The 219,947-nt window shown below is 39.2% G+C and overlaps 2 protein-coding genes across 2 annotated transcripts; one reads left to right on the top strand and one right to left on the bottom strand.

Moving 5' to 3' along the window:
- Window positions 1-27,970: 27,970 nt before the first annotated feature.
- On the bottom strand, window positions 27,971-66,732 carry LOC145985908 (uncharacterized). Its single transcript, XM_083120045.1, has 2 exons — window positions 66,626-66,732; window positions 27,971-28,395 (listed from the first exon to the last, which is right to left on the bottom strand). The coding sequence occupies exon 2, from the start codon at window positions 28,384-28,386 to the stop codon at window positions 28,015-28,017; it is 372 nt and encodes a 123-aa protein (XP_082976171.1). The 5' UTR covers window positions 28,387-28,395; window positions 66,626-66,732; the 3' UTR covers window positions 27,971-28,014.
- On the top strand, window positions 63,976-187,220 carry LOC145985907 (uncharacterized). Its single transcript, XM_083120044.1, has 5 exons — window positions 63,976-64,151; window positions 120,160-120,208; window positions 161,755-161,827; window positions 168,181-168,327; window positions 185,639-187,220. The coding sequence occupies exons 3-5, from the start codon at window positions 161,767-161,769 to the stop codon at window positions 185,833-185,835; spliced, it is 405 nt and encodes a 134-aa protein (XP_082976170.1). The 5' UTR covers window positions 63,976-64,151; window positions 120,160-120,208; window positions 161,755-161,766; the 3' UTR covers window positions 185,836-187,220.
- Window positions 187,221-219,947: the final 32,727 nt, after the last annotated feature.

Here is a 219,947-nt window from a genome sequence, read left to right on the forward strand (position 1 = left end):
GCAGGTTTATGCAATTCTTGGACGATGGCTTGCCTAGACATTTTTTAGAGATTACGTTTGAAGAGAAGCACGAGCGTGATGGGATTCAAAGAGGGTGGCACTTCGCTCGTGTTTTGAATGATCAGCTTATCGCCGGCGCTCACGTCAAAAACGGTGAGATCTTCGTCTTCGTGTATTTCATATATGTTGCGCGTTTCGTTCCAACGTGCCAGAGGAATGTTTCCTGCTTTCTGGACACCACGATTCGATATCAAGGTCATGGTAGGAACGCTAGCTTTTCTGCCGTGAGACCAGTACGAAAATTCATTTATCTGAATTGTGCCATCGAGGAGAAACTTGTAGTACGGATGATAAGGATGCAACATGTACAGTTTGTTACCTTCAACGAACGTGGAGATTCTCTGTTGATTGGGTACGCTGTTGATTTCGATGGTTTGCAGAGAATGCAGTTTAGCGAATTTAGTATCGACGCTAACGAGGTTGCTGTGAAGCTGTCCCAGTGTATTTTGTACGGGCAACAAATATTCGACGATGGTATCCGTTACTGTAGAAAATGACGGTTTGATTTTCACTTCCACGTTCAACTGCTTGAAGTTTTCGTTGAGTTCTTGTAATTTGGCACCGAAAGAGGCCAGCATCGATTCCTGCGTGGATTCCAGCACTCCAACTTGATCTCTGATGTTGACGACGATACTCTGAAGGTTCTCGACTTGATTCAATTTCGAACTTTTCTCGGTGAGATCGTTCACGATGCTTCGCATCTCGGTAAACTGCGTGTGAAGGTCGACGACGCTCTGCGAAGTGGGCAGCGTTGACACCAGCGAAGCAAGTTCGTCTCGAATCTGTTCCACGTTCGCCGTTTCCGTTTCCAGTCGTTTCAGCATACGTGATATGTTCCTTTTCAAAGCGTGTAATTCTTTGGAGGTGGGGAGATTGGCCACCCTACTCTCGAGATCGCTCAATGAACTTTTGATGTCGCTCGAATCGGATAGTGCCGTCACCGCCGTTTTCAATTTTTCCAAATCTTCGCTCGAAGGTACGCTCGTCCGTAACGATTCCAAGTCACCCTGTATGTTGTCCAGCACGTGATGAAAATGAGCAAGGTTTGTTTCGACCTTCAAATTTTCTAAATATTCGATTTTCTGCTGAACCGTGCTTAACGTGTCTTGTATGCTCGTCAACGCGTTCGCTTCAGCGTGAATATTTTTAATTTCTTCGTTGATCAACTCCAGAGACGCCTGAAGCGTAGCGATGGTGGTTTGAATGTGTTCGAAATCTTGATAAGCCTCCAATTGAATTTTTATGTTCGCGACGCTTTTGCCGATGACCTGCAGTTCGTCTGACGATGGTAGGTTCGTCATGGTATCTTCCAAAGTCTGTAACTTGGATTTAATTTCTTCCAACGTGCTGGCGAATTCTTCTTGTAATTTGGAAACAACAACATGCAAGCGTTCTACATCAATATCCTTCACGATGGTTTGAAGTTCAGAGAAATTCTTTTCGATTGCGGAAGTTCGTTCTTCGATTTCGAGTTTCAATTTTTCCAAATCTTCATTTTTCGATTGAAATTGTTGTAATTTGGCCAAATCATTTTGTAGCTTATCCACGCTCAACTGTATATTTTGAACGTTGTCGTAAGAAGGTACGTCGACATAATTTTTTATGAGCGTTTTCAGTTCGGAATCAATTTTCAGAATGGGGTCGAGACATTGCGTTTGGAGCGTAGCGATCTCCGACTCTAAACTTTTGTTTAAGGTCTCCTGCAAAGCGATCAAATCGCTCCTCAACTTTTTAATTCGGACGTCTAACATAAGAATCTCTTCTGCGTGGTCTACACGTTTGGTGTGGCCGAAAATATCGTTAGGCATTTTGGTTAACGGTTATTTATAATAGGATAGACGATTCGTAATTCTACGAAGAGAGGAATGAGTTTGTCGTAATCTCCTAGGAGTTCAACGTATAAACAATCTCCTGCAGAAACATCGTACGTAATGTTAGAAAGCATCTTGTCGTGCTTGATTCGAAAAATGTTCTTGCCGGTAGATATTTTGATTTCGCCTACGTTTTCCGGATTCACGGTGATTTGAAGTTTTCCATCGATCGGAATTTTGTAAAAATGTAAATTGTTGTTGAAGACGTAAAACATCTTGCCCACATCGTCATCCAATTTCGTCCAAATGCTGTTAAGGTGAACAATCAGTAGACCGTTGAGTTTAGTTAACATGGAAGGTAGAAATTCATGATCTGTCGTCGTGCGGTGTACAGTCTCCATTGTTTGCTTTCGGAAACCAAAGAGATTCATGCCGGTTATTTAAGAAAAAAATTGAGATCGTATCTAATATAAATAACACCACAAAAAATGTGAGCAATTAGTAACTTCATCTATGGTGGATTATTTATGGTTTTGGGGTCTAATATAAATAACACCACAAATAGTAACTTCATCCATGGTAGATTATTTATGCTTGGGGGTCTAATATAAATAATACCACAAATAGTAACTTCATCTATGGTAGATCATTTATGGTTTTTTTGGGGTCTAATATAAATAACACCACAAAAAATGTGTGCAATTTAGTAACTTCATTTTTTTTCTTAGCAAAAGAATGGAGAAAAAGGAAGCGAAACGTGCATGTGACGACTGTGGAAAATATATATCCATCTCTCACTTGGGTAGACACCGGAAGAATATGCATGGGGAAGGATCAAGTAAGAGAGAGCTCGATGTTGACGATCAAGCGCCACGAAAAAAGCAGAAGAGTGCCGGCGAAAATATTAGAAATATTTTAACCGAGGAGACTTTCCAATCTGAAGAAACATCAGATCTAAACAACTTTTTTCGCTCGGTCAAAAGCAAGATAATTTCGTCTATCACCGAAGCTTTGTTGCAATGCTCGTTGAAAATCCACCTCATCGTTTCCGTCATGTATGAAAACGTAAAAAAAGAGCGAGAAACCTTCCATCATTACACTGGTGTAAAGAGCCTCCACGCCGCCGACGTCGATGAGGTCGTTGCCATTTGCCACCAGATGTTTGACGCTTTGTTGAACAAGCACGAGACTTTCGAACAACGTGGATCGGGTTGGACACTTTGCGGTTCGCCTCACACTTTAACTTTGAAGGTGGCACGATACAACCCGATGGGAGGATCCAGCTACATCGATTTGCCTCGGGAAATAGCCAGTAAGAAAGCAATCATCAACATTCAAAATGAGGATAACAGATGCTTTTTGTGGTGCATCATTGCCAATCATCACCCAGCCAATGATCACAAACATCGTTTATACCACTACAACAAGCCAGAATATCTCTCAGAATTTGAAAAACCTATGGCTGGCATTAATTACCCTGTAAATCTGAGAGATATTAGTAAATTTGAGGCACAGTACAAGACAGATAAAAACAAAAGTATAGCAGTACACATCTTCGGATTAGACAAAAACAACACCATCTACGTTCTCAGACATAGCAACATTAAAAGTAATCGTGTCATCAGATTACTTCTGATCGAAGATGATGATAATTATCATTATTGTCTAATTCAGGATCTTTCAAAATTAATAAGAAGTCAAATTACCAGTGATCACCATAAAATTCAAGTATGCGACAGATGCCTGACTATATTCTACGGTCGAGGAAAAAAGAATGCTGATGAAGAACTCCAAGATCATCATGAAATGTGTAGTAAACATCCGGCTACGGCTATCAAAATGCCTTCTGATGACATGAAATTTTCCAACTACAAGGCATTACTCCGGCATCCCATGGTAATATACGCCGACTTTGAAAGTTTCCAACTTCCACTCGCCATCTGCGAACCGAATCCCAGCGTATCGAGCACTACCGAAATTCTTCATCACGAAGCCTGCGCTTTTGGATTGATGGTCAACAACACAGGCAATGTTATTTTATATCGTGGCAATGATGTTCCACAAAAATTCGTTCAAACCTTGAAACAGATGGCCATACAATTCGCTCCTCTACTAAGAGAAGACAAACCAATGCAGCCTCTTACCCAGGAAGAGATGGAAGCGTACGACCTTGCCTCTCAGTGTGATGTGTGCGAATGTAACTTCACCCTCGAAAATGTCAAAGTTCGCCACCACAATCATCACACGGGAAAATATGTGGCCCCCCTGTGTAACGACTGTAATATACAAATCAAAAAACCGAATTTTATTCCTGTATTCATTCACAATTTGGAGGGCTACGACGCCAAAATTTTCATAAAGGAGATGGGATGCGACGCTCAACCCATTAGCGTCATAGCTCGCACCAACGAGAAATTCATTTCATTCAGCAAGATGGTGGACGTTGGAAATAGCAATCACATAGAAATTCGCTTCTTGGACTCCTACAACTTTCTGTCTTCGAGTTTGGCGACGCTTGCATCTCAACTCACCGACGATGATTTGGTCGCCACCAGGAAATGTTTTGGCGACCAACATTTAGCACTGTTGAGACGCAAGGGTGTTTACCCCTACGAATACATGACGGATGCTTCCAAATTCTCAGAAACATCGTTACCACCGAGAGAAGCATTCTACAGTCGTCTTAGCGACACCTGTTGCACCGAAGAGGACTACCATCATGCTCAGCTCGTCTGGTCTACATTCTCTTGTCAAACCATGGCCGACTATCACGATCTGTATCTGAAACTGGATGTTACGCTATTGAGCGACCGTTTTCATCTCCATCGCTCGAGAGGAATAGCAGCATATGGTTTGGACCCCGCTTTCAGCTTCACCACACCGGGTTATTCTTGGCAGGCAATGTTAAAATCCACGAAGGTGAAGATAGAACTCATCAAGGACGTCAATCAACTTTTGTTTGTCGAAGAGGCAAAACGTGGTGGAATCGTCCAGTGCCCCCTTCGATACGTCAAAGCCAACAATCCATATGTTGCCGATTTCGATGCAGGGAAACCGACAAACTTCTTGGCATACTGGGACATGAACAACCTGTATGGTTATGCCATGTCCGAGCCTCTGCCTATCGGAGAATACAAATGGATGAACAAGCAGGAACTTCAAGATTGTTTGAAATGGAGCGAAGATCATGAAAATGGATGTTTCCTGAAAGTAGATTTGGAATATCCTGCATCGCTTCATCGAGAACACCACGGATTTGCGATGGCACCTGTGATGGAAACAGCTCCGGAGAAGAAGTTGATGCTCACCTTCAAGAGCAAAAAGAATTACGTGGTGCATTATCGTCTCCTACAATTCTACCTCCAGCATGGATTGGTTTTGAAGCGCATGCACTCGGGGTTGAAGTTTAAACAGACCAGGTGGCTAGCACCCTATATCGACGCCAACACTCAACGTCGAGCATCAGCTTCTTCTTCCGCAGACAAAGACTTATACAAATTGATGAACAACAGCATCTACGGCAAGAGCATGGAAGATGCCAGGAAAAGAAGAAATATCAACTTGGTCTCCAACCCGAAGAAAATAAACAAGCTCGTCGCTCAGCCCACGTACAAGAACTTCACGATACTGAGCGACACGTTGGTATTGATCAAACGTGCTCTCCGCCACATAACATTCAACAAACCAATCGCCGTAGGAGTCGCGATCCTCGAGTTGTCGAAGCTGGCCATGTACAAGTTTCACTACGACGTCATGAAACCACGCTATGGAGAGGCAATCGAGGTGGCGTATACCGACACGGACAGCTTCGTGTACAACATCCGCACCGATGATCTATACGAAGATCTCAAAAGCATGAGCCACCATTTCGATTTCTCCAATTATCCGAAAGATCACACTCTATTCGACGACAGCCAGAAAATGACGATCGGGAAGATGAAGGATGAAGTCAACGGCCGCATCATCACAGAGTTTGCTGGCCTTCGAGCGAAAATGTACGCCATCAAAATTCAGGATGAGACCGAAATAAAAAAGGCAAAGGGGGTGGGGCGTTCGAGCACAAACAAACTAACCGTAGAAGATTACAAGTCGTGCTTGTTCGACAAAGAAATCAAACGTATGACCGAACATCGGATCACGAGCACCATCGATCAGTTGCATACATCCGCGATAAACAAAGTGGCGCTTGATCCCCACGACACCAAATTGAGACTGCTAGACTGCAACATCCACACCCGAGAATGGGGATACTATGACGAGGAAGAAACCTGCTCGCACCATTAGACTTCTTCATCAAAAAAGTACGTATTATTTCTTGCACCATTTTTTTTAAAAAAAAACAATTATTCATACTTATTTTTGCATTCACACTTTTTTATATTTTTCTATCATTTTTTTTAAAAAAAAAAAACAATCATTCACACTAATTTTTGCATTCACACTTTTTTTTTTATATTTTTCTATCATATTATGTACACTATTTTGAGGATATCTTTTTATTTCTTTCAGATGCTGCACCCCCTACGGAAACTTTTTTAGTTTTTATACAATCCATTCTTAACCAAAAATTTTTCTTCTCTTCAATCATAAAACACACACATTACACACGGAGGTCCTCTGTAGGGGGTCATGGGGGTGTTTAAAAAAAAAAACACGTGAAACTCTACAAAGGCATGGCTTTGTTAGCCGTGGCCATTAGAACTGTGTTGGGCACCACGCACCCCTGGCGGGATATTTTCTTTTTTTGGGGGCCAGGGATTTCCTTAACAAAAAATAATTTTGATTATCACACACACACACACATTGTAGAAGATCACACCTGAGAGTTTTAAAAACAAAACACATCGCGGCAGATTATGCTGAGAGTACAAGGTCATGGTAGATTACACTGAGGGACCTTACACTAAGAAGAGACAGCAGCCTTATAGGAAAATATCGTAAGTAATTTCAAATGTAGCTCAAAAAACGAGTTAGCATAAGAGCAAAATTTGCAGAAGGTAAAAAAATAGCTTAAAAACTGATGCCAGACCTTTTCTTCTGTCTAATTTTCTCTCATTGTAGATTAGTTTAGTTCGTAAAACAAATTGCGCTGAGAGCAAAAACCTATTAGCAGGTTGTAGTAGATTACACTGAGGGGGGGCCTTACAGTAAAAGGAGGCAGCCTTATAGGAAAATGTCGTAAGTCATTTCAAATGTAGGTCAAAAAGCGAGGTTAGCAAAATTTGCAGAAGGTAAAAAAAATAGCTTAAAAACTGATGCCAGAGCTTTTCTTCTGTCTAATTTTCTCTCATTATAGGTTAGTTTAGTCCGTAAAACAGATTACGCTGAGAGCAAAAGCCTATTAGCAGGTTGTAGTAGATTACACTGAAAGGAGGGGGGGGGGGCCTTACAATAAAAAAAAGAGGGGGCAGCCTTATAGGAAAATGTCGTAAGTCATTTCAAACGTAGGTCAAAAAACGAGGTTAGCAAAATTTGCAGAAGGTAAAAAAATAGCTTAAAAACTGATGCCAGAGCTTTTTCTTCTGCCTAATTTTCTCTCATTGTAGGTTAGTTTAGTCCGTAAAACAAATTGCGCTGAGAGCAAAAACCTATTAGCAGGTCGTGGTAGATTACGCTGAGGGGGGTCTTACAGTAAGAGGGAAGCAGCCTTATAGGAAAATGTCGTAAGTCATTTCAAATGTAGGTCAAAAACGAGTTTAGCATAAAAAATAGCTTAAAAAGTGATGCCAGAGCTTTTTTCTGTCCATTTTTCTCTCATTGTAGGTTAGGTTATACCCAAAAAACAAAAACCTTGGTGATTTTTCGAGTGAGGAGTTGGCAACACTGCTCATGCCTTACGAGAGAAATCCATTAAGGCAAGAAAGTAGGTCAAAAGGCAGGCCCAGAACGAAGCATTCCACCTACTATTGTTGATTGATTTGGTGTTTTAAGTCCACTTTATGCGCAATAAGGCTAATCGGGACTGGGCCTACAGTTTAAAGTGGGATCCGAACCACTATGTGCCTCCACCGGGAATCGAACCCGGAACCCCTTGGTTCGGGTTCGATTCCTTTTGTGTGTGCAGGAGAAAGAAACAATGCTTTGAGAAAGAGTGGATTGAGGAACTTGAAGAATATAATAGTAATCAGCAAGTAAGGAAAATGTATATGAGGGTGAAGGATATAAGGAAAGGCTTCCAACCGAAGACAGCTTTCTGTAAAGACCAAGTAGGAAACCTAATAGGCGGGAAAAATGAGATCTTAGAGAGATGGGCAGAATACTTCAGTCAGCTAGTTAATGTGGAAGATGGGTTCCAAGATCTAGAATTGAGTGATGAAGAGGAGTACCCAAAGGAGGACCATTATGATGAAACCGGAACATCTCCAACATTAGAAGAAGTTAGAACAGCTATTAAGTCTCTTAAGAATAACAAAGCCCCAGGGATTGATAATATCGCTGCTTAAATGGTTAAGAACGGAGGAAATCAGCTAATAAAGTATATACACAAATTGTTATCTGATATATGGGAACATTAACAAATGCCCGATCAATGGAGTATGGCAATAATCTGCCCTATACATGAAAAGAACGATAAAACTTGCTGTGAGAACTATAGAGGTATAGCCCTACTCAGCGTAATATACAAAGTGCTTGCAAAGATCCTAGCAGGAAGATTGTCACCACTGACTGAGGGAATAATAGGGGATTATCAGTGTGGTTTTAGACCAAACAGATCCACTACGGATCAAATCTTTATGGTCAGGCAGATAATGGAGAAATGTTACGAATATAACATTAATATTCATCAGTTATTTATAGACTTTAAGCAGGCATATGACAGTATCATACGAGGAAAATTGTATGAAGCAATGAAGGAGCTATGGATCACAAGCAAGCTAATAAGATTAACCAGAATGGCGCTTAGGGGTACTAAATGCAAGGTGAAGATTGAAGGAGAGCTCACAAGGGAATTTGCAGTGAACCAAGGTTTGAGACAAGGAGATGTGCTATCTACGATATTGTTCAATATAGCTTTAGAAAAGATCATGAGAAGAGTGGGTCAAGGGTGTAACCCAGGAGGGACTCTCTTCAACAGAGTGAACCAAAATCTAGCGTATGCTGATGACATTGATATGATGGCACGAAGATTGCAAGAAGTGAAGGAAGGACTGGAAAGATTGGAGAACACAGCTAGTGAGATGGGACTCCAAATAAACCAACCCAGGACTAAATACATATTCTCAGCACGAAATATGGAATTCAGGGAAGGCCAACATATACAATTTAATGGAGGCACCTATGAAAAATGCAAAAGTTTTAAATATCTTGGAACATTAGTTATCATGGATAATAATATTAAGGAGGAAATAAAAGCAAGAATTGCAGCTGGTAATCGAAGCTATTTCTCACTGTTAAGAGTTTTCAAATCTCGCAGCCTGAGTAGAAATTTGAAAATCAAAGTATATCAGCTAGTCGTAAAGCCAGTGGTGACATATTGAGCAGAGACATGGACTTTGGTGCAAGCAGATGAAGAACTTTTGCGAAGATGGGAAAGAAGGATACTGAGGAAAATATACGGGCCAGTAAATGAGAATGGACAGTGGCGAATAAGGAGAAACGATGAAATTAGAGCACTCTACAAAAAAAAAAACAGATATAGTTTCCGATATAAGAAGCATGAGAGTGAGGTGGCTAGGACATGTGGAAAGAATGCCTGAAGACAGAGCGGTTAAAAATGTCTATAAAGGGACACCAGGAGGGAGAAGATTAAGAGGAAGGCCAAGGAAAAGATGGTTGGAGGACGTTGAGGAGGACCTTAGGAGGATGGGAGTAAGACGGTGGAGAAGTCGAGCAGAAGACACAAGAGAATGGGCTATCATTGTGAGAGAGGCCAAGGCCCTTTAGGAGCTGTAGGGGCCAAAGAGTAAGTAAGTAAGTATCATTGGAGGAAAGGAAACGAGTAAGTGCCTTTGCTTATTTGAAAAGTTTAAAACGTAACGTTATGTTTGTACGGGCTCTAATATTGTACAAATATTCAAAATATTCTTGTCTATTTTCTTAATAATAAATTGGGTAAGTAATATCCGTTTCAAAATAATTAATTAGATGTTTTACACATACGAATTCAATAGCGACACTAAATTGGAAGAGCAACATTTACTTCTGTTGACATTTTTAAACGTAATTGAAAAATAATTGTCTAGCATAATTCACTAACAGTAGTTTTCGGGGTGAAAATAAACTTTATTTAAGTTCTCTAGCAACGTCCGTTTCCATGGACAACAACAAGCAAGGCAAGCTCTAAAAAATGGTTTGTCATTATACCGCTAAACATTTAGTTAAAACAAGCGCGATGTAGATATTTACGGATTGAGTATACTTATATCTAATTGTATCTGGACTGAATCACCCTTGTTTGAGGCTCCTTTTCAAAACCAGGAGTTCATTCATCTGTGTGTGATCTGTGAGAAATAAAATGTAAAAAAGTAAAAGTAAAGTGTTCCCCTGTGCATAGCACCACGCCATGAAATGTAGCTAGACAATTAAGACTTGAAGGAAACAATGTGTGCTACAAAAGATGCCCGTGGAAACGGTTGCTAAGGACGTGAAAAAGGGAATTTTCACCCTTAGAAAAGGCCAAGTGAGCGATTTTTTTTAATTTTCTCGGTCTTTTGGGACAATTACATGGGGGTCGTAATCGAGTATTTTTTGCCTCCGGGACTTCCTTCATGAATAACATTTATGTCAGTGAGTGGGTGAGTGGTGGGATTTGGGCTTTATATATATTAGATTAATATTGTATTTATATGATTGATATTGTATTATATTTGTATGAGTTTGTAGAACCACGGCTATTGCGTTGACTATGAATATGAGATGACAGTTGTTTTAGTTTTCTTCTGATAACACATTCGCAAACGTGCACACTAATAGGAATTTGATATGAACTAGCCAATCAAAATTTTAAAAATGATATATAAATTTAATACATTTTGCTTGTCAAATAACAGCATTAGTAACATAATTCTGCATATAAATAATATTTAGACAAATGCAAATATTGAATTTCTCCAAAATGACATACTTGACTAAATATTCATTCTTGCATTGATAAATGTGTTACCAAATAAGGAATATGTGGAGATACGTAGAAGTTATTTCGTGGTGTGTATGTGTGTGTGTGTGTGTGTGTGTGTGTGTGTGTGTGTGTGTGTGTGTGTGTGTGTGTGTGTGTGTGTGTGTGTATAAAACTTGCTTTTTTTACCTCGTTGTCTGCTTTTGTCTAAGCCAACATCTTGGTTTATTCATTTACTGGTGTCACAGATATAATTGTCTAGTACAACATAAATATTTTCTTTACATCCTCTCTTTACAAGTGTCTTCCGCAACTGTCGCGGAAGACTTTATCGACATTGTTCCCGAATTATCAATACAAATATAAATACAAGATATACAATACAACACAAGCATACAATACAAGACACTACAAGATGGTCAATGGGACCATTGGTTCTGAGTAGCCAGATTATATTTAGGAGAGGACGTGGAAGGTGTACCCTCTGAATTTGAGGAGGAGTTTGCCCTATGGATATAACTAATGGGTTGGGATGCGTGCCCAGCTTAGCCCATAATGTTTCTCTTGCTTGCCTCAGAATATTTATGATCATAGGTTGTTCAAGATCTTCGTGCATTTGTAGAGTTCTCGTAGCATTAGGGTAGTGACCAATTACACGGAGAGCCCTATTTTGTACCTGATGGAGTTTCTTTAGATGACTCTGGGCAGCTTGCATCCAGGATGGGCCAGCATATAGCAGCATCGGTCTCACCATCATATTATATAGGTGGAGTCTAGTTTCTACTGTTAGGGCCAGTGATTTAAGCATAGGGGTGATGTAACCAACCCACTCTCTGCTTAGCTCGCGTGCAGATATTCGCAATGTGAGGTCCAAAGGTTAATCTCGTGTCGATGATTACTCCCAGTTAGGTAACTTTATCGACAGCAGGTATAGGTTGTCCAAAAAGACGGAGATTAGCCATACTTTTAGCACTATCAGCCCCTATTGTGATAGCCTTACTTTTCTCGGCATTTATATTAATTTTTGAATAGTCCATTTTTCAAGTACAGGAAGATACCTGTTCATTCTAATTTCACATACGCATGTTTCATTGATTTTGAAAAAGCATTCGACAAAGTTCATAGGGATATTTTGTGGGGAAAATTGTATGAGAAGGGAATGTCCGCGCGCATGATCAGAGCACTGCAAGCAATATATGCGAGGGTAGAATTCGGAGTAAGATGCGAAGGAAACCAAGTCTCGGCACTGCAGCCTTCGCTCAGGGGACTCAAACAAGGATGCATCCTTTCACCAGTACTATTTTCACTTTTCATAGATTGGGTAGCGCATGAACCTAAAATGGACCAGGATTCTATCCCATGTATAGGAGTGCAAAGTATACCAGTCCTTATGTATGCAGACGACATAGTCATCTTGTCCGAGACAATGGAGGGTCTTCAAAGGGGCATAGATAGCATATATGAGGGGTGCATCAAATATAAAATGAAGGTAAACATTAAAAAAACAAAAATTATTGCTTTCAAGAATGGCTACATATTTAGTAGACAAGAGACATGGACATACGGGGGAGAGTTAATCGAGCGGGTTAAAAACTTCACATACCTGGGGGCAACACTCTCCATGACAGGGAGTTGGACACACCACATAAGGGCAAGAAAAACTAAAACAAAATTTGCAATAGAACAAGTCATCAGGACAATAAATAAGGCACCTCAAATGCCTTTCCCGGTCATTCAAAACCTCTATTCATCAATAGTGTTGGGTACATTAAACTATGGAATAGAAATGTGGGGGTTAAGGGGGGACAACACAATAATTGGCATACAAACAGAATTTTATAAGAGAGTAATGGGCGTAAGCAGAGGCACGGCCAACTGTGGGATCCTTAAGGAATTGGGACTGAACAGAGACGCGGTACAAGCACGGATGAGGGTTGTTAAATATTGGATGCGATTATCACAAGAGGACCAAACTACGCTGAGGGGACAATGTTTGGAAATACAGACAAGAGAGGATAACGTTTACAGCTGGGGTCTGGAAGTGAAAAATCTCTTATATAATAGCGGAATGGGTTGGGTATGGGAAGAGGGAGGAAGGGGGGGCATCTCAACAGAAAATCAAATCAGGGACAGGTTACTCGACATAGACAGACAAGAAATAATAGCAGACTGCCAAACAAAGACCTCAATCAGGGAACAGCTAAGAGTAAGAGAATGGGGGAAAGCGAAATATATCCAGGTGGTGGGAAAAAATGGAAGAGGCGCGCTGGCATGGTTCAGATTAGGGGGATGGAAACAACTAAGAAAGAGAAACGAAGCAGGGGAAACGATATGTCCTTTGTGCGATGGGGAGGAGACGGACAAGCATATCCTACTGAACTGCCCTTCTACACGTGACCTAAGGGACAAATGGATGAAAAACTTAACAGATAGGGAGGTGATAGAAGTGGTAGACGACAGAATAGAGATAAAAGAAGCGGGGCAGCAAGTGGGGAAATACCTGGGGGAAGTAAGAGAACGGCGGGGGAAAGCTATTAGAGAAGGCAACGAAATGAGTGATCATGCTCCAGACGAGCCATCTTTATAGTGTAAGTGTGTGTAGTGTGTGTAAAGCAAAATGTATGCGTGTTTTGGTGAGAGTGCAGGAAAAGAGAAGTGAGGAGAAAGACTGGAAGAAGAACTTCCGAGGGAGGGGAAGAATGTGTATATAGGGAACAAAGTAAGTTACAGCTTAAACGAAAACTAAATGTAACAAAATAGTGTAGAAAAATAACAAAATATGTAGTGCGTACAGCCTATGGCTCGCACAAAAAGAAAATAAATCTAATCTAATCTAAAAAGTTGATAGTTTCTTGGCATGCACAAAGAATGCAGTGTCATCAGCGTACGTGGCCATGATGCCTTCAGAGATTTGCGGAATATCTGCAGTGTATAGAGCGTAAAACGTGGGAGAAAGTGATGAGCCTTTTGTACACCTGCAGCTATTGTCTGAGCCTGAGATTTTTGACCTTGAACACTGACTACAAAGGATCTGTTGTTAAGGTAGTCGAGGATTAATTTCGTGTAGCACTTTGGAAACAGTAGTTGATGTAATTTATGGAGTCCAGGGGTTTCCAACTGTCGGCCCGCGGGCCGCATGCGGCCCGCGATGCCTTTTTTGCGGCCCGCGAAGCCACTTTGCAAAATACATTAATTTTATGTATTTTTATTAAAATACGTTCTATTTTTACTGAAGGAACAGTTTCAGAGTATGGACTTCCATAAACAACTGGCGTTTATAGCAGATATCACAGGTCATCTGAAGAACTGAAACCAGCTGGTGTCAGATTTAATGGGAAACATAGATGGGTTTCGTAATAAACTGAAGATTTTCAACGTTACTTTGGAGAGGAATAACCTGGTCCATTTTCCAAGCTGTCGGCGGCTACCAGATGATGAAGAAACATTAGACATTTTTTAATTCAGTGCAAATATTAAAGAAATAATGGATGAGTTTGACACCAGATTAAATATTTTGAAGAACTTAAAGCAGCAGCAGCTATTTAGCAATCCTCTTGGCGTTAACATCGAAGAACAAGAAGCTTCTTTCCAACTTGAATTGTGTGATTTGCAAGGCGATGTGTTCCTTCAAACTAGCCAAGAAAGGGGGCCAGAGTTTTTCAAATACCTTTCAAACGAACGCTTTCCAAACCTTCGTAGTTTTGGACAAAGAATGACATGGATGTTCGGCAGCACATACACGTGTGAAAGGGTTTTTTCTTCAATGAAGTTCATCAAGAACCGCTACAGAAGTCGATTGGTAGATTCTTCACTGCTTCACCTTCTGAGACTTTCAAATACAGAAATTGAAGTGGACATTCCAACTTTAATAAAAGAAGCAGATCGGCCTCAATTTTCACATTGAACACTTACTATGAAGGATTCTTATTTGTATGGTGTTTTTCATTTCCTTCAATTCATCCATAAGTATTGGTTTTTTGTTAAATAAATTGTAATTATACAATTTTGATTTGTGATTCCATAGTATTTAATGCCTCATTTTAGAAATTTAGGTCATGCGAAAGTAAGTACAGGGTGGCTCAATAAGTCACTTAACACCCTCAGTACAAGGCCACTGTAGCGCGCAACATGGAAATGGTGATGACCAATCGTTATCAGGCCAAGGGGGAACCACATTGACGCCACCCACACGGTCGGCGGCCATCTTGATGTCCGCCATCTTGAATTCAACTTCAGAATTTTAAATGGGAAGGGGGTCGTGCGACATATCAAAATGGGCTAGAATTTCACGAGAAATGCAATGGTGAAGGTCGAGATCATCGAGATCGAGCATCGAGATCAAAGTGACGTCTATGGAGAGACGTTCGCATGCCATTGCACATTATTTTAATCGGATACATCCATGAAGAGCTGTGCATTATGAATGGTTGTCGCGAACAATTTACAGTGTGACGCTTCCATTGAATTAAAAGTCCTTCACAGTGACAAGGCTAATGTTTATGTTCATAAGGAAGTTCATAAACAGAATATTCGATGATTTTTATCTGATAACCCATTTTCGACAGATCAAAGCTGAATGGTTAGTGTTGGTAAGTTAATGGTGTGGCGTGCTGTGTGGAACACGATTGGTTAGTCAATTTTCCATCAACGGAACCTTAAATGCTTAGGGCTACTTGGATTTGTTAAATAAACAGTTTTTTTTCATCCTTGCTTATGGAAGAAGGTACTTTTTACAGAGTTTTTTCAATATGGAGGAACACCAGAACACTTATGGGAACGTTATGAACCAGTTTTTGTCCAAAGTTAGTTATCAGATGACGAGGGTCACATATTCTGTTTATGAACTTCCTTATGAACATAAACATTAGCCTTGTCACTGTGAAGGACGTTTAATTCAATGGAAGCGTCACACTGTAAATTGTTCGCGACAACCATTCATAATGCACAGCTCTTCATGGATGTATCCGATTAAAATAATGTGCAATGGCATGCGAACGTCTCTCCATAGACGTCACTTTGATCTCGATGCATTACCGAAGCGCTAAACAAATTTTAAGGCATTTTTCCAACACCTCGAAAAGGAGCAAATTGGTACAAGAATTCAGTCATAACTTTTTACTGGTTAAAGATACGTCGAAAAAACCTTCACCATTGCATTTCTCGTGAAATTCTAGCCCATTTTGATATGTCGCACGACCCCCTTCCCATTTACAATTCTGAAGTTGAATTCAAGATGGCGGACATCAAGATAGCCGCCGACCGTGTGGGTGGCGTCAATGTGGTTCCCCCTTGGCCAGATAACGATTGGTCATCGCCAATTTCAAATTCCATGCCGCAGTGGCCTTGTACTGAGGGTGTTAAGTGACTTATTGAGCCACCCTGTACTACATTCTCAGTTCAGTACTTACAATTTTTGTAATTTTTAATCACCCCCCCCCCCCCCAAATGCGGCCCGCCAATCAACTGCTGGATATAATTTTGGCCCTCGGACCTTTTGAAGTTGGAAACCACTGGAGTAGACCAATGTGCCAAACACAATCAAAGGCTATTTGTAAGTCTAGAAATATTCCCAGAACACCATGTTTGCGGTTGTTGTGCACTGCTGCGTGGTCAATGACTCTTAAAATCTGGTCTGTAGTGCTATGGTTTGCTCTAAATCCAAATTGATGATCAGGGAATAGATGGTGGTTGTCAATGATGGTGATGAGTCTTTTACAGATGATTCTTTCTAAGAGTTTGCTAATATACGACAGGAAACTAATCGGTCTGTAGTTGTTCATGTCTTTCGGATTTTTCCCCTGTTTGGGAATAGCGATCACTTTTGCGATTTACCAACTACGTGGAAAATATCCAGTTTTCAATATGGCCGTAAAGAGTTTGGCGAGAAAGTCGAAGCCTTTTCTGGTCATGTTCTTCAAAGTTTCAACGGGCAGTCCATCCGATCCTGGAAACATTATGAAGCACGATTTATGAAGGGCTCTCCCTTAATCAGTTCTGCAGAACGGCCCAAAGGTTGGTACATATTAATCGTCTATTAATATTATCGACCTGTAAATATCAAGTAGATACAGTCGCGATTAGCCTATACGTATAGGTTAAACTTTATCTTTGTATTCTTTTGCAATCCGAAAGGTCATTATCGAAATATTGTTATTTGCTCGTTTTTTTTGTTCGTTGGAGTTTCAAGATATCATCCCTTTTCTGTTAGTTATTTCTTTTGGGGGAGGGGGCAGTGACGTGCCCAAGGGGGGTTGGTGGGGGTCATAACCCCCCTTACGGTCCAGTATTTCTAAAAAAAAAAAGAACGTTAAAGGCAAGAAAATATGGCAAAATGAGCACTGATTACTTAAAAAAGTACCTATAAACCCCCCCTTTCCAAAATCCTGGGCACGCCACTGGGAGGGGGTAAGTTGTCTGTGTACCCTGCTATACCTGCCAATGCGACACAATGTATTAAAAATGTGCCCCCTTTAGGATTGACTTTGCCCCCCTATAAAGAATTCCTGGCTTAAGGCCTGCATGGAAGCATTTGGAGGTGGTACATATGAGCGTCTTCTTCCTCTGGGGCCTGGATCTGCTTGGGCAGCATACGACTGGGGCTGCGAGGATGTTGCAGATGTTGTAGGTCCATGTTGCTTGTAGGGTGAAGGCATAGTTGCTTGTATCGGCGTAATCGCTGGGCGTGGCGTAAAACTCGCTATCTACCGTTCTTGTTTTATAATTTCCTTACTTTGGATGAGAAAGGAAGTTTTTATAATAAAATCTCACCTAGTTGATTCCTTAACGCTTAGATACTTCATGTCTTCGAAATTTCCAGAAGAAATTTCGGTGTTTCTTGAAGATAAAGCATTCGCAATGTCTTTATGCAATTTGTCCTGTTTTTCAGGATTCACCGCCAAATGGTAAAGCGTGTTGGCAGTTGTTAAGGAAACCTGAAATAGGCAATGTTTGATAAGATTATAACTTCATATTTGTTGGAAATACAAAACAAAGCTGAAAGTCAAAATAAAAAGGAAAAATGCCGGTTTGAAACATTAAGAAGCGTAACGAATAAATACAGTTTCCGACAACTTCTCCAAACCAGCACATCTGCACATTTGCCAAGGGCATAGAATGTGTATTTAGTAGTGCCCCGCGGCTGCTTTGAATGTGTTCTGTGCATAAACCATACAACTCCTCAATCGTGTTCTGAGAAGAAAACATTTAATGTGGACTACTTTCCAAGATGTTAAAGACTTCTTGAAAATAAAAGTCCTTACGCTGTGCTGTTTTGATGTCAACATTTTCGAATTGTAAAAAAATATGCCTGGGGAAGTAGTTCTCCCTCATCATCCTCATCGTTCCGACCGTGATGATGCTGAATGTAAGGTCCTGCGTTCGAGGTGCAACTTACTAAGGCGTCTCGCGTCTTAAGTTACACGCCACCTCGAACTGCCTCGCCAAAGTGCCCACTATACTCGATGAATCCTGATTCCAGACTAAGAGCGTGTTTTATTGTTCGGGATGTTTTATACTTTACTTACCATCCCGTGTCTCTGACCTCTCATCGACAGGTTAAAGCCTCTATCCTCCACGGAAAGTCCCCAGACGATGTGAGGCCGGGATCACATACTCAGCGGTATGTAGCTTTGTCGTTGAATGATCGGGTCGTTGATCAGTGTGGAGAGGTGGATAAGTAGAGGCTCGGTATCACTCTTCAATATATATATTAAAGAAACTTTGAATAGGTACACAATTTAGTGTTGACGTGTTACATATGTATTTTTTCTTCTTTTACGTCGCTCCATGTTGCATATGTGAAACATACGTAGGCCCATATCGCGCATGGAAGTTATGCATTTTAATGTAAAAAAAAATATTATATACAGAATGCATTTATGAAACATTTTCTGTCTTTCCAAAATAGTTTCGTCCTTGTTTTCCATTATTAATGTGAAATTGAACCCGTTGAAACAATTATTCAAATCGTTTTTTCGAACATAAATGTTTTAGCAACGAACTCTACCCGTTATTTTGCTTAATTTACGAGGCGAGGATAATAACGTATTTGATATTACTTTTACTACTACTACTAAAATAATAATATTGCATTATTATTATTGTTAGTAGTAGTAGTAGTAGTAGTAGTAGTAGTATTGGTACGTTTATCCTGGTATTTGCCGCCCCCCCCCCGGACAAAAATTCGTGTTTGCGCCTCTGGTTAGTAGACAACCTGCTTTTTAGTAACCAACTCGTCGAGCCTAGTCAGAGATTTCACCTGTTCAAAGTAAATGGGAGTAAATAATAATAAATCAATAAAACACAGCACGTATGACGTAACAACTTCTCAGGTATCCACAATGACTGACAAGGTTTCGCTTGGCATTGCAGAATGTGGACAACACATTTTATGCTGGTGCAGTTGCATTAAGACTGGGTAAATATTGGTATGCAGCACTTTAAAGAAAAGTTAGCTGATTCAATCAGCGGCGTTATATCACCCATACGTGGGAGGATGAATGACCCTGGGTTGAATTGTTTCAAAGTTCTGTGACGATTCATACTACATTTCATATGCAACAAAATATATTTATTTATGTTTTTCGCAAAATATAAAGAAGGAGGAGAGAGTTTATATTTGTAATTTGAAATTGATTAAACTATTCTTTCCGTCATAAGCATAAATAAAGAAGGAACGACCTCGCGTGGTTGTGGTTATAGTAGTGCATTCACTTCAATGATCGTAGGTTTATTTCAAAGATAGAATTAGAATTTGCGTTGGTCTAAACGCACACATAATAAATAAATCCTAGGAAGAACATTTCATCCTGTACTGAGCCTAAGAAAAACAGCTTTTTCCGCCTTGCGAAAGAAAAATACATTAAATTTGGTATGTATTGTAGATGGCTAGGGTTGCGGGTGCAGAACGCTTGATTTCTGGTGTACTTCACATCCGGTTTCCTCCTACTCCGACTTGCAGAGGAGAATTCCACAGGAAACGGAGGTTGCAAAGTACAGCGGAACTGGCTACTATTTAAGCGAAGGGTTCCCTGTTATCAGGCTCTTATTCAGTTGTTATTAGTGGTGGATCATTGATAGTAGCAGCCAGTGCCGCCGCCAGGAAGCAGAGGTAATTGCTGGCGCATACCTCAGCCACCTACCCTTCTCCTCCTACTCTTATTTGTTCGTCCAGTAAACAGTAAACACCATCTGACCTTTTCTTATTTTTCCCGAAGTAGGTGCTCAATCAATATGGTAAAGTAAACGATTTAAGGTATTAAATATCAATAATTGATGGTCTATTTTATTAATATTGAACGTCAGACTCAACGTTTTCTGCAACTAACAGGAATCGCCTGTTTCCTCCCACTCTCCCTATATCCTTCTCTCTTTCGTGTACGAAGACAAACGTGTATGCCCTGCCTCACACACATACAAAAAATCTTCTGGTAGACCTATAGATGTATAAATATATAGTTGAATACATAAAAATACTATTTATTTTCTTCCCTTCCTCTCACCAAATAAAAATTGAAGAGGAAGCAAGATGAAAGTGAAGTGTCTACTGTCATCCCATTATCAAGATAATTCATCTATGTGATTTTCCTTCATGGATCGTGGGATAGGATGTATCCTTAATTCTTTCTTGTTTTTTCTGTACATACCGTTCTTGGTCAAAATGAATGAAATAAGAAAACTAATTAGCAAAGAAACTATACGTTTATCAACAGTGAGAAAATATTATTATTATAATTCTTAAAAAGAGTTTAACTTGCATTACTATTCACAAAGTATTATGTAATATGCAATATAATATGAAACTTTAAAAGTTTAATGTCTTCCTATTATTCTATTGCATTTCACACATACCTATTGTGTACATGCCAACCTTGAAATTACGTCTATCTCTATATGGAACCCACCAGCGCCTTGTGGAATTTGGATTTCCTAATATGAAATGTCGTTGTCCTGAAACTATTGGTGAACGCGGTACAATAAGGAAAATACAAATAGTGTAATCACAAACGGGGACGTAATATCACTTTTACATAATAGCTTAGAAACCTTAGTGACAAGCTACACAATACAGGCGACAACAGACGCGAGTCGCTTGGAAACAAACCTTCAGAAATAGATGCAACCTTTCATATAGGAGTGGCACAACAAGTTGTCTTCATCATTTCGTTCATTGTCTACTCATCTTCATCATCACAATTAACTCACAGGGACAAAAACAACGTTAAATAACAAAAAATCAATTAATTAATCTAATCTTTGTGTGAAGATAAACCTAAGTGGTACAAAAATATAGATTATACGTACAGTTGGATGGCCCAAGTATCGTGGAAGGTAAGAATGCCATCAGAGGCTTGTCAAGGAATAACACCATTAAGCATTGTTTCCATGATAACCAAAAACTCAATATGCTGACCAAGGCAGAATCTATTTTATTTTAAAACATAAACTAAACGTTACGTTTTAACCTTGTAGCAAGGTCTTCTTCAGACTCTGTACCAAGTACGAATGAGATAAGGTACAAAACAGGGATATATATATATATATATATATATATATATATATATGTGTACACACACAAAAATAACTCCCCTCCAGACACAAATTCATTATATCCATCATTTTGCTGTAGGTAATGTTAATAATTAATGAATTAATTAATGCTACATGTCAGAACTACTCATTTCACTTTGGGTTCACTTTAGGTGTATCTTGCGAATCTATCACGAATGACATATTTTTGTTATTTTCATGCGCCGGTGCTCGACACGGAAAAAGAAAGAAAAAGAGAGAATTTAGCCGACTCAGCGTTATTAGCTATCGCTACCTTCTTATGTCACTGTGCTACGCGAACTGTTTACCTTATATAGCTGCCAGCACTGAATACGGAAATGCAATTGAAAATAAACTAACCTCAGACAGGTTAATAGATACTCTCAGCAATTTTTTTTCCACCTCTGCAATTTTAACTAATGAATTATGCATTCTGCGTTTGAACTTTTAGATTCATGCATTTCCCCTTTTCACAAAGGAATTATCACAATTACCATCTCTAAGAATTAACAACCCCCCATCATTTTGTTTTTGAGTTATAACACTCCTCCTTTAGAGTTCACTCCTCGTTAGGGCAAGACAAGGGCGCATAAACCTTTGCGCAATTACAAGCATACATGCATTTTCTTTACCTACTACATTTTTACACGAATTACTAGATAGAAATGTCTAGTACGCCCGTATTCAATTTTATTTTCACTTACTCCAGCTCTTTCTCTCTTGTTTTTCAGACACGGACGTTTCCTATTACGTAAATGTTACATTGATCTCCGCAACTGCAATTCCTTTTCTGATTTTTGCCATCATTATTTCTCTAAACGTTGTTCAAATTCAAAGCAGTCTTCAAATCTCATTCCTCCCAGCGGCCGATAATAAGTGGTCCGATTGATTTGCAATCTATTTCATTATAAACCGACGAGACCCCCGTGTCATTCCTCGCCCCTCATGCCAAAGAGCCTCATCCTGAAGCTCCCCCTCCACCCCTTTAGATATTAATTTTACTAATAATGATTTATTGTATCCCCATAATCCATCATCTTTAGACAAAAGCTACTTTTCTATTGCTGAGATAAGTCACAATCATCTTCTCTGAATCACCCCCCCCCCCCACCAATATTTTTTTCTTTCCTCTTCTGTCTCTCCACACCCGTCGATATTTCGTCGCGACAACTGTGAAGCATCCTGACGATACAGACGGCTGTACTGTTTTCAACACTACGCATCGCTTTTGAACATTTGGAGGAACGTCATCGTGTTACTCTCGCCCTTGCTCATCATATACCTGGATGGAGTATCTCACTTTTGACGTTTCCAGATGTATCCAGCTCATCTCTATACTTTGGATACCCGCCGACAGCCCGACACCATAACCTTCGGATTATTCTCCCAGGACTTCCAGACAGAAATTATTCCTGAAACAGCCAGTGTTCCTGATACCTGTGCTGCATTATCGATTCGTACAGTTACGTACACAACTGTGCATCAATCCTTAACCACCCGTCAAGATGTCTTCGGTGGTCCCCGCCCTCTGGACTCTCCCTCATCACGACTTTTGGTCACGGCTGTAATGCCCTGATGTCCACCCACCAATCTACGGAGGTACGGTCATCAGCAGAACCATAGATGCCAGGACTCCGGCCGACTTCTGAGTGTATGGTTCCAGTAACATCCGCCGCCCTAGCGTCGCATCCTTCTCCTTCTGCCACCCTAGTGTTCAGCGCCCCCCGCTGGACCGCCGTTCTACCCCCCTCTCAGAGTGATATGACAGTTCGTCCCGATGTCTCCTATTATGACATAGTGCGTCAATACGACCAAAATTGAGACATAATGTGTCATCCTACACCATCTTACGTCGTCATCAGCTATTGTGCGATCCAGTGCATCGCCAGTGTTTCTCATGTGTCATGACTTCAACATACTTCCAGTGCATAAAAGTGATTTTACGTCATAGTTCGTCATGTTATGACGTCACTCTGCGCCAAAATACGCCATAAGACGTCCCCATGCATCTGTGTGTCCCCTCATGTGCATGGTCGATTAATTACATCGTTGCTTTTCTCGTCCTGTACGACCAATATCTGACGAAGTCGGTACCACACAAACTTACGTGTTTCACCAAATATCAGTGCAACGACTCTGTATATGTGTCACCGTTTCTGTATTTTAAATATTTTGTTTGACTCAGGCTAAATGAATGCCTCCATGCTTTGGTAAAACACCGTTCACTTTCATCTACGAAAGATATATTGTTTTTACATCCTTATTGTTGTGCTATCCTTATCGGTCAATCCGGACTTGTGCCGTGGCCAATAATGCCTTGATTGATACGCACTTTTGAACATTATCAATTTTTACTATGGGGATTGGTATATATATATTTTTTTGCTATTTGTGATATTGGTTTTGGGTTTTAGGAGATGGTGTTATTTTTTTATGTGAATTCTTTATATAATAAAGTTCCAACCGTTTTACTCTTCCCCACATGCAAACATCGGTGGATGGATGCTCTCCGTGAGGGAATGAAGAGTGATATGGAAAACCTCTACTTATCCACCTCTCCACATTGATCAACCACCCGATCATTCAACGACAAAGCTGCATACCGCTGAGTATGTGATCCCGGCCTCACATCGTCTGGGGACTTTCCGAGGAGGATATGTAGAGGCTTTAACCTGTCGATGAGGGGTTAAAGACACGGGATCGTAAGTTAAGTATAAAACATCCCGAACAGTAAAACACGCTCTCAGTCTGGAATCAGGATTCATCGAGTATAGTGGGCACTTTGGCGAGGCAGTTCGAGGCGGCGCGAGTCGCCTTAGTAAGTTGCACCTCGAACCCAGGACCTTACATTGAGCATCACCACGATCGGGTCACGGTAAGTGTGGAGAGAGCTTCGCTCTCGTATCCGTCTTCTTTCCTCTTCTTGACAGAGTAGGACAATTAAGTTATAAAATGAAAACCTCTTGCTTTACATAATTTGCTACAATCCCTTGTGACTCAAACGATCCCCAAGCTAATCATCGAGTCACGCTTCAATATATACAACATATATGATTTAAATACAATACACAATCAATCCATCCATCTCATAATAAAGCAACAGCAAAAATTACATAACTTGTCTCTCAAATGTGTACGTATTCTTTCATGAAAACAATTGCTCATGCATTTAAGACAAAATCACTTCTCTCTCTTCTAATTTACAATGCATTATAGAGAACAATAACATACTGTGAGCGAATCGAGCAAGGAAATTTATAGATTCAATTTTTTTTATAGACTTAAATCAATATTGATTTTATAGGGTACAAATAATTTCACGGGGCGCCATGACATTCTCTCTTTTACAATTTTTTTTCACTTAGACTCACTTACACTCCCGCCGCCCCCAGCTACGGCTGTTCACTTGATAAGATTATTTTCATAAAAATTTGAAATTTCGGACGGCAATTACCCCCTGCAGGTATCCTTGGCTATCAATGTTTGCCTCCCTTGTCCCCTTAGAATTCATTTCCATCCAAGGTTTGGGGCAATGCCCGCCTACCCCTGTGGTTGCGCCACTGACACTAACTTTAATACCTTGTATTACAATTTACTAGGTTTTGGAAGTGAAATAAGCATAATAATGCAGGCTAATAAATCGATGAGAATGGTGATTAGATAAAATAGCGGAAAGAACAATGACACTAAAATACGACAGTGACATGAACCCAGAAGCTGTAGCAGCGAGAAGCACAAGTTGGTGAAATGGTTGTAGTTAGTGTTGCCCACGAGACGAGACTTTGGCCTGTCTCGTCTCGTGGAAATGCTGTGAAATGCTGTCTCGTCTCGAAAATATTCGTTTGTCTCGGGACACATGATCAATCTCGTCTCGTCTCGATTTTTTAAAAGCCCGTACCGTCTCGTCCCGTGGGCAACACTAGTTGTAGTGCCTAGTTTGGCTTAGACAGGAGCGGAACCAGGGGGTGTGATATATAGTTTTTGCTTGTTATATGCAATCTTGTTTCAAGAATTTTCGCCTCTTATAGTAGTTCTGCGGATTACCGCTAGAGGGCCATAAAACCAAGATGGCGCAGCCCGTGGAGCCAGCGGAAGTTCGAGGTGTGGTGTGATTCACTTTTTTGTTTATGAAAGGGAAAATTGCAAAAGAAATCGACGATGAACTTGTGGCGGTGTACGGAGGGAATGCTCCATCATATGACACAGTGGTAAGGTGCGTAGAAGGTTTCAATGTGGTGCAACAAGTCTGCAAGATGAAGACCGCAGTGGGGTGGCCTTCTCTCTCGGATGAACCCGGAATTGTGAAGAAAGTTGAGCCCCTCGTGCTCGCAGACCGTCGTATTACCATTGCAGCCATCGAAAGGGAGGTGAACATTAGTCAGGGGTAATTTAATATTTAACATAATACACAATGAGCTGCACATGACGAAGGCTGCCGCACGCTGGGTCCTGCGCTGGTTGACGCCAGTCCAAATACAGACAGAGAGGAAGTTTCACCTCTGCACTGCCGATCAGGAGGACTTTCATTAAAAAGCTCGCACCCAGCGACTTCTTCCCTCTTTCCAGAACTGAAGAACCCTCTGCGTGGGAGACATTTCGATGACGATGATGACGTCATTTCTACGTTGACTGACATCCTGGACAGCCAGACATAGGACTTCTACAACAGCACCACCCGCAAGTTGGTATATCGATGGGAGGGAGAAGTGTGTCACTTTGGGTGGACTTTATGGAGAAAGACTGATTCATTCACAAATAATCGTATGCGTTACTGTACTCTTTCTTGGCATTAATTATTACTTTATGAACGTCCCTCCTATTTTCTTAGTTTTCTTCCGCACCGATTTATCAAACCTGTCTTCAACCGAAAACACATATTAAGCTTTAAGGTGTCACATGACTTATTAAAACCATTTCGTCTTGAGCATTGAATGTTACGTATTAAAATGAGACGCTATTGTTGTACGCAAGAAGCTAGCCATTGTTCCAACAGTTGTCCCAGGAATCTGTGAAGCAACGCCGCATATAACGGTAGAGAAGGGGAGAAAACGAGTGGGCAGAGGAAAGCCGTGCGCGCTGCTGCAAACGACTAGTAGCTGCAGCCGCGTTTTCCCCTCCATGCAACTCTCTTCCCTCTCACTCGTTCATTGGTCGATGTGCAGAGATTGGTTTTCAATTTCTTGCTCCAGAGATTTTCGGGACAGAGTGTAGTTTGTGAGACATTTATAGCTGACAGGAACACACAGACCAAGAGTCCCTGATTACTGCCCTAAAAGTGATCAGCCGCTCAGATAACGCAAACCTTGCCCAGTGAGTACCATCAGATTCTTTCTCACATTGAATTGTTGACTTGAATTGTTGTTGTTTCGAGTCCACTTTGTGTACCGGGTATCAAACCCGGAACCCCTTGCTTATAAGGCGACAACGTTACCAATACGCCATCCGGGAGGCCAGATTCTTGCAGTGTACCATAAGGGTGTTCGTGAGGGGTGTAGCAAGCGTCGTTAACTTTGAATTATTGGACTTCCCATGGCGTAGTGTTAATATAGTCGCCTTGTAATCGATAGCTGGTGTAGGTCACATAGTGGTTCGGATTTCACTTTAGACTGTGGGTTCAGTCCCGATTAGCTTATCTATGTACAAAAGTGGACTTAAAAGTTTAAAAGAAAAAACTCAAACCTTTGAATTGTCGGGGGGCAGGGAGGCATGATCACCGAAATCTTCCACACACACACACACACAGAGAGAGAGAGAGAGAGGGAGGGTATTATATACATAATTCTTGTACTCCGGATTATCGATGAAACCCATTATATTGCTGAGAGGTAACACCCCATCATCTCTTTAGATTCATCTTCCCAAGGACGTCCGGAGGGGGGGGGGGGTTTACTATGTCACCTCCTCGGAAAATAGCTATCTTACGTATAATTTAATTTCAGTCACAGTAATTTATAATGAAGGCGTTGCAGAAACATGATAACTTCAAACTGAAGAAGAGGTTGTTGTTTTTTTTTTTCAGGGAGAGGAACACTATTAGGAGGAAAATATACCTTGTCGCCCCTGGGAAAATTACCTTGCTTTCCCCTCCCAGGTGAAAATCCATGCAATCAGGGTTGTTAAAGGTTCAGGAATTTTAAGGAAAATCAATTCCAGTCCAGGAGAGAAAATCAGCAAGCGTAAATGGGTTCTGGACGGTAAAGATTTTTTTTTTCTGTAAAGTATTTCAATTATGATCAATTTAAATACGGTCCAAGTTCCGTATTGAAATGAAACAATACGCAACTTGGACCGAATCTAAATTGTGAGAAAAAAGGTTCCTGTTCCTGTACTGTTGCGGAACTCAATAGAATTTATGGGTTCGTGGACGGGGTGAACAAAATCCCTGAGACCGTCACTGTGCTCTAGAACTGAATTTGAAACTGTTTTCTTTTTAACATATTCAGGGAAAAGACAATAGTCGGCAATTTCCAGCCACGATTTTCTTTTATTGTGATTATTGTATTTGATCACTCAAGAGCAACATTTGATCTGCGAGAGAATTTATTTCCGGACTCCCCTCTGCAAGTTTTGACAGGTCCTGAGAAGCTCCTGACAGTTGCTGAGGAAGGCGTTGCATGAGCGACAGGACTTGCTGAAGAGGGCGAAGGTGGGGTCTCCGCCCCTGTCGTCCACGCTGGTCGTCCGCACCTTCAGGTCCACTTCCGACTCGTCCGAGCGCTTGCCGAACCTCATGGGGACTCTCGAGCGGCACCTGGTGCACTGGTGGCGAAGCTCATCGAACTGGCAAATTAGTTCGCAGCGCAGCTCATCGATGGCGCAGTCTTCCAGGGAAGACTGGTTGCAGCTTGTCCCTCTGGTGGTGAAAAAGTGAAACACGACGAAGAAGGGAAGCATTGAGAATAGTTTGAACATCGCAGCCACCTGTGGAGGAACAAGGTGTATTAATTGGTTAAATTTATTTTTAAAAAAGCAAGTTACAGTTGCGTCTACTGAACAGGTACTACACGTGTTGCCCCCCCCAAAAAAAGCCAGTAAGGTAAACAATTTTGATGATTGTCTGTATTTAAGGCGAACTGTGGGGTTTGACTCCACAACCCCCCAAAAAATTATACTTATTATTTTTATTTATTTTATTTGCGACTTTGTTCACATGTTCACACCACTTGCTAAGTTACAAAAAATCTTATTTGCTTTAAATAAACTCGTACAGTCGTTAAGTGCCTACACAAGAAAGAAATTGTAAATACGTCATTGTCAATGCTTTTCTAATAATCAACAAAGGTTTATCTCCAAGTAACCTTGCCTGAGAGAGGAAGTTCAAACTTGGTGTAGGGGTAGGTTTTCCAACCCTCCCGGAATTGCCAGGAGTCTCCCGGAATCGCCAGGAGTCTCCCGGAATCAAACTCGTTCTCCCGGACAAACTTTGTTATTTCTCGGAATGACGAGATTTTTATTACTATCTTTTTATGGTATTTGAAGAATTTTGTTATATTAGCCTATTACGGTTTTAGGTGAGTGTGTATGTGTGTTTTGATTTAGTTTTGTCTACTCACAAATTATGCTTGCTAGGTTGTTTTGATCAAGTTGATTTATATTTGTATTCACAGTAGCAAGACCACAAGCGTAACAGCTGATATTCAGGACATTAGTCTTCCAGAATATTTTAATGTAACCCTTTATAGCCTGAATTTTTGTTATGGCACAAAATGACAGTTTGAAATATTTATTTGTATGGGTAAGACTTCCTTTGGCTGGATTGACAATAAAAAAATTTCTGACATTGTAATAATAGCTACTAATTACAATTAATGGGACCTGCAAGTCCCGACAGGCCACTAACGTTTTGTGTATAAACAGAGAAATGATGTATATCATATGATGCTTATTTAGTAAATATATGTATACTCCCTTCAACACTTACATGCAAAATATCTACACCCTACCTGTTACACATTTTAGAATATACTCCTCAGAACACAAATATATAAATTAAAGACAAGTGAGCAAGATAGAGTAAATAAAAAGAGTCATCACTCTTGACCTCCCAACAGTGGCGTGCCCTGGATTTTGGCAAGGGGTGTTATTACTCCCCCCAACACCGCCTTGGGCACGCCACTACCTTATATTCATCGCTATTATGATCAAATGGTGTCTCTACATCAGAGATATTTTCTGCCAGTCACCCATCAATATCCTCATCAACATCGATATTTGTGCCATAGCTCTACAACACCAAAAAGAGCTGTCTAGAACATTGGGGTGTGCAAGGAAGGGGGTTGGTGGGGGTCATAGCCCCATTTGGCTTTACGAACTCTTGTTCGTAAAAAAAAAATAACGTCAAAATTAGGAAAAAATACAAAATGAGGGCTGACTTCTAAGAAAAAGGGTATAGTTATACCACCAGTTTTGAAAATTTGGGGCACGCCACTAGTTTAGAAGTACGGAGAATATATTAATATTTTTTTCGAGCAAAGTAGACACCAAAAACCTGTCGGAACTGCACAGTCCGAAAGGATGTTTTGCTCGTAAAACAACTTTCCAATCATATTTGGCCAAAATTATTTTATAACCATATTTATGTGAGCTAAGAATAAGTTATAAAAAAATTCTGGCGAGTTATTCTAATATCGAATTTTCATAAATCTAAGACCACTGCATTTTTATGAGGTCAATATGGCTGCATTAGTGACGCTTATGTCTAAGTAATTGCTTACTGCTCCCTTTCATATACTTCCAGCAGCTCCTGCCGTTTGTTGTGAGTGGTAAACACTACACATAACAGGGGGACAAATCCCGCCGAGACAGAAACGAAATGTGTCACGTAGCAAGCGTTTGTAGGATGTGGGACTTTAAAAGTCCCGTCAGCCCATAAAGGGCTAAAGGGTTTAAAGTCTGTAAAAAAAAATCTCCTGCAATTGTATTCCCTAAAGTTCGCAAGCCTATGTATTGGAGACCGGGCCTAGTAATCCACATTTTTTTTTTAATCCGACAGTAATCGCACACTTATTGCACTCTATGCTCTTTATGCACAGCCAAACTGATCTCGACTGATCTACGGCAGTGTGCAAATTACACTTTTTCGCTGCAGACGAAAGGAAAGAAGCGCACTCTTTTTGGTGCAGTGCCATCTTCCTTCTTCTGACGGAGCTTCTGTAATAAGTCTCTCCTTCGAATCGTAAAAAGGACCGGCCCGGGATCCAGTTCGATAAAACATGGCTTAATCAAAGCTAAATCTCAAGGAAATGGCATCTACATATTCTTCTGGATTGGTGTTGCAGGCAACTCCAGGATCTTCAATGGCGCGGACTTACCACAGGAGAGCGATCTGTATTTCACATTTTAAAAAGCCACGACTCTTATTATCATCAACATCATCATGTTGGAGTAAGTTGATTGATTGGAATAAATATTTTGGGTGAATACGCGACCGAACGTACCACCGACAACACGTACCAACGACAAAACGTACCTACCACCTGACCGACTACCTGCGAAGGGTCTTCTAATAAGTCTAAAAAATATTTGCAATGCCACAAAACGCACCACAAGAAAATTTTCATATCCAATTTTAGAAGATGTATTTTTATTTGTATAAAATTTGAAATCGAGGGGGACATTATTTCCTCTGTGCCCCCCTGACGGTTTACTTGGCCGTCAAAGTTTGCACCCCGTAGAATTGATTTCCTTCCAATGTTGGGGGGTGCAATGCCCCCCACCCCTCCTGCGGCTGCGCCACGGCTCTCACTCCCTGGCTATGGCCTTTCCACAGTGATTGCGAATTAATATTATTTTATAATATTTTACTAGTCCCTCACCTTAAGTTCATTTTGTACTATCTTTCGTCGCCCCTAACATTCATGCTTCATATCATTTGTTTCCCTCTCGACTCCTTTTCATTCATCACACCCTAGATTTCCTCGCCCTTATCTTCCATTATCTCCTGTTTCATCGCCCACTTACCGTTCGTTTCCTCCCATCTTTCATCGTCCTTCATAATTCGTTGCCATTATGTTTCGTCGCCCCCTATCTTTCGTCTCCTATCTTTCATCACCCTTCATCACTCGTCGCCTCCTTTCTTTCGCCGCCCCCTTATCATCGTCGCCTCCTATCTTTCGTCGTCCACTATCTTTCGCCGATGTTTACTGAGACTTTGTTGCTTCTATTATGGTGTACTTTCAACTGTGTCAGTTTGCGCTAGTACTTATGATACACCCTGTATACTATACTATGGCTGCCATGCCTATAATTTAAATATTAGTCAATCAAAGACCACCAAACCTGATTTGCCTAACATGATCAAATAAGCACACGGGATCATTATGTCTAAACATCGGAATTTACGTCCTGAAAATGATGAATGTACATATCTAATCCACTAATGCATCTAAGCTGTATTCATTATAAATATATTTTTATGAATTATGTGTTTAGCGAGGATAGCGAACGTAACTACACTAGATAGTTATTTTGATTTTAGTACGATATTTTCAAATTAATTATTTATTTTATTAATATTATTTTAATAATATCATTTTATTATTACTCAATATTATAAATTTAATAATATTGAGATAAATGTTTTTTTTTCTGGAGCAAAGTTCAGAATATTGTTCTGATCATCCGGTTATGTATATTGAACATGACACTCAATATGCAAATTTTACTATTCAATTTATATACAGACGTGTATAGAAATTGTCTGTATTATTATGAGCATTGGTGTGCAGTTAGATTATAAGAAAGACAATAACAGAATCAGAAGAAAATAATACACTTGAATATCTCTCTCTTTCTTATAGATACGTACGTACAATAAACATTAAAGATAACAGAAGGCAAAGTGTCAATTCCCTATTTCATTCTTTGGTATTCAACATCCTGTGTTGCTTTAATGATATTCAGCGGACGTTGTGTCCATACTTATTGTGGAAAACACATTGAATGAAAATAATGATGGACAATTCGTCTACTGTTTCTTTTGACGTTGGTGTACCAGCAGATAAAGGCATTTATTATTATTATTATTATTATTATTATTATTATTATCATCATCATCATCATTATTATTATTATATTGATTTGATTGATTGATTGATTGATTTGTATGATTTTACTACGATTTTCTGCAACTTTTGACTAATCGCTAAGATGAGGATGAGTGATGATACGATGAAATTGATGAAGGGACACTCACAACTTACATCTAGGTCCGGGCCGGGATTCGAACCCTACTACTTATTCTTGTGTATTATGTGAATGGCGAAAGCAGGAACTTTCCTTAAACCAAATAAACAAATGACATCTGGCGGGTTTCACTAAAGTTTCGTGATGTGGCATCCCCGATGACGTAACGGTATCTCTGTCTCCTTGTAGTCATGGTGTTCCGGGATCAATCCCCGATGGGGAAACATAGTGGTTAGTATCCCCCCTTAAACTGTAGGTCAAGTCCTGATTAGCATATCTGTGCATAAAATAGACTTTTAGAAAAATATGAAAAAATAATTGAATGTAATGTAAGTGGCTGAACTTACTTTATGATTGATTTGGTGTTTTTAGTCCACTTTATGCACAGTAAGGCTAATCGGGACTGGACCTATAGTTTAAAGTGGGATCCGAACCACTATGTTCCTCCACCGGGTATCGAACCCTTGTTTACACTGCGCCATCAGATAGGCCTCTTACTTTATGAATATGAACATTTACACGTGTTATAAACGCAAATGTTATATTGTTATGAGTGAGGGGATAAAATACGCAGCCTCATCTAGTTTAAATTGGAATCCATTGCGGTACCAGGTACATTATGGACCTAGAGGGATGCACGAATTCGTGGCGGCGAAATTGCTCTATCATATAATGCGGTTCTCTTACACGTTTCATTTTCTTATTTTATTTTGGTTTTAATTAATTATTGCTGTTATTATTATTAAATTAACCTACCAGTGATTTGAAGTAAGCGTGCAGGTGTTATGTTCCTGAAGTACATTAACATCACTTTCGTAGCATCTCTGGCTGTTGTGCACTTGCAGCTTGGGAGCGAGTCACAAAGTGAGCAATCAACAAGTGAGCCATTAAAGGTCCCCTAGGAGCATTTACCTGGAGGATGATCTCCGGACATGAACGGAGCACCAGGATAACCCAGCTTCACGAAGACCTAGAACCAGTGATGTGCCGTAGACTATAAGTTTACGTCTACATGCGTTGTCTACGCGTAATCTACACGAAGATTACATTGGCTTATAGTTTATAGAGTCTACTGTAGACAATGCAAACAACAGGGAAGAAAGAAATCCCAGTGCGTTTTGAAGGACAAAGTACTTTTTTCTTCAAACATGTCTGTAATCTGTCCCTACAACCAACTTAAGACCATCCGATGTAATCAAAGTTATCGAATTTTTACTAACGAGAGGAAAATGGACTATCGTAAGAAAATAAATGACAGTCATAGTTGAAACTGACATTATTTTTTACAATGACAAAAGGGAGGGCTAAAAATATTTTTTTGTCTTGTTACTGCATAGGAAATTGCATATGTCTTTAAAGCATTTTTTCCACGTATGAAATGGTGGAAATAGAAATAAAGACAAATCTTGTCATTCTACGGACGTTGCATTTTTTGGAGTGTGCCGCGACAAGTTAACTTTGCAGTTCAATTAATACCTAGTGAATTGGTTGAACGTACATAAATACTTAACACACTTATTTGTGGGCAGTGGAATACTTCACGCTCTCCATGTCCACCTCCTGATGCAGGTTGCTGCTTCTAGAAAGATGCGCGTGCCTTGCACAAAGAACGCTGGGCGCCACGTTGTCTACGTTTATCGACGTAGATTACATAGTTTACATAGTCTACATTGTCTACACGTAGAATGTAGACAATCGTTGTTTACTCGTAGACACACATCACTGCCTAGAACTCACCCTATTGCCACAAGTAATCAACTTCCAAAATCAAAGATTCTGGCCTGCGATTGCCAATCATGTGAACCCGGCAGTACGCAACATAGCCTTTTAACCAGTCAGAAGACACACATACGCCATGCCTAGACCATAAAAATCTATCTCACAATCCCAACAAAGAGTCTACAGTCCCCCAGTCCGAAACTACACCTCAACTCCGTCAGCAGAAGAGCGATTGGACGAAATGCATGATGACAAATTCCATCACTGTCAAGTTAAGAGCCCGTATCACCGCTGGTGACGATACCTAAAAAATAGGTTCTTGCGTCGACCTTCTGTGCTCGAACAGTCAAGTGTGTGGCATTTAAATTTTACTGAGTTAAAGATCGAATATGAAATTAGTTATGTCGCGCAGCCTTTTTTTAAATATATTATTTATTACGTAGTTTTCCTGATCTCAATTTCGTAAAATTCACTTGCTCGCCAATTGTATGTAATAACTTAAATCAACATTTTAAAGCGCAAGAAAGCTTCAACTGTTCTTCTACAGCAAAGAAATGAAACTGATCTTACATAATTTTCTTTAGAATGTCTGTAGTTTGTCGACGTACAAAGCAATGTATGTAAATTTTAACTTCGACTTTTCTAAGCTGGTCGCGCTAGCCGTTTCCCCCTCTGTACCGCTCGCGCTCAACCCCGCCACCCCCCCTCCAAGCTTCCTCCACCGTCCCTTTTTTCTTTCACAATCGGCCAGTCTTCCAAGAAAACCGCATGCTGAGAGCTAGGAAAAGAAAAAAGAATGCAGGGAAAGGTTTTGGGGGAGAATCAATGGTTTGGGCGATGCTTGTAAACAGTTCTTCACTACGCTATATCCTAATACTAAATCACGATGGGGTTGTAGTGCAATGACAACAGTGAAGGACGGGGGATTTCCCCAGTATATTGTCCAACAAATGGGAAGGGCTGGTTGCACAGACTCAAGTACACCTTTACAAAAGGTTTGCCTGCAAAGGAAAAATTGTGCCAAATTATAACTTTTTTTTGTGAGAACACGAAAGACCATTACCAAGGGATTTTTTTTAGGGGGAAGGTGACTTTACTCAAAGTTTTTAGGTAAATATTGTGTAAATTATATCTTGTGGTGGATTATCAACCAGCCACGCAAATGAATGATTTTTTAGCTGTCGATCATAAATAAGTTCAATGAACGTTCATTGTCAGTTTGAGATATTTCTGAGGGTCAATGGTAAAAAATACTTGATGATCTGTGTTACCCTGCCCCCGTGTCAGGGCAACAGTGTTTTTGAAGTAATTACGGTGCGCCGGGCAGCCTAGTGCCTTGTCACCGTGGAGGTTGAGAAATGTACACGTCGGGCGACCTAGCGCCTGTTAAGACGTTTCTTGGAGTAACGCGAGTCTACCTTGTGACAAGCGTACTCCAGATGTAATTCATGAAATGTAAAGCATCCAGGTACAAACAATAGAGATTCCAACATCAAAATTAGAGTTTTGGCCCGATAAATAATTAGAGAAATGAACGTTCGGATACGACATGTATATACTTTAAATTTTACGTTAATTAAACTATAGAAATTATCCAAAATTTCCGTTTTTAATTTCACACATGCTGGACAAGGTAATTTATCCCCGTGATCATAAAGGTTTCGCAAAGGTTATCCGTTGCCTCTTGTAGTTAATTATATAATTATGTTGACTTGTAGCAACCCACGTGCATTGTCGTACAAAGAAAGATACCCCTAGACAAATCAGAGCCGAGTACGAAGTGCACCGAACCTCGAGTGCGGAGGTAAAGAGTGGGGGGCAGGCTAGTAACATATTTATTTGGGGGCCTGTCCGGGATCTCTAATCTGAAATATCCTTCAGGTTTGATATCCTGTATCGGATAATTTTCTTCTTCATCCGAAGATCCAATGTAATTCTCCCTTTCTGAGAATCCCGCTTCGATCCTCGACAAGTAGTCAACCGCTGTGTTATTTCTACCGACAATGTATTTTACTGTAACTGGAAACCTGGTCACCCTGTTTATCATTCTGTTTATGTGGCTCGGAATCTGAGAAGATTTCAAGATATCCACGAGCGCAGAATGGTCAGTGTAAGCTATCACTTCCGGTGCTTGCAGAAAGTAATATTCAAATTTATCCAGACCCATGGTCAACGCAAATAACTCTTTCGCTGTGACAGAATAAGAACGCTGAGTTTCAGACAGCTTCTTACTCCCAAATGCAACAGTCTGCAATTTTCTGGTTTTATCGTCCTCCTGAGCGACGATATAGCCAAGCGCTATGTCAGAGCAGTCTACAAACAATTGAAACGGTTTCGAAACGTCAGGAATCTTGAGATCAGGACTATTTACAATTGCATCCTTCAACTTCTGTAAACTCTCTTCTTGTTCTTTTCCCCAAGAAAATTTCCTATTTCCTTGTAACAAGTCTGTGATCGGTTTGGATATCTTTGCTTGGTCCTTTATGAAATCTGACAGAAAATTTAAGAAACCTACTAGTCTCCTAACCTGCTTGATATTTCTCGGGCGCTGCAATTGCTCTGCCTGTTGCCTCTTACTTTCCGCACAAGATATCGTATTTTCTGAAATTGTAAACCCAAGAAAATCAATTTTCTTTCTGAAGAGACGCGACTTTCGATAACTAATCGTCAGTCCTTTGTCTTTCATTTTTCCCAGGACAGAATCCAACACTCTTAGTTGTTCTTCCTCGGTAGCGTTAGCAATAACTACGTCATCATAATAACATATTGCATCAGTTTGATAATGCTCTCCTAGCGTCTTCTGCATCAGTTCTGCAAGGTGAAAAGGTCCACTACGACAGCCATAAATTAACCTTTTGTATCTAAACGTTCCCATTTCTGTCAAGAAACCTGCATATTTTCTTGTATCTTCAGAAATCTGCATATTTGCAATGGTAAAAAATACTTGATGATCTGTTATGGAAATAGTGCTATTTTTAAACATTTTGAACGTCCGTTCAACTTAATTTCGAATTTGGCTCCTTTCATGATTTGTAAGTAGGGGGATAAAATATATTTACTTAATACTTTACTGCGTTATTTTATCACCAATTACATATATATATATATATATATATATATATATATATACAGGGTGTTAATTTTAACTTGACATATGAAAATAGCGGGAGTGATATGCATGTGAGGAAAATTTGGTCCAAACAAACCATGAACCTTGTCGGGGGGGAAAGTTAATGGCGTACAAATGAGCCCCCGCAGAGGGCCCCCCTGGGGGGCAGGGGGGGCACGTTGTGTTTTTCAAATAGGAACCCCCGAATTTTGTTTCATTTTGGGATTCGCGGAGTCAAAATAAATAATAATTATGCTTGACATGAGTGCAACAACATGCGAAATAAAAAATATATGGCCATGTGTATGTTTGGAAACACGTAAATGTCGTGCATGGAAAAACGGTAACAGGCCCCCACGAAAATACGAAGAATGGCGTGTGCAGAGGAAAATTTCATTGCTGTCGATGGTGTCATTGAAGAGTGGAAGAAGTACCAAAAGAAGAGTGCGGAGGGGATAGGGGGAGGGGGCAGCATGCAACGAACAAAGTGAAAATACATCTGCTGGATTAATGCAGATGCCAAGGATATGAGGGAAACAAAATAACGAACTGTGCCTGTGCCAGAAAAGTGAAGGGGTAGGGGATGTAAATCGTGTTTCCAGAACTCACGCGAAGAGTATGTTATCGCCATCGACGTTGTTGGATCAGCTGTGTTATCAGACGCCAGCCACACGTAAGGTACGAACTAGGCCATTTGACCTTGCGCTGAAGTCAGCTCTCTGTGCCCGTGTTTGCTTGGGGAAATAGGTGGTTATTGGGCGTGAGTGCTTCAGAAGGTTAGTTGACGTGCCCGTGTTCGAAGTGAGTGCAGGGTAAAAGTGCAGGTATACCTAGGACGATGGAGCGTGTATCTGTGGAAGACAGAATTGAAATGATATTCATGTATGGTGAATGTCGACGGAATGTGGACAATGCTGTCACCGAATATGCCAGACGCTATCCGAACAGAGTGCGTTCGCGGTCGACTTTCGCCAGGGTTGTCAAGCAATTTGCAACAGTAGGAAGCATGTGTCCGCAACAAAGACGGCGTCGAAGAACTGTCACTGGGGAAAATAATGAAATCGCTGTATTAGCTGCAGTGGTGTATGATCCCCATTCCAGCACGCGTAACATCCCAGAGTGGGATGTCCCATGTCAGTGTTTGGAACATACTCAAGAGGCACAAGTTTCACCCGTACCATGTGTCCCTGCACCAGGAACTTCATGGTGATGATTTCCGTGCACGGATGGTGTTTTGTGAATGGGCACGTGGACAAATACATCGAAATCCGCCATTCTTTCGGGACGTTCTGTTCTCCATCGAAGCAACATTCACAAACCATGGCCAGGTTAACCGGCACAACATGCACTACTGGAGTGCCGACAACCCACACTGGTTGCGTGAAGTTGAACATCAACGCCCGTGGTCAGTGAACGTATGGTGTGGCATCATGGGTGACAAACTCATTGGTCCGTTTTTCATTGATGGTACATTGAATGGGCGAAAGTATCGCAATTTCTTGCAGGACGAACTACCGATATTGCTGGAGGATCTAAGCCTTGCACAGCGATAGGCCATGTGGTATCAGCATGATGGTTGTCCGGCGCATTATGCTGCCATAGCTCGGGAAGTATTAACGCGCAAGTTCCATCATCGCTGGATCGGACGACGTGGTCCTGTCAATTGGCCGGCTACATCACCAGACCTTACACCTTACTGCGCCAGATTTCTTTTTGTGGGGTTTTCTTAAAGGAATGGTGTATCAAACTGTACCACAACGCGCAACGACATGATGCAACGAATACGAAATGCTTGCACACAAATTGATGCTGCCACTTTTGCATTGTGAACAGTCATTTCATGCAAGAATAAATAAATGCATCGACGTTCATGGTCACCATTTCGAGCATTTGCTTGGGTAAGGCATGTATGCCCACGTACCACCCCACCCCCACAGGTGAGAGGCAAGGGGACTCACATGAAACAAGCACCCCACACGTGAGAGGCAAGGGGACTCACGTGAAACAAGCACCCCACACGTGAGAGGCAAGGGGACTCACGTGAAACAAGCACCCCACACGTGAGAGGCAAGGAAACTCCCTTGAAACAAGCACCCCACAGGTTCGAGGGTAATAGTATTTGCATTCCATCCTTCCCATCTCCTACACTTTTCTGGCATCCCTGAATACGTTTGTGTGTTTCCCTCATCTCCATGCCATCTGCATTAATCCAGCAGATGTATTTCCACTTTCTTCGTTGCATGCTGTCACCTCCCCCTAAGCCCTCCGCACTCTTCTTTTGGTACTTCTTCCACTCTTCAATGACACCATCGACAGCAATGAAATTTTCCTCTGCACACGCCATTCTTCGTATTTCCGTGGGGGCCTGTTACCGTTTTTCCATGCACGACATTTACGTGTTTCCAAACATACACATGGCCATATATTTTTTATTTCGCATGTTGTTGCACCCATGTCAAGCATAATTATTATTTATTTTGACTCCGCGAATCCCAAAATGAAACAAAATTCGGGGGTTCCTATTTGAAAAACACAACGTGCCCCCCCCTGCCCCCCAGGGGGGCCCTCTGCGGGGGCTCATTTGTACGCCATTAACTTTCCCCCCCGACAAGGTTCATGGTTTGTTTGGACCAAATTTTCCTCACATGCATATCACTCCCGCTATTTTCATATGTCAAGTTAAAATTAACACCCTGTGTGTATATATATATATATATATATATATATATATATATATATATATATATATGTATATATATATATATATATATTACAGTCAGACCCAAAGAAGTCACAACATAAGATAGTTCTGTGTCATCATATACAAAAATACTTTTAGGCATAGGTCTTATGTAAAATAAAATACATTAATTATATGTTGTTTTTTCTTTTCCAAAGACATTATTTAGTGGAATAATATGACAGACTTACTATTGATAATGACCATACAAAACACACCATAAAAATTCCATTCACTTTCAACTTTCTGGGGCCGGCCACCGTGGGGGAGTGGTTAGAACATCGCGCTACGACGCCAGGGGTCCCGGGTTCGAATTCCGGCTTGGCCGCGGATGTTTGTGAGTGTCCATTCATCAATTTCATCATATCATCACTTATTCCCTTCTTCGCAAATTGGCTAAAAGTGGCACAAAAAGCGAAGTAAAATAAAGCAAATCAATCAACTTTCTGGATATACGACAAATAACACTATTTCTGTATAAGGAATTTTAGGCGTGCTCAGATCCTCCGATTATGGGGAGCAAGGGCCTTGATAAGAGTTCAGCTGACGAAATAAAGCCTTCATTCCATCTCACTGTTTTTATTACATTGATGGGAACAAAACAGGGTCGTGTGTGTCCCGACGCACCTAAAATCACTTTATTAGATGAATTTCAACTTCAGTGGCACCATTGTTCTCTGCTGGCGCTTTATTTTCCATCTCTGCCGTTCAAAGACTATTGTACGTATAAACGTGGTTTAGTACCGCAAATTCAAAAGAACTACACATAATTTATTCATGTGCAATATATGGGCAATTTATTCTGCAGACACATACAGATAATACAACTAAAGAATAAAATATATGGAGGTGTTAATAAGAAATTTGCTAGTGGGAGAGTCCAATTACATAGGAAGTAATACACTACCCTTTCCTTACGTAGTTACTTGGAACTTTCGTAGGTTTGAAAATAGTATTTACTTTTATTTCTGTAAAAGCATAATGTTGTTTAAGAACGGTTATTAGATTCCTCTGCACTAAATTTCTAAGTGAGGCTATTAAGGGGCAACTTCTCCCTTCCCGCCCCATTTACTCACCGTATGCAAAGAGTGTGAATACTTTTTTGCTGAAATGGGAAAATGAACCAAAGCAAGAAACTAATAAAATACGTCTGTTTTTATGAACAGCTGCAGAATTATCTACAAACTTGTTGAAATTCACAGTTTTGCTAGCTTGTACTCATTGGACGAAATACATAAGCCAGGGACGGAGCTACAAGGAGGTTAGGGGGGATGAAACCCCAACAACATATCTAAGCTCCCTGTAGCCCCCAGATTTTTATAGTACGGTAGACGCCTTTCGATCGAAAATTAAAGAAGTAGAAGCTATCTTACGTAATATTTTCCATTATAAAACTTCCCTTAGGGCAAGGCCATTGCAATGTTCAAGTACATTTCCTGCTTTTATAAGATCGCAAGATTATTACAACGTGTTGTACGTAAAATCGTGGTTGGAGGTGGCAGCTGCAGATCTGCATGGATCAACAACGGACATTGATTATTTAATACGTACTAAGTAATTGTTAAATCACAAGTCTCCAAACTTGCCAAAAAAATTTACAGATACTCTGCTGCCTATCTGGTAGGTGGATGTGTTCAGTGGCTGTGGGATTGCTGTTTGGTTGTTGGAGGGTCAAACGATGATAATACGATGCCTACGAAGCTAAATGATAACAATTATTATCCTATGTAAATCATGTCACTATTTTTGGAACGAGTGTTAAAAATTAATTTTTATAAGTTGGAGGATGTTACCAATTGTATTGTGAAGGTAACACTGAGAGAACAAACATATTTTCAGTGCAAATTCACCTACACTAGGAGACAAAAGCATTGACTATCAATATCATTGACATAAATCAATGGATACAGTTGCAGCTCTCGCACTGGGCAGATGTGATTAGTAGTGAAAATAACTACCAATAGTTTTATATATGTTTCACATCTGATTCTTCTCCATGGAATAGAAATTGGCCACTTGGCATAAATTATTTTCCAACGTCATAAATAATAATTTATTAACATGTAGACCTAGGCTTACAAGGAATAAAACTGCCAAAGCTTGCTGATTTTTGCACTAAATTGCAATGTTTAGTTGCACAAAGGCTAATCGGGACAAAACCTACAGCTTATAGTGGAATCCGAGCCACTTAATTAAATGTCCCTAACCGTGGATCGAACTCGTCACCCCTCGATTACAAAGCATCATTATTACCGCTAACCGAGGCGGGAAGGTTCACTTATAATCTTTCTAATTATTAACATTTAAGAGTTAGTTAGTTTCTTTAGTCTTTTAATTCCTTAATGTCGTATTTTTGCCTCTCGGATGTTTTCAATAACAAAGATAGATGTAACGATGAAAGGAAACATCGCTTACAATTATGTTCATTGCAAATACTCGAATGAGAAACTACAATCAGAAAAGCTGCGCCCCGTGGCGGAGTGATTCAGTTCTTTTTCACATGCATGCTCGGATCCGGAGAGATAGTTCGCAACTATGAATAAGAGAAGTGTACAGTTAACAGAATCAAGCATATCTGGAAACTAGTAAGCTGCGTGAAAACTGACATACGTGTATTTCAAGATAACTATGATAGATATGAACAAGAAACTGTATTAGCCTTATCTGCGGATGTTTGAAAAGTCCTGTAGTAAATTCACAAATTCGTCGTTCCGGTTCAATATGAGTAATATGCATTGACTGTAAATAGTTTTAATTGTATCAAAAATGCTAAAAGTACACATTTTACTAACTACACGACTTTCCCAATGATTCCAAATGGCTAATTTGGATTGATATTCATGTGCATTAGCACTGGCCTCTGTGATGAACTGGTTAGCACATCCGGGAGTTCGAATCCCGGCATGGATGCTCTTTGTGAGTGTCCGTTCATCAGTTTCATCATACAATTCATCCTCAGGCGGAGCACAAAGCATGACGCCTTAGGTTGTAAGATACGTTTTTATTACATTAAGAAAAGAAAGAACATCAAAATCATCTCACCTAGGATAATCCACCAACTGCAGAAAACACAAAAGAATGTCTTCCGCCTGTTCTGCCCATGTGTCGCAACAGGGTGAATAGCTATGCACTACTACAAAACATCGTCATTATTTCCCTAGTTTACAGCACCATACAGGAGAGATATCCTGCTACTCGATGTTATAAACTATTCCATATATGTTGGTCATAGGCGTGCGCACGGGCGGAGGAAGGGGGGATTGCCCCCTAATCACGGACGTTCGCAGATTTTTCCACAAAGGGACAAGAAAGGTATTTTTTTCATGGGGCATATTACCCCGATACTAGTGCTGTCCCCTCAAAAAACACCACTTGAATTTGAAATTATCGCATTCCTGCGTCCCCATTACATAATAATTAATGTAAATTACTATGACTGAAATCTAATTATACTTGTGAAATATATACTTTTAGGTTGACCTTAGTTTTCGAGGTGTGGTCATCCTTGCCCCCCTTCCAGACGTTCCATGCCCCTATATTATTATACTTTCACCTAGAAATTTAGTGGAGAGCAATATTGTCGCTGTTATTAAACAATATTATACTCTAAAAGGAAATGGCGCAACCACAATGGGACAGGGGGGGCATTGCCTTATGACTTTTTCCAACCTTGGACGGAAATCATTGAAGTAAAAGAAAGCAAGACTAGCATAATCTACTAGTAGCAGGACAAAAGGATACTCAAGACGGAATTAGTTTTCACGTCCATCTTGCATTATTTCTTCCAGACGGTCAGGATCACTTGCAGGGGGTTACAGAGGGACAATTGTCCCCTCGACTTTAAATTTTATACAAATAAAAATACATTTCGTAAAATTTTCTTTCTCGCTTCGCTCGGGGTACCTGCTTTTCTTGCAGTCTTGTCAACTTCCGAGCCGTAGCTAGGAAGTAGCGGGAGTTGGCCCTGGGCGCCGAACAATCTGATTGAGAAAAATTGTAAAAGAGAATGCCATGCCGTCCCAAGAAATTTTTTGCGCCCTATTAAATCAATTCTCTTTTCAACTTTCAAAAATTTGGATCGAAAAATTTTCTTGCTCGCTTCGCTCGCGGTTTCTTTTCTCCAATACATTGTAAATTACCAGAAAGAAAGTAAGAACGAATAAGTAATTCAGACAGTTGCTGCTATAATAGTTTGGTTTGGAGGAAAACGAGCGCTCACATTTCAGAGACAGTCTATATAATTTTTGCTGTTGGTTTGTTAAAGGGCGGATGAATAGATTACGTAATGTATTTAAATAATATGTTAATACCTAGGTATATATATATATATATAATATACACTCTCGCGCGCGCGAACACACACACACATATATATATATCACATCAATGCAAAAAACTAACACAGTGAGATAAAATGAGGTTTTTCTTTGCCGATCTGACTTAATTTTCAAGGTTTTTGCCCCCCCCCCCCTTATCAGAGGGTCTGCGCACGCCTATGATGTTGGTACCTTCTTCTAATAATAAAAACAAGTTAAAATAACAGTAATATTAAATTAATAATATTAAAATATTAATTAATATTGTTATCACATGAATGGGAAAAGATGGCATAAGAATAGGAATATAACAGCACGTATTCATTATCTAGCTCATGAATAGTTCAGATCGCTTCGATTTGTATAAAAACAACTGACCTGGCAAGGTGATTGTGAAACAGATAAGGAATTGAATATTGTTTGAATAACGAAAAATTATGTTAGATCCATTTGACGAAATGAAAAGCTCTTAATTTAATATTTAATCATATTACTTAAGTAGTGGTGTGCATAAATCTTATTTGATACAGTCATCCAAAGTTGTTTGACTCCAATGTCATCCTTCCCTTAGAATATGTTTGACGGAAATACACGTCTCTCGATTATACGACAGATGCTAAACAAAACAAGCATATTTACATTATTTAATTTTAGTACTTCGTAAGTCTCTCGTAGAAGATTCGGACTCCCTGGACACCCCGCCTCCCCTAAATAGTCCTTGGCTCTCAGTTGTATTGCGATGTTCGTCAATGTGTGTTTTTCTCGTCTATGGTTTTTCTTCTTTCAGACACTCGAAAAAAGTTTTGTCTTGTAACAGGAAACCTGTTATGGTCAGACTCTTGAGCGGGGGGAGAGTAGCGGACAGGGAACCTTGTGGTCTGCTGCTTTCGACAGAGCAACCCCTCCCTCCAGCAAAGGTCTCCCATGCAATGGATTTGCCTTCGAAGGGGGAAATGGAATCAATATTGGTGAGACTAGGAAGAATAAATGACATCTGTCCGCTGCTTTTTTCGAGCGACGCTGATACGGGCTCTTAAAATCCAAATCAGAAGTCAGGGGCTTGGCCCGATACTCCAAACATTGCAACGTCACGACGACTTCGGGGAGGCTGAATGATATCACGGAAAAACTGCAGCCAGGTTGGATTCATTGAGAAACTCATCTTTGGACATAATTTCATGAAAGACAGAAACGGGACGAGAAAATGGTTTGAGACAAGGGTATTTTTTCTAGTGCTGCATCTCTCTTTCTCTGTCTCTCTCCGTGTGTTGTGTGCGTGAGAGATAGTTTATTTTTCTGGATGTGTGTGTTTCTTGTGTTTAGTGTCTCCAAACTACATACAAGGGCGAAAAAGACGCGATTATGGTTCTAATTTTAATAGATTCTAAAAGCACGGTGTATAGATTAAAGAAGTGTTAACAGTAGAACCGAAACCGGAGAAAGAGGTTTGAAAGCAGGAATAGAAAACCTGGTTTTATTAAATTTCATTTTTCAAAAAAATATTTTCAGTACACATAGGCCTATTGAGCAATAAAGTTTTGGACGCCGTATTTTTTTTTTAGTGGGCAAGATCGCTGATATTGTTGTTCTTAGCAATGTCATTTGTACACGAAATGACATAAAATTCACGGCCGATATAAGTATCCACGATTATAGCTTGAAATAGCGCCTCTCACCCCTACCCCCAAATTACGTACGCCCCTATACACGTCCCTACTTAGCCTAAGCCTAAATTTGAATGTAAAATATAGGAATTTTAGGTTACGTTTTAAAGATTTCAAACTATGATAATTTTCTTCCGACTACACTACTCGTATGTCGCCTTCTAATCGTGTTTTGGCCTAACTTGTTGTTATTCCCACGCTTGGTGAACGTTGACCTTTCTCTAGGGTGGGCCCAGGCCACGAATAATCGGGACGGGTATACACAAATGCACACCCAGCACACTAACCGTCCACGAAAATTCTGTAAAGCGATAGAACGTATTTAATAAAACGTGAAAAGGTGAGGATTAATCTACGAAGTGGCAACAACATGTGGTAAGCACTACTACTCTGGCTTCCATTCGCTGTCCAGCAGATGACATTTACTCTCTTCCTATTGGCACAGACACTGTCAAGCTATTGCTAGTGTGGGAAAGCTAACAGGTTGGACCAAACGCGGTATAATTGAAAGGAAGCGAGCTTGTGTTTTTCAAGAACAGAAAAAAAGTACATTTATGCACCATTCTCCGCTTACTTCATAGTCATCCAAATCGTATCCGATCAGGATCCTAAAATATCCGGTTCACTAGTAATAGTACATCCGGGTGCCTGTTTCGGGTTCACCATATCAGATATTTTCGGATATGGATTCAAAAATTTTTTGGCGGTCACCAGTAAAGATTTGTCTTCCTTCTTGTATTATATTGTATTTTCTTCATTTACGTCGCTATTCTGGCATTTCTGACTAATTACGACGATAAGGACGAACGAAATTCATGAACACTCACAAAGATCCCATGTCCACTCCAAGACTCGAACCCGGGAACTTCGAAACTTACCGCACCCTATTGTATCGACAGGTAGAGGTGCTGAGAGAGCAGAGGATGCAATGGCACCTTTCTGTCGTTCACTTACGGGTCTTACTTATCACACCAAACTCAAACACCTTCTTGGTCAAGCGCCGTATTTAGTCTTCTAATGTCAGGCTAAATACTAAGAGATTTACAAGTCCAACCTAACCACGAAAGCATTCCGCGCTTACGTCAGAAGATGAAACACGGCGCCTGACCAAGTTGTTTGAGATTGGTGGGATGAGTCAAAACCCTTCACTTACCTGGACCAGACTGACGGAGCCGCAGAATACTCAACTTTTCTTGTCAAACTCCGTGAGCCACATGGATTGGGGCTCGTCGGGGAGAGCAGTTGTCTTATATACCGAGAGCGTTCGCGATCCAATTACAGTAATGCTTACTTGGTCGCCCCGGGCACAGCCGTCCATTACTTCGGATGCAATCCCGCAAGGCAAAAAATTAAGACGCTTCGCTTCTTAGAAGGAACTTTCACTCCCTTCCATGGCAATCGGATGCAAACAGCCCAACTCTCTCAGGGGCAACTTGTTAACAGGATTATTTTGAATGTGGGCACCTAGTAAACACTCCCGCGATGAGGAACCGTCCGTTTCCCATGGATATAAGACCCTGCATCGTCGTATCATTAGTGAGTATTAGGAAGAAGCTTCCTTCCCTCTGTTATTAGTTCAAATATATTGGCTTGGAATTTGCTATCACGTGGGAGTGCATTTATTATTATTCTTTTTTGTGTGTATAAAGAAGCTTAACATTTTTGACAAGGAAGACAGTTGACAATCAATATCTATCATCCGGAGCTTCCCCGATGGCAACGTAATAACGTCGTCGCCCTATAATCAAGAGATCTTGGGTTCGATACCCTCTGGAGGCACATATCTAGTGCTTTGCATACGACTTTAAACTGTAGGTCCAGTCCATTCTGATACAAAATAAGGATTTGACGGATTTTGTTTCCAAATTTAATTATTTGCGATAGGAATGTTTGCAGTGGGTTTCTATTATACTAAAATAGGAAAGGATCAGTAGCGAAGCGTAGTCTTACGAAGGAGGCAAGCAATGTTTCAGTACAACAAAACATGTAGTACAACGACATGCCGAGGGGAAAGATTCAAGGTTTATAGCCTCATTTACCCAGTCGCTGGATTTGTCAAAATATCGTAATAAAGTGACTGTACTAAAAATAAACCATATGATCCGCAAACGTCACATTTACTTTTAAAAAAAAATCCAGGTAACGTTATTCATATGATATTAAACGTTTTGCATATGCGAACTTTCCGCATACGACTAAAGGGAGACGGAATTTCTTACTTACTTATTAGTACCTTTATTTGTTCATTATTATTTAATATGGTCAAACGGTGACCAAACCGATTTAGATAAAAAAAAAAAATGGGAATCATTTGTTTATTTTACGCTGCATGATGTAATTTAGTATTTTTGGGCACCCTAAAAACCGCATTGGAGTAACTTAAACACTAAATAAAAAGTTAAACACAAACAATAAAAAATTCATTTCAAAGCAAAGAAACACATGCATAGACGATGTACTCACCACAATAAATTTCAAACTCTTGGTGTTGGTCGACCCCCTTCCACGATTTTCATTTTAACACTTATCTCTCTCGAGCTAAACGAAGCAATTTTCAATTGCTCAATAATACACCCGCACTTCACATCAACCGTTCCTAAATACGCGTTCATTCCGATAAATTCACAGCACAAAACACGAAGCAACAAACACTCACACTATCCCACGCGCTTTCCACAACTGCAAATGCAAGCATCCACACAAGATCAGTTTGAAAATCTCTGAAACAACAGAAAGTGATACCAACCTATTTCCTTAATTTTATCCGTCACAAAGGAAAGATATATCAGTTTGGAGATAAAAATTACGCGGAGGAATCAGAATCATTTCAGCAGAACGAGTATGTACATTAATATTTAAGTAATAAAGTGTCATTCAATGGCGTGCCCGGGGCGAAGGGGGGGGGGGGTGGATGGTAGACATAACCCCCTTTTGGCCCAGTATATCTAAGAAAAAACGTCAAAGGAAGGAAAAGATGACAAAATGGGGACCGTAAAAAGACCCTGGGAACACCACTTGCGTCATAATAATAGAACTTAAAACATATTCGGGCCTCCCCGATGGCGCAGTGGTAGTGTCGTCGCCTTGTAATCAAGGGGTTCCGGGTTCGATACCCGGTGGAGGCACAAGTGTTTCAGATCCCATTTTAAACTGTAGGTCCAGTCCCGATTAGCCTTACTGTGCATAAAGTGGACTTAAAACAACAAATCAATCAATCAATCATTAAAACATATTCTTGTGCTCATAATATGCAGAATGTATACGATTTACTTCTATGCCATGTACAAATATCAGTAGATAGTTCTTTCTCAGATAGCTTTATTTTCACCCCAAGTTTTACTCAAAAGCAGTCAATTTATTGATTGTAAAATTTGTGAAAGAGCTCACTTGAATTACTGCGTAAATAATTTGGCAGTTGCAAACACTGGTAGCGGTCAACACTTCTGGCGTAATTTGAGCTGGACCGACCAGGAAGCAGGGTGCAGGACCAAGGTCCGTCCAATCTTCCCTCCCTCCCTGAGAAAACTCTTCACGGGGGTGCAGAAATTCCACTGCCCCAACTCCCAATGTCAACTTTTTTTACGCGTTTTACATTTCGCGAAATCTAAAATAATTTGTAATATAATATGATATATATGGAATTTAGAACAGTGATAATAACTTCTTTTAGTTATTTTATGACTAACAATTATTATTATATTTGCGATCTTGTTTACGTGTTCATGAAGACAAATATTCGTTACTAGTTTTTGCTGGCAACGTACCCATAGATGAATCCTTCTGCTTTCAGTTGAACTCGGCTATTTTCGGGAATCACGCAAGCTCGGAAAGCACAGCTTTTTGTAGAAGCTTTGTGGACGGGTTCCACCAGAATTTCACGCTTCGCCATGTGACTCCTTCGGAGGCCTTATTTTCCCGCAGAACGGCTGCAAGCATTGAGGCTGGTGCTTGCTACAGAGCTGCTGGGGGAGTTTGCGGCCGCATTTTTTCGCGAAATCGAGTGCGATGGAAACTAAATACGGTTAGAACATTAAGTACATTAAATGATATTCGAATTATGCAAGCAGTGCTTGCATTGCTTGTACTATATCTTCGCCTCTGGAAAGGATAAATAAACTTAATTTATCTACATGTTCACAACTAGGTTTATTGCTTAAATAATGAGTGCTTTGTATCAGCTGCAATGATAATTATTGTTGTTGGTGTCAAATACCATTCCTATCCACATTGGAACAAAATTAAATACTTCAATGGGAGAATGGTCACGCCATTCCATAGCGCGTTCTGATTGGACGACGGGGATGTGGCGAGTTTTGATTCTGAAAATAGTGAAATGCATCATGGATATGGCGGATATTGAACCTATGCTCTCGTGGAGGAAACAAACGAAAATAAGTAAGTCTCTGCCCAAGTAGTGACTCGACAGGGCTCGACAAATGAAAGTGTGAGAGGGATAGGGATTGCACTGAGGGAGCAACACGACCAGAAGTTTGCAGCAGCGCACACTGCTTTGCTCCGCCCACTTGCTTTCTTCCTTCCTCTACCGTTAAACGCGGCGCTGCTCCACGGATTATTAGCACTGTTTCAACAAGGATGTTACGGGTTGTTGGGAAAATAATGAGGTTTTCCAACTCCTCGTGTGTAGACACAATTGAATCGGTCACAGGAACAACATTGGAACCAACAGATAGAAACATTAAATTGAAGAAAAAATGTTTAAGGCTTCTAGAATGTAGTATACTCTGTCCCGGTAACTCTGGAGCAAGGTCGTGCAGGAAGGGGATTGGGCGGTTCGAATCCGTACACGTTGCTGGAAAGAGTGGTAACTGCACTCGTTCTTCCCCTCTCATTCCCTCGGACGCGTTTATTAGTCAGCCCTCCGGATTCACTACTTGAGCAGAGACTTGCTTTCGTTTGCCCGTTCCAGAGATACCTGGGACAGAGTATAGTAATACGTTTAATGAACAGACTGAAGATTTTCTGCACCGTGGAACTTTCTGTTTGAGGAGAAAAGTATAATGCCTGAATCTCCTTCTGGATTCTCCAGTTGGACTTGGACTAGTTGTGTGATACTGACTCAGCTGCTAATTTTCGCCTCGCAGTTATAGTTCTGTTTCCACAAGGCATTGCGCAGAGCCAAGATGAAAAGTGGCCGCGGTGGCTCAGTCGGTAACGCGTCTGACTACCATGCTAAAGGTCCCGGGTTCGATCCCCGGCCGGTTCAAATCCGGGAACTTTTCTAACGTTGAAAGCGGCCCCGGCGCCCACCAGGGACGGCGCCAGGGGTGGGCACGGGTGGGCAAGCGCCCACCCAAAAATTCCTGTGCCCACCCGATTGCCCACCCAATCAAATTCAATAAGTACATATACTCGGGGATATATGAATGATTAAATATTTAAGTGTAACCTGGTGTTCATAACATGTATATTTTACTTGTGAATATTATCTATGCTGGAAATGTTCACATATTATCAACCCATAAAAAGCCACTTTTGTCATTGTTGAAACAAAAACTGTGATCAAATGAATACTTCCATGTTTAAAAGCAGCTAGTAGGCTTAGGAGGCTCAAAATTATGCAGGGTATGATGAAGATTAAATCAGAATTGAGGGCGAACTTGAGGACTGCAGCTCCGGGCCTCCACTATGTATATATATTCCGGCATGGCTATGGTTAAAATAATCTCCAAATAAACAAATCTAAACATCATCTTAGCGTTACTTCCTCCAGCAACACAATAAATTATTTCGACTTTTTAATTAATATTAGAATAATTTAATCAAGAAGACTTAGTTAGATGGTCAGGCCATGTGACACGAATGGCAGAGGAAATAATAGTTTACAGGATTCTTGTTGGGAAACCTGATGTTAAGGACCAGTAGGAAGGCTAAGACGAGGATCGAGGGATAACGTTGAGATCGACCTAAAATAAATCGGTAAGATTGGATTGATCCTGCCCAGGATAAAGACAGATGGAAGGTTTGTGTTGCTGCAGCCATAAACCTTCGGGTTTAAGTATGCCATAGAGCAGGCATGTCCAACGCGTCGATCGCGATTGACCGGTCTATCGCGGGGCGATTGTTGGTCGATCGCAGTTATCTATTGTAATTATACGAATATACGTTATTTGAATTCAACTTCTATAATGTATAATAGCTGAGTAGGTACAAATTTTTGCAGAGATGAACGATTAATAGTAGCTCACTGCCGGTTGTGACAATAAAAAGTAGGGTCACTGCTTGATTGAAGTTGGACATGCCTGCTATTAGTGTTGTCCACGGGACGAGACGGGACAGGCTTTTAAAAATTCGAGACGAGACGAGATTGACCATGTGTCTTGAGACAAACGAATATTTTCGAGACGAGACAGCATTTCCACGAGACTTCCACGAGACGAGACAGACCAAAGTCTCGTCTCGTGAGCAACACTACCTGCTATAGAGTATAATATAATTTTAATTAGCTCTGCATTGAAATTCCAGAAGTGTCCCTTTTTTCATTACAATTTTTATATACCTGTCATCTTCAAATATCAATATGGTATACGAAATATCAACTTTATATTCGTTCTACTAATAAGAAGGAATCACAACAATCACTACAATACCGAAGTGAATAATTTTATATGGAAAAAGCTACAGAATTATTCAATTGCTAATGAGTGGCTTATCCTATTTAGAAATCCTCGTTCCACACATAAACTTTGTCACATGAATCAGCCGAAAATGTTAACAGAATCTGTAGATGCAGCTGAAGTAAAGAAAAAAGTTATGTCACGAAGTATATAGAAGACGATTTTGTTAGTGTGTTTCTAAGCCCACTTTCATGCTCAGATAGGCTAATCGGGACTAAACCTACAGTTTAACGTGTAGTCCAAACCAGTGTACATTGTGCTTCCACCAGAGGAGGGGGAGTCAAACACATGACCTCTTCATTATAATGCGACAGCGTTATGCCATTGGGGGAAAAATATACAGAAAGAACTCGCACCAAACGTGGCATTTTATCACCACAGAAGATGCGTCTATTTTAAGAGGGTGATTGCCTGAGACAAATATTTGAGACTTTCGGAAAACAACTTCATTGTTCACGGAATTAGCTGCCTTGATCCACTAATGAAACGCTGTGCGATTGAAATTACCACCTCAACTTTCTAAGAGGTATAAACTAATGAAACCCCATTTTTGGAAGAGTAAGTTCTGGTTGATTTGTTTAATTGTAAGTCATTTTTCTGCTAATTTTAATAATGACGACGTTATAAGGTTCAATGTTGATTAGATGAAAGTAACGAAGGGGCGAAAACAAACACACACTGACACTCAAAATACAAACCCTCATAAATTATTACTTTGACAGTGGTTCCAGGCGCCAGGGACTCGTTCCCTGAAAGAATAAAGTTTCTGTATGTTTCAGTATGCTGCACATGATAGAGGTTGACATTCAAGTGTGTTCGAAATGGTCACGCCATACAACCCAATGAAAAATAGATGAAATATTACTGGTACGATGATCAACTTCGATGAATTCCTTGTGTCCTAAATCATTTTGTTACCTCAAAAAATATGTTCATGTAACCATACATGTATTGCTTCTCCCGCATTAGTAATATGACAGAAAAAAAAACGAATAGCAACTTACCTAATAATCTCTTAAATTCTGAACAGATTTCTCAATCTTACTTGTTTATTATTATGACGAGTGATATTTTGTCAAAATAGACTTTCATTAGCCTAGGAATACTTAATGGACAATGAACACATGATTTGTTTTCCGTGTGTGTTTTAAATCATTCCTAATAAGACGTTCATTTTAATCCAAACATTCAATGGCGGCGATAAGGAGGAGCGGGAAGTGGGGGATGCAGTTTCCCAGCCACATTTTGCCACTTTTTGCCCCCGCACTATGGCCTCTTTATGCTAAACCTTTTCTACCAAGAAAACGTATATTCAGGGGTGCCCACAGGGGGTATTATGACGCAGGCTGCGCCATCGAGATTTTTGGGGGATTTTTTCCCTTCAAATAATGTAAAATTGAACATTTATATATTTGTCCAAAATACAGGTTAAAATTTTACACCTTAAATTCACCATATTTAATCCATTAGATTAAGAAAAGAAAGCGTTTAAGGTCATTATTGAAGGTGCGAGGGGGGGGGATAAATATCCAACTCTTATATATTAGGCCTTAATTGACACGTGGGTTCTGTGGGGAATTTGAATTAAACGTTGGCGGGGACAGTATTCAACTCTAAGTCTTAGATTATGGCGGGTATTTTTAGTTAGAGGGGCATTGAGCATTAAGGTATCCAATTCTTGTGTATTCCTATTGTCTTACAATGTTGCAGAAATTCTGGTGTGGAGACTGAGAATTAACTTTTTGGAGGAGGCAATATCCAGTCTTCAATATCAACAGTATGTCTAAAATTGGCATGGACATTTTTGTGGTAGGATTGAGTATTAAATTGAAAGGGGGAGATAGGAAGCGGTTGATAAAGTGTTAAATCTTAGATTGTCAAGGGACTTCTGTAGTGAAGAGAGAGTTTGAACATTAAATTTTGGAGACTGTATTTAGCGATATGGTATCCACGCGTTTTCGACCCCGAACGTGCCAAAACAGAAGTTGGAAAAGACTAAATATCCCGGGATCCTAAGGAAGTATTGACACCCCGTTAAATTAATATTCTTGAAAGCCTGCAAAGAAATGGATGTAAAAATGTTCTTGCTTGCTTCGCTCGCAATAATGTGTTTGGCGCTTTACTGAGGTGGATGTGAATGTTTATGCTATAGCTGCATTACAAGACATGAGCGATATTCTCCATATTCATGAGTAACATCACTTCTCAAAATATAGTGCTTAGTGTTCGTATACTGCTTATTTTAAAGCAGGTGCATCATTTGGAACAAAAAAGCTAAAGAAAAAGTTACTTTCGGTGTAGGGATTACGATATAGTTTCAGGGCGCAAATGATATGATTTGGAAGGGGGGGGCGGATGACATGGACATGATTTTTGTGGGGATGCGCCATTGGCCTTGGGGGGGGATGGGCACCCCTGCGTATATTGTCCTTGCCCCTCAAATGTTGGCACCCAATCGCTGCTACTACAAACATTCAGATAGATTTGTCAGTTGTACAAACCTTGTAAGCTAAGAAAAGTGACCCCCAAGGAGTAAGAAAACTCTTTCAGTCAAAAATTCATACGATGAAAATACTATGCTCAGGAACATGCATTTAAATTACGAGAAACTTCATGATTGTCTACCACGGCACTTTCTATCATTGTCACCGAATACATAAAATCAAGTATGTGCCTTGTATTTGCAACACAAGCTTAAACCTAATTCACATTTATTTCACTGTATTAACATGTATGAAAGAATTTGATTAGAATGTATGGCTGGGGTATGGCTGCGCATGTGTAAACACTTCCTTGAAATAATTGTGTCCATCAGAGACAAAACGAAAGGAAATGGAACAAGATGCGAGAATAGATTAGAAAAGAATAAAGAGGAAAACAAGGAAAGGGAAAAGAAGTAAGAGGAAAATCGGGAGTGTAAGAGGGAGGGGGATACATACGTCTTATATTAATACTGCCCACCCTAATCTATCACTATGGATCTTCTGCCCACCCGGTCGAAAATTTCTGGCGCCGCCCCTGGCGCCCACCCAGAGTCGAATAACATGGGTACCTGGGGAAACCTGGGGGGTAAAGGCGGTCAGGGGCGTGGTGCTGATCACATCACCCCCACTCACGACCGGATCAAGAAAGTGGTGGGCGTTACCCCCCCACACCCCCTATACGCCTTCATGGCGTGGTGCTAAGCACAGGGGAACACTTTACTTTTTTTTTTACAAGATGAAAAGATGGACGAGCGATTTGAAGAACGTTGTAGGCGAATAGCTAATGCTGTCATTAAAAATTTAAATAATTAAAAGAAAAGACTAGGCTATGCTACGTTCCACGGATTATTCTCAATGGAACTACTTACGTTTATTCCTCAACGGCGAGCCTGAGACTTATCAGCCTACTATGAAGCCCTCAGGTTGTGGGAAATCAGATAAGGATATGCTTACGTAAACCTTACTAACTCTCGCACACAAAAATATATTTAGAAGTCAGTTAATGTTAATATATTACACTTGAACTCACAATTAAACTTCTTATTACAAACAAAAGTGTATTTAGATCATAATACGTCTTCACTACACAAATTAAAACATTCACATTTCCAAAATCACTTCCATTATTCCAGCAACATCCATAATATCTCTCACCTCACAACCACAATCAAATGTTTTTAGGTTAGTCCATAACCATAACAGACTACCCAATTGAACAAAACAAATTACGTCATAATAGACAATTAACATATTAAACATAAAAAACCCTTAAAATGATACAATAAGTGGGTGCGTATCAACTATGTAAAAATGATCACCTTAAGTGATTTAGCTGAGTTATTAATTAGAAAGACATTTGTTAGTGGCTGGAAGTTGAGAGAAAATAATATCTCGTTTATTGCAAGATTGCAAGGTAATGGCAAATCCATAACCAATTGGAGCAGTGTACGTCATTATTACAACCAATCATGGAAGTACAGCGCCACATTTCAACCAGGAGGCGGAAATTTCAACACTTTTTTTCGCCATCCTCTTCCCCATGGTCTGCATAGTGGATTCACCAAATTTCAGAGTTCTACGATGCCTCAAACAGGCTACGGAAGGCTCTGAGTTGGGTAACTTTAATTCTGGCCACCCGGTATGTAAGACAACAATGACACAATCCAAACGGGAAGGTCTTTTTGAGACGAACACTGACTGTAAGAACAGCTTTTTTTCATCCTGTCAGTAAACTTAGAATATGTATCAACAGAGTTCGTTTTAACGTACGTGTAAAGCGATCACAAATAACTTCACGGCTCAGTGCTCATCATTAATTTTGAATTGTAGGATGCGATCGAGTTCGATTACCAGGTAGAATATAGTACGATGATGGCTGCGATGATAAACAGAGGGGCCTGGCATCTTGACATGCGAGTCCCTCCGAAAGAATGAATGAACTTACTTGCTCGCAGATGGTCATCAATAGGGAAGAATAGCACATCTCATGCATTTATACATTGTTTGTCGTAGGCTTATAGAGTGTAAATGGCATCGTTAGAATTATGATTAAGTCACAGTCAATTGCTCAACTTTTGCCACTTTTATTATTAGTTTTGCGTGTGGTACTTAGAACCAAATATTTCCAAGGGTGCCCCAAGCCTTTTCACATTCAAGTAAGAGCTAAGTAAGATTCTCACAAAGTCCACACCAGACACGCCATTCTCAATTTTTAGATATGCTGTGACAATGTAGTTGATTTTTCTTGTAACTGTTGAACTGTTAAGAGGGTCCCAAAAACCTAGTAGGAAGTGGGACCCAGAGGGCAGCCACCAGCAGCCACCAGCTGGGGGATGTTTTATAAAAGTTTTCTCAACTCGGGGATAGCGCCCCTCCACTTCTATCACTAATGATTAGAGGCAGACATTTTTGGCAAATAAAAAAAGCAACATTTCGGTACAAAAGCTGAGTCGATTTCGGGTTCAAAAGCGGTAAATAAAATAAAATTTCGGTGTTATAGCGGTGAAAAATTGGATGAAAAGTGGTATATAAAAAGACATTTTGGTTTTAAAATTGTGAATATAATTCTAAAATTGATTTTAAAACTACACTTATTACACAAAATTAACATTTCACTTCTAATAGCACATTTATGTACCGTGCGTCCATTTCGATCTGCAGCCGAGAGATCGGGAGAAGCGTGGCGGGCGGCGCTGGCGGAGATGCCGACATTTGCGGCCTGTAATGCTCGCTTATTTTTACGGACATATCCAGACATTTATATAAATATTGCAAAACGAGCACTAACCTGGGTTATAATTCATCATCTGTAATTCATCCAAGTTCTGCAATTATATACACAAAAAAAATACGCTTTAGAAGTGACGATAAGAGTCACAGATAATAAAACATTTTAATCATAGTTTTGACCAGCAACGTCCTGCTTAAGTTTATATCCTTGAAAGAGTTTTGTGTCGATGGGGATCGTTTGGAGGTTTCGAATGTGCAACACTGTATCAAGATTACGCTGCCGACGAAACCATTAAAAGTCAATGGTTTTCGTGAGCTTCCTCGATGAACTCGATGAAATTGGGGCAGCGTTAGAAAGTTATCCAAACAAACCTCTACGCCGTGTTTCACAGGAGATGGGAGTGTCAAAATCATCAGCACATACAGCCACTAAGCTACTAAAATTAAAACCATACTCTTATAACACAGGTTAGTGCTCGTTTTGCAATATTTATATAAATGTCTGCATATGTCCATAAAAATAAGCGGGCATTTCAGGCCGCAAATGTCGGCATCTCCGCCAGCGCCGCCCGCCACGCTTCTCCCGATCTCTCGGCTGCAGATCGAAATGGACGCACGGTAGTTACCAGAGTAGTAAGTTTATTTCTGTGTAAAGGAGTCCATTTTTGCTTCTCCAATATTAACAACAGAATTAATCAATGTTCCGTGAATTGCATAACTCACAGGGTAATTCAGACCTCAGAAGGTGTCGCGTCGGTAAATAAACCCTAAATTTCGTGTTTAAGAGTTAATTTCGCATTTTGCATCATTTCGTGACAAAACATGGTAGCAAAATGCATCTCACACCTTTCAAAAACATGAAAAATTAACACTACAATGTGTTTTTGACATTTCGTTTTTTCGTCAAAAACCAAATATGCATGCCCCTACTAATGATCTATTAAAAACATGAAAATAAGAAAGGCATGTTCAGTTTTATCGTTAAAATTATGATTAATAATATCGAAGTGTACTATCATTATATTTAAACTTCATGTCCTTGTGGCAACTATATTTTGGGGGCCAAGTCCTTCCACTTGGCTTTCATCGAGTGGCCTTGTCATACAAAAGATGATGCACTAAATATTTGGTTGCATGAAGTCTGTCGCCCGACCCTGTGGCCGAGTGGTTAGCACATCGCGCTGCGACGCCAAGGGTCCCGGGTTCGAATCCCGGTCGGGCTTGGTTGTTTGTGAATGTCCATTCATCAATTTCATTATTTCATCACTCATCCCCATCTTCGCAAATTAGCCAAGAGGCACAAAACGCGAAGTAAAATAAACTAAATCAAATCAAATCAAAGCATGAAGTCTGTCACGTACACAAAATGCATTGTTGTTGTTTGAGGTAGAGGATCATAGATGGCAGCATGCAAAAAGAACGACACTTATATTTGATGATGTATAAAGCAGTTTAGAAAGTGGGCCAGAGATGGCAGCACTCAAGAAAACGTATATAATTGTAAAAGGAGAAAAAGGAAAGCGCTGATGTGGTGAAATAATGATTATAGATATTAATACTAATTATAATGGAAGAAATAAATGAACTTAGCACAATAACAGGATATAAATAAGGTGGAAAGGGTAATTAATATTCAGTAATAGCATAAGTGATCATTATATAAAAGTAAAGAAGTCGAATTGTAATTACGATTCTGGTTCTATTACGGTTCCCACGAACTGAGAGTTTTGTGCGGTTTTTGGGTTATTTTCCCAGGTGTAGCGCCATTTCACGGCAGGCACCCAAGCACTTTTGGTAGGCGCATCTATTGCAGCTCCAAGTTAAGGTTAGCTCTGGCCAGGCGGCGATCTTTAACTAACCCCTTTCTCTTTGTTTGTCTGGGAGATCGATTTTCTTAATATTTCCGTCAATTTGGATAAGATCGAAAAAGAAGCATTAGTAATTACAAGAAGAATAAGCCTTAGTAATTGCAAGAAGAAGAAGCCTTATTAATTACAAGAAGAAGATGCCTTATTAATTACAAGAAGAAGAAGCCTTAGCAATAAGAAGAAGCATTAGCAATAAGAAGAAGCCTTAGCGATTACAAGAAGAAGAAGCCTAAAGAAGAAGATTGGCTACAATTAATAAGAAATAAAAATAGAAGAAAAATATTGTATGAAAATATTTCCAAAGTTATCTAATATTTGTACATGATTATTCAAGAATGTATTACGGATTGTACCCTCCATAGTGGGTTAAATCTATTGTTTCTTTCCATATATTCGTAGTGTTAGTCACCCTGATCTGTACCCAGAGGTATCTCATTGTTTCTACCCTGTGCTAAGGTGGCAGATGCTCACGTAAGAGGACGTGGCAAATCCCCTTCTCTTCCAAGAAAGAATCCTGACCGCTCCACTGATGTAAAATGAAATATTTCCAGTATTCTCTCCCAGTTATTTATCAGAGATTCATATCCTGATTTGGTCTCCAGAAGCTACTACACCGATAACAAAAACTAGGAAGGCAGGGTATTTGCGGCAAAAATTAATTTATTGTACACCCAACGGCAAAACAAACAGTAGGCAAATTGTCCATCACAATTTTGATTCCCGATTAGCCTATGTGTGCATAAAATGAACTTTTAAAACAAAACTTAATAATAATAATAATAATAAGGATTTTTATTATCGGCTAATCACATTTGTCGCGAACAAATCATATCGGTTTGGATAAATTTCTAAATATTACTGAACTGAATATGAATGAATGCATATCATGTCTGTTACTTTTTTTTTTTTTATCTAGAAGCAAACAAAACTAAGCACAGACAAAAACTTTCCTTTGCCAAACTCACCAATTTATCTTCACATGGTCAAACTTTCGCTCTGATTGACTGTTCCACAGAATCTAGCAGAGAGAGCCAGTTGCAATTAGAACAAGTCCTCAAAACCAGTCAAGCAGCTAGCCCGGCGACCATGAATTCCACCCAGGTGGCCAGTCGAGCGCCAACTAGGGCATTCTTACTGGAAATCCAGTTCCGTGAGTTTGTTGCTGTTTCTGCGCCATTTTTTTTTTTTTTTTTTGTAGGATACAACATTATTCGTTTGACCGTTTCATATCTTACCTCAATTAAAAAAAAAAATGGGTTTGAAGGATTTTGAGTCTACTTACCTCATCTCATTGGTTCAAATCTCAATTTAAACTGAAGCTTTTTAAACGTGAGAATAATACCAACCATAAAAAAAAACAAGTTATATTAAGTTAACCTGATACAAACCCGCCTGAACGTTTCGCGCACGTGAATATAGCACCCGAAAGAGAATCAAAACCACACCAGATGGTAAGTTGCCTACAGTTACATGTTTCCAAACGTTACATGCACACATATGTAAATAAAATAAATTATACATGAATGATTGCTAATTTAAATATTGCTTACAGATAAATAATCCAATGAAAACAAACAATAGACATTTTTGTTTATAATATCAAATTTCAAGTATTGCTCACAATCGCATAGAAATATACCGCATTGCAGAAATATATATAACATTAAAAAACAGAATAAGTCAGTAAATACATCTGTTTAGATTCTATTAGTCCATGCCCCGACATATGTAAATTCAATCATTTAATTGCATTTATCTCACAGAGATAAACGTCAGTATGATGGAGAAGAAGAAGGAAAGAGAACCTCTGCTCTAATTCCGTTTATTGCATCCTGAAAATTCGGTATTTCCTTCCTGCCTCCTGCATGAGAATGGAGGAATTATGCACTTAATGAAGTTCCCCAGAGATGGCGTTCCTGGATGTTTGGTTTCTCGTTGCAAACGCCACGCTTTTTGTGTGGAGACGCATGCGGGATCAAAGGAAATTAAGTGATTCAAGAGCAGTCAAAGCCCGCTGTGCCAGGTATACAAAATGTGCTTTACTACTTTTCGTTCCTATTTTCGAAATTTTCTTGAACCCTTTTCCCCCGGAAAATATAAAGTACCTGAACTCAATATGGCCTAGTACCCAATATAGAGTATTTGCTGTTTCCAAGTATTTACATGGTTCATTCAACAGATGACACCAGTATGTCATTTAGACTGTCCGAATGACGTGATTGAACCTGCTGGTTGTACCTGTAGTGCACTAACTTGAGGACAGAGAAGCGAAATAGCTTAGTTTAGACTTTAATCTAAAGTACTGTTTATAACAAAGGAAAACAGAACACTGTGTAAGGTGGACTCTATACGGCCTACATAGGAATATATGCTGAAGGACATGAGCAAATGTGACATTTGTTACTCTTATGTTCATGTAGAGTTTGTGGAACTCACTAAGGATGAAAATGGACCTTTCATTTTCTCAGACTGTGATGTGTAATCCATGGTCATCTGGTAACAAATTGTGACATGTCACTCCCTTGTTTATTGGTTTTATAACAATGTTATATTTTTGTGCAAATCTCATTTGTCATTATGCAAATAAAATGTAAGTGTATCAATATACTTATCTACCTATAAAAACAACCTTGTGGTATTTTCTTTACAATTTCTGTTGCATATTTTGATGTGAAAGAACAAAATATATGATTAGGCCATATTGGGTACATATGTACCCAATATGGCTTATACGTAACTATTTAATAAAATATTCCTTACATCCATGTTATTATTTGGAATTGACTCTAATTTTCAATAAACGTCCAGAAATGTTCCCTCTTTTGAACCTTGCAATTAGTTTTACCTTTCTGACTTTGTACACCATTAGAAACAATCTCAAACCTTAAGGAGGCCATATTGGGTACCTTAAATGACGGTTCAATTTCTTCAGCCTTAGATTTGGACACTATGACCATTCTGTCACAGCTGTACAATGGATTGATTGATTAATTTATTGCTTTAAGTCCACTGTATGCACAGAAAGGCTAATCGAGACTGAACCTACAGTTTAAAGTGGAATCCGAGCAAGTGTGCCATGCGCCTCTACTGGGTATCGGGTATCGACCCCGAAATCCCTTGATTAAAATGAGGGGCTGTTGAGAGGTGGTTATATCACTCACCTTAAATACGTCCTTGCCCTTGTCTACCTGTTCAAATACCATCACGATTAGTAGGTAAAAATGTGTGACTTTCCGTTGTAGTAGATATCCAAAATGTTGATAGATATCCAAAATAACATGTTATGTGACTAGCGTAATCCGGTCACGGATATCTCCTAAAACGGCTAGGGGTTCGACGTGCTGACCACACGTCACCCCATTACTAGTTGAAGATCTCCACACCCTAGGTAGGATTGTGGGAGGGAGACTGGCAGCCGGGAGATAGGCCAAGGCCCTCACGGGCTGTAGAGCCCCGAGTTATTATTTATTATGTTATTATGTTAATATTATGTAGTGACGTTTAACTGAACCCGCACGCAAATTTATGCCATTTATGTAATTACACTTTTTTCAAATCGCGATAACACCAAAAACGTTAATTGATGCCCTAAATTGCTTACAATTACACGCTAAAAACATTTTCGTGCACATAATGTCGCGAAAAATTGTAAATAGTAATTTAGTTAGTTTGTAATTATTTCTCGTAAATTTAACCACACTTTGCATATAATCTATAATACACAATGCGAGTTCAATGTTTTTGTGTTTTTTTTTTATCAAAAATTGGACCCAAGCAATAAATACCGAAATCAAGTTTTAAAGACGCGCGGTCTTGAGTAGAAAATAGTATTTGAGCACTACAAGACATAATAGAAAAGGGTGCAAGTGAAAATAACAGCAAATTGTACACTAATAGTAAATAGAACACAATGTGCAGTCGGACGCATTTTGTTGCTAACGTATCGTGATACAGATCGAACGAGTTGTCTACCCGCAAGGCACGAGCATTTTTTGTGCGTGGGTGAGGAACGCGGCCTCTCCTAGTTCACCCTTTCGCCCACGGATGGCGGTAGTGTACAAGAAAAGCTCCCGCCAGCGAGCAGACGACATGTCGTTGTGTTGATCCCAAACAAAAACTGGAACCAGTGGTTGCTGACCATTTACAGGTGGTGTGTGTGTTTCCTTTTGATTCTGTAGGAGACTCTCAGGTGTGATTCGAATGCAGACGACCAGCTGATCTTCCAATGCGTGAGTACTTGCACCCTTTGCTTTCGCTTTCGTTCGTGGCGTCTGTCCCTCAGGCCATCTGTATCCCGTGTTAGCGTGTCTGGCGTGGGTGTAAGGCTTTGTGTAGCACGAAAGAATCGTTTACGAATGCAACAAGGCGTAAAAAAAAGTGTTGAGGGCATTTGGAGCTTGTGAGAAACTCGCTCTGAGCTCATTGTTTAATTCGCTAATTGTCACCGTCCTGGTGAAGGAAGCGTGTGAGAATTGTTTCAGATTACTAGAATGATTTAACCGCCTTTGCCTCATATTGTATAGTTGGGTATTGCGTTTTCATTATTGTGTGTCTCGTTTCTGACAGGTAGCCATGAGTACAATTGATAAGTAGATCAAAATAATGAAGGCGCATTTCATTGGAACGTGTATGTCCAATCCGGGGCTCGAACACAGAACCTGATAGATTTGTACGTTGCAACGTCCCCTAGTTCAATATGCGTGCAAACTGCAGGTCCCGAATCATTTTACAAATGTTTTCAACCTCCAGTGTGTTGTAAGAAGAGGTACAGTTCTGGCATACAAGGCTGTGATGTCTATGGCATGTATGCCACACTTATCCCAGTCCACGCAGAAACAAGAAATTTCAAGAAATAAAATTTTATGGAAGGAAGGTTCACCACATAAAGGTTTTTGTGTTCAGTATCTAACTTGTCAATTACTCTGTACATCTAGTACCTTTGTAGTTAGACCTTAGCCAAGTTGCTGTGACGTTGTCGCATATTTTCAATGCGTACGTGAGGTCAGGTTGAAATGGTGACGTACAAAAGTACAGTCGGCGGCATATACACATTGTCCACCCCATGCTCATTCACCCTCCTCAGTATTTCATTCAAGAATTGAAACAAATGTATGAATAAGCAGATAACAAACACCCTCTGCTCGACCATAAATTCGATTCCATTCCTTCAAAACAAAGAATGTGAATGAAAAATGTACTCTCCAACTTAAAACCCGACGACGAGGATGTAATCCTAGAAGTGTAGCGAGCTTGTGAATGTAATGAAATACAGTTTGCGTTAATCGAAAAAAGTTCATTTTAAATATGTTGTAGTGTGCTCTTCGGAATCGCTCACTCGTGTGTATTCTCTGTTGCTGTTCATGTGTTTATGTAAGATTGATAATGATTAAATAAGAAAACCCAGAAAAAGCATCCAATCATTCGAACACTTGCATCTGCAGCACGGTTCGATAGATAGATTTATTTCGACCATGTATCACTTGTTTGCATTTACATGCTGTGATATCAGACATGCCAATTTGTGTTTACAATATCATAAACATTGCAATATAATAATACAATGAAATACAATATATGGATACAATGAAATTAGTAAAATATAGTGGAGTATATTATATTGTCATGAAATACTGCAATGGAAATGTTACCAATTTGTGTTTGCAATGCCATGAATATTACAATTCAATATCATTATGTTAACACCGCACCGAGCAATGGATCCCGGACTGTATTTTCCATTCAACCCCAGAGGTTGATGATTATTTGGCGCAATTCTACTTCAAGTTGTGGTTTATTCAAGCTTAGAAAGGTTTTGCAGTGCAACCGTTGTGAACATGTCTGATAGAATATGTCAAGCTATAAACCAAACAGTACGCTAACTGAACTTCAGCCAACAAACGCACGTGCATTTTACTGGAATGTAAACCGATGAAATATTATCCAAACTGCGTGTCAAAACATTTTGGCTACGTCACCCCATGTTGCGTTGCGGTATTTTACAGACCTGCAAGGATGAAAGAAAGGAAACGGCAAACGTGCTTGTTTCAACAAAAAGTTGCCCGAAAGGAAGCTTCATGACCAGCGAGTCAGTCGGCTGATCAAAAAGGGTACGTTGAACAACTTGCACAGTCCTTTTTTTGTTTTGTTGCTTTTAATTTTTGTTCTTGCGCAACACAACGAATTGTATTAGAATGTTATAAAGAAAGCCGACCTCCGTGGCGGAGAGCGCTACGACGTCAGAGGCCCCGGGTTCGAATCCCGGTATGCTTTGAGTGTCCATCGGGGCCGTTGACCCACTGTACCCCCTCGAGAATTACGTCGATTTTTCTTTTAATCGACAGATTTCAAAGTTTTGCGTAATATAAAAGTGATTCCAGCGTTAGGAAAGCACAAATAACAGATATTTGATCGCAAAGTATGACCAGCGTAAGCACAAGAAACTCCTATCACTCATTTTTCCCGTAAAAAATTTCCAAACAGCAGTAAAACTAACACTCCTGGCGTAACAAAAAAAAGTGAAATCACTATCGGTACCAAATATGGCCCTCCTAACCTTACATCATTTCCAATAAGAACGAGAAAATATAATTTTTGAAAGTACTAAGAAAACAACGTGAAATCACTATTGTGACCAAACCTGGCCCTCCTAACCTAACAACTATTTCCAATGCGAACAAAATATATAATTTTAAAAACTACTAACCTTAAAACAATGCACTTTCTGCTACGTGGTTGCAGGGGCGAAATGTGTCAATTGGCGACGACGAATCACACATTTTCATTGATAGCACTTAACAGACTACAAACGCACGCCCACCTTCAAAACAAATTCCGTGATTCAAACCATGTCACATGACGGTCTAACTTATTGCACTACACATTAGCAACCTAGTGTTCTGACGTCACGGGGCCTACGTTGTTAGGTTAGGCTAGCTAGGTTTAGTACTCTTAGCCTGAATAATAATTTGTCATTGTATTTATGCTAATGCTACCTAACCTAACAGTCCTAATACCAGGATTGCCAACCTTCAATATCCGATATTTTCAACACGGCTCCAGTTACAAAACACAAACAACGTAACAACATGTTCCTCCATATCACATGCAGATGGCAACGATGAAAATGACGTCATAAATAATCCCATCAAAAAACTCTCATTACTCCACTATAATACATCTCCTAAAGCTAAAAACAACATAAATCGTTCGTATAGAACATAATCTTCATGAATGACACGAGAATCATGACCTTATCGCCGGGGTACAGAGGGTCGACGGTACCTGTCCATCAATTTCATATCACTCATCCTCATCTAAGCGATTAACCAAAAGTGGCGGAAAAGCGAAGTGAAAGAAACCAAACAAATAATAATAAATTATATAAATTAACTATGAAGCTATCGAAAACCGAACTCGAATGAAACGAAATGACTTACTTTTTTAAAACACTGATATTAATTTTATTAATTGTGTTTTTTACACTTAAAAAAAATTGAGGGCACACCTCTGGCATCGCCGTGTGTATAGTGCAACACACATATCTTTGCCGTTGCGCACATACCTTTCGTTTCGTCTCCTCCTCTCTTAGCATCACGTGTTCTACGCTGCACGCCAACCTTCGCGATTGTTGCCATATTGTCATTCCATTCGTGGACACACTCGCGCAAACATCATTGAAAACAATTGAATAGCGCTCCAGCTTGCAGTTCACACCGTTCGGCAGGGACGGTAATGTGGCAATATAGCATGACGGAGTGGTTGCTTCTTTTATGCAGTGCATGTTCATTGGCTAGCTAGTAACTAGTGTTGCCAACTGTAATAATGAAGCACTATTATTTTATACTAAGTATTTGACCGGTGTGACGTTGTGTGTGTGTTTGTTAATGAACGTTAAATTCCATAATGCATCCAGTTCTGTCAAAGTTGAAATCAAAAACCTTGCATAGCCAAGCTCGGGAAATTCACAAATTGTTCATATTTCATAATTTTGGAATTGTTCAAAATAAATAAATTATGTGGCTCCATGAGCATTCTCCTGCATATGGCGATAGCCAATAGCAGCGCGCTGCAGCGGTGCCATGTCGAAATCTCTCACGGAAAAGAGACAGCGTGGTTGAGCGAAACGCCTTGTCACGGAACTAGGCAACGCCGCACGTCTGTAATTCGCTGGTGCTGTTCGGCCGTTCAAGGCCATATGCAGGAGATTTGACGCGCGTACTTGTTATTGTTCTGGAAGCCGGCATCGTTTGTAAACGTACAACAAACGCAACCGACTGTCGCCGATCACAGAGAGGCAATAATACTGCTTGAGGAGGAGTGTTGTGGTCCAATTGTCGCGGTTTAACACGTTCGCATGTTATTAGTTCTCAAAGCAGTGGTAGTGTCGATCGTGTGTTGCAGTTCCGTACCAGTGTAGACGGGTTTTGGGAGTGAACAGTTAGAACGCCACCAGTGCATTAATGCAATGGAAAATAATAAAGTGTTTATTTTGTTTGAAATCACTCAAATAAGGAATCACTATGAAGAAGTCTTCTTTGCAGCATTTTTGGTAATTTTACGTATGTGTTAGTCCATATTTTGCGAATTTTTAGCAAAGCTACATGCAAAGCCACTTGTTAGTACATATAATCCTAGTCCTGGTATAATGCATGACGTTTAGAACTCAACGTTAGATAGACCTGAATTCTCTAATTTTCTTGTTGTACGTAACAGCTGTGCATTGCAGCGATTTTTCTATCTGCTCCATTAGCAAAACTGCTTCTTGAGTTGTGCCGCGCATCGCACGGCAGAAATATATGTGTTGGGCTTCTACGCCTTTGACTAGATTCTGTATAAAGTGATGGTTGACGAAACCTTCCTCGGTGGAAGTTTTTATTCTGTGCTGTTCATTAGGGGTTTGGTGCGCAACACACCCAGCTGCTAACAGTCACTAAAATTAGTTGCTAAGAGCTCTAACACTGGCTCTCCTAACCTAACAATTCCTAACCTACAATTCCGCCTAATTCTAATAATGCATATGTAATTAGGAGGGTCAAGTATAGCGCTCTAATCAGTTAGTTTTAGTTACTGTTATCAGCTGGATGTGCTCACCACAAGACCTGCTTAGTAACGTTATTTTCAAACAACGTTCTTCAAAGATTTCCGCAAGAGAGAAATGGTATCATTTTCTTGTAATTTATTCTTACACTGTTTCCGGTTAGGTGACAAACTTTTTTTTTATATAAAAAAAAAAAGCGTAAGTGTCCATGGACACACTACTTAATTTTATCTTCCGAAGATTTTGGAAAACGATGCGATATGTATTTTACCTTGCGACAATTTGACAAGTAACAAGGTGCCTTTTAAAGGGAAAAAAATTCGTCAACTTCCTAAGGATTTCCCAGTTACCAAAAAAAAGACAGTGTGTTCTAAAAGCAACCAAAGCTTCTTTCCTAGTGCTAGACATAGCTTTTAGCTGAACATTTTAAGTGATTCGTAAACCGTGAGTGAATTCATTCTAGGAAACAAAATAAAGTGTCATTAGAATTCTATGTTACAGTTTACACCCTACTTTGCATCCTGCACCATGGCACATTTCAAGAATTGCGTCATTGTTATTTTTGTATTATGCAGTTTCTCTATTTATGTTAACCTCAAGGTCGTGATTTGACATGGCACCGCACATAAACAATAAAGCTGTGCCCTTTATCAAAATGCGTCCAAGGAGTATTTTACGAGATTCGCAATATATTGCTATTTAATTTTAACTGCCTTCCGGCTGTGAATTAGTTTTCTTTCTAAAAGTCATTACGCTATTACAAAAAAGAAGGTCTCACTGTGGCTTGAAGCTTAAATTTGTTACAATTTAGTTTGAGGGGCTTTCCGGATTAATCCCTCCCAAATTATCCTCTGATGAAAAGACAATGAGAGTTCAAAAATAACCGTATATTTGTGTAAAACTAGTATTGAATGTGTGAAATTTTTTTATCATATTTCATTACAGTCAGGGTCGTTAAAGGTCCAAGAATTTTAAATAAACTCAGTTCCGGTCCAGAAGAGAAAAATCAGCAATCGTAAATTGGTTCTATTTAAATACGGTCAAAGTTCCGTATTGGAGTGAAACAATACGCAACTTGGACCGAATTTAAATTGTGCGAGAGAAAAGGTTCCAGTCCTGTTGCGGAACTATAGAACCCATTAGAATTTACGGGTTCCTTTAACAACCCTTAGTACTGTCTCTCTCGTTCCCCTCACTCGGCCCATTTCGATGATCAAGACTCAACGACCGAAGTTCTAGATTTCAATGGCATCATGATCTGTCTTAATCCTGAAGGTACGTTCTCCTAGAACTGTGGCTGCCGAATGTCTTAACACATCTCCAATTGTTTCAACAATCGCAAGGGTTTGCCAGCGAGAATGGGCGACTGGCCGTTGCGTTCGGCGAGAAAGACAGCGCACGCGGCAGCAGTTGCCTGCGTCAGACAATTCTAGGAAAACGTACCTTGAGGGTTTTTTCAAACTTCCATCTAGGTAATAGTCACTTGGACATTGAACGAATTTGGATTTATTTTTGCTCCGTTGTTCCAGACGAATGCTGGAGTGATACCTTTAATGAAAGTCTTGGGCGTTTCTCCTAGTCTTTTGTCCTTTTACTGTCATCGTTCTGCCTCCCTCCAGCCTCTTGCAAAATGTGCCAAGTGACGGAGAATTCAATCGTTCGATCAAAGAAGCTACAATAACTTGAGGTTTACAATGCCATGCACCGGGTAGCAAGCAAGATTGCTGGATTATTTTGTTGAATGGGAGTCATTTAGCCAGGTGTGCCTGCTTTCCTTGTATATTTCAAATATACATTATGTTGGTAGCAGCTAATGGCTGCAGGCTCATGGGACACAACCAGCTACGAGGTCAGAAAATTTGACAGAGTGGCTGAATGTATGTACGAAATGAAAAATTAGGATGGGCGGATGCACACTGTCCGCTTTTACCAGTTTCTTCTGCCTTTTTCTTCCAGTAAACACATGTATGTGTTGAATATCCCGAATAATAAAATATCATGACGAAAGTTCGTTCCCAATTCATTTGTTTCTGCGTGTTTTTTTCAAAAAGTGCTACCCGGAAGCACTTGGCTGCGTTTCAGCTCTAGACACGTGTTCTGAGGTGTTTTCATTTCGTTCTCGGTTTTGTCTGAAATCTCGAAATACATATTACACACGTGCGGGTATGTATACAGTGTCTCACCGTCTTGTTTTTACTCTTCTAGCACTTGGAAATCTTAATTTTAACCTGAATATATGCAACCACGGAGCACAGTATCATAATTACCATCATAATTACCACGTGCGTTCTCGGTGTCGCCTCCAAGGATCTGATCTCGTTCTCGTCTATATTTTTTAAATGGCTGTATCGATTTCGGTCTCGTTTCAATAGTGACCGGAGATTTTGTTTCCGAAAGCAACGCATACATAAGCATCTCCGTGCTTTATGAAATGGTCGTTGAAAGAAATGAAAGCAAAATCCATACCTAATATTAGACTAATTGTCTGGGGTCACCATGTACAAGTCAAAGATCAATCGTTTAAAGGTTAGACCCCTCCATCATACGAGCCATTCACGATCAACAATTTTCTGGCGTGTTTGACCAGACGACATGCAAGAACGTAACTTCATTCCAGACACTGATCTGCCCGATAACAGCACAGAAACTGGAATAAACACCCTCACGAAATGTTACGAAGGTTCCGTAACCCTAATTCTGGATCGCTGTTGCCGACCTCCGCAGCGGAGTGGTGAGCGTAACATTCTACGAAGCCAGAGGTCACAAGTTTGAACCCTGGTTAAGGCATGGATGTATCGTGTGTCTCAAATCAACAATTTCCTCAGTTCATTCTCATCGTTGCAATTAACCTATGAGGCCTCCCCGATGGCAGCGTCGTCGCCTCGTAATCAAGAGGTCCCGAGTTCGATACCCGGTGGGGGCACATAGTGGTTCAGATTCCACTTTAAACTGTAGGTCCAGTCCCAATTAGCCTTTGTGTGCATAAAGTGGACTTAAAACACCAACTCAATCAAAGCAATTAAGCTAAGAGGTAGAAAGGCGATGTAAAATAAAATTCGAAGAATCGAACCCAGGTCTCCCGCGTGGCAGTCAGACGCTCTTATCAACCGGACGACCGCGGTTCTAATAGATGATGATTACGTTGATGAAAGCAGACCTTTGTTATATCAGTCTTTTGTACACTTTTCGTTAATGTTGAATCATTTCCAAAAATGTGTTTCCAAAAGAGGACGAACTCTGGTGGCAAATAACCGTAGTCAATCACCTCACACCCTGAATGTTTTTAATAAAATTAATTCAATTCAACACGAAACTGGAATCCAGGTTTCATTATGGATATGGGATAACAGTGCAATGAACAGTCGTAAATAAAACTAAAAATAGAATTGGATAAATTGCCTAATGTGATGAGTAAGGCTCGGAAGTTGAAGACCTATAAATTGCCAAAAAAAAAACCTATGAAAAGACCTAAAAATATCAAAAAAGGACCTTTAAATGTGATCCAAATTAATTAATAACTTCAGTTTTAATTACATATTTAATGAACAAAAAAATACACTTGTACCGTACCTGCTTCAGTCGTCCAAAAATGTTTTTCTCTCGTTTCAGGGATGGTTCAAATATATTTATTTATTTCTTTTTTTAAATTTCTTTACTACAGAAAGGATGTTTAAGAGGTGTTGAACTGATGATGATTATAATTTAGAATGAGCAGTAAAAACGTAGTCGAAAGAAGGTGAAATTGCAAAAACAAAAGCCGTTAAGACCTAAAAATAGGCTAAAAAAGGACCAATATGCCAAAAAAACGAAGTGTAAGGCAAAAAGGACAAGTAAAACCCACCTTTTTCTGGCCTACAATGGCCCAAAATGAACATATATGTTGGGCCTTGTCTTCGAACACTAGGAAAAAAAAATGATATTTCCTCAACTTCCTCTGCTCCGGCTACGGGACGCCCGCAGGTTCGAGTCTCATGGGGGGAGCTTAGCAACTTTTTCCTGAGATTTCGGCTTGTGTATGGGACCAGTGGCCACCCACCATCGTGAGGAAATTGGGTAGCTACGAGCGAGTAGCGTAACCCGGTCATGGAAACTTACATCAACGACTGGGGATTAGTTAGTCATGCTGACCACACGTCACCCCATAATTGGTTTGATGATCTCCTCGGCAGGTGGGAGTGAGACCGGCAGTCGGTAGGTAGAACCTGGCCCTCACAGGTTATTTATAATAATATTTTTTATTAGATTTTAGTGCACTATCCAACAAAAACCGGGACGGAAAATGTCCATCCCCTCTTTCAACCGCGCAAGTCTTCGCCTGTGATAATTACTTTACCTGTTCCCCAAGGGAGCTTCTACTTACACCACTGATTCACCTCAGTAGTGGTCTATTATTTAGATTATTACATATTATTTAGAAACGGTTAGATGTTGCAAAGCACATACTTCTGCCTCAAGTTCGCCGTTGAAAGCTAAAGTTGCCAGGAAATTGTGTTAGAACTGCGTCCTGTTGGTATTATGGAGGCAGGCAGGTGTTGCACATCTGTGGCTTCGTGTTGCATCGAATGTCTCTCGTGGTAATGAAGATGGACACGGGACAGGCTTCAACACTTAACCGTGCCCACGAGTGGAAGAGGGCGTGTCGGTGTACAGAGAATGAATAGAAATGCGGAGTCGAGGTTTCGCAGCTTGTCATGTAGCATTCAAAGGAGTGATTGTCCTTCCGTTCGCATTTATTCCCGCCAAATGAGTTTATTGTCAACGTGCGGACAATATACAGTTTGGAACAATTACGGCCTCTCCATTGGCTTAGTGGTAACGTTGTCGCTTGTTCGATACCCGGCGTAGTTCCACTTTAAACTGTATGTGCAATCCAACTAGTCTGTGCATAAAGTGACGTGAAAGATAAATTCGGGTACCGCATTTTGCTTCAGGATTAAATTAAGTTGCATGGCAAGTACTAGTGTTTGCGAATAAATTATGATAACTTGAAATACATTGAAGAATAAGCAGACTCCAAGACCGAGCGCGTTAATTGGTCAACTTTCGATCTCTCCACCAAAGTTCCTGGGTTTGAACCCTGAGCGTGGGTGTTCTTTGTGTACCTTGATCTTTTTCATCGAATCATCACGCATTCTCATCGTCGCAATTAGCCAAAAGTGGCAGGACAGCGAAATTATATAAAAAAAATATGGACAGATAATAGTAATTTGTTTTTCATTATTTTAGTCCCTCTTCTTCCACTGTTGTTTAATCGCGAAGATCAAGATGATATTTGAAGTTAACATGAGTTGAGCACCGAACTTCATCATGTCTGGCCCAGCACAATGATTGGTCGATTTCACATCCACGCAACCAAAAGTTTCTGATTCGAGTTCCGTCCAGGCCAGGATGATCTTTTCGAATGTCCCTTCATCAATTTCACCTAATCATTATTCATCTGTCCTACGCCGTGGTTTACCAAAAGTTACAGATGAGCGATACCGATCTCCGTGGCACAGCGCCAGAGGTCCAGGGTTAGAATCTAGGCCTGGGAATGGGCCTTCTTTGTGAATGCCCCTCCATCAATTTTATCATGGATTAGCTAAAAGTAGAAGAAATGCGAAGTAGAATGCATCTAAAAATAAATACAGATGAGCGACGCATATATATATACATACATACATAGGCGCCGACTCCATTGGGCTTGGGGGGCTCGAGCCCCCCCCCCCCAATGTTATCGATGTGGGGGCAGAGCCCCCCAAATAATTTTGCTTAAGAGAATCTAATGTATTATTTTGCTTCTCTTGTAAAGTTTACTCTGAATTGTGCCACATGAACTTAACTTTAAATACACATTTGAAATGTTCTAGACCATCAACTTTGGGGGGGGGGGCTATGACCAGAGACAGCAAAACAAATGACTTATTACTATATACTAAGTATATAATTATGAGTATTGTTAACATTTTTACTAAAAGAGTTTCAAAAGACGATGTGCATGAACTAGGGGAGTGGATGGGACGTTCGGGCTACAAATGGCTCTCACGAACAAGAAGATCGTTGATATATTAGGGAGATCTGTTTTGCACCCCGTGGTAGCAGATAAAAGTCGGGAATATTTTGCTATTATGGTTGACGAAACTTGTGACATATCCATCCGTGAACGATTGACATTTTGCTTTCAAACTGTAAATTAAATTTTTAATATTTTTTAGGAATTCATGGGTTTTTACGAGATTCCGAACACTGAGGCCAAAACTTAAAAAAGGGAGGGAGTGAGTCATTCATTAATTTATTTCAGTGATCAGAGCCCCCCAATAATTTTTAACAATTTGGCGCCCTTATATATGCTATATATACTATACTATATATACTTGGCCATTATGGTTACATATCTTACGCTTAAGCAGTCCTCCTCCTCCTAGATGGCGCAGAGGTGTCGAACGCTGTCGCCTTATAACCCAAGGGTCCTGGGTACGATCCCTGGTGGACGCCCACATGGGTGTCCGCAGACTTTCCACTGTGGCAATCAAAGCATTTTCCTCCCAAAACACTGCTTCAGATGAAGTTGCCTTATTTTACAACGATTAGTACCAGTCTTACCTGCGAATTACCATCCATTTATATAAAGTAACACAAGTGCATTGCTCTGTGATTCGGATCCCACTTAAAACTGTAAGTCCAGTCTCGATTAGCCTTTGTCTGCGCACAATGGACCTTCATTCGAGGTAGTATTATGTCAGTGTAACGTTACGGCTGAGCAGATGAAGTCGTGCGATAAACGAAGTTTAGAAGAAAAAAAGAGAACCAACGTGCGTGAAGTCGAATATGTGGTCTTCTATAAATGATCAGGTTCTGTTGCAGTGCAATTGAGGCCAGGTCTCGGATGGGGCAAGAATTTTAAGAAGTCTGGCAAGAAAGTCGTTCTTTGGTTGCGTCTGACGGGAAAGTGCCCAGGGGGGTCAAGGCCAGCAAGTACGTGTAGTCCCCAGATATCGTTCACGCTGCACCAAAGCACCAGCCAGGGCGTTTCCCCCGAACGTGCCCCGCTCCTTGACATCCGAAGGGGACCATAATTTTTGTCCAGCAACCTGCTCTCCCCCCCCCCTCCCACCTTCCGCTCCTGCAGTGAGATGCTTATCGTTCATTCTTCCCTTCCTTCCAAACAAAATCTTATTTCTTTATTGCACTGTATATCACAGAGCATCCTCAGTGTGGGATGCTTATCATGCTTACGCCTAGGACACTGATTTTTGGGTACTGAAATATGGGGAAATGTTTTATTTATATTAGTTTGCGTCACTTCTCTTCCACTTTGGTCAATCGTAACGATAAGGCTGGATGGTCATTTAGAAGCCTTTGAGGAAGGAACAGTGGCGTTTCCAGGATTTTCTAAAGGGAGGGGTTTCGTATACCTTTTTTAGTAGTCACTCACCCCTCATTTTTGTTTTTGCCTTGTCATTGGTTGAATTTTTTTTCGTGGGCTCGGCTCCAAGTGATAACTTTCGCTTGTGACTTCCATCTGCAAAAGCTACATAAGAGAAATTTCAGACCGAAGCGACACATGCTGCTTGGAAATGAGTCTATCAGCAGCGTTTCCCACCGTAGCGATATGACAGACAGCACAAGCCTACGTTGGATTTGTGAGATCCTCAAGCGACACGCGTCACTTGGGAAACGAACCTTCAGAAGTGAATGCAACCTCTCGTACCGGAGTGGCAAGACAAACTGAAGATGTGTGTCGCTCGGGCCGGGCCGTTTTCTCAATAGGGTGCATCGTGAGTAAGTGAGTGAGTTTGTGTTGTCAGTCCCCTTCATGCACAGTAAGGCTATTCGGGACTGAGCCTACAATTTAATGTGAGATCTGAACCACTATGTGCCTCCACCGGGCATCGAACCCATGATCCCTTGATTACAAGGTGACAACGTTATCACTACGCTATTGGGGAGACCCTCAATAGTGTGCATCGCGTCGCCTCAGTCCGTTGGTAGCGCATGCTTTTCTGCAGACAGGATGGGACCGTGTCGGTTGTCACTTCGGTGTCAAACCGCCATGTCAAGTGTCACTTGCCGCGTGTTGCTTTGATCTGAAAGCACCATTCCACCTCTACCAGCAGACACGGGTGGCGAAATCCAGGTAGCAACCTCACGAGGTACTTCACTCACTGTAATCCTGAGCACGCGGATTACTTTTAATCGTAAATTTTTAAACTTTGAAAGAAATCAGTGAACGTGTTTGAAGACTGAGATTTTTAAAATAAAACATTAAGAGAAAAACTTGAAATTTGCCTAACAAATTTTTGGGAAACATCTGCGCAGTTGAAGCGCTGGAGACAGATTGCTACTTGAGGATGCGGTTTTTTCCAGTGACGCACTAATGGTTGGGTTAGGAAGGTGAACAGAAGTGACAAGGTCCGTTAATTTATTTGGGATTCGATCTCGTGAAAACTGAGAAGGTCTTAACTGCATCGAATTACGACAATTGCATAAAATATAATCAATTAGCCTGATAAAATTATGAGCGGAAGTGGAAAATCGAGAGAAATTTGGATTGTAGTATCTTACGTACGTCCAGTAGTTCATGCAGATTTTTCGAACTCGAGGATGTATTACTTTTTTTTAGGGAGCGTCCTATTTTTTGTACTTCCTATGAGCTTGTTTAAAGTCCACTTTTGTGCTCAGGCTGATCGGTACTGGACTTAGTGGTGATACGAACCACTGTGCTTCAATCGAACATCAAACCTGAGATCCCTTAATTACAAGGCAACAGCGCCAACGACGAGGTTCCATTGTTTTTCTTGTAAAATTTGGGGAAGGCGGTGTAATATTGACTTCCCGTTATGAGCTTAAGAAATGGCCACATTAAGAATTGATCGTTTCAAATTAATTTTCACGTTAATTACAAGACATGCATTGCATGCATGGATAAACCAATAAAGAGCACTCGAAAGTCCTCTAATCAATGGTAATGCATCCATTCGTATTCGAATGAAGACTTGCATAATTCATGCAACACGAAGACACTCTCTGTCGGCTCCTGCAACAGTATCGAACGCACCAAAACAGCATTTGGTTCCCTCCCGTAGACGCCGTCCACGCGTGGTACGCCTTGTCTCGAGCGTATGTATATGTTATAAACCTTGGATGTCACGTGACCGAGAATCAGGCCAGGAGGGCGCTGGGTGTGCCAGACTTAGTGGCGCTGTCCAGATTGCGATGCGGTCGTGCTGCTTGGGACAAAGAATCGATTGCATTTTTTATTTTTATCTCTCCACTTTTTTGCGGAGAACAGTACTCGGGTACGCATCTTTGTTTCGTCGGTTTCTCAAATTTTCTTTGGTGCCAGGCCCGCATTGTAAGGGTGTAGGGACAGCCACGCCCTCCTCCACCCATCTTCAAGGGGCCTCCACGGGCAAGAAAAATGAAGAAGAAATACGAGAAAAATCAAAACTAACCATCTGTCAATTTAGCGTTCAATAATTTTGAGATATTTCATATGTATTTTTGTTTACAGCCATCTGACCAGGGCCTCCCCAATGGCGCAGTGGTGGTAGCGTCCTCGCCTTGTAATGAAGGGATTCCGGGTTCGATATCAGGCGGAGGCACATAGTGGTTAAGATCCCACTTTAAACTGTAGGTCCAGTCCCAATTAACCTTTCTGTGCATAAAGTGGACTTAAAACACCAAATGAATCAATCAACCATCTGACCAAAATATTTCAGATAGTCAATGATTTTTTTCCTAATTTCAATTATCGTTGTAGCCATGTCAGTAATAGGCGGTGGAAAGGGGGGGGGGGGGTGAGATGTTCTTAGTTCCAAGTGCACCAACTCTTCTACGTACAATACCGGGTGTCTCATAAATAATTGAGGGGTTAGAAAAATTTATTGCAAGTAAAATATTGAACTTACGAACGAGGAATTCAGTTTTCTTTTTTCTTTTTTTTACACCTACAAATGTTCAATGTGTGCACCACGGGTGACATGGCACACTTCGACACAATAGTCTAGTTCTTGCCACACTCGCATCAACATACGCCTGTCGATAGTGTCTGTCGCTGCGATGATACGCTCCCTTAGGGCTGCGATATCATGCGGTATCGCGGGGAATGTGAATGGCCTCATGTGAAGAGTTCCCTTTAATTGCAGACATGGATTCAGTGTTCCTCAATATGATTGATTGAGTTGGTGTTTTAAGTCCACTTTATGCACAGTAAGGCTAATCGGGACTGTGCCTTCAGTTTAAAGTGGGATCCGAACCACTATGTGCCTTCATCGGGAATCGAACCCGGGACCTCTTGATTGCAAGGCGACGACGATACCGCTTCTAAATATGAAATCCAGATATATATATATATATATATATATATATATATATATATATATATATATATATTGTTTTGTAATTCCTTCTTCTCAGTCAATTACTTATACAATTTTGTTGCTCCTTTCCATATCGTAGGACGTCCCTCAGTTTCTGTTTGATATTCAATGTTCAGTTGCATTATGTCGTGTTGGTAACCTAGCGCTTTGTGTTCGGGTGACAATCTTGCCATCGACGGTCGCAGGTTCTAGTCCTGGCGTTAGCATGGGTATTTTTATGGGAGGGGGGTGTTCATTAGTTTTATCTTATAATTCATTCTCACCGTCACGATTAGCTTAAGAGGTGGAAAAGCGACGTTCTGTAAGAAAAATTAAACAAATACGACACAGTACCATTGTAGAAAGAATAATAAATATGACAGCACGAGAGAAAGACAGTTTTTGTAACCACCAAAACGATTAATAGAAATGTATGTGTTCACTCGAGGCCATTCAGTAGATTTTTGTTTCATAGGCAGTACAACTACACCAAAAAGAAAATAGAGAAACTCTCTGACTATTCTGGAATTTTCAACCGTAACCAAGGGAAATTGTTGTGGGTGATGCAATCAGCTGCTTACCGTTGCCAAAATGTGCATCATTTTCTGGGTTGTGTCATGCATGTTGGCATTGTCATCACCTTTAGTCAGTGTCGAGTGTTTGAATCATCATAACGGTGAAATCATCGAAAATAGAAATGTAAATTTTACGTTGTTAAATTTTTTGACAACGAAGCAAGGGAAGGGAATATGATAACGGGGGTACTCTGGAACCAAGACTACTAGAGTAGAAGGCTGGGGCCATACCTGATCACGTGGTCCTTGACGTCAGGCGTGACGTCATGCGCGGACAGATCACTCTACGCTCCGGTTTCGCATCCGAATCAAAGCAGTAATTATGAACAAAAAAGAGCCGTAATTATGCCCAGAAGCTAATTGGGAGTGAATACACAGACTTACTTAGGATCCGACATAACGTATGTCCTTACAGTTGGATTACACAGCCATTTACGCACACATTTTATCGGTAGTTTATAAGTCGTCACATTCCTCTGTGAAACATTAGTTTCATGTAAAATTGCGGTTAATACACCTAGTAATGCATTTTGTTAGGGCAGAAAGAAAAATATATATGTTGAATGCGTAAAATAATTTTGTTAAATAAAGAAAGGCAGAAAGCCAAAATTATGGATAAGTTGAATATGTAAAAGAAAACAATCTCGTCTATTGCTCTCTTTTAGGAGTGAGAGAGGAGCTGTTTTCACTTAACTTCTTCAAATTTGGTAACTTTGCTTCGACTATTGGTATTTATTTCTTAATTAAATTTCCTTATTCAGATTACAATTCTGAGTCTTATGAATCTTTGAACTACACAGGGAGGAATGTGAGGAAGTTCCGTGTGTATTATGTAACACACACTTTAAAAAACTTTTCACTGAACGAAAACTTGAGACATGTACTGAAGAAAGTCGAGGGTCACTTTATATACTTATACGTATATATAATCAGTGGAATGTCGAACAGGGGTGCCTACAGGCGGGTATGTGAAAGCTGGTTGAGTCCACTTAACTTTGGGGGGGGGGGATTGTGATGACAATTTGACTGAATAAATAATAGAACAATGGAGGACGGAAGTTGAACTACGTTGTCATTTAAGCATCACTCGTATATAAATAGCAAGTTGTGTATTTTGAAGTGTATGGTAGCCTGATGTTGTGTAATGAGACTACTGGTATTGCAATCCACTAACAAGTCTCGTTAGATGCGATGTGTTCAGTTATATATTGTCGCCCGCTGTTTTTATTTTTTTCATCGGAGATCACGACACGTCGCAACACCTCACTGAAGGCATTGTGAACTGCAACACCTCACAAGCCACCAGGGTGCGAAATCATTGAAAACTGGTGAGGGGGAGAAAGTTCGTAACCTACAACCCCCCTCCCCACAAACATATGTGTGAATTATACGATGTGCATATTTGTAATGTTATTAAAAGTAAAAATAAATTACTCAATTAAAATAATTATTGTGATTATTAATTAGAAATTAATTTGCTACTTTCATACATATTGATGTAGATTTGTTTATGATCTCTTGAGACAGAAAGCATTCAACACTCACAACTACACTAATTTGTGTGTGTTTTCAATATTATTCTTAGTAAAGTATATTTGAAATTTAAAGTAATTGCTTATCTTTTCATTGTTATAACAAAAACTATTTCCCCCGGGAAATTTTTGGTGTTTTTTTTTTTTTGTGGCCAAGATTGTTTGTGGGGGGAAATCCCCCTCGTCCCCTCCAGGATTTCGCACCCTGAACCCAACAATCGAGAAATACAAGAAAAATTTAGCGAAAAGAACAAAACAGATCAGCCTTTCCACGTTTCTTTCCGTAAGGGGTAAAGACTCAGCTGGGTTTTTGTCCGCCCATGACGTCACACCCGCAGCAGTCGCGAAAAGAGGCGTGTCTGACCCCAGCCTTTCCTTCTAGTAGTCTTGCTCTGGAACTCATCTTGGTACAATTGTGCAATGTTTTTTATGTTCATTGTGTAATTGGTGCCAAGATTCTTGAAAAGCATCGGCACGTTCGAAAATGCCATCCCGTTAGCACGATTCACAGAAGTTTCTTCTGGAGAAATTAGTCTTCTGGAAAACTTCTCCAGCGGTGACTGGAAACCGCAAAGGAACGTGCACTGGGACAAGCGTCAGGTGACAAAGCAGGGATCGATGTGGCCAGTGAAGCGGAACCGAGGATATTCCCAGCCGATAAGAAAGCAGACACTGAAACAGAACAGCAGAACTTCGACTGCTGCACTCGAGTTGCCTTACAAGACCCACCACTGAATTATTGAACGTGACCTTGAACAGTCACGGACACTTCTTCGTCGTAAATATCACTTTGACTTGCAATGGAGACGTTACAACTCAGAGGAGTCCTTGATTTCACTTACTAAAACAGAAATGTGCAATTATTGATTTATTGGTTTGGTGTTTTAAGTCCACTTTATGCACAGTAAGGCTAATTGGGGCTGGACCTACAGTTTAAAGTAGGATCCGAACCACTATGTGCCTCCACCGGGTATCGAACCCTGGACCCCCTCATTACAAGGCGACGACGCTAACACTACGCCATCGGGGACACCCCAGAAATGTATAATGAACTGGGGAATTATACATGGGCGTCGCCAGAAATTAATGTAGGGGGATTAGGCCATTTTTAAAACTTGAATAGTACAAATGATAATAACAATTATCATAATTATGATTATTATGCAATGATAGCTATTATCTAATAAGATTAAACGATGTCCTGTCCACTCCAAATTATTGTTATTATTCCTACTATTGCTAATTGTTAGAGGCACATATTTTTGGTAAATAAAAAAGCAAAATTTCGGTATAAAAACTGAGTCAATTTCGGGTTCAAAAGCGGTAAATGAAATAAAATATCGGTGTTATAGCGGTGAAAAATTGGATCAAAAGTGGTATATAAAAATACATTTTGGTTTTAAAATTGTGAATATAATCCTAAATTTGATTTAAAAACTACACTTATTCCACAGAATTTACATTTCACTTCTAATAGCACATTTATGTAGTTATCCGAGTATTAAGTTTATTTCTGCGTAAAGGAATCAATTTTTGTTTCTCCAATATTAACAGCAGAATTAATCAATTTTCCGGGAATTGCATAACTCTCAGGATAATTCAGACCTCAGAAGGTGCCGCGTCGGTGAATAAACCCTAAATTTCGTGTTTAAGAGTTAATTTCGCTTTTTGCAGTTCATTTCGCATTATTTCGTGACAAAACATGGTCACAAAATGCATCTCACACCTTAAAAAACATGAAAAATTAACACTACAATGTGTTTTTCAAATTTCGTTTTTTCGTCAAAAACGAAATATGCATGCCCCTACTAATTGTTATTATTGATAATGAATGTGGAGATACATTACACAGAGGTTCGTATCCTACTGTAAAGTATAATTTCGGTCCCAATTAGCCTATCTGAGCATAGAACTGAAATCAGACTTTAGCAAACAAACCTTGTTCCTGTTCTTGCAGTGGCGATCATTTCGGCACACGAATTTACTGCATAATTCTACCATTCTTGGGGACAAAATTGTAGCAGTTTTAGCCAGTTAAACATTGCATGTGAACGAGAGAGAGAGAGAGAAGGAGCGAGTTCGTAGAAAGGAAAGTAATGGTCAGCTGTTTAAACTTTCATGGAGATTAAAGCTGGTACCCGCATAGAATTTGCATGAAGGTGCATTGCTTGTAACGTTCGTTCTGTGTGCTAAGTTAAAACCTTCTGGAAAACCAAGCATGTACGAAGAATGTAGCGTGTAGGCCCCAAGTGCGTTCTTTTTTTCCCAACCAGGCCGGTAAATGTGAAAACGAATGTTTCCCAGTGGAATCCTTGCAAGCTTAAAAAAATACGAGTGCTCTGCTGTCTAGACCAGTGTTGGCAAGAAGTCAATTATGACGTAATTTTGGTTGATTGTGAGTTGTAGCAACAGACAAGTGTACAAATTAAACAGTACAAATAAAATCCAATATACTTAGGGGTTAGATTCAGTGAATTGAAGCTATTGTCAAGGTCAGCTACTTTTATTTCGTACTGGGGCCACTGATAGTTATAATTTGTGCAACGGCAAGTCGCGTTGAGAATGAAATAAGGCTGCAAAATGTTATCCTTTCTCAAGAAACATGTAGTAAATGAATCAAATTGAATTCAGATGGGAACAACAAATTATTGAAATGTGAGTGGTGAGTTTCGGTAAATGTTTGAATTGTTAATTTGTCATACTTGATTATCAACATAATTTGTTTCTGAAGTTACATCCAGAATGGAAGTTGCGTGTTAAAATCGTTCTTGCTGTGATTTCTGCTAATGCTTACTATATCACAATGAACCAAACGTGTGCCTATATTACTGGTAAAATACTTTGTATGTACACACAAGACAGTAAGGATATAAAGTGAAATGGTACTGTGGCTGTACACCTTAGTCATAAACAATTATCGACATTTCAACCTGGCTCATGAATACGTAGAGAATTGTAGAAGGCTTGTTTTTTGTTTTTTTTAAATATATTTTGTGTGTTGTTGTTTTACGCCGCCAAAGTGTCGTTAGTCGCAAAACGCGACTGTGAATTTTAGCTGGGCGTATAATTTAATCTGCCAGGTTGTCATTTTTGGTGAATATATAAATCTGATCCTTCTAAATCTGGTGGGGCCTTTTTTCTATTAAAAAGCTAACTAACTAACTCTCTAGCCTTCTTAAACCCGAAGGTTCATGGCTGCAGCAACACAGGCCTTCTTCCATCTGTCCCTATCCTGAACAAGATCTATATACTCTTTTCCATCCCTAGCGATTTCCTTTAGGTCCATCTCAACGTTTTCCGATCTTCGTCTTGGCCTTCCTACAGGTCTTACCATCAGGTTTCCCAACAAGAATCCTGTAAACTCTTCTTTCTTCTCCCATTCGTGCCACATGGCCTGCCCACCTAAGTCTTCTTGATTTAATTATTCTAGTAATATCTGGACGTGAATATAAATTATGTAGTTCTAAATTCTGTAATCTTCTCCACTCACCTGTCTCCTCATCCCTTTTAGGTTCAAATATTTTCCTAAGGATCTTATTTTCAAATACTCTCAATTTATGTTCCCCTTTTAATGTAAGGGACCAAGTTTCACACCCATATAATACTACAGGCAAAATTACTGTTTTGTATATTTTAACTTTTAGTTTCTTAGATATTAAACGAGAAGACAAAAGTTTATGAATAGAAAAGTAACATGCATTTCCTGAATTAAGCCTACTTTTTATTTCCTCTTTAATATAATTTTCATTTTTTAATATTACTCCTAAGTATTTGAATTTGGAAACTGGTTCAAATGAGTTATCAATAATTGGATTTTGATTATTACCTAACACTTGGTTTCGGCCTGTAAGCATATATTTAGTTTTCTCTTTGCTAACTTCCAAACCTATCTCTTTAGCGGTTTTGAAAAATATTTTAGCATTTTTCTTAATTGTCTACATCATCTGCATATGCTAACAACTGAGTCACTCCGTTTAATTTTAGTCCTTCTTTAGTTTCTTTTACCTTCCTAACAGCATATTCTAAGGCAAAATTAAAGAGCAATGGAGATAAGGCATCTCCTTGTTTTAACCCATCATGAATTGTAAATTTGTTAGACACATTAATACTCACACGAATTTTACTTTGTTTCACTGGTGCATACTTTTATCATATTAACAATCTTCTTAGGTATTCCAAACTCTACTAATATATTATATAATGTATCTCTTTTGACCGAATCATATGCTTTTTTGAAATCAATGAATAGCTGATGGACATTTTGATTATATTTCCACTTTTTCTTAAGTGTCTGTCTGATGTGAAAAATTTGATCTGTAGTTGATCTGTTACGTTTAAATCTACATTGATAATCACCTATAATTTCATTAGCGTATGGGGTTAGTCTTGTTAAGAGAATGTCAGATAATATATTATATGTTGTTGAGAGTAGAGAAATTTCACGGTAATTATTGCAGTTCATTTCACCTTTTTTAAGCACAGGAACAATTATGGGTTCTTTTCAGTGTTGAGGGATTTCTTCTTTATTCCATATTAAACAAATTAATTATGAATTTGACATATTACCGAATTTCCACCATATTTAATTAACTCAGCTGGTATTAAACCAATGCCAGGTGCTTTGTTATTCTTTAGCCTTTTAATAGCAACTTTAACTTCAGTCAAGTTAGGTTCTGCTGTGTGTACTTCATTTACTTCTGATTTATCTCCTACATGAACATTTAGAAGGTCATTAAAGTAGCTCTTCCATCTATTGAAAATATCACTTGGGTCAGCCAAAAAATCACCGTCTTTATCTTTTATCAAGTTTACTTTAGGTTGCCACCCCTTTCTAAATTCATTTACACCTAAGCGTGCGGTTAACTTCTCGCTTTATTCTATTATAATTGCTTAGATTTGTATCATCAGAGTTATTTAACCACCTAGTCTAGCCTGATTTCTTATTTCTATTAGATTATGACATTCATTATCAAACCATGGCTTACTTTTTCTTTGTTTATGGTGTCCTATACTTTCTTTAGCTGCTGATTCTATTGCGTTACGTATGTGCTCCCAATTCTTATTTACGTCTGTTTCATTTATATTTTCATCATCATTTAAATCCTGCAAAACATCAAATCTATTGGACAGTTTAATTTGGTAATCTTTCTTAATTCTTTCATCAGCAAATTTTCCTGTATTAAATTTTATAACTTTTAGATTTTGTTGCTTATGATTTATCACTCCTAGTCTTTCTCTTAATTTAGCAATTACTAAATAATGATCACTTGCACAGTCAGCACCTCTATGTGTACGAACGTCAATTATACTAGTATACCTTCTCTTATCAATGAGAATATGATCTATTTGATTATGAGTTTTACCATCTGGAGAAGACCAGGTATATTTATGGATGGATATCTTTATGTTTAAAAGTGGTACTTTTCACAATTAAATTCTTTGAGGTTGCAAAAGTAATCAATCTTATACCATTATCATTACTTAATTCATGAAGACTTTCTTTACCAATCATGGGTTTAAATGTCTCTTCTTTGCCAATCTGTGCATTACAGTCACCTAACAGAATATTCATTGATTGATTGATTGATTTAGTTTATTTTACTTCGCGTTTTGTGCCTCTTGGCTAATTTGCGAAGATGGGGATGAGTGATGAAATGATGAAATGGATGAAAATGGACATTCACAAACAACCATACCCGACCGGGATTCGAACCCGGGACCCTTGGCTAACCACTCGGCCACAGGGTCGGGCGACAGAATATTCATGTATCATACTGAGAATATTTATCAAAGACCTGTTCTAGCTCTGCATAAAAATCATCTTTAGTACACTTTATCTTCCGTTGGAGCATGTATGTTTATTAAAATAATTTTACACCACCTATCCTGTAAAACTGTATATCCTATCATTAATAAGAAATACTATCTTTTAAATATATTGATGGAATATTTTCCAATTATTTAACAATTTGACAACTTCCTTTGCATTGTCTGTATAACACACATATTTCTGTTCTTAGATTTATCTTGTTGCAAAATGATAGCACTATTGTTTTTATGAAATCCCTGGGAAAGGGGGACCCTTCCTTACTTCTGCTTCATTATTCTGCGTTCCTGCGAAATTGCGTGCTGATGATAGAATTGTCCTTTTACGAGTTTGAAATCAGCCTCGCAAATGTATTAGAATTCTTTGTCGGCCGCATCCAAGCTTCTTTCGTCCGGCAAACTCTTTATTGACCACTTCAAAGCAAGTCGACCCACAAATCGCCACCAGGGTGGAGCCTGTCTAGACGATATAGCAGTCTGTTGCACGCTTTTCGCGAAAATAATCTTCGAAGCTCTAATTTCTAATAGATACGCCTCTATGTTGAAAGTTTCTTTGTTAGTGACAGCTTACAGAAGAGAAAATGCTCGTGTGAAAACCACATACACACAGCAAGAGAGAGACAGAGAGAAATTATGAAAATTCAGATACGCTTACGAAGAAGGTAGACCAAACAAATTCCATTTGCATGCACTAGGTAACCGCGATACGTTCGATCGGTACTAATCACAATGTGCCATATTGACACTTTTATTGGGTATTGATTTTTCCAATGAAATTAGTACTGGTGTTAATTTATATCGCATTTCATTCCACAAAATTTTATATCTGTAGTTTTCTAAAATAGAGCAATCAAAATAATCAAATGCCTTACTCCCATTGGCAAACGTACAACAGATCAATCTGAACACTAAATGTTCCATTATACTAAACTAGGAATTTTCTTCAGCCCACGAAATTTAATGTTTTATCACAAGTACTTTCTGAGCAATTAAGATATGGAATGCTTCAATTCGTAGCTTTACCATAACATTTAATTTGATTTCCCATATTGCCGTGAACGGACTGAGGACTTCAGAATTTTACCTCTACTCTGTACCATACTTGAATTATTTGTGAACTCATTAACGCCTTACAGTAAGGTCTCCCAAACTACGACCCGCAGGCTACATCGGGTCCACCATTGTCTTTTATGTAGACTTCCTTAATGCTTAAAGAACCTCTAATTTTATTTTGAGCCATTAACTTTTGTGCAATTGTGTCAGTCAACTGCACAATGGCCCTGTTTGCAAAAGGTTCAGGCGCCTCTGCCTTGCAGGTTTTCACGTTCTAAAGCAACAGGCCCGTTCCAGCCGTCTCAGTGGGCGATAACGTTTAAAATGACCTGCAGGCTTCTGGCAAGGAAATTCCCGCTTCAGTTCCGCTCGTTTCCCTGTAGTGGGCGTTACACCATTTGATTTCTATAGAAGCAGACAACGGAAGTTCTATTGCTTTCTGTTGCCGCGTTTATCCGCGTCTCGGCGGGCTTCAAGATTTACACAAGACACTACAAAAGTAACTTTAAATAAGGAAGGGCTGGCTCTCTGTCAGTCAACCACTTTATCGCAAACTACGACGCCAAATACTTGGTGTTAATTGTTAATTGACACTTGCCACTCGTACAGAAGCACTACCACATGTGCATCTTAGGATGCCGCGTTGTTCCTTGCTCTATCAATATAAAGATAATATATGGATATAATATATAAATATATTTGTCTTGTGCACTTACTCTTAGTAAATGTGGTACACTATATTTGGCGCCATAAGGCATGGAACAAAGTGAGCTATGTGAAAAACTGTTGTAGCTTCTAATGTCAGAAATAAATCGTGGCAACAGAACGCTGCTTTAGACATGTACAATACAATATTGTTTCCAAAATGTAGGGGGCACGGCTCCCCTGATACCCCATTGAGCGTTGCCACTGCAAGTAAGCAAAGAATGTAAAAGCCAAGGCGCCATCTATGGATAGAAACCTAAACTTAATTTTCTATCACATGCTGGGAGCGAAAACTGAAAGTGAGGGAAAATAAAATATGCGTAAATTCTGTTCCCTCTGGAGCCCTCGTGCTCCCCCACGCAGGACTTTTACTGCTCCTGCCTCGTAAAGAGCATCTCGGAATATCAACGGAAGAGCAAACAGCAGTTTCCACGGCAACGCATTGCATCGTATACTAACCCACTTTCCCGTCGATCGCCGAGAAATCGCTGGCTGCCATTTGATCCGACAGAATTCCCTCCCAAGCCTTGGGCTCGAGCCAGGCGACCTCTGGCGACCCAAGTGTGGGGAGAAGTTCTCGAATTTACAACAGTGTACTCCAAGTGTGCACAGAGTCACGATGCCGGGCGAATAAAAGGCATGCAACAGTTGAGCGTGTTCTTGACAAGTCGGTGAACAAATAGTTGTTGCTTCAGTGTTGCCAGATGTAAGTTGTGATATTGTTTTTGTTTATTTCTTTTTACCCTGCATTTGGGGGGGGGGGGGGGCTTATGCGAAGTACGCACCAGTCGAATGACTTTGAGACGTTGCTCTTTTCACCACAATCTATTCTGTACGATCCGTCATAGCCAACATAATCCCGACACTTCTGTCATGGAAAAGCCTTTCAGATATAAAAAGCTTGTACAATCATCCGCAATAATCACGGAGAAACTATATCCTAAAATTCTCGCTTTATGCACGACGATATGTGTGTTGCCTAATAGGATAGGATTTTTTAATGTACTTGTATATATTCTTGGGTTCAAAGCAGGCTGCTATTTTTGCCCATTCAGACATGGAGTTGACAGTAAGTGGACAGCACTTCAAAGTTAAAGAATATATATATATAGCTTATTATTACATGTAATATAACATGCAATTGGAATTATTAATAAGTAATTGAAAAATAAATTGATATGCTAGGCCATTTCAAACTCCTGCGCCGAGAAAATAGATTCTCAGAGAAGGTGTTGATACTGGCCAGTAGATGGCATGGCGCACTCGGACGGAAGGACAGCATATGTAGAAAAATGCCTTGCACTGTAAAGTAGCAGCAAATAGTCCTCAAATTTTTGTAGTCTGAGTGTGTGAAACCTCGTGATATTCATAGAGGAATGCCATGATACCATAAGGATGCCTGCATTGGCGAGGTAAGAGTGTACGAGTTGCGAGCATCAACACGTGTTGAGGAACGATCTTGTCGTGCCAGGTGATTGGTAAGAGAGTGGCTCTTGCTGACAACATTTATCGCGGAAACTGGAGTTCTGTCCATGGAATTGTATGTCAGTATTGAATCCGCATATACATACCATTGTCACGGTGGTTCTAAAGTGTCGAAATTTATGTACACGATGGTTGCCTACGTCCTTTTCCTTCATGATAACGCACGTCCTTGCACAGCGTTGCAACTCGTGCCACCATTCGGAGATTGATGTTTCAGGTCTTATAGCATCCTATATATATCCCAGATCTTGCTCCCTCTGATGATCATGTGTTTGGGCCGCTGAAGGACGCTTTGAGAAGACGAAGATTTTGGAGTGATTACGTGGTCAAAGAAGCGGTACGTGCACTCCTGGTTAAAGGCACCACCAAACACATTTTTTTTCCTTGATAAAATGAAGAACTTGGTGTAACATTTGAGAAGAATATTGAAAAGAGATTCGATTATGGAGAAAAATGTCATATCATTTGTATCTTTGATTAAAATATGCATCTCAAGATATTCAATTTACTGTCACTTTTTGAAACACCTTCGTATTTACATCCTTAAAAGATAATAGGATGCTAGGATCGTATGTATACACGTAAAGGTAATTGTATTTGATTTTTTATCTTTCATAAAATTTATATACCTCTGATCAGTAATTGGAGCACTTTCAAAAATGATTTTTAAATTTTCTTGCTGATTGTCCACATGTGCATATTGGAGAATTATTTATTTTCATTTTAGGGCCTACATACATTTTACTGCTAATTTGTTACTTAACCAGTTCTCGTACAAAACAATACAGCTATTACATTTCCTAAATTAAGTAAATATAACAGCCAGACTTATATATTATTATAATTGACAAATTTATAATAATTCCCGCCAATTTTTTTGTAATTCTCGTTGACAAAACGCGTTCTATTTATGCACATTGAGTAACGCAACGATGTGATATCCTTGGAACAGTCAACAACATAGGCGCCGACTTGGGGGGCGACTTGCCCACCCAAAAAAATGAAGTAGAAGGACACATTTCATATATATTTACATCTATAAAGTATTGTTTATGCCGATCTTGCCCCCCCCCCCAAAAAAAATTACCATGCCCCCCGAAAATGTATCTTAAGTTGGCGCCTGGTCAACAATGTCGACAGAACACATTTCATTATTGGAATTTTGTTGCCAAGCAATCTATAACCACAAGCGCGTCTTCGTCAGAGAAATGTCAGACAGAGTCAGAGTATCCCCCTCCAGAAACGCCTTGTGGCCGTGGAATGTACTTGGAAATGGGGAAACCGAGGACTAATTTAACTTTGCTAGCGTGCTGAATTTCAATCTTCTGAAGTTCGTTTGTGCTGCAGAACCGCGAGTCGGACTTCAACCAGGAAGGTTTTCATTTCAAAGCAGTGCTTTCCACTGCACGAGTAAACCAGTTCAATTGCCTCATGGTAAACTTAAATCTCAAATATTGTAAAAAAAAAATTGAACGAATGAAAGACTTTCTAAGACCATTAAAGTCCGCTACCATCCAACCACGGTAAATAAAATGACTGTTTCTTAAGTAAATTATTAATGGTCATTGGCGGCGATTGGAGGGGTCAGTTGCCCCTCCCTTTTTGCCTCCTCACCATGGCTTCTTAACTTCTCCACCAAAATAAAATAAACTCTCCTTGCACCCCAGTTTTGGAACCCAATCGCTGCTACTGTTAACGGCCATTACAAGTCAACCTAATTAATATTCGACTGGCTCAGTTTGTAAAAATATATATTTATAGTACACGCAACTGCAGTTTGTAATTCTATTTTTTTTATGCACGGTAAAATATTCAAATTGAAATAAAAACGACTGTATTGCTTTTTGTAACTTAACAGGGACGGTAAAATTTTAAATATACAATTAATTTATTTAGTTTATTTTACTTCGCTTTTCTGCTACTTTTGACTAATTGTCGAGTGAGTGACGATTTAATGAAACTGATAATTGGACACTGACAAGGAACACACATGCCGGGATTCCAACCCAGGACCGCTGGCATCGTAGCATGCTGTGCTAACCATTCCGCTACGTAGGTCGACAAAGGTACAATATTGTAAATTTTACAATAACTTCTAACAGTGTAAAGTCCTCAAATTAACTATCTAACTATGGTTATTTAATAGCGATCTTCTACTTTTTGCCAGTTAATCGCGATGATGAGGATGAATGATCATATGAAACATCCATGCCCTGACTAGGATTTGAACCCAGTGAAATTGACTCTACAACTAAACGCGGTCGACGTACCTAACTATACCAGGAAACATATGGTCAAAAGTAAACATGATTAAAGTTCCTTTACGTCATTTCTTGCGGTATATGGGTTCTCGTTTCCACAAGCTAAGCTAACGAAAGGCCTCGGAGCAGACCACATAGGGCCTTTGTGCTCCAAATTGGCAGAAAGAGGTTATTCATTCCTGGCCATGAGGAACATGTAAACAGGTACTTGGGTGACTCACTAGTGGGTTTATGTGGGCTTGGAACGTAAACAGCCATAGCTGCCACTTGGCGTATCCTCTGCTTCTGCGAATTATGTCATCTGATTATGACGTTGTCATGACAAGTTGAAATCTGAGCCGTCGTTCACGTCTTAAGGATTCCTCGCACTCGAATTTCATTGAAACGTATGTTAACATTACAACCAACTCCTATTCGTCTAAGTAAGATGCGTTTTCTCTTTCGGTGGACCCATCTCTATCTTGGTTCGTCATAATTAGGGCTTTGAAGTTGAAAAAGACTTATAAAATTGCTTTGAATCTTAATCTTTTCAGAAATGACAAAATGGATTGATTGATTGAATTGGCGTTTAAAGTCCACTGTATGCACAGCAAGGCTAATCGGGAATGGACCTATAGTTTAAAATGGGATCCGAACCACTATGTGCCTCTACCGGGAATCGAACCGGGGACCCGTTAATTACAAGGCGACAACGCTACCACTGCGCCATCGGGGAGGCAAAAGAATTAGATACTTGTGACAGTACTTGATTAATTCAAATCCAAGGAACATTTATTAGTGCAAGTGTAATTGTTATTTAAAGTTGCCTGCAGCGTTAATTAAGAGCCGGTGTGGTCCAGTCTGCATGGCGTCTGACTGCTACGCCGAGACCCGGTTCGATACTCGGTTGACTGGATTTCAGGAGGGAATTTTTACCAGCAAATTCTGGGGTTCACTCAGCCTCTAATAAGTGGCCACTTGGTGAGGCAGGCGGTCGCCTAGTGTCCCCTACCCTCTAAGATACACCTGTGTGTGTCACGCAGCTTGTTTTTCTGCATTAAAGGTTTTGAAATGCCTAACGTCACATGAGTAAGTGGACAGTGACATTTCAAAATACAAAATATTGTTAGATAGATTTTTAGATTTTGATGTTACGTGTTTGAACTGGCAACATTGTTGCTCTACTCTCTTGTCCAGCCCCGCAGGCGTTGCCTGATTGGGAAGGGTGACGCCAACAACGCCATCTGTTGAGGTGCGGTGCCGTCCAACCGGAACCGTGGTCACGAGCGTGCCTTCCGGTTACGAAGGGAGATGTGCATCTCTGAAGGTACGCTGGTAGGTGAATGAGATTAGGGTAAAATATTTATATGAAGGGCCAATAAATATTAGAACAACTGGTTACAGGCCGTTAGAAAAAAATTAACCTACAGATACTGTCTAAGAAACAAAAGTTTGACTATTGCTATTGTATTTAACTTCATATGTGAGTTATATTGACAAAATTTGGTAGAAAAGCACACACATAATGACCACATGAGAAGTGTGGGACTAATTTTTTTGGAAGGTTTGATTGATTGATTTATTTTATTTTACTTCGCGTTTTGTGCCTCTTGGCTAATTTGCGAAGATGGGGATGAGTGATGAAATTGATGAATGGACAGTCACAAACAACCATGCCCGAGCGGGATTCGAACCCGGGACCCCTGGCGTCGCAGCGCGATGTTTTTTGGAAGGCATTTTTTCTCTTTAGTGGTAATGAGGACTAACAGGTCTGGAAGGGTATTTTAGTGTTTTTATTCTTCCATTACGGCATCCAAATGGTCCATGCTGTTTTGACAACTCAATTGTCTACAATCAACTTTGTGTCATTATGAAACATTCTGTATTGCACGTGAGAGTCCATAAGAAGTGCCATTGAGGGAGGGGATGGATCAATGCAATTTCTCCCCTCCCAAAATTTCTCAAGAGGTCGGTCATACATTTCACATATACAAGTAAAATGTCGTTTATGTCAGTTTTGCCCCCACCCCACACACAATATATTTGGAGTTGGCGATGCTGGGAGACTTTTCAATTTCTCTAGTTTTGAAGTCAGGCTAAAAAAAACAAAAACATGTGTTACAAGATACTAAACTCTAAAAAGTAGCTGCTAATTTGACATACTAATTCCAATTTTTGTTCAGTCGTGGAACAGTTGTGGGTTGGAACAGTTCCGTTGACTTTTCAATGGGATCATTCCAACCCAAAAATGGCCGTGGCTGTACGTATGAAGACCGATCAGATAAAGAACTGTGACAGGCTGCAGAATAAGTTGTTTCCGTGCAACCCATTTGTAAGAGAATGTTCTTGTAATTTTTGTTATTTAGCGTCGCTTTTATGCGCTTTCGGCTAATCGCAACGATGAATGATTGATTGAGTTGGTGTTTTAAGTCCACTTTATGCACAGTAAGGCTAATTGGAACTGGACCTACAGTTTAAAGTGGGATCCGTACCACTATGTGACTCCGCCAGTTATCGAACCCGGGGCCCCTTAATAAGGCGACGACACTACCACTGCGACATCGGGAAGGCCCTATCGCGTCGCAAAGAACACCCATGCCCAGGTCACCATGAATTGACACGCACCTTCTGCCTTTAGGACTTTATGTTAGTCTGGTTACAACCCTTTTATCGGACTTCTCAAAGGCTTCTAAGGGTTAGTAGGACCAAGCCCTTACGTGGTCTGTGGTGCAGGATTTATTTTTAATTATCACCTATGTAGGTTTGAAATGAAAGATCATTAAGATCTTTTACTCGAAGATTTATTTAAACTTCCGACGATATACAAACACTTTTCAAACAGACAATTCACCCGATACAACTTGTAGGCCTAAACCTATTAGTTGTACCGAAGTTTATAACCCTGGTCTTTTTGATGATGCAGGAGAACACCTTATTCAGAGTTGGGTTTGTGGAATGTCTGCCAAATGGAGCACAAGTACACCAGCCAATCCGAAGATTGAAGTAAGATATTACCCAACGTCCCCTGAACCATCAGCCTTTCGGCAACCAGGAGTATGTCCCGTAGGCTTACAAAAGTCTAGCTCTTTTATATCTTAATTTTGTGTACAATTTACCATGGTTACTATAGTTGTTTTATATTTCCATAGTTTCAGCATTTTTTCCTGATTTAAGTTAAACAATTCATTACCTACTGTAACATTAACAATAACATTTTTATGGAAAGAAATCTAACAATCTTTAGAGAAAAGATTCAACACTAATTCGTAACAACATAATTTTTATAACATAGACTGAAAAGTTTAGTGCTTAAAAGACATGTGTTGACAGGGGCGACACAGAATATCGGCGACGAGATCGAAAGTCTACCACATAATGCGATCGGCCACCTAGGCGACGGTAGAATGTCCTTACACACAACTAGAATGATACCACAGATAAGGATATATAAGCAGATCTTATCTGTGATGATACTGAGTAATAGAGTAGTTTGTAAGTAATGATTAGGATCACTCAGGATTAACTTCTTACGCTAAAATCAATGACGATGCAACATCTACTTGTTTAATATAAAATTCCGTTTTATATGAAATAAATGAAATAAAGAAAAATAATTTTCTAAACTGTTTCTTCAGAATCGCCGTCTCAAGGTCAAGCGTTAGTCTCCACCCTAGGCTACTTTTCTCTCGTCTAAATTGTCCAACCTCACATGGCGTACGAATGATTCCTACAAGATTCTTCCCTCCCCATTCTGCCTACTCTTTATTTACAAATAACTTCTTGTATTAACATATTTTCATTGGAATATTACTAAATCCATTGTGTTTACCAGAATTCCGTTTATATCGGCTGCACGCATCGATAACTCAATTATTAGAGCAGGCCTAATTCTTTCCACGTAAAATATACTGTATCCTGGGAATCTCTAGAGCAAGGCCACGCATAACGCCATAGAAGAGGAATCAATTGGGCGGAGCGCAGCGGTATACGCTGCTGCAAAGGCTGGTAACCGCAGTCGCTTTTCCCCTCCACGCAATTCCGTTCCCTCTCACGTGTTCATTGGTCGAGGCGTTTCGAGTCACTACTTGCGCAGAGACTTGTTTTCGTCCGCTCGCTCCAAAGATTCCCGGGACAAAGTAAAGCCTTCTAAATTGTCTCACTTCTTTAATTTGCTTTTAAAAAAGCCTCGAAAAGCGAATAAACAATCTAAAGTCCCAAGTACTTAGGAGTAAAAGTTTGAAAATAGCTGTTGACAAGAGTAGCCAACAATTAAATAATTAAAGTGAACGTTTTTCTTGTAGTGGAGATCTCATTTTAGGATACAAATGAGCCAAAAAGGAGGGTGCAAAATGTCAGCCTCTGTTCCTGAACTACATTGCAGACTAACGAGGCATTATCATCTGTTCTTTCCTGTCCATGTGTGTTTGTGATTGGCCTATCATCAATTTCATCAAATCACTTTTCATCCTCATCTTCGCGACTGACCAAAAGTGGCAGAAAATCGAAGTAAAATAAAACTTCTTTTTTTCTCATTATTTTACGAGAATTCAATTGTCAATTAAGAACACGGGTTTGGATATGTTAAAATAATTAGTCTCCAAAAGAACTAAAGGATGAGAGAACGGAAGGCAGCTGGATTCCCCCCCATCTCTCTGCAGCTGCAATGCGACTCATATCGACTGACCGCCTGGTAGAGTGCAGGTACCGCCTGGAGGTCGTTCGCTGTCTGAGGATGTTGACAGCTCGAGTGACGGCGGCTGCGATACGACCGTTTACCGCAGCATTCCCTTACGATGTCGCTGCACTTATAAATAACGATGGCGTAATTTCTAGACTCCCACGTGAACATTCCTGTACTGCAGCGGGAAACCTCTGCATCTGCAATCTGCCACGCTGCATTTGTCAAATATATTTTTTTTAAGATCAAAACTTCGAAAATGAAGTTCTGTTCATTACCACATACGTAATCATGACCCAGAATTTGAGAGAGATAGAAAGAACCGAGAGATAGAAAGGAACAAATAAAGAGAGATAAAGAAACAGAGAGAATGAGAAAGAAACAAATAAAGAGAGAAAGGAACAAAGATAGGAGAGAGACAGAGAGAGAGAGAGAGAGAGAGAAAGGAAGGAAGGAAGAATCAGAAAGACAAAACCATAGAGAGAGAAAGAGAGAGGAAGAAACAGGAGAGAGGTAAAGAGAGAGAGAGAGAAAGAGAGATGAAAAGATCCGTCCCTCGGAAAGCTCACTGATTTTACCACATTTAGGGTATTGAACCAGTTATAAAAATATATAAAATTCTGCATAAATATTTTCAGTGTTTCATTTCTTGTCATGAAGATTCCATATGATATCAGTACAGTTACCACTTCCGCATCCTGTAATTAATTTTCTTAATACTGAAAATTATTGACGAATACCAAATAAATAACTATATTACAGCCGACCTCCGTGGCGGAATGGTTAACACATCGCGCTACGACGTCAGGTGTCCCGGGTTAGAATCCCAGCGTGGGCATGGGTGTTCTTTGTGAGTGTCCCTTCTTCAGTTTCATCATGTCATCATTCCTCACGGTCGTGACTAGCCAAAAGTGGAAGAAAAGAGAAGCTAAGTATCCTAATTCAATAATTTAATCAACTCTATTACAGTAGATATTTCCTGAGGGGGAACAAATTACCTTTCCCCGGTTGGGAACAAATTACCTTTCCCCGGTTGGGAACAAATTTAGAAAAGTAAAGCATGTGAAAGCATATTCAGAAATGGGAACATTGTTTGGTTCTGTTTGCATGTTGCACACTTGTCTATGAGCATCCGCTCGGATAGTTGATGCACTCCTGATCTTTCTGCACAGCCTCGCATCTGCTGACGTAGAGTGAAGTGGATGAAATTAAAGATGGCCAGATCCGGATCCTAGGGGATCCGAAATCCGTATCCGGTTTGTTCCGGATCCTAAAATTTTTCGGATCCGGAACTTTCGGATCCGGATCCAGAACTTTCGGATCTGGATCCGGTACTTTCGGATCCGGCTCCGGTACTTTCGGATCCGGCTCCGTTTTGCCATCCCACATGCGCTTCTTTGGAAAGTAAGAATGTGCTTATAACATATTGTTACCTGCTAATATACATATATATATAATATACATACACACGTGTGTGCTCGCGTGCGCGATTTGTAATTAATTAATACACTTACAAGGGAGGTCTAAGTCTCCCCCTCCGATTTCCATGAAACTTGCAGGGCCCAAATGAAGAAATACGTGTTTTTTTGTTTCGGCAAAAAATTTGTTCTAGGGTGCAACCACCTCTCAAATGTCAAGATGAGGACAAATTGAAGTGGGGATCTGACCCATGTGTTCCCCTCCGATTTCCATGAAACGTGGCAGGTGTGTAGTAGGGATTGCCAGATCCGGTCCGAAATCCAGATCCAGAACTTTATTATTTTAATTTGTAGAACTGTAACTGTAGAACAATTGCATAATTTTTGTATAACATTTCTATCTTTTACATGTGTTAAAGGTTTCATCCTGGAATGGAATGTCTCACATTTATGTGTGTTTTCATTCCCCCTCCTCAAATGTCAAGATGAGGAGAAATTGAAGTGGGGATCTGACCCCGAAACCACGTAAATATGGCATAGGAAGAAACAGGGGGCATACGGCCTCTTTATACACCTGTCAAATTTCATGAGAATCGGAGGGGGACACAGGGGTCAGATGATCCTCACGTCAATTTGTCCTCATCGTGACACTTGAGGCGGGTTTTGCCCCCTAAAACAGTTTTTTAGCCGAAACAAAAAAAACACGTATTTCTTCCTTTGGGCCCCTCTATACACCTGCCAAGTTTCATGAAAATCGGAGGGGAACACAGGGGTCAGATCCCCACTTCAATTTGTCCTCATCTTGACATTTGAGGGCAGGTTGCCCCCTAGAACAAATTTTTTTGCCGCAACAAAAAAACACGTATTTCTTCTTTTGGGCCCGTTTATACACACACCTGCCAAGTATCATGGAAATCGGAGGGGGACACAGGGGCCCGATCCTCACTTCAATTTGTCCTCATCTTGACATTTGAGGGGGTTTTGCCCCCTAAACCAGTTTTTTAGCTGAAACAAAAAACACGTATTTCTTCCATTGGGCTCCACTATACACCTGCCAAGTTTTATGGAAATCGGAGGGACACAGGGGTCAGATCCTCACTTCAATTTGTCCTCATCTTGACATTTGAGGGGGTTTTGCCCCCTAAAACTGTTTTTTAGCTGAAACAAAAAAATACGTAATTCTTCCTTTGGGCCCCACTATACTGCCAAGTTTCATGGAAATCGGAAGATACTTAGATAACCTCCCTTGTTAGTCTTACACTTTGTAATTATTTAACACTGCATATATTATAATGTTTTATTTTAATTTGTAGAACTGTAACTGTAGAACAATTGTATAATTTTTGTATAACATTTCTATCTTGTTATATGTGTTAAAGGTTTCATCCTGGAATGGAATGTCTCACATTTATGTGTGTTTTCATTTCCAATACATTCGAATGAATACATATTCGTTTCAATGGCATTTACAAAATCACCTCTTACATTTTATGTTAAACAAGTAAGATTATTTTTGTGCACGAGTGTGTTAGCCGATGCGTAGCAAAGTATTTTAGGAACAACACTTGAAAAAAATTCTTGTAGGACTAACGAAAAATTTATTTGTAATCGAAGATCATAATACCTTTTAAGGTGTGGTAATATTATAATGGGATTGAGATACGAAACTCTCGGATCCGGATTTTCGGATCCGGATCCAGATCCGAATCTTTCGGACCCTGATCCGGATCCGAAATTTTCGGATCCGGAACTCTCGGATCCGGATCCAGATCAGGAACTTTCGGATCCGGAACTTTCAGACCCGGATCCGGATCTAGAATTTTCGGATCCGGATCCAGATCCGTAACTTTTGGATCCGGATCCAAATGGATCCGGATCCGTTTGGCCATCCCTAGATGAAATGCGTCCAAGCTCGGTCAGATATATCTCTTTTTATGGAATCCCTCTTGGATTGGATAAGGTTTTGTTCTTCCTGCTCTGGAAAAGCTATTGTCTGCATTCCATCACTATCGGAAGATGCAAAGGCTTCTTGGAGATCGAGGAAAGAGGAACGCAAGTTAAATCAACTTCCTTCACTCAGCATCTTCTTCAACCTCATTGTACTACATCTTCTTCTCTACTCCCGAGTTCCATTTCACGTCCAATGGAGTGAGGTGTCCAAAAGAAGAAGCCATGTAGAGTGGGTGATATGTAAGGGAGCTTTCAGACCGAAGCGACAGGTTTTGTAGATAATTTGAGGGGGAGAGAAAGAATATAGATAGCCCCTTCATCTTCTCCTTGAGTACGACAATTTTTAAAGAGCTTATGTAACTAAAACATGCAAATGGTGTACATATCTATGTAGGAAAATTACCTATGTAAAAAAATGAAAGTACATAAAATCCCGTAACATGTTGTCCCAGTCTTCGGTCATTTTCTTCTTTCCTGTACTATATTTTCATCTTAGAGTTGATTTTTCGGAAATTTCGCCAGGTCACAGCCTGAACTGCTGGTATTGGGTATTCTTTGTGCGTGAACCTTCATCAATTTCATATCATCACTCATTCTCCCGGGTACGCGAGATACCTGATGGAGGCACATAGTGGTTCGGATCTCACTTTAAACTGTAGGTCCCGTCATAATTAACCTTCTTTGCATAAAGTGGACTTAGAACAAAAACTCAAACACATAATTCATCCTCATCGCCGCGAGTAGCCGAAAGTGGCAGAGAAGCATCGTAAAATTACCTCGATCAATCAGTTTTGGTTGGGAGGGGCTCTGGCCCCATTAGCCCCCAAATGTGTACGCCAGCAGTCTTGATTTTTATAGTTTAATCATACTTTCAGATTCTTGTTCACCACCAATTACTAGGGCCGTGAAGTTTTCGTTTTATTTTTCCCTAAATTTTCGACGTTATTTTTTACTGCAATTCGGTGTTATTTTTCGCGGTTTAGGGCAAAAGTCGGTGTTATAAATTTAAAATCTGTTTTATTTTTGGATGCATGCAGCTTCTGTTCTTAAGGTTTTCACATTGCTTTAGATCTGGAAAACTGAAACAAATTTTAGTTTTAATAGCCAAAAAAATATGGCTTACCTTTAAGAGGAATGACGAAAGTTCTTCCATTTGGAAAACTATTTCATCTCATCAGCCCTTAAATATGAAATGTTTTTTGAATGATAACACGCAAATCTTTGAACACAATCATACACATCACATTTCCCTAACAATGCCAAAAATCCCTCTGCGGCCTCAAAGTAACGTTGTGTACACCTCCGAAACAACAAGGGCTTGCTTCTCCCTGAAAATTTTCCCGTTCCTGCGAAATTTTCCTTCTGGGAAGATGCCCGCGAGCGAATTCTGTTTCAGGACGATGTTAAACACTGTCAGTCATTCTTGAAGATTAGGCATACACAGGAGATATACTACGCAGAAATTTTCAGCGAAAAATGCAGGCTCGACTAGGACTCGAAACCGGGCACGGTATGCCAGAGACCCGGGCTCGAGTCCTGGTCAAATGTCCACGTACTGTCAGTCATGTGTGCACCAAACTGCAATAAATGAACGGTTATAATGTCTTTTCAGTCGAACTATCAACAGCTACACTACAAATGACAGAATAGCGCTTAAGGTCGTTCTTTTTGAACAGAAGAAGTGTTATCCCCAGTTTATATGTCATATTTCGCGGCGTTTTTCGTGTTAAAGTGTAAAATTAGGTGTTATTCTCAATGGCATAATTCCGAAAACCGAAATTTTGCCGCCTCTACCTACCCAAATACATTTTAAGCATTTTATTTTGCTTTCCTCAAATTTTCGGTGTTATCGTTAAAACGACAACTTCACGTCCCTACCTATTACGCTCAGCGGCGTTGTTTAAGATGTCGCCTTGTAATCAAAGAATTGTGGGTTCGATTCCCGGGTAAGGGTCCATTTTTAGTGAATCCAGTCCCACTTTAAACTTCTTGCACAACTTTTCTCTTTCCCTTGACGCGTCGCAGGGAAACGCACGTTCTCCGATCTCTTGCACGAGGCTTCCTTATATCGCAGCTCCGTTCCAGAAATTTACAGCCTCTTGCGTAGGGAGTACAGAGTAAACATTGCTCGAGAGCAGATTATTGTTGAGCATATTTACCCACCTCACGAGGCAGCTGAACCTCCAGAGGCGGCTGCCAACTTACGTGCTGCATTCTGATCGATACAGACGTCGTAAAGTTGTGGAATCACCTTCCGCAGTTAGTGTCATAGTGGCTATAAATATAAAGGTGCTTTATTTTAGAGCCAGCCATTAGGATCAAGTTCAAAATTAGACCACTTTTACTTTCATCGTTTCCCTGTAGCTCTCCTGTATACACTGCATAAAATTGAAAGAGGGACGAAGTTCTCTGGTTCGAATCCCGGGTGTTTGTGAGTGTACCCTTCATCTAATCATCGTCGCGATTGTCGAAACGGGGAGGATGCGACGTAGATTGTATAGAAGTTTTAAATTTTTACGGGATGTGGTCTTCCGTCCTCCTCCGTGCTAAGCTAAGGCGCTGGCTTTGCGCTCCGACTGCGGGATGGCACGGGTTCGAGTCCACCTTGGTTCAGTCTCTGGGTTTTCGGTCTGTGTATAAGACCGGGGGCAACCCACCATCGTGAAAAAATTGGGGAGCTACGAGTGAGTAGCGTAACCCGGTCTCGGAAATCTTCCATAACGTCTGGGGGTTCGACGTGCTGACCGGACGTCACCCCATTACCGGTTGAAGATCTCTACACCTCTAGGTAGGATTGTGGGAGTGAGACTGGCAGTCGGGAGATAGGCCAAGGCCCTTCAAGGGCTGTCGAGCCATGGGTTATTATTATTATTTGTGGCCTTTCAATAACAATGCAATAGCAACAAAATTTACTACTTAACGTACAGTACTGTGCAAATTAATGCGGACAAAGAGAAAAAATATATATTTTTTCCATTTTTTACTCTTTCTTGGAGATGTACATAACGTACACTTTCACTAATATGAAATATGTCCTCCTTTGGCTGCTATTAGCTGCTTGATGCGGTTTGGCATTGATTGAACCAAATTTGAACACATAACTTTGATATCACTGTCATGAAACCACACATGAATCACATTGGTAATGACCTTTTGCTTTGTTGAACAGTCCATTTTTGCAACACGTTTCTTCACAATACCCCATAAGTTTTCTATGGGGTTCATATCCGGTGAATTCCCTGGCCAATCTATAATCGTTAAATTGTTGTCAGAAGCAAATTTATGTACAGACTTTGATGTGTGACAAGGAGCAAGGTCATGCTGAAAAATTTCTTGTCAGTCGTTAGTGGGATTTTGAATGAGTGGGACAATTCTGCGCCTCAATATGTCAATGTATTTTGCGGAATTCATCATTCCATCCACTGGTACGAGCCCTCCAGGTCCACTGCAAGTAAAGAATCCCCAAAACATTTGCTTGGGTGGGTGTTTGACTGTCTGAATGCAATGTTCAGGTCGTAAAGGTTCACCTGGACTTCGTCGCACAACAGATGCTTTGTAGCCATGCACTTCAAAGTGAGACTCATCTGAGAATATTACCTTCCTCCAATCAGCGACTGTCCATTTCTGGTATTTCTTAGCCCATTTTAGGCATTTCGTCTTCATTTTAGCTGTCAACAATTGCTTTTTAACCAGTTTCCTGGATTTTCTTCCAACTTCAAGTAAGCGACGTCGAACAGTTGATGCATCAATACTGATCCCAGCAGAAAGCAAATCACGTTGCAGGTCCAAACTTGTTTTGTATGGGTGAATTTTACTGTTTCTTAGCAGTAACGTGTCACATCTAGGTGTTGTTTTGCGTTTTCTACCACACTTTCCTTTTCGCTTTGGAGAAAAACTACCAGTTGCCCTGTAGTTTCTGATAATTTTTGACACCGCTGATTTCCCAACACCAGCCTCTTCAGCGATTTGCCGCACAGTCATGGATGTGTTCTCACTCAGTGTAATAATTCTAGAACGTTTTCTAGGTGTTATATCCATAATGAAAACTCGTAGGAACACGGAGCCCAACAAAAGCATGTTTACTACAGCCAAGCTCTCACAGAAGTCTGTTGGTTAATAATATTTGCATTGCACAACGACAACAATGAAACACCAACAACAATGCTTCAAACCTTGCAATTGTTGTAAACATTCTCAAGTACGCATCAAAAAGGTGGCTGATACTACTAGTATAAATCTGTTACGTATTTATTCGATTATCTCACATAAAGAGTGTAAAAACTAAAAAAAATGTATATTTTTCTCTTTGTCCGCATTAATTTGCACAGTACTGTATATTTATAAATAGGGTCAGATTTTTCTTCACTCCATATTTCTTAAGGGTGATATGTTCTTGAAATTTGTAGAAATTCATGTAATGAAAAGTAATTAACACAAGTACTGCGTTTTGGCACATACATGCGTACTGTCAGACCGTAGAAGATAGATAGATTGATTGATTTGGTGTTTTAAGTCCACTTTATGCACAATAAGGCTAATCGGTACTGGACGTACAGCTTAAAGTGTGATCCGAACCACTATGTGCCTCCACCGGGTATCGAACCCGAGACCGTAGAAGAGAAGACCATGCTTTAAAAAAAGTTAACTTTGTAGCAAGGAACTCAAAAGCACACGGCAAAGAAAAAGGCACAATGAAGAAGGATAAAATTTGTAAAAACTGTTTTGTTTCGTGAAATTTCAGTCATGTGGACGCATATCCAATACTCGTACCAGTTTGTGCGAGCAGAGATAGAGTATAGGAGGTGGAAAATGTTCCAAGAAATATTTTCGGGATGTGTGTCGTTCTCATAAACTAGTGGTGAGAAAACAGTCATGTAAATTTATTGTGTAGAAATTATTCTCAAAACATGGAATAATGTGCAATAAAATTATTAAGTATACATACTCGTAAGGTAGCTTAATACAATTAAATACATTTATGTGGTTGAATCCTGGTAGTAGTTGTGTGTGTGAGTAACCACGTTGAAAGCGTCGCTCAATATAGGATATTCCTTCTTTTTTTTTTTCTCGTTCACATCATATAACCATTTATGCTACTGCAATCGATTTAACGTATCTGCTTCGGTATAATATTCCACTGCTCCCCTGAGGCAGCACCACCGCTGTCATTTGTCACAATCACAGGAACATGGAAGGGGGGAAATGTAAATTCGTTTTCAGAAGTAATGGAAATAAACAGCTTGTTCACATTTCGAAATCCACCTATTTCACAGTTTACTCTGAGCACTGAATGCTGCACATAAAGTTGGGGGGGGGGGGGTGAGCAAAAAACAGCAATTGGCATGCTGGTTGTTTGGCGCCGTCAATCACTTGAGCTTGTCATCAATCACTCAGTGTAGTGTGAAGTTAAACACTCAATCGGTTTCCAGGAAAATATACGTGTTGTGAATTCCATTAGCGTAAGGCACCTGGCGTGCTTGCTATGTTTGTAAAACTAACCTCCGCTTAGTCATTCCAACCTAAAGGTTGACGTTGGCAGTAGAACCGAGGACGGGAATTCATACTCTGCTCTTTATGTAGTCTTTGCTTTTCCTTTGGACCCTTTCCCGAACAAAACATGCATGAATATGGACAAATAAGCAGCATTGAAATAGAATATTTTAAATTTCCTGTTGCATTAGGTGCGTTCATGAAGTCACAACAAATCACGACCGAAATTAACTACTCGTGTGAATCCAGTACTTTTTGCGCCTTTAGGAATGCACTACAGTGGAGTCTGAGTTTCAGCCGGCGCGGGGACGGCCTTTATGACAGTGACCCTCTGTTGCGGCGTTTACCTACGAAGAAACTTGCGATCAAACAGCCAATTAGGCCTACTGCCTCCCCGAAGCAGCCAGCAGGGAGACAGGATTCTGTCAAAATAACCATTCTGCACTGTAAATGGACACCGGTTTATACGGCGACTACATTGTAGTTAAAATGGGCAAAAGCGTCAAACCGAATTTATGGGTTTTCATAAAGATTTAACATGGCGTCCAGCCATAAACTTTCGGCTTTAAGAAGGCTAGACAGTTAGTTATACCCTGTCCCATCTATCTATGGAGCAAGGCCGCGCATAGCGGCAGAGAAAGGGGAAGGGGGCCGAGCGAAGCATTACCCGCTACTGGGAAGACTGGTAACTGCAATCGCTTTCTCCCCTCCACGCAATCCCGTTCCTCTCACGTGTTCATTGCTGGAGCAGTCTCGCGTCAGTACTTGCGCAGAGACTTCTTTTCGTTCGCCTACTCCAGAGATAGCTGGGACAGAGTGTAGTCCAGGGGAAGAAGACCAGTTCTTCCAGATATAAACTTTATTGCAGACGTTATTGTTAATCATATTATAAGATCACATGCGGAACACATATCTTGTCCAGCAAGTTTTATTGTATATATTGCCAAAATATCGTGACGATATATCGCCTATATTTTTTTAATATCGCAATATATCGATACATCGCCCAACACTAGTAGCTACCATCATCTCTTGACTGCCCTCGACTGTGAAATTATTTTCATATGAGAAAATATAGCCTACCACTAACAGTTCCAAGAGAGAGGGAGGGGTATATCCACCAGTTAACAGGGGAAACCCGAATTAACTTTCTACCTTATTCAGAATTTCATCTTGAAAGTATGAAGCACGTCATTAACAACAATAACAAATTTTACCACGACATTTAATTCCTCGTCCAACTATTCATACTAACCCCCAATTAAAAGACTAATGATTATGCTGGCTCATTTTTTTTATAAAATTTGAAGGGAGAATTTAAGACCCTATAAATTCACATAGTTAATTAGAAAGACTCTAATGACTCGTAAACATTTTAAATATGACGGAATTACCCTAAATACTATTTACTTGTCTTTTGCGATCAGGAAGGGATAAATAGAAACTTTTACTGAGGTGCCAGCTAGTGTTGTCCACGGGACGAGACGGGACAGGCTTTTAAAAATTCGAGACGAGACGAGGTTGACCATGTGTCATGAGACAAACGAATATTTTCGAGACGAGACAACATTTCCACGAGACGAGACAGGCCAAAGTCTCGTCCCTTGGGCAACACTAGTGCCAGCGTACGTCACTAGTTCTAGAACCAAAAAAAAAAATGTATGGGCTCGAGGTGTGCCCCCCCCCTCTTTTCCTGGGAATTGTAAGGGTTAAATACAGTCAATACGGTGCAAATTACATCATTGTATTTAACCAGTTCAAGCTAAGAAAAAAAAGTTGTACATTCAGCTCAGCTTGGTTGTACTGAAGTAGGAAAGATAGTTGGTGGAAGAAAATTATTTTCCTCTGTTGTATTTTTCGTTTCGTCTCCTGTGAGACATCGAGCCTACCATTACCGAGGTTTCTCCGCGATAAATCCCGCCGTGGCTTCCCGCTGCCATCCCAAACCGCAAACGATGGTAATAACTTAACGACAACGGCTGATCTGGAATTAGCTTCGTTCTTTCTGCCGGCTGCGATCGGGGATTTGCCTTCCCGAGGGAAACCCATTCCTCCAACAACGCCGGGACGAGGCAATCGCCGCTCTCGGTGGCGTAATCTGTCAGGAGTTGTTTCCCAACAAAGCCGCCGCCTACGCTCTTTGCATCCGAATGAACCCCCCTGTCCCCCTTCTCCCCCTGGGAGGACGGACCGGGGACCCACCATTATTATCTAGTTAGCAACATGAATGTGGAGAAAACTTCAGTTTAACAAGCCGGTCAGAAGCAGTGCCATAAGTTACCATATCACTTCATTCTTTTTAATGGTGTCAATTACTTCATACTTGAACCGTAGGCATACTGGCATTTAAAACTGCAGCTCACTAACTACCAAGTCATGCTCAGTGATAGAATGCATTGTTTCTTTTCAGTATATTTTTATGGCTTTGACCTAATTTTATAGTGTACATTTGATATGTTTGTGCACATAATTGTACACTATTTCCACATTACTTCGGAAATATGTTGTAATAACCCGTTTTGGAAAATTTTCGAAATTCTAGTGCATATATATATATATTTTTGGCACACATGAACCCGCTCGGTAGTGATAAATGTATATATTTCAAGCTCTACATTTTGATGGAAGCTTACTGGTCACGAGGTTTTCTCTGAACTCTTTCTTGAGCTGAGGAACATTGTATAAGGAACCCTTAATACACACATACAGGTTGAGTCAAAAGTCACGGGACACCCTAGATAGGTGCAACAGTGCTGTGTGAAATTGTTGGAGGTCTATTTGGGTATCGGTTGGTTTGTAATCTGCGCCTATGGTAGAGTCACGGACACTTTCAATGGAATCGTTTCAACCCAGATTTGTCCATGACTATGCCTCCCTGTACGGCAGCTGCGTTACCCAGACATCAGAATCACGGTCACCTCGATTTTATCCTCTTTACTCAGTCCCATCTCGAGTAGCAAACAAAGATCATGTCATTTTTTTTCTGTCGGATGTCAATAATTTTTGTAGCACACCACATGTGGCAAACGTGATTGCTAAAATAAATTTCTGAAAATACACTTAGCCTGATTTGATATGTACAGTGTCTCTCAAAAGTTTTAGGACAACGACATTTTAAACTAGGCAACCCAATTTACGAAAGGCGTTGGTGGTTTGCGTGTAGAGTTAGGCTAAATTTCAGGGATGCCACATTCACAATATATACTGTATTTATGAAATACGCGAAAGAAATTTTAAAAAAGTATTATTGTTTAAAAATATAAATATCACTATTATATAACAAAAAACAAAATTCTTTCGGAAAGAAACAAAGATAGGTTCTCTAGCATTTCATCGCTGATGAATCTACAGAGAGGAAAAGATGTGAGAGGAAACTAAAGGTGAGAAGGGAGAGGAGAAAGAGAGGAGAAGAAAGAGAAAGATATGAGGAGAATGGAGCAAAGAAGAGAAGAGGAGGAAAACGAGAGGGGAGGAGACGAGAAGAGGGGAGTGGAGAGTAGAGAAAAAGAGAAGAACGAAAAGAAGATGAGAAGAGTGCAATGGAGTCGGAAATCGAAGAGAGGAGATAAGAGTGGTGGAGAAAAGTGGGATGGAGACAAGATGCGAGAAATGTAGGGAAGGCGATATGAGAAAACAGTAGAGGAGAAGGATGTGAAAGAAGGAGAAGAGAAGAACAGAACGGACTGGAGACGATAGGAGAGAAGAGGTAGTTGCAGAAAATATCTCGGCGTCAAGAATAGATGCATTGATCAAATTAGCGACATGAAACATTCAATAACATTTTGAAATGTATTAGAGAATGTATTAGGTCGGTGCGAAATGCCTTTTGGCTGAGTACAGAGCAAGATTAAATCTTTCACGTAAGTTCTTTGATTTTACCTGCGATTATACCACTAAAAACATGAATATAATTTTCATATTTTTAAGAATTATCCCATTTTTCTCCACTTCTCGGTCCGTTGAAATGGAGGTTTTGTTATTTAACATTTCTCCTCCCCCCATCGTAAATTCGAAACTGAATCATTCCGTTTCACACGGCGTGGACAATAATCACAATGATCACAACGAAGGTACCCGTAGTACGAATCGGCGAAAACATTTAATGGAGAATTGCACATAATGAAAACTTTTCAGTCTATATTTGTGGAAGTATCTTTGCATTGAACTCGAGTGGGAAAATGGGTAAAATTAGTATGTCCTGAATTGCCACAAATATAAATAGCTATTTCTTAATATTTGTCAATGTATTTGAAGCAGTACACAATTATCGTTAGAGTATCATAATTCACGATCTTATACATGAAAATATCCCTTTGAACGTGTGTCAATTCATTTTTCTTATATATATAAATTCCAGCACCTGGTAAGGAGAATTGAACCTGGGACCGCTAGCAGCCTTATCAAGAAATTCTAACCAGTACACCACGCCTTTTCCTTCCGTTGTAACAACAATTTTTAAGTATTCTGTCCCTCCAATATTGTAACTGTCGTTGAGTATAGCCTACATGTAGTTGAATTGTTACTTTAGTTTTGAATTGCTTTCTTGTAGTATGCTTGTTTACTGACGCAGTCTCTTGTCCAGAACAGTCTTATGAAATGTATTTGCTATTGCGTAAGGTTACACGAAATAATTACACAGCTTGCGAACTGCCAAATGTACGAAACGTTATACGTAAACAGGCGGAAAATTGTATTCATAAAATCACATCACACTTGACAGTGTTAGTCAAGAGGTAGAAGAAGCTGATTATTGTGAAATGTAGATACAGACTGTTCTGGACACGAGACTGTGTGAGAAAACAAGCATCTCGTCTGTTGCAGTATCACAGGAAGATAACATCGTCCTGCAATGTTAAATTCTCTACATATTTTTCATTAATAATGTCTATCACAATAATAAGTTAGAAGAAATAACGCGCATTTTCACAACTACCAATATTCTAGTTTTTCTCCATCACTTCGAAAATTATTTCTCGAAGATAGCTGTTATACTACAAGAAAACAATTCAAAAATAAAGTATCAGTTAAACTATATGTATACCCAATGACAGTTACAATATTGGAGGGACAGAATACTTAAATATTGTATGGTAGTGGCTAATGTTAAGGATTGTCAACCTGATGATCGTAGGTTCAAACCCCTCCGGTGGCAGAAAATTTTCGTAAGTTTTAGACATATCCCATTGTGTTCATTGTCCACGACGCGTGAAACGGAATGATTCAGTTTGGAATTAACGATGGGGGGGGGGGGTGATATTAATTTCCAAAATCTCCATTTCAACGAACCGAGAAGTGGCGAAAACTTGGATAATTCTTATAAATATGAAAATTACATTCATGTTTTTAGTGATATAATCGCAGGTAAAATCAAAGAACTTACGTGGAAGATTTTATCTTGCTCTGAACTCAGCCAAAAGGCATCTCGCACCGATCTACTACATTCTCCAATACATTTCAAAATGTTATTGAATGTTTCATGTCGATAATTTGATCAATGCATCAATTCTTGACGCTGAGACGATATTTTCTGCAACTACCTCTTCCCTCCTCTCGTCTTCAGTCCCTTCTGTCCTTCACTTCTCCTTCTTCTCTCCCCTCCTTCTCCTCTGCTTTTATCTCATATCGCCTTCCCTACTTTTCTCGCATCTTGTCTCCATACCACTCTTCTCCACTTCTCTTATCTCCTCTCCTCTCTTCGATTTCCGACTCCACTGCACTATTCTCCTCTTCTTTTCGTTCTTCTCTTTTTCTCTCTTTTACTCTACTCTCCATTCCCCTCTTCTTGTCTCCTCCTCTCCAAACTTTTCTTCTCCTCTTTTCTCATCTCGTTTTCCTCCTCGTACTATCTCCTCTTGCTCCATTTTTCATCTCTCCTCGTGTCTTTTTCCTTTCTCCTCATTACTTCTCCTATCCACTTCTGTCCTCTACTTTCTTCCCTTCTTTACTTTTCCTCTTCCCATTTCTCTCTTCTCCTCTCCTTTGTCCCCTTCCGTTTCCTCTCGCCTCTTTTCTTTGTGTAGACTCCTCAGCAATGAAGTTCTAGAAAATCGATTTTCTTTCCTTCAGAAAGTATTTTTCATTTACAACAGATGTAATACTAATATTTGTTTCTAGTTTTATACAATATTACTCGTGCCCGACCCTGTGGCCGAGTGGTTAGCACATCGCGCTACGACGCCAAGGGTGCCGGGTTCGAATCCCGGTCGGGCTTGGTTGTTTGTGAATGTCCATTCATCAATTTCATCACTCATCCCCATCTTCGCAAATTAGCCAAGAGGCACAAAACGCGAAGTAAAATAAGCTAAATCAAATCAAATCAAAAAAATATTACTCGTACTTAGATTTATTTATTTCGCGTATTTCATAAATATATATTGTGCATGTGGCAACACTGAAATTGAGCCTAACTCTACACGCAACCCACCAACGCCTTGTGTAAATTGGGTTGCCTAGTTTAAAATGTCGTTGTCCTAAAACTTTTGAGAGACACTGTACATGCATTGTTTTATTTGATCCTATATAATCCCATTGCGATTTTGAAAACTTGAACTGAATCCAAGATGGCGAATTTCAATGTGGCGGCGATGTTGCTGTTTTATCTGAAAGGCAGTCCTCCTTCGCCTTTTGTTTGCTCGGGCACTAAGATTTCACTATCCATTCATTCAGTTTCCGAAATACAAGGTGTTCTTTGACTATTGACTCACACTGTATATATAGCCTACGTGTATATAACTGAAACTTTTAATCGGAAGATTAGGTTAAAACGTATGAAATTGGCTCAGATGTCAGGACAAATCCTTCTGTTCTGCCAGTATTAACGAATTGGTACGTGGATGACAATTTTGTCTCTTTACGTGTCTCAAAAATGAATATTGCTTTTGATGGACAACCCTTGTTAATAATAATATATTCATTAAAATAGGCGTTTTTTGTCCTCTTGGACTCTGTTGTTGCACCCAATTCTTACCAAGGAGGGCAAAGAAGGGAAATAATTATTAGTAAAGAAAATGCGACAAGAGCTTCACATAGAATAGGAACGTTATTTTATTGAGTGTTTTAAATTGTTCAGCACTAGCTAGCTATCCAATGCTTGATTTTCAGCAAACTTCTGTACATCTTGGATGCGAAAAAAAAAGTCCTCATGAAAGGTGGAGAGTTCTTCAGAACAATTTACCTTCAACACGCAGAAAGTATCTGGGGAGCCTTGTTCAAACACAAGGCCACGCTTTTTCTGACAAGAGCAAACACTTCTCGAAGATGTATTGCACATCTGCATTCCATCCTCCCGTTCCCACTTCCCCCGCGTCATGACAACTTCTGACAACGTATTTTACAATGTGGGTTTCTCTATACTTAACCGAACTTCCAGGTTTTTGGACACAGTCATGTGTTAGTTCCTCGCTCCAAGGGGCCTCTGGACTATCCCGCTTTTGTAATTTGTTTGGATCAAATTTATTTCCAATGAACATACGGTGTATCATGCCATAATTTTCAGAATCATGGACATTGTAAGAGAATCTTTAGGGCTTTTTAGATGGGATCTTTCGGTGTATTTTACAAGAATATATACTTTTCGGCCACACAAAAATTTCAAAATAAATTGAGTTCATATATCTATTATAAATATCGATTATTTAAGTATTTTTTTAAATGACAAATTGTTTCATTCACGAATAAAATTACCTCGCCTTGTAATCAAGGGAACCCGTGTTCGATACCCGGTGCTTTATACTATAGGCGCAATCCCGATTAACCTATCTGTGAATAAAGTGGATTTAAAACAACAATTCAACTCAAACGAATAAAATTATGCATAGTCAATAGGCAATACTTGTGCTGTTATAGCTCGACCACAAAGAAAAGAACCTTCGGTCAAAAGCATTCGCGCATCTTCCCTGCCGTTCCCGGGGCTTCGGTGCAGTGTTGCCAGGTAAGACTTGAAAAAATCGGGAGATTGTTTCTTTGGTAAACCTGAACAAATGATCTAATAGTAGTGGATGAATAACGTTCTCGAGGAGAGAGGCATGGTCGTGCGCACTGGGGGCAAGGGGGATAATTGCCCCCTAATCTAGGACGGCCGCAGATTTTTTCCAAGGAGGGACAAGCAAGGTATTTTTCCAGGGGGTAAAAGAGGCATATTATCCCGTAATAGTGCCCCCTCAAAAACACCTTTTGATTTTGAAATTATCACGTTCCTGCATCCACATGTAAATTACTGTGACTGAAATCAACTTATATGTCTGATATAATAAATACTCTTAGGTTAACATTAATTTTTCGGAAAGGGGACAGCTGGTGGTCGTCGTACTTACACGAGGAGGTACAAAAGCGATGTAAAATAACCAGAATAGAAATATTTTGGGTTGGGATAAAATACAACCATCTAAAATAGTAATGTAATAATAGTAATAATAATTGAATAGCATTTGGCATAATTTCACAGTTCAAACAGCACTTTTCATGGCTGAGTGTAGTTCCACGTTCTTCATTCTACTTCTCCCCTCCATACCCAAGTAAGATGAGCAGGGAACGCGTTTTTAAGCAGGCCTGGTGGTTCCATAGCAACAGTTTATTAAAGAAATCTTCCGAGAAATCAATAGGCCTGGCAACATTGACTCGGACCGCGTTGAAGGCTGATCCCCCTGCCCTCCCACACACCCGCGAGCGCGGTGCGGTTCTGCGCAAGTCTTTTTCCCTGTCGTTCCACTATACTGATACTTTGTACTATCCATATACGTAGATGTTTATTAAGACAAACAACTTGTCTTAATAAAGATTTTTTTCTGTTTGACACTTTGTTTTCGAAGCTAAGGAAAAGGAAAGAATAACTGAATTTATCCTGAATGTATGCAACCAAGCAGCACAGCTTTATAAATTACACTAATGCACTGACTTCGAAATAATATAACAAAATATATGACATCTGTAAATAACCAGATAAGTGTCCGCTTGGTATGTCTGAAGAATTAGCGTATGGAAGTAAAGTTGAATTAGATATATTTTTTTTCTTTTCTTTCTTTCTTTCGAATATCATATCGAAGTCTCAAACGAGATGAGATCTTCAGATACTAAGTTATGTTCTGGTTTCAATTTAAGAGAGGTCTGTCTCTGTCTCTTCTCCATAAGTCTCGAAGGGACTGGGCTCGTTCTTGTCTCGTACTCTCCATATACTCAAAAATAGAATAAATGTTTATCGTCATCCACAAATGCTCCACTCACCTGTTTCCACGCTGTTTCATTACCTCCGATGAATGATTGAAGAGTGCAGACGAAACGTAATTCTCGAAAATTAGCTGTGGCCTCTCGCTACACGATAACAGTCTTCCAGTCTGAAACGTGTTATTTTGTTCAGTCAATTCGGTGTGCTTGAATGCGTAGTCAGTTTCGTCGTAAGTAGATGACAGCGTGGCTGAAGACTGTAGCTTGCTTTCCCATCATACTTATTCTAAACGGTTGCCATTACAAAGTTTCAATGAGCATGTTCTTTCACTGCCTTATTCTGCCTCGTAGTGTGCTGTCATCATCATCAGAATCATTGAGCACTTTCTTCTGATTGGTATTTCACGTTTCTCAGTCGCGTGTCTCTTTATTTGTTTATGAAACACCTTCCCTTCGAATCGCCCAATCTTCATTAAGTCTTATCTTCGTGAGACTTGTTCTGCGTAGTGTTATTGCATGTTTTAACCCAGGAGAGGTGGATTGTCACCCCACGCGTTTTGGACCCTAAATATTTTTCTTCTGCTTGCCAAACCTGAAGCACCTAGTCTACTGGCAATGTCTAATCTCTTACCAAACAGAAAAATATGATGCAAATGATTGTTTTGACATTTAGAATCCGTGGAATGGAGTGAAAAAACAATAACTGAAAAGTAAGTTTTCGTGTAGCACGAATATAAGATTACAAGCCTATTTCTTACATTCATCGCGACAGTGAATTGAAGAGATACAGAGTAAAAACTATGAAATGCTTAACTTGGATTCGAGTCCATGGGCTACAGTGACCCTGGTGGCTTCCTTTGTGGCTAAGCAAGACATTACAATGCAACCTTGGGCTACTCCTATGTCCTCTTGCAATAAAGGATGAAAAATTCTAATATTATGGTTCAAGGGCCATGTTTTCTTCAGTTTCCTAATATGTTATGTTACCAAGTAAAGTTTTGTTTCCTGATTTTGGTGCAAAATTAAAACCTATAATAGAATAATGAAAATACCATCTTGTCCTCATAAAAAAAATATTAGTTTTATGTTGAATTAAAAGGCATGCCATGACAGTCATGGGAATGCGATTGATAGATAACATTTGAAAAATAATAAAATCTTGCATTTACTTTAAAATGCTAATTTATTGATAGGTTGTAATTAAATTCGTTAGTACTTAGCTTTTTGTATTTTTATCAGTTAAGTCGGTAATTTGCACCCTTAAACTAGTGTTTTCACCCCTGCGTTTTAATATATTTTTTAAATAATTCAATTATTCGATTTTTTTTAAGGATTTGTGCAAAGACTATTTTTTTATATATATATATATTGCGCTGTTACCGATCAGGTAGTCGCTAACGAATTAGCGTCCAAATCTCCTAGCAGTGTAAAAGTGATTTCCGGCTCGATTGGAGACAGTATCACGTCGTATCACACCTCCGCCCCCCGAGTCCATTAGAGTTCCCACCGAGTGCCTAATGGGATCGCTGACGTAGATCCAGCAGTAAGACCCTGTCCAATGACTTGGCCGCTCGTGATAACGGTTCTCTCTATATTGGGTACATGGCTCGGGAAATGATTGATACAGCATTTTTCGCTATCAAAAAGTGTAGAAAATCCAGCAGTTAGAGAGAAAGAGGTTAGGAAAATTTCCTCGTAGGCTATAATGTTAGTCTCGCGATCGTTGCTGAATAAGTACTTTTTTTACTTTTACTTTTCCATGGATGATAGAAATACAGGGTGATTGTAAAGTCCGGAACCATGTGACAACTCCATTATTAGTGCAGATAGCGAAAAATGGAAACAGGAAAATTGTTCGAAATATGTGGGTTTCAATAGAATAGGCTATGCTTCAATTTTCAATGTAGATTGCACGGTTGATCCTGTATGCACTTGTACGAGCTTCGGTGAGAATAAAAAATGCCTTGTGGCCGCATGCTTTATCCTTCCCGTGCAATTAGAAATAACAAATTCTAATAAAGTGTGAAGACTCTAAATTTAGCATGCAGCGAAGCCTTGCCTAAGGAGGTTCCACGAAAGTCCTTTCACGTTAGCATCCAGAGAAGACACATAGTTGGAAACAGAGATGCCAAATTTCTCTCTTCCCTTCACGTTACAATTTTTAAAGTTAAAAATTTATTAATTTCTTTAAAGTAACTGTGAAAGTAACTGTTGTTAACACTTCTTCTATTGCAAAAAGTAACTGTTACAGCCATAGCTACTTTTTTAAAAGTAACTATACTCTGTCCCGACTATCTCTGGAGCAAGGCCGCGCATAGCGGCAGAGATAGGGGGCTGGGATCGAGTGGGCAATACGAATCAGTACTGGTAACTGGGCTGGTAACTGCAATCGCTTTCATCCCTTTCACGCAATATCATTCCTTCTCACGTGTTCATTGGTGGAGCAGTCTCGCGTCACTACCTGAACAGAGACTTGTTATCGTTCGCTTTCTAGAGAGATAGCAGAGGTACAGTATAGTTACAATTACAATTCCTCAACACAGTAACTATACTTGTAATTAATTACTTTAAATCCTGGTTGATGCAGATGTCGGTCTTGTCTGATTTTCGGGTGTACCGCATATTTTGAATGAGCCCCTTCCCTTCTACAACGTCTGGCAATGCTGTTGCCATAAGTTCCACGGCAACACTGCATGATGAACGTTGCCACATTGTACGGGAATAAGCTATTCTTCGATGTGGCTTACCTGTACGTGGCACTAGCGAGCTTTTGCCCAGATGCCTCATCTCGTAGCTACTAATATAGTTAGGATTTTCTCTGGATTTGTGTTGTTGTTTAGATTCGAGTTTCGCAGGCTCGACGAAGTGTGGAACTCGCTCGAGGGCTTTGAGAATGTCGTCAACTGAATTCTGACTGGAGCCACTTACAGTTCTAGAGGAAGGAGTTCCTTCCAGCACCAAGACTCCGGAAGCGGATGTCCCGGATCGACACCGGCTCTCCAATTGAGTTAGCCTGAGTTTGACGGCCGGCGGCGACCCAAGGAATTAATCGAAGGAAGTGGATTCTCGTGCCAGAAGGGGATTAAGGCGTTCCAATCGATAACCCGTGCCAGGCGCATCTCTGCGACGCTGCATGATGGATCGGGGGTTCCAGCACCAGACGCCTGGAGGCTCCAGTGATTGATGGTCGGCCAACCTTTTCTGACTTCTTGATCTGTCTGTAACGAAAACAGAAGGTTTTAACTAATTTTTTCCGATTTCCTTTATCTGTGAAGCCACACTTTGATAATGTTGATGACTTCCGTCATTAGTTGAGACTTCTGAATAAAAGAATAGTCTTAGAGCCGCAAGTGGGATCTGGTTTCATCCGGAGGGATTAAATTTCATTTACGTAATCGATTCTACATTGGTTGGGTATAATCCTAGGTGTTGATATTTTTATTTTTTATTTTGTGACGTCATAGACATAGCAGACGTTACTTTCGCTAATAGTAGCAAATAACAAGACTCTCACCAACAAGGAAAACAGTCACAAGCTTCTGATTCACTGAGACCTCAGGCGTAAAACACACGAACTGAAAATGATGTGCATAGCTACTGTCTATACTAAATATATATAAGGAACGGGTTTTCCAGGTATAGCTAAGTAGCATTTACTCGATTTTATTCTCGATTGTATTGCAGCGTTTAGTAAGACTATATCGAAATTTTCTGATTCTAGGAAGAAAAATATTAAATCACTAAATATAACAAGTAAATAAGTTTAGAAACTCTAATGCTTTAATGCAATTATTGTTTCAATTCCAAGATAAAGTATAAAAAAGTATGCACAACGGGAATACTATGACAATTTTCTAGGGGTGTGCGGGCCAGAATTTTTTGCGACGTAACGGGAATTTTTTTTAAAGCCCGACATTCGGGACGGGAAAAAATCGCAACTTAATTTTCGTGACGAGAAATGTTCAAAATTTCCCAAAGCTCTGGAAATCTCGAATTCTACACGTCATTTCCACTTTAAGTGATTTTTTCGCATTTCTGGTACAAAAACGAACAATTTTTTGATAAGTTTCAGACATTTACAATGCAGAAAACGTCGAGAATTAACGACTTTTAAAAATGACCATTCGGTATTTTCCGACTGCTCGGGATCCCGAAAAGTCGGGATAGGGACGGGAATTTTTTTCCCAGTCCCGACTTTTCGGGATCCTGCACACCCCTACCACTTTCTAATTTTCGAAACATATCCTATTTATGTTCATTGTTGGATAGCAAGTTCTGGATCAGTGATAGACATGTATTAGATATCCAGAATTGTATGTATTTTGGTATTTTGAATATCCAGTTTTGGACAAGATCTGGATATGTTTTGGATATCCAAAATTGGATGTGTTCTGGATATTCAGTTTTGGAAGAGATCTGGCGACGTATTGGATATTCGGAATTGGATAATGTTTCTTACAACCAGTTCTACAGACGTTTAGGCTGTGTATTAGATATCAAGAATTTGTCGAGTTTTAGGTGTCCAATTCTGGATATCCTATACACGTCCAATGGATATTCAGAATTGGATATCCAATGGATATCCATAATATCCATGGATCTGATCTGTACATTGTGGATATCCAATGGATATATATCCTTGGGAAATTTGTTCTGTATGGGTAGTAACGTGATCTTAATTTAAATGTTGTATTTCAAGTGTGTATTATATTATATGTTCATTAATTAATTTAGTCTCGTTTATTGCAGATGTCCTGGAAACCAAGGAGAAAAGTTTGTACTTCCTGGGAACTAGAAGGTATGTTTCGTTTATATGTCTTACAGCTTCTTTAAAATTTCAGTGTTGTCATACTATAGTTTCACTTATTCAGTGTTTACTCTTGTTTGAACTTGTTGACAATTTATATTCTGTCAGAAACCTTGTCTTTTGTGTGCGTTTGCTTTTTAAAGTGGGAACCATTATGTCTCCACCTGTATCGAACCCGGAATCGTCTTGAGTGCAAGGCGACGATATTACCATTACGCCAGCGATGGTTTGAATTCCTTTAGATAGGAAGATAATGTAAACTTTTTTCATTTAGCTACAAAAAACAAAAAGAAGGTCGCTCAAAAGTATCGTCGTGCACCTATCAAATTATTTCAGGAGGTATGAGGGTCGAGGGATACCGTTAGGAGGGAAAGATTTAGGGGGCATTATACCCCCTTATAAAAATTGGGGGATTACAATGTAGCCTTTACCCCTCCTCCTGGGCCTCCCCGATGGTGCAGTGGTAGCGTTGTCGCCTTGTAATCAAGGGGTCCCGGGGTCGATAGCCGGTGAAGGCACATAATTGGTCGGATCCCACTTTAAACTGTAGGTCCATTTCCGATTAGCCTTACTGTGCATGAAGTGGACTTAAAACACCAACTCAATCAATGAATCCTCCTCCTGCCGTTCCTGAACTACTGAAGACCATAAAATAAAGATATATATATATATATATATATATATATATATATATATATATATATATATATATATATATATATACATACATACTCTGAACCCTAGACTGTCTATACGAATCCTGTTTTTCTGGAATCTCACGTAAAGGAAATGAGATGCTTCAGGAAAGTTGAGCTGTAATCCATCACACACCACCGTGTTAGGAACAAGCGCCACACACAGCGTCATCGGAGACAGAACTCTCTCTCCCGGTGCTCAGGTGCGTGTGTGTGTGTGTGTGGGGGGGTGTTTTCCTGGAACAGAGTTTCCCTGAAAGAGTGAGAATGTAAGAGTTCGTGTTACTCGGTGTCGGAAAACAACGCATACAGAACAGCCGAATATAAAAGCCAGAGGTATGTGGTAATATGAGTTGAACATTCAGTGTTGTGTGCCTAGACTTTGCAAGTGCTGTACGGAATGCCTTTTTTTGTCTATGTGATTCGTATTTATTTTTCCATCTATTTACCATTCTTTTGTACAAAATGTGATAATGGTGTCATGTGACATTCAATTTGCAGTCGTCTCAGTGGCCTGGAGCAGCGGTTCCCGACCTTTGTGAGGTACATTAGTTAATCCGATCCCTTGTAATAAAAACAATAATTACACAGTGATAAAGAGTAATGGTTGGATTAAGTATAGGCGTGTAGACCAATACAATATTTGCCTTTTTATATTTCCTGTTCCACACACCCCTGGTGTGTATTATAGATATTATACTAAACTAAATTTGTAGTAGATTAATAAATCCCTTCAAGGAATAAACAATTTTTCCAGTGATTTTCTGTTCCAACAAGTGAAAGACACATATTTCTTAATGGAAATCATGTGATGATCAAAATGTCTGGACATTCGTATTTTATTTTTCAAATTTCCTCTCTTGCCTCCCCGATGGCGTAGTGGTAAGTAACGTCGTCGCCTTGTAATCAAGGGGTCCCGGGATCGATACCCGGTGGAGGTACATAGTGATTCGGATCTCACTTTAAACTGTAGGTCCAGTCCCGATTAGCCATACTGTGCATAAAGTGGACTTAAGACACAAATGCAATCAAGCAATTCAATTCCTCTCGGACACCTTACATAAGAAAAGAGGTAAGCCGCAGTTTTGACCCATTATGCTTCACAAATCCGAAACAGTCGATCGAGGTGGGAATCCTTTCAAAAATTATTTTTCTGGAAATAACTCTACAATGTTCTGGATTATGCAGAGTTATTTTTCCCAACGCATCGACACATATGAACTTATCACCTTCAAACTGGCGGGATTCAACTACTGAAAAGGCAAAAGGAAAACCGAGATGGTCCCCCGACAGGAAGTGGATTGCCGTTGGTGGTGTGTGGGTGTAGACTCTGAATAGCCGCTCGGTGTCTGATCCAAGAGCTCGTTGACACTGTGGAGGGAAAAGTAAAGACTCCGCTAGAAAAGCTTCCAGGAACTACTAATAAAGTAGGGAGCGTAGTTCAGTATCACGTTGCAAAGACAATGAGCTTGTCTTTACGTGCTGGGAAGCCAAACATCCGTAACTGGAAGTCCATTTGAAGCGTAGCATTGAACGGGATCTGACATGAAGTCCGTCAACAACCGACCTAATTGTCAACACATTTCGTTGAAATGTCATACATCAAAGAACATGGTCTCTTTCCATACCCATTATTAACGCTGTCTTTACGTTGTATTTTTTTTCTTTCGTTAATGATCCCGAAGAGAAAGAAAGAATTTGAGTTTTGCTTGAAGTACACTTTTATGCAGAAATGGGCTAATCGGGACCGGACCTACGCGCCTGCACCGGGTATCGAACCCGGGATCCCTTTATTACAAGGCGACGACGTTACCACCGCACCTTTGGGGAGGCCCTGGAAGAAAGAGAATTAGAAATTATTTATTCATGGGCGAATTTCAGTTCCTAGCTTCTCTACCGCTTAGCCCGCAAAACTTCTATAAACCAGGGTGGCGACAGACCTGGAAAACCTGGAAAACCGGGAAAAGTCAGGGAATTTGAGGTGTCAAAAAAAGTCAGGGAAATGTCAGGGAATTTCATCCTTTTTTTTTCCATGAAAGATATCGTTATGGAACTCTGCACGGGAACAGGAAATCTCGTTCGTAAGTTTCGGCCTCAACTTTTAGGCTCCTTTTATGCGCAACACAACCACGACGCCAGAAACCAGTGATGGCAGGAAGGGAGAGAGAGAGAGAAAGAGAGAGAGAGAGAGAAATTTCTCTCGCCCGGGGTTCTCGGCGGGAATTTTAAATTTGAACACTCTTTGGAGGAAAATTGTTATAACTCGGGCACTATGTGAGCAATTTACTTTGGATAACTTTTGTTTTGCAGTTAAAGCATCAGCGCATGCAACCGTGTACAATTCAGAACACCGGACCGAGGAAGGGGGGCTTGGGGGGCACGTACCCCGAATTTCAATGGAAAAAACATAAAGATCTGGAGTTTTCTCCCTCTTCTCCCGCTATTTTGGGGAGAATGCGCAAAATTTAGTATTCTTTTCAAAGAATGGACATCTCTCAGGAGAATGAAACATGGTTCATGTTCTTGGGTGCCATACAAGTTGAATAATAAGCCAAAATGTGATTATTATTTTTTTACGAAAAATATGTAATTTGCATTTTTGGAGGAAAATTGTTATCACTCGAGCACTATGGGAGCAATCTACTTGGAATTAGTTTTGTTTTGCAGCAAAAACATCAGAGCATGCAACCGTGTGCAATTCAGAACGCCGAACTGAGGAATAGGGGGTTGGGGGCGCGACCACCGAATTAAAAAAAAAAAAAAAAAATGGGATTTGCCCCCTCTTCTCCCGCTATTTTGGGAAAAGGGCGCAAACCTTAGTATTCTCTTCAAAGAATGGACATTTCCAAAGAGATTGAAACATGTTTCATATTCCTGGGTGCCATACAAGTTGAATAATGAGCCAAAATGTGAAACTCTGTTCGGAAATGTGGCATGGATATGTTACGGAGAGGGGGGAGGTTCGTCATCAATATGAATTTCCCAGGCTTGCTCCAGACCTGTGTCAGAGTTTCCACCCAAACATACAAGTATGAAGGTCCAAAAAGCACATTCATTTCGTATGGTATCATCGGGCCAGTACGACCTTACTCTGATGATACCATATTACGTGGAAAATGCATTGAATTATCATTTTTTCTTGTCCGTATGTGAGTAGTAAGGAGACTTGTCAACAGATGGAGGGGATACGAACGGGTGGGGCCGTCCGATAGTTGTCGGACGTCGTAGTAAGGCAGTTTGTTGGGCAAACTGAAGGAACATGGAAACAAATAGGTTCCATTGATACATACGATTTTTGTCGAATATCGCCACCCGACAGAGTATCTCACTACAACATGCGACAGAAATTGCATGGACTGCAACATCCAACAAAAATCGCATGCATAAACAAGAAGAGCTTTAGACTGCAAATATGCTGCTGAAATTTTATTACTCTTCTGGCTCACTTCGCCTTATTTAATGTAGCAGTGCTTACGAAGGTTTTCTTTCATCGTCCTGATGTATTACTGGTTTTGCACAAGTTAACATACGTTTACAATGACATTGCACTATTCTTAGATATCAAGAAGAATCCAACCAAATGGGACATGTATTGAATAATATCACGAAAAAGTGAAACATAAATCTGCATTGATGAACGTTATAAAAATTGGCAAGTGCATGCTCCCAACCTCAAATTTACTGCAGCACTAGTATTGCAATGAAATTAACGCCACTCTCTGTCCTTTCTCTTTAAACTCGTGAGAGATGGTCACTAATCTCTCACTGAGTAAGGTTAATGTCCAATATTATGAAATAAAATACTAATAATAAATACGTAAATATTTTAATAACATACTCGTATTTACTCGAATCATTCAATCATAAAAGCAAATCACTTTCTTCAAGAATTGACTTTTCTGCCAGCCCTGCTAAATTTTCACTTTCCATCTACTGATTTATACGAGGGGTGGCTAGAAAGTAATTTCCAATTAGTAGGGACATTGATTTTTCCCAAACGCCAAAACCGTGAAAAATGGTAATTGCTGCGAAGTTGTGTTTATGAATGTGCAATGATGTCTGGACACATTTTTCGCCCGTTCGAAATATCGAAATAATTTGGCATAAAATGCGAATTGTTGGCGTTTTTAGCGATTTTTTTTTAAAGAAATGTCCTAAAACAACGAAAAAATTCCATGAAATCCAACATTCTTCTTTTCTAGGCCATGTTTGTGTACATAGAACATGCAAGTTTTCCAACATTTTACTCAAGAGTAAACTATAGAGTTATACGTACATGCAATAATTCCGACAGCTACATTAAATCATGTATTTCGCACGATTTTTTCAACTTTTATCAAAACCATTTGCATCATAGAGCAAAGTGGCAGGGTTCTAACAGGAGATCGAGTGCGTATCTACCGTCACACGGGAGCCACATCTTTGTATTTGTCGCACGAGATATGTTTAGAATTACCAAGCTAAGTGCGCACCATCGGCATTTGTCGCACGAGATATGTTTAGAATTACCAAGCTAAGTGCGCACCATCGGCATTTGTCAAGCGAGTACGAGGGTCACTATTTATATTTTGAGCCTTGGCAACACTGATTGAAGTAATGCGCGATTTGACGTTTGCACGGAATTGTCTGGCATTATTGACCATAACGTACTTCAAATGTTTTGTCAATAGCTTGATTTGTGTTGTTTATGTTGCCTTGGAGATTGCGCGACAACAATAAAATGGAATTAACTCGTGAACATTTTCGTGCGATGATTTTTTACGATTTTTGACGTGGATTATCAAGACAAGAATGCATCGATCAACTTACTTCCACATTTGGCAATGAAGCCCCATCCTTTGCCACTGTGAAACGCTGGTATAACGAATTTAATCGTGGCCGCCATTCGCTCACCGACGAGATTCGCGAAGGTCGTCCAAAATCAGTTGTTGTTCAAGAAAACATTGATGCTGTGCAAAACCTAATACTACAAGATCTTCATGTGACATACTGTGAGATTGAGGCAACCATAGCATTAGTAACACCAGCATATATAAAATATCATTTAGCTGTGAGAAAGGTCTGTTCTCGTTGGATCCCACACAATTTGACAAAAACTCAAAAAGACGCTCGCGTCAATTGGTACAAACAAATGCTCAATAAATACAATCGTGTTGCTTCAAAAGACGTATATAAGATTGTAACAGGTGACGAATCATGGATATATGCATATGAGCCGGAACGTAAACAGCAGTCGACTGTATGGGTGTTTCAAGATGAACCCAATACAACAAAAGTTGTTCGCGCTCGAAGCACATCGAAACAAATGGTCGCCTGTTTTTTTTCGGGAAAACTGGTCATGTGGCAACTGTGCCTTTAGAGGAACGTAGAACGGTCAACTCTGAATGGTACACAACAATTTGTTTGCCAGAGGTCTTCGGTCAAATACGGAAAACAAACAAACGCCGTCGGATCATTCTTCATCAAGATAATGCCAGCTGTCACACATCTCGTCTAACAACCGACTTTATGAACAGTCAAAAAATCGAATTGATGGGTCATCCGCCGTACAGTCCTGATTTGGCACCCAATGACTTCTTCTTGTTCCCGAATGTCAAGAATAAATTGCGTGGACAACGATTTTCGTCGGCGGAAGACGCCGTTGATGCGTTCAAAAACCATATTATGGAGGTGTCTCAAGAAGATTGGAAAAACTGCTTTGACAAATGGTTCGAACGAATGCAAAAGTGTATTGACCATAAAGGAGAATACTTCGAAAAACAATAAAGCAGTTTTCAACGCCAAATTCCTGTTTTTGCATTGTTAGGCTCAAAATATAAATAGTGACCCTCGTAATAATGGAGCTCAGTCGTTAGGGCGTCTGACTACTGTGCGAGGACCCGCGGTTGATCCCCGGCGGGGGAGAACCGGGATGTTTTCCACCTATTCAAAATGCTCCGGCGCCCACCCAGCATCATGTGAAGCTGGTACCTTGAGGAAACTTGGAGAGATAAAGGTAGCCAGGAGTGTGGTGCTGATCACATCACCCTTAGGTGATGATGAGATCACCTTAAGCCGTGATCAAGAAAGTGCGGGGCCCTAACTCCACACCCCTATACACCGTCATGGAAGAGTGCAGGGGAACACTTTACTTTTACTTCCTCAAAAATCTGTTCCAACATATCAAACTGTCACGAAAATTCGTAGACCACGTGACCTACAATTTAAAATAATAGTTTAAAAGCACATATATATTTGGCAGATAAATGTTCTAAAATAAAAATGCGAATTTCGGGAAACTTAACACTAACAAGTCAAAAAAAGATAATGCCAATTTTTGGTGCCATAATATATCGGTATCTGTCACGTGAGATTGATTGATTTTAATTTTTTTGGGTGCGTCGCCACTTATGGTCATTATGCACCCTTCAGTATATACGGGGAAAATTCCATTATCTAAAATCCTTACATTAAAAATGGGGTATGGAAAATAACTTTCCCAAAATAACATTCAAGATATCAAAGTCTCACGAAGAGGCGTAAGCCAATTGACTTACAATTTGAAACAGTAGTTTAAAAACACCATGAAGGTATAATTTCAGATATTTGCCAGAAAATGTGCTAAAATGAAAATTTAATTTTGCAGAAATTAACACCGTATAGTAAAAAATAAAAAATAAGAAAATACACCAATTTGAAAAGAAAAAAATATCAAGGTCCCTACCGATTAGGCATAAATAAAACAAGAATATCAGTTGTAAGTTATTGCATTAGTAACAGTGAGTCCTAACCTAATTTTCGGTATAATCACCACCGTTGTTCTAGCATTCGTCGTAGCATGGCACTAAATTTTGTATGTCCATGGCATATGTGTCTGACGGCAAAGACTGGAACTATCTCTACCACAGTGTAGCTGTCAAATCCTTGACCTGCCAGAAATCTCTTCAGTTGAACAAAGAGATGAAAGTCTGTACATTGAAGGTCAGGGCTGTACAGGGAGTGGTTCAAGATCTCTCACCTGAAGTGATGCAAAGGGCCCGTGTGTACTCAGCTGTATGGGGTTGTGCACATTCGACTGGCATTCCGTGAATTTTCTGCACCATCGTCTGACCATACTATCCGGTCTGCACACCTCACACGATTGCTGGTGGCTCTGTGCCAAATTCTGAGCGTACAATGTAGGCTACATCGCAGTCGATGGGAGACTGTATAAGAGCTGCAATCTTTAACCTAGAACTGTCCTAAAACGGCTGCATTGCAACTGTACCAGATTACAGCTACATGCCACTTATTCCTGCCTGCAAGTGTGTGTGTCGCTCTTCGACCACTAGTGCTGCGTATTGGCACCATTGGAGCTTTTTTCAGCACTCCCCTCGTATATGAACTTTCAGAAGCTTATATTATTAGTGTTCCTGTTTTAATGTGTGGTTAGCTAAATCAGGTACGTATACAATTCAATTCTATAATTTCCTTGCGTTAAATTTCTAATACCTACATAGCCTACCCTTTTCGTCAGCATTAATGGTATAACTGCATGTTGTCAGTTTCACAGTACTTCACTTGGATATACTGTACTGAAGCAGAAATTCCATTGATAATGTAAGGAAATATGACACTTTATTTTGTTAGATTCAATTGTTTCACTTATATGCAAGAGTTAAGTTGTTTGCTTTACAGAGAAGAGAGAAGTAGCTTTATGCATTGAAAAATGAGTCCGCACTCATGGTTCTTGCAAGCAGAGGGATCCAAACCTCAGTGGAAATATCAACATATAATACCGAGAATGTATAAGGAGACTGATAAATTACAAATTGTATTTCTTAATCTATCACTCTTCACTCTTATCTCATTTAGTCGTAACTTTAAAAATAATCAAATATTTTATTTTAAACTTACTGCGTATGACAAAATTCCGTAATCCTTCCCTAGCTTGTGAATTGTAATAATTTTCCAAATTCACTATTTTGCAGTTTGAATTCAAATCATCGAGAATGGAGAAATTAAGTCAATTTCATAGAAGATGATATTGGTACTTAACAATACCATACGTGGATCTGTATGAGTTTATTATTTCCATTTTGCAAAAAACATTGATTTAGTTTAGTTTGTAATTGTCAGGGAAAAATGTAAATTTTGTCCTGGAAAACCTGGAAAAGTCAGGGAATTTCATTTCCGCTTGTTTGTAGCCACCCTGATAAACCAAATAAATCCAATGCCACTATGACAGATAAAAGCAACTAATTACGTTTATCCGTACTAAATATTTCCATAAGTAACACCAAACTAAAGTCCCGCGCGGTGACCGTCTTTATGTCAGGGACCCGCTGTTGCCACGTTTACTTACGAAGAAACTTGCAGACAAACAGCCAATTAGGCGTACTGCTGCCCCCCCCCCTGTTTGGGTTACAACCGGCAACCATAGAATCCCTCCTTCCCGAAGCGCCATCAAGAAAACAGGATTTTGTCAAAATAACCTTTCTGCGCTGTGAAATGGGGACGGGAGATAATCTGTATAATCTCCGCAGTTCAAAATCCCTTTGAGAACCAGGGCTTGCCAAGCTGCTTTAGTTTGGGGACGAGTGGTCAGCACGTCGAGGCCCTTTGCCGCTTTTTTTTCTGACCTTCGAGACTGGAGCCCCCTAGTATTGCTTTGAATTTACTCCCCAATTGTCTTCACAAGGGTGGGTCACACCGAAATATTGCAGCTCCCACAGGGGATCGAACGCGTGACCCCTCGCACGAAAGGGGTCCATTCCGCTGCGCGAGATCTAATATAAAACTACAAAAAATATATACAAAGTTACCTATACAACTATAATAGCAATATTCCCAGCGCCACACTGTAACAGCCATTAAGTTCAGTTCTTCATATTTTATGTGTACTTAAAATTGATTTGACTTAAGAAATACAAACTTGTAAACACGAAGGCTGGTCCCCCTTCATCAATGACGTGCACGTAAATGTCCACAAAACGAGTGAACTTCACCATATGCTCCACATTCTGTGAATGGGTAGTTGTGCTTTTTCGTCCACAGCCAAGATGGTAGGCTGCGGCAGCTGTCTGTTGTGGAAATCCGGATCGAAGCTTTGTCGCCCACAAAACAATGAACCCCACCTGGTCAGTGTCTGTGGGGTGTATTAGGTCCCCCCCCTTTTTATTGCTTACTCCATAATTTGACACTGTTTCAAATATACGGCTGTTTCAGCCCAAAATATTGTTCTACTTTGTATAATTCTCAGAAAGTGTGTGCGTGTGTGTGACTTCACAATAATTTCAAAGAAAAACTTACCGGATTTTGTTAATAGTATAAACGGAAGAACCATAACCATATTCACAATTATATATTTTTATTTCTATTTTTGTTATTTTATTTTACGCCTTTCTTCCACTTTGTCTAACCTGGACCATGAGGATATGTGATGGTGATGACATTTAAGGGACCCGCAAAGTACGCCCCTGCACTCGAATTCGGAAACGTCAATGGCGAGATGTAAAGTCGACCACTTACCCCGTTCGACCATATTTAAATTTATAAAGAAAGAATTACTTTTATTTAAACATTTTAGACAGAAAACAGAGATAGTCACAAACCATTGTAGCAGGTACCGAGATATGTGTGCCCCCCCCCCCCCCGCGCATCGCACGCACGCACACGCACACACATACTCTGTGTGTATGTACAGTACACCGTGCCATGGGATCCACATATTCCCAGTCTTGACCATTGTGCAGAACCACCATCCGGGTGCCTTCACTCTTCACAGGATTGTGATTGAAAACTTCGACCATTCCAGATTTCTATTCAAGATCCCAGAAATAGGAAAATGATTTCCAGAAATCGCGACAGGAATGGGAAATTATTCTCCCGATCTCGGTACCGAAATTTCGCAATAACACGCACATTATGTCTTTACTCTTTCATTTGCAGGGCAAAACCATCACTCTTAATGGGAGAAGGTGTACTTTCCAAGTTGTAATCTTATTACTTAGTGGGTTTAAAGTTTAGAAAATGTTTCAATTCATTACAATAGTCACCGTTACGTGATAGTTCTCCATCTGTAGGCAATAAATTGAAAAGTTTTCGATTTAATTATTGCGGTATGAAAAGGGTGAATAATAAGATACTTCTATCCCTATCCACCCCCTCCCTCTCGGCATTCTCTTGATTCCCCAGATACCCACTGATGTGAGACTATAGTAGGTTATCCGCTTTTCTGCTATGTAGGGGTATAATCTGAAAATTTTCTGGGTACACCCATCGCAGGAATCGAATCCGTCTGTCCCACATGTCAGTCAGACTCCACACTTCCGGGGGAACGTGGCAGCGGCAATGTGTAGGCGAAAATTTACCTTCCAGGTAAAAATTATAATAGGTCTGCAAGTTACACCGATACACCAGCAATAGCTTATGTCGGAACATCCGCGGAAAGCAACAAGTGTGTTGCAAAACTATTTTTATGTTCATGCGAAAGAAGTAATGATTGGCTATGACATGGTTCTCCTCTTTCCCAATGTTTTCTGTTGTAAAAAGTGTTGAAACGACACCGGCGTGTCCTGAGGTAATCACGTGCTCTGCTGTTTTCGTGGGGAGCGTGCCCCCTTGTGGATGGATTCTGACAGCCACGCAATGTTGCGAAATCGTGAATACGAAACTCCAAATGTAAATCTGTCGCTGCCACGGATGTAGTGAGAGTTTGAAAAGCAATTCGTGCTGTGCTTGTGTGTCAAGAGATTCCCGCCTCACATGTATATATAGAGCAGACAGACGTATCTTATTTTCCAAGTACAAAAAAAAATCAAGAAACTAAAGTTTGCCTCTTTCCAATTATTGGCAGAGATGGATCAATATGAAAATTTTCACCGATACAAAATTTACCATTGGTAATTTCACATATAAATTGTTATTCATACACTGTTAAAAGTTACCGTAAAACTTAACAATATTCTACCGTTAAAATTTATCAGGCTCGCCGTTAATTTTAAAAAATGACACATTTAAAAAAAAATGGAATATTTTATCATGCATATAAATAGATAATGATTGTAAATTGCATTTGAGTGCAACATAAATATGTTTTCAGAAACTGAATCATTAAAATTATATTAATTGGGTTAATATGTAATGGCCATTATTAATACTTTTAAAACTGTCATGGTCATTTTTACTGTAGTTGAAATGGAGCAGGAATCGACGGTCTTAATCACCCCAGTCAACGTTTTACTGGTATATCAACTGACACTGATGGAGAGTACCCAATTAATCTGCCCTAGTCTTAATGTATAAAAAACTGCAGGAACGTAAGTTGGATTTGCGCTAGAGTAAGAGCAATGATCAACATTTATTCCAGTTTCGTACATGTGAATGTATTTTATTTTAGTATTTAATAAATACATCGAGAGATATAAAACCGCAATAGATCGGTTCCGCTGTTGGTTCTTTCATGATAACCTGGGATCTTTGTGTTCTTTTCTCCCATTCCTCCCTGTTAATTCCGCTCTTTCATTTCTTGAGTCTGACCATCATCTTCTTGGTCTTCTCCATGGTCTCCCCCCTCCCCCCCACACACACTCTTGTACAGTCACGAACACTTCTGGGTTGTAACGATCCCATAGACTTTGAGTGAGGTTCTAACAGCCTACTACTCTGTTTATTGCCTCTTGGTCTCCTCCCATCGTATGACCATTTTACTGCAGTCTTCTCTTTATGGTTCTTTATTCCTGGCTCTTTCCGATTCTCCAAACGCTGTTCTCCCCCATTTGTCGGAATGAAGAAGCCTCACATGGCCACAGAAATTTTCATAAACGCTACTACAGAGTATTCTGCCGTTAAGGGAACTACTTTCGATCTCCCCATCGAAGTTCCTGAGTTGGATTCCCGAACTAGCCATGGGCGTTCTTTGTGAGTGTCGCTTCATCACTCATCTTCATCGTGGCGATTAGCCAAAAGTGGCGGAATAGCGACGCTAAATAACAAAAATATAAATAAATACACAAGAAAACATAAACTGTCTACCAAAACATCTTGTATTATAATTGTACCATGACAGTAGTCATGCAGCGTCTGCAGTTATGGCATTTGCAAGAACGAAAAGCTATTTTCATCATGACCAGGCTTTACATATATATTTTGAAAATCAAATTAAAATCTTCGTGTTGGAAATGTCAACATTATGTTTGTAACATTTTACCCGGGCCCCGGAGATTTTTCTTCCTCAAGTAAATTCAGTTGGCAGCAATACCTAGGGAGCACGAGGCTGTCGTTAGAAAACGCGAGACAGTATGCGACATATATAGCGAGGTCGTTATATTTTGAAAAGTAGAAATATTGACAACTTCAACTTCTCATAAAAATTCTACACTTAAGCATGGTTATTATTATTGTGTAATATTTATTATACATTATACAACAGGATTTCAACCACCGACAAGATTAGTCACTGTACAGAGAACATAAAGGCAAACAACGTTTCATTATGCCTTTTTTGCTGCTTGTGACACGAGCGCCACAAAAATTTAATATACATATTAATTAAATATAATGGGTGACCTGTAATTAGATGTATTTCCTTAAAAGGGGTTAAAGTAGAGGCAATTTGCAATAAATTTGTCCATATGATACTCCGTCCAAAAAATTAGTAGTTTTCGAGATAATCGAATTTCTATTGTTTTTTATTAAATGACAATTTTTCACATAAAAATACGAATTGAGAAAAAACAGCTCATTGTATGGCACATATTTTAGCGTTTTCTGATATCTAACAAATAAGTGGTTCGTTGAAAAAAGTTTGTCCCAAATAACAATCACATGTAAGTAACGGGTGGATCTAAACTTACAAGTGGTTATAAAAAAAAAACAATCTTAGTTTACTTGGCAACATATTAATAACAAAAATGGTATGACACGAAGCGTACAAATTACTTATTACTTCCTTGTGTCATCAGCTATCCAACAAGGTACAAATGTTGCTAACATTCACATTTGTGTACAAGAAATAATACTTCATTCATCTTCATGTGACTGGAATAAATGAACAATACAATTAAATAACATTATACGTCTTGCTCAAAGTGGGCACCTCCGTTACGAATGCAGGCACGCAGGTTTTTACGGTCTCGTAACTCGTGATGTCATGGTGTTGACCAGCTGTTAAGATCCTCTCCCTGAGCTCTTCTTGTGAGTTTACCGGTATCTTGTAAACTAAGTCTCTCATGTGGCTCCAAACGTAGAAGTCGCAAAGCGTCAAATCGGTGGATCGAGCCGGCTAGGGAATCGGGCCGCCTCGGCCAATCCATTTCTTTGGGTAATTTTCATCCAGCCACTGTCGCACGCCCAGGCAGAAGTATGGATGGGCGTCATCAACAATCATTTGATCGAGACATTTTTCCTGCCCCAAATCTTAAATGGTATCACTTATGAACATTTTTTGAGGAACGGGATTGCAATGTTGTTGGAGGAAGTGCCTCTAGCTACAAGACGTGACATGATTTACCAGCATGATGGCTGCCCAGCTCGATCCCCCGATCGATTTGACGCCTTGCGACTTTTACATTTGGAGCCACATGAAGGACTTAGTTTACAAAACACCGGTAAACTCGCAAGAAGAGCTCATGGAGAGAATCTTAACAGCTGGTCAACACATCAAGGACACAATCACATCACGAGTTACGAGACCAAATGTCCGTAAAATCCTGTGTGCCTGCATTCGTAACGGAGGTGCCCACTTTGAGCAATACTTGTAATGTTATTTAATTGTATTGTTGATTGAGTCCATTCACATGAAGATGGATGAAGTATTATTTCTTCTACACTAATGTGAATGTTAGCAACATTTGTACCTTGTTGGATAGCAGATGACACAAGGAAGTAATTTAAGTAATTTGTACGCTTCGTGTCATACCATTTTTGTTATTAATATGTTGCCAAGTAAACTAAGGGTGCATTTTTTTATCATCATTTGTAAGTTTAGACCCACCCGTTACTTACATGTGATTGTTATTTAGGACAAACTTTTTTCCAACCAACCACTTATTTGTTAATCAGAAAACGCTAAAATATGTGCCATACAATGAGCTGTTTTTTTTCAATTCGCATTTTTAAGTGGAAAATTGTCATTTAAAAAAACAATAGAAATTCCATTATCTCGAAAACTACTAATTTTCGGACGGGGTATCATATGGTCAAATTTATTGCAAATTACCTCTACTTTAACCCCTTTCAGGGAATACCTCTAATTACAGGCCACCCTGTATATACAGGGTGTCTCATAAGTAATAGCGCAAACTGACAAACTGACTGACAGGTGAAAGTACACGATAATAGAAGCAAAAAAGCCTCAATAAACATGGGTCCGCAAACGAGCCGTTTTCGAGGTAATTGCGAATGTAAGGTTACAAGCCGCCACTGACCTAATTGTTTGTAAACGTCGTCTTAGTTGGTAAAATTCTAAAAATGTGTGCGAATGTGTGGTTAGAAGCCGTCACTGATTGCATTTTGTAAAACCGAGTGCTTTACTCCTTGCGCGTTCCTAGGTTTGCTCTTTGTTTACAAAACAAAACATTTCCGAGTTTCATCATCGCGTTAATTCACACCTTGCCATTTCAACCGGGCTTCACTGGCGACTGCAGCGCCACGAGTTGAAACAGAATCCGAGACAGCGGCTAGGGACAGCCATAGCATCATGTATATGCCTTGGAAGATATAGGCTAACAGAACCAAACCTGACCTTCCTAACCTATTCACGTAATCATATAATAGCAGAAATAAGCAGTTAAATTTTGTTTATTTGAGCTATTACATGCCTACGTGGATAGGTTAGGCAGGTCAGGTTTGATGCTGTCAGCATGTATTTCCAAGTTGCTAAGGCTGTCCCTAGCTGCTCTTGAACGCCAGACGTTTGTTTCAGGGCTTCTCTCACAGATGGCGTCTAAAGAAAATCTTCTAGTTGCCTCGTTGGACAGGATTCCACTTACGCAAGACACTTATATTGAAAACTGATCCCTTCGAGAACATTTCTCCCCCATCTCGTCTTCACGGAGATTTCGCCACAGTTTCATCCAAATCGTAGATTTAATAGCAATTCATAAAAACTTCTCCTAAAACTCACATGTATTATGTCTGGGGCTGAAGACCCGGAAACTTAGCAGATCCACTCGTAATTCTTTGCAGCGGCCATAACATAAATAAACGTTGACAAGTTATGGGCATTCGCCACGTGGCTGCATGGAAGTGGATCACTTGTTTTGCCTCAGAGATTATTGTCATTTTTCAAAGTACGTCGTTTCCCTTATCTGCAAGAATTACGATACAGACGTAAATAATCCTCCCTGTCATCAATTTTCTTCATTACTTCAGCATGTAGAATAGGTTAAGAGATGAGGGAGGGTGATAGTACAGTCAGCCGCAAAGATAACAATAGGAAAATTGTCCATCGCTATATTTGTCTTTCTCCTTCATTCTGTGTATTTTTAGGGAATTGAATTGTTTTTGTGCTGGAGTTGTTCTCTGCTTATTCCAGCTCTGTTGTAATTTTCAACCCCACATTGCGGAAAACCGAATGTAAACACGGTGGTGGAAAATTTGCCTACTATTATGCGTATTTGCTGTTGGTTGTAGTGGAGACATAGTACGCAAGTGGCAGCACAATTTAAAATTACATACACTGACGGGCGTAATGAAGGTGGGACAAGAAAGGGTAGTTTCCCTTCAAAATGTCGCCAAAAGATATCAAGAAATATAAGTAATTGCTGTGTTATAATAATCGGATGATGTGTACATGTGTGTACCAAGAATAAACTATGCTTGACTAGGCATTTGCACCAGGGAGAAGCACCAGAAATTCTCCCCCCTCTCTTTTAATCTTTATCAATATCTAGCTAAGTCACTTTCTCCTGATTATAAATAAAATTATATCCTCTTTCACAACAAAGCATGTGGCAAATCAATCATCCAGTTCTGGACTTATATAATGTTTTTCGGAGTAGTGAAGTCGAAGACTTCTGGCCACCATGGCTACCAGATCTCACACCCATATGGTGACAGTGTGATTTCAACTAGAGATACGAGAAAAATTCAGGTGAAGCAAAATTTCTGTATTCGATCAGTTTTCGGGTTTTCGGGTTACAGTTAATAGTACATGAAAAGTAACTATAAGTTACTTTTACAGTTACTTTCTAATGAAAAGTTACTTGTAAACAAATTGCACACAATTAGTGATCATTAATTGTTATACAATAAATATATGAAGACTTACATGTTTATTTTTAATTCGAAAAATTGTCCATATGCCGGCTACGGTACTTTGCATATGATAGCATCCAAATGAGTACAGCAATCCTGTTTCTCGCCCATTTTAGTAAATATTTATTTACCAGTACCAATTTTATTGTAGTTATTCCAAACAATCTTGTTTTTCTCTGTACACAGACCTTGTTTTGGTTACATTTCTGTATATTTTTCTCTCTTTTGCGGCTTTTTTTCAAATCCATTTCTCCTTCGCAATCGAAATCTGAGGCTGCACCCCCTCCCCTTCCTTCGTCTAAATCTGGGCCTGGAAACTATCTGGAGCCTTTCGCTGTATGCTCACTGATGCTTTGCGTCCACTGTAGGGATAGAGAAAGAAGAGGGAGGACCATGGACGAGAACCTCATCTGATGCACGTTTCCAGTGTCTATGGCGGGTGGACTTCCGACCACGAGAAGTTGAAATGCAAGGCCTGTCCTCCATTGATTTTCCACGCTTTCAACTCCGCCGGTTTGGTTGTGACGGGGCTGTATGCGGTTGATACTTCTACAAGGATGCGATTCCTTTATTCCTCTTGTTTCGGCGATCCGGCGGTGGAAGCTCTGCTTTTCTTGCTACAAACGAATGGGCACAGATCGAGAATTGATGGAAATAGCGGGAATTCACGTGTATTTTCAAAGGTCGATAGGTGATGGATGATAAAGAATGAGAGACAAGAAGAAAATTCAAGAAGCCAGAGGTAAAAAATGAGAAGACAAAAAGAGAATTGAGAAAGCGAGTGAGAGAGAGAAGGGGAAAGAAGCGATAGTGAGTGAGTGAGAGAGAGAGAGAGAGAAATATAGAAGCAAGACAGAAAGAGAATGAAGACGTGAGATAAAAATCAGAAAGAAAACACAGAAGAAAAATGATCCAAAACAGAGAAAATGAGCACGAACAAAGGCATACTAAAATTGAGAAAATAAAGAAAGAGCAGAGAAAATAAATGATCGGGATAAAGGAAAGAAGCGAGGGAGAAAGTAAGAAATATAGAAGCAAGAAAAGAGAGAGATAGATAGAAATGTAGAAGAGAGACAGACGGAAGACAAGAGACAGAAGGAGAAATCATGCGTAGAGCAATGAGAACGACCAAAGAGAGACTAAAAGATTGAAAGTAAGAATAAAATACCAAGAAGTTAAGAAAGAAATGTAGAAATAAGATGGAAGAGGCAAGAACAATGCAATGCTTCTCTTTTACAGGGAGGAATTTTCCGTCTTACTAAAATGAATTTCTTCCGTGACTCACTCGCTTTTGTATTGTAGAATATTTGAGATCTTTTGTAATTCAGATATTATCCAAAACTGGGACGCTTCGTGACGCAACAAACCGTCGAGAACCAGTGAAGCAGCATTTTGGGTGACGGACGCATGGTGAACGCATCGAATCCAATCACATTCGTTTTCTGGCTTTGTAGGCGGGAGCCTGCTATTTCTTGTTTTCAAGCAGTTCCCAAACTGTGTTCGGGCTGACCCATAATTGTCAGTTCCACACCTTCACCAGCATCCCCAACTTTCATCTCGATACTAGCAAGCATAATAAATAAAACATTAAGTTTATTATAGTACAGCGTGTCCAGATATTATTCACCCCATAAATGTTGTCGATAAGAAAATTTGTATGCAAGTGGAGTGGAGGTCGTTAGTATTACCGTGAAGAACATCTCAAAAAAATTCTTCCATGTACTTGGCAACACTCGGTACCATTATGCATTGCGGCAAAACAGTAAAACTTAAAATGGCAGCGGTGCAGGAAACGGCAATGTGTGTGTTGTGGTTGTGGGGAAACAAAATCTCTTGTAAGTGTTCAGCGTTAGATTTCTTTATGTGGGTTTACGTGAAGGGCATCGTCTACAGCAAGAAAGTTAGGGACTTGGTTGAATATAAGTCCAGGATCTGTGGCATCAATCACCGTGGATATGATCCTCAACACGTGGAGTGAATTAGTCAAAAGACTTGATATTGTGAAAGCCTCTCAGTATGCCCATGTAGAGGTTTATTAATAATAAGAACTATGTTCACTAAAAATTCGTTTAGTCAATAAATGTAATGCCATGTCTGTTGTTTCCGAGAAACGTTATACAGTAAAGATATTTGGATCTGTTATTGGATTAATAATTTACGGAGACCCTGTTTATTTTCACCCCTCAGTGAGCGAAAGCATTGCTGGGATACTTAACGCATCCCTGATAACGCCTCAATGAAGTCCACGAACTCCTTGATAAACCACGGACTGGTGGAGTGGTGAATGAATGGTGTGACATGAGGAACGAACGATGCAGTTGCCATTTGGGTAACCAGGGTCGCTGCATTCTGTTGTGGATGGTTGCCCCTGGCGATGTGTGATAACGAGATCCCTAAGTCTGCTATTGATCGCTTCCCAGGTAAGCAGCCCCCTTCCCTTTAAAAGGATCAATAGTAGGGTGGGTACATGTCAACACTGCGAAGTGTGCCAGGAAATAGGGTCACTCGGCTGTCTATTTACTTTCCCTCTTCCCCCCAGGGGGGACGTTGTAGGGGGATGCTAATGAAATCGGGGGGAGAAGGGGGGGTGCTCGCTGAAATTGGCTGCGTCGAGGTTTCTGCACTTGCAGGAGGTAAAATGGAGAGACATGGCAGAGGTGACAAAAAGAGGAATTGGGAGGAAAGTCCGTGAATGACTAGTACTTTTTGTTTCCCCTTGTTTCTTTACTGAATGCAGCACAATTGGTAAACAACCAAAGTCAAACAAGGAACTGAAGCACAATAAATGTGTATCTAGCAAGTAAATGCAGTAGCTATTAGAAACTTGGGATTTGATGGAATAATGAAAACCGGTTTTGAAGGAAGAGTAGACAGGCTCAGGATGGAGTAAACTGCAATAGCTAGAGAGAAACTAAGACATTAGGCGCAAGTGGAGAAATGTAACAAAAAGAACATAGTGTGGTGGGGCAATATGTAAATAACATGAAATTTGTTCGGAAGATTATTATTGATCTTAAGAAAATATGTATATTAACCCGGCATAGCTCATACAAATACAAACACAAGTATTAAATAACCTTCATGTATCTTATGGCCATAAGTAAATGTTTGTTGGGATCCCTTACCTTTTATTGTCACTTATGCGATTCACTTCCTCACACACACTGCTCCTACTTTAGATTGAAGGGGATGGCTGTGGTTCGTTGTTGAAGGGGATAAAAGAGGACTGTTCACGGCTTCAGGTCAGGCTGGCTGACGTCCAGTCACATGGTGTGATCTGTTTCATGTATTGTTCAGTAACCACACGGAAGTAGTTCCATTTACACAAAATTAAAAAACACAGCTCTCCTTGGTGCACTGTACTGTGAGCTGTCACAAATCGCACTTCACCTACTTTGGTGGCCGATGCTCCGACGACATGTTGTGATTAACACGCGGAAGTAGTTCAAATTACACGGGAACAAAACACCGCTCCTTCAGCTGCACGGTGTTGTCAGCTGCTCAACAATCACACTTCACTTACTTTGGTAACGTGTCTCCTTGCATCGCTGGATGCCATACGCAAAGTTTAGCCACACTTCGAAATACGGCTCCTCACTCCTCTCACCTCTATATCCTTGTGTCCTGTCTTTCCCTAAAGACGCTCAAACTTCCCCTGTGTTCTTCCAATGTTGCCGGTTTTAGCCTTGTACAGTGGCTCTAACACACACACACAAATACCCAAAAGGAAGAAAAAACTAAGAAAAAAAAGAAAGGACACCCTAGCCAGTGTAACTTGCCTAAAGAGCCCGGTTCTCCCTTTCGCCATGCCAAGCAAGGGACTGGGTGCGACTTTAAGAAAAAAACTGGTAAACTAACTGATAAAAGAAAAACGAAAAGCCAAAATTATAAAATAAAAAATAAAAAAAGTAATAAATTTAGGGTGGCACTACACTAGACCTAATGTAAACAAATTCCACAGCCCACCTTCCGTAAACACGAAAGCACGAGAAACTAAGGAACAAGGAAGAATATGGAAAGAAAGTAAACAAGGAGGGGTAATTTTTTGAAATGGAAAAAGAGCTTGAATGCAAATAACCTAAAGCTTGAGCACTCGAGAAAGTGTGTAGAAAGAGGAAGAATTACCTCCGTGAAGCTTGAGAATGGTGATTTTTTTGCAGGTAGAGTTATAGAGATAATGATACAGAATTTGGAATGCGCACGATAAACATAGGCTGAAAATTGATGACATTAAAGCAGAATTGATGAACACATGGGAAAAAGTTTTGACATGTATGTAAGATGGAAGGGAATAAATCTGAAGTGACTGAATGATAAGTTTTTTTGTGAACCATATTGATACATGAGAGATTATCACTGGAAAAGAGATGGAAAAGGGGGAATTTATCAGAAAGCAGGAAGAGTTAAATTACAAATTTTTAGACTTCGTGCGCAAGTTTCGTCTTTGTGTTAACGCGGAGAGCGTTACTTCTTTCCAGATTACAAATTAACCATGAGATAGATTGATAGGGAATGGCAAGGGGGTGATTTACTAATAAGGATTTGATTGTTTTAGTTTATTTTACTTCGCGTTTTGTGCCTCTTGGCTAATTTGCGAAGATGATGAGTTATGAAATGATGAAATTGATGAATGGACATTCACAAACAACAAGCCCGAGCGGGATTCGAACCCGGAACCCTTGGCGTCGCAGCGCGATGTGCTAACCACTCGGCCACAGGGTCCGGCTTACTAATATCGAGGAAGATGCTCTAAATTAATTGAATAGATAAAAAGAACACCAAAGACAATAGATCATCGTACGTTAGTCTCTAGTATAGTGGAACCACAAGCAAAAAAGCCTGCGCAGACCCGCGACTCCTGTGCACCGTACTTCAGCGTGGAGGGGAGGGGCAGAATGGAGCATGCTTCCTTATGGCCCGACCTGAACGGAAGAAGGGAACGCTGCGCGGAGACTTTTTGTCGAACGTTCTCTTGTTTGTGGTCGCTCTATAGTGTAGCAGCCACCTACAGATGGCACCGGTGCACATATTATTCCTTCGATCTACAGAGTAAACGAGAATTGGACTGTCTTATTTCCTCTCTGATCTTCCAATTACACACGAGGCAGGACAGAGAATTGATTAGGCAAGAACTTGAATGCGAACAAGAATATCTAGGAAGAACCGGATGCCTTAGGTGGTAACAGAAGACTTTGGAAAAAAATCGGAACAAGAGTAGAAAAAGAATACACAGGATGGACTCTACAAAAGGAATTTTGTAAATTGCAAGAGAAAGAGATGATAGGAAAAATTTTAAAAAAGAAGAAATAACACAGTATCACACAAATATTTGCTTTCTCCAGTTCATGAGACAGAGATGATCGTCACAGACGAGCAGTGTACGAAATTAACCTTTTGCTCTAAGGGAATCCATTGCTGATTCAGATGTAAACAAAAATTGCATCTATATTAAAAAAGAGAAAATAAGTTAAAATTGTTACATAATCATCAAATATCTGTCCCGGACTCCTCACTGTTCAACTGTTGGTTTACATTAATTTATATTATCTTTTTTAATTCCTCACGAATTACAATTACATTTTGTAGACATTTTTACATAACCAATATTTAATTTAAATTATAATTTGTTGCTTATGCTTAGGTAAACACCGTCCATTAACACCAACCATCATCTTTAGCAAGCATGTAACGTGAAAATGATTCAATTCTCATGTATTGTAATCTTTTGCTGGATGCGTACTATAGGTTTAATTTGTTGTCAGTGACTGAACTAATTATCTTTGAAAACATGCAATGAAACATCTTCGTGAACAAGTTTACATTCTAAAATCTTCAAATGTCACTTTACATTCTTATTGGGGGCATTGAAATTTATCCTTGACAGGGATCAAGTTGCTAGAACACTGGATCTAGTCGGAAGGATCAAATATCCGTCAGCCGGTATGCTGCAAACCACACTTTGTTTTCTAGGAAATATTTATTTTTCAAATAAATATTTTAGTCGTCTAAACAAGAAACACGATAAATATCCATATATTTTTATATATATTTATTTTTACACCATCTTGTCATACCCTTCATAATTTATTTCAATTTTATAATAATAACAAATAATATTTTTTTGTATGTTTCCCAGTGTATTTTGCTTCAGAAGCAGATAGTTATTGGTAAATGTACAGTCTAGTTCAAAGTAAGTGTCAAATTGTCCAGAACTATTTTCATTCGCCTTTCTTTTACATTTTATGCTCATGCACGGAATATTTTTGTACTGATGGTATGCTCTATTTATGGATGGTTATGTTCCAATTCGTCAACCTCTCATTAAGGAAAATAGTTGTCATGTATGGTGATAGACAATTTCAATGTAAGTTTCTTTGAACTTGACTGTACGAGGACCCCGCATGGAAAGCCCGGGCGACCATTACTGACAACTGCCCCGTGTGAACTTGCGATCCGCCAGTGACGGTCGGTTGTTTTCATAGCTTTCCATTCTCCGTACCAGGCTTTTAACGTTGCAAGCTTTGCTTGCAGGCAATAAAATCTTGGCGCGTTATCAGTGATTTGCAACACGAGCAGAACAAAGGGTTTGCAATCGGGGGTTAACGACTGGAGATACTCAACTGCGCAGAACATTGTGATAAACCAATGGGATCCGAACGAAAACCCATTTTTTTGATAAACCCGACCCAGCAGTCTCTCTCAACCGAACCATTTCTCCACTTCAGATTAATGAAACCGGCATGAGACACTATTATGGCATTTTTTTAATCTAGGCTTACTCCTAAATTTGTGCGGAGACTGCTGCAGAGCGTTAGCTAAAGAGGCGGTGCGGCATTCGCCCTAAGCGCCCCCAAAAAAAGTAGGAAAACGGTAAAGCTCTACCAGAATGAGAAAAACCTGACAAATTCTCGAACTAAAATAAACAGTGATTTGTTTTCTCCTCTCCTAATTGGTAGTCAAATAATATATGGTCTCTGCTTTCGCTGTGCTTGGTTTTACCATTAATGATGACAGAAACACTTGGCACTGAAAGGTGACGACGATGTGTTGAATAAATATACAGGGATGAGTCCCTTATCAATAGCTATATGAAGCACAGGGTTTTTTTTAAAAAAAAACTTCCTTAATTAAAACTGATAAAACTCCTTACCTAGACTAAAATGTCCATACGTGTGATAAAAACTGAGGCTACAAAGGGGCACTCAGCATACAAACGGATAAAAACACAGAACAACACACAGATTGCCCTTAATTTGTTAGGACGTCGTGTCGTTCATATCTGGTCTAAGAAGAGAGAACCCCTCTGGGACCTGTCGTCGAATTTTCAACCCTAAGGGAGCGTGGGAGATGCAATCAGCTGCTTGCCATGTAATCCTGCCCCTGCCTTGCCAAAGTGTCGGGTGTTCAACGCATCGTCGTCACTTTTGTTCAATGCCAAGTGTTTTGTGTCATCACATCATGAATGAAGAAACCATGAACAGAGAAACTAAAGCCGTAGTATTTAATTGATATGATCCATATTTTTATGTGACGTCATCAGTAGAAAATATGTCACTAATGTATTTATTTTTGTAAAAGAAAGAGTAATTTCTTTGTTATTATAGTTATTATATGTAATAACGCACCTGGTTTGTAATGTATACCTTTTGTTTAATGTTTATTGTATTTTATGCTTTGTTATAAGTAGTTTAATGTATCTTCATGTTTGCAAGAGTGCACTATACGAATTTCTATTTCTAAAGATGTATAGATGTCAGTTTTGTTGATAGTATCCTTTTGTAGATAGTGAATGATTCATCTGTACTTTAATCTGTGTTCTCGAAAATAGTATAAAAGCGAGGATATCGCGTAAGAATCATCACACATTCGCCACGGATCGTCGAAGCTTTTAAACTTAAAAAGAACTTCTTGGTGTTGTGCATACATCCTGGTATGGTAGTTCGGGGCGCAAGCTAGGCCTATGTGAACATAGGTACGCCGATAGCCATGCATTGATGATATGCACAATACTGCAACCATTCTACGTAAAATAATAAAGTTAGCCTAAAGATTAATTTGGAAATAAAAGGCTAAAGAGCAAATATTGGCTCGGTTATCATTGCATATCTCTTGGTGTGGTAGTTCGGGGCGCAAGCTAGGTCTATGTGATCATAGGCTTGCCGATAGCCACGCATTGAGTTTTATGCGTTTTAATTGAGTCAATTCATCGACCAAGCGAAATCCTCGCTTTCATCTCAAGTATATTTGCATTATAATTGCAATGAATAAAGAATAAAACCTTTCAGTTTATATATACTGCAATAAGGTGATTTTATTTCTCTGTGCTGTGAATATTGTCTTTGCCTAACACTACCCCTGTACCTGAGAGGAGTCTGTGTACTTCACCGAGTCTCGTCGTTCACCGCTGAGTATTATTAAGTTAATATTAATAGTAAAATAATACGACGCGTGAAGTAATTGTAAAACCGGAACGTGTCATAATGTTGATGAACTTTTCGATATTGAAGCAAGAGGGGAAAGTTTTAAGCATGGCAATACGGGAGAACTTAGGCACAAGCAAAAAGAAATATTTTCGTGTCCCGTTACTGGGAAAGGCGTAAACAAATGACTGTCAACCAGTGGCGTAAATTACACCTCCGTGGTGCGGGGTGCGCAGTAAGAATGATAAATTAAGAAAGACGATAGTTCACAAAAGTTTTCCTTTCTGCGTTAGAATATAGGGCTATTTTCAACCAAGCATATTATATATTTATGCCCCTACAACTGCAAACAGAATGTGTTAATCACGACAAAGGTAAAAAGTGAATTACCAGATTAGAAGAAAACCTTCAATAGCTGAATAGTTCAAGTCATTGATTACGTCGCCGAAGGGTGGACGACAGGCAAACCTTACTTTCACCCCTCCCCGCCCCTACTTACCGCCCACGTTTCAGCAAGGTTTAGTGAAACTGTGCTCCTCCCGTATGTTAAGTTTCTTTTGTAGTTTTTGTTGTGGAATCCGCTGCTAATTTCGGGGAGAAATATGAAGAAGATTCATATTGCACTATAGGTACAGAAATTGTTTCTTTTTCGGAATGTAGTGTCAACTATCAACTGAAATCAATAGAAGAAATATGTCGAACATCAGCGAAGTTGCAGAATTCCTCGTGATAAAAAAGATTCTGGCTTGTAGCGTTCCTGACGTATGCACTGCTTATATGCTGTCTTTGTCCCTACCTGTGACGTCATCTCTTGAGAGGTCGTTCTCCAACCTAAAATTGATTTTAAAAATTACTTGAGAAGAACAATGACACGATTGAGATGGCGCTGTTAAACATCAAAAGCGATCGGACTCGGAAACTGGACTCGACCAAACTAGCAAAAGAATTTTCTTCCATTAAAAAATGCAGAGAACTGCAATATGAAAATTTTTGTAGTAACTGTATTTTCATACATTTTCATAATTATATCTAAAATTTTAGTTTCGAAAACTGAAAAAAAAAATGTATAAATCTTTCGTGCCAGTGTTTACATTGATTCAAATTACATGTATGTATGTATTTTCATATTTGTACATACCTAATATAAATGTAAGCGTAAATTAATATTTTTAAAAATAAAGTTTTTTTTTCTTAAATGAATAGGGCCGCACAACTGAAAGTTGCAGGGGGCGCTTTGCGCGTTAGTTACGCTACTGATGTCAACTTTAGTTCGCGAGTTGGCCACGACTCGTTTCATCTTCGTATACGCCAGTATATGGAGTTTCAACGTGATTTAGTATATTATAATCATTATTGGGGTCACATTCAAGGTATTTTCGCTTTTTCAAGATATAGAAAAGATCCTACACTAGCCTATTTCCGAAGTGCGAAAATATCCTACAAATTGATAATTAAATATGAAACAAATTCACATTTTAATATTTTTCTCGAGTTTTTAATCTTATCCCACGAAGCAAGAAAAATTATATATTCATTTATTACTTAGAAATTCATATTGTTGTTTAGGCATATTTTTTAAGTGTTTAGACATATTTATGGGCATTTTGGGACAATAGAAAACTCTGTCCTGCTAATCAGGCATATTTGTGTCTTTCTAAAGTTTTTCAATGAGCAAAAATCTAGGTTGAACTCATCAAAACATCCATTTATTCTCGGTGGTGGTAAACTGATTTCAACAGATGGCCGTGGGATTCAGGTGGAGAAGAGTCCCGCGCGAGAGAGATGAAAAAGGGTCCAGCCTCCCTGGATGCTGCGAGAATCTCCAGGCTGCGTGGACGAAGAGGTCGATCCGCAGCGACGTCACGCTCCAGTATCGAGCGAAATAATCTGTGACGTCATTCTGACGCATGTTCCGATCTGGGAAGTTGTTCCAGCGCCACGTGTTCGGAACTGCGAGCGATTTTGTCAACAAAACTCTTCCGCAAATATTGGGTTTTGACCGAATATTAAGGCCAATCTGATCGGAACGCATAGCTATATTGGGTCGCATTAGGGTCCCTGGGCGTCGCTAGGAATTTTTGCCGAGGTAGGGGTAGTTGTATATAATCGAATCAGGGTGGGAGCTCCAAAGCAAGAAACAGCGGCGACGGGATTCAATGCGCTGACCAGGCGTCACTCATTATATTCGGCGTAACAGTTTCCATTCACAGGCCTTTTTAAATATGAACGTGCCAAAGTTTAGTCATAAAATTTACGTTCTGTGACGTGACCTCTGACAAAAATGTCAATTTTGGAATTTTCAAAACCAACGGAGCCATTTATTTCTTGAACTAATTTGTGGAATATGGAAACAAGAAAATTTGACCTTGATACGCACTAATTGCACTAATATTTATTGTTTTTAATTACCTTTTCTCTTTTATAAATGTTTATTCTTCTTTAATCTTAATCTCTGTTATTCATTTTGTGATTTTTGTGGTATGTGATATTTAAACCTATCACTGATAATGTCAGGATAGTGACTGACCTGTATATACATATCTTGTAAGGGCTGTTGTCATGGGAATTACGATTGTGTTTTGTCTTTACTTTGGAGTTCGGGCTTTGAGTTTCTTTTATCCTACTCAACTTGGCTTTAGAATCAATTATGGCAGTCAAGATGCAATAGCTATCCTAAGCACTGCAATTCAAAATAGCAAAATTAGTCGTTCATACTGTTATAGTCTTTTTATAGATGTAGAAAAAGCATATGATTCTATCAATTTACATATGCTCTGTAACAAATTAGAAAATCTTTTCATTCATCCTCAATTATCGTTAATCATATGGAACCTATATTCCAATAGAAAGATATATGGATGGTTCTCAGAAAAAAATACCATAGGAATTCCTCAAGGTGCACCTTTAAGTCCTTTATTATTTAATATTTACACAAATGAAATTTACTCCTTACCTCTTTATCCGTTCCAGATAGTACAATACACAGATGATTTCTTTTTTTACTGTACTACAGATGATGCAACCCAAGGTATAATCAAAACACAGAGATTAATTAGCACCATTAGAGAATGGTTTCATAATGCAGGATTAACCCTTAGTGAAAATAAATCCAAAATCATTTGCTTTAATAACAAACGGACAGACAGTTATCCCAATAATATTTTACAAATTTCTGACATCCCAGTGACAGATTCTCACAAATATTTAGGTGTACATTTTGATAGACGTTTTACATGGAATACACACATTTTATATTTATTAAACAAAGGTCAAAAGTTTTTAAACATAATTCGTAGCATGACAACAACAAAATGGGGAGGCCACCCAAAAATTTTACTTCTCTTTTATAAAAATTGCTTTCGCTCATTTTTCGACTATGCAGCTTTCAGCTACGGTTGAGCAAAATCCAATCTACTCGACAAAGTAGATATATTACAAAGAAAAGCATTGAGAATTTGTCTAGGTCTTATGAAATCGAGCCCCAATGTAAGTGTTTATATGGAGAGTAAAGAAACTTCTTTGAGTCACAGGCGGATTCAATTATCAATAAAATTCCTCCATAAATCATGGGAAAATCATCCTCATCCATTTAATAAATTGTTTGAAATTCAAAAACAATGGTTTGAAGCCGATGTAATAAATCCTCATACTACCTCATATTTCCTTGTATACTGTCATTACTTATTTCCAGAACTTCGATCTAATACTTTCACTCTCTTACATCCTTTGATTTATCAACTAGATATTCCATTATATACTCAATGTTCAATCCACTTCAGAGATCTAGGTTTACATGCATTGTACAGAGAAAAATGGCCAATGCATGTAGTGATTTACACCGATGGTTCTAAGAATAACAATGGTGTAGGATGTGCCTATTACATCCCAGAGAAAAACATTTATCAGCAATTTAGATTACCTATAGATTCATCTATTTTTACTGCGGAAAGTTACGCCCTATACAAAGCCTTACAATATGGAATAGCGGAAGATTTTAAAAAAATCTTCTCCTTACAGATTCTCTGAGTGTTCTTCAAGCATTATCTACTACATCCTATCCCAAATTATGTCACCAATCATATCTTATTATTTTAATTATTCAACAAATTCAATTTGCTTGCAAAAGAAACATTGACATACAATTCAGTTATGTCAAAGCACATAATATTAATATAGGAAATGATAGAGTGGACATATATGCTAAACAGGCCAGAGACTTATAACTCATAAGTTTCAATAGGTTAATGTATACTGATTTATTACCACGAATAAAAATCAAAATTATGGAACAATGGAATGAATTGTGCAAGGATCAATTTAAGTTTGTGGGCAACACATATAGATGGATTGCAGAATTTAAATCTAAAGTCCCTTGGTTCAATTCATACACACTCCCACGGCAAGTCATAGTTTTTATTAATAGATTAAGAACAGGACACTTACGTACACCAGCACATTTAGCAAAAATAAAAATTAAAACTCAAGAAAATTGTAAATGTGGCAATAATAATCCTGATGCTCAACATTTAATTCTAGAATGTCCAATCTATTCAGATCAACAAATCATACTCTACAAAGGTTTTCAACGTTTAAAAATTCCATTTCCAATATCACTATCATCCATTTTAACAGATTTATCCCCTTCATTAATATGGATGCTGTATTCATATTCTCGAAAATGTAGACTTGAAATATAAAGTGATTTTTAAGAAACAGCAAAATGGACAAAAAATGTGAATTATTTATAATAATTGTTATATATTTGTGATTCCGATTAATTTGTGAGACTAACTATCAACTTTAGAAGAAAACATTAAAACAAATAAAAAACAATAACGATGTCCAAAGTCGACAAGATAATGTTGACAGGGACAAAAAAAGAAGAAGAAGAAGAATTGAGTTTTAAAGAGTGATAAAGGTGAATTGTAAAATATTGTTCTTTCTTTGAAATCTCGATGGAACTTCGCATATAAGTATTTTTATTTTGCTAAGAAGTAAAATATACTTTCTTTTCTTAGTGAAAACTTGATTTTGATTTGGTTTGAACAACGAACGAAGAGAGATATTACCCAATACCCTGAGAGGCATCACGTAAATGCTACGAGTCTTCATGTGATCATTTTTATTGTGTTGTACTTATACATATTATCATGTTCTTTTGACTGAAAGAACGTGTCAACCTGCTTCCTATATTTGACACTCATTTTTTTTTATTAACTCGTTTTTCCTTTGATCATTCTGCTGAAATACAAATTATTTTATTATTGACTATGAAAAAAAAGTTATGTTTTCTAATTTGAAATAACGATGCTGATTTTAAAGTTGCGTTATCTCACCGGGGTCGGTCCTTCCACTCCTACAGTTTTGGGCAGTTCCCAAGTGCACATATTGAAAATTGCTATTCTCAAAATATTGATGTACACTATGTTGCCATTCGTCACCGGACACCCCTCAAAAAGAGCTCGGGATCGTCTGTACACTTCATACAACCTATAAAAGGCGTTGCCGGTTGAGAATACACTCGTACCATCTACAGCAGTCAATATGGACAGACGACGCGAACTGAGTGAGGTGGAAAGAGGGATGATCATTGGAGCCCACAGGTTTGGGCATTCGACCCGTGAGATTTCCAACAAATTTCAGATAACCCGGTCGACAGTAAGTGATGTTATTGTGAAGTGGAAGCGAGAGGGGGGGGTCGTGACATGCTGACTCAGACCCAGTAAACAGAAAATATTAACATATCGTGACCGTCGATGCTTGAAACGTGTGGTGAAGTCAAACCGGAAGGCGTCATTACAGATGGTGACACAGGAGTTTCGATCGGCTTCCAGTAGTGCTGCAAGTGATCGTACTGTCCGCTGGAAGATCGTCGCACTTGGTTTTCATGGTCGCACAGCAGTTCACAAGCAGATTATCACAGCCCGCAATGCGACCCGTCGGTTCCGGTGGTGCAAGGAACGCCGTCATTGGACTCTCGAACAATGGAAATCCATCCTATGGAGTGATGAATCGCGCTACCAGATGTGGCGTATGCCCGGTGAACGCTGTTTACAGGACTGTATCGTACCCACAGTGAAATTCGGCGGAGGTGGCATCATGGTGTGGTCCTGCTTTTCGTGGTATGGTCTTGGCCCTCTTGTTTTAGTTCGGGGAACATGAATGCTGATGCATACCAAAAGGTTCTGCACAATTCTGCGCTACCGACATTGTGGGAACAATTCGGTATTGGCCCATACCTGTTTCAGCACGACAATGCTCCATGTCATACGGCAGGCATTATCAACACGTGGTTCGAGGACATGGGTGTGCAAAAACTTCATTGGCCAGCCCAAAGTCCAGATATCAACCCCATTGAACACCTTTGGGACGAGTTGGAGCGCCGGTTGAGAACCAGGCCATGCCACCCAAAAAAACACCACTGAGCTGTTTGCCGCTTTGCAGGATTCCCGTTGACACGTATCGCAAATTGGTGGAAAGTCTTCCTCGAAGGGTTCCAGACGTCACTGTGGCGAAAGGTGGCCCTACACGATACTGATGTGGTGCTGCGACCGGATTAACGTACTGGTATGGGGTGTCCGGTGACGAATGGCAACATAGTGTATAACTTCGGCACAAATAAAGCTAGAGAACGTGTTCTCATCTCGTGTGACCTTTCTTCTGATTCTCCATGTCTTTATCTCTCAAATGAGCGCTGTATAACTTCACTCCATTTTTGAAAATTGTTCCGCTATTTTGAAAATGTGCAGTGAAATACATTTCTTCTATTTTGGGCTGATCACGACGATCAGGGTGAGTGATTAAATGAAAAATTGATGGAAGGGACGCTCAGAAAGAACCCTGTAACTTCAGTGGCGGGATCGAAATTCGATCACTTAACGTGCTCAGTTTTCACATATAGCCTACCAGTTTATACTCAATTCTCTAGTTTCTCATTGAGGACAAACCCAAACATATGTCTTAACCGGTATTCGAATCCGGGATCCTTGGCATCGTATCGCGCTATGCTAACCACTCCACCACACATGCTCGGCTTCAGAGTCTGCATAAAGTTGTACTAGGAAAACATGCATTTTGGAGTATGACAAATGTGATACCAGTGTAAACAGTTGAATGCCCTTATTGTGTGGCAAAGTAACGGTAGCGACTTGTTACTTTTGCATGCAGCGTAACGGCAACTGTAATGCGTACTCTTTGAGTAAATTTCGCAACTCTACCCCCCCCCCCCTAAGTTATGCATATGTCCCCAAAGCTTGAAGGGAGAATGACGAACACTATAAAACTTGAATATTTTCAGGTAGTGCTCTCTGCCACGTATCCGTGTGGGTTTGGCGGTGGAGGCACATAGTGGTTCGGATCCCCACTTTAAACTGTAGGTCCAGTCCCGATTAGTCTTACTGTGCATAAAGTGGACTTAAAACACCAACTCACTCAACCGTGTGGGTTTGGAAAGAAGCTGTTTGCTGCATCACACACACACACACACACTTTCTCTATAGTTGTCTCGCAGAGAATACCAGAAAATAATTTGCACCCGAAAAATGCATTTTTCCCTAGATTTGAACCTCGTAAAACTCCAGAAGTTTACCCAGGGGGTCGTTAGGCAGGGAAGTAATGGCCCTTGTAGCAATCTGTTGGGGAATTTCTGTACACACACGGCGGTCATTTGAAGTCGTTCCTTGTAAATGAGTCCCAGGACGTCAATTGTGTGAATTTCCGTCGCGTTCTGTATGCAGGGTGCGAATTAACAGGGTGTGTGTGAGCGATCCGCCCCCCCCCCCCCCCCCACTATACTCAAGCGTCCGTGGCCCCATAATAATATAATGGTGCATTTGTAACAAAAATAAAACCCAGACACGCTCATAAAGTAAATGTTTGTGCTTTCGAACTTCATAAGTACAATCACTGCCACTACACCGAAATTTTGTGAAAATGACTGTATATTATTGGCTAAAGAGGAGTAAATGTAGTTTATGGTTTCTTTATTCAGACTTTGAACGCTTGCAAAAGAAGAAGTTGATATAGTGTTTTCGAATTCGAAACTTTGAGTTCGAGTGAACAAATAATATTCAAGGAATTGAATTATTGGTTCCATTAGTTGTATAACAACATTTCTAGACTAAAAGTTCTCAAAATGCAATAATATTGGATAAAAGAAAATCATTAGTGCAACAGTGAATGTTCAGGGGAAATACAAGTGTGACAAAATTAATGATTTCTTATGAAGATAGTGTTAATGTTTTTCCTTAGTCATCATTGGTAGTATTAATAATAACAATACTACGCACTATTTTTTATCATTTGCTACCCAAGCATACTAGTACTGCTGTGGTCCACTCGATAGGGCGTCTGACTGCACGCGGGAGAACAAACTGCAACAAGGAACGAAAAATAGAAGAAATAAATAAAGAAAATCACAATTTTAATGCTCTTTAAATTATTGTAACTACTAATATTAACAGTAATATGCATGCATTCACCTTCAAAAATACAACGGAAAACTTTTGACACACACACGCACAATGAAGCCAGCAATATATGCATATTTTGTGTGCGTATGTGTGGGTTCGATTCCCTGTGTGGTTGATCTCGGGTGGGAATTTTTCCAGCAATGTCAAGTTCATAAGGCGGCTCTGGGTTCACCCAGCCTCTAGTATTGGGTACCTTGGGGCATCTCTGGAGGGTAAAGGTGGCCGAACCGTGGTGCTGATCGCATCAACGCCACAAATTGCCATGGTTGTGAACGAGTTGGTTCACATATTCCCCTATTTGCCTTCATGTCATGTTGAAATGTGCTGGGCATACGAGAGGATGGAGAAGTAGAGCCCTACACATTCCCAATGTCGGCCATCTGTGGAGGTGGTGTGATCCGTACCATCAAGTTACCCCCAAGTGCCAATTATATCGGGGCTAGGTGAAATTCAGAGCCGCTCTATGAAGAGGCATTGGCGGAAATATTACCACCAGAGATCACCCACCCTTGAATCGAACCCGGGTCTCCTGCGTGGCATTCAGGCACCATACCGACTGGATCACTGCGGCTCTATACCACCATCACTGCTGCTGGATGACCGCATCCCCTATCCACAACCAAGACAGTAGACCTGGCAACGTTGTATCTCTCCAGCCAGCCAGCCCTCTCTCGACCCCATCTTGTGTATGACTTATCGTTTCATTGGAAGTGGCTTCTTTCCAGTTCCAGATTGCAGTGTGGGGCCAAAGTGGTCGATCTACCACTATCGAACTGTGACATGCAACGGAGAAGGTGGACCACCAAGAATTTAAAAGTAAACTCCCAAGAATTATAGAGCAGTAACAAGAAAAAATAACCTTCGGCCAAAACCCACTCGCGCACGTTCCCCTCCATCGGTTCAACTTGGTCCATAAGGAAGCCTGCTCCACTCTGTCTCCCCTCCACGCGGAAGGAAGATGCGCAGGAGTCGCGGGTCTGCGCAAGCTCTTTTGCCTGTGGTTCTACTATACGCTACGCAATACAATTTGAATCTGCATTTTGTTTATCTTGCGTTTTAATAGTGTTTCATTACTTTTTCCTGGCGCTTGTTTTCCTGTAATGTCTGTATATGCCTGGGTTGTTCACCAAAAGTTTCAGGAACAACGTTTTATACTAGGCCACCCAACTTACACAAGGTGTTGGTGGGTTGCATATAGTACTAGGATAAATTTCAGGAATGCCTGTCACGCTCTGAGAAATCTCAAAGAAGACGAGTTTCATTGCTCTCGATAATGTGGATGAATGGTGTAGTGCCTGTAACTAGAGTCAAGAGGAACTCCAGAATCTTCATTCTTGTCATATTGGATAAGGGTGAGGCGACTTTCCACCAGCTAATGGTGGATTAGCTAGAGAAATAGCACTGGACAGTAATCTACTGTTCTCTGACGACGAGAATTCAGAGTTGATGGTGAACATTTGTCACTTGTGTAGAAAGAGTGTGTGTTGAACCTTCAATCAATCGGTGAATTTGTGTTACCATGGTGACGAGAACGCTTTGTTATCCATTGCATTGCCAAATTTAACAGCCGCAGCAGAGTAGCAGGGAGTTGGGTAAGTTTCCGGAATACCGCTACTTTTCCTACACTCTTGGTTCAACTGCGGTGGAGAGCAGATGTTGACTGGCTGAAGGTTGCTTATGACTGAGGATAAAGTAAGAATCCCGTATCATTTGGAGTCGAAAAGTCTTGTCTCAATTCTTTCACCGCGTCGACTTTTATCTTCACCATCGACTGTACGTAGCACCAGTTGTTTTCGTGTGAATACGCGTTTCATCGCGAGTGTTGGAACGCACCCAAGTTGCTAATGCTAACGAATGCAGCTCAAGTGACGTGCTGAAGATTCTTTAAACCCTACGCATCTAGAGAATGTTGTCTTTCATTTGTCTTCAGAGCACGGGCCACATGAGCTGCGAGTTACGTGATGGCTCTCTGCAAACATGCATGGCACCACAAATGGTTTCTTTTGTTGCGTGATGGACGCCTGGCTGATTGAATACTCTAGTGAAGCACATACTACAGGTTCAGTTGGTTCATTGAAAGCGTGGAGGACTTGTAGCTGCGAACTGCTGGCCTCCAGTTATGGAAGAAACAATTCGTGTTTGGTTTGTCACTGCCAATGGAAATCGAACAAGCACAATTTGCATGCAGGAACTATTTTTTTGAAAAATGTTAAGTGGAGCGGGGGAATGTTTCTTATGAAATCAGGTTTTATATACGCACACGCCACACACACGAGATGCAAATTAATTGAGGTCCCTCCCATGTAGTAGTCACACTTCCATTTTTCGAACCCGGGGCCCTTTAATTACAAGTCGACGCCTTTGCCGCTACGTAGAACATAGAGGATATGTGCCCGAAATTTCATTGAATCACAACTGTAATGTGTAACGAATTGATGAAGGATGGCGGCATGTGTTAGATTACAAGTTCTTCTTTAATGCTAAGATGTAAGACACAGAACTTCGAGCAGATACTACTTTGAACCGATACCGATACTCTTACTGATTGCCACCGATACCGGTACTTAAGAATTGTAACAATTGAAAGTTGTTCAAAATATTGTTTATTAGTGGGCGACTATTCTACTCCAATTACAAGCATAAATTTTCCAGAGAATATTCAAAAATTGCATCAGAATATATAAAAAAAATACCTGTTGTATAATCACACAATACAGTTTTTCCACACAATATTGGTTCAAAATCAATCTAAACTTCGAATTTTGTCTGAAATCATTTAAAGGTATTGTCGAACTTATTTTCGATTCTAGAACAATAACAAATAACCCGTGGCTCTACAGCCCAGGAAGGGCCTGGGCTTTTCTCCTAACTGCCAATCTTCCTTCCACAAACCTACCTAGAAATGTGGAGTTCTTCAACCGGTAATGATGTGGGGTCAGCACGTCGACCCCTCAGCCGTTATAGATTTCCCACACTGGGTTACGCTCCAGCGCTCGTAGCTCCCCAATTTCCTCACAATGGTGGGTTGCCACCGGTCCGATACACAGGCCGAGAACCTAGAGACTGAACCCAGGCGGACACTAACCCATGCCGTTCCGCAGTCAACTTTTCTTTATTCTGATATTCTTATTGTGTGTAATTATTGCGAAACCTAAACGACAGTGACGTGCACCGAGGAGTAGCTAGTCTAGCAGAGATAGATCAATCAATCTCACATCTCTAATCATTTTCAAATCACAATATTCTGTTAAAGCCACAGTTCATATGCAACACTTCTTTTTTCACGCGCTTCTCGTCCCTAGATGCGATCCGCGGGCAAAGCTGGTCTAGCTCGCTCTTCCTCCGCCTCACCAGTTCCAGGTATAGCTAATACTCTAAATTCCTTGCAGATAAAGAAACGGCCGCCCGAAGGAAAACGGAAGATTTCAGCCTCTACCTCCCTTGCCCCCTCGCCCCCCGCTGCAATGGTTGAAAGCACGTGCTTTAAGGTCCCTAGTCTATCTCCTATAAGACAGATAGGTTTCCCTTCGATTTCTTTTTACAAATCCTCTAAAATTTTCTGCAGTACTTATGTTATCTGTATTTACACCACAACTTTTTACACGTTGTACAAGATGTATGTATAATATGGGATGTAGTTGTATTATTTATGAAATGGGGACGTCTTATGTGCAGACAATGATGTTATGCTTTCTTTCTTTTTTTCTTTCTTTTTTCAAATATGGAATATATAATAATTAAATTACAAATATTTGCTCAGGCTCTCTCTCGCTCTCGTTTTAGTAGTGTTTTATTTAAATATACTAATCTCTTGGCCTCTAACGGATATATTTATTTGGGCAAGAAAACGCGCGTTCATATTGTTGTTGGTTTGGTTTATTTTACTTCGCTTTTCTGCCACATTTGGTTATCGCAAAAATGAGGATGAGTGACATCATGAAATTGATGAAGGGACCTCATATGAACAATCCAGGCCGGGATTCGAACCCGTGATGAGCGTGCATTCTTGTTCCTTATGTGTTGTACTCTGCAGTGAATAATGAAATAATTTGTAATGAAAAATGTATCTCAGAACTCGAAAAGCCAAATGAATATTATTGAAGAAACTACAAAAAAAGTGTTTTGTTACCTGTTTTGTTTCTGTGCATAAAGTGAACTTAAAACACCAAATCAACCAACCGTGGGGGAGTGGTTATCACAGCGCGATACGATACCAAGAGTTCCGGGTTCGAACCCCGTCCTGGGCATGGTGTTCTTTGTGTTTTGTCCCTTCATTAATTTTATCGTATCATCTTCGCAATTAACCAAATGTGACAAAAAAAGCGACGGTAAGTAACAAAAGAAGTCAAATCAAATCATTGATTGATTTGGTTTATTTTACTTCGCTTTTCCGCCACTTTTGGCTAATCGCGAAGATCATACGATAAAATTGATGAAGGAACACACACAAAGAATACCCATGGCCAAGCCGAGATTCGAACCCAGGATCTCTGGCATAGTGGTCAAATCAAATCATCTCTTAATTTCGAATGAGGGCTTGCACTTTTTTAGTACTCATCCATCATTTTGCAATCTTTTCCTGGTATTGACGTTCTATTTTTTAGGAATACTGGGACATAAATGGGGGGAGGGGTATGACCCACACCAACCCCCCTTTGAGCACGCTACTGATTGCCAGCGGCGGCGCAGGATTATTCATCTAGAGGTGTTGATGTGGTGCGGAGAGAAATTTATGGGGTGCGATTCTGAAAATAAGGAAAACATGAAACACGCATGCAATCTTTCAAAACTGGGGGAGGAAAGTGTAAACTGGGGGGAGGGGCAAGGGCAGTTTACTTTCCCTTGGTAGATAAGGTTTAGCATAGTGCGGGGGGCAAGAAAGCAAAACGCGGGGGGCAACTGCATCCCTAATCGCCGCTACTGATTAACATATATTTTAATTTCAATCAGTAATTTATGTGTGAAATATATAACTTTAGATTGGCATTCATTTTCCAGGGATGCTCCCCCCACCCTTCCCCCCCCCCGGACGTCCATGATGATATGTATTAAGTATTCTACTCCAAGCAAGTAGTTATACAGTGTAAACATTCAGATACACGTTGCAGTCTTATTGAACTATGTAGTGAAATACACAAAAAAATCATCCTGCCCTTAAAAACACAATTTTTGAACCTTTTCAATGTAATCAATGGAGGTACAAAATACATACGTAGTACATTATACCTTCCGTCTGCCACAAGACAAAATACGAAGAGCACAGCAACTGTGTCATCTTTAAAATCCCTTCTGCCGCACCATCCCCAACAACGAACTGTAAAATTTCTTCGTGAACATTGGGCCTCTTCCTAATAGTTTTTGAAAAAGCTTGAAATGGTACGTTTACTAGACGTGTTACGTGGAACAAATACATAGAACGTATTAAGAAGAAAACTACCCTTCATGTAAATTTTGCTCCAGTGTAAGGAAGAACAAGTAGGCGGAAAATAAACCGTTTATCAACAATGCAAAAGAGAAAAACAAAACTCACAATAAGCTATAGGCAATTATCAAAAACCATGAACAGGCCACTTGATGAAACAAAAGAAGAAAACCATCATAACAACAATGCTGACGAAAGAAAACAAACTGCCGCTGATCTTTACAGAGGCTGCCGCCAGTACAGAAAAGTATCCTCGCCTCTTTCAGTGCTTGCCTGTTGCATAGAACAATAACGTTCTTACTTCAGTACCTATCATTCGACGCTCGATATGACGACATGACATAATATTACATAGGCCTATTAATGTTAGTGTTTTCAGTTGAACGTAGGGGGTACGAAAGAAAATTAAGGGCGCGCAAGCACCCCCTCTCGACCCCCTGGCGCCGCCCCTGCTGATTGCTAGCCCAAGTGTCGACGTCACCGCACGTCTGGCTAAATCAGACCAATTGCAAAGAAACTAAGGCTCGAATTTCTTTGCATCTGATTGTGCATCATAGGTTTACCAACATTCCAACCAAGATTTCAGAAATGCTTCTCCACTATGGTTCATTTTACCTTCTCCAAGTTTGAAAATTTTAGACGAGGCACGTAACTCTGAAATGGAATAACAAAAAAGACAAGCGCTTTTGGTTTGAGGCTCAGCCGCGTGGTGGAGTTTTCTGTGCATCGGAGTAGACAGAGCCACCTGCCAGCGTGTATGGAAACTATCTGGCACTTCAATCTTCCACAGGACTGATTAGTGGCGTGCGTGTTTGATGAAGTGATTTATTTATTTATTTAAGTTTGTTGTGGTGGCTTACATTATCAGAATTTGAATGTTAATCTAGAATATGCTCTGTCGAAAAAATCACATTATATAAATGCAAAGCAAAGAATTTTTGGTATATACAAGAAAAAGACCAAATGGAAATTCAGCTAAGGAGAGGTCAGTAGGATACCGGACCACTCCTTCTGGAGTAGGATTGAATTATTTTGTTCAAATCGCCTTCCATAGTCTTGCTGTAGTATAACATTGTCATACGATGCAGAAAGAACTGTAACATTTTATGAATTCCCGTATCTATATATTAATCGCAAGTCCGGATACCGGATCGGAGGTCGAAGGGTTGATTGATTCTCTTTCCCCCGCAGTGTCTTAGTTTCCTAAATATCACAGTTGTCACGACATTTGTAATATAAGGTAGATATATTTTGCTGAAATATCCAATTCAAGTTTGCCTAATCCCAGAGTTTCATCTTGTCTCGGCTTCTTTGCTATCATGACTCCATGTGACAGCAAAATAAATGTCAGTGGCCAAAGACGTATTTAGGGGGGTCCAGGGAGTCAGGACCCCCACCGAGAGACTTGTACTAAAAATTAAATTATGAAAATATACTTGTTAAGCATTTGTTATGTATTCGATGTTTATTTATTTCCGCCGGACTTATGAAAGGCAAGGAATTGGGATCGTACGGGTTTGAAGAATAGTTCCAAAGATTTATGCACACTACTAGTTATAAATAATCCGTTGCGCAACAGCCCATGAGGGCCTAGGCGTACCTACCGACTGCCGGTCTCCCTCCCACTCTTTCCTTCGTCACCTCTAAGCGTGGAGATCTTCAACCGCCTTTCTTGTTATTCAATGAATATTCAATTATTTATCTATTTGACATTTATTTCCTTACCAGGGCAGTTGTTTTTACACAAATGTTGGCAGTCCTAACTACTTGTAAGCAGCTAGATAATATATATAATATATATATATAATATATATATTATATTATATATTATTTTACTATGTTTTATCTATTCATGTAATAATAATCAATAATTAATTTACAATTTCATATTATTTTAATTTAATTAATTATAATTACTCTAATTACAATATTATTATTATCGAGACAATTGGAAGTGTCCATGACTGTACACGATTGTTTGTCTCTACACGGTCAAATGTTGTCGGTGGTTCTTGGTGAAACCCTCTTTTGGGGAGGGGGTGCTCTCACGCACATACGGTGAGAAGCAAGTTATGATTTGAAGAGAATCGAAATACCTCTATATTTAAAGTACTTTTTGTGTTTTCATTTGACAAAACATTTCAAACTTTTCTAGTCTACTAAACAATATTTATTTTGCTGTGCCTTTTAAGCAGTAATTTACAGTTTATCAGCTTCCACTTTTATTTTTACAACGATTAGGTTACGAATTAAGTATTTTTTATAAAATTTTCCTGTGTCGGATGTTAATGTTTCTTTTCTTTCTTTGCAGGTGATCGATCACATGATGGATTTCGCAACGTACTGTTATGGACTGCTTGTCATGTTTCTTTACGTCGGAGAAAGTGAGTACACGATTTGCCATATTATTTAGACAGTAATGGCGCCGGAAAAATATGCGCAGGAGGTTGGGGAAATATTTTCTGTGAAGCAGTCGGGAGGGGGTCGATCCTCCCTGAAAATTGGCATAGTTTATTTCAAGTTGTTGTTTTTTTTATTTTTAATAACAGAAATAATGTTCAGTTTTGTTAGTATTCTAACAGAATAACCGAAGTATAAACTACGCTAGATCGTAAACATTAAGTGTAAAATACAGAAAACGTGTTATTATTATATTTTCTTTTCATATTCTACTATTTAATTCATAGAATAAATGGTTCTGCATCCGCATGTTTCAAAATTCCAAAAATTAGGTTTCATGTGAGAGGTCAAACAACATAAATTTTAGCCTTGTTTCCATGATAACCAAAAACCAAAATTGAGTTTTTGATAAATTTTAGGACTAAAATTTTCTCCGAATTTTTAGTTGTTTTTTTATTATTATTGAACGAGGTATGTAAGAGTGAAGAACAGTAGAATAACTATGTATTTGAATACACTAACTGCATGAAAAATTAAAAGAGAATGAAAAGCAGATGTGCTGGATATTCAATTGTCTAGTAGATCGAGTAAAGTTTCCCTAATAATAATAATAGTTTGGAATAAAATTTGTTTATTTCTATTAATTATAATAATTATTGTTGTGTATTAATAACCATGACAATAATTGTTATTGTTATTATTTCTACTATTCAAGTTTTATCAATGGCCTAACCCTCCTACAAAAATTTCTGGCCTCACCCCTGGGCAGTCACATTTGAAATATCACTAACATGCCATGCAGAGGCTCATACTTAAGCTAAAGGAGTACTTATTTACATAACGTCTTTCTTCTTTCTAAGTCGGGGGCGTTCGCCCTCCTCACCTCCTTCTGGCGCTGACCTGTCTTTGAGTTATACCACCATAAGTCAAAAGTAATATAAAAGCGATTAAAAAAAGATAGAATGAAAACCTTCAAATCAGTAAACGTGCAACTTCCACGTAGTATACCCTGAAATGCATTTTGCAGACTAACGAGGCTCTGGCGTCTGAGCCCACAACTAGTATAATCCTCTGTGGAGCTCGTGTATTTTCATCGTCTTTAATGCATATTTGCCTACCTATTTTACAGGTTTTTAGTGCCTATAGATACTCAACACATAGCAATGAACCTTCTTTAGGTCTTTATGAATCATGTTCTTCTTAATCCGAAAAATACACACGAACATAATGTAGTAAATATATCAATATAATGCCTCACGGATAAATTTTCTGAACTGGTTAGTCGTCTATCCCTGGAAATTGTCATCGTTGATTTCAAATTTTGAAAAAGCAAAAAGCTTACTATTTTGATAGTCACTAACAGAAACAAAATTTAGTTAACAAACATTCCAGCAGAGTTATCAACATGAAGTAGTTCCCAAAAACAGTGAGTATAAAATGCGGAAACCAAGCAAGAACAAAGCTTTCATATAAGTCTACCATTTATTCCAAATTATAAATGACTCCTTGACTTTTCAAAATTCCAAAAATAAGTTGTTTTTTTAAAGTGTGAAGTCGCACCCCTCAGACTCCTCGAAAAGATGGAGATTGTGACTTCATCAAATGTTGAATCATTAGGTTGACCACAGTCCACTTGGTGTTCTGGTTGGGTGGTTGGGCTGTTGGTGGGCTGGTTGCTTGTAGATGGGTAAGTTTTCTAGTTTGTTTTGCAGTAGTTTGTATTTCCAAGCAAGATCTGGTGGTGGAGTCAATCCATTCCCAGTCCAACGGAGGTACAGAGTGAGAGATTTGCAGGTGGATGTGTAGTAAATCTCAGTCAGCATTCTCAAGTTCACTGCGTGTGGAGTATGCTACACTCCAGTACCAAGAAGCATCCACATCAGGAACATAATCAGCAGCATCGAGCAGTCTGCCAAAGATCTTTCCAACAAGACCACTCAAGAAATACCTGAGAAACATACGTGGCCTTTAAATGGGCTGTTCCGCCGAGACACAACATCTTTTCAGCAGAGAAAGGTGGTGACCCTAGAAGAAGACCAGAACATCGTGACACTACCAACTGATAAAGAGAAAACTCAGTTATTCTCCAGGGTGCAGACTACGACAATAACATTTCAGAACTTCTAGCAGACTCCACCTAAACTTCCCCCTAGATTCCACAGCAACAATTGAAAGAAAAGACAGAGCAACTCCGAAGAAACTTCATTTATTTCATAGTCACGACGATGAAAGAATAGAATGAACTCCCCCCCCCCTCTCCCCATCACTGACCTCAGAGGATCTTGACTCTGCAACACATAAATGAAACTTAAAGAAACATCTACTGTCCAAATTATAATGCCTGGCTTCCTTTGCTGTAATGAACAGAAATGAGGTATTCGTCTTAGGAATAGCTTTAACTCTGTAATAATAGGACTCTACTCTAATTGTGGTTTTAAATTTAACCGTATCGTCAGTACATTAATTGTTTACATTATAGGTATAGGCTATGTGTTTTATTTTTCTACTCTAACAGCGATTATCAGAAAGTGTAAAGAGTCTGTTGTAATATGTATTTAACAAGGGTTTGTGGCAAGACTGGCCCATGAGGCTGAAACATGCTCACTCAACAAAGGCGATTATATTCTATTCGAAACAAACTCAGGACCAACTGACACCGAATGGAACAGCATGACTGTACAGGCTCCCCAACAAGACCCTAGTGCCATTAAAAGGGTAATTTCTTGCCTTGGGATCGAGCAAGATGTTTCCCATTCTTATTCATCATTTTGATTATAAAGCAGGAGTATAGAGAACAAAGTTATTTAGGGTGTCTACCAGTCAAGAAAGTCATGGAAGTCAAGAAAAAGTAAAGAAATCAACAAGTAGGTGAAGAAGTCAATAAATTATACTTGTGGTCAAGAATTTTTGCTATCACAATGACTGATTAGTTGATTTAGTTTATTTTACTTAACTTTTCTGCCCCTTTGGCTAATCGCGAGGATGAGGATGAATGGTGGTAAGATAAGATGGATGAAGGGGCAATCACAAACATATAGGAACAACAACACAAGCCCCACATAAGATTATACAGACTGTGAATCGAGACGCCAGAGTCTCGCTAGTCTGCAAAGTGCAGTCCGAGGGTATTAATAGATAAAGCAGGTCTAATTCTCTGGTTAAATACAACTTCTATTTTCATCTTAACTGGACTTCTGCTAGGTTTTTTTTATTAAATAGATATTGATTTTCTTAATTGTGCTAATTTCCAACTTTACCTAAGTAGGGGTCAAAAATAAATAAAGGTTAAGAAAAACTGAAAAAAAATGTCACGAAAAGTCCTGAAAAAGTCAAGAATTTTGGATTTGTTATTTTGGTAGAAACTCTGTTATTGAACTAAAAACTACCCAAAATGAAACTTCTGGAATCATTTCAAATTACCATAATTGCTGAATATTTGTTTGCCAATACAGGTCATAATGCAAATCTTGAGGACTCACGAGAGAAATATTTTATCATAAGTGTAAAAAGTTTGGTACTGGTCCATATAATTTAAAAGAGTTTGACTGTCCAGTCTCTCATAAATATATTTTGACTAAAACCTGAAGTGTTGAGAAAATTGGCTCCTCTGAGAATTACCAGTTAAAATCTAGTAAGAGGTTCATTGTTTAGTATGATTACAAGTTTGGAAATTTTGCATTAAAGATTCATTAACAAATCTTTTTTTTTAAAAACTGAAAATTGTGAATTTTAAATTACTCTCTAACGTGTTCTATAGAAATATGTATTATTTATTGCGAATGTTTTGTGTCCTACATTTTGACTCAATGTCCTACATTTTGGGACATCATGTCCTAAATTTTCCTTATAGCAATCTGGTAACCCTAAGCATATAGACTCACCAAATTCCTGCTGGCCCAGCTACAACCACTGACAGAGAAATGTGAACATTACTTGAAAAACTCCACAAAATTCATCCAGACTCTGCAGCACATTTGTATGTTGCCGTGTGTTTTTAGTCTGCTTCCATGTAGTGTCACTCTTCACCAAAGAGCCACTTCAGGATACTGGATATACCAGAACACCAGTTTGCACCAGATATCATCATACTATTCAAACACACACTGATGTTGTCCTATTTCAGCTACAGGGGACATTACTACAACCACACTGATAGAGTGGCAATTGGTACCCCACTCTCGCCTACCATAGCAGGCTTTTCATGGAAAACGTGGAGCTCGAAGCACTGCATATAACTCCATTGAAACCTGCTACCTTCATAGGTACTTTAACAACATTTCTATTGTGGTAAGTAAGGAAACTCTTCAGTCCCTAGACCATAATAACAAGCAGCACCCAAATAATTGCAATGTCAGGTTTGCCATGCAAGAATAACAGCCTTCTGTTTTTGGATACTCTCATCAAGCACAAGCCAGACAGAACTTTGGGACAGTGTATCCTGGAAACCAACCACACCCACCTATATACTCGTATATATATATTTTTTTTTGTTTATTAAGTTATATCTGTTAGTCTACCTGTGCTTGCTTCAACTTTAGATGCATATTTGTCATGCATATAAACTTTGCCCTCCCTCCCATACAACTAAACCCACAAAAATGGTCTTATAGTGTCAACTAAGAAATCCAATAGTATAGAACAGTTTCCTCGTGAAAAATTAACTGACACCCATCGGGCCCAACATTAATAATTTTAGAGAAAAGGTATAGGAAATGTGACACACAAAAAAAAACGGGATTGTACATATAATTCAGTCTACTTGCAGAATTAGTTCTCCGTGATGTTATCACATTCAAAGTAGTCTCCTTCGGCATTCACACACTTCTGCATTCGATGCTGCCATTGTTGGTAACATTTATGAAAGTCAGTTTCAGTAAGATCCTTCAGGAGATTTCCCGTATTTGCCATAATGTCTTCAACTGAAGAAAAATGGGTTCCCTTAATGCCAGATTTAACCCTAGGAAATAAAAAAAAGGTCTCATGGGGCTAAGTCTGGGGAATAAGGAGGATGCTGCATCACAGTAATGTTTTTGCTGGTCAGAAACTGCTTGACAGATAGCACCTTGTGAGCGGGTACATTGTCTTGATGCAAAATCCATCCATCACTCCACAACTGGGGCCTTTTATTCCTAATTTTTTCAGTACCTCAATGTAGAAGTGCTGATTTACAGTTTGACCACAGAACCCACTCAATCATTACAATTCCATGAATGTCGAAAAAGACAATCAACATTGCCTTGAATTTTGAACATGACATGCGAGCTTTTTTGGGTCTTGTGGATTCTGGACACTTCCACTGCATAGACTGGCATTTACTTTCAGGGTCATAGGTAAAAACCCATGTCTCATCACAAGTAACAACAGATTCCAACAAACACTTAACATTTGGAATGTTTCTGTTGCCGATTTCTTAAGTTTCACAAGGAATTTGATGTCGATTCTTCATTCACACTAGACATTTTTTCGGCAAAACATGGTTGCAGGTGTTCACTCAATGATGCAATACTCCCAACTGGCGCAACCGGGCGAGTTCAAACTTTCAGCACAGATAGACTAGGGGTGTCGCATGATATCACCAAAACTGTTGTTGCCAACTCCTTTTTGTTTTTCACTTATGCAATCCAGTTTTGTTTTTTTGTTTTTTGTCACACCTCTATGCTTGTGACATGATGTCTGTGTTACTCTTGTGACACTTTCATTTTGTTATAGCTGTGTTCCTAGGCAAGCAGGTTAAAATGTTCCTAATAGAAAAATGTTTCTAACGATACCTTCTAAGAGTTTTAAGGTGGTCAACTTGAAATACTAAAAGTTTTCAAATGATACATTAACTTTTTCATGTTTTTGTTACATTGAGACCAACTCGTCAATATAATTTGGGAGTTTTAATGAATTATTTTTCATTAAATAGTTAGAATGTTGTTGTTTCTATAAACAGTAATCTTTCTTAATAATATAACATAACTACGACAAGTTTTACCTTAAAATCATACAACAACTCATTAAATACTAAGGTGTACATTTTAAGTGAATACAAGAAAAAATAGATAATGTTTCAAGTCATTTCATACTATAAATATAAACAAGTAGTATTATTTTCTTAAAAGTTTATGGCTTTCACTTTTGCAAACATATGTAATGTGTGTATATATAATGTATAAACTTATTTTTCTTTTTACACCCTCAAAATTTCATTCCTCATGGAAATGCCAATGTTTGATGTTGAAAGATTACATACATTTGATTGTTGATCTTTGGCATTTGACATTTCTACATGTAAGAGTAATAAAGTGTGTCTTAATTAAATACTTAGTTCTCATCCATGGTTTTGTTCTTGCAGGTGTTGCTGTTGAGTGTTATGTGTGCAGTTGGCATCCATATGACAACAAGACAGATGTGTGCACCGTGAATAACTTTGATCCTGAAATGATTCCTACAGAGGAATGTGAAAGAGGTTGTGAAATTGTTTCCATGTGGGACTCTAATGGTTAGTGTTTTCTGAAGATAGTGATGGTAACACTATTTATCTCATTGCTTACTTTTACTATAAGTTATATTTATAAGACAGAGGCATGGTGTGGCGTGCATGTAAGCAAATTATGAAGAATTTCAAAAGTTGTTTAAATAAAATAACAACATTCTTAAATACTTTAACTAGCAACATTGTCATGGAGTAGATATTGCAGATGGCCATTTTTTCTGCAGCTGACAAGCAAAGAGGGAGGCTCTTTCCATCACCCTGAAGTAATAACAAGAGGAAGGGGCAATGAGGGTCCAATGGAAGGGAAGAGAGGGAGGGAAGACTTGGGGGCAAAGAATTCTGGGAAATTGTTTTTCTGCCTTGTTACCATTCGGGCCTATTAGAACAACCCAGTGTTGTCACATTGGATTGGCATAAAAGAATTAAATTGCAGGGGCGTGCCGTGACCTTTCGTGATAGGCAAGCGATGGGTTAATTTTTCATTTCGGTTAATTATAATTTCAAATATATTATAGGCCTACACACATCCCTACTTACAATAATATGCATAATGGTGAAGTATCGGGCTTGAGTGTGTGAAGTTCATACATACCGTAAAATGAAATATTCGCTGCACGGTTTTCAAAGAAGAAAAACAGCCTCTTGTAAATTTCAACCATGAAGAAAATAATGATTTACTTGATATTTGAGGGCAACTGTAAATTAAATTACGTTCTTTTTTAACGCTGAAAATAATAAACATCCTATTAGCATAAAGTTTCGATCTTAAATAAACCGACGGGTTTCGGTTTCTTACTTGGCTAGAATTATGAATCATGACTTGTCTTCAGTTGGATGCAAGCGCAGATGTGATTCTGGGAACGTTCATGTATTTGCACTGCATTATAAAAATTGCTCAAGTCACTGTAGCCTGTATAGTTCCATGGTCCTAAATTTGTATTGAACAAAACACATGGCCAACAAAATAATTTATTAAGATCACTGCTGCCACATAATCACATAATATTGTTGTACTGAGATGTTTTAAACTGCCTAATGAAAACTTTCCCATCTTTCTTAGTTGGTTTGGTTATGCACAGTTCAGGACACGATCGCTCATGGTTCACAATCACAAGCTCCAACTTTACACCATATGTTCTCGAACTGAATGGTTTTGAAAGAAGGTCCCTAATCAAGTCCTTACCTGCAGCACTGCAAATCGATGGCTCGTCTGGTATGTCAACCATGGTGGAAATTTTCAATGTAGAATCATACATTTACACCAGGTACAAAACCACGACACAAAGAAAAGAAAAAACAGCAGAACATCACAGTAAAAAACAACACACAAATTCAGCATCCTCGCTTCCAAATTAACCTTCCTTTTTTTCACCCTACCTGCAGTGTTACATACCCTCCATATTTCCGAGTAACTGACTACATAACGAATATGTTCAAGTACCGGCTGTGATTTCATTTCTTATAAATAGCATACAACTGGTGATCACTCGCTAACTTCATAATGTAATTTGTTGATTACTATAGAGTTTCAAACATGAAAATCGTATCGCGTTAGGCAGTGCTACGGGTGCACAGAAAATTCTGGAAGTTAGTAGAACTTGTGGCCCATGTGGACGAATTCTTTCCAACACCCTTGCCAAAGACAGATGCAGTCTTGGTGTTGCTTGCCCTCGGTCTTTTTTCTTCGTGAACAGGGATGGACAGTGACCATGCAAGAACTGCATAAGTCACTCGAAAAGTGGGGAGAAAGGCGAGCAGTCCTCTTCCTCTAACGCGGTCAGTTGTGCTGCATCGCCCAGCGTCGTCAAGGATGTAGCCGGTTTATGTTTCAAGCCAAAAGAACAGAAAATAGTAGAAATGAAAATTCTGGAATGTGAATATCTTATTGTAAATAAATTCCATTCTAATGTGTATAAAGGCATTGAAAAACACAAACTTAAGATATGAAAAGTGTTTTAAAAAACGACGCAAGCCTTTCCTTACTGCACGCTTCTGCTAAATTGTGCACAAAATGGGAATATTATTTCTCTGAAGCAACTGAATTTATGATGGCATTATAACCAGTCATGCTGAGATCATAGTCCCAAACAAGGTTTCTGGGTTCTACTTTTTTTGTCGTATTATGATGTAAAGGTAGGTGTCCTGTAATGTTTGGTTATTTATTTATTTATTTATTTATTAATGATTGTGTTTACATGGTGAAGTTAAGGCATTAATGCCTTCTCTTCCACTTAACCATTAATTACAGTGCTCCATTCTTTTTCTTTACAGTTAATTGTATACAATTAAAAAATGAAAAAAAAGAAATAAAGTAATAAAAGAAAAATAAACTAATGAAAATAGAATGAAAATAAAATTAAAGCAATACAGTTTGAATACGAGCAGTCAAGTCATGGATTAACCATTAATTACATTGCTCATTATTTTTACTAACACAATGAAAAATATAACTGAAAAGTAAAATTAAGAATAAAAGCACTACAGTTTCTATATGGGGAGGGAGGGAGAGAGAGAGAGAGAGAGAGAGAGGGAGAGACTCACACTCACTCACTGATGGGGGGGGGGTTGTTTATATATAGTGTAAACAGGAGGGGGGCCCAGTATGGTGCCTTGAGGAATGCTACAGGGGATGTTTTTCCTCGATGACTTTTGATATGGGTTGACGACACATTGTTGATGTCCGTCCAGATAGGAATGTAACCATAGACCTTGTTTAGACCTTGGCCAGCATAACGGCTTGGCTGTGAGAGTGTTTTAAATGTGAGGAGGCAGAATAATTAATGCTGTTGCCCCTTACTTACTTATTTAGGATTCACGTAACGAGGGGAACTTCACGCCCAAGATGGATCAAAAGGAAATTAAACACTGATAATAGAAGGACCAGTTGTCATCACTGTACCTGTTGATGTCCCCGCGGTGCTGGCCTACAGAGGGCATCTACGTTGGGCAGGGGCCAAACCTCCACATAGTCCCACTGTACTGTGCACACACTAAGGCTACTCGCTTCTGACTCTCTCGGCCACTAACTTCTGACTCTCATGGCGACCTCTTGTCACCAGGGAGTTGGCTGATGTTTGCTGATTTAGCATTTAAGTGCCGACTCGTGACAGTCCACTCATACAAGGGGAAGAACAAACTACAGTGCGATATTATGTATGCACATGGAATGTGAGTGAATATTGAATGCCCCCCTTTGGATTTCTTGAAAAGTACTGTCCCGGAGTGGTCATCAGAACACACTAGTAAGCAGATGTCTAAGGTGTGAGTCTGTGCTCAAAGTGAGGGGGATGCAAGGGTAGTATCCCTCCGCTAGCAATGTTTTTACAAAGCATCCCAACAGTTGTCATTGTCATCATAGGATCATCCCCCAAGCTAACCCCAAGGCTCGACCCAACATCCCCCTCCCCCAGCTAGCATTTTCCACTACAGGCGCTGGTTCGAGTACTGCTGATTGTGGTTCTGGTCATGTCAATGTTTCTTGCTTCTCTGAATTCATCAATTCCCATGCATCCTCATCGTCACGATTAAGCTGGAGGGGTACGTACAAATGAGACAAGAAATAACTAAAATATAAATTACCTTTACTTGCACTCAAATTCCTTTTCCTGCAAAGCCAAGCCTGAATTTAACTAAAACTACAACTGATACTGATTAGGTAATAGATGATAAAGTAGTTCCTTAGCGCGATTCATGATTTGGACAAATTTGCTCCAAAAAACTGAGTTGCTTCCAGTTGAGCATTTTGTTGTGTGATTGGGGAAGCTGTGTGCTATCACCAAACAAACAGTCACTGCAAGAGCAGAATTATGTCATCTGTTTACTGCACAAACATCAAACTGACCCAAGAACTGTGGGTTGTTCTCTTCAATTAAAAAAATGAAGAATTGACAACTCTACCACTATTTGTTGGATTTTTGCACTGTCTGTCTCATGAACAGTATTTCTTTCTAGAGGTGTGTGTAGATAATCACTGTGGGGATTGTAAAGAAATGAATGAAATGAACAAAAATCTTGATTGAAAACATCTGAGGAGGGGTTGGGGGTAGAGATGATAACATCTAACAGCCATAATTGTCATACTGATTGCAGGTAACACTGTTGAAAAACTCACGCCACACCACTGTTATAAGAACATTTTAACTCAGTGGGCATCATTTCAGCTGATATTTCTGTTTATAATGCAGATGTGTGTCAACAATTGCAACTCAAATTTTATTTAAACAAGACAATTCAGTTTTATGAAGACACATGACAATGAACCGATAGGAAGAACCACATCCACTGATATATATTACATTTAATTTTTCCTGCTTATTTCTCCAGTTTCTCTTAGTTCACAAACTTTCCTTGTTAGCTTTGTCAAAGGGAGTTTGGATAACTATACTTAATCCTACATATGGATTTTTTTCTGAAATGATTTAGAGATGTTATTAGATATTAAAAATCAGTACTTGCATCTTGATTGTTTGTTCACCAATTTAATATCACTAACTTCTGACTTCTCAATCACATTTTCTTTTCACTCAGCCCACAATGAGGTCTCCAGCATTATCTAGTATCAAGTTGTATCAAGCTTTTCAAACTTCTTACACAAAAATCATTTCTTAAAAATGTCCAAAAATTCGGGACAAAAAACAAAGTTAAGTTGTGGATAGTTATTTTATTGGCAGTTTTGCACTTTGGTTACCATTACTTCAGAAAGTAATTAAGTACTTTTAAAGTTACTTTACTCTAGATAAGACATAACTTGTATGACATGTGCATGGACGTCTGCAGGTTTTTTTCCGGGGGGGGGGGGGGGCAAACAAGTGTGTTGTTCCCTAAAAAAAAACATTACTTAAGTTTCAATTTATGGTGTTCATGCAATAATTAACACATATCATTGTGGCTCAAATGAAATTATATGTGTGAAATACATAATTTTTGGTTGACTCACATTTTCCAGGGAGGGGGCATGCCCCCTCCCCCCCCCCTTCCGGATGCCCATGGACATGTGTCATGAATGAATTCAGTAGATTGTTGTCTTTTTATTTTCACAGTTGTCCATTTAATATTATTAGCATAAATGTTCATGAAAGCATAATTAATTCCTGATGAGCCAAGGAGCTGTTGCATGTCCTGTCATTGTCAATGTTTAAACTCTCATGTTGAAGCCATTCAAAAGAAACATATTTGGGGATATGCACTGGTGATTTTGGCTATAAAAGATGGCATTTTTCTCACAATGTTAATAATCATTATCAATCGCCAATTCTTTCAGAATTCGTTCAGGATATGACACAAGTCTGGCTGAAGATGTCACTGTAAAAGTAACTTTTTAGTTTCATTACTCATTAATAGAATAAATACAACTTCTTGAAACAGTAACTAAGTTATAGTTAGTCATTTTAAAAAGTGTCTGAGCTATAGTTACATCATTGCTTGAAAAAGTAACAGATATGTTACACCATTACTTGTTAAAATTAACTGTTACTTATATACAACTAGTCCTACCCCTTGGTCATCAGGTTTTGGGCTTGCACTACAGAACACGTGCTGTTTCGAGTCTCCTGGGGGAAGCATAACAACTTTTCTCATGAGATTTCATCCAGTGTATGGGTGACCACCCACCATCATGAGGAAATTGGGAAGCTACAAATGACTAGCATAACCTGGTCATGGAAACCTACATCATTAACGACTTGTGGTTCGTCGTGCTGACCACACTTCACCCTCTAACTGATTGGATGATCTGAGGCATATGAGAGTGAGGCTCATAGTCGATAGGTAGGACCTGGCCCTCATGAGCTGTTGTGCCACAGACCAAGTAACCACAACCGTTGGACCAACTGCAGTTTTTATGTGGGAAAAGTTGGGTTTACGTTGGTAGGTAAATTGAAGTTGGTCTTACATTGCACCAATGGTTGTTGCCAACATTTGCCCAACAATGGAAAAGTGAGTCAAAATCAGTTTTAAAAACTACTTTCTTGTGTTAAGATAACTTTCAAGAGTATGCTGTAAATTCTAGATTATAAAATAAGTGACATGTAACTGTTCCTTTTCAAATATTTCAGTCACAGCACATACTGGAAATGTAGCCATGGTAGCTCAGTCTTTAGGGCATCTGACTACCAAGCAAGAGGCCCGGGTTCAATCCCCGGCAGGGGAGAACCGGGATTTTTTCCTCCTCTTCAAGTGGCTCCGGCGCCCACCCAGCATCGTATAAAGTGGGTACCTGGAGGAAACTCTGGGGGGGGGGGGGGGGTAAAGGTGGCCAGGGTTGTGGTGCTGATCACATCTCCCCCTATATGCCTTCATGGCATGGTGCAATACACAGGGGAGCACATACTGGAAATATATTATTTTTTTTTTAATGAGAGTAGAAGCTATTCTTAACTTGTAGCCAGTCACCAGTCCTTTGTCAGCTGCCATGGTTTAAGGATATGCTGTGGCTTATTGTTTGTCTGTTTAGCTGTAACAGAACAAGAATATTCTTACAGGTATTCTCGTGAAGGTGGTTAAACAATGTTATGTGCAGATTAAATTCAACGAATAGTGGAAAACTAAGTAAACTAAAATTTTTTGTGCTACCACTTGAAGGTACCTTGAAAACAATGATACGATATGAATGAGAAATTGCTGTGTATTTTTATTTTTTTTACTTTACACAAATAATTTGTACTGTAGTTTATATTTGGCCTCACTGGGATGTGCAGGGTTCCCACACACCTGGAAAAACCTGGAATTCTCAGGGAATTTGAAGAAAAGTAAAAACTAAGGGAAAATCATCTACACCCGCTGCAAAATGACTTCGGACCTCATAACAAAAGCACAAAAAATACAGAAAATTCATGTGAAAAGCTATTATTAAGCTATTAGATACAGCCAAAAATGCATGCATCAGTACTGAGTCATGTTGCCTTTACTTTTGAGAACCATTTGGATGTGCTTGGGGGCCTCCCCGATGGCTCAGTGGTAGCATCGTCGCCTTGTAACCAAGGGGTCCCGGGTTCGATTCCTGGTGGAGGCACATAGTGGTTCGGATCCCACTTTAAACTGTAGGTCCAGTCCCGATTAGCCTTACTGTGCATAAAGTGGACTTAAAACAACAAATCAATCCAATCAATCCAATTGGATGTGCTTGGGCATGGAATCACTAAGACTTCGGAAGTCATTTAAAGTCCATGTCAATGCACAACATTTTCTTCAGTTCTGTTTGGAGGGTCTGTAGATTCTGTATCTTTTTTCCCAGAAATTGCTTCATATGATGCCAACAATTTTCAATTGGGTTGAGAGATCGGGGCTATTCCCAGGCCAGTCTAACATCTTTATCTGTTGTTCCTCAAGCCATTTAATTACCTTCTTAGCCATGTGACAAGGAGCGTTATCATGCATGAAAAGATCACACTCGTGTATCTGAAGCATATCCACTAAATGGTCCTTAAGAACGTTGATATATCAGTCTGTATTTATCATCACGTTTTGCGGTAAGAAATACTAACCTGCCCTACCTTTTCACCTGAAAAACACCCCCATGCCATTACAGACTGGGAGTGCCTAATGGTTGGAACCGTATACTTTGGGTCGTATCGATCTGAATATGATAGACGTTGAACCTTAACAGCTTCCATTTGGAACAGTCGGAATGAGCTTTCATCGAAAAACATGACTTTCCTCCACTGTGCTGGTGTGCATATGTCTTTGCAAAAGCAATACAGTCTTTCTTCGTGCGGGCGGTGAGTGGTGGCTTCTTAGCAGCAGTATGACATGGCAAATCCAAGTCTTTCTGTAAACGGTGCAGGATCGTGCAAACAGCAGACTCGGGCGCATTTCTTTAAGTTCTGATGCTGTCAGTCAAGGGTTTTTCTTTATTTCTCTCATTAGGAGAGCATCTGTAGATTTAGTTGTTTTTCTTTGCCTCCCACCACCGAATTTGTGCTTTGGAATGACAGTCGGAGGCAGTTCTCTGACGGCTGCCAGTACCTTCATTATGGTTGATTTTGCACGACCTGTTTGTGTACATATCGTCTTTATCGGGACGTTTTCACTTCGCCATGCAATAATGGCTTTTTCCACACTACTACAATACTTTCCCGGCATATCACAAATACACCTGTACAGTAGTCAAATATCCAACACAAATACAGTAGGAAAATATCCAACACAAAGTGCACCGCAGGAAAGCACAGCAATTTATCACACACACTACAGCAGAAAGTCACCCTTCCTGTGTCAACTAACAATACAAAATTAAATGAACTCCCTTATCAACAATAATACGCTGTTGCCAGATACATTCATGCAGAAACAATTCAGTGTTCGAAACAAAATAACACTAGACACAAGACTACAAAGTGATAGACTGCTTACTACGGCAGATTTCGCATGAGGTCCGAAGTCATTTTGCGGCGGGTGTAATTATTATTAAGCCACAATGAAGCAGATCTGAAGGACTAAAATGTGCTTGTTCTTGTACTAATAATTCCAGCTTTACTAACTTGCTTTATATGAACTATTTTGAAGATGTAGGCTTTAGATATGTGTTTATTTTGCATCTCATATTAATCGATATTATAACTAGGGCGTGGACTTTTAGGATTTTGTAGACATCATTTCAGGCTTTATAAAGAGATGATTTAGCCCTTTTTAGGATTTTTTACCTATCCATATTTTTATTGAAATCAATCACAAATCTTTGCATTTACATGAGCATCAATACTGGAAACACATTTACCTTCACATATTACATATTTACTAAACTTAAAGCATACAAAAAACACAGTTTTTAGAAAATACAGAAAATAATAAAAATTTAAAACGTGTCATTGTTAAGCTATTTCTTTTGTAATGCCAACTTTGCTTCCATTTTTTCTTATCATGCCCTGTCTTCTCTCATTTACATTCCCCCTTCTGTCTTTGTGTGTGTGTGTGTGTGTGTGTGTGTGTGTGAGAGAGAGAGAGAGAGAGAGAGGGGGGAGAATATGTTTTCATATTGCCGTACAGTTAACAATGTGTTCAGTCTGATGATACAAAACAAGGTTTCAGCATTTTTTAATTTTTTTTACATTTATTTAGCTGAAAAGTTCAATTTAGCCTTTTTTAGGATCTTAACTCCTTTTAACCGTTTTTAGGACCTATAGGATTCATGTATTTCATTAAGAAATGGTTAAAATGAAAATATATGTTAGAATAGTGACATTACCAAGTAAAGAATAAAATAGGTTAAAACCTGAGAATCCGGGTCCTAATTATAACAGGGTGTCTTGAGAAAAAGTTTAGAAATCGACAGGTAGGTCAACAAAATGTCAAGAAATTATGCTTTAGGTCAAGAGCTTTTGCTATTTTTTACAGTATAGTGACCTTACATTGTTATATACCTGAATATTTAGAAATCTAAAATTGTATTGAGTTGCGGTTTAGATATGTTCACTTTATTTCTTAAGAATAATTTTTACAGGCATTAATAATTAAAATAATAATAATAACCCATGGCTCGACAGCCCTTGAAGGGCCTAGGCTGATCTCCCAACTGGCAGTCTCCTTCCCACAATCCTACCTAGAAGTGTGGAGATCTTCAACTGGTAAAGGGGTGACATGGGCTCAGCAAGTCGTACCTCCAGCTGTCATGGGAGATTTCAGAGACTCACTCACTCGTAGCTCCCCAATTTCCTCACAATGGTGGGTTGCCACTGGTCCTATACACAGGCCAAGAACCGAGAGACTGAACCCAGACAGACTTGGACCCATGCCGTTCCGCAGTTGGAGTCCAAAGCACAGCACCTTAGACTGCACGGCCACGGAGGAGGACCATTAATAATTAAAACAAGTCTAAATCTCTTCTTAAAGTACACCTTTAGTTTTCATTGTAACTGACCTTGGGACAGGAATTTTTTATTGAATAAATATATATATTTTCTTAATTTCCAACTATACCTAAACAAATGTTAAGAATAAAGAAAGAAAAAAAAAGGTCAAGAAAAAGTCGAGAATTTTGTTATTTTCGTAGACACCCTGTATAATCTTCTGTTTGTCAAAAGTATTCTACATATACACACCCAGTCTTACCATATAAATATTTCAAAGCTCTGAATGAAATAACAGAATATACTTTATACGTGGATATATTGTGTACACAGAGCACAAGATGATTGCCTTTGACTTGCGCATAGGACCCAAGTCTCTGTGGCCACTCATCAATTGCATTACGCCTGTATCGAGGGGGAAATCTTCCACTGCCTTCACAAGATAGTGGTTCGAAGTGACAATACTGCATTATATCTTCTTGCAACGTGTCTTGAAGTACAAACTACAAATTCAAGTCCAGAGAGCTTAAGCCTGCACTGCCAGATGATCCATCTGAAGGGGAAATAAAGTTTAGCACATTTGTCTCAAGCCACAGCTGGGTTGTTTCAGCCATATGAGCTGGTGCACAATCCTGCTGAAAATTCTACTCCCAGCTATGGAATAATATTGCTTAGATCCTTGACCATTGTCTCCAGGACTGTCTCCTGCTACACTCGGGCTGATGTTTTTACCCCTTTCTTACAGAAAAGGAGCTCAGTGATGCTATCATAATGCCCCACCACATCATGATTGAAGCAGAATGTGATCCCTACTAACTTCTTGTGACATACAAGCTGTCATTCTGCAAGTTGGAAGCTGCCTCCATGATAATTCTGTGCCAATTTATGCTTAATGATCCAGAAAGCAATTTGCCTTTATAGTTTTCTGAGGCTAGAAAGTGGTCTGTATGTTGTTTGTAAGCTTTCAGTCCTAGGTCACTTTGCAACATACAAGACATGGTCATTTTGGAACTGGTCAGTTTACAGACCATCACTGATGCTTCTGTCAGGGCCGCCGTTAGGGGTGTGCGATGCGTGCCACCGCATAGGGCCTCGCGCTTCTAAATCAGTAATTCATTAATTTCTTGTGCGTGCAAGCAAGATTGCATTCGAATACAGGGAAGAGAAGGAAGAAAAACATAATTCCTGTGAAACAAAAAAAAATATCATAACAAAGTTGAATTTCTCGTAACAGACAACAGTGTCCATTTTTGTCAAGCCATCAGTCAGAATTCGCCGACAAGGAACAGAAATGTATTTGTGAATCGAAATTTCCTCCATTTCCTGTCATATATTATTGCTCGATAGGGGACAGGCACCATAAAGTAATTATTTGTTTACTCTTCAAGCTGAAGAACAACACATTTGAGGGTGTGCCGCCCTGCATTTGGAATTTATGATCTGGCCAATTTGAGAAAAGATGAAAAGAAGAGTCCTGAAGGACCACTTGGGCTCTTTGCAAGCCACCGTGTTTACAACCGCAGCAAGGTTTCTCTGCTGGTAATATGAAACTGTCTTCGAGTTTTTATACTCCAGTAGTGCAAAGCACGTAAAGCTCTCATTTTAGAAAGTACTGAGCATGGTTGCAGATTTGTGGGTACTAAAACTCCTGAAACAAGTAGGCAAATGGGCACCACAATGATAAGAAGATGCACTTTTCTGTTCTTGGGGCTGATTGTGACGACGATGGTAGATGAAATTAGAAAAAAATACTTTAGATAAAAAAAATAATAATAATAATTTAAGCATACCTATTACTGTGAAAATAGCTCCCGCGTAGCTTAGTGGTTAGCATTCTAGTTTTAGACCCCCAAATTTTCAGGTTGACGCAGTATCGTGAGGACAATTGAGGAGCTGCTTGAAAAGATGATGCGGTGGTCTCCGGTCTCCAAAGCCAGAAAACAGCAGCAATGGGACTCGATGTGCACACCACAGATCACTCAAAGAGAATCTGTTGGCACGCCCTGGTCCTCAGAGGGCTGGAGTTGTTTGTAGCAGCATTAATGTGAAGAACTTTGAAATTATGGATATGTTCAGTGCTCTTGCATCCTTAATATCATCCCAGTACGATTAAATATAGAGTTCTCAAAAAATGCTCTTGCTTTTTTTTTTTTAGAACAATCTGCCATCTTCACATTTATTCTTCAGAATCCAAGCAAACCGCAAATTACGTTTGCTCTATTAGTGTTTCCCCGCAAACCTTTGTGAATATAGTTTAACAACTTGTCATAATTTGAGATAGTCAAGTAGAGGAAGAGACAAGGCCATCATCTCCACGATAAATTGGTAAATACATTAATTGTAAATCATACATGACTTTGTCTACCTGTTTACATTAGCCTACTTGTGGCGCAAGTTTATTTGGGTGCTTAACATTCAGTTTCCTTTTTTTTTTTTAATGAAAATTCTCCATCCCACAAAGTTTGCAAAAAAAGTTTATCTTGGGCATTCTTATTGAGTTCTCTGGTAAGAAAGTCAGTCATTGTGATTTTAAGACATGAGCCGATCTTAGTGGTCAAGGTGGTTGAGCGGTCAACCCCACCGAAAATTCCAGGTTCAAATCCTGGCCTTGACTTCAGTGTTTCATTTCATTTCATTGTGAGTATCCATAATTTTCATATAGAGGTGGGCATGGGTATTTCTCTGTGAGTGTTCCTTCTTTAATTTAATCTAACCATCATTCGTGCTCATCCTTACAATGTGCCTAAAGAGGCAGAAAAGTGACGCAAAATAAGAAAATCTGGAATAAACATACGTTTGAGAACAGTCCTATTGTTGGCACAATCAATCATTTGCCTCTTGCTTTCACAGCACTTAGTTTTCAATAATTTTTTTTCATAGTGATTTCATTTGGGCTTTTCAAGGTGAGCAATTCGCAGCATAGGATTGGCATTCATCTTTATTTAGTCCCTTATAGGATGGTATTCAAAGCACTTCAGATTTTAAACTGCACTCGTAGCAATCTCGTGAAAAAATAAAGGGCAAATTTACAATTTTCTACATCAAATTTGTCTCTTCAATAAGATTTCGCTATATCTTGTCGGAAGGAAAAATTGAAAATAAATGTCAGGTTTTCTAAATTATATTTCATAGAGCGACCAGAAACAAAATAACCTTCAGCTAAAATCCTTCGCGCACCTTCCCCTCGATCGGTTCAGCTCGGGCCATAAGGAAGCATGGTCCACCCAGCTCCTCCCCTCCATGGTGCACAGGAGTCTCAGGTCTGTGTAGGTTTTTTGCTGGTCATTCCACTATAGTAGTTTCAACATATACTTGTGGACAGATTTATTTCTCAGAAGAAACAAACAAATATAATAATAAAAAAATACACAAGCATATTTCACTTCAGACCGGTAGCCAGAATTTATCTCCAAGGTGGAGGGTCACGAGTTATGAGCGTTAGCTTTGTAAAGCAAGTCCATTTTCAAACGTTTAACAGTACTATATATATGTGTGTGTGTTGGGGGAGGGGGGTTATTAAGTTAATAGAGGACACAGAAAATGTAGAAATATGATTTAAATGAATACATTTTTTTCCAATATCTTGCACACACTGCTTGTTTTCGCTTGTAGCTGAAGCCGAGATAATATTCTAATTACTTCCTGTTACTTTAACTTCGGGTCATAAATCAGATGAAAGAATGTGATATTTGTTCCTTTTATTATGTGAATTTAACCTTTATCAAGTCTTGAGCAAAATAATATCTGCTGTCTACATTTTTACTGCAAACAAATTTTATAAAGCAGTTTTATCAAATTTCAGAGGGGGCTAAGTCCCCTGGCCCCTGCCTGGCTATGACCTGTCTCACTTTCTAATCAGGCACGTTCTATGTTTTCTGTGGCGACCTTTCATCCCTCTTACGTCAAACTTTACAACTCTATCCATTTCCAAAAAGGGGCTTTAAAAACAGACCTCTAAAGGCATGCAGTGAGCAGGTCAACGGGCCTGGGGTCAGCATTTCGGCAGATGAATAAAAATAAATATCTGGAGATATTTTATTTTTATTTCCTGACAAACCTTCCCAGAGAAGGGCCGTTTGCAGATTTTGCCAGATTCTATAACTATGCCCAAGTCCGAACGAGTTTCAAGTCAATGAAGTCATTCTCTACCTTCTTTGTCATTCTTGTTTGAGACACTAGTAGTGTGTGCGGGTGTTTAGAATTGCGAATGTGAGAAATGAAATGTCTTGGGAACGAGACAAATTTCGTAAATTTTAATCAGGATTCCAAAAGGCTATATAAAAAGGAAAGAAGGGGGATGCATTCTTAAAAAGTCAGAAAGGTGACTTCGAAAAAATCTTACTACCTCTAAAATATAGTTTGCTTCAAATTCCGCCACAATCGATAAAGGGAAGTAATGGCAAAATCTAGGCATTGTTGTTGGTGATTAGTCGCAGCAGTGAGTGCCAGTGGCGGTGGTGATCTTAAATTTAACTCTTCTGTGAGCCAAGTGGCAATGTAGGAACAAATTGCGAGGAAGAGTGTATTTCATCTTCTGCTTCTAGACTCAGGTGAGTGACCATCGGTTTTAAATAATAAATTTGCAGTACATGGCTGTAAACACAAAGGATATTTATTCTAGGGTTTATAGCGCAGAAACGAGATCTCAATCAGCAAATGTCATTAAGAAAAGTTGTTTACCTTGATGACACCTTCCTCTACAGGGTGTCAAATTTTAGATTTCATTGGTGGTAAAAGGGGATACGACGAACACGCACGTGGGTATAACAATATATATTTATTACATGATACTAATAACCATGCTTGCTTTAGCGTAGAATTTTACAAGAAACGGATGATGTCGATATTTTCAATTTTCATAATACAGGAGCCTCGCGGATATAGTTTGCACAGGGCCTCGCATTCCCTAACAGCAGCCCTGGCTTCCGTACACTAACATTTCCAGTTGCACAGTCCTTATAGTACATAGCTGTCCTTGGCTCGGCCCGTCTTTCACTTTTCCAGTATCACTAAAATGCTGGACAGTACGATACTTGAATCACTTGGGAGATTTGAAGCTTGTAGAGATTCTTGAAAATTTCAGCTGACTTCCCTATTTTGCAGGCTGCTAAACAACCACATGGCTTTCGTAACCACCTAAAGACAAAATGTTCTATCACTTCTGTAGGTCAATTAGCAATCACTTTGAACACCACATGATGAGCCACCTCCCAAAGGTTGTAACAATGTTTGAAATTTATTTTGTTATTTTGTGTGCAGTAATGAAAGTGTGAAAAATCCCAAAAAACTTTTACATTTCATTTTATTCTTGAATTTGTTTTGTTATTGGCTGATACTGATAAAGTACTACAGAAAATTTACTAATAGGCCTACTGATCTGATATAAAATTGCAAGTGCTCCTTGAATGTTTGATGAATGGTTCATTCACCTCCTTAAATAATGTACATAACCAAGTGATTGTGGTGGGTTTTGTCTTTGAAAAGGATCTACCTATTTCGACATTTACTTTGCAAAACCATAACATTAATTACATGTTCTTATTCATAAAAAAAATAACAAGATGGCAGGATATTACAGATTGTTTATAAATATATCAGATCAGTAATATTACTGATAAAAGGGATGCTCCATAGGCCATTGTAAAATATACCTAGGTATTTAGAAATGTACTGGGTATTGAGTACTCTGGAAAAAATGTGCTGATTCTGGAAATCTCAGGGAAAATGCAGTTGGAGTTTTCTTGGGAACCCTGGATGTAAAAACGTAAAGGTAAAGTGCTCCCCTGTGCTTAGTACCACGCCATGAAGGCGTATAGGGGGTGTGGGGGTAACACTCCACACTTTCTTGATCCAGTCGTGAGTGAGGGTGATGTGATCAGCATCATACCCCTGACTGCCTTTACCCCCCAGGTACCCATGTCATTTGACGCTGGGTGGGTGCCGGGGCCGCTTCCAACGTTAAAAAAGTTCCCGGATTTGAACCGGCCGGGGATTGAACCTGGGACCTTTAGCATGGTAGTCAAGACACGTTACCGACTGAACCGCCTCGGCCACTGGATGTAGTAAGTGATAAAACAAGGCTATATATACAGAGTGTCTATAAAAGAACTCCGTGGTTTTGAAGCTAAATATTTTATTAAAAACTCAAACTCAGGAAAAAGTAAATACATGTTTTTGAAGGTAATGTTGTCGAGTTTTGTGTACAATTTAGTAAATTTCAATGTGTGCGCCGTTCGTAGCACGGCACACATCCAAACGATAATCAACTTCTTGCCACATCTTGACCAGCATGTCTGGGGTGATGGTTGCCACAGAGGCGATAATTCTTTGCCTTAGATGGTTGCCGCATAAACCATGTTCTTCACATGTCCCCATAGGAGAAAGTCTAAGGGAGTAAGTGAATGGTCTAATAACACGGTCATGCATAAGACTGCACCAAACATTCAACTTGGACGAGTCATGTTGATGCTCAATGAACTCATGAGGCGGCTGTGAGCCCCAAATGCGACAAATGTGTCAGTTAACAGTACCACTGACATGAAAAGTGGCCTCGTCGGTAAAACTAACATCGTTTAGAAAATCAGTTTTCTTCAATCTTGTTCAGCATAGAAACAGCAAACTGTGATCTCTTAGTCTTGTCTGTAGGCTTAATTTCATGAAAAAGTTGTGTTTCGTAAGCTGTTAGATGAAGCCTCTTGTGCGCCACTTTATGAACAGTCGATCTTGGTATCCCAACTGAAGACTGCGTCATGTCAAGGATTTTTTGGGGCTTTGTGCACATGAAGTGCAAATTCTTTCCACGTCCTCTTCAGAAACACACGGCCTACCTGGCGACTTTTGTTTCAGAACACTTCCAGTTACTTTATACACCTTTGAGCCATTGGCAAATGGTTTTGTCCGAAGGCGCAACACCACCATACTCGCATCGAAAGTTTCGCTGTACAGTAATAACAGATCCAGTTTCTACAAGCTATATCACACACTGTGCCTTCTGTTGTGGTTTCGCCATTGCACTGAACTGACTGGGTTCGGCTCGGCTCGGCCACTTCAAGGTCAACGCTGCGCACCGTTGTGAACCTTTGTTGAAATAAACTCCAAACGGCGTGAATAAAACTTGATGAGCTACTAATTTCAAAGTAATTAACTAACCTGAGTTATCTAATACCGTTTGCGCACTATGATTGTTTAAAACCTGGAGTTCTTTTATAGATACCCTGTATATATCTCTCAGAACACAAACCTATGTATACTTTAGTTTTCGGGATGTTGACCCAATGCAAAAACCACATGTAGGCCCAATGTAAAAACCACATGCTGGGCCAACCTTGAAACCTCAGCCAAAGTTGCCATTGCCCAATAGTATGTTCTTACATTTGGCCAAACATTTTCAGTACAGTTGGCTCAACCACTTTTTGGTCACTTGGGGGGTTATTTTATTATATACAAGTAACTTGTTAGTTCTTAGCTAATTATTATGATAATCCAAATGTTTTGTAGCTTTTCATGTGGTATATTTTCTCTTTTCCTTCTTGTAGGTGAAATGGAGATGTTTTACAGGAATTGTGTCAGAGGAAGTGGAATCACTCATGAATATGTGAACAAAAGTTCAAAACTGACTCAAGAAAGGGAGTTTACATGTGACTCTGACCTCTGCAACAGAAGTCCACAGCATCAGGCACAAGTTTGGTCAGTGATACTGGGAAGCATTATTCTGAAACATGGATTCCTGTAGTGAAACAAAGAGTTTATGTGATTGTGTTTTAAATGAGTGATAAATGCACTAAAAGTGTGTGTGTGTATACATGTGCCTATAGCAAACTCTCTTCAAGCTAATTTTCATGCACTAAAGCTTAAATAACTGTGCAACGTTCTCTGCTTTAACTTACAGAAATAACTATTGTATTTTTGTGTTACCAGTGCTATAGAAGATGTGTTGTGCAGTGTACATGTGAAGTTACTGAATGACAAGCTGATGATAAAAACTAGCATTGATTTACACTGTGCTGTGTTGAAACACAGCTGCACAAGCTATTTCTAATTAGTGGGATTAAAGCATTGAAAAAAAAAAGTAGATTATGATAAAGAGAAAAAGAAAAAGAGTGAATCTTCTTCATGAAAACATTTTGTTTGTATATTATGCTAGTTATGTGTCGCCTACTAGATCAAAGTGGTAATTTTGTAAAATATTTGGTAAGAGTAGAGTTAATGAGAAATAATACTTTGAATGATAGAAGTTTGTATGGAATTATAGCATCTTAACACACTTGGTCTATCACTTAGGATTATTATTATTATTTATTTTTCAATGATTAAATTCCTGTGGAGAGCTATTTTTATTATTCAAAACTCTTATATTCAACTCTTTATAAGTATATTCACAATTATAGAATAGTTACCATTGAACATGTTTGCTACAATTTGTAATATTTTTATGGCATATATCTCCCTAGTTTTTAGATGTGGGTATAAAGTTACAGAGAGTCCAGTTATCTGTTAGTAAAACATTCCTATCCTACTTACCAGGAGTTTTTGTTCCAGTTATTAATACTTCTCTGCTATTCATATTGCAAGCTCCAGTAAGGTAGTAGAACATTTAATATTCAGTTATAATAAACAAAAGTAAATGTTTTCAATATTCATTGATATGAGAAATCAAATTTGCCATCAAATCATTTCCAACTTAATGAAACAATTTCAGAAGATGAAACATACAAAACATGAATACTTTTGTGGAGTCTTAACTGGAAACACACATAAAAATTAAACTGCAGGCAGTGGTTGGTGTTGTTACATGTACAGTCAAGAACACTTCTGGGTTATAACGATTCCATTGAGAGCCAATGGTATTATTACAACCCGTAATTGTCAGTGACTACAACAGTGTGTACATATAATGCCCTTGATTCTCTGCTTGATTAACAGACTGTGCAATATGATACTCTACTACATTTCACTAACAGGTAAACACCGAAAAGCTAAATCATTATGGTCAGTGTTAGGCTAAGAAAACTCAAGGATATTTATACCTCAAACGAAGCCAAACTATGAAAATTAGAATAGATTTAACTTACTGTGCTGAATCATGCCTTACTTTTTAAAATAGATATATTTGACAACATATCATGTTGATTTTAATAAAATAAATTACTGCCTTGGTCAGCATATTTAGTTTTTCATAATCATGGAAACAAGGCTTAATGGTGTTATAATCAGGAAGTTTAAGAAGTAGCTGACACTACACTTGTTTTTAAAAGAAATGAGTTGATCGATTGATTTGGTGTTTTAAGTCCACTTTATGCACAGTAAGGCTAATCGGGACTGGGCCTACAGTTTAAAGTGGGATCCGAACCACTATGTGCCTCCACCAGGTATCGAACCTGGGACCCCTTGATTACAAGGTGACTATGCCACCACTGCACCATCCGAGATACCCAAAAGAAATGAGTTATCACATCCCTGATACTTTCAGAAAGCCCATACAATATCAGCTATTTAGTTAAACATGGTGATTGACAGTGGCGGCGATTAGGGGGGCCAGGTGGGCACTTGCTCCCCCCCCCCCACACTTTTTGTCACTTTTGCCCCCACACTATGCTAAACTTTATCTAACAAGAGAAAGTAAAGTGTCCTTGCCCCCCCCCCTCAAGTTTTGGCACCTTACCCCCCTAGTTTTGGAACCCAATTGCCGCCACTGGACTGATTGACAAGAAAAATGTCATTAATTGCTAAAAACTTACACAGTAATAGGTATAGACATGCATATAAATCAGGGATATAGCCAGAATTTTTGGGGAGGAGCATGGGGTAGGACCAAACTTTCAATAAAAAAATATTCTGTTATAAAATTGGTAGGGATAATAGTCCTGAAATAAATAAGAAAATATTGTGTTATAAAATTGGTAGGGAAAATAGTCCTGAAATAACTTCCAAAATATACCATGTTTATCAATTAAGACTACTGTGTTCATAAAATATCACTTTTGAACTAACCATTAATATAATTTACTATGTTGAAGTACAATTTTTCAATCATTTGAAAATTATGTCCTTTACAATAGTACAGTTTTCAGCTTGTTTACAAATACATTTACCACTTCCTATGATGTGATCTCTAAATCCCTATTGACAGTTCTCATTGTTAGCTGACTGATGTATTGTTCATTATAAAATATAATTTTTCAGAAGAAGTAAGCAGTTGGAATAATAATGCATTCGCTCGATGCTATCAAATTATTTTTTTTCTGTAAAATACAATTAGATTATTTCCTTTCTAACTTTAAGGTGGTATGGACCAAACTCTATGCAGTACCTCACAATCTCCTTGAATGTTACTTCATAACTGCCTCATCTCATGTGATAGGGAATTCCAGAACTCTCATTGCAAAAAACCCATTCTCTTCATCTTTAGTGGTTTCTTGTTGAAACTTCGACCAGTGTGTTTGGTGAGATAATCTGTTCACATGTAACTAACTGTATTTTTAAAAAGTAGCACTTTTTTTTACAATTGAATATAATCTCAATAAGCTGCCCTAGAGGCCAAAATGGACAATACTATATTTTCCCCTGTGTCCCAATTAAATTCTATGTAAACATACACATATGTTAGATTTCTACATTAAAATGTTGATACAACAATTGCCACTTGCTTGCATGCCTTCAGCATCACATTTTTCAAAGGCATTGTTGGAGAATTGATTGATTTTTATTACAGATTGATTAATTGTTGATCAATCAGTCAATCAAGGTTAGTATTATGCTATTGCTGTTCATCTTCATCGCTGCATGCATAACATTACCCTTACAGAAAATCAAGAAGTTTGCGTTTATTTGCACTAGGTACTTTATTTTCAGATTTCTTTTAGATTGTGAGAATATGTAAAATAAGTATATATTTTCCTAAAGAAAATAGTGTACCATTGCAGATAAGTTACGCACTGTGTTGCGATCAAATATCTAACAAACTGTATATACAGTAGCTTGAACCATTATTTTTTTTTAAATAAGATGAAGAAGAACAAGTTGACATTTTTTTATGTGATTACTCTGAATTTTATTATTCACATTGCACTCTTGTTAATATAAACTGATTTTATATTACTATATTCTACTTAGAAAATGAGTCATGTAAAACTTGAAGTGTCTCTTATATGTTCACATAGGATTCATTATAGTATTTATAATTTTATAATTCAATTAATTGTATTTTACAAGCAAGTACAAAATTGAGTTCATAAATTTTCATAAGTTTTGTTCCTTTACATGATAGATCACCACAAAGAAATGTAATAATTATATGGATAGATACTTTAAGCGAAAAATTCAGTATGGCCATTGTGAACAAATAAGATTATTATTTATTTATCTCTGTCTTGGAAGGAAGAAAATATGTTGATCTCAAGAAGAAACTTTCCTCTTCTACATCCAGTTCTATATATGACAATGTAAAATGTAACAATTGTAAGTGGTACTTGCAAACACTTCAGTGTGGCATAACATACACAGTTGAAATTCCAAACTACTAATATTCTTACCTGTGTAGTTTGTAGATTTTTAAAGATGTTAAAGTATAGAATATGTCCTTATTTATAATTCTTATCTATTGTTAAAAGTAGTTGAAAGTTGTACAAATTATATCATAATTATCCAAAACCTGTATATATACATATGTTTTAACAAATCACAAAGTAACCCGTCCAACCTATGTTATGTTAGAAGTGTAAACAGTATATATTTTTGTTCATGAAGCACATAATAATGCAAGGACTAAATGTAAAAGAAAATGAATAGGAAAGTGTTGCTACAGTTAATTGTTCAAATACTAACAAGAATGGTCTTAAAGATATGTAAATTTTTGTGTTAAGACAAATTATGTGTTATAGTCAATTATGGCTTAAGTCATGTTCGTACACTCTTCACACAACAAAAATATTGTTTAGGCATATATATAAATTTGTTGAAATGTTTCACATCAGATTGTTAACAAGCTGAAAAGAGTTTGTGATAATTAAAATGCCTTGTAAATGTGCACAAAGTAAGATGTAACATAAAAGTGTATAGTGCTCTAAAATATTTATATATAATGGTAATTTATTTACCTATATACCGGGTGACCCTGAAGTCTTTCCGTGATTACAAACTTTATTCATATCCGCTATATGCAAGGTAGAGATGTGAAAGTGGTGCCAAAATGTTGGAAAACTAACAAAGTTTTTTTGTTGCAGGTTTGAGTAACGTGGCTGTAGTGTAGCAGTGTCAGTGCCCAGAAAACCGGAAATGTTCACAAATCATAAAAAAAAGCTCAGCATGTCCTCTGGTACCACGACACCCGGTCACCAATAACAGTGCAGGGGAACTTTCAAATGTACAGAATTCTTTCATCTAGAATATCTGCCATCAATAAGTTTGTATTTAAAAAATGGAATTTATCTTCATTCCCAAATCCTGTCAAGTCCAAGAAACATTGTATGGAAAGATGCCACCCGATGCCAAGAGCATTAATTCCGGATTCCTTTGCACTGACACTGCTACACTACAGCCACATTACTGAAACCTGCAACAAATAAACTTGGTTAGTTTTCCACCATTTTGGCACCACTTTCACATCTCTGCATTGAATATAGCGGATATGAATAAAGTTTGTAATCAGGGAGATACTTCTGGTACACCCGGTATATTAACCCCAAGGAAGTATGTTTCCACCATATGTGGCTATGCAATGCAAGTAGTTACCACAGTTTCTGATGAAAAGATATTACATGAATATGAGATGGTTACTTTTGAAATATTCAAATTTGTGAAACCCTCAAAATATCCAGTTTTTGCAAGTTTTGCATTATTAATTTGAATATGTCTGTGCAAATGCAATTTTCAACCATCAAATTTAACATCAGTTCATCAAATGAAGTCAGTATTTCACATTGATACATTGATAAGAAAATATCTGAAATAACACAAGGTGAGAAATGTGTCTACTATCCTTTGCGCAACAGCCCATGAAGGGCCTAGGCTTACCTACAGACTGCCGATCTCCCTCCCACGCTTCCCTGCGTCACCTCTAAGCGTGGAGATCTTCAACCAGTATTGGAATAGTTGGGGGGTCACCCCGACGTATCCCCAGCCGTTATAGTAGGTCTTCTCGACCGGATTACTATCACTGTGATCCAATATATACACTGTAGTCTGAAAAATCATCCTACTTTTTAATTCTCTTAAACACTGTGCGACAATTTTTCACAATATTTATATAGTACAATACATTAAAAATTAATATAGCCAATGGGAAAGAATTAATAGGTGCTTATTAGAAAATATTAGAAATAGTTTGATATCTGAAAACCCAATTATTATTATTATTATAATTATTTAATTCATTTATATCATTCAGACAAAAAAATATCACACATTTGCTTTACTCTCATGTAGTTTACATCACATGTACTAATTTTATGGTACAAATATTTATGTCTATGGAACAAGTTGCAATAAAAAATGTTGTTGTCAATAATATTATTATACTGCAAACTATTTTTATTTCTAAATGAAACTTACAAAACATTACATTGATAACTTTTCACAAAATGTGAATTAAGGAGGACTATTTTCATAATTTTAAAATACTATCTAATCTGAGTACATCTATAATTTGTTTCCAAGTAAATTAATTAATTTTAGTATTCAAATCTGTTTGCAGTATATATAGTCAGTATATGGACTATCTTAAATGCCTTTTTAGAAATTGATGTACCATATCTTTGCTCATGAAGGCTGTTTATCTACACATTACGTCAACACCAATTTGTTTCATAGTAGCATTTTGCAGGTGCATGTAACCATCCATAGCAAGTCCATGGTTGAAACTGTGTAGATGCAAGAAGAACAAATAAGTCAATACAGACAGAACAGTGGGTACCAATAAAAAGAAAGCCATGATCATTGTTTTGGCATTTTTATTGCATAATTTCTTCACATGGCGAATAATGTTTTCATGTCTTGTTTCAAAGACATGATATTTACAGATTGTAGGCAAATGCCTCTTTTTAACATAGTATTTTCCTTCTACATAAATATTTACGCATATCCTGCATCGCTGAGCTCAGAAATTTGAGCAAGATGACTATTCAAGTAATGATTTTGTGCAGGATCTGTGAATCCATACAGTGATTCATTTTATTGAATCAGTTCATTTGTTACAAGTAGTATTCTGTGACTGTCACTCAGGGGCAGCACCAGAAAATTTTGACTGGTGGGCAGGATCCAAATATTGATAAATTAGTGTGGACAGATATAAAGTATACTTATATACATGAGCTTCACAAACATACATTCTTTCTCCCCCGCTCTCCCAATTTCGTTTGTATTTCATTCCCCATTTATTTTTAATGGTGTACATTTTCTTATTTATCCTTTACGTGCTTTTTACCTCTGCATGTGTCCCCCCCCCCTCTCTCTAACACACACTCTCTATTCTCCCTATTCACTCCACTATAGAAAAAGGTGGCGAAGGGACTCAATGCAGTCCTCTATTGAAAAAACACTTGGCAGTTTTGGTCCAGGCCCATAGCCAGGATTTTCTTTTGGTGTTGAGGGGGGCTCATCCTTTATTAGCAGCTATCGTGTAAAGTTGGGGGGGAGGGGGTGTTAGATGCTATGAAGATGCATTTCTAAGTTTAATCCTGTGGAAGTAAAATTAATTACCACTATACATTATATAAATTAGATATTTGGAGGAATTCGGGAAATCAGCCTCCTTATCCCTCCTCCTGGCTATGCACCTGTCTTGACCCTTCAAAGATCTGTTACTGTTCAGGGGTTTCTCTTATCAATCATTTAGGTCATCCTTCTTTTCATTGCATCTCCCTGTCTTTGATTTCAACTGCTCACTGTGTACTTCCCTTTGTACAGTGGATATATTGTCTCGTGCTTTTAAGTTAAGAAGAGGTTTTGAACATAGCATACTATTTTATTAGGTAAATGGAGCAAATAAAGTACTGTTTAATTCATGCGAAAATTATGAAACATGTGGAAGAAATTCTTTACCAATGCAAAAGCAGTGATGTGAAACAAGGCCCGTCCTAGGAGAGGGGCATGGCTACAGTCTTGTTTTAATTTTAATTTTTAACATACATGGTGGTGGCACATAATGGTTCCGATTACATTTTAAACTGAAGATCCAGTCCACATTACTTGGAACAGAATCTCAAAAAACTGAAATGTAATGTTAGCTTTTTAGATTCTGTAAGCATGTTGCGCCAAAATTCGATGTCAACAGTTGCGCAAGTTTCAACTGCACTACTTTACTTGCCACTATTAATGTCCTTTACAAGATGAAATGCCTTGTTTCTTCTTTCGATATAAGACACATGCTGATTGTACATTATATATTCAAGGATGGCCACATAAAGTATGTAAACACAGACAACAGTGAAGATTTTTTTTTTTTTTTTTTGTTTTCTCAGCTGTCTCTTTGTCACCATGTTAAACCATAGCATCCCCCAGTTAACAGGAAGGCTGCCCCTCAGCTAACATTTTCCACTTCAGGTTCTGCTTCAAAGGGTCCTCCTTGCTTGTGCATGCTTCTCAGTTAGTTACCTTCATCATCTGCATATTCTGCTCTGTTGCTTGCACATTGTTCCAAATGCACAGTCATGCTCATCGAGATTCAGTTAACAATTCTTGCATCAACAAATGGTACATTTTCTTACATTTATAATCACATGCATAAATGATGACACCTAATCTAAGAACTTAAGTTAATACTAACAACGTCTATGGTGGTAAGGGACCACTAAAAGCACAAATCTGTTCATATTCATAAAGTTATTGATGGTACTTATTATTCAACAATTAATCCCAGTTCTTGCATTTGAAACATTTGCAATGTTACTCACTTTAACACACAAGTTGAATAACCCAAGTTGGAACGATTACTGCCACTGAAAGTTGAACAAACCAGTTAGAATATAAGCTACAAATAAGTTTTTCTGGCATGGGTGTATCCAGACTTTTTCCAGGGGGCAAACAACACTTTCCCATTGAGAACAAGGAATATATACTGTGAAATTGTGGCAATGCTTCATTTTGAATTATTTGAAAATATAATAACATTTAATAACATTTAACTTGCTGCAACAAGCAAGCAACAATGCAAGAAGTTCCAATGAGGATGGTGGCAGTGACCATGGAAAAACGTGAGTACTAAGTTTCTCTGTAATTGTTTACTACTGCATCTCTCATTTTCCAAAATATGAAGAACGTTTATTTTACTTTCCAATGTAAAAAGCACAATGAACCGAATTACATTTTTTCACCACTCGTTTTCCAGCTAAACAAGTACTCCTCTTGCCCCTATCTGGATATACCCATGGTTTCTGGATATATGCAAATATTTCTTCATTTTCACTGCATTTTCATAAATTGGTCTCAATTCCATGCTGCATAGCAATCAGATCTAAAGTTCTTTACTAGAAGATATCTTTCGTGATATGTTGTGTTTCTAAAGACATTGTACAAAAATGTGTGTGTGGAAAAAGTGTTCAGGATTTTGTGAATACCACTGGATGTGTTCTTTAGCTACTGGTCTTCTTGACTAATGTAATGTGAATTTTATAAGTGAACTTGATTTTTTGTTAGTAAAACATGTATTACATGAAGGCATGAAATTGCAAATAGCGGCAAAGAAAAATGTGGATAGTCATTGGTGTTGCTGTCATTAGATAATGTTTCCTTCAAGATTGGTGTATTTATCAATTTAGATAGCAAAGGCAAAGATCGAAAGAGCATAAATAAAATATATAGAAAAATAAATTGTTGAAAAAATTGTATGAATGTTAAACTATGTATTTGATATTTTGGATGCATTGATGCAGATGCACCTATTGTGTATAATGAATAATACATATAAACGCAAGCAAAAGAATAACAGTACAATTGCTGAATTAATGTAGGGGCATTCTAATTGCTTTGTGATTGTTAAATAATTCATAAAAGCAAAGTTGTTCACAAGTAATTTCATTTGTATTACACAAGAATAAAAACCTAATTGCTTATCTATCATTTTATGATTGTTTTAATTCTGCATTTCTCATGTTTGTGTGTACATTGATTGGTTTAAAGGAATGAATATTTTCACATTTCTTTGAGTGCTTCAAACTATATATTACATATATCCATCTTGCAGCAACAAAGTGTGTTTTGTTTGATTGATTGATTGATTGGTTGGTTGGTTGATTTGGTATTTTAAAGTCCACTTTTTACACAGTAAGGCTAATCGGGGCTGGACCTATAGTTTAGAGTGGGATCCGAACCACTCCGAATAGAGAACACCTGTTCGAATCACGTCGCCAGGAAAGCTACAATTCCTATTTTAGAATGATAGAATTTGTGTTTATATATTTATTTTTGATGCAATAATAATAATAATAAATGTTTTTTTCTGGTAGTATGCAATGATATGTCGTTTGATTTTGTTTATTTTACTTCGCTTTTCAGATACTTTTGGGTAATCGTGAAGATGAGGATGGTTGATGAAATTATGAAAGTGATAAAGGGACACTCACAAAGAACACCTATGTCCATAACATCACCATGATAACGGTGCATGCCTCAATGAAGGAGAAAGAAAATAATGAGAAAGATCAATTTTATGATCTATTAGAATAACTTGTAGATAGAGTACCAAAATATGATATGTTAGTAGTGATGGGAGACTTTAATGCTAAAGTAGAAAAATAAAATTTCATAAAAGGAAAAGCTGGAAAGCACACTCTACATGAAGAAAGAATGGGATGCTCCTTAGTCAGTTTGCTACAAGCAACAAAATGTTGATATAAAGCACATTCCACCAACATAAGAACATACACTTAGGTCCGTGGAAGTCACCTGTCAATACAGTTAACCAAAATTACCATGTTTTGATAAATGCAAGGGACTTTTCATCAATACTAGATGTCAAAACTGTAGAGGTCCAAACTGGGACTCAGATCATTTTCTTGTAAATGGAAAAATTAGGGAGAAGTTAAATAAAATGGACAAGAGGAAAGGAGATCTAAGGAAGAAATGGAACTCTGATAAATTTAAAGATAAAGAGATTAAAGGAAAGTATCAAGCAAGTATTGAGAAGAAGTTACTAGAAGAAAGAGCAATGATAAAAGAAGAAGAATCAATTGAAAATAAGTGGGGAAGAGTAAAAGATATATTAACCGAAACAACTTTAGAAGTAATAGGAGAGCAAAAGACCAGAAGAAATGAAGAGTGGTTTGATGATGAGTGCAGAAATGCAATAAAGAAGAATAACAGCAAGAGAAAAAATGCTACAAATGGAAACCAGGAATAACTGTGAAAAATACAGAGATCTGAGAAGACAAACAAATAAAATATACAAGAGAAAGAAGAAACAGATGATACAGAGTAAGATAATAGATTGAACACTTGACTAAACAGAATGAAACCAGAAAACTCTATGCACCCATTAACAAAATGACGAAAGGATACCAACCGAGATAAATAGGATGCAGAAATAAATAAGGCGAAATAATAACAGAAGAAAATGAAGTGATGAACAGGTGGGTAGAATACTTCAACGAACAACTTAACATAGAAGAATCAGAAGAGATACCAATAGAGACATACAAGGAGATGAACGAAAATACAGAAATGAATATAGGACCACCTAGGAGAGAGGAAATAGAGAAGATGATCAAAAAGTTAAAATCCAACAAGTCCCCTGGAAGTGATGACATTGTGTCTTAAATTATAAAGAATGCAGGAGGAAGTGTGATAGAAGAAATAACAGATCTCAATAGCAGCATATGGAATGAGGAGAAAAGGCCTGCAGAGTGGAGAATCGGTATCACATTTCCTATACATAAAAAAGGAGACAATTTGGAATGCTCAAATTACAGAGGCATATCAATACTGAATGTAACATAGAAAATACTATCAGGAATCTTAAATGAGAGTATAAAGAACTCCATAGAGAGGCTACTAGATGAATATCGGTGTGGATTTTGATCAAATAGAAGTACAACAGACCAACTATTCGTAACAAGACACAATAGAAAAGCACTATGAACAAGATGTAACCTTCTAAATGCTTTTTTGAATATTTCAAACAGGCCTTTGACAGTGTAAGAAGAAAATAATTATTGCAGATCATGAGACAATTAAACTACCCAGATAAAGTAGTGCGACTAATAAAAATTATCACCGAGCATACAATAACAAAAGTTAAAGTTGGAAATGAGATAAGCACTCCTTTTGACATCAACAGCGGAGTAAAGCAGGGAGATGGGGTGTCAACTAACCCTTTTCAACATTGCACTTCACAGAGCCATTAGTACAATTAACAAAAGGCAGACTGTATTTACCAAGACTAGTCAAATCTCCACCTATAAAGCATAGGTGATATAACAATCATAGCAAGGACAAAAAATTCAATGAAACAAGTATTTCAAGAACTACAAAAAGAAACTGAGAAAGTAGGACTGCAGGTAAACACGGAAAAGACAAAATTTATGACCTAAAAGCAGATATAATAATAATTCCTTTAATTAGCGAGCTAGGTTCATATAGACAAATACACAGCATACAAATAGAGGATACAGAAATACAAACAGTTCGAAGCTTTAAATACCTGGGAATGGTAAACAAAACAATTTTGGACAGAATTCAAGCAGGCAACAAAGCATACTACCCCAATCTACAGTTATTCAAGAGCATGTTTATTGACAGGAGAATAAAAATGAAAGTTTATAAAACATTAGTGAGACCAGTAATTACGTACAGCTTTGAAGTGGGGACTCTCTCGAAGGAAGATGGAAATCATGAAAGAAGAAGAATCAGGAAAATCTATGTACCCGTAAGGACGAATGATGAATGGAGAATCAGAAATAATGAAGAAATAGATGGAATTCTCGATGGACAAGATATAGTTAGATTCATAAAATCACAAAGAATAAGATGGAAGGGGCACGTCGAAAAAATGGAAGAGGAAAGATTGCCAAAGAAAATAATGAAAGAAAGAATGTATTCAAAGAGGACAAGAGGGAGACCAAAATCAAGATGGAGGGATGAAGTCATCCAGGGCCTGAAGAAGATTGAAATAAGAGAATGGGAGAGAAGAATACAAAATATAGAAGACTGGAGGCACGTCGTGGAAGAGCCCAAGGCCCACCAGGGGCTGTAGATGCGGATGGTAAGATAAGGTAATCTAGACAGGTTTATTAGAAATAAAGCACCAAAGTAAAACAAGAACAAGAGTCAAATAACATGTATTGAAGTGAGACCCCACTGTTCTTGTCTCTCCTTTGAGGAAATCCTCCATGTATGTCATTAGCCTCCCTTGAACAAGCTGTTTCTTTCAAATTTCTAAACATGTCATTGTGCTAAAATCAAGCAAAAATGAAGAAAATCGGTAGTATTCTTCAGTTTCATTGGCATATTATCATAGATGGATTTAGATTTAGTAGCTATATAACATGCATGCATGCTTCATTTTTCTCTATTTTCTTCAGCATCGCACCCAGTGATGTGCCGTAGACTATAAGTTTATGTCTACATGCGTTGTCTACACGTAATCTACGCGTAGATTACATTGGGTTGTAGTTTACATAGACTACGTAGACATTCTAAAGTGCATTAAAATTAATTTTAAAGACTTTCATGAAAGGAAAGTGACATTTTCAACTATATTGGTTCCTAACGAACTGAAAAGAATCATATTTAAAACAAAATTTCTCTTCTCTTCTCTCATCAACAATGGAAGAAGATAAATAGTATGCAAAAAACAACAACAGATGGCAGTCGTGAGGCAAGAGTGGTCTTTTTCCCATAAAACACTAGAATATTTCCTATATTAGGTTTCATCCTAGGTGAGAAATTGTTCGAATTTGGAAGAAAGAGTATGAAAAGTTCTCCTCACACATCAGCAACTGATAGGCAGTTTAATATTCTTTTTATTCCACGGTGCCCTTTGCTAAATTATCACCTTTCGCCATGTTGTTTACATAGATTACGTAATCTACGTGTATAAAATAGTCTACGTGTAGAATGTAGACTATCGTTGTTTACGCGTAGACGCAGATCACTGATCGCACCCCTTAAATTTCATTCCGCACCCCCTCAGCACCCTTAGATGATTGATCCTGGTGCCACCGCTGCTCAACACGGACTGAAAGAATGTTTTCGTAGGTTGAAATTCTGGCAACGTCCATGCGCTTTCACAAGAGGCCATCGCCGTTTGGGGCAACCCTGGCTGCCTAGCAGCGGATGAAAAGTGTTTCTGAACTGACCCCTTTCCCAAGAACACAGCAACTGAACGACGGTCACCGACAAAGAAAAGGCTAAAAGCTACGAATATCCTCGCGACACGAGCCAGAAACGTGGAGCAACAAAGACGCATTCCTGCAAGGGACCGACGCGAAGGTCAGTGTCTTTGGAAGTCTTTCCAAGTCAACGTGGCTCGAAACATTTCGAAAATAACTTGGCTTCGACGACCGCCAGAGCAGCCAGCCAGCTGCTGTAAGTCGTCCACCCCTCGCAAGGGCATTGTGTCTGTCTGCTGCGACGAAATGCGCCAACGATTTTTTCGTGCAAAGTCAGCATGTCATTGCCTCTGTCACAAGGAGGCTAGTTAGTTTTTCCATGACTTGACCCTCGATGAAAACTCGAGGTAAGGATAAAACACAAATTTCCTGATACCCAAAGCATATTTTTGTTATTAAGCGTTGATTTTCTGCCATTATCGGCTAATCGCGACGGTGATGATGAGTGATTATCAGATGAAATTGATGACTGGACACCCCCATGCCCACGCCGGAACTCGAACCCTAGATCGAAAGTCAACTACTTAACGCCCTCGGCCACCGAGTGGCGAAACCATAATGCCTGCATACAGGGTGTCACCTTAAATCATGGCCAGATTAAGGTGGTGGTCGAGTAAATAATGAAAATATACTGTTGTATAATTGAGAGTTATTTCTTTCCGCCTAAGTTATTGGAAGAGAAGGATAGATTGGGATCATGCGACTTTGAGTGACAGTATCAAAGAAGATTTATGCACACTACTACTTATAATAATATCCATAAAATATTAATCAGGAACTTTACATTTCGTCAACTGGATCTAACATCCTTTTTTGTTATTTAATAAATAATCAAATTTTTATCTATTTTACATCAATTCATTTTGCCAGGGAAGTAGTTTTTATACAAATTTAGGCGATTTTAACTACACAGTGTACAAGTAAGCTAGATAATGAAAACGTATACTGTTATATCTCCATTCTTATACCGTCTTTTTGCCTATTCATGTAATAATAACAATACAATATTTATTAATTTAATATGATTATTTAAATGTAAACCATTATTAATATTTCTGAGACACTTGGTTCGGACTCCCCCCCCCCGCCCCGAAGTATATGTATTTCTAGATACGTGCCTGTCACTGAGAAATTTGATTCATATCTGAGATGGAATGAAGAAGCTTCAAGCATCTGGTAGTTGCATTTTCTTATGTCTCTAGCCAATATCTCGATACAGGAACGAAAATATAATTTATTGAAACATACACTAACATGAGTTACGCCTAAAAGGCATTCTTCGACATGCCAGTTGGGATAAAAAAAACCTTGTCACTTCAATTCACCTACGAGTAAGCAATGAACTGTGAAAGTTTCAAGGTAATCAATTACTTCTCACTTCATAACATTTTTCTATGAACTTTTAAAAATTTAAAAATTTCGAAATTTTCCTTTTAAAAAAATCCGTGTTAATGGGCCCATTTTAACCGAACCTTTTTTTTGTCCACGATCCACAATACTCGAAAATTCGGTTACCACTCCAGTGATGGCTCATGTTCGGCAAAGCGGGGTGGTATGTGACGGGAGAAAGGAGGAACTTCCCCTACCCTAAAACTGCTTCCACTTCTCTGATTTCAAATTTTACCATTGGGGATGATTATATATATAATCCTGATTCTTCGCAGTAAGCCACTGAAAATTTCCCCACACTGGAGCTTTTTCAAATACGACACTTAGTCTAAAAAGTAAGTATTTTGATTAAAAAGTGGTCTGTCAGTGCGAGAATGAAACAAGAATAGATTTTAATCGTACAAACGTACCTTATTTTCAGACAGGCACTACAAAAAAAATCAAACTACTGTAAACCTATTCTGGTACTTTAAGTTAGTTCGCTTCATCTCTGTGCTCTTGGAAACCATTTTTAGGTTATGAAAATTGTTTAAAAGGAGTGTGAGAGATGGAATAAGATAAAGTTTAGTTTCAGGAAATCATGCTGCATGTTAATTACCCTTATTGTAAAAGGAGGGGGTACACTTTTATAAAATAATAGTTTACTGATTGATAAGAGTTCTTCAGTGCTTTCATTTGAAAATGCGAATTTCTCAACATTTCGGAGGGGCTGTAGCCCCATCAGCTTCTCTCTGTGTACGCCAGTGCACGTGCGTGCGGCACACACACACACACACACAGTATAAGGTGTAGGTGTGTGTGTGCAGGTTAATTTTGTACCCCCCCAAATGAAAAACGTTCCTGCGCCACTAGTTGTTCTTTGTGAGTGTCTCTTAAATTTCATCATATCATCACTTACCTTCACTGCCACGATTAGCCAAAATGTTGCAGAATAGTAAGGCTAAATAACAAAAATACAAAATACAATACAGTAATAGATACGTTGGAAGTTATTGCAGTACTATGTCCCCCAACAATTTTCCAATACATTTTTTTTTTAACATCGAAGAGGCCCCACCCGAAAAAATCCAGTCTACGCCACTGGTTATTGAGTAAAATGCATCAAATGAACTTGAGATCGCCTCGAGTGCTATTTTCGTTGCAACAGTACGAGCATTCGACTGTAAATTCTCATCCTATAAGCATGATCATTAGCACCTCACGGCGAAGCATGGTTTGTGTCCACCAAGACATGTGAGTGAAAGTTCGAAAGCAAAAGCTCACGCCACAGTTTGCTCGGTGAAACCGAACATGGCTTTAACAAACAAAGCCATTTCACTCTTTGTGTGCAAATAAGCGACCGATCTAAGAAAATATGAGAGCATCCTTTCCCCCAAATATTGTGTTTAACTGTTTTTTGTTTGTTTTTTTTTGCTTTTTTTAAAAATTTAACATCTATTAACAGATTTTGCAACTAATCGACACCTATGGAGGCACTGAAGGACAAGGGTATGGAGAACCATATTACTCTATTGGACTTCGTTTCCACATAGAAAAATAAACCTTTAAAATGTTCTAATTCATAATACTGTTCACAATGTTTTTTGACAAGTAAAGAGGCGCGTGCCACCACAGGTCCCTTCGATGTTGCCAATTCCTGTAAGGGCATCCATGTGGTTGTCACACTTCTTGTCAATATTGCGAGGATGGTAAGGTGAGAGTTTCTTTAAATTTGTCCAGAATATACCTAATTTTCTTTAGTTAATTCTAATGGCGGAATCACACGGAACTGGATTCCAGTACGAATGCCCTAAAAAGAAGTTGTCTCTGGACTGGCTGCCAGGCTGGCTGCTAGACTGGTTTTGACGACTAGACCGTGTTCTAATTGCAACTGGCTTTCTGTAATAGATTCTGTGGAACAGCCAATCAGAGCGAAAGCTTAGTCATGCGAGGAATTTATCCATAGCGATGAGATTTTTTACACTACAAATATGATTAGTTGATGGTAAAAATCCTTGTTATTACCAGTATATTAAATGTTTGACATATTTAGTTGAATATTTTTTATTATTATTATTAATGAATCCTGCTAATCTCATGTATGAAAATACATTCCTAGGTTCATTAAAATCTTGTTGAGTGCACCTTAATTACCATATTTTCTTTCGAGTCAATTTCAAGCACATACTTTTACTTTAATTCTTCTAATTTTAATTTTTAATAACATCAGTTTCTATTCTACTACAGCGTTCTCCAAATCGCTCGTCCATCTTGTTACTCGTAACTTGTCTCCTCTACGCAATGCCTTGTAGGAACCAAAGTATAACCATAATTGCGGTAACAAGTATCGTGTGAGGCGAAAACTAGAAGATGAGCAAGTACCACACAACTAGTTCAAGCCCAACTGGAAAACCCAGCAGGAAATCTTAGTAGACAAGATTCTATTACTTTCGTTCTACTGAATCATTGAAAACTTTGTGGCCGTAGTTATTGGTAAGAGATCTTACAGTAAACTTTCTCATCAGAATGGCAATTGCTATGAAGGAAACTGTTGGTAATCGTTGCCGAAGGAAAGTGAGAGAAAACGTGTGCTCAATGTCAGTGTAAACAGACTTTCCCCGTAGCTTGTTATTGACATTGAAAATGTATCTTGTGGACGTCACGTTTCAATGTCTCTCTCGTATGATGGCCGGGCTGTACACAGAATCTACGACAGGCAAAAGAATCTTAACAACCAAGTATTCCCTATATTCCAGATGGCTTTTCTTGGTACAGTTCGCGCCACTAGTTTGAGGTCTGAACTCTGAAGGCTGTTTTAGCCAAGCGTATGTTTCGTACAGGCATGGCAAGTTCTTTTAAAGTGCAAGCAAATAATATCAATGGATTATTTTAGGCCCTTAAAGCAAATTCTTTCTACACACACCATCTGAAAGATTTGCTCCCTACCTGTCACTCGCCTTCCTCTCCCTTAAGCAACTTTCGCCGACCTCCGTGGATAAGTGGCTAGCACAGCGTCCTACCACGCCAGCTGTCCTGAGTTCGAAACCTGGACAAGGTTTTTTTTTCTGTGAGTGTCCTTTCATCAATTTCATCATGTCATCACTCATCCTCATTGTCGCGATTAGCCAAAAGTGACAGAAAAGAGACGCTAAATAACAAAAATCAAAACAAAATCTTAGGGACTTTCAGACCGAAGCGACAGCGACACGTGGATATTACAACGAAGCCGCAAGCGATAAGCAACACGGACTTCCCCCCCCCCCCGTTCTGGCACCTTGCCCCCCAGTTTTGGAACCCAATCGCCGCCACTGGTTGTGATGATTGGTTTCTAAGCGACACGTGTCTCTTGTCGCTTCGATCTAAAATCTCTTGAAAGTTCCCTTACGCTGAAAATGTGGCAACCAATTGTTCAAATTTCCCTCTCAGAGTGAACGGTGAGCTTTGAACGGCAGAGACAAAGCACGTGCTCTCTGCAGCGCTCCTTGCAGTGGATGGAAAGACGAAGGAGTCACGTGATAGCTAGCAAGGTCTTCCAACAGAGACCACCGAGTGGCAAGAACTGAATCAGGAGAAATCTTGTGAGGTCTAAGTAAGCAGTCATATTTCGGTGGCGGGGGTGGGGGTGAAGAGGTCTCCCGTCCCGGATGGCGAGGCACGGGAAGCATGTAACTCTACCCCCCAAAAAAGGTTGATTGATTGGCTTTACCTTGCCTCGCTTTTTGTGCCACTTTTGGCTAATTTGCGAAGATGAGGATGAGTGATGACGTGATGAAATTGATGAATGGACAGTCGCAAACATCCATGCCCAGGCCAGACAACCCGGGACCCCTGAAAGAGAGAGAGAGAGAGGAAAAGTTGAAAGACAGTAAACTTGTGGTGCCAAATGAAGACAATTAAATTTAATTGTCCGTTTGCAAAGAAGCAGATATTGATTATGTAAGACTCCTTCATACGCAATGGTTTATCTACTTACCTCCCCCACACCTTCCGAAAATTTCCAGAACAGCAACCTACAATTTTTTACAAATTCCCACTGTATATTTATTTTGTCGCTAAATTATTTATCCTTACATCCCTAGATGGAAAATTTTGGATAAACCCCTGTCAGCATGCGTATCGCTAATCATCTTCATCCTTTAATCCACGTAGGTACCATCCACTAACTCCTAGATTTGAGAAATCTACAATGGTAATATAGTAATTTTCTTATGTAATAATCATTGGCGCCGTCGCCTTGTAATCAAGAGTCCATGGTTCGTTCCCCGGTCGAGGCACATTGTACGGTGGTTCGGATCCTAGTTGAAACTGTAGACCCGGTCCCGATTAGCCTATCTGAGTGTAACGTAGATTTAATACAAGCTTTGTCAAACATTTGTTAATTATGTGTTATGCGTGTATAATACATGTGTTCTCATTCCAAACAAGTACTACAGCTCTCTTTCACACTAGTATTATCTTTTATCATTATTATTTAGTTGGTTTATTTTGCTCTGCTTTTCTGCCACTTTTGGCAACTCACGAAGATGACGATGAGTGATGATGTGATGAAATTGATGAAGGGACACTCACAAAGAACACCCATGCACAGGCCGGAATTGAACCTGGGACCCCTGGCGTCGTAGCGCGCTGTGCTAACCACTGCGCCACGCAGGTCGCTAGTAACATTGCTTACAAGCAGGAGCGCCGACTTGTCAAAATTATTGGGGAGGGCTCTGATCACTGAAATAAATTAATGAATGACTCACTATTTCCCTTTTTTAAGTTTTGGCCTCAGTGTTCGGAATCTCATAAAAGCCCATGAATTCCTGAAAAATATCAAAATTTTTATTCACAGTTGGAATGCAGAATATTAATTGTCCACGGATGGATATGTCACAAGTTTCGTCAACCATAATAGCAAAATATTCCCGACTTTTAATATCTGCTACCACGGAGCTCAAAACAGATCTCCCTTGTATATCAATGATCTCGTTCTGAATGTCATGTGAGAGCCATTTGTAGCCCGAACGTCCCATCCACTACCTTAGTGTTTAGTAAAAAATTTAACAATACTCATAATTACATACTTAGTATATAGTAATAAGTCATGCGTTTTCCTGTCTCTGGTCATAGTCCCGCCGAAGTTGATGGTTTAGCGGTCTCAGCCCCCCCCCCCCAAAGTTGATGGTCTAGAACATTTCAAATGTGTATTTAAAGTTAAGTTTATGTGGCACAATTCAGAGTAAACTTTACAAGAGAAGCAAAGTAATACAGCAGATCCTTTTAAGCAAAATTATTTTGGGGGCTCTGCCCCCACATCGTTAACATTGGAGGGGCTCGAGCCCCCCAAGCCCCATGGAGTCTGCGCCTATGCTTACAAGTAAAGTATCCCCTACCCCAAATATTCTGAGCAACACTGTCCCTACAGTGGTTTGGAGTTCTAATCTCAGCTTCTCCAGTATACACTCAATGCACTCGGCCAAGAAACATTATTCAATTACTCTGCCTAAATAACCAAAGTTGAATTACGTTTAATTTTTGCACCATAATTTCCCTAATAGAAAGATGTTGCCCCCACTAACTATTTCACTTAAAATTTAATATATAGGTATCTTATCCCAATCTAGATACGCCCCTGTTTTGTACGCGGCAATATAGAGTTTGCAAAGCAGTGAGATGGAATTTGGTTTCTCTTTCCTCGACTGAAATTTCATCAAGGCTTCTACCGCTCCCATAATCATAGGGTGTGCGCAAGCCTATGGAAAAATCATATTGTTACGCAACAGTTCCTTGGAAACGAGAATGTCCACGTACCTATCAGAGAGTGATGAGCTACAATAATCTCGTTATGTAATAAAATTCTTAAATTAAATTAGGTTAAATATCTGTAATAACTACGTATTATATCTACTTTCACGAATGTTAGAAATGTTACTACGTCTGGATATCTAGGACAGTCCCTGTAGCCTCACCCGTTAGAAAAGAAAAAAATCTGACATCAAATTTCTATCCACATGAGAGTTTTGTTCTAGTTTCGAGAGAACATTAGTCGCAACCAGTGGCGTATCTATGAAGAGCTATTACGTTTATTTAAGGCCCACCCGAAATGCCCCCAAACTCCCCAAAATTACTTGTCAAAAAAGTTCTTATTTTTTAAGTACTAGATATTTACAACTCAAGATGAGTTTGAATTGTTTTTTTTTAGTCTAATTTATGCACAGAATGGCTAATCGGGACTGGATATGCAGTTTTAAAAGGAATCCGAACCACTATGTGCCTCCACCTGGTATCGAGCCTTGGACCCCTTGATTTCAAGGCTACAACGTTACCACTACGCCATCAGAGAGGCCCCTTATACCACTAATATAGGTGTGGCAAAATACTGAAATTTCATGTCATGAATTCTTAATGCAAAGTCAACTGAGGTACCTGGGCCTCCTCGACTGCGCAGCGGTAGCGTCGCCGCCTTGTAATCAAGGGGTCCTGGGTTCGATACCCGGTGGAGGCACAAGTGGTTCGGATCCCACTTTTAACTGTAGGTCCAGTCCCGATTAGCCTTACTGTGCATAAAGTGGACTTAAAACAACAAATCAATCGATCAACTGAGGTACCGTGTTCTGCTTGAGAAAGATATTTCTGTGAGGAAATAAATGTAAAATTTTTATAAAATTTTAATGTTTCTAGTTGTTGTTCGTATTAATGTAGTGTTTACGAGCACGTAGATCCTGCCCAAAAGTGAAAGGTCAATTCAGACTGTGCATAAGAGTGTCAGCTATATTCCAGAATTTTTATTTTGTGCAATTATGGACATAATTTGTGTCTGTCTGGAGTTTTTGTTTGTAAAGTCAAAGCGTGTACGAGATCAGAGAAACTAACGATGTCTTTTTGATTCTTCGTCGGTGTTCTCTGCTCCCAGACAGTTCATCGCCAGGAGCCGAATGAAGAATGCGGCCAGCAAGTGCATCGCCCCAAGTGCTAATGGCGATGAGGAAAGTGTGTCGCTGCTAATGAGAACAAACATTCTACAACAATTCATAACTGGGCGAAATATTTTATTTAAAACTGCCCCGAGGTTTAATCAATGCTTAATATTCCTCTTTTACATGTAGCAAAAAGTACATTACAATATTCTTAGTTTCAGACGCGGGAGGCAGGTGAATTCAGTCTGCAACAGCTTATGTGTATGTATATTATATATATATATATATATATGTGTGTGTGGGGGGGGTGCGCGCGCGTGTGCGTGTGCGTGTGTGCGTGCGTGCTTGCGTGTGGTGCGTGTAGGAAGGGAATATACCTTGGTACATATAAATCAGTGTCGGGAGGGGGGTCGAACGGATCGGTCGACCCCCTCCTCCTGGAACTTGGCACCCTTCATTTCAAGTAACAAAAATGACGAAAGCCTGTTATTTTGTATTGTTAATAACATAAATAATGTTTATTTAGTTAGCATTCGAACAGAATAACCTAAGTAAAACCTGCATTACATCCAAAAATTTAATGTAAAATACAGGAACCAGATTATATTTCATATTCTATCTCTTGTTGAATATTAGCAAGTTACTTGCCCCAAAATAAGCTAAATTGACTCAATTACAATGTTACAACCAGATGCAAGCATTCTCTTACAACCTGTCCCATAGTGCAGTAGCCATTTTTATCTTTATATTGCTAACATAGCCGTTGGAAATGAGTATCAATTTTTCCCTCGGTACTAGAAATTGCACTCAATCATGCTGTGATCACATATCCAACCTATCTGCTACGTATTTACAAATAACACTGTTTTTCTGATAAGGCAAAATTTTTACTTCATACTAAAAGAGATGAAGAAAGAAAATAAAGAAAGAAAGAAAAAGTGCTCTGTCACCTCCAAGTCACGACGAATTCTCTCGCCGAATGTGCAACTGAGGCACTAATGCAGGGGTTTTCAACTCGTCAGACATATTAACAATTTCAATGACTCTCGAGGGCCACGAAGCTATACTGCGGTATTGAGGTATTAAGATGCTGCCATCTACCAGCCCCAAGCGGTATTTTATGTTAAGTACTTAAATTTTCAAACGGACATGGCAAAGGCCATAGGCTGAAGACCGCTGGACTAATGTGTGCTGCCATCTACCAAATAGTACCAAAGTTATTAGGACTGTTACAACCTGGACCCGTTACAACCAGATCCGATCTTCCCTACCTGTAGTTTATAGTGGGATCCGAACTACTACGAGGCTCTACCGGATACCGAACCTGGGATCTCTTTGATTACAAGGCGACGACGTGACCTCTACCGAAAGCGTATGTCAATATAGAAGAACAAAAAAGGCAGAGCGAAATATCTGCACCCTAGCGATTGATTGAAAAAGCAAACACAACGGCACACTTAGCTACATCCAGGCTGGACCCAAACCTAGAATATTCTATGTATACATTGTGATGTAGATAGTCAATACGGTTTTCATTGGGACGACCTACCTTCCCAAAGGACAGCAGACTTAAAGCCACAAAGTTGCCCATTTACATTAATTATATACAGGCCCGCACCCAGGATTTTTTGGAGGGAGGGGCCACAGATCCGTGTATATATATATATATATATATATATATATATATATATATATATATATATACTCACACAGTGGTGGCTATTTGGGGGGACCTGGGGGCAGTCGCCCCCGACTTTTTTCCACTTTTTCCACCGTACTATAGCCTCTTAATGCTTGGCTACCAAGAGAAAATAAATGTCCTTGCCTTCCTCCCCTTCCCCAGTAATGGCACCCAATCGCCGATGCTGGTCAGAAGTATTCGGATAGTTTCGAGTTTCACGAATTGAAAATGTTTTCAAATTTCCTTTATTTTCTTATACCAGAACCATTAAATAGTCACGATATGTTTAGAAAATAATATCTTGATAAATTATACCCATTAGCAATTATTATTACAATAAAGAATTCTAAATGTGAAACCCATAGCCCACTACGAAGGATCCTAGCGGCTATGGTTAACCAAAAGAAAACAGAGAGAGACATTTTCATCTGATAGCCAGTAGCGGCGATTAGGTGCCAAAACTGGAGGGCAAGGACAATTTACTTTCTCTTAGTGCACAAGTTTGACGTTTTGTTTTAAGTCCACTTTTATACACAGATAGACTAATTGGGACGGGACCTACAGTTTAAAGTAGGATCCGAACCACTATGTGCCTCCACCAGGTCTGGGTAGACAAGGCAGGAGCAAAAGTGGAAACAGTTGCCCCCCATGCCCCTCCAATCGCCGCCACTGCTGGTAGCCTTGCAGCAATGATTATAAAACTAAAAGTACCCAATACCGCAGACTGAAGACTTCTGGAGACTGCCTCTCTACACAACAAACACATTCATTTATGCAAGGACAAAATGGATTTTTTTACAAGTTTGATAAATCATCGATATTATTGTCGTAGCATTATATAGGTTCATATTTAAAAATTTCATGGCTCGAGGGGGTTGGGCATGGCTCCCATGGCCCCTACCCTGGGTACGGGCCTGATTATATATATTGAGTAGTGTGTGAAATTGCATACTCTGGCCTTATAATTGAGAACACGAACAATTACTTTCGTGCAGAATATTATCTGGTGTTATTTTTAAATATAAAGCATAAATGTTACGTCAAGGCGAAGATTGTTAAGAAGTGAAAGCACTAAGCGGAGCCCCGTAACAGCACGAGGATACGCTACAAAAGAAACGTGCGAAACTTCCAAATAGCCCCAAGAAAGGAGTTCGCACGCAACCGTAGCTTTCACGAAATGCTCGGTCAATTATCATCTGCAGTCAAAACACCCATTCAACACACGCTACAAAAGATTGATTGATTGATTTGATTTATTTTACTTCGCGTTTTGTGCCTCTTGGCTAATTTGCGAAGATGGGGATGAGTGATGAAATGATGAAATTGATGAATGGACATTCACAAACAACCATGCCCGAGCGAGATTCGAACCCGGGACCCTTGGCGTCGTAGCGCGATGTGCTAACCACTCAGCCACAGTGTCCGGGTCGCTCCAAAAGAAACAGGGTTTCAATTTATTTAATCCATTAGTTTCCATTGTCCCTAAAATGGGGCTGTGGTGGAATCTGTGTTTTATTTTTACTTTATTTCTTCGGTATTGTACCTTTAATGGTCTTTCTGCTTTTCTTCTGGCATTGTCTATTAAGAATACCACGTTGTGCCACTGCTGTGTTGCCAGGTATTTTTGGTGCTGGCATTAAACATTGTTTTCAGGCCTTCAAATAAGATGTAAAAAATAAAAACCTGGCCGAAAAAGAATCGAAGGATGAGTCAATAATTATAAACAGGAACCCCCTGAAAAATCCCGCCTCCACCCGCATACATTCAGAGGTATGTACTTGTTGTCCTGGTGCCTTTAAAATAAACCAGGAAGTCAGTTCCTCTGAATAGTGCCCCCGTTTTGTGTACATGTATTATATATTGTACATATAATATTATTCATCTACCTGTTAGGTTACATAAAAGTTGCATAGAATATTGAGTTTGAGAAATTGAGTTTAAGAAATTGAGTTTGAGAAATACTGGTTACCATGTACAAACAAATTTACAATGTAATATTAGGAGTGGTAATATAGATTTGTAGTTTCGTGTCATTTTACGAAGATATATGTCATATGATTAAAGAGGTATGATCTATTATGTTGGAGATGATTAATTATATACTTGTTATGGTCATGAACTTATTTAATGAGTTACGTTATAGCTACTATGAAATTACGTTGATTGGTTGCATGATTTAAGTCTTTATTCTGTTATAATGTGTATCATGGTATGATATGGCTGTTGTTATTGTAAAGAATCACTATAATATTATAAGGATAAAGGTTTATACACGTGTAACAAAGAAAAGATTACTTAAGCTGTGATAATATTATTAATTGTGATGAATATTACAGTCCTAGGTCTCAGTTCTGTTTTACATTACTGTGAGTATTGCAATTGAGAACGAGTTTTATTTACGTGTATAATGTCTAAGGGAGGGGAGAATGTTAAGGGAATAAGGACGGGAGATACAAGTTACGCGGAAATGAAAGGTTAGCTGGTTGCCAGAGAACAGAGGCGACTTACTAAAAGATACGTCGGTAAGACTTAGTTATACCCGGGATATTTCGGGTAGGGATGGGAGAGGTTACTTCCTGGAATTCTTCGTGGAATAGGAAGAAAAAGAGGGGCGTACGACAGAGGGGAACAGGATAAGGTTAGATTTTCCTCGTACCCTTGATCCACAATTTTTCCCGTTGCTATCTCTAACTTTTTCCATCGGTATTGCATCAGGTTGTGTGCGTGACTGTATTTCCGTTGGTGATGTTATTTCTTTCTCGAAGCTTCCTCGATCTTCTCGGTTGCGTTTTCTTCGTCACTCGCTGACTCACATGATTGAAGTTGCTCTGCCACGGTTTTTCTTTTTAATGAATGGATCAAAAAGTTAAAAAATGGCCGCACAAGTGTTAAGAGTCCTGGCGTAGGCATTCGGCTCCTTCTTCATGCCAATCCATTTCAGCAATGAACTGAGTAATAACGATATTAACAGCAAATAAATAAACAAGGCGTAGCGGGGGGTGGGGGATAGCCTATTTATTTTTGCAATGCCACAAGTTTCATCGAAATCATACTGTTATTTTCAATATAGATATTTTATCCACATAGCTATCTTATTAAGCAGTTTAGTAACAATACTTTTGCATTTCACAAAACAGATACAAAGATATGCTCAACAAAAAATTGTGGTTTGAACAATAATCTGAATGGAACCAACAACACACCTTATCTCACAGGAAATGGGGGTGTCCAAGATACCCAGGCCATCACCACCAGAAACCAAGTTCATTTCTAGATTCTAGAAGCTTCTCTAAGAATTGAGCATCCTACCAGATGGATCCTACCAGAAAGTTCAAGAACCTGACCGGGTCTATTTTCGTCGCAGGATCGAAGAAGAAACGGGTGACATTCAATAAATGGGAGAGAAATGCCGAGACCCAGAGACAATTTGCAAAGAACATTGTACTGATCAGTGGCATGCCCAGGATTTTCGAAAGCGGGAAGGATTACGTATACTTTTTAATTAGTCGGCCCTCATTTTGCAATCTTTGCATGGCTTTGACGTTCTTTATTTTAGGAAAAGTAGGCCAAGGCGGGAGTATTGACCCCCCCCCACCAACCCCCCTTTGGCGCGCCACTGGTACTGAGGTTAGTATAGGACAGTGTGCGATAGTAGTGACAAAGCTTCAGTAAACCTTGGCTTCAAGATAACTGATCTAAGTTGTTATTTTACATCACGTCCTGAGAAGCTGCGGGTATTCCGATAACACAGTCACCGTCATCTTGTAATCTAGTGTTCCCGGGTTCGATACCTTGTAGAAGCACATAATGGTTCGAATTCTACTATAAACTGCAGGCCCAGTCTCGAATAGCTTTTCTGTGCATAAAGTGGACTTAAAATAAAAACTCCAACTCGAAATACTTACCCTTCCGATATGTCGTAACTATTCTGGTTATTATCTATATAACAAACATTTCATTTATTTATATTTGTGGTAATGGATAAAGCCTTTTAAAATTGGCAGGGGTACAGAATACGGACGTTCCTCTTCTGAAATGAGCTCTGAAGATGAGTATTTTTTTCTTTTGCAGCATATAAATAGCTTTAATTGCGGTTGCGTGCTTGGTTTTTTGCTCTGATTTCCACGGCTTCCTGTTCGAATGCTGCCGAGTGCAGCTCAAAGGTTAACAAACCCCGGGACGAACGCGGAAACGCCAATCCTTTCTGCTCATTAAAAAAAAACTGGGCTTTGGGATTCACGACTAAGATGCAAGGAGATGGCGTTCTACTTCAAGGGAAAGAACTTCGGGATATGAGCCCCAGCCTCCACGTTCGAGGAAAAGAAGTCAAACGGAAATGCCAGTCGCTGCCTTGTGCAAGATTTCTACAGCTGTCAAGGTGGGTCCTGGATCACTGTCAAATGGTCTCAACCCATTGGTCAGCTCAGTGGTCTCCCCTCTTCGGCCAGGCTGCCTATTAAATACATTATTAGACTTATTTATACCAGAACTTAGACAGAGAGAAGGATGAAGAATAAGAAAAAGGCCCATAGGAACTGGGATAAAGTCATAGAAAGATATAAACAAGAGGGGAAAAGAGAGAGAGATAGAATGTCGCAGTTCAGAGTAGGGATGGCCAGATCCGGATCCTCCCGGATCCGGATCCTAAAATTTTTCGGATCCGGATCTGCGGATCCGGAATTTTCAGATCCGGATCCGGATCCAGAACTTTCGGATCCGGATCCGGTACTTTTGGATCCGGATCCGGAATTTTCGGATGGATCCGTTTTGCCATCCCACATGTGCTTCTTTGGAAAGTAAGAATGTGCTTATAACATATTGTTACCTGCTAATATACATATATATATATATATATATATATATATATAGTGTGTGTGTGTGTGTGTGCGCATGCGCGATTTGTAATTAATTAATACACTTAGTAGGGAGGTCTAAGTCTCCCCCTCTGATTTCCATGAAACTTGGCAGGTGTATAGAGCCCCCCCCCCCTCAAATGTCAAGATGAGGAGAAATTGAAGTGGGGATCTGACCCCGAAACCACGTAAATATGGCATAGGAAGAAACAGGGGGCATAGGGCCTCTCTATACACGTGTCAAATTTCATGGGAATCGGAGGGGGACACAGGGGTCAGATGATTCCCACTTCAATTTGTCCTCATCTTGACATTTGAGGCGGGTTTTGCCCCCTAAAACAGTATTTTAGCCGAAACAAAAAACACGTATTTCTTCCTTTGGGCCCCACTATACACCTGCCAAGTTTCATGAAAATCGGAGGGGGACACAGGGGTCAGATCCTTACTTCAATTTGTCCTCATCTTTTCATTTGAGGGGATTTTGCCGCCTGAAACAGTTTTTAGCTGAAACAAAAAAACACGTATTTCTTCCTTTGGGCCCCTCTATACACCTGCCACGTTTCATGGAAATCGGAGGGGAACACAGGGGTCAGATCCCCACTTCAATTTGTCCTCATCTTGACATTTGAGAGGAGGTTGCCCCCTAGAACAATTTTTTTGCCGAAGCAAAAAAACACGTATTTCTTCATTTGGGCCCGTTTATACACACACACCTGCCAAGTTTCATGGAAATCGGAGGGGGACACAGGGGTCAGATCCCCACTTCAATTTGTCCTCATCTTGACAATTCAGTGGGTTTCGCCCTGTAATACCGTTTTTTAGCTGAAACAAAAAAAACACGTATTTCTTCCTTTGGGCCCCACTATACACCTGCCAAGTTTCATGGAAATCGGAGGGGGACACATAAATCAAATGCCCACTTAAATTTGTTCTCATATTGACATTTGAGGGGGGGTTGCCCCCTAAAACCGTTTTTTAGCCGAAACAAAAAAAAACACGTATTTCTTCATTTGGGCCCCACTATACACCTGCCAAATTTCATGGAAATCGGAGGGGAACACATAAATCAAATGCCCACTTAAATTTGTCCTCATATTGACATTTGAGGGGGGGTTGCTCCCTAAAACAGTTTTTTAGCAGAAACAAAAAAAAACACGTATTTCTTCATTTGGGCCCGTTTATACACACACCTACCAAGTATCATGGAAATCGGAGGGGGACACAGGGGTCCGATCCTCAATTCAATTTGTCCTCATCTTGACATTTGAGGGGGTTTTGCCCCCTAAAACCGTTTTTTATCTGAAACAAAAAAACACGTATTTCTTCCATTGGGCACCACTATACACCTTCCAAGTTTCATGGAAATGGGAGGGACACAGGGGTCAGATCCTCACTTCAATTTGTCCTCATCTTGACATTTGAGGGGGTTTTGCCACCTAAAACCGTTGTTTAGCTGAAACAAAAAAAAACACGTATTTCTTCATTTGGGCCCGTTTATACACACACCTGCCAAGTATCATGGAAATCGGAGGGGGACACAGGGTCAGATCCTCACTTCAATTTGTCCTCAGCTTGACATTTGAGGGGGTTTTGCCCCCTAAAACCGTTTTTTATCTGAAACAAAAAAACACGTATTTCTTCCATTGGGCCCCACTATACACTTGCCAAGGTTCATGGAAATCGGAGGGACACAGGGGTCCGATCCTCACTTCAATTTGTCCTCATCTTGATATTTGAGGGGGTTTTGCCCCCTAAAACCGTTTTTTAGCTGAAACAAAAAAACACCTAATTCTTCCTTTGGGCCCCACTATACTGCCAAGTTTCATGGAAATCGGGGCGGGGGGGCACTTAGATAACCTCCCTTGTTAGTCTTACACTTTGTAATTATTTAACACTGCATATATTATAATGATTTATTTTAATTTGTAAAACTGTAACTGTAGAACAATTGTATAATTTTTGTATAACATTTCTATCTTGTTATATGTGTTAAAGGTTTCATCCTGAAATGGAATGGCTCACATTTATGTGTGTTTTCATTTCCAATACATTCGAATGAATACATATTCGTTTCAATGGCATTTACAAAATCACTTCGGACATTTGTGCACGAGTGTGTTAGCCGATGCGTAGCAAAGTATTTTAGGAACAACACTTGAAAAAAATTATTGTAGGACTAAGGTGTGGTAATATTATAATGGGATTGAGATCCGAAACTCTCGGATCCGGATCCGGATTTTCGGATCCGGATCCAGATCCGAAACTTTCGGACCCGATCCGAAATTTTCGGATCCGGAACCCTGGGATCCGGATCCAGATCCGAAACTTTCAGACCCAGATCCGGATCCGCGGATCCGAAACTCTCGGATCCGGATCCAGATCCGAAACTTTCAGATCCGGATCCGGAATTTTCGGATCCGGAACTCTCGGATCCGGATCCAGATCCGGAACTTTCGGATCCGGATCCAGATCCGAAACTTTCAGACCCGGATCCGGATCCGGAATTTTCCCCTAGTTCAGAGGAAAAGAGGAAGGAAGGGAAACAGGAAAAAAGAGATAAAGCAGAAGGAAAGATAGATAGAGAGAGAATGAGATAAAAAAGGAAAGAAGGTGTGAAAAATGGAATAAGAGAGATAAAGGAACAGAGGAAGAAGAGAAAGTAAAAGATGTAGAAACAGAAAAGTCAAGCGGAAGGGAGAGAGAGAGAGAGTGAGAAACAGGAAAGAAGAAGAAACGAAAGATATATGCGACAAATAGAGGAACGGTAAAGAAAGAGAAAAAGAAAATATACTGAAACAGAGGAGATGAAAGAGAATAAGAGTTAGAAACAGAGAAATAGAAAGAAGAAGGAAGAGAAATGCGAGAATAATGCAGGGGGAAAGAGGAAAGAGATACAGAGAGAGTAAGATAGAGAGAAATAGAACAAAGAAGAAACAAAGCAGAGTGAGTGAAAAGGTGAAAGGAAGAGGGAATTAAAGCTCACATTAAAATATTTCCTCCTCACCTTTGTTGAACCTACCTGGTCGAAATATTTAGTCTACTTCACTGGCAGCCGCACATATAATCCGTGTGTGAATTAGACTTATTCGAGTAGACAGAAAAATATTACCCTCCTATTTCAAATCCTGTAATTACAGAAGGCATATGCATTTGCATATTTTACACCAGGATCAAAGTGAGGAAAATGGTTTTCATTTTTATAAATATATAGTTAACTTTAGGGTGACCAGATATCTGTTGACCAAAAAGAGTATAGTCTATAGGTTGAAGGTGCGCAAAAATCCCGCGCGACTTCTTGACAGTCTAATTATCCTGCAAATTATGCAAAATTAAAACTTCCTTTTTGTTTTACACTAATTTTGCACAAGAAACTGTATTTTGTGACTACATAATATCTATTTTAATATTCTGATGCAATTCTTGAATATTCTAAAGCAAATTTCTTCGTATGTTGATGCATATAATTGGAGGAGAATATTTACACACCAATATTTTGAACAAATTTTAATTATTGCAATTTTCAAATATCGGTATCGGTGGGAATCGGTAAGAGTATCGGTATCGGTTCAAAGTGGTATCGGCTCAGCCCTAATCATTATCATTAAATTCCAATGAATTTGAAATATGTTTTGCTTATTGATGGAATATGAAAATGACACTTGAAATTGTTCATAGGAAATTCTTGAGTCAAGGAGTAAATACTTCAGTTTGTTGACATCTTGACGTTTTCCGTTCTGTGGATTTTACGGCATTTTTACGCGTAAAATAATGAATGAAATTAAATAGCAAGGAAAAGAGTATATTTGGGGATTTTTGCAAATTGAAAAGAGTATAGAGTATATGTACCTCTAAAAGAGTATAATACTCTTAAAAAGAGTATGTCTGGTCACCCTAGTTAACTTCTTACATTCAGGTTGTGTCTGCACTATGCCAAATGCCGAAATAAAACAGAAATACTGGAAAGAGGGAAGTTTACTTTCCCAGTTTACCACGTCACAAACAATGAAACGCATTTAATAAAGAAATGTGTTCTCAGCCATAACCCAACGTTTCAACGGTCAAACTTACATAGCAAGAGCTATGTACGTCATCGACCGGTCCTACACTAACATGTTTGATATCTGAGGAAGGTTACCGGTCACGTGTGTCTCGATTATGAAACTATTACCGCTTATTGAAAAATAAAACATTTCCATACTTATTGCGTTATCTGTGTGCTGCAATTTCGACTTCTAGTTGTCGCTTTGTAATCTTTTTGCAAGGATTTGCTACGAAATCATAGACCAATAGTATTTTCTTCGTTACTGAAAACAAGTGACTATACATTCTGGAAGAAAAATCGACTAGATTATAAATGGAATATAATACAGTCTTTATCGACAATATCTCACTGAAAACATAGATCTTCTAATATTTACACAATAAATTGGACGGGTTAAAGTTACAGTGGTGTAATCACTTTCTTAAAAATAAAAAAACAGTCTGACTCATAGCACTTTGCTGATGAACACAACAGCTGTTTCCTTTATCACTAGACCTTAATCTGTCATCTGTTGACAGTTGAATGAATCTCTGATTTACTTCACGTTTTTTGTTAACAGATTGACATATATAGATCTGGTTTCTGTGTCTGTCTTTTTTTAAGTGACTTACACCACTGTAACTTTAACCCGTCCAATTAATAACAATCTGATCCTCTTTTGCATATTACAACAAAGAAGAAGCTATATAAATAACAACTGCAAATGTTTTAAAAAGTAGATCGTTACCAAAGTCCTGGAATTCAATCAGAATCAATGTTATTGTATTACTATTTATTAAGCTGCTTTCTACTTTATACCCCATAGAGTGCATAAGTAATTTAACATCCATTATTAAAAACACACACCACACATCGTGACATCGATGTCCGTTGAATCGTGGAAACTGCGGGCTCTCACTGCGAGTCAGGGCGTGCGGTGTTGCCATGTTTCCACGTACATTTTAGTCCGTTGAATAAAAATCTGTAAAAAATCGGTTTCACAATGTGAATTGACAATGATAATGGATATTAAAAAGATGCAAAGAGCTTCAAAACAAGACCAATTTTGCATTTGTAGGACTACCCAATACCAAGAGACAGTTTTTTCACAAAATTGATAAGAACCATTTTTTGACCCATTTTAAAAATCTGAAAATGAAGGATTGGGTTTGCCTGCACTGTACTAAAATTTCATCACGATCGTACCACCAGTTGTTTTTTTCTTATTTTTGGGATTTCAAACAGAGCGAGCGTTCGATAGAAAATCGAAGGTAATCGAAAAAAAATGGTTACCATAGATTAACGCAGAAATGAATAAGCTAAATTTTGATGTAACTCGTTTATAAGTAAGTGCACTAGTTAATTCTTAATTTGAATTCAAACTCGAGTATCCATATTTTTTAATCTTAATGAAATTTAATTTTAACCTAACAGTAGACTAGAAGCTGAGGCTGTAAAGGGGCACTCTGCACACAAACGGACAAACACAGGACAACCCAACACAGATTATACTGGCCGTGGACCCAGGCGCCAAAGAGGAGCGAAATCTATCGACATGCTTTAACCTAGAGTAAGCAAACTATGGGAACACAAGCATAGCTGCCGTATTTGATGCAAGGAAGAGAAAGCAATAAAGAGAAGCTAAGATGGTGAGAGAGGGAGAGGAAGGGATGATAGGTGAATAGAGAAAGAGATAGAAAGT

The sequence above is a fragment of the Lepisma saccharinum genome, chromosome 3 (genome assembly GCF_977018435.1).
Source record: "Lepisma saccharinum chromosome 3, izLepSacc3.1, whole genome shotgun sequence".
NCBI classification, from domain to species: Eukaryota; Metazoa; Arthropoda; class Insecta; order Zygentoma; family Lepismatidae; genus Lepisma; species Lepisma saccharinum.

What these genes read in the sequence shown, in the direction of transcription:
- LOC145985908 (XM_083120045.1), bottom strand. Translation starts at nt 28,386, where the DNA reads ATGTTCAAACTATTCTCAATGCTTCCCTTCTTCGTCGTGTTTCACTTT.
- LOC145985907 (XM_083120044.1), top strand. Translation starts at nt 161,767, where the DNA reads ATGATGGATTTCGCAACGTACTGTTATGGACTGCTTGTCATGTTTCTT. An exon ending in GTTTCTTTACGTCGGAGAAA is followed by an intron (nt 161,828 to 168,180) that starts GTGAGTACACGA and finishes TTGTTCTTGCAG; the next exon opens with GTGTTGCTGTTGAGTGTTAT. An exon ending in TTCCATGTGGGACTCTAATG is followed by an intron (nt 168,328 to 185,638) that starts GTTAGTGTTTTC and finishes TCCTTCTTGTAG; the next exon opens with GTGAAATGGAGATGTTTTAC.